Source organism: Oreochromis aureus, linkage group 3 (genome assembly GCF_013358895.1).
Source record: "Oreochromis aureus strain Israel breed Guangdong linkage group 3, ZZ_aureus, whole genome shotgun sequence".
Taxonomy (NCBI): Eukaryota; Metazoa; Chordata; class Actinopteri; order Cichliformes; family Cichlidae; genus Oreochromis; species Oreochromis aureus.
Genome location: NC_052944.1, coordinates 123,314,413 through 123,602,770, shown reverse-complemented (window position 1 = coordinate 123,602,770; position 288,358 = coordinate 123,314,413). Strand labels below are relative to the sequence as shown.

The window sequence follows — 288,358 nt, the reverse complement described above, 5'->3', positions numbered from 1 at the left end:
TCTTGACTGCCTCTTTGGTAAATTTGGAGTCCACTGTACCCCACCTGAGCTCTGATTAGCTTTTAGAGAATCTAACCAGTGACAGGGAACTTTGACCAACCACAGCTTTGTTTGATTTTGGTTTTTGTTTTTTTCATAGAGGGCAACTTTTCTATTGGCTGCTCTACAGATACTAATGTGAGATCACATGAATTCAGCTGCTGGACAGTGTAACATGACAACCAAAAAGACAGACTCATGAAAGCATTTAAGGAGAGGCTGAAAAGGAACCATACAACACTTTTCAGGATTAGCCAATGATGGCTTCTCCAGTGTGTTTCTAGTAGATGGTGAAGTGAACAAATAGAGATCATCGTGCTCTATCAACCATATCAGAAACATGAAAAAAATCCTACGTTTTATAAAAAATCATGTATATTATGTTATATTTAATGTGAAACATTAGTGATCAATAAGCACAAACTGTAGCAGCTGCAGTTTTCCTGGGCTACATGGATGGAAAACGTTTCTACTGAAACACAAATAGAAGACTTAAAGTTAAATAGCTCTTCTTGGACAAATAATTGTAATCTGTGTGATAACAATGGCCCCGGTGAGGTCAGCTGCTGTGCTGGATGCTCTGACCCAATTTTTCCATTTTTTGCTGATTTTTGTTACTTTATGCTCTACCTGCTCGTGCACAGGCATTATGGAAAACACACAAATTCACTACACTAGAGACACTCTGGTTTCTACTGGTTTACACACATTTCATCGTGTTCAACTCCGGACCCAAACTGGCCAAGAGAGATCCTGAGAGAGAACAAAGGACGCGACCCTATGTGATAGCCTTGAGGGAAACAAGCTGGCATCAGGAATTGGCTACCGGGTTGCACACACCGTGCACCCATGCCCAGTATCCTGCTAGCCAATGTTCAGTCCATCGAGAACAAGTTTGATGACCTCAGGGCCAGACTTAAATTCCAGGGAGCTATTCGGGACTGCAACCTCTTTTCGGTTTACTGCATGGACAGAATAATGGATCGGGGAAGAAAAGAGGTGGTGGAGTGTGTTTGATGGTGAACAACAGATGATGCGACAACGTGAGGATTTCAGCATTTCTCCACTCATATATTCCTTGGGAATTCACTGCGGTCACTGCCTGCATTGTTTGTATTCCGCCTTACGTGGACTCGGACACTGCCTTATGTGAGCTACATGAGGCTCTCACACAAAACAAGCACTTCACCAGGACGTTGTGCTTATTATTATGAGAGATTTTAACAGAGTAAACCTCCAACACACATTTCATAACCTTCACCAGCACATCACCTGCCCCACCAGGGGCACTAGGGCATTAGACCACTGCTACACCCCGTTCAAGAACTACTACAAAGCACAGTCTCTGCCAATTTCCTTGTACCCTGTACAATGACAATAAAGGCTTTTCTATTCTATTCTAAAGGCTATTCTATTCATTTGGAAAATTGGACCGCCCTGCCATTTTCCTAATGCCTGTTTACAAACAAAGGCTAAAGCAGGAAGGACCAATCAGGAGGGTGGTCGCACACTGGATGACCATTCAATGACAATGCAGACCACACTGGATGACGCAGACTGGGACATGTTTCAGCGCAGCTCTGATGACATCTACATGTTTATAGAAGCAGTTGTGGATTTTATCGGGAAACTAGCGGATAATACAGTGAAAAGAACTATCATCCAAACATTTCCGAATCAGAAGCCGTGGGTGGATAAAAACTTCCATGATGCTCTGAGACCACGCACTGCTGCCTACAATGAAGGGCTCATCTCCGGTAATATGGACCAATACAAAGCTGTGTCTTACAACGTGCGCAGCATGGATACAAAGACAAAGACGAGCTACGGGGAAAGAGTAGAGTCACAGCTACAACAGTGCGACTCTAGGAGTCTGTGGAAGGGATTGGGGACAATAATGGACTATAAACAACCAGCTTCTTAAATGAGGAATGTCGATACTTCACTGGCTGAACACATTTTATGCTCGCTTCCACACTGCGGCAAATAAAACAACAAACGGCTGCATGCAAAGAGCACCAGTGAAGACAAAGCTTTCTTCATGACAGAGCATCCCATGACGAAAGCTTTTAGAAAAGTGAACACGAGGAAGGCAGCAGGATCAGATGCAATCCCTTGTCAGGTCCTGAGAGCCTGCGCTGACCAGCTAGCACTGGTGTTCACGGAGATCTTCAACCTCTCCCTGGCCAAAGCCGAGATTCCAACATGCTTCAAAGAGTCCATCATTGTTCCTGTCAACAGCCCGCTTGCCACAATGATTACTAGGGATGCACTGATACCGATAACAGTATCTGGTATCGGTACAGTTCTGCAGCGCTATATACATATGGACAGTATTAACATAGGGAAGAAGATGTATATATATATAAAATGTACAATTTACAAGCCATAAGTAATATGTAATAAATAGTGTTATGTATCTACAGTTATTGCACATAGACTTGGTATAAATAGTGGTGGTGGAAGTGGCCCCCCACTTCCCCTGTGTTATCGGTGCATGTGTGAGTTCAGGGTGGTTATCGCTTTGGGGAAGAAACTGTTTTTGAGTCTGTGGGTTTTTGTGTTGATGCACTTGTAGCGCTTCTCTGAGGGAAGCAGGCTGAACATGTTGAAGCCAGGGTGGGACCTGTCCTCGATAATGTTTGCTGCTCTGCTGAGGCAGCGGGAGGAATAAATGTCCATCAGGGAGAGGAGAGGGCAGCCGATGATGTTTTGTGCTGTCTTGACCACACTCTGAAGCCTCACTCTATCTGCCTTGGTGCAGCTGCCGTACCATACTGTGATGCAGTAGGTTAGCAGGCTCTCAATGGACGAGCGGTAGAAGGTCAGCAGCAGGTTGGAGTTCAGCTTGTACTTCCTGAGGACTCTCAGGAAGTGCAGCCGCTGTTGGGCCTTCTTGATGACCGCTGAGATGTTTTCCGTCCAGGAGATGTCAGCAGAGATGAGGACACCAAGGAAACGGAAAGTGTGGACCCTCTCCACACACTCCCCGTTGATATAAAGGGGGGCTAAGTCAGTGCCTCCTGAAGTCGACAATGAGCTCTTTGGTTTTCTTGGTGTTCAGTGCCAGGTTGTTCTCTGAACACCAGGCTGCCAACTTCAGGACTCCCTCTCTGTAGTCTGCCTCGTCTCCCTTTGAGATGAGTCCGACTACCGTGGTGTCATCAGCAAACTTGATGATGAGAGTGTTGTTGTGGGTCGGACTGCAGTCGTGGGTGTAGAGAGAATACGGGAGGGGGCTCAGCACACAGCCCTGTGGGGAGCTCAGTGTGCGAGTGGAGTAGAGATGAGGGCGGAGTCTTACAGTCTGGGGCCGGTTTGTGAGGAAATCCTTTATCCAGGCACATGTGAGAGGAGGGAGGCCAAGAGTGACCAGTTTGGTGATGAGGATGTCCGGGATGATTGTATTAAAGGCTGAGCTGTAGTCCACAAAGAGCATTTGGACGTAGCTCTGCCGCTGCTCTAGGTGACTCAGCACAGCGTGGAGGGCTGTGGCGATGGCGTCTTCTGTGGATCTGTTTGCACGGTATGCAAACTGGTGGGGGTCAAATTCTGGGGGGAGGTAATCCTTGATGTGTTGAAGGACTAGTCTCTCAAAGCATTTCATGATTACTGGTGTGAGGGCCACAGGGCGGTAATCATTCAGGCTGGTGATGGGAGACTTCTTCGGCACTGGGATGATTGTGGCTGATTTTAGACAGGATGGGATGGCTGCCTGATCCAGTGAGGTTGAAGAGTCTGGTGAAGATGAGGGTGAGCTGGTGTGCGCATGCTCTTAGCACCTTGCCAGGTACTCCGTCTGGACCGGCCGCCTTCCTGGGGTTCACTGCTAGGAGCACACGTCTGACATCATGCTCCATTACAGTGAGTGGTGCGGTGCAGGAACCAGGTGAGGATGAGGATGGGAGCAGGGCTGAGGCAGATGAGTGTTGCTGTTGTGGTGCTTCAAAGCGGGCGAAGAAGCTGTTTATTTCCTCTGCCAGCTGCACACTCGAATTCTCTGTTTTCGCAGTGCTGCCTCTGTGGTTGATGATGTCTTGCATTCCCTGCCACACCTCTCGTGTGTTGTTGCTGGACAGGTGGGACTCGATGTTCCTTTTGTGGTCTGACTTGGCTTTTTTAATCCCCCTTTTCAGGTCAGCTCGAGCAGCCCTGTACAGAGCTCTGTCACCTGACCTGAAGGCGGCATTGCAGGCTTTGAGGAGTGAGCGGACCTCGCTGGTCATCCAGGGTTTTTGATTTGGGAAAACCCGAATGCTTTTGTCCACCGTCACATTTGCAGTACAGAACTTGATGTAGTCCAGTACTGATCCTGTGAAAGTTTCTAGGTCCTGGTGTTCAAATATGTCCCAGTCTGTCTCTGTGAAGCAGTCTTGTAGTTTGTGGAGAGCATTTTCCGGGCAGGTTGTAACAGTCCTTGTGGTGGGCCTGGCACTGCACCTGAGGGGGGTGTAGGCTGGGGAGAGCAGGAGGAAGAGATGGTCGGACTGACCGAGGTGGGGGAGGGGTATGGCTCTATATGCATGCTTGATGTTGGAGTAAACATGATCTAGAGTGTTTTCTCCTCTGGTGGGACATTTGACATGCTGATAGAACTTTGGGAGTACAGTCTTTATGTTGGCCTTATTAAAATCACCTGCAATAATGTGAACACCATCCGGGTGGGCCCGCTGTTGTTCGTTAATGGTGTTCAGCAGGATAGAGCGCGCCGTGTTTATGTTGGCATCGGGTGGAATGTACACAGCCGTGATGATCACTACTGTTAGCTCTCTCGGTAGAAAAAAAAAAAAGTACTTTTCTCTGTATGCTCTGTGATTATAAAGGCCTTAAATTCTGTTTTATATACTGTAAATGATTTTCACAGAGGTCTTAAAGAATTTTTTTTTTGCATTTGATTTTGCATGCATCTTTTTGTCTTTTTGTTTTTAAACAATGCTCTGATTGGCTGTGGACCATTGTCAATCAATCTCTTGAATTATCTCCATTACAGTACAGAATGCATTCAGCTTGTCAAATTTAGATAAATCTTTGATCACTAGCATTGTGAGTCTGAAGTGCTGCACTGTATGTTTGTAAGTTTTCTCCCTAACAAACATAACAATGTCAACGAAACATTTTGCACCATCAAAAGCAAACGGGGGTGCCTTACATTTATAGTACATTACAGTATATCTGTACATTTTACGTCAGATAAAAACTTTGGTCTTAAGACTTAGATAATTATTTAATAAAAGCTAGATATTTTAAATGCGAATAAGAAAGAAAAGTATTTCTTTGTCCCCCCCTTTCCTTGTTAATGCCCTACCTGTCCCCCTGGCAAAGCTTTGCTAGAGCCGCCTCTGCACAGTTACCAGCTGTCAACTACATAGAAAAGGATCCTGGTGTTATTTGTCTCTCATAAACAGTTCATAACTTCCCTTCAATTCATTCATGTCACCTAAAAGGTAAACCTGTTTCTCCATCACCTGTTCAGCTCTGATGATTCAGTAAGGACATCTCCTGGTTTCATCTTCATGTCTCCCTCTCACCGCATATCCAAACCGACATCATGACCAGCAGCTTTTACAGCTGTGGCTCCAGCAAACATCAGCTGATACTAGAAATTAAAATTAAATAAACTCTAACAACAGCTGATCAAGCTTATACGTGCTACTGTTGTTTAACGCGACATCCGCCAGTTTGGGGCGAAGTGGGCGATAAACAAGCTTCTTCTCAAGGACATCAGCTGCTTGTTTGGCAGCAGAGGCAGTTAAGAAGCTTCCTGAAAAACACTGAACAGTGAGTTCACTGTGGCATATGACAAATTCAGCTTTCTATGTGCAAATGTGTCTGTGTCAACCTTTCAAATGCTGTTGAATCCAAAACATCAGCGGCTCCTTGGCTGCTCACTTCATGCACTTCTGTCTTTGTGACAGTCCAATGACATCACAGCTGTTTCCACCCCCAGTGTCTCAGGACTGGACACCTTTAAACATGTGGAGGATCAAACAGCCGTCCAGCTAAACATACATGAAACTATCAAAGCTGACAATCATTCCAATAACATCTAATGGTACATATATATAGACACAGGACTACAAGGAAATGGCTCTCAGCATCTGGCTGTGGGAACAAATGAGTCCCTGTTTGTCTTCAAATTGTGTGCATGTTTTAGACGTGTGTCACATGTAGAAACACAAAAAATCCCACAATGACACAAAGATGTGTTTGACACAACTGTGCAGCTGTAAGTTGTTTCTAATGATTCATTGAAGCTCTTCTAACATTCTGGAGACAATCAGTCCATGAATCTGTTCAACACCACAACAATGTGACTTCAATGTGAACGTTTGCCATTAAATAACCTTCTTCATCCAGCTGACAGCATCCTTCATTCTATGATATGAACAGTTCCTCCTGTTGATGACAAACCTCTGACATGATCTGCTTGAGGAGCTTTTTCATGTGAAGCTCTCTGAGCTCAGGGCTAAGTTGCTGTGTTTCATCTTTAAGAGCTGCTGCCTCCTCGCCGGACTTGTTCTTCTCTTCTTCTCCTAATGACACCATTTCTGCTTCAGATCTTTCACTGGGCCTAAAACAGATGAAGAGTAGATCTACTGCTGTTCACTGTTTGTGTCAATATGGAGAAATATGAAAGACAAACACAGCACATACAGAGGAATGTAGACAGAATGTGCAGCCAGTGCAGTAAATGGTCTAAATATCAGCTCTTTAGAAAATGATCCTGATGAACATGAAACTAACATCCAATGAGAAACACAGCTTCCTTGTTTCATGTCCAATAACAATAAATGAAGAGCTAATAAAGAGCTATTCTATTGTAAAATGCTGAGATGATTATTAGACAGAACCCAGCGGCTCACCAAAAGCCTGCATTGAAAATCTATATGAAAGTAATCTATGCTTATATATGGCAAAATCCTTTAACTGTCACTGTGTTTTTCATCTGTGCTCTTGTTGGTTGGACAAGTTTGTAAATGACAAAGAGCTCAGTGGACTTTGCATCCATCAAATCCTGTTAGATGTTTGTTTTCCTTCACAGCTTTGTGATGAAGGCTAAAGAACAGAGATATGAACTATTGCCAATATGAATCCTGATGCATGACGTGGGCACAGACCCACCAAAGCAACACTCAGCTCACCTCATTCCAGGCGCTTGTCTGCTGGAGACCATGAGCCTTGTTAGTCACACATTAGCACCGTGGTAGGAAACAGCCTCCATCATTTCATTAGATCTGAATTTGGACTGTTTCCCTCTGGATGAGAACCAAGTCTGTCAAATCTATTGATCCAACACAAACTATCAAACACATTGGCTCACAGTCAGATTGGCTTTGTATGGATGGTGTAACAGGGGCTGGGAAAGGATGCTGAAAGCTGAATATAATACAGAACAATAACAGGACATATAATCATGTAGCAAACATGATCTTCAACAGGCACACTTCTATTATTCATGATCACAAAGAACTTGTGCAGCCCTGATATCAGCCCTAATATATGAGTGTGTTTGCCCAAAGATTGAAACAGCATCAACATGACAGCTGTAAGAAATCTTCTCTCAGCCTTGTTTGGCAGAAGATCCCTGCAACAAAGATTGTAGCTGAAAGATGACGTGTGTAAAGTTTGTCTTTGGGAGGGTTGAGGCTGTTTTTAGACCTTTGATAGTTTCAATCCAGTTCTGAAAGACAGAAATAAAAACAACATCATTAAGATCAGATCATGGAGCTGTTTCCTGCCTTGTTTCTAGCTTCACATTACAAGACTTTACTACAATAAAGATGCTAACATGTATCTGTAGGAACAACATCATTGAATCTAGAACAACTGGAGCCAAACCAGTGGCTCTGCTGGGATCACTGGTGAGCTTGTGATTCCTTGTTGGATGCAGATTTCAGGGCTTCCTTTTGCTCCTCCGTTATAACTGTTCTCTCTTCTCAACAAATGACTGCACGGCCACTAGAAACTCCAACATCATTGTGAAGTTTGCGGATGACACTACAGTGGTGGGTCTTATCACCAACGGTGATGAGACGGCCTACAGGGAGTAGGTCAGCGCCCTGACCCACTGGTGTCAAGACAACCATCTCACCCTCAACGTCGCAAAGACAAAGGAGTTGATAGACTTCCGGAGGTGCAGGGAAGTACACACCCCCATCACCATCAACGGCGCTGCTGTGGAGAGAGTGAGCAGCTTCCGCTTCCTTGGTGTACATCTGGCTGAGGATCTTACGTGGTCAGTACACATAGAGAAAACAGTGAAGAAGGTGCAGCAGCGCCTCTTCTTTCTCAGGAGACTGAAAAGATTCGGCATGAGCCCCCGCATCCTCAGGACCTTCTATCGCTGTGCCATTGAGAGCATCCTCACTGGATGCATCACCACCTGGTATGGCAACAGCACCGCTTACAACCGCAAAGCTCTCCAGAGAGTAGTGCGGTGCTCTGAACGAATAATTGGAGGTGAGCTTCTCTCCCTCCAGGACATCTACAGGAAGCGGTGCCTGAGGAAAGCGGGGAGGATCATCAAGGACTCCAGTCACCCCAGCCATAAACTGTTCAGACTACTTCCATCAGGAAGGAGGTTCTGCAGCATCCGGTCCCGTACCAGCAGACTGAGAGACAGCTTCTTCCACCAGGCCATCAGACTGCTGAACACATCATAGACACCTCACCTTCACTACTGGAACTTCAACATTATGCACTCCACACTGTATATAAATGCCACTTGTTTTGCACAATATCCAACTACCAACCTCTGTATATTTATATATTTATTTTATTTTTACTCTATTTAATTTGTAAAATATGTATACACACACACACACACACACACACACACACACACACATATATATACACACGTAGACATACATATTTAGTATACACATTCAGTAATACGCATACACTCTCATATTGTACATATATTTATTCATATAATTCTCAGATTTAGCCATTCTTATATTTGCTTGTTCTTATGTTATTGTACTTTGCACACCTCTGTTGCTTGTGAAGCTTGCACAAAAGAATTTCACTCACATGTACTGTACCAGTGTACCTGCACATGTGATGTGACAATAAAAGTGATTTGATTTGATGACACAAAGGAATCAGCAGTGACGAAGATGATGCTGAAGCACACATTTCACACATATAACAGAGCAGTCCAGTTACACACACCTCTGCTTGACATTAGGCCTCAAACAAAGACACAAAACACTAACTTGACTCTAAATAGAAGAAACTAGCAGCTTTTTCTGTTCTGTGCTTATTTATATTTGACACACATGCTTCTCTTTGTGCAAACACACATTGCACTATAAGGGTAACCTAGCACACAATGATTGGACAGCACAGTGATGATGCTGGGAGATCCTATACGAAGCAACACAGAAACACTGAGAACTTTAAACATTGATTATATTGAGATAAGCAGCCGACCCAGTCTAGATAAAGGCTTCAATGTGATTTCAATGATTTCAATGTGATTTCAATGTGACTTTTAACTGGATAAATATGGGATATATAAACGTCCCTCTGCAACAAACTGATTCTAGCTTCTACCTCATGATGTTTTTGTGGCTCAAGATGACCTGATATCTTTCATGATGGATACATTTGACACATGTTTCACATATTATAGACCAACAAGTTATTCATAGCAGTTTAAATACGGGAAGACACTTTTGGGCCCAGCAGATAAAACAGAGCCAATATTTCCTTCTTTATTTAAGTGACGTGTGTCACAGATGTGACCTAGTAAAGTGTAACTGAACATTAGTAACGTTATTAACACTCTCATGGCATGCTTTGAAGTTAGCATCAGCTAAAGTAATATACTAGCAAAAAACTATTTCCAGGCTCAACTTCCATCATACAGATGATGCTCGTGGCAAAAGAGTAACCTTCAGAAGTCTTTTCATTATGAAATCTGTTTCTGTTCATGAGAAATCATATTCAATCTGATTAAATAGACATTTTTCAGTAGTTAGCTGCTATGCGCCCGTCTCATTGTGAAGTGAACTGGAGTCTGTCTGTACTGGATCTGGATTCATCGTCGTCCCTCCAACAGCGACACAGCGATCCAGCTCACCGATTGGTGATAACGATCTACTGAGCCTGCTAGCAGGTGCAGGAGGGCCAATCTGAGCCACAGTTATGGGCTGATAACTGCCGTTAACGCTCACTGGTGGACTGATAACATGAAGATTAGATGTCAGCTCCCTCCAAAATAAGAGCTTTTTTAAAACCTCAGACTGAGGTCTTATTTTGAAAGCCAGAGTTTGTTGAAGCTGTTTCCTGGAGCAGGACCCTGAACAATTAGAAAAAGCAGCTTTAAAAATACTTCATGTCATCTGTGCTCATTAAACCGACATCATGCAGATCATCGTCTCACCAGCAGAGGGCCACAAATCACCATCAATGAAGAGTTCAAGCAGATGATAGTGACATCAGAGCTGTAAGTATTGATCTGATCAATATGGAAGTTCATGTTTCTGTGATTGGATCAGTTTTTAAAAGCAGCTGTTTTTATAGAATGACAGAAACATGAAAGATGCTGAATGTCTTTAATATTTGTCAAAGGAGTTTGCAAAGAAAAGCGTCTGGACTTCTTTAAGTTGCTTGAAGACGTTTCACCTCTCATCCGAGAAGCTTCTTCAGTTCTAAGGTCAAATGGCCGAGAGTCCCAGATTTAAACCCAGTGGGAGTATCCCCCAAGGAGGGACAAAGGACCCCTGGTGATCCTCTAATCACATGCGCCAAGGTGTGGCGGGTGTGGGACCTAATCAGCCAGGGTTTCGGGTGAGCCCATTGTGAAACCTGGCCCCACCTTGTCATGTGAATTCCTGAGGTCAGATGACCCAGGATGTGAGTGGGCGTTAAGGCGTCTGGGAAGGGAACTCAAAACTGGATTATAGATGGCAGACAGTTGGTGTCGTAAACCACCGCCTCTGTTCAAAGATGGTCGCTCACAGTGGACATAGATGGCCTCTTTCACTCCTCTTTCATCTATGTCCACTGTGAGCGACCATCTTTGAACAGAGGCGGTGGTTTACGACACCAACTGTCTGCCATCTATAATCCAGTTTTGAGTTCCCTCCCCAGACGCCTTAACGCCCACTCACATCCTGGGCCATCTGACCTCAGGAATTCACATGACAAGGTGGGGCCAGGTTTCACAATGGGCTCACCCGAAACCCTGGCTGATTAGGTCCCACACCCGCTTTCACCTTGGCGCATGTGATTAGAGGATCACCAGGGGTCCTTTGTCCTCATTGGGGATACTCCCACTGGGTTTAAATCTGGGACTCTCGGCCATTTGACCTTAGAACTGAAGAAGCTTCTCGGATGAGAGGTGAAACGTCTTCAAGCAACTTAAAGAAGTCCAGACGCTTTTCTTTGCAAACTCCTTTGACTACGATGACCTGGATGACTGAGAACCTTCACAGACATACGTCTTTAATATTTGATACACTGAGTACTATTGGATGTCCACTTATTCAGCCATGATGGAAACATCCCATTAAGAAAGAGAAATCAAACATTTGGATTGATTTTAATGAGTTCAGACTTGTTGAAAATGCAGAGGAGCTGGATGTGAACTGAGCTTCAGAGAAACTCAACATACTGATATTCACTGTGAAGCTCTGAGTGGAAAAAGACAGAAAAACAACATGTGGATCCTGGAATAATGGGAGCTTCCATCTTTAAAGGACTGAAGAGGAAGACGTTTACAAGGAATCATTTAGAACAGTTTCAAACATCAACTGATTGAATCCATGAATGTGAAAACGTGTTTGTGAGTGAAAGAGACAGACATGTACAGACTGAACTATCTGTTCAACAGTCAGAGTGTTTCTCTAACAGGAGACACTCTTTACACTCAGCACAGGGACACTGAGGAACCAGGAGACAAGAATGTAAACCCAGGATAAAGAGTTTGAGTGAATGTGGTGTTGAAGGTGTGGAGGTGGATCAGAGTGTCAGAGGAGACTCTGTAGAAGGACAGAGTGCCAGCAGGACAGTCCACATACACTGCTGCTCTGTTAGAGACAGAGGAGGAGGAGGAGGAGGAGGAGGAGGAGATGGGTGTTTTTATCTTATTGTGCCTGACATAACGAGGACCAACATCAGAGAAGTTCAGACTCCAGGACTGATCATTGCGTCCAAACACACAGTCATAACTGCCTCCTTTCCTTCTGATTCTTCTGTAACTCACTGATATATAAACGTCTCCTCTCCACTCGACCTCCCAGTAACAGCGACCAGTCAGACCATTTCTACACAGCAGCTGAGACCAACGATCAAATCTGTCTGGATGATCAGGATATGACTGAACCTCCTCCACACGTGTCACCTTCCTGTTGTTGTCAGACAGTTGGAGCTTTGTGTTCACTGTGTTTGTGTCGATTGTGAGTTGACAGGAATCTGATGGAGAGAACAAACACAATCCAGCTGCAGTTATTGATCCATCATCTGTTCATTGATTGACACTTTGATGATAACTCCTGACATCAGAGATGTGAATGGGTGATGTGACAGTTGAAGATGGTTGAATGTGTGCTGCTTTGTTTTCATGAATCCCATTAAAAACACACTTACACTTCCTCAGACCTGGTCTCAACCATCGGACTCCAGCAGGCTCCACCCTGAAAGGAGGAGGGGGGTCAGAGCAGCACAGTCAGCATGCACACATGGACATTACATGGCTCTCATATACATGAACATTCACAGTGTTCATCAAAATGAAAGCCTGGGGGAATGAATTGTCTGTAGTGTCTGTTTTTTTTTTGTTAACAACACTCTGTATCGTCTGCCTGAAGGAAGAAATGTGAACAGTTTATCTCCATGATGTGTCTGTAGAGATGTGTTTGTCCCTCATTCTGGACCTTTACAGGTCCTGGATGGAGGAAAGACAGCACATATGAGCAGTGTTGGGACTAACGCGTTATTAAGTAACGCGTTACAGTAACTACGTTATTATTGTGGTAACGAGCACGGTAACTAGTTATTTTGCCAAAACCAGGAACGCGTTACTTGTTACTGGGATTTAGATAGGCTCGTTACTCGTTACTTCGTGTGGTGGATATCGCGGAGCTTCCACAGATTCAATAACATTAGCAAGTGGTGGAAGCCAGCAGGTGGATGAAGGAAAAGGGAGGCAAGAGGAGAGACCCGAAGCGGCCGCCGGTCCGAGTATCAGGTGAACTGAACTTCAGGTAAGAAGTTATGACCTGCAGTCTATCTGGGTCAGATATAAACCAAGTTTAGGTGGAGTTTATTTTCGGTATGCTGACATTTTCGTACTGCGTGCTAGCTAGCATGACGGAGGTTCTATACAGCTGGGTGGGTGCTATGTTACTGATGTTGAACTTTATTTTGTTCATACGGTTAATTATTAGAGTTGCCAACCGTCCGGTAAAAAACAGAATCGTCTGGTATTCAGAGAAAATATTACGCGTTTCGTACTGAGGTGAAAAGGAACACAGTTTGTCCCGGACTTCAGCTACAATGAAAAAGACAAAGCTGAAGCTGCACAGCTGCCTCTTCTTCTCTCATTCTCTCCTCTCCCGTTTCTACTTCAATCACGAAACTGATCAATGATCAGCTGATCGGCTTTTCTCTCTTGTTTATTTATCGCCCACTTTGCACCAGAAAGAGGAAACCAGCGGATGTCGCGTTAAACAACAGCAGCACGTTTAAGCTTGATCAGCTGTTGTTAGAATTTATTTAATATTAATTTCTAGTATCAGCTGATGTTTGCTGGAGCCACAGCTGTAAAGCTGCTGGTCATGATATCGGTTTGGTTATCTGGTGAGAGGAAACATGCAGATGAAACCAGGAGATGTCCTTACTGAATCATCAGAGCTGAACAGGTGATGGAGAAACAGGTTTACCTTTTAGGTGACATGAATGAGTTGAAGGGAAGTTATGAGCTGTTTCTGAGAGACAAATAACACCAGCATCCTTTTCTGAGTAGCTGACAGCTGGTAACTGTGCAGGGGCGGGTCTAGCAAAGTGTTGCCAGGGGGCCAGGTAGGGCATTAACAGGGAAAGGGGGGCACAAGGAAATACTTTTCTTTATTATTCTCATTTAAAATGTCTCGCTTTTAAAAAAATAATTATCTGAGTCTTAACAAAACAATTGATAGATTGATACATATATACCATCAGAACAGTGTACATCACTGTCACAACAGTGTTTATTTTCATTCAAAGGCTTTATGATTTTTCCTATAATGTTGGGCCGGTCTCTAGTCAAGATGCCCGGGACGATTTTTTTGTCCCAGTCCAGCTCTGTATGCAGCTCATCTGCAGTCTGGTGTTACCTACATCTTCCTATTCAGAAGGCAGAATTTCCGAGTTCTGAGTACAATCAAAAGCACCACGACTGCAGTTTTTGTGTTGGATGTAAAAAGCAGGCTAGAATCATGGTGGCGGTCAACGACGGTCCAGGCGTGGGATTTCTCTCGTGGAAATGTGCACATTATTTTTTCCTTTCTATTGGTAGGTGGCACAGTGCACTTGTGGCAAGTAAGCAAGCTAGAAGACTGGCAATCTTGCTGGGTATCCAGTTACGGAAGCAACACATTAACAAGAGAATTCTGAGTAAAACCAAAGTTACTTTCCCTAGTAACTAGTTACTTTGAAAGTAACGAGTAACTTGAAGTAACTGAGTTACTTTTTAGAGAAGTAACTAGTAATGTAACTAAGTTACTAATTTAAAGTAACTTACCCAACACTGCATATGAGCTTCTCTAAAGACCTTATTGTCTGGCCCGTCATGCTTCATGACTGAGGCCAACCAGACAGTGATTGATGGCAACAGGACAGACTGGATGATGCCATTTCTCCAGACTGCACAGGGTTATATCTTTGGATTAGTTCTGACACATTCATCAACACCAGATCTCCAGTCATTGGAGGAAAATATCAGAGGAGAAATAAGTCAGATTTTTACTGGAAAAACCACAAACACGTTTTACCAATCGTTTTGTACATTTTAAAAAATGATGCACAAGTTTTGCAAACAACAACTCTGCAACTATTTCCCTAAAAACGCAGCCGAGGCCTCAGGAGGTTTTTATATAACCATTTCCAACTATTTACAGAACAATCAGGTATTCTGCATCAAATTAGAAGGCACACAAATGATTTGTGCCACTGCAAAAAATAGTTTGTGTCCAATATAAGGCGCTAATCAGAGCAGTGTTAACTGAGATAATAACTGACGAGATAATGCTAAGTATGCTGGCATTAGCGGCTAATGCTAATTTAAGGTGAAAAAACATTAGCAGCTAATGCTAAAAATATCTTCCCTTTCTTTATAAGAATGTGAGCAGCTAATGCTAAGTAGGATGCCGTTATTAGCTAATGCTATTTTGCACATAGGTGTACACACGAGTGTTCACAGACGTGGACTACACCTTTCTTGGCTGCTGCCTCAAAGCACATTGTGCGCTGTCTATCTTGCGTGCTGCACAATAGCGTTTAATATTTAGTATCTACTGTTATCTACTGCTAGCTAGTTTATTGTGATGGTGCTGTAATTATTATGTTGCTCTTTTTTGTTTGTTTTCTCTTCTGTTTTTTTTCTCCATACAGGTGATCTAGGTGTTTTGTTTGTTTTTCTTTCTTTCTTCCCCTTTCTCACCGCCTCTTCTCCCCTCTGTTTTTCTTTCTCTCCCTCTCTTTCTTTCATTCTTTCTCCCTGTCCTATCCCCCAGTCATGTCTGTCCCGTTTGTAGCAACCGAAAATAAAATAAAATAAATACATAATTATAATAAAGGTCAATCAAATGGACCAATATGGCAAGGCCATGATGATCCACTTGGTAAAATAAATCCGCTTGGCATCTTTCTTGGCCTTAAGACAAAAATTCTGATGGCTAAAGATCCAAACGGGACAAAAAAAAAAGAAAAAAAAAAGAAAAAAACAGAAAAAAAGAAAAACCATTAGTAGCTAATACTAGTTTGAGGTGAATTTGTACTATCCGCTAATGGCAACACTATTTAACAATGTGAGTAGGCATTTGATTGATTGATTGACTGAATCTTTATTTTGAACATGTTGAAAAAGTACAACAACATAGAATTAAAAGAGACAAATAAACAAAGCAAAACAAAAGGTAACGAGCAACCACAACTACAAATAACTTTCATGTTCAAAAAGGAGCAGGAAGAAGCATAAGCTTATTTAATCCCACCCCTTTTCCACTATCTAGTAATCAATAGACTACAGAAATACCTCCTTGCAGTTACATTATATGTTATGTGTAGTTTTTTTTATTATTAATTTATATATATATATATATATATACAGGGTGGGCCATTTATATGGATACACCGTAATAACATGGGAATGGTTGGTGATATTAAAGTCCTGTTTGTGGCACATTAGTATATGTGAGGGGCAAACTCCTCAAGATGGTGGTGACCATGGTGGCCATTTAGAAGTCGGCCATCTTGGATACAACTTTTGTTTTTTCAATAGGAAGAGGGCCATGTGACACATCAAACTTATTGGTAATGTCACAAGAAAAACAATGGTGTGCTTGGTTTCAACGTAACTTCATTCTTTCATGAGTTATTTACAAGTTTCTGACCACTTATAAAATGTGTTCAATGTGCTGCCCATTGTGTTGGATTGTCAATGCAACCCTCTTCTCCCACTCTTCACACACTGATAGCAACACTGCAGGAGAAATGCCAGCACAGGCATCCAGTATCCGTAGTTTTAGGTGCTGCACATCTCGTATCTTCACACCATAGACAATTGCCTTCAGATGACCCCAAAGATAAAAGTCTAAGTGGGTCAGATCGGGAGACCTTGGGGACCATTCAACTGGCCCACGACGACCAATCCACTTTCCAGGAAACTGTTCATCTAGGAATGCTCGGACCTGGCACCCATAATGTGGTGGTGCACCATTGCTGGACAAACTCAGGGAACGTGCCAGCTTCAGTGCATAAAGAGGGAAACACATCATGTAGCAATTTCAAATATCCAGTGGCCTTGAGGTTTCCATTGATGAAGAATGGACCCACTATCGTTGTACCCCATATACCACACCAAACCATCACTTTGGTTGTTCCAACAGTCTTTGAGGGATCCATCCAATGTGGGTTAGTGTCAGACCAATAGCGGTGGTTTTGTTTGTTAACTTCACCATTCACATAAAAGTTTGCCTCATCACTGAACAAAATCTTCTGCGTGAACTGAGGGTCCTGTTCCAATTTTTGTTTTACCCATTCTGCAAATTCTGTGTGCTGATCTGGGTCATCCTCGTTGAGATGCTGCAGTAGCTGGAGTTTGTAAGGGTGCCATTTGTGAGTAGCTAATATCCGCTTGAAGGATGTTCGACTAATGCCACTCTCCAGTGACATGCGGCGAGTGCTACGCTGTGGGCTCTTGCTGAATGAAGCTAGGACAGCCACTGATGTTTCTTCATTAGTGACAGTTTTCTTGCGTCCACATTTTGGCAAATCCAACACTGAACCAGTTTCACGAAACTTAGCAAGCAGTTTGCTAACTGTAGCCTGGGAGATGGGTGGTCTCGTAGGGTGTCTTGCATTGAAATCTGCTGCAATGACCCGGTTACTGCGTTCACCAGATATCAACACGATTTCGATCCGCTCCTCACGTGTTAACCTCTTCGACATGTCAATGGCTGTGAACAAAGAGAGACTTGTAAATAACTCATGAAAGAATAAAGTTACGTTGAAACCAAGCACACCATTGTTTTTCTTGTGACATTACCAATAAGTTTGATGTGTCACATGGCCCTCTTCCTATTGAAAAAACAAAAGTTGTATCCAAGATGGCCGACTTCTAAATGGCCACCATGGTCACCACCCATCTTGAGGAGTTTGCCCCCTCACATATACTAATGTGCCACAAACAGGACTTTAATATCACCAACCATTCCCATGTTATTACGGTGTATCCATATAAATGGCCCACCCTGTATATATATATATTAGGGATGCACCGATACGGATACTGGTATCGGGTATCGGGGCCGATACTGTAAAATGTGTGCGTACTCGTACTCGTAAAAGTTAACCGATACCATGAACCGATACTAATGTAGCCCGGATGGGAATTTGGGAGTGGATACTCATAATTCCCATGGACTTAAACGCCACGGTAACATAAGGTGTTCACAGTTGATGTTATGTGATGTAACTCTACCCTGAATGTAATTTGCCCTGTAATATGTCGCAAGGTAAATACAGGTAATTAGAGCAATCAAACTGTTATGTTAATCATAAAAGTATTATTTTATGGTATGTAACTCTGAAGGAGTTAAAATATTTTCAGAGTTCTAATTTTCTGGAGGCCCGTGAAGGTAGCATACAACGGGACCTGTGTATCTGTTGCAATGGAGGAGGAGAAGAGAACGGCATGGAGAGATGCTCGAGGTTAGCTGAACCAAAGTGAGAGACTCGGCTAGTTTTACTGAGGTTAACCAGCACAAAAGAGTGTGTAACTAGAAAGCTAACCGTGTGAGAGCTTCACAACAGAGTGTGGGTGAAGTGACTTTTTGTTTCAATGGTCGCACCACCGTGCTGTGTTTCCAGCTACGATCGCCGAGGCTAAAGGCTAGCCCGGACTGCTTGGCTTCGCCAAGGAGGCAGCCGCTATGGACTGTCGGAGAGCTGGACAGTGACTCGCTAACGTGCTGTAGCAGAGACAGCATCGGGTCCGCAGGGAGTGGATTTAGTGTGGGACTGGTGAACGGCGACCTACCGAGCAACGGAACTGTAAGTCAGACTTTTGTGCTCTTACTGGGGAGAAGAGGATTTTTCTCCATTGTCCGGCGTGAGCAGCAAACAGGCCTGCGACAAGTGTGAATGTGAGTGTGTGGAGCCCATGTGTGAATATTGTATGTTTAGTGGAGTTATATAACGTGTTTTGGAGTGTATATTAGTGAGTCACTTACCAAAAGGTGATAACATAAGTTGGGTTGTTTAATATAATTTGAAAGGGAATTATTTCATTTATACAGTGTATTTCATTTGGTTAAGGAATTGGAATATCATTTGAGTTTAAAAAAGGGATGCGTTGTACAGTATTTGTCTCTGCCCTTACGTTCAGTAAACGTTTCGTTTGTGTTAAAGAGTTGTCTGGGGTTGTTTCTTTACTACTGGTTAAGTTTAACTTGTGTGTGGTAGAAGTATCGGTTTTTGTACTCGGTATCGGCAAGTACTCAGATCCAAGTATTGGTATCGGATCAGTTTCTATCTATCCATACCTATGTACAGGGAGTGCAGAATTATTAGGCAAATGAGTATTTTGTCCACATCATCCTCTTCATGCATGTTGTCTTACTCCAAGCTGTATAGGCTCGAAAGCCTACTACCAATTAAGCATATTAGGTGATGTGTCTGTAATGAGAAGGGGTGTGGTCTAATGACATCAACACCCTATATCAGGTGTGCATAATTATTAGGCAACTTCCTTTCCTTTGGCAAAATGGGTCAAAAGAAGGACTTGACAGGCTCAGAAAAGTCAAAAATAGTGAGATATCTTGCAGAGGGATGCAGCAGTCTTAAAATTGCAAAGCTTCTGAAGCGTGATCATCGAACAATCAAGCGTTTCATTCAAAATAGTCAACAGGGTCGCAAGAAGCGTGTGGAAAAACCAAGGCGCAAAATAACTGCCCATGAACTGAGAAAAGTCAAGCGTGCAGCTGCCAAGATGCCACTTGCCACCAGTTTGGCCATATTTCAGAGCTGCAACATCACTGGAGTGCCCAAAAGCACAAGGTGTGCAATACTCAGAGACATGGCCAAGGTAAGAAAGGCTGAAAGACGACCACCACTGAACAAGACACACAAGCTGAAACGTCAAGACTGGGCCAAGAAATATCTCAAGACTGATTTTTCTAAGGTTTTATGGACTGATGAAATGAGAGTGAGTCTTGATGGGCCAGATGGATGGGCCCGTGGCTGGATTGGTAAAGGGCAGAGAGCTCCAGTCTAACTCAGACGCCAGCAAGGTGGAGGTGGAGTACTGGTTTGGGCTGGTATCATCAAAGATGAGCTTGTGGGGCCTTTTTCGGGTTGAGGATGGAGTCAAGCTCAACTCCCAGTCCTACTGCCAGTTTCTGGAAGACACCTTCTTCAAGCAGTGGCAGGAAGAAGTCTGCATCCTTAAAGAAAAACATGATTTTCATGCAGGACAATGCTCCATCACACGCCGTCCAAGTACTCCACAGCGTGGCTGGCAAGAAAGGGTATAAAAGAAGAAAACTAATGACATGGCCTCCTTGTTCACCTGATCTGAACCCCATTGAGAACCTGTGGTCCATCATCAAATGTGAGATTTACAAGGAGGGAAAACAGTACACCTCTCTGAACAGTGTCTGGGAGGCTGTGGTTGCTGCTGCACGCAATGTTGATGGTGAACAGATCAAAACACTGACAGAATCCATGGATGGCAGGCTTTTGAGTGTCCTTGCAAAGAAAGGTGGCTATATTGGTCGCTGATTTGTTTTTGTTTTGTTTTTGAATGTCAGAAATGTATATTTGTGAATGTGGAGATGTTATATTGGTTTCACTGGTAAAATAAATAATTGAAATGGGTATATATTTGTTTTTGTTAAGTTGCCTAATAATTATGCACAGTAATAGTCACCTGCACACACAGATATCCCCCTAAAATAGCTAAAACTAAAAACTACTTCCAAAAACATTCAGCTTTGATATTAATGAGTTTTTTGGGTTCATTGAGAACATGGTTGTTGTTCAATAATAAAATTATTCCTCAAAAATACAACTTGCCTAATAATTCTGCACTCCCTGTATATACACATACACACATATACACATTTTCAATAACCCCAGTTATGATCCTCAAGGGATACACAACCTACAGATTTATATACCTGTGAATTTTAGAATTTTTGATTTTAAGAATAGTGGATTTGTATGATCTCTGTAACCAGTTTTATGGATTATCCTCATGGCCCTTATTTGTAATATAAAGATTGATGATAGCAAACATTTGTAAGTATTGCCCCAAACCTCTGCACAGTAATGCAAATACGGTGCAATCAGGTAACAATAGAGAATGTGGAGTGATTTGTGGTCCAGAATGTGTTTTACTTTACTCAAGATTGAAACACTTCTTGAAATTTTGTTATGTATATGATTTATATGAGACTTCCAGTTTAATTTATCATCTATAATCACACCAAGAAACTTATGTTCAAGCACTCTTTCAATTTCCACACCATCTATATGAATCTGCACTTGTGTATTTCTAAGGGAATTCCCAAATAAGATTATTTTAGTTTTACTTAGATTTAGCGAGATTTTTCTGAAGTAACTGTATCCAGCAGTTCCTTTAGATTCCCCCCAGAACAAAAAATATTTGTGTCGTCTGCAAACAATACTAATTTTAATATATCAGATGCCTTACAAATATCATTTATATAAATAATAAATAATTTTGGACCCAGTACAGAGCCTTGTGGAACACCACAAGCAATGTCCAAGCATGATGAGGAATGGACACCCAGCTTCACAAATTGTTTCCTGTCCCTTAAATAATTTTTCACGCAGTGCAGTACAACCCCCCTGATCCCATACCGTTCCAGTTTATTAATTAATATGTCATGATTGATTGTGTCAAATGCTTTCTTTAGATCCAGAAATAGTCCAGCTGCATACTGTTTCTGATCTATAGCATTCGTAATCTCCTCAATTGATTCGATTAATGCCAGAGATGTTGATCTTTTTGATCTGAATCCATGTTGACTGTCAGAGAGTAATTTATATTTATCTAAGAATTTGTCTAATCGTTTATTAAACAGGTTTTCTAGGATTTTGGAGAATTATGGTAGTAAAGAAACAGGCCTGTAATTTGTGAAGTGGTGTCTATCCCCAGTTTTATACAGCGGCACAACTTTAGTTATTTTCATTTTGTTTGGAACTTTTCCAGTCTGAAATGATATGTTGCAAATATATGTTAGAGGTCCTACAATTCCTTCAATGACCTTCTTGATGATTTTCATGTCAATATCATTACAATCAGTAGGTGTTTTATATTTACACATGTGTACAGTGTCAATTATTTCTTTTTCCTCCACTGCTGTGAGGAACATTGAGTTAGGGTTCCTATCAATCAGGCATTCACTACAGTCTACTGATGGCAGTGACTCAGGAATTTGTTCTGCCAGATTTGGTCCAATATTTACAAAATAATGATTAAAGCTGTTGACCACATCAGTAGTGTTTTCCATAATATTGCCATTGTCAATAAAATATTGAGGATAACTTTGTTGTCCAGAGTTATTTTTAATATTAACGTTTAAAACATCCCATATTACCTTCATATTATGTTTATTGTTGTTCAATGTTTTACTATAATACTCCTTTCTACATACATGCATAATATTGGTCAACTTATTTTTGTATTTTTATATTTATTTTCAGCATCTTTTGTTCTTTGTTTTAGGAATTCCCTATAGAGCACATGTGTCAAAGTCAAGGCCCGCTGAGCCACATCCGCCCGCGCATTTATATCCGGCCCACGAGATCATTTTATATAGATGTACTATTATTGTTATGCATACAAACTACAGATCCCATAATGCAGCGCTGCAGGCTTCTTGCTGAACGCTAGGCTAACTGGGAACATTCGCATCAATCAAGTCAAACTTCTGTTATTGCGAAGCTAGCCGCTCACAATGGTGGAGAGAAAAGTTGATTCTGAAAGCAGAGCCTTTCAGCACCGGTGGTGACTGAATATATGTTTACAGACATTGCTGGTAAACCTGTGTGTCTTATTAGTGGAACTAATGTGGCTGTAATTAAGGAATTTAATTTAAGACGGCACTACGAGACAAAACGTCAGGATGAGCTGGAAGACCTAAATGCAGAGCAGAAACTACAGAAAGTAGAAGAGCTAAAGAAGAATCTGACATTTCAGCAGACTTTTTCACCAGAGCAAAATCACAAAGTGAAGCTGTTGTGAAAGCAAGTTTAATTGTAGCAGAGGAGACAGCCAAATCAGCCCGGTACCACTCTGAAGAGCTGCATGATGAAGGTGTGCGACGTCTTGTGTCCAGACAAAACGCAGATTTTGGCAAATGTGAGCCTGAGGAGAAATACGATTGCTGATCGTGTTTGTGAGATGGCCACTGATTTAAGAACACAGTTGTGTGAAAGAAGCAAAAACTTTATTGCACACTCTCTTGCTGTGGATGAAAGTACAGACATGATGGACATTGCACAGCTGGCCATCTTCATCCGTGGAGAGGAAATATTGGACATTAAATCGATGCACGGGACAACGACAGGAAAAGACATTTTTTAAAACGTATGTCAAAGTGTAACCGGCATGAAACTGCCCTGGGACAAACTTGTTGGACTTACAACAGATGAAGCGCCGGTGTTGTGCAGTGAAAAAAGCGGACTAGTCAGCAGGATGCGAGTAAAGATGCAGGAGGAGAACCGGTGAGTTAACAGCATATCACTGCATCATACACCAGGAAAGGCTGTGTGGTAAAGTCCTAAAAATGGAGCATGTAATGATCACCGTAACGCAAACCGTAAATTTTATCTGAGCTAAAAGTTTAAATCACTGTCAATTTCAGTCTTTTATGTGGGAAATAGATTCAGAGTTTGCCGACTTTCCTTATCATACAGAGGTCCGTTGGCTGAGTTGGGGAAAAGTTCTCAATCGAGTTTTTGAGCTCAGCAAGGAAATCTGTCAGTTCATGGACATGGCATGTATGATGCGGTGAAGGCATTTCAAGTGAAGCTGTCACAAATGCACCAGTGCAACCTGCCTCACTTTCCTGTTGCCAAGTAATGTTGAACCAAGTCAGCGGACTTTGCTGAACTGCACCTGTGCAGATTCAGATGGAGCTGCAGTGTAATGATACACTCAAGGCAAAGTATGACACTGAATGGCCCGCACAGTTTATTAGTTCCACTCCTGAAGCAATGCCCCAGCTCCGTCTACATGTGGCTCGAACCTTGTGTATGCTTTCATTTATTTTTTCTGGGGTTTTTGGCAGCATGTTCATATTTCTAACTTGCATAATTTTGACAGGATATATTTTTATGAAGAGCAAAATATTTAAAGTTAAAGTTTATTTTTTTTTAATTTATTTATTCTGGAATAATATTGCTGTCTGTTTTTTTCATATTTATGTTTAAGAAACATTGTTTTAGTGTGTTCAATAAATGTTTATCTTGTTTGGCCCACGACCTAAAGTGTGCCATGAGTTTTGGCCCCCTGTGCAATTGAGTTTGACACCCCTGCTATAGAGTGTATTTTTCTTTTTACATGCATTTTGTAAACCCTTAGTGATCCATGGTCTATCTGAATATTTGTGCTTTCTGTTGTATTTTATTGTTGGACAGTTTTTATCGTACAATTCCATGAATATTCTTAAAAATATGCCATATGCAATATCAATATCAGTTTCTTTGTACACATTGTCCCAGTCCTGATTTAATAGATCGTTCTTAAGTGCATTCATACACAGCAAATTCAAAAGTGTTAAATGTATTGGTGTTAGTAGTCTTCTTGCAAAAGTAGAGTTAATTTTACTCTTAGTAGAGTCACATTCCTTTAATGTAACTCTGAGGTGTAAAATTATAGTAGTTAAAACCGAGTGTTAAAAATGAGTGTTTCTATGTCAAATCTGGAGGTGTTACAATGGAAACATTAACTCTTGAGCTCTTAACTCCAAACTCCTAGAGGGGCTATGACACTAATAGAGTAAATTCACAGACTCCGCCCCCAGCACCACAGATTCTGATCCAAGCTTAAGTGAAGCCGTTTAAGAACATTTTGCTCTACATATTTCTGAGTTGTTTTCCATGCTTGGTAAGTCAGTTTTTTCAAAGATTGTTTCACTTATTATTATTAGCTTTTACTTCTGTGGCTCTTTGGAGTTGAGACAAAGCTGTGTGAAAGGCATTAGCCATGTTGCTCGGTGATAGCATGATATTCTGTTTTAGCTAGCTGAAAGGTATTGTGAACACCGGCAAATACTACAGCCTTGAAAAAAGCTTGCTTGTGAATTTTCAGTCAAATTTTGGTCAACTTAAATACACCTAAAACAATGTCTAGAATGTGAAATGTTGGTATAATGGTGCTACTTGAAGCCTGAAAACGATCTCCTATCAAAACTAAACAAAACGAGCAAACAGCAGTAGCTGCTGTTTGCTCGTTTTTTTCTATATATGTCCTGACTGGGTTCTATGTTAGCATTTAGATCCCTCCAGAGTTTTGTGCACACGGTTTAGGTAAAAATGAAAAAGGTTGAGGTTTTAAATTTGGTTCAGTATTACCTGTTGTCTGTGTCCTTGTCTTTTGGGAAAATACTTTACACAAGTAATGGCTCAAAAATGATTCCTTTTTCTACTGTGCTGCAATTGATTACCGGATTATTTGTGCAATTAATTAGTGTCAACTACTTTTTAATCGATTTTTAATCAATCTCCACACAGAATATGCCGTGAATATGAAGGTGGAATATGGGGGAGAGCAGAAGTGCGTTGAAGTTCCACAAAGTGACGAATGAAGGACATGCATATTGTATTGAAGAAATAAGTGATGACAATGCTGTTATTTATTTGCATTTACCAGCTCACCTATGTCAGACTTTTTGATAAACAAAATTCTAATGAAAGTGAGAACATGTACATTGTTACATCTTTCAGAAAATGTTTTGAAATTGTGGTGCACAATTCAGAATAAATGTTTTTCAAAAATCATTGCATCTTTTTAATGTTTATTTCCAAAGGAATTTCTAGAATTTCAGAACAGTAGAATTTTCACTTTTTAGAATTAATTAGAAGATAACTCTTATGTAGTTAAACTAAAATACTCTTTGAGAGTTAATATATAAACTCTTAACACCTAGTTAGCATTAGTAAGTGTTAAATTATCAACTCCAGATAGATTTGGTGTTTAACACTGAATCAGAGTTAACTGACCAACTCTCCAAAAAGAGTTAAAATAACACTCTCTGGTGTGGACCCATATAGACACTTTAATAGTGTTGAAATCAAATCTGATAGTGTTAATTTGGACATGCTGGATTTGCTGTGTAGTTTCTTCTGTCCTTACACGTCTGTATCTCAGTTGTTCTTCATGCTGATTTCTCCTATAATTAGTGTCATAAACTGCAAAAAATGGTAGGTAGGTGTCATTAATTAATAATCGGCTCACAATGTTGTTTTCCATATTGTTAGTGAAAATACTGTCAAGTAAGGTGTCACAATGTAGTGTAATTTTGCTAGGCCTGGTTATTTTATAATGTAAACTCAAACTGTACATAGTGTTTAGAAATTTGTCGGTCATTTTATGCTTTTTCGGATTCAACAGGTCAATATTAAAAACACCACAGATAAACATAACTTTTTGATTTGTTTTAGAGAATATTTCTTCTATGAAGTCATTAAATACTTGAATCCTAGTGCCAGGTGTTCTATATATACAGCTAATTATTACATTTTTCTCTTTTTCCTTATAAATTTCAATTGTTATACATTCTAATAAATTATCAATCGCAGTTGTCATACTTTCCACCACTTTGTAATTTAGGTTTTTATCCACATACACAGCTACTCCCCCTCCACTTTTGTTCCTTCTATTTACAAAATTCACACCCTTTCAGTCCAAAGTCCAGTCCTTTCTCCGCATTGATCCATGTTTCAGAAATGGCAATAATTCCAAATGGATTTGTCATCTCATTTAGATATTTATATCTAAACTTTATATTGTTGAAGTTGGCATACAGACTTCTGCTATTAAAATGGATTATTGATAATTTATTTTCCGTGTTGATGGTGTGTTTAAACTGTTCATCAGTGAAGTAGCAGCACTTATTGCTGATGTTGTAGAAGAAATTATTTCCCGGGTCTATATCCTTTTCTAAGTCTAGAACATTATGGTCTGTGTATCGAAATGTTCTCAGTTCCAGATTATCATAAAAAGAATTCCAATGAGTTATATTGATATTGTTGCCGGATGCAGATGAAGTTCTTTTAGACTGTGCCATGTGTTGTGTTGTGTGTCACATCACATGTGTATTCATACCTCCAGTGTAAGTTGAACCTCAGTATTTGTCCAGCTCCTCCATATTTCTGATGACTAACACTTTGGCTTGTTCTGGTGTTCCACTGAGTTTAATGAATACTTTACAGTTGGTGGTCCATGTATTTTGAATTTTTCCCCATTTCTTCAAGTAACGTGCTTTCCTGGCAATGTCCGCATTTCTTTTTATCAGATGTTCATTCATGAAGACATCGGATCCTTTCAGTTTCTTTCTTTATTTTAACAGTGCTGTTTTGTGTTTTCTGTTAGCAAATCTCACAATGATGGCTGGTTTGTCACTTTCATTTTTTTCGGGGTAGAGGGTGACAAGCCTCAATGCTGTCATAATCCAGTTCCACACCTTTGGACCGTAGAAAGGTGACCACTTGAAGCTCCGTGGAGTTGACATCTTCCTCTCCTGGCCCTCCCACATTGTCAGCGGCGACCGCCCGGGCGTATGACCGGGTTTGATCACGAAGCCCGTGATGATGACATCGTTGATCCGGTGTACTGCTCCAAATCCGCCACTCTGTTCTCCAGGTATGCGCCAGCCGCCCGATCCTTCTCGGCGTTCTGGATGCGGAGAGCCTTAACTTCCTCGACCAGGTCCAGGATGGCTTTCTGCTGCAGTTTGACAGCAGAAATCTCCTCTGTCATAAACTCCAGCAACCTCTTAATACCGTCACCTTCCTCGGCTGACAGAACTTTTTTCGGGCCCATGCTGAGAGACGCTCTTGTAGCGTTGCCGTGACAACTCGCTAGCTAGTTTGACACTAGCGTCCTTCATCTAAAATATTCCAGGAGCAATGATTTAAATTAAGCAGTGTTCACCGAGGTTTGTACTCATGTGGTACTCACTGGTTCTGGTCCCAAATCAAGCGCAATCAAAAGCACCGAAAACTATGAAAAATGAGTTCAAAACTAGCTCGAGAAGCAGTGCGTGCGTGCGTGCGTGCAAGTCCAGTTCGACCTCAGTTCACTCTTTTTCTTTACATTATACGATGCGAGCAGCTAATGCTCAGTAGGCTGCCGTTAGCAGCTAATGCTAATTTGATGTGAATTAGAATTATCCCCTAATGCTAACATTGGTTTGCCTTGCTTTTAAACAATTGCTAATGCTAATACTCTTTTACAACGATGTGAAGAGTTTATGCTAAGTAGGTTACCATTAGCAGCTAATGCTAATATTGTTTTCTCTTGTTTTCTACAATGTGAGCAGCTAATGCTAAGTAGGCCACTTTGCTCTGCTCGGGATTTGTGTGACCACAATGTAGTCTGACAAACTCTACATTCACAACTGAATCAACAATAAATTTGTTCTCAAGTACATATTTTTCTGTTATTGTTCTCAAAGAACAGAATGAGGAGTAAATATTGATTTTAACACAGCCCATTAGCAGCATTAGCTTATCAGAGTTTCCAGTATTTAAGCTTCCATTTCCAAATGTTAGCTGCTCCTGTCTGCCTCTTTGTTGTCTCTGTCAAAATATTTATGGACCTAACTGTATGTCTACTCTCAACATGACTTATCAGTTATCATTAATGTTCCTGCAAACAGACTCCTTGGAGACCCCTACATAAATATCCATGTACTATTCAGCTAGACTAGGTTGTCTGTCCCTGAAAATATTCCTGCATGTGTGATTGTTCATGTCTCATCTGCAGGAAACAAACAGGAAGTGAGTGAAGGACACAGGAAATGTTTCCAGCTCTTCCTCCTCTATCAGACATTCTCTCCATACCTGAGCGTGTCCAGTCTCCAGCCTGGATCCTTCAGTCCAGCCGACAGCAGCTTCATTCCTGAGTCGCCTGGATGATTGTAGCTCAGGTCCAGCTCTCTCAGATGGGAGGGGTTGGAGCTCAGAGCTGAGGTCAGAGAAGTACAGCCTTCCTCTGTGATCAGACAGCCTGCCAGACTGCAGACACACAAAACAACAATCCATCTGTCCACAATCATTTTCTCTTTGTCACATACAATAATATCTATCCATTTACATCCGTTTAATGTAACTTTATTTATAAGTGACAATTTCCAACAGATTACAACAGTCATCTCAAGCTATTTAACAGTGTAAGGTAAAAGCCTCCAATATTAGAGAGAAAGACTCAACCATCAGACAATCCACTGTGAGCAGCACTTTGTGATGGTGGGAAGGAAGAACTCCTTTGACACAAAAAGATCCTCCCAGTGAAAACAGGCTCCAGGAGGAGCATCTACCATGACTGGTTGCAGGGTGAGGGGAAAGAGAAGAGATGAGCTCAGAGAGACAAGAACAAAACACAAACTAAGGACAGAGAAGACAAAAGTTAAGGACATGCAGTAGTGACATATAAAAGCATCAGGAGTGAAAAGAGGGGCGTGGAGAAGAAAGCAGAGCATCATGGGAAGTCCACCAACAGTCTGAGCCTATAGCAGCATAACTAAGGGATGGTTCAGGGTCACCTGATCCAGCTTGTACTATAAGCTGTATCGAAAAGGAAAGTTTGAAGCTGATCTTCAAAGTAGAGAGTGTCTGTCTCCTGAACTCAAACTGGGAGCTGCTTCCACACCAAGTCCAACACAGCCAGTGTTAGGAAAAATGCACCTTTTCCTAGTGCTTATTTTCTGATTATTTTGTCTTATGCAGGCCAGTATATTTAAGGCCACTTTTCAGTTATAATAGGTTATTGCTTAGCAACACTGAAACTGTGCAAAACAGGAAGCTTTGTGGAGAGTTCCAGAGAGCATCACCTCCGTTTGCGCTGCTAAAAGAGAACAACAGGAAATGACCTTTGGATTGTAAAAACTAGGCATGAGGAACTAGTGCAGATGCTTTTGCAGCTAGGTAGCAGACATGTAGAATTAAAATAGATAAAGTGACAGTTTTGTAGGGAATGAGGGAGCAGACTATTATACACATCCGGCCTGTAATGCTTCAGAACTCCTTTCCGGAAAGTAATGATTGAATAAAACAATTATAAATACTTTGATCACTATGAGTTTGCAGCTTCTCTGTCTGGTCTCAGGAACAAAAGAACCTGGGTCAATACCAGGCTGAGTCGTTATATTAGTCCAAAGTAAAGTCAGAAAGTCATTATTTGTGTCACATTTTAGTGGAAATGTAGAAAAACTATCCAAAAGTTATTTCTAAATCTGATATTAAACAGTTTAAATGATGAAAAAAGCTGTAAAGAAAACAGAACGAGTCAATAAAAGCCTCTTTAGAGGGTCACCAGTTTAAAACTTAGACATTTAAACTGGTTATTCTTTCTCTACTCTATTTCCTCTCTAGACTTTCTGTTCCTAGGAGGGATTTGATTGACTGAACGTCCTTTTAGCCTTTCTTTAGTTTTTTGGGTGCTAATCAAAGAGGAAAACACACAAGTCATGTGACGTGACATAAGTAGTGCTCTGATTTGTTGGGATTGACAAACTATGGTGCTGTTTGCAAGCTTAGCTTTGCAGTGCCAAGAAGATCTCTTAAATAAAGATGAGACGCTCCACACTGACGTTTCCACACTTTGGAGCTTCTGAAGTGCAGATGTTTAGAAACGCTGCTCCAACGCGTGGTTCAAACACTCAGATCATGTGACCTCAGCTGCCACAGGTGGCATACCTGCTGCTTCCAGGCATTGCCAGGCTCAGCAATTCCCATTTTTGATTGGCTGGTCTTTTGGACTGGGCCTTGTAATGACTGAATGATGATTTTATAGCGATGCTTCCGTTTATTACACATACATTAAGTCCTATCAGCAGAGAGAGAGCCACACACTGTCTGTAACATCATTAGAAGATCTCAGTAAAAACACCACCTCTGCTTCAAGGACTAAATCAAACAGGCACCAGTTTTCAGCTCTGTCTACGCTCTACTTTTTTCTACTTTCAACAGAAAATAGAGTTTAGAAGTAGTATTTTCTCCCTGAGTCAGAATAGATGAGGCTGTTTCAGCCTCAACACACCACAAACACCTTTATACAACTAAATATACTGAGAGCACACTGCTGTGGTTGCTGTGGTAACCATCCATATATCCAGCTGTTTGGGGCCGAGTCTGCTTCCTCATCCTTGGGAAAAACCCTCAAAGTTTCATGTGTTTTTGACTTGAAGCTTTTTGGGATTTGGTTTTATTTGTTGTTCTACACACTGTGAAGCAAAGCTAGAAGCCACTGTGGTACAGTGGGGGACTCAAACCCAGGACCCAACCTGCTCCAACAACAGTCAGAAGGATTTTATTAAGTCTCATTTTCTGTTCATTAGGAAAAAATCAATAATGAAGAGCACATGTTTATAGAGGCACATTCAGACCAATGACAACAGTCCATTCACACTGATCTCCACCTTTTTAAATGTGAGTAAACACATCATGGTTCTGGTGCTGATGTGGAATCTGGGACCGGTGATGATGATGATTTTGAACTCAGTCTGAGGCTTGATTACACTGAACCTGCACTGCTTTCTCCTGTTTATGACACATTTATACCCAAAGTCTCAGCTGGATAAAAAAGAACGAGGAAAAACAAATTTGTTGAGAGAATTGTTAACAAATGTGGTGAGTGTTGTAATTTTTAAAGACACAACTATGATTTATATGTGTTTGACTGATGTTAACACACATAAATATGTTCCAGTTACCGCAACTTATATAACTTATACTGAGGGTTCATTGTTTCATTTAGGGGTAGCTGTGGCTCAGGTGATAGAGCAGATCAGCTACTGATTGGAAGGTTGGTGGTTCGATTCCTGGCTCCCCCAGTCTGCATGCCAAACATCCTTGGGCAAGATTTTAACCCCAAATTGCATGTGTATGAATGTTTATTAGTTGCACTTGAGTTTAGAAGTAGTGATGTACGAATTGTTCAATACTTGAGAATCACTTTACTGACTCATGAATCATGAGTCACAAGCCCAACTGACTCATCCCTTTTGCTGTTAGCAAACTAATTTCACTAGTAGAAATATATCTGGTGTATAATTAAAATTGTGGGGAAAGAAACAACAGCCAGTTTCTTAACAAAAACATTTCTGCTCTGAACTGGAAGAAAAAACCGTGAGTATAAAGCTCACATGAAGACAATAGCTCCTTGGTTCACAGTAGCATCACTCTGCTAACATGCTAACAGCACATTTGAGCTACTCACCCCCTCCCTTCATGTGCTGAATCGTAGCATAAACGAATCACTCACTCATTCACCCCCTCCCTCCTGGCTCACAGCTTCTTCTTCTTCTTGGTTGGCAACCAATGTTAAGGCGCATTACTGCCCTGTGGCTCACAGCTCAGTGGACATTTAGATGAGAAAATATATGTTTGACACATTTGAGGAAAATTCTAATAAAATTAAAGGGAACATTTATTTTATTTATTTTTATTTTGAATTTTTTTTTGCTCTTTTTTTGCTCTATAAAAATAGTTGTTTTTCAATCACTGTTATTCTATTTTCAATCAGAAAAAAGAATAACAGTGATTCTAATGACAGTCCTCACTTTGTAAAGAGTCTGACCTTGGATGTGTGTGTGTGGTGCAGGATGTGGGTGAAAGCTACACAGATTATGGGGATAAGAGCATCTTTAGGCCTGACTGTGCTCATCCTACCTACAACCTTTCCTCACCAAAGATAACTACTAAATCAGTTTTAGCTCAATAGCATTTCCTGCAGTTAAAGTGAAATTAAATTGTGGACATTCACTTTTAAACCTTGTGTGAAATAATAAAACCTAAAAGTCTGAGTATTATTCTTTATGCAAACAGCTCTTCCAGTTTACCCTGGCCTTAATAATAATAATAATGATGATAATAATAATAATAACCTTTCCGTTGAGCAGCTGTTCAGGCTGCTAAACTCATCCCAGAAATAACAAGTGACAGGATTTGACCTTTACGGCTACTCAAGGTTGCTTCTTATCAGGGTTAGTCGGGAAGACCAGAAAGTGATTGCTGTGGGCAGGAGCGCGCGTAGCTGCTTAAAGCTGTAGCGCCCAGATTACTTACAGCTAGTTCCGTGGAACTGATATAAAATGCAGTAAGCTGAAGACAGCTTCAACCGTCTGTTTGTTAACGCGACCGCACCACATTTTCTTGTTAGAAACGGTAATACTGTTGTAGCGATAGAAATAGAAATTAGTTAGATTACTCGTTACTGAAAAAAGTAACGCCGTTAGTAACGCTGTTATTCCCATCACTGTTTGGGATGGGATGGACCACAGAGTGAAGGCAAAGGGGCCATCAAGTGCTCAGCATCTCTGGGAACTCCTCCAAGACTTTTGGAAAACCATTTCAGGAGACGACCTCATGAAGCTCAGAGAGAGAATGCCAAAAGTGTGCAAAGCAGTAATCAAAGCAAAGGGGGGATATTTGGAAGAATCTAAAATGTAAAACATGTTTTGAGCTCAAGAAGTTGGAGGGTGTACTGTACAGGAGACACGGCATGAGATTGATTGACAATTGTCTACAGCATATCAGGAAGTAGAACATAATGTGCTGTTAAAAGAAAAATAGCATGTAAAATGAAACAGGGAGGCCGCGAAGAGTGAACCGTGTTATAGCGAGGAAGCACTCTAACTGCCAATTCAGGATATTGATTTCACACTTCACACTTCCACTGGATGCCCAGCTGCTCTCCTGTTGCGTGATTATCATCAACACAGACCTGTAGGATAAGAGCATCTTTAGGCCCGACTGTGCTCATCCTTCCTCCAACTAGGGCTGGGCCATATCATACCGTTCATGGTAATACCGGTGTAATGTTGGGCAACGATAAGAAAATGAATATGGCGATAGAATATGGGTAAAACGCACATGCGCAGTGCCAATGTTTTCATACGCACATGGCGGAAAAAGCATGGCAGAGAATGAGAAGAGCGAAAGCGGACTGTTGAATGAAACGGATGAACCAGAACTGGTTTGTGAAAATGCTGCAACTGCAGTGGTGTGGAACTGGTTTAGCTTCCGTCCGTCAGATACACAACAAAGCACTATTTTTGGTAGAGCATGCTAGCGGGCCGTCGTTATTACCGTGTTTTTTGGAAAATACGGCACACTTAAAATCAATCCTTTGATTTTTCTGAAAATCGACAGTGCCCCTTATAATCCCGTGTGCCTTATGTATGAATTCTGGTTGTGTTTACTGACCTCGAAACGACTTTATGTGGTACACAAAAATCTGTCAAATGTTTTAGTACGACTTTGCTAAGCTACGAACTTGATGGTTTGTCGGAGCATTACGGCTATCGTAGGCAGGAGCCTCACGGAGTGATACATACTGTGTTTCAACATAATATTACCGTATTATGTGTGTATAACCTCTTTTTAAGTTTTGTGGATATTATACATGGTTATGCTGAGGATATGTCAGCCAATTTCCACTGGAAATGCCTTTTGGTTAAACTGTCAGCAAAGAATTTGCATTTGCACTGTTAAATTTTTATATAACTTTAATGCACATAAAAACAGCTGCTTTTTTAAGTGAAAATACATTAATTCTTTTTTTTTTTTTGCACTAATAAAGTTGTGGAGTTGTAAAGTATTTTGTTTCGTGTTAATTATATCGTCAGTTATATCGTTGATAAATATTTTTGGTCATATCGCCCTGCTCTACCTCCAACCTCTCCTCACCAAAGATAAAAACTAAATCAGTATTTGCTCAGTAACAATTTCTGCAATTCAATTGTGTACATTCACTTTTAAACCTTGTGTAAAACGATAAAACCTAAAAGTCTGAGTATTATTCTTTGTGCAAACAGCTCTTGCATTTTATGACAAAAGTAATAAAAATAACCTTTCCTTTGAGCAGCTGTCCAGGCTACTAAACTTATCCCAGAAATAACAAGTGACACCATCAATAATGGAGCTACCTTTAACAGGTGAAACTGATTTGACCTATAAGGCTACTGCGGTTATTTCTTATGAGGGTTAGTAGGGAGGACATCTGGATGAGGTAGTTAGTACCGGGCGAGTCCCCTCCCCCACATCGGCTCCAGAACCCTGTATTATCTACTTGGTAAGACTGCCTGTTTTATCAAACTATGGCCATTACAACTGTGATCCTTTAATGCCCAATGTGACGCTCTCTCTGCTAGGATGAGTCACTGGACCTCACCCAGTCATCCCTTTCTTTCTCTCAAGAAGAAGTGAAGTGATTATATTTTTTATGTTAGGAGTCTAATATTCTTTAAATAAAACTGTAATGTTTGAATTAGCTAAGAGCTCTCTTAAAAACCTTCAGAATACAAACAGACAGAAATCAAGCAAGTAGATTTGGTGGATGCAAGTGTGGTAGAAGAAAAAATAAACATCTCATTTTGAGAAATCAGGCTTTAAAAGTAAGTACTGTGAATGAAAAACAAACAACGAACCAATCACTAATCACCAATAACCTCCTACTTTTTTTCCTAAAGAAATCTAATTTATATATTATGGGCACAAAGGAGCCCTAAATCTTTAAATTAGCCAATACATGAAGTATTTTTTGATTAAACAAACATGACTATAACAACTTAGTAATTCAGAGTCTAATAATGCACTCAAATGCAAATAAAAGTTCACCTGAAAGCTGTATAAAGGTTACCTGTTTATGCAATAATATAATTCACATTTTAAATGATCATCTGTGGAAAAGTTTGAATCCTGACCTGAGAGTTTCCAGTGCACACTGTGAACTCTTTAGTCCAGCAGACAGAAGCTTCACTCCTGAATCCTGCAGGTCAGAGTTACTCAGGTCCAGCTCTCTCAGACTGGAGGACTGGGCGCTGAGGACTGAGGACAGAGCTTTACAGCTTCTCTCTAAGAGGTTATAGCCACTCAGTCTGAAAAATAAATGACAATCTCTAAAACAAATACACATGGAAAGGTTAATATATTTCACAATATTAAATTTAGTCTTCCTATTTTTAAAGAAAACATTATCCTACTACGATACAACATCATACCAATGAACTTGGATGAAATTTTTAATTGGCTCATTTTAAAAATACAAAATGTAATTTGATCTGACCTCAGAGTATTCAGTTTACAGTTTAAAATTTGTAGTCCAGCAGACAGAAGCTTCACTCCTGAATCCTGCAGGCTTTTGATAGTCAGGTCCAGCTTTGTCAGACTACAGGACTGAGAGTTGAGAACTGAGGAGAGAGTTTTACAGTTTTCCTCTGAGAGTTCACAGATGTTGACTCTGAAAAAAAAACATGAACGAAGACTGTTATTAATGTGTAATCAAGTTGCAATAACTAATCCTGTATTTTAAAGAATCCTTATTGTTTCTGCTGAGCAGGTTTGTAAAACTTCACTTTAACTTAGAAATTATTTAAAATACTACAAAAAAACCCAAATGCGTAAGGTTTGCCATTACTGGCGAAATTGTTCAATTTATTTTCTCAGTTGATAAAAACAAAGAACATATAAACAAACAAAAAAAAAGAATACAAATTGATCTGACCTCAGAATATTCAGTGTGGCGTGTGGACTCTCAACTGCAGCAGACAGAAGCTTTATTGCTGAATCATTAAGGTTGTTGGTACTCAGGTCTAGCTCTCTCAGACTACAGGACTGGGAGCTGACCACTGACAACAATTTTTTACAGCCTTCCTCTGAGACGTTACAGTTACTCAGTCTAAGAGAGAAAGGAAAAAACAAACAAAAAACAAGCAAACAATATATGTGATCAAATTATATTTGTTTATATGTTGAACCTTTTTTTTTTTATTTTATTTTACTTTAAACCTATGAGACTGTGGGTGCTACCAATCCAGTGCCCACGATTGGTACCTTGACGGTACCTTGCTCAGGGGTACCACAGGGTAGCTATGCGGTGGATTCGACCCCGACCTTACGATCATGGTGCGACCACTCTACCTGCTGAGCTAATAATTCTGTGTACACTATCATACAATATTAACTAAAACAATTATTTTAGAAAATGTTAGTAAGTCAGTAATTATTATGCTCATTACCTGTGTACTGTGAGTAACACTGGATTTTAAACACTAGCTGTATAAAACTGTTCCTGTTAAAGGTGTGTGTAAAGGAGATGAGCTGAAATGCAGACTTCATAGAGAATGTTTGCTGTCAGGAAATATCAAAGGCAAAGCAGATCCATCTCGTCTCTTCCACTTAGCCCACAAAGGACAGACAACCACTGTCACTCAAAACTGCATGAAGTTTAGATCACCAGGTAACCTAACTGCATGTCTTTGGACAGTGGGAGGAAACTGTAGAGGACCCAGAGAGAACCCACTGTAATTCTGTGGGAACCCTGGTTATGGCAGCCTTACACTTAGATATGGTTACTGAAAAGGACCTGAGTGGCAATTTCAGTTATGAAGCTCAAGTTTTTCCTCCATACTGGATGAAAACAGGACAGCCACAGCAGAGATTTATAATAAAAAGTAAGAGTGTGCAATGAACAGTGTTGGGTAAGTTACTTTAAATTAGTAACTTAGTTACATTACTAGTTACTTCTCTAAAAAGTAACTCAGTTACTTCAAGTTACTCGTTACTTTCAAAGTAACTAGTTACTAGGGAAAGTAACTTTGGTTTTACTCAGAATTCTCTTGTTAATGTGTTGCTTCCGTAACTGGATACCCAGCCAGATTGCCAGTCTTCTAGTTTGCTTACTTGCCACAAGTGCACTGTGCCACCTACCAATAGAAAGGAAAAATAATGTGCACATTTCCACGAGAGAAATCACGCCTGGACCGTCGTTGACCGCCGCCATGATTCTAGCCTGCTTTTTACATCCAACACAAAAACTGCAGTCGTGGTGCTTTTGATTGTACTCAGAACTTGGAAATTCTGCCTTCTGAATAGGAAAATGTAGGTAACACCAGACTGCAGATGAGCTGCATACAGAGCTGGACTGGGACAAAAAAATCGTCCCGGGCATTTTGACTAGAGACCGGCCCGCCATTATAGGAAAAATCATAAAGCCTTTGAATGAAAACAAACACTGTTGTGACAGTGATGTACACTGTTCTGATGGTATATATGTATCAATCTATCAATTGTTTGTTGTAAGACTCAGATAATTATTTTTTAAAAGCGAGACATTTTAAATGAGAATAATAAAGAAAAGTATTTCCTTGTGCCCCCTTTCCTGTTAATGCCCTACCTGGCCCCTGGCAAAACTTTGCTAGACCCGCCCCTGCACAGTTACCAGCTGTCAGCTACGTGAAAAGGATCCTGGTGTTATTTGTCTCTCAGAAACAGCTCATAACTTCCTTCAACTCATTCATGTCACCTAACAGGTAAACCTGTTTCTACATCACCTGTTCAGCTCTGATGATTCAGTAAGGACATCTCCTGGTTTCATCTTCATGTTTCCTTTCACCAGATAACCAAACCGATATCATGACCAGCAGCTTTACAGCTGTGGCTCCAGCAAACATCAGCTGATACTAGCAATTAATATTAAATAAATTCTAACAACAGCTGATCAAGCTTAAACGTGCTGCTGTTGTTTAACGCGACATCCGCTGGTTTCCTCTTTCTGGCGCAAAGTGGGCGATAAATAAACAAGAGAGAAAAGCCGATCAGCTGATCATTGATCAGTTTCGTGATTGAAGTAGAAACAGGAGGGGAGAGAATGAGAGAAGAAGAGGCAGCTGTGCAGCTTCAGCTTTGTGTCTTTTTCATTGTAGCTGAAGTCCGGGACAAACTGTGTTCCTTTTCACCTCAGTACGAAACGCGTAATATTTTCTCTGAATACGAGACGATTCTGTTTTTTACGGGACGGTTGGCAACTCTTAATAATTAACCGTATGAACAAAATAAAGTTCAACATCAGTAACATAGCACCCACACAGCTGTATAGAAACTCCGCCATGCTAGCTAGCACGCAGTACGAAAATGTCAGCATACCGAAAATAAACTCCACCTAAACTTGGTTTATATCTGACTCCGATAGACTGCAGGTCATAACTTCTTACCTGAAGTTCAGTTCACCTGACACGCGGACCGGCGGCCGCTTGGGTCTCTCCTCTTGCCTCCCTTTTCCTTCATCCACCTGCTGGCTTCCACCACTTGCTAATGTTATTGAATCTGTGGAAGCTCGCGATATCCACCACCACGAGTAACGAGTAACGAGCCTATCTAAATCCCAGTAACGAGTAACGCGTTCCTGGTTTTGGCATAATAACTAGTTACCGTGCTCGTTACCACACAATAATAACGTAGGTACTGTAACCCGTTACTTAATAACGCGTTAGTCCCAACACTGGCAATGAAAGTGAGACAAAAACAAACTGCTGAAGTTGGAGACAAGTGAAAAAGCTGAGGATAATGAACCTGTCAGAGGGGCTGAAGGATCAGAGCTCATGTTCTTATTGGCTGGGTATGGATTGTCCATTGATGAAAGTTACAGATAAAAAGTGTGTCAGAAATACTGACACGTTCTGCTGGACAGAAAAAATATTTACTGAGTGACTGATGATCATTTCATTCACTATTTTTATCTTTTTTTAACTGCTCTTTGAACTCAGCATTTCTGATTGATTTCCATGGTTTTAAGATTTTTATTGATTATAAGATTTTAAGCGATCATTTTAAGCAATGAGTTCATGTTTACTTACAGAGCTTTTTTGGAGGCTTTGACCACTGGCAGCATTCTCAGAAGAGCCTCCTCTGAAGCAGAGTATTTCTTAAAGTCAAACACATCCAGATCTTCTTCTGATGACAATAACATGAAGGTCAGAGCTGAGCACTGAGCAGGAGACAGTTTACCTGTGGAGAGACTTCCTGAAGTCCTGTATTGTTGGATCTCCTCCACTAGAGAACGATCATTCAGTTCATTCAAACAGTGGAGCAGACTGATACTTTTCTCTGCAGACAGATTCTCACTGAGCTTCTTCTTGATGTACTGGACTATTTCCTGATTGGTCTGTGAGCTACTTCCTGTCTGTGTCAGCAGACCTCGTGGAGAGTCTGATTGGTCTGCAGTGAAAGACCCAGGAGGAAGCGAAGGAACAAGTCCAGGTGTCCATTTGGACTCAGTAAGGCCTTGTTCACAGCACTCTGGTGGAAAGATGGTTTAAACAACATGGACGTTGTTTGTTGTTCTTCCAACAGATTGAGTCCAGAGTTGATGAAGGTCAGATGGACATGAAGAGCAGCCAGAAACTCCTGAACACTCAGATGGATGAAGCAGAACACCTTGTCCTGGTACAGTCCTCTCTCCTCTTTAAAGATCTGTGTGAACACTCCTGAGTACACTGAGGCTGCTCTGATATCGATGCCACACTCTGTCAGGTCTGATTCATAGAAGATCAGGTTTCCTTTCTGCAGCTGATCAAAAGCCAGTTTTCCCAGAGACTCAATCATCTTCCTGCTCTTGGGACTCCAGTGTGGATCTGTCTCAGCTCCTCCATCATACTTGACCTTCTTCACTTTGGCCTGAACCACCAGGAAGTGGATGTACATCTCAGTCAGGGTCTTGGGAAGCTGTCCTCCCTCTCTGGTTTCCAGCACATCCTCCAGAACTGTAGCAGTCATCCAGCAGAAGACTGGGATGTGGCACATGATGTGGAGGCTTCGTGATGTCTTGATGTGGGAGATGATCCTGCTGGCCTGCTCCTCATCTCTGAATCTCTTCCTGAAGTACTCCTCCTTCTGTAGATCAGTGTACCCTGTGACCTCTGTCACCATGCCAACACAGTCAGGAGGGATCTGATTGGCTGCTGCAGGTCGTGTGGTTATCCAGAGGCGAGCAGAGGGAAGCAGTTTCCTCCTGATGAGGTTTATCAGCAGCACATCCACTGAGGTGGACTTTCTAGGGTCAGTTAGGATTGTAGTTTTGTGGAAGTCCAGAGGAAGTCGACACTCATCCAGACCATCAAAGATGAACACAACCTGGAAGTCTTCAAAGCTGCAGATTCCTGCTTCTTTGGTTTCAGTAAAGAAGTGATGAACAAGTCCCACCAAGCTGAACTTTTCCTCTTTCAGCACATTCAGCTCTCTGAAAGTGAATGGAAATATGAACTGGATGTCCTGGTTGGCTTTGTCTTCAGCCCAGTCCAGGGTGTATTTCTGTGTTAAGACTGTTTTCCCAATGCCAGCCACTCCCTTTGTCAGCACTGTTCTGATTGGTTCATCTCTTCCAGGTGAGGCTTTAAAGATGTCTTCTTGTCTGATTGTTGTTTCTGGTCTGTCTGGTTTCCTGAATGCTGTTTCAATCTGTCTGACCTCATGTTCATCACTGACCTCTGCCGTCCCTCCCTCTGTGATGTAGAGCTCTGTGTAGATCTGATTCAGAAGGGTTGGGTTTCCTGCTTTAGCGATCCTCAAACACACACTGGAACTTCTTCTTCAGTGTGGATTTAAGGTTACGATGACAAACTGCAGCTGGAAGTTCTCAATAAAGGAAGAATATCATTTTATTTTTATAAACACCATACAAAAAGTTTTTTGAATACATGTTGATACATTTCTTCACAGATTAGTAATTTTTCCACTTATTACCAACATCTTAAATCTTTATATAAATCCTCTTACTGCTCTGCAGACGGTCAGCCAGCTCCTCCTGCTTCATTCTCCTCAGGAAGTCCACTGTGATCTTCACAAATGCCTCTCTGCTGTTTCTCCTCTGCTCATCATCCTCCCTCTGACTCTCTAAACATTCTGGGTAATCTGGACTCAGAATCTTCTGGATCTTCTTCAGCTCGTTCTTCACAAAAGTGATGATGTTGTCCTCCAGCAGCTGGAACAGGATACTTTAGTTAGTGGTGTTAGAAACTATGGTTAATGATTTCAAGATGGCGCCGCTGGATGGCAGCCTCGGTACTCGCTCTCTCGCACTTTTCTTGTTTCTGTTTATTTTCTGCGCTTTTGGTCACTCAGACCACATCCCTTTCTCAAAGATCAACTGCTAAACATCAGTCAGTCGTCTCACTATAGTTCTTATCCATTTTCACAAACCCAGAAAGTTTTTTGAGATTTTAGTTGGAGGCACAGCAGCTCTCTGTGGCTCCTGGAGGAGACGTGAGTCGGGGACTCGGCGCTGGTGCGCTGTTGAAACTACATCGGCGAGGATTCCGCACGGCACTCCCTCCATTCACCTCGCGAATCTCCGCTCTCTTCCAAACAAAGTCGATGAATTACTGCTCTTAAACCGGACTAACAAGGACTTTGCATGCTCAGCTGCCCTTTGTTTCACTGAAACCTGGCTCAGTAAGTGAGTCCCAGATGATGTCTTAAATCTGCCGGGCTTCCAACTTCGGACCGTGAAACGGATCTCTCAGGAAAACAAAAGGTGGTGGAGTCTGCTTCTACATTAACCCTTTAAAGCCGGTTGGAGCGGGACACTCCATTTTGCGTAACTATTTTTAAATCCCGGTAGCACTGCAACCACGTAAGCTAGCGCAATAATTTTTTTTGCATATGAAACCGGAGGAGTTGTACTTACATCTTATGCCATCAGCTTGCCCTAGGTCATGGTTTCCTTCCACATATAGCTTTGCAAAAACTGCATAAAAAGCACTTGCAGCAACAAAAACCTAATATTCCAGAAACACGCTTTGTCGATCCGATCAGCTGTTTGTAACACTTCCTACATCCATCAGCGCGAACTATTGCATGTCTGCCATGACCTGCCCGAAACCGAAGTGACGTCATTTTGCGAAATGTAGTTTTTACCATCAGGGCCTTAAATGGTAAAATGGTAAATGGCCTGCATTTGTATAGCGCTTTACTCAGTCCCTCAGGACCCCAAAGCGCTTTACACTACATTCAGCTACATTGTAGCCACAGCTGCCCTGGGGCGCACTGACAGAGGCCTTATGAGCCTATACTGGTGTTTGTAAAAGTCAGCGCCGTAGCTCCTCAAACGCACATAACGCACACTGCGTAGGGCACCAAATGGCCGGTAGGGCACCAAAAAAAAATCAGGGTCGTAAAAAAAAAAAAAAAAAATAAACCATATTAATACTATAAATATCATATGCATTAATATGGTTAAACAATACAAAAGCAACATAAAACAATTTTCCCGAGAAAAGGGTGAATCTGCTTTGTGCCCTGTCTCCAGTCTCCTCCTGGTGCCCCCCCACTCCCAGTGGTCTGTTCTATAATGCCTCAATTCGGTATTGGTAAACACCTGTTTGAACATGGCCTCGAAACGGCAACAGGAGTCGGGAGCGGAGAAAAGAAAGAAGAAGAGGAAGCGTGATGAAACTTAGGCGTCGCTTGCCGGTAAGGCAATGTTTAAATAATAATAATAAAAAGTTCATTATTGTAGCCCTTGCTTGCACGCTCATGTCCGTCAACTCTGTGATAGCTCCTGTTAGCAGTGTTCATACTGTGTTAACAAATGTTGCAAATGATTGATGTTGGGTAGTTTGTTTACGTTGTGGATATGAATATAGAATGGACTACTAAAAGCAACTCATCATGGTCACTCAATTGACGGTTTTCAGATAACGTTAGCAATCGTGAGACTAGCATTTCCCCCTCAGGTTGCTAGCTGGCTAACGTCATGCATGCTACTGATTAACCTTAACTTTGGGATAGGTCAGTGATGCAGTCAAGTATTATTATCAGATTAGACAAGATTACTTTGTATGTTGCTGCATTTCAGGATATCTATAAAGACGCATATCTTATTTATGCGGCATAAATAAGATATAGGTTTCATATTACAGTGTAATATGAAACCTATATCTTCCAGTAATATAGATTTCCTACTTGCGCATTTATATCAAATTATGTACAGCATGTTTATATTGCCATTTGCCATTATGAAAATCTATACATGTAAAATATAGTTAGTAATTTTAAATGTACCAGTGACTTACTTAATTTATTAGTCTTATAATGCAATTTTTCGTAGGCCTACTGTAGATTCAAAATTGTATTTCTGTAAAATCCCTGAATATTTTCTCTTGTATGCAGGGTCAATGCTTAAATATGTTCAAGGAGGATCTCAAGGACAGGATGAACCATCCAGTAGTAGTGCCATCCCTGGACATCAACCACCAGCCATTGTAGACCCTGCAACAATCCCTAGCCAAGAAGAACAAGAACCATCAACCACCAGTTCAGGTACAGTTCCATACACAAGTACCACTGAGAGTCCTGTCACTGAGAGACTATCAGAAAGTGACACTGTGGAGACATGTGTGCCCCTTCAACCGATCCTGCTCTTTGGCCAGCTCACATTGTAGATGCTGATCGTGTTGAAATTGTGCGGAGAGGTCCTTTTAATGTCAGCTCTGATTTTAATTTTCCAAAGGGGCCTGATGGAAGAGCATTTCACACTAGCCTTAAGTTCAAAATTCTTCCCAATGGAGAAAAGGTTCACGGAGCTGGTTAGTGTACTCACCGCAGAACAATGCTGTGTTCTGCTTTGCATGTAAGCTTTTCAGTGTGAAGGATATAAAGCTGAGTACAGAGGGCTTCAGTGACTGGTCGAACATCAACATCCGTTTGAGGGTCATGAGTGTAGCCAAGACCACATACAGTGCATGCTTAAGTGGAGAGAACTGGACACACGGCTAAAGAAAAGCATGGCAATAGATCAACAGGAGTTGACCTTACTAGAGGCAGAAAGGAAAAAGTGGCGAGAGATTCTCAAACGATTACTCTCAATAACTCTCTCACTGGCTTCCAGAAATTTGTCTTTTAGGGGCTCTTCTGACCGTCTTTATGAGCCGGACAATGGCAACTTCTTGAAGGAAGTAGAGCTTATGGCAACATATGACCTTGTAATGGCAAATCACTTGGCCAACATAAAAGATGAAGGTTCCCACACACATTACCTCAGCCCTGAGACACAGAACGAACTAATTCAGATTATCTCTTCAGAAACATTCCAGCGCCATTGTGAAGCAAATCCAGTTGGCAAAATACTTCTCCATCATTCTTGACTGTACTCCAGATGTGAGTCACACTGAACAAATGTCAGTCATAGTACGCATTGTTTGTTTCAAAGCACAACCAGATATTAAAGAATACTTTCTTGGCTATATAAATGTGGAGCAAACAACTGGCCTTAACCTGTCCAATGTTGTCCTTGACAAGTTGAAGGAGCTTGGCATTCCATTTGAAAACTGTCGAGGACAGGCCTATGACAATGGGGCCAACATGAAGGGAAGAAGCAAGGTGTTCAGGCCAGACTGCTACAATTAAACCCGAGAGCATTGTTTGTGCCTTGTGGAGCTCACACGATGAATCTGGTCATAGCTGATGCTGCCAAGTCCTCTCCAGATGCAACTGGCTACTTTGGGTATTTGCAGAAGTTGTTCAATTTCTTTTCCAGTGCCACCCAGCGATGGGCCATTTTAACAAAACATGTGAAATTGACACTTAAATCTTGGAGTGACGTTAGATGGGAAAGCAGGCTTCAAAGTGTAACTGCTGTCCGAGTCAGACAAAAGAAGTGAGGATGCTCTCCTGGAGGCCAGAGAAGCTGTAAGTGATGCAGTCCCAAAGGTGGAGGCTCAAGTGCTTGCTGAGGAAGTAGCCTCATTTCGATTTTTGATTTGCTCCATCGTGTGGTGTGAACTTCTTACAATCACAAACCAGGTGAACAAGTTACTACAGTCCAGCTCCATGCAGCTCGATGTTGCTGTCAGGCTCATTGACACTGCCAAAAGTAACCTCTCTAAATACAGACAGTCTGGGTTTGATGAGGCTGTGTCAGCTGCCAAAGAACTCTGTGAGGCCCTGAACATAGAACCACAGTTGAAGGAGAAAAGGCTCAGGAGCACAAAAGGCAGTTTGCATATGAAGCTGTTGATGAGCCCCTCCATGATGCCCTTAAAAAGCTTGAGGTCACATTTTTCAATTGTGTTGTGGACTCTGCTTTAATGTCCCTACAGGAGAGGTTTGAGACCATGAATCAAGTGAAGGAGAAATATGGAGTGCTGCTTGATTTCAGCAAAGTGAATGGGATGTCCAAGGAGGATTTAAAAAACACTGCACTGAAGTACAGAAGACACTGACAGATAAGGGAGTAGCTGACATTGATGGACCTGAGATGATGCAGGAAATCATCAACCTTCCTCAGCTGCCACCACAGACGTCTGCTTTGGAAATGCTGTCATTTTACATGACAATCAGCTTCAAGAGGTATATCCCAATCTGTGGATTGCTCTGCGTGTTGCACTGACCCTGCCTGTCACAGTTGCCTCTGCTGAGCGAAAGCTTTTCAAAGCTCAAACTCATTAAAACGTACCTGCGTTCATCAATGGGGCAGGAACGTTTAAGTGGTCTGGCTGTTATCAGCATCAATGGTGACGTGGCTCAGAAGCTATCATATGATGACCTTATAGCTGATTTTGCAACCAGAAAATGCAGGCGTGTGCCTCTCTAGGGCATACTCTGACAACTAATTGTAAAAATGTTTAACATAGTTACTTAAGGAATGTGGCTTTTGTGTTCAAATTCTTATTTTTCTTATTTAAGTTTCTTATTTAAATTCTATTGTGAAACTATTTGTAAATATATTAATAAAAATACTATTATATTATATATATTATTTTTTTATAAAAAAAATTACACATTATTGCCAGACTCTTTGTTCTTGTTCCAATGTTCAATTTTTGTTTCAGTATTTATTTGTAACAGTATTTTTAACCTCCTTTAACCTTATTTATTTGTTTAACTGTCATGTTTGTTGTTATTTAATTAAACAAATTCCACTGAGAAATTCAAAAGTATTAATGTTTTTTTTTTTTTTTTTTCAGTGGCGGGGGGGCACCATAAAGCATTTGTGCTTAGGGCACCCAAATGGCTAGCAACGGCCCTGGTAAAAGTATTGATGTATATCAACTTGAAATGCTCCCAAAAATGGCACTACAACATGTAAAAATATATTATAAGCTCTGGCGAACTTGGTTCTATGGTAGGTCTTAAAGGGTTAATGAAGGTTGGTGTACTGATGTCACAGTGTTACAGAAACACTGCAGCCCACACTTGGAAAGTTTTTTCATCAATTGTAAACCATTTTATTCACCGCGGGAGTTTTCTTCCTTCATGCTGGTCGGAGTTTACATCCCTCCTCAGGCCAACGCGAACAACGCACTGTGCGAGCTGGCTGACCAGATTACCACCCTGGAAAGGAAATTCCTGGATTCCTTTACAATTATCCTTGGGGATTTTAACAGAGCAAACCTAAACCACGAACTTCCTAAATACAGACAGCATATAGACTGCCCCACCAGGGACAACATCACACTGGATCACTGTTACACCACTTTAAAAGATGCCTATCGCTCTGTGCCCCGGGCAGCTTTGGGACATTCTGATCACTGCCTGGTCCATCTTATTCCAGTTTATAGGCAAAAACTCAAATGTGCCAAGCCTGTAGTCAGAACTGTGAAGAAGTGGACTAACGCAGCAAAGCAGGAACTGCAGGACTGTTTTGACTGCACTGAATGGACTGTTTTTGAAGCTGCATCTGATAACCTGGATGAGCTCACGGACACTGTGACATCATACATCAGTTTTTGCGAAGACGTGTGTGTGCCAACAAAGACCTTTTGCACATACAACAACAATAAACCATGGTTCACTCCTAAACTCCAACATCTTCGTAAGGCCAAGGAGGACGCCTACAGAAGTGGTGACAGGGCCCTGGACAAGCAGGCCAGGAACACACTGACCAAGGAGATCAAAGCAGCTAAAAGGATCTACTCCCAGAAGCTGGAAGAACGGTTCTCAGCCAACGACCCTGCGTCAGTGTGGAGGGGCCTGCAGGAAATCACCAGCTACAGACGCCCCCCACCCACTGTTGAAGCAAACAAAGACCTGGCCAACGAGTTAAACACTTTCTACTGCAGGTTTGAGACGGACAGAATCCCACGCCTCACCCTCCCCTCCCCAGAGACATTGCTTCAGACACTGACCCCCAACACACCTTCCACCTCTCCCCCCTTCACCCTCACCCTCCCCTATCCAGTCTCAACGACCACCCCCACCTTCCCTAATCCAGACCCAACGACCACCACCACCCTCCCCAATCCAGACTCAACGACCACCACCACCCTCGCCATTCCAGACTCAACGACCTCCATCACACCTCTCACCCCCCTTTCCTCCTCTCTGAAACTCAGAATACACACTGAGGATGTGAGCCGACTATTTCAGAAACAGAAGCCCAGGAAAGCCCCGGACCAGACGGTGTGTCACCCTCCTGCCTCAAAACCTGTGCTGAACAGCTGTCTCCCATCTTTACTGCAGATCTTCAACAGATCCCTGGAGCTGTGTGAAGTTCCCTCCTGCTTCAAACGCTCCACCATCATCCTTATTTCCAAGAAACCCACCATCACAGGACTGAATGACTACAGACCTGTCGCCTTGACGTCTGTGGTCATGAAAATCTTTCGAACGACTGGTGTTAGCCCATCTGAAGGACATTACAGGCCACCAGCTGGACCCTCTGCAGTTTGCCTACCAGGCAAACAGGTCGGTGGATGATGCAGTGAACATGGGGCTGCATTACATCCTGCAACACCTCGACCGCCCGGGAACTTATGCCAGGATCCTGTTTGTGGACTTTAGCTCAGCTTTTAACACCATCGTGCCTGAACTTCTCTCTTCCAAACTCTCCCAGCTCAGCGTGTCACCAGCTACCTGTCAGTGGATCACCAGCTTCCTGACAGACAGAAAGCAACAAGTGAGGCTGGGGGAGATCACCTCTGAAACTCGGTCCCTCGGTATTGGTGCCCCTCAAGGATGTGTCCTCTCACCACTACTGTTCTCCCTCTACACTAATGACTGCACCTCCAAGAACTCGGCTGTTAAACTCCTAAAGTTTGCAGATGACACCACCGTCATTGGCCTCATTCAGGATGGTGATGAGTCTGCATACCGGCAGGAAGTTGAGCGGCTGGTACTCTGGTGCAGTCAGCACAATCTGGAGCTGAACACTCTTAAAACTGTAGAGATGACAGTGGACTTCAGGAGACATCCCTCAACTCTGCCCCCCCTTACCATATCATGGTAAAATGGTAAATGGCCTGTATTTATATAGCGCCTTAACAGTCCCTAAGGACCCCAAAGCACTTTACATATCCAGTCATCCACCCATTCACACACTGGTGATGGCAAGCTACATTGTAGCCACAGCCACCCTGGGGCGCACTGACAGAGGCGAGGCTGCCAGACACTGGCGCCACCGGGCCCTCTGACCACCACCAGTAGGCAACGGGTGAAGTGTCTTGCCCAAGGACACAACGACCGAGACTGTCCAAGCCGGGGCTCGAACCGGCAACCTTCCGATTACAAGGCGAACTCCCAACTCTTGAGCCACGATCACCCCATATCAGACAGCCCGGTGTCGACTGTGAAGACCTTCAAGTTCCTGGGTACCACCATCTCCCAGGACTTGAAGTGGGAGACCAACATCAACTCCATCCTCAAAAAGACCCAGCAGAGGATGTACTTCCTGAGACAACTGGGGAAGTACAGTCTTCCACAGGAGCTGCTAATCCAGTTCTACACTGCGGTCATTGAGTCTGTCCTGTGCTCCTCCATCACAGTCTGGTATGTTGCAGCCACTAAACAGAACAGGAGCAGACTGCAGCGGCCTGTAAGGGCAGCAGAAAGGATCATCGGCGCCACCCTGCCCTCCATCCAGGATCTGTACCTCTCAAGAACCAGGAAACGGGAAGGGAAAATCATCACAGACCCCTCACACCCTAGACTTTTTGATCTGCTGCCCTCTGGCAGAAGGTACAGAAGCCTGCAGACCAGGACCACCCGACACAAGAACAGTTTCTTTCCCCTCGCCATCTCCCTTTTAATCAGTTGACCTGTCACACTGCTCCCACTGCAACTGCACCTTATGTACATTCTGAAGAATTCATTCCACCTAATTTCATTTCTGTATTTTATGTATATAAGTTTAGATTAGTTATTTATAGTTGGTTTACACAGCTTTGTGTATGTATGTGTATGCATGTGTAATGTATAATAGACACGTGTGTGTGTGTGTGTGTGTGTGCGCGTGTGCGTGTGTGAGAGTGTCACTGTGTGAGAGAGAGATTTACATTGCTGTGCTTGAGAGCCACCATCTACTGGAACCAAATTCCTTCTATGTGTCTGCACATGTAATTGGCCAATAAACACGATTCTGATTCTGATTCTGATTTATGAATGAGCCAATCAGACTTAAATCATGGAGCCAAACATCAGATCCATGTTGGACGCACTGACAATCCACTGGCCTACAAAGAGCAGCAAGGAGATGACTGTGAACAGAATAGATGTAAAGGTAGTTGTTGTACATGTACAGACCATAAATATGGAGTCCAGGTGTGTTTGATGCTGCTGGGCAGACTGACCACTGGGACCCTCTGAGCTCTCCTGGTCCACTCTGTGAAGGAACCATGAAGAATTAGTTTAAGCACAGGAGAACTATCCAGTAGTTTTTGCTAAAATAACTTCATCTGAATCAAGTTTGTCAAGTTTTAAACTCTCAGATTGTGAACATATCACTAATCTTCAGTCTGTTTTCATGGACGTCCTTTCAGTGGTGATGTCAGGGATGATTTTGAAGAAGCTCACAAGAAACTTTGAGACTGGGGTGCCTCTGTCAGTGCGCCCCAGGGTGGCTGTGGCTACAATGTAGCTTGCCATCACCAGTGTATGAATGTGTGTGTGAATGGGTGGATGACTGGATGTGTAAAGCACTTTGGGGTCCTTAGGGACTAGTAAAGCGCAATACAAATACAGGCCATTTACCATTTACCATTTACTTCATCAATCTGAACCATCAGCAGATCACTGCTCCAAAACCAGAACATGATCCGAGGTCTCTCCACCACCAGAACACCAGCTTTACTAACGTGGTAGATCAGTGTAGTACAGATCAATAACTGATGAGTCATTTTATCAAAATCACTGAGTGCTTCACATCTGACCCTCTGATGTTTCTGTAGACATTTTGCATATTTAATGAATGTCTGAAAGTTTTACATTCATTCTATGAATACAGTGGAAATGTTGTGTTGTAGTCACCATGTTTTTAACAGCATCATAAATTCTTAAGTTCAGAAAATTAGATTCTTTTTTCACAGCTGAAAAACAACAACATTTATTCTCTATTGAAATCTGCATCCTCCACTCCAAAGGTCACAATCTGAAGGTAACATCTGGCTTTGTTCCCTGTGATTAAATCTGAGCATCAGTATGGTGGGATTTATCCACTACATCCACACCACTGAGGTTCAGTGTTGTCCTGATGGAGTCTCATTAACAGCAGCCAGTATGATCCAGGCTTTAGCTGCTGGGTCTCTTTGTGACCTCTCAGACTGTTTAACAGATCAGACACAAAGACATGAGAATCAGAGCAGCTCTGTTCTTTAAAGACAAACATGAACCCACTCAGGTCACACTTTCCCCACAGATATGAGCATCACTGTCCTCAAACAGCAAATGACGAAGTCTAACATTTTGATCTTTTCTCTTTCATTGTTTTCTTTTTAATGAATCTTTTTAAAAATCTGAGGATGTTTCAGATCATATTTATCCAGGAAAATACAAACATGTAAAGGAGTCATCGCAGACCTCGTTGGTCCAGGTTCAGCACTGAAGAGTGGAGGGTGACCTTTGGACCGGTCACTCCTCAGAGATGGACAGCTGGATCCTGCAGACTCTGCTCTGTCCTCCTCTTTCTCCATCATCATCTTCTTGTGGACTTCAGTCAGTCTGAGAGGTAAGCCACAAACACTCAGAGTGAGTTCACATTAACAGAAGTAACTGAGTTACACTCGCTGACCTCTGACCTGTCATGTAAACTAGATAGTTTAGAACCCCCTCAGTGAGATCATTAACAAGACTGGCTACGGATACCGACTACGGAACGGAGCAGTTGTCAGCCACCTCCTGTACATGGATGACATCAAGCTGTATGCCAAGAGTGAACGAGACATCGATTCACTGATCCACACTACCAGGCTATACAGCAATGACATTGGAATGTCGTTCGGACTGGAGAAGTGTAGTCGGATGGTAACAAAGAGAGGGAAGGTAGTCAGAACTGAGGGGACTGAACTACCAGAAGGCAACATTGCAGACATAGAGGACAGTTACAAGTACCCGGGGATCCCGCAGGCGAATGGGAACCATGAAGAGGCCGCTAGGAAAGCTGCAACCACCAAGTACCTGCAGAGGGTCAGGCAAGTCCTGAGGAGTCAGCTGAACGGTAAGAACAAGATCCGGGCCATCAACACCCGCGCCCTGCCCGTGATCAGGTACCCTGCTGGGGTAATAGGCTGGCCAAAGGAGGAGATAGAAGCCACTGACATAAAGACAAGAAAGCTCCTGACCATGCATGGAGGGTTTCACCCCAAGTCCAGCACCCTGAGGCTGTACGCTAAGCGGAAGGAAGGGGGCCGGGGACTGGTGAGTGTCAGCACCACAGTCCAGGATGAGACAACGAACATCCAAGAATACATTGGGAAGATGGCCCCAACTGACCGAGTGCTCAGTGGATACCTCAGGCAGCAGAAACCCAAGAAAGAGGAGGGAGGCGAGGAACCATCATGGAAGGACAGGCCCCTGCACGGTATGTACCACCGGCAGATAGAGGAGGTGGCTGATATCCAGAAATCCTACCAGTGGCTGGACAAAGCTGGACTGAAAGACAGCACAGAGGCACTAATCATGGCAGCACAAGAACAAACTCTGAGTACATAGATGCATAGAGGCTGGGGTCTATTACACCAGGCAAGACCCCAGGTGCAGGCTGTGTAAAGATGCCCCAGAGACAGTCCAGCACATAACAGCAGGGTGCAAGATGCTAGCTGGCAAGGCATACATGGAACGCCATAACCAAGTGGCGGCATAGTATACAGAAACATCTGTGCCGAATATGGCCTGGAAGTCCCGAGGTCAAAATGGGAGACGCCCCCAAGGGTGATGGAGAATGACCGAGCTAAGATCCTGTGGGACTTCCAGATACAGACGGACAAAATGGTGGTGGCTAACCAACCGGACATAGTGGTGGTAGACAAACAGAAGAAGACGCGGCCGTAGTGATCGATGTAGCGGTTCCGATGACAGCAACATCAGGAAGAAGGAACACGAGAAGCTGAAGAAATACCAAGGGCTCAGAGAAGAGCTCGAGAGGATGTGGAGGGTGAAGGTAACGGTGGTCCCGTGGTAATCGGAGCACTAGGTGCGGTGACTCCCAAGCTAGGCGAGTGGCTCCAGCAGATCCCGCGAACAACATCGGAGATCTCTGTCCAGAAGAGCGCAGTCCTGGGAACAGCTAAGATACTGCAAGGGACCCTCAAGCTCCCAGGCCTCTGGTAGAGGACCCGAGCTTGAAGGATAAACCGCCCGCAGGGGCGAGATGGGTGTTTTTTTTTTACAGGCAGTGTTGGGAAGGTTACTTTTAAAATGTGTTCCACTACAGATTACAGAATACATGCCCCAAAATGTATTTTGTAACATATTCCGTTACATTACTCAATGAGAGTAACGTATTCTGAATACTTTGGATTACTTAATATATTATCATGCTTTTTACAACTACATGAATGTACTATTGCTGTGTGATTTATTACTATTACTGGAGGTCCACGGCTCCTAACCATAGTAAAGGGACCTCTGACTAATACGTCAGGTTCCGTGTCGGGCTCGTGGCGAAAACTAGCTTTACTTTGTTATCTGGGTCAACTTTGCTTGTGAGAGACAGAGAGAGGCGTTGAAAGGCTGCTCCAACGGAACTTATTGTTTCGGAGGAAAACATGAACATGGTGTACAGTCGAGTCTTAATAGCGTACTTACAACTGGGCTCCTCAGGCACTCTTCTTGGCTGCAGTGGTTATTATTATATTTACATGCTTCCAGCTCCCGTTTCTGCTGAATGACAACAGGTACTTTTCCACTCTTTTTTCTCCCTCCTCGCCCTCATAGACACACTAACGGGTATGGCAGTCCATTCTCCCTGCAGCACGGACTACACTGACCATGAGGCTACATTCTTTAGGGCTATGCCTGTAACACTCTGCCTATTAGCTTAGCACAACAACAACAACAAAAAGGCGCTCTCTCACCCAGGAAACACTGTAGCTGTGTCCAAATTCATGGGCTGCATCGTCCAAATTCATACCCGACCTCCTGAGGACCCGGTCTTCGCGGTCCACGTGGGCCGGGTCCTCAGAAGGTCAAGTAGGCCGGAAGTAAACGGCTGTGAAATTGGACGGTCTAGCCTTCTGATTAACGTCACCGCTGTCTCGGTGGAGTTTAATAAACTCGGCCGTCTGCTCCTTGCTATTTAAAATATAACAGGACACTGGCGTAAATTATCGACCGTCTCATACTTCTGTTTAATCAGTTTTCTGTTTGACGTTTATTCAGTGGTGTAAAAACCAAGGAGGAACCCACCCGGGGGATTAATAAAGTTTTATTTTATCTAATCTAATCTAATAACTTTAATCTCAGCCAAAGCGATTTACTCAGGAACAAATAAAACACTGAAAAAAGGCAAACAATAACATTTTTAGGTTGTCTAAGTGACTTATATATTATGTTTAACCCAAGTAGTGAAAGTCGGCGGTGATCTGAAAATGATGTGCCGGGAGTTGTGCAGTTCTCGGCGGCTTCAGTGACCCTCGAGCTATCGGCTAGCTATCGAGCTGGTGGGTAACAGACGTCTCCGAAAACGTCGAAGCACTTTTGCAAATATGTGATGTCTTGATAAACCGAGCAGATATTTCAAGTTTACACACCCACATTCTCGCCTAAAAATATGTTAAAAGTTTATTTTGTCTGGTACCAAGGTCTGGTAATCTGTGGAGGTGATTTCAATATTAGATTGAACCCTAAACTAGATGTGTTTGGAGCATCTATTAGCTCAAATGCTCTTACAAAAAAATTTAATCAATTGATGGAGGAATTGGGGATAATTGATGTTTGGAGAGACTTACATCCTAAAAGCAGGGACTATACCCACTATTCCTGTCCCCATAGGACTTATTCTAGAATAGACTATTTCTTTATGTTCAGTAATGATTGTACCAGAGTAAAGGGATGTACAATTAAAACCCCATTTCATTGTCTTTGAGTTTAGAGAAGAAAGCAAGGAAGGTGTTGTGGAAACTGAATTCAACTATATTAAACGATCCCATACTAAAACAAAAGTTAAGAGAAGAAATAAAGGATTTTCTTGAATTAAATGATACCGGGGAAGTGTCTCAAATCATATTATGGGACACCCTAAAGGCAGTAATGAGAGGAAAAATAATTTCAATGACCTCCCATCTGAAAAAGATAAAGCTGCAAAAATTAGTCAACCTTCAGGCAAAGTTAAAACAACTACAACGGGAAGATGGATACAAAGGTAATTCTGAGATAAAAAAAGAAATTAAAAAAATACAGGTCGAAATCGATGAAATTTATACGAGGAAACTCAAAAGAAAATTATTTTTTAAAGCAGAAATATTATGAGATAGGAAGCAAATCCTCTAAAGTCTTAGCCTATAAACTGCGTAAACAGAGATTGGAAAACACAATTCTTACAGTAAAAAACCCTCAAACAAAGATAATTGAAAATCAATTAGAGAAAATTCAAGAGAGCTTTGAGTTGTTCTATAAAGAACCATATACCCAACCACAAACAACGGATGAAATAAAAATGTAAGAAATCTGCAAAGTGCATATGTCTCATTCTAACGGAATCATCATGAAGTTTGCCGCGTGCGAATCTCCAAGAGCCTCTGCCGTGGAGGCCAAAGCTTCCCCACTAAAAGAGCCCATCCCCATCAAACCTCTGTGTTCCCCTGTAAAGGTGACCACTGTGTTGTTCTCTCCGAAGAACAACACCAGTGCAATCCACGACAAGGAAAACAGCACTGGCATAGTGCATGACAGGACTCTGGAGTTTGGACTCTGGAGTTTTTGAACAAATTAAAACTACCAACTTTAACGAATCTCCAAAATGAAAGTTTACTCCAACCATTAACAACCAAAGAACTTCACCTGGCAATATCTAAATTAAAAGTAGGCAAGACTCTGGGCTCGGATGGGTACACTGCAGAGTGGTACAAAAACCTTAAAGAGGACTTGCTTCCTATTCTATTGAAAACATTCAACTGGATTATGCAAAGGGTAAATTACCCCTTCGTGGAAGGAAGCAGTTATCTCCATCATTCCCAAAGAGGGTAAAGATAGGACAGAATGTAGCAGTTATCGACCGATTAGTGTATTGAATTTGGACTATAAACTATTTACAGCAATTCTGGCACGGAGATTAGAAAAATTTTACCTGACATAATAGACCTGGATCAGTGTGGTTTCATCCAACAAAGGCAAACAGTGGACAACATAAGGCGTTCCCTACATGTTATGGAACAAATAAACAGAGATGGGGTCCAGGCAGTGTTGGTGGGACTGGACGCTGAGAAAGCCTTTGATTCAGTCAGATGGCTTTTTCTTTATAGGGTACTGAAGACTTTTGGTTTCACAATAAATTCATCTTAATAATACAATCCCTTTACGATAAACCAAGGGCTCGCGTGAAAGTTAATGGAGATTTATCTGAATCATTTACTCTAGAAAGAGGGTTGTCCAGTCTCACCACTTTTATTTGCACTTTATATTGAGCCACTTGGTCAGTTTATAAGAAACAATACCAAAATTAAAGGTATTGTAGTAGCTGGGGAAGAACAAAAAGTTGCAATGTTTGCAGATGATGTCTTGGTCTTTTTGAGGGAACCTGAAGAATCATTTGAGGAGTTGATGTCCTCTCTATCTGTCTTTGGAGAACTGTCTGGTTATAAAGAAGAAGAAGTCCAGACGCTTTTCTTTGCAAACTCCTTTGACTACGATGACCTGGATGACTGAGAACCTTCACAGACATACGTCTGGTTATAAACTAGATATTGTTATAACCAGATATCTGGATATTAGCAGTGAAAATGAACATACTCCCAAGACTCCCGTATTTATTTAGAACTTTGCCTGTTGAAGTAAGTCAAACACAGTTTGGGGAATGGATTTCGTGCTTTATTTGGCATGGGAAAAAACCAAGAATTAAATTTAGATCTTTACAGTTAAGCAAGGCAAAAGGGGGGGATAATGCTCCCATGCTTACAATACTACTATTATGCATCTCAGGTCATCCCCCTGCTGCAATGGTGTAACCCTAATTTGAAAGGTAAGTGGAAATCCATAGAATTCAATACAATCCCTAAATTTCAACTACAAGCCTCAATTGCGGATAAAAAATTGGCAGACCGTTTAGAAGATAAAGGAACATGGATAAGTCACACTCTAAAAATATGGAATAAAGTGACTAAAATATGTGGTAGTGAACAAATACTAAAAGTATTTAGATGGTGTGCTTATGACACAGATTTTAAACCAAATGAAAGTGATAATAGATTTCAGTCCTGGATAGAGAGTGGACTAACAACATTCCATTCCTTCACACATAAAGGGACACTACAGAGTTTCCAGTCTTTACAAATAAGAAATGGCTTAAGACAAGTAGATTTCTTCAGGTTTCTTCAAATGAGGATTATTTTAACAAACATTGCAATACCCCAAACCCAAATACAGTGGAGTCAGAAATTTTTAAGATAGTTAAATTAGCATATGATAGTTCTTTGAGAAAGGCAATCTCGAAACTATATGATGTGCTCCTTCAAGCGAGGAAGGATACTACTCAAAATATTAAGATTAAATGGGAATTGGAATCGGGGATGGGTATAACAAACGAGGACTGGGAGAGGATTTGTAGTTTTCATTGGTACTCAACAAGTTCTTTATCTTGGAGAGACCACTGTTGGAAAAACATTATTAGATTTTTCAAAACCCCTCATCAAATTAAATATAAAAATGGGACAGCGGAATGCTGGAGAAGATGTGGATCAGAAGAGGCACATCATTACCATATCTTTTGGGATTGCCCTAACTTAAAAAATTACTGGCTGGGAATTCATAAAACTCTGTGTGAGGTTTTAAGATAAAATTTGACATCAATTTTGTAAACCTGTACTTGGGCTTGGTTGCTGGCTCGGTCCGGGTAGGGGACACAAAACTCTTACAAGCGCTACTAGCGGCCAGCAAAAATCAATAACCAGAAAGTGGTTAAATCCAATGTGGTTTTCGAAATATTTAAAATGGAAAAATTGACATTCTTTTAAAAATTCGAAAAGACAAATTCTACAAAATATGGAATAAATGGATTAGCTTTGTGTCCCCATCCGCCCTGAATTTAGGTAAGACCAGCCTTGAATTGGTGTATCCCCATGTATTGTACAATGTCAGGTTGACCCTGAACTTCATAATATGTATCTAATGTAGTCTTTGTAAATAAGTTAAACATGCTGCACTATGTAACACACTGTGAAGCCAACGAGTTTATTTTATTTATTTATTTATTTATGTATTTATTTTTTGCTATCAGAATGTAAAACAAAAGGACTAAGAAAAAGGTTTTTTTTTTTTTTCCCTTTTTTTTTTTTTGACTGAATGCTGTCGATGCGCTTTGTTGTAACAAGTCCTTTTTTCTTTTTCTTCAATAAAATATAATTTAAATTTAAAAAAAGTTTATTTTGTGACCCAGAAGGATTAATAAGAGTAATTTTAAAACTTAGTAGCAGCCGCCATTGCCGGAAACTACAGTTTGGCTGGGCCGCGTTATGAATTCTGGGATATGGTGGGCCACGAAGGACACACCGACCCATCCTTCAAATTCGGGAAAAGGAGGACGCATTTGTCGGCTGCATTTGGAGGAGTCTCTAATTTGGACAGACTTCGTGCGCGCTGTGACATAATCGGTCTACAAATGCGTCCTCAGGAGGATGCAACCCATGAATTTGGGCACAGCTACAGTTGCAGAGAGAGAGCGTCACCCTGTAACCATGGCAACCATAACGCTGCCGCCTGGAACAACAGAACATAGCTGTCAAACAAAACCCAAACAGTCCTGACCCGCGACAATGTGAAACAACGGGAAAATACCGCCTTGTAATCTATTTATTTCAACAAAGTAACTGTATTCCAAATACCACCTTTTTAAACGGTAACTGTAATGGAATACAGTTACTCATATTTTGTATTTTAAATATGTAACGACGGTACATGTATTCCGTTAATCCCCAACACTGATTACAGGATATATTACAGCAGTGAGCTTGTCAAATATTCAAGTTGAAGTTATTTATATTTCCTATCACCTTAAATCTTCACTCAAAGACAAGTATCTGTGACAGTGTATATACAGATGTATTATATATAAGAGATAAATATTGTTCGTTTAATATGTTGGCATTACTAAATTTGGCTCAATGCTTACATATATGTGTAAAAACAAAATGTCCAAGCTGTGATAACTGTGTCTGATAGAATGAAGATCAGACTGATATATGAAATATTCCTTTATTGGGTGAGAAAATCAGACCATGTCATAACTGCTTTAAGTCATACAGAATAGATATCAGAGCCTTAAACAGGCTGACTTCTGCTAAATGGGTCAAACTGGGCAGAAAGTCTACAAACACATAACATCCTTATAGAATATGATGTAACACTATAGATCAACTTAGCTCAGAATATATAAAGCATATAAACAGTTACAGCAATATGATGCAACAAACACAGCAGTGCTACTAATCCAAAATACTCAAAGCTTCATAGAACTGAAACAAACATTTATTTTTAGCTCCATTCTGCTGCTGATACATACTTTAGGTTTCTGAATATTAAACTTGTTGCTGCCTTTCATAGTGTGTAACTTGAAGGCCCTGAGTACTTTCTCCCACACTGAAAACACTGGGATGATAACATTATTTGAACATTACCTAATAAGACTGATTCAGGACAGACAATTAGTTATTTTAAACTTTCCTAGCAGTCCTTCACAAACAGGGAACAGTGTGTAACAATATAACATACCTAACATTAACAGTGCAGTGAATCCTGCTTGTGCCGTCATATTCAGGACTGCAAACCGAGCAGCATCACTGACTTTCAGCTTGTTGTGTTTGTGGATATATGACTGACTTTAATTATCCATAAAATCATCACATTCTCTGTAAGATTAAGGTCAACTATTGAACGGCGTATATTTTAAAGGCTTTAAAACCAAGTAAACGCTGAAAGTACAAACATCGCTAATATCACACAACTTTGCCGACATGTGGCCAACAGTAATGTTTTAATGTTCCTCATTATTAGACATTCGCACATAAATAAGTGACATATTATTCAGTACTTACTTTTGACAGTTCACTCCTCAGCCGCTCCCTTCTGCCGTCTTTTGTGGCAAAATTATCCACACCCACCGCCGCGCTATGAATTGTGGGATATATGGGACCACAAAGCGTGCACCGGACCACGCTTGATATTTGGGGAAATCGACGGCGCATTTGGAGTATGCATTTGAAGTACACTTCGAATTGGGGTCACACGTCGCGTGGCGGTGACGTAATCACACTCAAAATGCGTACTTCAACCGTGCGGTCTCTTAATTGGGACACAGCCACAGTGAACTCAGTACAAACTATAAGTACACAAACTATAAGTCTGTTACCTTGAACTATGGAGCGGCAGATTTGTGCTGAACTAAGCTGCACACAGCTGATGTTAGGCAGGAAAACATTACAGACCGACTTTAATGGAGAGACCGGAAATAAAAACACACACAGTTTGTTTTGTGAAGAAATCAAACATGAGCTGAACAAACAGTAAAGTTCCTAAAGACAAACTGTTAAAGGAGGAAACAAAGCAAACTTACAGTTTTTTCACACACGACAACAAGCTGCACTCCACGAAGTTCAGGAAGTGAAAGTAAACTTTGAGCAGGAAGGAAACACACAGAGAGGCATTTGAGGACAATCAGGAGCATTGATTGTCCTCAAAGCTGTGTGCTGCATTCATCCTTGGAAACTCCCAAATCTCTGGCAGGCTGTGATTTATTTCTGCTGGTTTTCCTGTTTGAAACAAACATCTGTCACCACTCTGTTCTTCTTCTTCCTGCAGCGTTTGAATGTTTCAGCACTAAACTGATGTTTCTTCAAAGCTCATTTCAACCTGTTGAAGTCATGAATGAAAGTGCAGACTGAGAGTGGATCACATGATGTTTAAGGTGAGTCATGTGACATGTTCAGTATTGTCACACATGTCTAGATTGTCCCTGATATCATAACTGCTCAAACACTGATGATTATATTTGAAGAATTATTACTGATGGCAGCAAAGTTTGAATGGCACTCTCTGTCTGTGCTGATTTGTCGCCCTCTGGAGGTCAGAACACAAACTGCATGATGTCACTGTAACCACCACAGTGACAGGAAGTGTTTTTAAATGACTGAAACACTGAAGTGATGCTAACGGCTGTCGTTAGGCTCACTGATAGCAGTGCTGATGTGTTCATGTCAAACACTGGCTCAGGTCAGACTCCTTCATCCTTCTCCAGCGTGAGGCCGCCCTCAGACCAACAGGAGCTCTGACCTTTGACTTCCTGACCCTAACCATTTTAGTCGCTTTGCATCTTTAAATGCAAATCCATCCAGACTGTAGCCGGGCAAAAGAAACTGGAAGCTGTTCTATGAATGATGTTCATACCAGAGTTTGTGTTTCCAGCTCAGACGTGTTAAACGCTGCTGCTGTGCTACATTTGTCATTTCCTGCTTTCACTACCATCCATGTCAAAGCGCTGAAGTCATCTGATCACTTTAATGCAGTAAAACAGGAGCTGTAAGTCTGACATTTATTTGCTGTCATCACAAACACGCACAGCTGGATTAGCACCCAGACAAAGGTCGATGATTATTATTATTATATATCCTCTTTATGTGGATGCACTTTTCTATCTGTCAGTGCTGAAGCAGACGTCACTGATCACATGACTCTGAGGGATGTTTCCAGCACCTCACTGAATCTGAGCCATGAAGATTTAAGGCAGCTCTGAAGGCAAAGCAGGTCTGAGCCTGTGTTAGCAAGCTGTACCTAATAAAGTGGCAGCAAGGACTCAGTCAGTAATGATGAGAGCCAGCAGGGGGCAGCACAGAGAGGTGAGGCGCTGTCAGAGAAGCAGGCTGACATCAGACTGGTCATATTCCATCATCTATACCTGAAATAATCATCAAACACACGCAGAGCAGAAACATGTGGAAACATCTGGAGCTCAGTTTGATCCCTCAGAGGTTCACCTCAGTCCTGCTCCTCTGCTTCCTGTTTACAGCGCACACATCATGCTGTGTACTGAGAGTCATGTGGTCAAAGCGAGCCCCTGGTACTCTGACAGAGAGAGAGCACAGTGATGCTAATGTGTGACATCACTGCTAACCAGAGAGCATTCAGCTTTCACAGCAGCCAACATCCTGTCACACTGAGCATGTGCAAACACAGCAGCCAACATCCTGTCACACTGAGCATGTGCAAACACAGCTCTCAGCTTCCATCACTCACAAGCTCCACCCTCCACTTAAAATGAGCCCAGAACAAACCTTGTGACCAACACAGCGCAGACAGAGGTGATGTTCTCGCTCTGTTTCTGGGTGGGAAACTCACCTGTGGGTGTGGCTGTTTCTCCCCTACAATCTCTGATGTCACAGCTGCTAAATTAGACTGAAGCCAGACTCAAACAGAAAACAGCCTCAAAGACTCAGAGAGAGACCGCTGCTCCATTTCTGGACCCAAATATATGTTCCTCCACCACGCTGCAATGCGTCTTGGGATAGGGTGGGCCCACCTGTCCTTCAAATCCAGGGAGAAGGAGGACACGTTTGTGGGAGCGTGGGATTCTGGATGGCCTTCGTGGCCTCGCTGTGATGCCATGGACGTTCAGAGGAAGCAGAGGCTGAATTGAAACACACCTGCTGACTTCATGTGTTCTGCTCTGACAGCTGTCATGTGTCACAGCGTGGATAATAAAGCCATCAAACTTCACTCAGCTCCAATAACACCATCAGTGTTTGATCTACAGAGGATTCATGAGCTTTAACCATGATAGAAGCAGGAAGTGAGGATGAAAATTAACCATGTTGTGACTGAAGGACAAAGCTACTCTACATGAGAGACTATGACAATAATTAATTGATGAATGTGTGTTTATGTGAGGTCAGATTATAAATGTCCTCAGTCAGCTGTTCAGTCTGCGTTTAGATCTTATGTTAGCGCAAACATTATTGCATGTTACCCACAATTCATGTGAAACTTTCACAGTGGAACCATTCACATCATGTGTTAGCTGTTGTACTGCTGAACCATTTCTAATGTGCATTTAACTGTATGATCTCTAATCAATGATCCAAATCATTGACTCAACTCATCAAAGCCCCAAAATGGACTTTAAATACTCAATTTGAGACATTTGAAGTCAAATGTGAAGAAATGATTTCTCTGTCATTACTGCTGCAGACAGACGAATATCAAAGTTGAGTTTGTGTCAAAGTGCATTTTAGGTCGTTATCACCAATTGGTGAGCCGGATCGCTGTTTGCTGTTGGAGGGACGACGATTAATCCAGATCCAGTACAGACAGACTCCAGTTCACTTCACACTGAGACGGGCGCATAACAGCTAACTACTGAAAAAATGTCTATTTAATCAGTTTAAATATTATTTCAGATATTTCATAATGAAAAGGCTTCTGAACGTTACTCTTTTGCCACGAGCATCATCTGTATGATGGAAACTTCAAAGCACACCATGAGAGTGTTAATAACGTTACTAATGTTCAGTTACACTTTACTAGGTCACATCTGTGACACACGTCACTTAAATAAAGAAGGAAATATTGGCTCTGTTTTATCTGCTGGGCCCAAAAGTGACTCCCCGTATTTAAACTGCTATGAATAACTTGTTGGTCTATAATATGTGAAACATGTGTCAAATGTCTCCATCATGAAAGATATCAGGTCATCTTGAGCCACAAAAACATTCCTATCATGAGGTAGAAGCTGGAATCAGTTTGTTGCAGACGTTTATATATCCCATATTTATCCAGTTAAAGTCACATTGAAATTCAAAAATGTCTTTTCAAGAGTCGTCTGTCCAAGAGGAGCAGAAACAAATATAACAACAGTTATTTAAGCTGTTTTAAAGGCCACAAAGGAGCAGATTGGTTATAATGCAGCTGCTTCAGAGGAATAAAGATGAAACACTGTTTTTATTTCATGTGTAACACCTTTCAATCATGTGTTGACTGAAGTCTATTGACCAGTATAAGTAAAGACATCACACACACACACGGAAACACTGAAACCTGTTTTTGGTGCAGCAGCGGTCCCAGCTGCTCGCCTTTATCTAGACTGGGTCGGCTGCTTATCTCAATATAATCAATGTTTAAAGTTCTCAGTGTTTCTGTGTTGCTTCAGTATAGGATCTCCCAGCATCATCACTGTGCTGTCCAATCATTGTGTGCTAGGTTACCCTTATAGTGCGATGTGTGTTTGCACAAAGAGAAGCATGTGTGTCAAATATAAATAAGCACAGAACAGAAAAAGCTGCCAGTTTCTTCTATTTAGAGTCAAGTTAGTGTTTTGTGTCTTTGTTTGAGGCCTAATGTCAAGCAGAGGTGTGTGTAACTGCACTGCTCTGTTATATGTGTGAAATGTGTGCTTCAGCATCATCTTCGTCACTGCTGATTCCTTTGTGTCATCATGTGTTGAGAAGAGAGAACAGTTATAACGGAGGAGCAACAGGAAGCCCTGAAATCTGCATCCAACAAGGAAGTGTTGGCTCACCAGTGATCCCAGCAGAGCCACTGGTTTGGCTCCAGTTGTTATAGATTCAATGATGTTGTTCCTACAGATACATGTTAGCATCTTTATTGTAGTAAAGTCTTGTAATGTGAAGCTAGAAACAAGGCAGGAAACAGCTCCATGATCTGATCTTAATGATGTTGTTTTTATTTCTGTCTTTCAGAACTGGATTGAAACTATCAAAGGTCTAAAACAGCCTCAACCCTCCCAAAGACAAACTTTACACACGTCATCTTTCAGCTACAATCTTTGTTGCAGGGATCTTCTGCCAAACAAGGCTGAGAGAAGATTTCTTACAGCTGTCATGTTGATGCTGTTTCAATCTTTGGGCAAACACACTCATATATTAGGGCTGATATCAGGGCTGCACAAGTTCTTTGTGATCATGAATAATAGAAGTGTGCCTGTTGAAGATCATGTTTGCTACATGATTATATGTCCTGTTATTGTTCTGTATTATATTCAGCTTTCAGCATCCTTTCCCAGCCCCTGTTACACCATCCATACAAAGCCAATCTGACTGTGAGCCAATGTGTTTGATAGTTTGTGTTGGATCAATAGATTTGACAGACTTGGTTCTCATCCAGAGGAAACAGTCCAAATTCAGATCTAATGAAATGATGGAGGCTGTTTCCTACCACGGTGCTAATGTGTGACTAACAAGGCTCATGGTCTCCAGCAGACAAGCGCCTGGAATGAGGTGAGCTGAGTATTGCTTTGGTGGGTCTGTGCCCACGTCATGCATCAGGATTCATATTGGCAATAGTTCATATCTCTGTTCTTTAGCCTTCATCACAAAGCTGTGAAGGAAAAACAAACATCTAACAGGATTTGATGGATGCAAAGTCCACTGAGCTCTTTGTCATTTACAAACTTGTCCAACCAACAAGAGCACAGATGAAAAACACAGTGACACTTAAAGGATTTTGCCATATATGAGCATAGATTACTTTCATATAGATTTGCAATGCAGGCTTTTGGTGAGCCGCTGGGTTCTGTCTAATAATCATCTCAGCATTTTACAATAGAATAGCTCTTTATTAGCTCTTCATTTATTGTTATTGGACATGAAACAAGGAAGCTGTGTTTCTCATTGGATGTTAGTTTCATGTTCATCAGGATCATTTTCTAAAGAGCTGATATTTAGACCATTTACTGCACTGGCTGCACATTCTGTCTACATTTCTCTGTATGTGCTGTGTTTGTCTTTCATATTTCTCCATATTGACACAAACAGTGAACAGCAGTAGATCTACTCTTCATCTGTTTTAGGCCCAGTGAAAGATCTGAAGCAGAAATGGTGTCATTAGGAGAAGAAGAGAAGAACAAGTCCGGCGAGGAGGCAGCAGCTCTTAAAGATGAAACACAGCAACTTAGCCCTGAGCTCAGAGAGCTTCACATGAAAAAAGCTCCTCAAGCAGATCATGTCAGAGGTTTGTCATCAACAGGAGGAACTGTTCATATCATAGAATGAAGGATGCTGTCAGCTGGATGAAGAAGGTTATTTAATGGCAAACGTTCACATTGAAGTCACATTGTTGTGGTGTTGAACAGATTCATGGACTGATTGTCTCCAGAATGTTAGAAGAGCTTCAATGAATCATTAGAAACAACTTACAGCTGCACAGTTGTGTCAAACACATCTTTGTGTCATTGTGGGATTTTTGTGTTTCTACATGTGACACACGTCTAAAAACATGCACACAATTTGAAGACAAACAGGGACTCATTTGTTCCCACAGCCAGATGCTGAGAGCCATTTCCTTGTAGTCCTGTGTCTATATATATGTACCATTAGATGTTATTGGAATGATTGTCAGCTTTGATAGTTTCATGTATGTTTAGCTGGACGGCTGTTTGATCCTCCACATGTTTAAAGGTGTCCAGTCCTGAGACACTGGGGTGGAAACAGCTGTGATGTCATTGGACTGTCACAAAGACAGAAGTGCATGAAGTGAGCAGCCAAGGAGCCGCTGATGTTTTGGATTCAACAGCATTTGAAAGGTTGACACAGACACATTTGCACATAGAAAGCTGAATTTGTCATATGCCACAGTGAACTCACTGTTCAGTGTTTTTCAGGAAGCTTCTTAACTGCCTCTGCTGCCAAACAAGCAGCTGATGTCCTTGAGAAGAAGCTGAAGAAGTCTTCAACAACAAATACAGGAAGTGGACTTTCAAATACTAGATTCACTTTAGACTCACACAAGAAATGACTCAACTAGCTGTGTTTGATTGACTCCTTTGACTCTATGAAAGCTCAGTGTGTGTCTGTACACAGACTGTTGTGTTGCACTATTATTCAGTTGTCTGCTTTTCAAATGTCTGCATCTCAGTGTAGATGAGGCTGGGGGTCATGGGAGGCCACCATAGCAGTCTCTTCAACATCATGACATCATCATAAATGCTGCTGGACTGTCTGATGGGCTGACGGTGAAAAGCCGTCGGGAAGGAAACAGAAGACATTTCAGAGGCTGCAGCAGATTTCTTTGATTTGGGGCCTTTTTCAGCTTTATTGGACAGAGCAGTGAAGATAAGTGACAGCAAAGCAGAGGGAGAGAGAAAGGGGCGTGGTCAGAATCAAAGCCAGGCCAGCTGCTCTCCACCTCGTGGCACATGGTCACCTGCTCATCCTAGTGAGCTCCACCAGCAGCCCTTTCACACAGTTTACACTGTCAAACACTGTGTGTGGACCTCAGCTAACAATAGGCTACATTTAAGTCTGGACTACATGCTTTTATATTGAGGCAGATTTTTACCTGTTTTTATTCCATCAGCAGCTCAACATCATGAGCAGCTTTGACATAAAGACATCAAACTCAAGCTGACTTTAAACTGGATCTACTTTTAATACAGGGGCTCAAAAACAACTAACATCTTTATTATATATCAGGACAGAAAGTCATTTCATCTCAAATGGAAAACAGCTTTATTTGGAATAATCAGCACTATCAACTGGTTTGGGATCTCCACCAGTTTCATGTCTTTCAGCTTCTCCAACAAAGTTCCTGTAAAATCAGCATCTTTATTGGTTTGATAGTGATTGATTATTCAGTCCCAATCTGCTGTCATCTAAAGAACAAAATGATGTTTCTATGAGTCAAAAAGCTCCAGATGTTGTTCACAAAGAAAACAAAGATTAGGAACTTAAACACAAAGTGTTTGGAGCCAAAATGTTCCCAAGCTGCTCTTTTGAAATGGCAGAGGTACAGTGGTGTCTAACAGCACACTGTGGAAGGCAAACATGTTATTGTTGGATGAAACTTCATGAATCCTTTGTAGATTTGAGCTTTTGGAGCCTTTCTTTTCTCTTCAGGTGTACAGAGGCTGAGGAGGCAGGTGAAGCAGGTGGAGCTGTTGTAATGCTGGCAGAGGGTGTGTCTTAGTAACTCTGTGAGGTAGAACTGGATCCAACATTGTGGATGTGTTGATGTTGGAGCCATTAAGATTCTCTGCCACACTGTAGGATTTCCCTCTGATTCACTGCGGGGGCATTTTGGAGTCTGTCAATGAAACTCTTCATATTTGTGTTTGACACCAGTTTATAGAAACAGACAAATGTGTCATGCTTTTGTTCGGCCTCCACAAATATACACATTTGTTCATTGGTTGGACTTTTGGAAGGAGACACATTGAAAACCATGTTAATAAGATCTTGTTGTTTCCTGTGGATCCGACACAGAGAGTGGACTTCAGACAGAAAGCGTGGAAGAGATTTTAGAGGCCGTGTGTGGCAACAGGAAGTTTCTGTATGTTTGCTGATCTTACATGTGGAAAACAACACGTGATGTTTGTGAAGTTCTACAATGATCATTGTTCTGACAGCATTTTGAGTGGGAACAGTTCAAACTGAGAGTAGTGGGAGTTATTTACTGATTGAAACAAGCTGAATGTTTCTGTGCACAATGAAGATCAGCAGCAGCAGCTCAGCTGATCAATGAATTGACATCTATCAGTCATTTCATGAGATGAAGTCATCAGCAGACATTTGTTCTAACTGTGTGATAAATGTCAGAACGTCAGGGCTCTGCTTTAGTCACTACTTGATGATCATTGGCTCATTGTTGAATCACGTGGCCCAGTCTGACCTCTGACCCTTTGCTGCAGGTCTTCTGTGTTATCTCCACTTTCATGTCTGATCTTCTGCTGTATCGTCCAAAATAAACATCTGAATCATTTCCAACACTTCAGCAGATCTTTAGTTTGGGCAGTACAGTCCAAAATAACACATATTGTACTATACTGCCCACTTCCTGATCTTATTGGATCTGTGTGTGAGGTTGGTGAAGGAAACACATGTTTACTGAGTGAATCGCTGCCATTAGGAACTAGTTTTTATATCACAGCCTAGAAATCACACAGGACCATTTCTGCAAGTGAAAAGTCCTAATTGGAGGAAAATCATTGTGTAGTTTGTGCGACTGTTGTTTGTAAATGAAGAATTGTCCCAACCACATGTGCTGCTGACCTTTGACCTTTTCTTTAGGTGCACAGAGGAGTCTGTGGAAACATCCTGAGGCAGTGCTACAGATGTGTCTTCAAATAAAGTGGTGTATTATCCATGTTTTCTATGGATCACATCAATATCCTGATCTAACAAGCCCCTTTTGTGGATTTTAGAGCCTCTGACTTTTGCTGCGTCTCATGTCTCATTTCAAGCACAAGAGCAAGAAGTGGATGAAGAAATGGGCGAGTGGGGTCAGTGTGGTGCATGTCAGCTGTGCTCATGCTTTCACAAAGAACATGTGTATTCATTGGCAGCATTAAGCTGCACTTTAGTCTTCATAATAATAAAGTATTGTGACTTTATTATTGTGAATCCTCACAGTCATGTTGCAGCTCTGCTTTGCTTTAAGAAAATGTTCTACCAGGATGTTACTTTCCTAAACGTGTTCTCCAAATGTTCCCAAAGACTTTGTTCTAAGTAGTTCTACATGATGAAACATTCACACTAAGTTTAAGAAGGACACACAAACACCATCTGTCCTCTCATCATGTGTACAAACGTGTTCAGATGTCAAATGTACCGTGAATGGATGCAAATGTGGATCGTTCCAATAAAATGAGACAGTTTTGTAAGTGGATCACAGTTTGAAGTTCATTGAAACCTATAAGAACATGTTATTCAAACCAACTTTATCCAACAGGAAGAAGCATCAGGGGAACAGGAAACATTCAAACATGTTTACTGTAAGAACTGCACAAAGGAAGGAAACACAATCCTACACACGACCACTTTAAAATGGACATTTAGCTTTTCAAACATCAGGGAGTGCTGCAATAACAACACTGTGCCCATTCTGATCAGATTGAAAGATTTATAGAGATTTATCCATGTGCTGGAAAAGGATTTGATATCAACATATATGCAGATTAGTAGGAGCATTTTCTTCATATTGATTTAGAGTTCAGTACTAGGAATATGTAGAATTAACATCTGTGTACATGACGAGTGATGAAAACTTTCAAAGGACGTCAGAATTGGAGTCTCTATCTGTGACTGTCCCAGAGGAACCTACCTGAGGGATTATTAAAGATCTGTCTATCTAGAAAGACTTGCATTGATTCACAGTGTACAATTCTTTCTAATCTATTAACATCTTCCTCCAAATCCTGTTTCTGCTGCATCAGAAGGGCTCAAACCTCCTGCTGTTGTCTGCTGGACCATCAATTCTACGTTATGATGATCTTCAAAGATAAAAACGTGAGTTTATTTGTGAACTCTGTGAAATGATGTTTAGTTTGAACCAATCCTGTGTCAGCTTCAGCCACATCATTGCCACGCATACAAATGGCTGCGTTCCTGTTTAGACCTGCTGGCTGTCAATGGGCTTCATTCCATTTCAGACTGCCGGTGGTCGCTGTGATCTAAACTCAACATGGCTCCTGTGTTAGAAGAGCCTCTGATTTTAAACTTTGCACATTGAATAGTTTCTTTGCAACACTATGGAGCTACCAGCCCAGTATATGTAGCCCACAGTAGATGGAGTTATCAAGCTGCACTGACAAACATCAGGACTCATGTGATCCCTACACTGTAAATATAACTTGTTGTTTCAACTTAAAAATATGAGGTACAGGGCTGCCTTAAAATTTTAAGTTAAGTCAAGAAATAGAGTTTGTTCTTATAACACAACCAATTGTTATCTTAATGAAAAATCACATGTTGTCTAAACTTTCGTCTTAGTTTAGTTGACTGAGATTTGTTAGTCAGTTCAACTCCTTTAATTGTCATTTTTACTTGGGAAAACCCTTTCAGCTAAATTAAAATAATCTATTGTTTAAACTCTTGTCCTAGTTCAGTTGACTTGGGTTTTTTAGTTAATTCAAATACTTTAGTAGTTCTTTTAACTTAGGAATCTATTTTAGCTTAACTAACATAATCTGTTAGCTAAGTTGATTTAAGTTTATTAATTAACTGAGCTCCTTAAGGTAGCTGAGTGAACTTGTAAATCAGTTTCATTTTAATTATCAGAGTTGATTGACTGGATGTAAAGAAAAATGTGTATTAAACATCTTAAGTTTTGTTTTTGTTTTTTTTTAGCTTTCTAACATCCATTTCAGCAAAACTACCTGTTAGGTTTATCTTAGATCTCAGGTTTAAATATCTACATTCCTTTAAATTAATTTTCTGTTGTTTACAGAAAAAAAAATAAAACCCCACAGATTCCATTAAAGTCTATCTGATCATTTCATACAGCAAGTTTGTTTTAAGAACATGACAAGACAATTACTCATGAGCATCCAACATTTACCATTTATTGTGCCATCTTAGTCATCTGAGAAACAGAAAAATCAGTGACGTAGCTCATCAGGCTCACAATCCATCAAAACTCAAAGGCTGTGAAACAATAAATTTGAACTTGGTCTTGAGCCCAGTTTGGGTGAAGATTAAATTCTGACCAATACTCTAGGAGCAGTAGTGATTCTTGTGAAGTAACAACATAAAGTCTGCATTAATGTAATGTATCAACGGGACACTTGCTATTTTAGAAAAGTTATTCTTTACATTTGCAAAATTTTAAACTTCATTGTGCTCAGTCACACCTGTTAGCATAAAACTTGAAATATTAAAATAGTACAAAACCTTTGATAAGTGACAGTAAAGATCAGTTTATAACAACTAAGACATCAAACTCTTGTATTTGTCTTTGTTTACAATTGCAACAAATTCCACAGAACCAATATATCTGAAAATGAGTGCATGCTTCTGAAACATTTGATAATATGAATATTTCAGAAACATCAGTTTGAGTCTGCTCAATTGCAAAACAAAGGAAAAACTACTGACTTGCATGAGATAAGCATCTGCAGAGTCCACCATTATATTGTTGTTCACATAAGTTTCTTAAACCATGAACAAATGAGTAATTGTCTAATCTGGAATGTAAAGTGTAGTCATTTAGTGACATACAAAAGTGAGAATGAGAACTTGCAAGAATAAAAAAACAAACAGTAAAATAAAAACTGTCCTTAACACTAAAGCAATTACAGTTCTGCATGGCTTTCTGCAAGAGTCTGTTTCTTAGACCATGCACTAGTGAGATGCACTGCCTTCCACCAATGTTCATTAGGATGTTCTGAATGACTTCAAAGATGTCCTTAAGTTCCTTTGGATAGTCTATGTTGAGCAAGCCCACTACAACCATTATCAACATGTTACATTACATTATACATCTGCACTGATTTAAAGTATTTTAACCTGGTTCATTTTTTCCACCTTAACAGTTCATTCCTCAAATCAAACAAGATATTTGACCCTCAAGAAATGTACCAACAAATAATTTTGCAATAAATATTTATTTTTCAGGTTTACAAGTGAAATTAAACAAGTGTATTTACCAGTGTTTATATTTTTATTGTTTTATTTATATTATTTATATATACGTATATATGTATATATGTATATATATATATATATATATATACGTGTATATATATAGCAGCTGGATAGCGTAGTGGATAGCGTAGTGGTTAGACTACACGCCTTTGGAGCAGAAGATCGCAAGTTCCATTCCTGCCTGGGGCGTCTGTATCCAGTAAGGGTCCTAAGGCTAGACCCCCTATGCTAAGTGAGCCTACCGCAGACATGAGCGAGACAGATAAATATGAAGGCATGCCGGCTCGGACGTCGCCCGGATCAACAAGGTCCGCGTCAGGTGTTGAGGAACCAGGGCACCCTGACGACAAGTGGGCTACTGGAACAAGAAGGCATCGGTGGGCAAGAGACGAAAACAGGGCATTGTTGGAATGCTACTACGCAAGTAACCCTGGCGGAAGGGGTTACATGAATAGGATGAGGGACCTATGGATTCTTCGATACCCAACATCCACAATGACGGCGAAACAACTAGTAGCTCAGTGTTCCAACATTCGAAAGAAGGGACTGCTCTCACAGCTAGAGATTGACGGTACAACATAAATGCTACGGCAAGGAGGAGTCAGGACGCCAGGTCAGGGGGAGATATCATCACCCCACCGAGATTGGGTACATAGCCCCAAGTGCGATAGGAGAAGGATCGTTGAGTGCGAGAGGAACTGACCTGAAAGATAGGATCGTGGCCAAGCTTGAAACCTGGACCCCTCCTAGCCGGTTACCAAGATTACGTGAAGTACCCTCAGAAGGTCTGCTAGATGATGTTAATGCAGCACTACGGATGATACCTACAACCACGATTACCGACACTAACAAGCTGATCTACACTACGGCAGCAGTGATCAGTGAGATGCTTGGCTACAAGTTGAACAGCCACAAGGGGCAGTACCCTCCATGGAGAAGGAGGCTAGAGGGCAAGATCAAAGTAGCACGGAGGGAGGTTAGCCCTTTGTCAGAAAGGCGTGACAAAGAAGGTGCATAAGAAATACAGCAAGCTGTCCATACCTGAGGCCTTGGAAACTGCCAAGCAAAGACTCACAGCCTTGGCCAGCCGCTTGAGGAGGTACACCAGAGAGATAGAAGGCAGGAGAATAAACCAGCTGTTCTCCACAGAACCAGCAAAGGTGTACTCTCAGTGGCAAGGGAACAATAACAGAACAGCACCACCAAGGCTGGAGACGGAGCAATACTGGAAGAGCATATGGGAGAAGGACGCAACCCATAACGGCAATGCTCAGTGGCTAGTGGATCTGAGGGCAGACCATAGCGACCTCCCTGAACAGGGTCCAGTAACCATCACAGTGGCAGACATCCAAGAAAGGGTCTCCAGTATGAAGAGTTGGACAGCACCAGGGCCCGACATGGTTCACGCCTACTGGCTGAAGAAGCTGACTCCACGAGCGTCCCCAAGAAGGGACCGGTCCCATCCAACTACCGACCAATAACCTGCCTCATTACTACATGGAAGCTCCTGTCAGGCATCATATCGGCTAAGATGAACAGGCACATGGGTCAATACATGAGCGGGGCACAGAAAGGGATTGGCAAGAATACCAGAGGCGCAAAACACCAGCTACTGGTAGACAGAACAGTCAGCCGAGACTGCAAGACCAGACTGACCAACCTGTGCACAGCCTGGATTGATTACAAGAAGGCCTATGACTCAATGCCCCACAGCTGGATACTGGAATGCCTAGAACTGTACAAGATCAACAGGACCTAAGAGCCTTCATCAGGAACTCAATGGGGATGTGGCGTACAACACTAGAGGCCAACTCCAAGCCCATAGCACAAGTCACCATCAAGTGCGGGATCTACCAAGGGGATGCTCTGTCCCCACTGCTGTTCTGCATAGGCCTGAACCCCCTCAGTGAGATCATTAACAAGACTGGCTATGGATACCGACTACGGAACGGAGCGGTTGTCAGCCACCTCCTGTACATGGATGACATCAAGCTGTATGCCAAGAGTGAGCGAGACATCGATTCACTGATCCACACTACCAGGCTATACAGCAATGACATTGGAATGTCATTCGGGCTGGAGAAGTGTAGTCGGATGGTAACAAAGAGAGGAAGGTAGTCAGAACTGAAGGGATTGAACTACCAGAAGGCAACATTGCAGACATAGAGGACAGTTACAAGTACCTGGGGATCCCACAGGCGAATGGGAACCATGAAGAGGCCGCTAGAAAGCTGCAACCACCAAGTACCTGCAGAGGGTCAGGCAAGTCCTGAGGAGTCAGCTGAGCGGTAAGAACAAGATCCGGGCCATCAACACCTCGCCCTGCCTGTGATCAGGTACCCTGCTGGGGTAATAGGCTGGCCAAAGGAGGAGATAGAAGCCACTGACATAAAGACAAGAAAGCTCCTTACCATGCATGGAGGGTTTCACCCCAAGTCCAGCACCCTGAGGCTGTGCGCTAAGCGGAAGGAAGGGGCCGGGGACTGGTGAGTGTCAGCACCACAGTCCAGGATGAGACAAGAAACATCCACGAATACATCACGAAGATGGCCCCAACTGACAGCGTGCTCAGTGAATACCTCAGGCAGCAGAAACCCAAGAAAGAGGAGGAAGGCGAGGAACCATCATGGAAGGACAGGCCCCTGCACGGTATGTACCACCGGCAGATAGAGGAGGTGGCTGATATCCAGAAATCCTACCAGTGGCTGGACAAAGCTGGACTGAAAGACAGCACAGAGGCACTAATCATGGCAGCACAAGAACAAGCTCTGAGTACAAGATCCATAGAGGCTGGGTCTATCACACCAGGCAAGACCCCAGGTGCAGGCTGTGTAAAGATGCCCCAGAGACAATCCAGCACATAACAGCAGGGTGCAAGATGCTAGCAGGCAAGGCATACATGGAGCGCCATAACCAAGTGGCCGGCATAGTGTACAGGAACATCTGTGCCGAGTATAACCTGGAAGTCCCGAGGTCAAAATGGGAGATGGCCCCAAGGGTGATGGAGAATGACCGAGCTAAGATCCTGTGGGACTTCCAGATACAGACGGACAAAATGGTGGTGGCTAACCAACCGGACATAGTGGTGGTAGACAAACAGAAGAAGACGGCCGTAGTGATCGATGTAGCGGTTCGAATGACAGCAACATCAGGAAGAAGGAACACGAGAAGCTGGAGAAATACCAAGGGCTCAGAGAAGAGCTCGAGAGGATGTGGAGGGTGAAGGTGACGGTGGTCCCGTGGTAATCGGAGCACTAGGTGCGGTGACTCCCAAGCTAGGCGAGTGGCTCCAGCAGATCCCGGGAACAACATCGGAGATCTCTGTCCAGAAGAGCGCAGTCCTGGGAACAGCTAAGATACTGCGCAGGACCCTCAAGCTCCCAGGCCTCTGGTAGAGGACCCAAGCTTGAAGGATAAACCGCCCGCAGGGGCGTGCTGGGTGTTTTTTTTTTATATATATATATATATATATATAAAATATAATTTATTAAATATATATATTTATATTATTTATTTAAATTTTATATTTGTTTACTTACCAGTATTTACCAGAGTGTCGGCTCTCTGAACACGTTGCAAGATCGCCATCTGCAGGACAATACTAGTTTTTCTCACCCTCCTCGTCAATGTCAAGATGACGTCATCGTACAGCAAAACATGCAGATCAGGTGACCTGACTGTCTGAGAGGCGGAGTTAAACTGTGGCAGGTAAGCATGTGGAGGAGGAGCAACAACATGATGCTGGAACATCATCATTGCATTATACAGTTGCTTTTATAGTATAATGCTTGTAATAAAAGTACAGTAACAGTAATTAGTGACTGAGCAGCCCGGGGCGTTTCTCTTGATTTCTTTAGTAAGTTCATTCACCTGCACAGATTAGCTGAACAAACCCTGACAGCCGAGTGCTCATCTTAGCTAGCTTGGTCTAAGGACAGTAGTTACGGATTAGCTTACAAACACGTTTAACTTACCGAAAAAGTGCAGCGGGGCCTCGGGTCCTTCTGTCGGGTAGTCCAGTTTACTGAAGAACACCTCAGGCTGTCAGGTTAAAACACTCGGTCGTGTTTTTTAAGTGGCGTAAACGCTGGCCCTCCTCTCAGAGCCTACGCTCTATCTGCTATTCCTGAACAGAGATACGCAAGTTTCTCCGTGACTGCAGCTGTCAGTCAAAGCTGCTATGATGACGTTTCACCCCAATTTAACATCACCGGGTAGGAATTAGAATCAAACTTATGGGAAAGGAGACCCTTCGACATCAATCAGCATGATGAGAACTATTGATAACAAAAGAAAGAATCTTTGGAAAAAAATTATCTGAGGAGAATTAGTCCCAGTCCCATCCACTAACATGGAGGAGGCAGTCTGACACCAGTTGGCGATAGAGGCGCTTTGGCTTCATTTTTGGAGCTGACGCGTCGTCCATGTTGTCTGTAGTCATTGGTCCAGTCCATTGATAGAGACACATTAAACCAAACCTTGCTCGATGACAATGAGCACAGTTAAATCAGTACAATAAGTGTGGAGCCCTTTCTTCAGAACATGTCTGCGTGGTTTCTCAGTCATCCACGTCATGGTAGTCTAAGAAGCAACCACACCTTCCCTGCAGAAAATTTTGCAAAGTTTAATTTGTTTATTGTCCCACCAACAGTTTACCTACAGAATCTTCTTTGCAGGAGTGCGGTACAAATATCTTTACTGTGAGGAAGTGATGCAGAAAATACAACATTTCCCTCTCTGTGACAATGAAAAAGTGCTTGAAGATATCAACAGGCTCATCATTATTTGGACCTTCTGGTGTCATCACGAGTCCAGGCAGACCATCTTCAGATTATATATTATATAATTGCATCTAATTATATTATATTACATTATTAATGTTAAGGTTCAGTTTGCATACAATTACAATAGGTTACAATTGTCCTGCAATGAGCTGCTTTTTACTTTCAGGACATTTCAGCCTTTACTTTTTATTAGAGTATTTTTCAACACTAGCATCTGTACTTCTACTTAAATAAATACTGTGTGTACTTTTACCACCTGTGCTGATAGCTTTGCATTGTTAAGAGGTGTATTTTCTGGTACAAAGGGCATTCAGCCCAGTATTTACACTCTTCAACATGGATATATGAAGAATGTGAAGCAGGAACAGAGAGTTGAACGTCCGAGTGTATGCCTGTGGACAGCCCGACCACCCGACTGTGTTACACCCTGTAAAGGGGCTGAAAAGGGGATAAGTCAATGACAACACTCAGACACGATGCTTCTCCTTCAGCAGCTTCATTGCGAATGATTCAGAAATATAAACACACATACAAAAGTAGAAAACATCTTAACAACAATGTACAGTCTCTATTAGTTGTAAGAGAAAATATCTCAAGACTGTTTTCTTTCCTTTAAATTACAGATTAAATTGAATGTAAGAATTCACAAAAACAGCTTATGAACCAATAAACAAGCTTAGATCATTAAACTTAAATATACAGAAAATAAACAAAATATTCATATAAAAATACTAACAGGCATTTGTCCCTTCACACAAAATAAACATGTTCTTTGCCCAGATCAAATGAAAAATGCATACAATGCTGTATGTTTCATACACAGTCTGGCACGATAGTGCTTCATGCTAGCCACCAACAGAGCGCTTACCTTAGCTTGCTGCTTATAGCTTATCCTAACACAGTTAACACAAATCATCTAAATATTCCTAGTATCCGCTTGGTACATTTGGAAACACGGTCAGTACAGCTCAACATACATATTTGTAACATTCAAAAGCAGAATTGCTCAATTATTACCTGAAAAGGGGATAAGTCAATGACAACACTCAGACACGATGCTTCTCCTTCAGCAGCTTCATTGCGAATGAGGCATCGTGGCCAGAGCTCCCCCTTCTGGCAACGGCAGGCATAACTAATCAATCATGATCACTAAATCACATGGATTATTCACCAGGCTCGACAAGTAGATCACAGATTGAATTTTACACAGGTTGTAGTCACATTAAGAATTGTTATCCAGTTGAACATAGTCATGAACTCTTAACTGTTTTAGCCTGTGTCACAGTAAATCTCTTTGATGGGACTTCTTTTACCCGTGTTTATACATTTACATATTTGAAAGAAATTAAATAATACATTGAGTAACCTTTAACCATTTTGAACTTCAACTAATCATCAATCTATCACAACTGCAAATGATGCTGTAATAGGTGTAGGCTGCTGGGGATTCCCATGATGCACTGGCTGTTTCTATGTGTTAATAGACCCTCTGCACTGAATCATACTTGTTATTAATCTCTGGCTCCTGTGATGTTTGGAAAGTGTCTATAAAAATCAGACAAAGCAGTGATTTGCAGTCACTTGCGTCCATATTGAAGGTCAAATCCTACAGAGACGACAGATCAAACTCTGAAACTGGAAACTTTCCTGTTTTTAAACACACGTTTGAAATTTGATGCCAGTGAGATGTTTGAAACCAGCAGGGAAACTGGTGCAGATGCTGAAGTAAAATGGTAAATGGCCTGTATTTATATAGCGCTTTACTGGTCCCTAAGGACCCCAAAGCGCTTTACATATCCAGTTATCCACCCATTCACACACTGGTGATGGCAAGCTACATCGTAGCCACAGCCACCCTGGGGCGCACTGACAGAGGCGAGGCTGCCGAACACTGGTGCCACCGGGCCCTCTGACCACCACCAGTAGGTAACGGGTGAAGTGTCTTGCCCAAGGACACAACGACCGAGACTGTCCAAGCCGGGCTCGAACCGGCAACCTTCCGATTACAAGGCGAACGTCCAACTCTTGAGCCACGATCGCCCGGCGTGTCACAAACAGAGCCAATGAGCTCTCCTCTTTGTAGCCTCCTTCAGGCGGCCATCAATGATTGGATGGATGCTTTCAGCTCTGCTCTCAGTGCTAACATTATTTCTGGATGTGTGTTTAAAGTCAGCTGTCTCTGTCATCGGTGAGCTGTAGGCTGTAGCGACATTTACCGAACAACTCCAAGTTCCTTAACGCATCAATGTTAGCATCACCGGTCTTTGAACTCCACACCACCGAGTCCTCCTAAACACAGCTCGAAGCTATGTTTAGTGTCCTGCTGTGACGCGCTGATGTTCATATTTCACCAGTTTGAAGAGAACATCGAGTCACTGAGACTGCACCACCTGCTGTCTGAGGTCCAGGAGAAGAGCAGCAGCTGGAGCAGCTGACAGGTGGAGCTGGTGGATCTTGTTGTTCCTGTGTGAAAAAACTGTAAGTGTGCTTTGTTTCCTCCTTTAACAGTTTGACTGTTCCTGTGATGTTTGGACCTAAATGTTCAGCTCTTATTTCAGGACAAACTTTGATCACTTGTGTGTTTGAAGACAAAACCACATGATTATAGATTATTGATCAGCTGGAATCAAACTCACTGACTGATTTTTTCTTCACAAACAAACTGTGTGTGTTTGTTTGTGTCCTGTTTAGTTTGTCCTCTTCTCCTTTAGTGCTGACAGTCCCTGTAAAACATGCAGTCTATTTATAGCTGAACATGATATCTTAGACCTGATCAGGGGAAACTCTGGGGGCTCAGCCCTGGAACCACAGCAGCTGTTTAAAGTTACTGAGTGTGTTTGACAGTAAAGTGAATGTAAATGTGAGACACTGTGTGCTCACAGCTAAAGGCTGCAGTCAGCTGTGTTAGAGCCTCTTTCACACAATGATCCTTTAATAAACACTCAGAGCTCCATGTTGATGAAGCTGTCATGTGAGAGTTTCTGTGCTGACATGTTGACAGTGTGACTTCAGCGCTTCTATTGAGCCATAATGGCTCCATTAAACTGTCAGACGCTCTCCTCTTCTTCACTGCTGCACTCTTCATCTCCTCTGGTCTCTCCTCCTCCTCCTCCCACTCCTGTCCTTGTTAGATAAACAAACCAATCAAACTGTGTCCAGATTATTTATCAATTTATTTTAAACATCAGCTCAAACTTAATCAAACACTTCATTACTGCAGTCATCATCAGTCAGTCAGCTCTGCTGCTCATTCATGTTGGATTCTGTTTCCATTCAGTGACGTTTTTCACTCTGATGCTCTTTGAATGCTCAGACCTGCAGATTGTTTAATAGGACAACAAACTGTAACCAGTGAAATGTATGGAGAGAAATTTGCCTCCAAAATGCTACGAATGGGTTCAACATGATCCATCAGTGCAAACTAATATTTATAATGTGTGCATTGGTTTGTGTGTGACCTCTGAGGACTCACAAATGCCGCTTTCAATCCAACACGAACACAAATCAGTCTGATTACATGTTTGACAAAAACCTGAACAATGACTGATCAGCTCAGTTTATCATGCTTCACTAACCTGATCATTGTGTCTTTAAAAACCTTCCTGTGGGTCAAAGGTCTAAACTTCACTAACATCTCTCTGCATCGTTTGCAGGCAGAGGAGACGTGCTGGCAAAGTTTAAACTTCATCAACATTTACACTTTGTTTTCTTAAAAAACAAAGCAATGGTACCAACGATGAAGAACTCAGTCTGGACTGATTGTTTGCTTCATCTGTGACGTCAGGCTTTAGCTCTTTAACATGTTAAATACATTTTCCTGTAAAACAGTAAATAAGTTGAATAACAGCACTGATATCAGTGACAGTCCAAAGACTTTGGTGCTCGGCAAAGCTTCAAGTTTCAGGTTTTATTGTGATGAACAGATAAACAGAGCAGCCACATTTATCTAGAATGAAACTCTTTGGTCCTCAGCTTCACATGAACATATAGAGAGTGTGCAGTTATATTATGGAGAAAATAACAGAGAATAGCACTAATAATAACAATAATAATAATAATAATGATGATGAAAAAGAGGCAAAAAGTATTAAATATTTAGGGAATTTAAGACAAGTTGGTATTTACAGTTCGTGCTAAACTTGTGCAAGTGGCATTAGTTGAAGTGACAGTGTGCAGAGTCCTGTAGTTGTAGTGAGTGTGTAGTGGTGTGTGCAGAATGTCAGCAGGTCAAAAGCCTGATGGCTTGTGGGTAAAAACTGTCCCTGTGTGTGGTAGTGCAGGTCTGGATGCTCCTGAATTGCCTGCAGGACGGCAGGAGTGTGAAAAGTGTCTGGGATCAGAGAGGATCCACTGTGTCTTCCTCGTGCAGTGCTCTCTGTAGATCCTGCATGGCTGCCAGTTCAGTCCTGCTGATCTCACCACCCTCTGCAGAGCTTTGCAGTCCAGAGCGTTACAGCTGCTGTACCAGGTGGTGATGCAGCCAGTCAGAAGACTCTCAATGGTGCAGTATTTGTTAGTATTCTGGGTTCATGCTGAATCTTCTCAGGCGCCGCAGGAAGACCTGCTGTCTTGCTGCTTTTCACACCAACATGGTGAGCAGCTCAGATCCTGCTGATGTTGATGCCCAGGAATCTGAAGCATTGTTTTAAGAGCCAATGAACGCCTGTTTTTTCCAGATGAACTGGTCCTGCTGCTTCAGCACTAAAGCTAAATGCTACTAACTGCACATAATGTCCTCCTGTATATATTCACTTCATGTATATAATGTTCTGTCTCTTTGTGCACAGTCGAGCAGCGCGTCAGGATACATTTCACTGTGTGTTGTACTTGTATAACACGTGACATTTATATTTATATTTTATATTGTGATTTTTATCTGTATTATGATTTTATTGGAAAGCACTTTGGTGTACTTCGGTCTTTAAAATGTGCTATATAAATAAATTTGATTGATTGATTGAAGTAAAGACTCTTGAAAGGGGAGTATAGGTGACCGCACTGATGCCTGTTCATGATTTCACCAAAGCTAATAAACTGTTGGTTAAATGTTCTTGTTGTCACAGGTAAACAGAGGTGAGAGGAGCAGATAATAAGGATTACATATATGCTGAGTAACTAAATGCTGCTAGCAGTTAGAGTATGAACTCTCTGTAAAGCTGGGCACACGCTGTGGGAGTTTTTCAGTCGCGTTATTCAGCTCGTGCTCAAACAACCAAATCTCAGGGGTTAGAAGGTCATAGGTCACGATGCAGGTCTCACACTCTACGGTCCGATGCTCTGCTGCGACCTGCTGAGTCCATAACATGAAGCTTATAACACAGAATCTGTCTCTCTGTCTTTCACTCACACACAACCACCATCAACTTTGCTAAACTGCTAATGAGGAACATGGACTTACCAGGCAGCTGCAACTGAGCAGCGATGTCCATCCAACTCTTTTCACAGATGTTGTGTTTGTGATCATTTGTGAGGTCATATTGAAAAGGCTCGAGGAGCCAAAGGTCTGCAAGTGGTGCCTCCATCAATTGTGTCCAGATCATACGCTGCTCTGCCGTGCTGCTCTGCCGTGCTGCTCTGTGTGTTTCACTTCCATTTCTGTGTTTACTTGTGCGCAGAGGTCGCGTTAAATCGTCGCTTGGCACTGCTTGGCGCTGACCCTGACACTACATGCTGCCCTGTCACACCTGGAGAAGAGAGACACGCATGTGAGAATGCTGTTTGTACATTACAGCTCAGCATTCAACACCATCTTTCCCTCGAAGCTGGACAGGAAACTGCAGGATCTAGGACTGAGCAGCTCCCTCTGCAGCTGGATCCTTAACTTCCTGTCTGACAGACGCCAAGTGGTCAGACTGGGCAGCACCACCTCATCCCCCATCACACTGAACACTGGTGCTCCACAGGGGTGTGTACTGAGCCCTCTCCTGTACTCACTGCATGGCCCCTAACAACTCCAACATCATTGTAAAGTTTGCGGATGACACTACAGTGGTGGGTCTTATCACCAACGGTGATGAGACGGCCTACAGGGAGGAGGTTAGTGCCCTGACCCACTGGTGTCAAGACAACCATCTCACCCTCAACGTTGCAAAGACAAAGGAGTTGATAGTGGACTTCTGGAGGTGCAGAGGAGTACACACCCCCATCACCATCAACGTGATGGGGGTGTGTACTTCTTCTTTTTTTAATTTTATTTAGCAAAACTGTGATTAATAGTTAAATATTATTGTTGAGGAGCACAGACAGGACTCCGCACGCACACACACATTAAAAAAAAATCTTTTTAAAAAGTTGCCTCAAAAAAAGGGCACTTTGGGCACCCATCAGGAAAGGGGCGTGCCTGCATGAATGATTTGTGTTTCCTCTGCAGGTGAAGGTAGAAAGTGTGTGTGAGCTGAATTGAGCAGCATGGATCAGTGTGAGGACAGAGAGGAGGGAGTCCCTCCCTCTAAAAGCACTCTGTGTGGGGAACATGAGAGCCAGACCAAAGCTCAGAGGTGAGATGACCATCTCTAACTGTCCATGACTCTTCTCCATGTCACAGCTCAGCACTCACATCACTGCTCCATCATTATTCACAGGAACCCACCTGGACCTCCACCCAGCTCTTTGTCCTTACAGAGTGACGCGTCTAAAGAAGAGCCCTTTAATTTTAAATCCCAGCTTGTGTCTGCAGCAGAGAGGTGAGCTGTTAGTAACATGAACTCTTTGACTTGGTTGGTTGCTAATAGACATAGATTAGTTTAAGTTAGCTAATTAGTGACAGAAGCAATGACTTAGTGGAGAATAAAAACACTGAAGCTAAAAATCTGTCTCACTGTTGTGCTGCTCTTTGCTGCAGCAATGAGTTTATTTAAAAACTTTAACTCTCTGTCTCTGCAGCAGGAAGTGATTCTGCTTTGTTTGCTGGCTGAGCTAAAACAGGAAAATCCACCTGTTAGCTGTAATGTTTGTGACGAGGCTAAAGAGGAGAAACAGAGAGAGAGAGAGAACTTTATTAATCCCTCGAGTTGGTTCCTGCGGGAAATTCAGTTAAACAACAGCTGGAACTAATCAGGTACAACAAGACAGGGAGAACGCACAACTTAACAAAATCCTGTAGAGACACAAGACTGTCAGAATAAAACTGAAACACACACAAAGACACAGACTGACTAGATGCAGGAGACAGACAGGAGAGAGAGAGAGGGACACAGAGACAATAGTTAAACACATGAAGCTACATCAGAGATTTTGAATCTGGGGTTTTCATAAGCTGTAAGCTATAATCATAAAAATTATTTTTTTAAAAACCCAAAGGATTGAAATGTCTTACTTTACATGTAATGAGTCCATATCATATATTAGGCTGACCTTTTACGTAGAATAGCAGACAAATAAACAATAAGGCTCTTCCAATTAATGGCTAATTAATATTATGCTAAACACAGTCCAAAAGATTCAATGAGCCACATCAGTGTCTGCTGTTTACTATCACAGCCAAGTTGCTAACAAAGGTAAACAAAAGTTTTCCTACTAATGAATGTTATCCTGTTTCAGGGTACAACAAGACAGGGAGAACGCACAACTTAACAAAATCCTGTAGAGACACCTGCCATTATCCAATCACACATCTGCTGACCTTTCACTTTTTCTTGTCCATCTTCCATTGGTGTTAATTTGCACTCCAGTATGAACACCATCCCCCAACCCAAGAATCACCACAACATAACCTACACCTTAGTGTACAGATTCGGTTTGTTTTGGGGGTTTTTTTTTTTCTGGGATTTCGCACAACTCAGGAAAAATCATTACTACATAATGATCTTGGATTGACAATATTACTTTAGTGTGTCAGAGAAACAGAAACATAGAGGTGTGTTCATGACAGCGTCTGATTCCTGATGTCAGAGAAACTTTAGATTATTCAACAGAGCTGATGTGGAGCTGAGATCTGAATCAACATCAAGGTTACATGTCAAACTAGGACAGTCACAGATATCATGTGTGAACATCACGTGATCCAAAAGTGTCTGAGAGCCCATAAAAGAGCTTTAATTCATCTTGAGGTCGGAGTTTGCGGTGAGCTGACTGTATCACACTCAGAGCTGTTCCTAATGTTCTGTCAATTTCTTACTTTTTGTGTTTTGTTATTGGAAGGTCTTAAATGTCAGAGTCAGCAGGTGAGATCAGGTTTCTGTGATCCCTGATCTGGATCATGTGACCTGGTTTCTAGGTTACATGACAGGTCAGAGGTCAGCGACTGTAACTAATTTGCTTCTGTTAATGTGAACTCACTGAGTGTTTGTGGTTTACCTCTCAGACTGACTGAAGTCCAGAAGAAGATGATGATGGAGGAAGAGGAGGACAGAGCAGAGTCTGCAGGATCCAGCTGTCCGTCTGTGAGGAGTGACCGGTCCAAAGGTCAACCTCCAGAGTTCAGTGGTGAACCTGGACCAACGAGGTCAGAGAGCTGTGATGACTCCTTTACATGTTTGTGTTTCCTGGATAAATCTGACCTGAAACATCCTCAGATTGTTACAAAGATTCATTAAAAAGAAAACAATGAAAGAGAAAAGATCCAAATGTTCGACTTCGTCATTTGCTGTTTGAGGACAGTGATACTCATATCTGTGGGGAAAGTGTGACCTGAGTGGGTTCATGTTTGTCTTTAAAGAGCTGCTCTGATTCTCTTTGTGTCTGATCTGTTAAACAGTCTGAGAGGTCACACAGAGACCCAGCAGCTAAAGCCTGGATCATACTGGCTGCTGTTACTCCATCAGGACAACACTGAACCACAGTGGTGTGGATGTAGTGGATAAATCCCACCATACTGATGCTCAGAGTTAATCACAGGGAACAAAACCAGATGTTACCTTCAGATTGTGACCTCTGGAGTGGACGGTGCAGATTTCAATAGAGAATAAATGTTGTTGTTTTACAGCTTTGAAAAAAGAATCTAATTTTCTGAACTTAAGAATTTATCATGCTGGAAAAAACATGAAGACTATAACACAATTTTCAATTCAATTCAATTCAATTTAATTTTATTTATATAGCGCCAAATCACAACAAAAGTCGTCTCAAGGCCCTTTATATTGTACAGTAGATCGCACAATAATAGATACAGAGAAAAACCCAACAATCATGTGACCCCCTATGAGCAAGCACTTTGGCGACAGTGGGAAGGAAAAACTCCCTTTTAACAGGAAGAAACCTCCGACAGAACCAGGCTCAGGGAGGGGCGGGGCCATCTGCTGTGATTGGTTGGGGTGAGAGAAGGAAGACAGGATAAAGACACATAGTGAGTAACTATATGCTTTAGCAAAAAGGAAAGTTTGAAGCCTAATCTTGAAAGTAGAGATAGTGTCTGTCTCCTGAATCCAAACTGGAAGCTGGTTCCACAGAAGAGGGGCCTGAAAACTGAAGGCTCTGCCTCCCATTCTACTTTTAAATACTCTAGGAACAACAAGTTGGCCTGCAGTGTGAGAGCAAAGTGCTCTAATAGGGTGATATGGTACTACAAGGTCATTAAGATAAGATGGGGCCTGATTATTTAAGACCTTGTAAGTGAGGAGCAGGATTTTGAATTCAATTCTGGATTTAACAGGAAGCCAATGAAGGGAAGCCAAAACAGGAGAAATATGCTCTCTCTTTCTAGTCCCTGTCAGGACTCTTGCTGCAGCATTTTGGATTAACTGAAGACTTTTCATGGAGTTTTTAGGTCTTCCTGATAATAATGAATTACAGTAGTCCAGCCTGGAAGTAATGAAGGCATGAACTAGTTTTTCAGCGTCACTCTGAGACAGGATATTTCTAATTTTAGAGATGTTGCGCAAATGGAAGAAAACAGTCTTACATATTTGTTTAATATGTGCATTGAAGGACATGTCCTGGTCAAAAATGACTCCAAGGTTCCTCACAGCATTACTGGAGGCCAAGTAACACAACATTTCCACTGTATTCATAGAATGAATGTAAAACTGTCAGACATTCATTAAATATGTAAAATGTCCACAGAAACATCAGAGGGTCAGATAATAATAATAATAATAATGGATTGCATTTATATAGCGCTTTTCGGGACCCCTCAAAGCGCTTTACAATACCACTATTCATTCACTCTCACATTCATACACCGGTGAAGGCAAGCTACAGTTGTAGCCACAGCTGCCCTGGGGCAGACTGACAGAGGCGAGGCTGCCATATCGCGCCATCGGCCCCTCTGGCCAACACCAGTAGGTGAAGTGTCTTGCCCAAGGACACAACGACCGAGACTGTCTGAGCCAGGGATCGAACCGGCAACCTTCCGATTACAAGACGAACACCCAAGTCTTGAGCCACGATCGCCCGAGATGTGAAGCACTCAGTGATTTTGATAAAATGACTCATCAGTTATTGATCTGTACTACACTGATCTACCACGTTAGTAAAGCTGGTGTTCTGGTGGTGGAGAGACCTCGGATCATGTTCTGGTTTTGGAGCAGTGATCTGCTGATGGTTCAGTTTAATGAGCTTCTTCAAAATCCTCCCTGACATCATGACTGAAAGGACGTCCATGAAAACAGACTGAAAATTACTGATATGTTCACAATCTGAGAGTTTAAAGCTTGACAAACTTGATTCAGATGAAGTTATTTGAGCTGAAAACAACTGGATCTTTATCCTGTGCTTGTTCTGATTCTTCATGATTCCTCCACAGAGTGGACCAGCAGAGCTCAGAGGTTCCCAGTGGTCAGTCTGCCCAGCAGCATCAAACACACCTGGACTCCATATTTATGGTCTGTACATGTACAACAACTACTGTTACATCTATTCTGTTCACAGTCCTCTCCATGCTGCTCTTTGTAGACCAGTGGATTGTCAGTGTGTCCAACATGGATCTGACGTTTGGCTCCATGATTTCAGTCTGATTGGCTCATTCACAAATATTCTGTTCCAGCTGCTGGAGGACAACATCATCACTTTTGTGAAGAACGAGCTGAAGAAGATGCAGAAGGTTCTGAGTCCAGATTACCCAGAATGCTTAGAGAGTCAGAGGAGCAGCAGCAGAGAGGCATTTGTGAAGATCACAGTGGACTTCCTGAGGAGAATGAAGCAGGAGGAGCTGGCTGACCGTAAGAGGATTTATATAAAGATTTAAGATGTTGGTAATAAGTGGAACACTTATGTATCAACATGTATTCAAATAAGTTTTTGTATGGCGTTTATAAAAAAAAGGTGATATTCTTCCTTTATTCAGAACTTCAAGCTGCAGTTTGTCATCGTAAACTTAAGTCTAAGCTGAAGAAGAAGTTCCAGTGTGTGTTTGAGGGCATCGCTAAAGCAGGAAACCCAACCCTTCTGAATCAGATCTACACAGAGCTCTACATCACAGAGGGAGGGACTGCAGAGGTCAATGATGAACATGAGGTCAGACAGATTGAAACAGCATCCAGGAAACCAGACAGACCAGAAACAACAATCAGACAAGAAGACATCTTTAAAGCCTCACCTGGAAGAGATGAACCAATCAGAACAGTGCTGACAAAGGGAGTGGCTGGCATTGGGAAAACAGTCTTAACACAGAAATACACCCTGGACTGGGCTTAAGACAAAGCCAACCAGGACATCCAGTTCATATTTCCATTCACTTTCAGAGAGCTGAATGTGCTGAAAGAGGAAAAGTTCAGCTTGGTGGGACTTGTTCATCACTTCTTTACTGAAACCAAAGAAGCAGGAATCTGCAGCTTTGAAGACTTCCAGGTTGTGTTCATCTTTGATGGTCTGGATGAGTGTCGACTTCCTCTGGACTTCCACAAAACTACAATCCTAACTGACCCTAGAAAGTCCACCTCAGTGGATGTGCTGCTGATAAACCTCATCAGGGGGAAACTGCTTCCCTGTGCTCACCTCTGGATAACCACACGACCTGCAGCAGCCAATCAGATCCCCCCTGACTGTGTTGGCATGGTGACAGAGATCAGAGGGTTCACTGACCCACAGAAGGAGGAGTACTTCAGGAAGAGATTCAGAGATGAGGAGCAGGCCAGCAGGATCATCTCCCACATCAAGACATCACGAAGCCTCCACATCATGTGCCACATCCCAGTCTTCTGCTGGATCACTGCTACAGTTCTGGAGGATGTGCTGGAAACCAGAGAGGGAGGACAGCTGCCTAACACCCTGACTGAGATGTACATCCACTTCCTGGTGGTTCAGGCCAAAGTGAAGAAGGTCAAGTATAGAATAGAATAGAATAGCTTTTTATTGTCACTGTTACAAGAACAGTGAAAGGCAGTTTGGCATCTCTCCATGTGTGTGGAGTACACAATAGCGTAAGTATTTACACAATGACAAATTTACATTTACACAAGAAAGATATGTACAAGTTATACATACACCTGCAAACATACACGCACATACATACATATATGTATATATACATATTTGCATCCGTACATGCATACACACACATATTTCCACATACACGCTTACATCTATATACATACACATACATGCCATCTAACTAGCAGGTGCATTGAGAGGTGCAGTGTGATCAGTGATATTGCACATTGAGTGTGTGGCGGGGGATGATATTGCACATTGAGTGGGGGTGGGGTGGGGGTGCTGTTGGAACTATACTAAATAATGTTATAATAAATAAAATTTAAAGTGGTAAGGGTGTTGTTTGCATTGAAGTATAAACAGAAATACGATTTATAAATAAGGTGTAATGTCCATGAGTGTTGGCAGTGCAGTTATCCTCCAATCAGGGTGGAGGTAGGGCATGTTTGACAGCCTGTGGGTAAAAACTTCTGTTGAGTCTGTTTGTCTTCGACTTGATGGACCTGTAGCGTTTACCAGAGAGGAAGGGGGGAAAAAAGTGAGTGTCCAGGGTGCGAGGGGTCTTTAATGATGATGCTGGCTTTCTGCTGAAGTTTGCCAGTATAGATGTCTCTGAGGGGGGTTAGTGAAGTGCCGATTGCCCGCTCTGCTGCCCTCACCACCCGCTGCAGTTTCCTCTTGTCCTCCGCAGTGCAGCAGTTGAACCAGAGTGTGCAGCAGTAAGTCAGAAGGCTCTCAATGGTGGAGCGGTAGAAGTTTACTAGCAGTCTTTGGGGTAATTGGGCCTGGCGTAGTTTCCTGAGGAAGTACAGCCTTTGTTGTGCTTTCCCTACCTGGTGGGAGATGTTTGTGGACCAGGTAAGGTCGGCCGAGATGTGGACTCCGAGAAACTTGAAGCTTTCTACCCTTTCTACCTCCTCCCCATCAATGTAGAGGGTAGAGTGCTCAGATCGCTTTGTTCTTCTGAAGTCGATTACCATCTCCTTGGTCTTGGCTGTGTTCAGATGCAGGTTGTTGTCGTCACACCATTGCTTCAGATGCTGAACCTCCTCTCTGTAGGCTGAATCATCGTTGTTGTCGATCAGTCCTATGACAGTGGTGTCATCAGCAAATTTTATAATGGTGTTACTGGTGTGGATAGGTGAACAGTCATGGGTGAAAAGTGAGTATAAGAGGGGACTGAGGACACACCCCTGTGGGACACCCACATTCAGAATGAGGGTGGAGGAGGTGTGCTCTCCCATTCTTACGTTCTGGGGTCTGTTGCTCAGGAAGTCCAGTATCCAGTTGCACAGTGAGCTGCTGAGTCCTAAGTTGCTTAGTTTATTAACCAGTTTGTGGGGTTGAACTGTATTGAAGGCGGAGCTGAAGTCCACAAATAGCATTCTCACATAGGTGTTACTACAGTCCAGGTGTGTGAGGGCTGTGTGAAGAGCTGTTATTATGGCGTCCTCTGTCGGCGTGTTTGCCCTGTATGCAAACTGGTATGGATCGAGGTTTGCAGGGATGGCAGCTTTAATGTGGGACATGATGAGCTGTTCAAACATTTGGCAATTATGGGTGTTAAAGCAACTGGACGATAGTCATTCAAGCAGCTCACTGTGTTCTTCTTGGGCACTGGAACGATGGTGGATGACTTAAGGCAGGATGGTACTACAGACTGTAGCAGTGAGAGGTTGAAGATGGTGGTGAAAACCTCTGCTAGTTGGTCTGCACATGCTTTAAGCACTCTACCAGCTACACCGTCAGGACCAGCTGCTTTCCTCGCGTTGACTCTGCGCAGTGTGGCTCTGACCTGGTGCTGCTCCAGCTGGATGGGAGTGTCGTCCCTCTCTGTAATGGCAGGATGGGTGATGGTGTCCCTGTTTTCTTGGTCAAAGCGGGCGAAGAAATGGTTTAGGGTGTCAGGTAAGGTGATGTCTGGGGAGTTGGTTTGTGTGCAACTGTCTTTGTAGCCAGTGAGTGTCTTGATCCCCTGCCACATGTCTCTGGAGTTCTTTGTGTTAAAGTGTTCCTCGATGCGCTGTTTGTATTTGCGCTTGGCTTCTTTTATGCCTTTAACCAGAGATTGGCGTGCCTCTTTGTAGACTTGTTGGTCTCCTGATTTGAAGGCGCTGTCACGTGCTCTTAGTAGGGCTCTCACCTCACTGTTGAGCCATGGCTTCTGGTTCGGGAACACTTTAACACTCTCTTTGTTGTTGTTACGCTCTCAGTACAGAAGCTGATGTATGAGAGTACAGCAGATGTGTGGCCCTCAAGTCTGATCCTTCTGCAAATACACTCCAATTCGTGTTATCAAAACAGTCTTGTAGGGCCGTGGTGGCTTCCATGGGTCCACACTCTTACTGATTTTTCAGATGGTTTTTGTCTTTGAGTTAGAGGTTTATAAGCAGGGATCAGGGACAGAGAGAGATGATCAGAGAGTCCGAGATGAGGCAGGGGGTGGCCTTGTAAGCATCTGGGATGTTGGTGTAGACCTGGTCTAGTGTGTTGTTTTCCTCGTCGGAAAGCTCACGTTTTAAAGAATCCAGGCAGGACAGATTTCAGGTTTGCGTGGTTAAAATCTCCTGCCACGATCACGGCGCAGTCCGGGTGCGTTGTTAGCCGTTTATTAATGGAGCGCTGGAGTAGCTCCATGGCTGACTTAGCATTAGCTTGCGGCGGCACATAAACTGCTATTATTGTGATCGCTGTGAGCTCTCTCGGCAAGTAGAAGGGTCTGCACTGAATCATCATGTATTCTATGTCTGGGCAGCAGTGAACGACTTTAACTGTGTTGTTGGTGCACCAGTTATTGTTTACAAACACTAGCAGACCTCCCCCGCGTTTCTTACCGGACTCTTTGTTCCTGTCCGCTCTGAACATAGCGTGGCCTGCTAGCTCAATCGCAGTGTCTGGGGTAAAAGAGTCCAGCCAAGTCTCTGTGATGATCATAACACAATAATCCAGACAGCGTGAGGTGATCCGCAGTCGTAGCTCGTCCATCTTGTTATTTAGTGACCGTGAGTTGGTGAGGAAGAGGCTCGGAATAGCCGGTCCGTGTGGGTTAGCACGTAGCCTAGCCTTCAGCCCCGCTCTCTTCCCTCTCTTCTGTTTACTGTGCCTCCGTCGCCTACGCCACTTCAGCGGTGATATGGTGAAATTAGAGTCGGTGACCCTCCGGATCTCAGGGGGAATTGAGTCCCAGTCATTATCAGCAAAGGTGTGGAGGTTTTTGTGGTTTAGAACCGCAAGCAGTTCAGTTTTACTGTACTGCATATGTGCTCCTGCATATCGGAGTAAAAGTGAAACAAAAATACACAAAATAAAAAGAAAACCTCTAAGTTGAGGAGAGCGCCGGGCCGCTGCGACTGCTCGCGCCGCCATCTTGAAATGATGGAGGAGCTGAGACAGATCCACACTGGAGTCCAGAGAGCAGGAAGATGATTGAGTCTCTGGGAAAACTGGCTTTTGATCAGCTGCAGAAAGGAAACCTGATCTTCTATGAATCAGACCTGACAGAGTGTGGCATCGATATCAGAGCAGCCTCAGTGTACTCAGGAGTGTTCACACAGATCTTTAAAGAGGAGAGAGGACTGTACCAGGACAAGGTGTTCTGCTTCATCCATCTGAGTGTTCAGGAGTTTCTGGCTGCTCTTCATGTCCATCTGACCTTCATCAACTCTGGACTCAATCTGCTGGAAGAACAACAAACAACCTCTACACGGTCTAAACTATTTAACAAACCAAAACTTCAATCTCTCCACCAGAGTGTTGTGGACAAGGCCTTACAGAGTCCAAATGGACACCTGGACTTGTTCCTCCGCTTCCTCCTGGGTCTTTCACTGCAGACCAATCAGACTCTCCTACGAGGCCTGCTGACACAGACAGGAAGTAGCTCACAGACCAATCAGGAAACAGTCCAGTACATCAAGGAGAATCTCAGTGAGAATCTGTCTGCAGAGAAAAGCATCAATCTGTTCCACTGTCTGAATGAACTGAATGATCGTTCTCTAGTGGAGGAGATCCAACAGTCCCCGAGATCAGGAAGTCTCTCCACAGATAAACTGTCTCCTGCTCAGTGGTCAGCTCTGGTCTTCATCTTACTGTCACCAGAAAAAGATCTGGATGTGTTTGACCTGAAGAAGTACTCTGCTTCAGAGGAGGCTCTTCTGAGGCTGCTGCCAGTGGTCAAAGCCTCCAACAAAGCTCTGTGAGTACATTTGTACTCATGTCTTTATTTTAACATCCAACTGTGTCAGTAATTTATTTCACCAGGCTTTGTCTTTGTATGAATTTATATAAGTTTTGTGATTTCTCCAATACAACTGTAACCTCTTTGATGTCTCCAGAACTCTGTGTACTCGAGACGCTGAAATCACCATAAACTCTGATCATCACTGCTGCTGTTATGTTATCAGTCTTTGTTTAAAAACCTAGGCTGCATGTGCCTAATGTTGTGATATTTTATATTCACATGCATGCTCCTAGATACGTTTCTACTGCAGGTCTATTTTTAGTCACAAACTCTGGTGAAACTCTTGCTTTTACATTCATGGTGGGTCCTGCATTAAAGAAAGCATTTGAATTACTCAGTGAATCATGGCAGCCAGAGAAACATCCTTAGTTACACTTTAAACTCTGCTTCGGTCGTCCACAGTGTGTTTGTTGTTTCTTTGTTGTTGTTGTTGGCCTGCTCTCTCCTCTCACTCCAATCTGGTTGCAGCAGATGTTTGTCCCTCCCTGAACCTGCTTTTCTTCCAGTTTTTCTTTCACACTGTTGTCAAAATGTTGTTACAGACTTGGGTGCAGCACCTCAGTTCATCTTCAGTCTGAAACCAGCTGTTTTAGCTATATCCCCTGAAGCACACGCTCCCTGGTCATCTCTGCTGTGGTTGCTATTAAATTTAATCTTGATTAAAAAAAAAAAAAAGAACAAAAGAAAGAAAAAACTGAAGTCAGACTTGATGCCATTTATTGGCAGCATGGTGCCTGTTTGTCTTTGATGATAAACTGCAGCACAGTCTAAAGCAAACCTTCTGACTTTATTGACTTTATGCATGTAGATATTCTTCCTGTTCACCTTGGACACACAACAGCTCTCTGTTTGTTGTGATTGGATCTAGAACACAATTCAGATCAGCCAACATATCCTAACCTAGATGATTTTTAAGGTGGCATCTGGGAGGAAAAGTTAAAAATCAGGTTGGATGGCCTTTACTGTATGATGGCCTTCGTTGCACCACATTGATAGCCATGCAGGGTGGTTCACTCCTTGGGCAAGAAGACCGAGGAGTGAGCCACCCTTGGTCAATGCTTGGTCATTCAAGCTCACTGTTTTCCCCTTGTTGGTTGATGATAAGTATTTTTTCTTTTTTTACCTGACTTATGGTAAATGGCCTGTATTTGTATAGCGCTTTTACTAGCCCCGCCTAAGGACCCCAAAGCGCTTTACATACCCAGTCATCCACCCATTCACACACACATTCACACACTGGTGGAGGCAAGCTACAGTTGTAGCCACAGCTGCCCTGGGGCAGACTGACAATGACGAGGACAATGACAATGACAATGATGACTTATAGTCATCATTGTCCTCAAATTAACTCACACACTGCTGACTGCTGTAGCTTACCTGGCTGAGCAGGTGACCCATGTACTGAAAGTTAGAGTCGTGACTCCAGGGCCTGGTTTGAGTCTGCCCAAGACCATTTCCTGTGTGTTATTCTCCTCACTTCTCCCTCCCTTCCTGTCTTCTCTGTCCTATACAGTGAAGACAAAAGGCCTCAAGTTCTGAAAACTCTTCCCCTTCATCATCTTCCAAATCATCTCTCTCATCTAAAATCACCAGTATTCTCTGAGTAGAGAATCTTTTCACAATCTTGAATGATAAGGATCCAAGTGGGTTGTCACAGTCTGGCTGGGGCAGACTGTATGTGTTTGCAAAAGAGGACTCAAGCGCAGACCAAAAACTAAACGTGGCGTGGATATAACAAAAAACAAGCCATTTATTGAGGCTAGTGAAAAAGGTACAAACAAAAGGGCATTGGTGAAACTAAACAATAACCTAAACTGGGTGAACTAAAACTAAACATGAAAAACCTTAAACATGAACATGGATACCTGAAGTTGAGATGTGGATGAGCAGACGACCTGACAAGGAATGACAGAAAGCACACGGACTAAATACACACAGGAGGATAATGAGGGAAGTGGGAACACATGGAGAAACAGCTGACACACATGAACATAACGTCCTCAGTGGAAGAGTAAAACTAAACACTATAGACACAGGAACACAAGATCTCTTCAAAATAAAACAGGAAACATGAGACAGACCTGACAACATGAACTTGACAACATAAGACTCACAGGCATGAAACACATGAAGGGCAAGGGAGACTTCACAGGGGATGGAAGACACAAGGGGAATCTAATAACAAATGAACATAGGAAACCTAATAAGCTTAAACATACACTATAAACATCAAAAGAACTAAAACTCAAAACACTGGGTCATAAGACCCAGGATCGTGACATGGGTAAAGTTATTTATTTGTTATGTTCCTATTTGCAGCTGGGATAGATTGTAAAAAACTCTCGGCTGCCAAAATTACATCCAGTTTAAAAGAAAAACATTGAGTGAAGTGTTTGTTTCATCATCCTTCACAACTCATCAACCAGGTGTCACAAACTGCAGCAGAACAGTACAAAGCATGTCTTACTGGATGGCTGCAACAACCAGAGTTTTAACTACCTTTGGTATTTCTTGACAGCATGAGCGTAATATTTACTGAACAGAGTCGTCTTCTGTAATCTTTTCAGATTCAGAACACTGTATTTATTTTCAAGGGGCAATTAGGATACTGACCTTGCCAATCGTACATACAATACACAAACATCACATTGGGGAGACAGATCAGGCTAGGTAGCTGGCCGGTCAGCCACTAGAGCAGCGACCCGGAACCGAACAGCGGAAAATGCACAACATCAGGAAAGATGAGGAGAAAAAAGAACTCCCCCCAGACTGAGCTCCAACAGGGAGATAAGTTTGAGAACAGAAAAAAAAAATAACTTTTGCGCAGAGCACATGAAAACCCTTAATACGCCATAGAAACACATGACAAGCAACAGGGAAGGGTAAAAGATGAGAGACAGCCGGTTTAGACAGCGCATCCGGGCCTGCAGCATTTGCGCTGGTCCCCTCGACCCACCGTCTGCACCGGAAGGGGATAAGCATGCTTAGGATGGGAAGGAACAGTCTAAACACCGTCTGTTATCAGGGTGAGGTTTGTTATGTTCAGCTCCAGCCTTGAGACCACAGCTGGCGCCGGTATGTTAGCCGCATGAAATGATGGTGGTTTTCTTTAGTGTGAACAACTACATGTCAATTTCACAGCTGATCTAACAGTCTGTCACTCGTCTCTCAATCTCCCGTTGGAGAGCCACGAGCTTCTCCGAGAGGTTATCAGTTTTGCGCTCAAAGAGCAAAGTCTGAGAACTCACGACCGCCATGAGCTTCTTCAAAATCTTATCCATGCTGCGTTCAATGAGCCCATTTTGAGAAGTCATGACCCGTCCCATCATTTCAATCACAGCGGGCAGCCTTGTGGGGTTTTGAACAGCTGATTCCGCTTTCTTTAATCTTCAATAAGCTAGGGCCAGCCAGCTAAGATCAGTAAGAACCCTTTGCTGCTGTGAATGTCCGTGCTGCTATATTTCAGTATCAGGCTCTAAATGTACAAATGGATCTGAGAAGATTTCCAATCATCTTTCTACTAGATTTACAGTTTGTTTTCATGTCTTCTGACTCAGAAGGTGGAGCAGATGGAACTTACAAGGAGTAAGTGCTGATATAGAAGAAGAGTTGTGTTTTAAATGAAGCTATTTAGTTAACCAATAATTGTATTGCATGCTGGCATTAAAAAATGTTTCATTTGACTGATTTAATTCATTTGTTTGTTTTTTCAGACTGAGTTGCTGTAACCTCTCAGAGAGAAGCTGTGATGCTCTGTCCTCAGTCCTCAGCTCCCAGTCCTCTAGTCTGAAAGAGCTGGACCTGAGTAACAACGACCTGCAGGATTCAGGAGTGAAGCTTCTGTCTGCTGCACTGCAGAGTCCACATTGTACACTGGAAACTCTCAGGTCAGGATTCAAACATCCCCACTGCTGATCATTAAATGATATTATTGTATAAACAACCAAGCTTTATAGAAGTGGCAGGTGAACTTTTCGTTTCTTTGGATTGCTTGGGAGATTCTTAATTACTGTCTGAAGATTTTTTACAGTCACATATTTTGTTTTAAAGGTAAAACAGAAGTATTGTTCAGTTCAATGAGCAGGTAGCTGTGAGATTCATAATAATGAGGTATATTTGTATTAAAGATGACTAAACTTGAACAGTAGCTGTGTGAGTTACTGTGTTTACTCATGTGTGCTGATGTTGTGAGTAATTTAAAGCTGAAGTAAACTTGTAATGAGTTTAATAGAGTTTCTGAAGTAAGTGTACTTGGAGATATTTATGTGTTAGTCCAGGACCAGGAGGCTGTGTGTAGCATAGAGGAACCCAGACCTCAGCTTTGTGTCCTGGCTTCTGTTGCTGCTGCTACAGTTTCCCCTCATCGTTCCCTCCAACAGTCTCCTCACTGTAACAAATCAAAGTGTTACTGTATAGATTCACGTCTGAATGTTGCCATGTGCTATTAAAACTAAAAGTGATGTTTCATACACCCACGTGGTTCAGTCACACAGTAACTGATGGTAAATAATGTTTGTGTTGAGCACATCATACAGGTCAGCTGCTCCACACAGATCTCAGGTTTACATGCTGGAACAGTTTGTGATCATGAAGGATAAACCTCACTTCTTTGTTTCATACAGATGTGACATGAACAATAACACATTCATGAAATCCTTTTAGGAACACAAACACTATTGTAGCTGGAGAATATATTTGTATGTAGGATAATGTAGGGGATCATGAACAACAGTAATAACTAACCACCACCTCACCATTTGGGTTGGTAGCTGCATGTTGATTGATGAAGTCATTTTCTTCTTCCTCCATTTCTACCTTATTAACATCAGATTAAAAGCTGCACAGAGACAGGCACTGGACATGTTTAGCCTAGCTTAGTACAAGGACTGGACATGGGGGAAACGGCTCTCATCACTGGATCAAAACATTAAAACAAATCTGAAGTAAAGTTTTGTTGAAGTGAACTGTGGTGGTGCCCTACGCTCCCTCTAAGCTGCACGCATGCGCAATTGCGCACTGCTGGCACGGTCTCTGCACACAGAAAATCTGCGTTGCGCACAAAAAAAAATCAAATCTCAATTGAAATTAAAATTAAAACTTTAACAATTCTGTTTTGCAGTGTTAGTCAGTAAGTGACTGGCTGCTCCTGTATGGGATTAGAACGATGCCACCTTATCCCATAGTCCAGCCAATGATGCGATTCACATTCGTATATATGCAGCTAATCAACGTTGACAGGCTATGACAGCGTCCTTATGTGCAGACACCGGTGTTTTAGCGAGCAAAGCGGCATGGCTGATGTGGAGTGAAACCACGTTAATGACAACGTGTCCAACCATTGGAGATGTGAGCAGGACAGACGGAACAACTGACGGAAAAAGTGTGGACTTTATACCAGTTTTTAAATTGTGTTGATAGACCACGTAAAACCAGAGTTATGAGCAATGTTTGGTTTTTGGTTTTCTTCCTGAATACTATCGTTGTTTATATTTACTGCAGGAAGAAATGGTAAAAACACCATTTTATAAGGAAAACGCTCGAAAGCACTCTCCACCTGTGAGCAAAGATGAAACCAAGATCATCAGGGGGTCCTTTGTCCCTCTTTGGGGGGAAACTCCCACTGGGTTTAAATCTGGGACTCTCCACCATTTGACCCTTAGAACTGAAGAAGCTTCTCGGATGAGAGGTGAAACGTCTTCAAGCAACTCAAAGAAGTCCAGACGATTTTCTTTCCAAGCTCCTTAGACTACAATGACCTGGATGACTGAGAACCTTCACAGACACTTGAGCTCCCTGAATCTGGCTCCAGTGCAGCAGCAGTTTTCACATATACAATGTTGACATTTTGCTTGCGTGTCTCCAGGTCTGTTCTGAATGTAGGCTTGAATTTGACCACGTAGGCGGGGTCATCTTCTGAGCTCTCCATCACCTGAGAGAGACGACAAATCACAGAATCACAGAGCATGAAACCAACTTTTCTCCTCCCAGAAGTTCAGTCACAGACCTGCAACAGAAACAAGAATCAAAGATTCAAATGACGTAGAGCATTCATTTACTGATATCCACAAACATGTCCTCTACATATTCATGCTGTATTTACACACACATACAGAGGCTGTTTGTCTCTCACACACAGACAGGACACTGAGAAATACATCATGTTAAATATACCTGCAGGGTTCCAGCTGTGCACTGTCCCAGGTAGCTGTGATTGCCATGGCAACCTTGGTGTTGTGCACGATGCAAGGACGTGTTCAAAGGCAGACGTCTGGCAGCAGCATCATATTTGATGCACTATCTGTACTGAGTGTGCTGACTTTATTTCAAAATCATGAATCACATGTTAGCACGTTTCTGTAACTCCCAGGTAACCATGGTTACCCAGCTACGTCCAGTAGTCTCCAGAGAGACCAATAGCAGGTTCATGTTGTAACGCCGTGGCTTTGGTAGTCTCTCCTTTTTCTACAGCTCATGTTTTCTTCTTGTGATGGTGCGTCTTGAGGCTCATACATGCCGTCATTTGTTGATCCTAAGAACGTTCCTCAGACCGACTTCTTCAACAACACTAATCGGCCTGCAGTTTGTAGCTACTCACTTCACTGTGGCGTTTGTTAGCTTGTCTTTCTTTGGTTTATCTAGACTGTCTGCCCAAGCCTCCCACCTCTGTTTGTTTGGGTGGTTTGTTTGCTGCCGTCAACAGCGTGTAATGCATTTAAGTGATACTTCAGACATGAAGTACTCCGGTGATAAAAAACTCAACTTTGCTTCCAGATAACTTTAGTTGTATCAACACTGCCTCCTGGAACAGTTTAAAATTAACATGTCCATGTCAAAGATCTGTACCTGTCTCCATGTTTCTGTCCCCGCCCCTTTCTTTATGTCCTTGGTCATGTGAGCGCTGCAGTATTATTAGGCCCACCATCAATGCTCTCATTGGTTGAGGTGCATAATGACGCCCATTTCAAGCCAGCACTGATCAACATCCCTCCTGTGACCCATGGCTTTATATTCAGAGCCAGTGAGCACTTTCACAATAATCATGATTTTAAAAACTGTGATTAAAATAATTGCTGACGTTAATCAATTAATGAGTTAACGAGATAATAACAGGTTAAATTGCACTGATAATTAGACTTTGATGACAAACTGATGTGATCTCAATGTTTCCTTTGTTGGGCTGTGGGCGAGTGTCAGAACTGAATGTACTGAGTAACATGTAGAGTTTAAATATGTGTCAGTTCCAGTTTTAGAGCTCTAAAGTGCAGCTATCATGTTAGGAATATGTTAGGAATAGACAGAAACACTGAGCACACTGAGGTCAAATCTTTATTTTACCACTTACTGCATTCTTGATGTTCATGAATTCAGCAGGTTCATGATTGTCTGCAGCATTGATCTCATATTTCCATCTAAAGTGTTGAATTTGACTGTTTGATGTTCTTTATGATCTCTGGCACCAGTTCAGCTGTAGGCTGTGCTCAGTCCATCCATTTAGTGAAATGATGTTTAAAGGTCTCCTTGTTCTGTGAGCGTGCACAGATCCTGAAGCAGAAAGCCTGGGTTAACAGAGAAATGATCATCACTGTGATGATGCTCATCATCTCTGACTGGGATTTGAGGTTTGGTCAAAGCTGCAAACAAAGCCTGGCTATGTTGGACTTGGTGTGGAAGCAGCTCCCAGTTTGACTTCAGGAGACAGACACTCTTTCTACTTTAAAGATCAGCTTCAAACTTTCCTTTTTGATAAAGCTTATAGTTAGAGCTGGATCAGGTGACCCTGAACCATCCCTTAGTTATGCTGCCATAGAGATGGATAACAGACGGATTGTTGTTTTGTGTGTCTGCAGTCTGTCAGGCTGTCTGATCACAGAGGAAGGCTGCACTTCTCTGGCATCAGCTCTGAGTTCCAACCCCTCCCATCTGAGAGAGTTGGACCTGAGCTACAATCATCCAGGAGACTCAGGAATGAAGCTGTTGTTGGCTGGACTGAAGGATCCAGGCTGGAGACTGGACACTCTCAGGTATGGAGAGAATGTCTGATAGAGGAGGAAGAGCTGGAAACATTTCCCATGTCCTTCACTCACTTCCTGTTTGTTTCCTGCAGATGACACATGAACAATCACACATGCAGGAATATTTTCAGGGACAGACACACTAGTCTAGCTGGATAGTACATGGATATTTATGTAGGGGTCTCCAAGGAGTCTGTTTGCAGGAACATTTAGGTCACAGGTGTACCTGAGATAGATGCCAGTGTACCTAATAAAGTGCCAGCTAACATTTGGAAATGGAAGCTTAAATAATGACAAACTCTACATTTATGGCTGAATTCACAAAAAATTTGTTCTCAAACAACAGAATGAGAATGAAATATTGATTCTAACAGGGCCCATAAATAGCATTAGCTTAGCAGCATTAGCTTATCAGAGTTTCCATCATGGTCACACAAATCCTTAGCAGAGCAAAGTGGCCTACTTAGCAATAGCTGCTGAAGTTGTAGAAAGCAAGGAAATATGGCATCTTGTTGTTTGTCTTTAAATCTCTGAGTGGATTGGCTCCATCTTAGAGGCGAGCTTTATCGATCGCTGCAGCCAAACTCTGGAACAGTCGCCCTTCACATCAGGTCGTCACCAACACTCGACATTTTTAAAACCCGGTTGGAAACACATTTGTACTCTGTAGCTTCCAATTCTGATGAGTCTTTATAGTAATTACTGTGTATGTTTCCTATTTTATCTCTACTCTGTGCAGCACTTTGGCTCAACCTGTTTTTAAATGTGCTGATAAATAAATGTAGATTTCTTTGAATAAAACAGTGGAGTCGAGCTTTGAGCTCAGTGTGTAACAGTGTGTGTGTGAGAGCCATGTAATGTCCATGTGTGCATGCTGACTGCTCTGACCCCTCCTCCTTTCAGGGTGGAGCCTGCTGGAGTCCGATGGTTGAGACCAGGTCTGAGGAAGTGTAAGTGTGTTTTTAATGGGATTCATGGAAACAAAGCAGCACACATTCAACCATCTTCATCATGTCAGGAGTCATCATCAAAGTGTCAATCAATGAACAGATGATGGATCAATAACTGCAGCTGGATTGTGTTTGTTCTCTCCATCAGATTCCTGTCAACTCACAATCGACACAAACACAGTGAACACAAAGCTCCAACTGTCTGACAACAACAGGAAGGTGACACGTGTGGAGGAGGTTCAGTCATATCCTGATCATCCAGGCAGATTTGATGTTCTTCAGCTGCTGTGTAGAAATGGTCTGACTGGTCGCTGTTACTGGGAGGTCGAGTGCAGAGGAGACGTTTATATATCAGTGAGTTACAGAAGCATCAGAAAGAAAGGAGACAGTGATGACTGTGTGTTTGGCTACAATGATCAGTCCTGGAGTCTGAACTGCTCTGATTATGGTCCTAATTCTGTCTGGCACAATAACAGACGAACACCCATCTCCTCCTCCTCCTCCTCCTCCTCCTCCTCCTCCTCCTCCTCTGTCTCTAACAGAGTAGCAGTGTATGTGGACTGTCCTGCTGGCACTCTGTCCTTCTACAGAGTCTCCTCTGACACTCTGATCCACCTCCACACCGTCAACACCACATTCACTCAAACTCTTTATCCTGGGTTTGTGTTAGACTGGTTTCCCGGTTCCTCAGTGTCCCTGTGCTGAGTGGAGTGTAAAGAGTGTCTCCTGTTAGAGAAACACTCTGACTGTTGAACAGATAGTTCAGTCTGTACATGTCTGTCTCTTTCACTCACAAACACGTTTTCACATTAATGGCTTCAGTCAGTTGATGTTTGAAACTCTTCTAAATGATTCCTTGTAAACTTCTTCCTCTTCAGTCACAAACAAACAGGAAGTGATGTCACATGTGTTCCTGTCCACACAGCAGAATGAGTCTATCGCTGACAGTGATGTACAAACAGAGTGAGCATTTCTGAGGCCCAAAATAAACTGAGTAGTTCACTGAATGAACAATGGACTGTGAGCTCAGTTCCTTCATCATTAGTATGGATTATATATGTATATGTATTATATTAGTATCATATATATCAGGTGCTGCTGGTTTCAGTCATTGTGCAAATGTGCTGTTTGTAAGGTTGTAAAGCTGCAGTCAGCTGAGACTGAAGAAGTCACCTGATCAGTGAGCAAACGTTTCTGAAAACGTCCAGATGAACAGAATCAACCTTTTGGGATCAGCCAGCAATGCAGCATCATTGTTGTTCAGGTTCAGAGGTTTGCAGGAATGAACTGATGACCAGAAACAGCTGCAGAGTCCAATCAAATACCAGCTGGAGTTCAGCTGCATTTGAAGAAGTCAAAGAAAAGTAAGGATGGCAAAGGGCGATGTTTTCTTCCAAAGAACTGAAAACATGGTCGACGCCTCATTAGAAGAATCATCTGGACATTTGTGAGGAACTCTAACCAAGAAAGCAACAAGAGAAAGCAACGTCACACAGATCCAACAGACAGTTTCCATGACTGGAAGTGTTCAGTGTAAAATGCTACATTGCATTATTGCATCCTCTCACCACAGGAGGTGCTGTTGGCACCACTGATTGCTGATCATCTCTGATGATCTGATTGATCCTGTGAATAACGGGACTCACTGAACTCTGTGACACAGTGAAGATTACAGAGTTTAACATCTGACTGACGTCACACAGACAGAAGGATGAACCAGTGAGGCACAGAACACAGTTACTGGAGATACTGGATCAGCTCCATGTGAACCTCTGATGGAGAAGCTGCTGACCCAGAGAAACATCAGGACATGACAGGCAGCTGCACTGATCTAACAACATGTAGCAGAGCTGATCTATGTTAGAGGATCTATGACAGCAGCTGAAAGTCCAACACTGGATACCAGCTGAGCCTGTGCTGAGTGTTACAGGAAAAGAAACACTGACACTGGTAGACACAGTGATGCTGACTGGGGCACAGAGCTGAATGATGCAGCATCAGGACACTGTTTCAGTCTGACTGACAGAGAAACCTGTAGCTGCATCTACATGTGAGGCAGAGGCCACACAAGCAGGTTTCTGTGTTTCACAGTGACTGAGATCTTCAGTGGGGGTGGACATGCTCCTGTACAGACCTCTGAGGAGAACCTGGGCCTTACACAGAGTTTCTCTCTGATTTCTCAGACTTTTTATCTGATTTAGTGCTCAGCTCAGATTAAATAATTATTGTGGGTGATTTTAACATCCATGTAGATGCTAAAAATGACAGCCTCAACATGGCATTTAATCTGTTATTAGACTCAATTGGCTTCTCTCAAAATGTAAAAGAACCCACCCACCACTTTAATCACACTCTAGATCTTGTTTTAACATATGGCATAGAAACTGAACATTTAACAGTGTTTCCTGAAAACCCTCTGCTGTCTGATCATTTCCTGATAACATTTACATTTACAATAATTGATTACACAGCAGTGGAGAGTAGACTTTATCAAAGTAGATGTCTTTCTGAAAGTGCTGTAACTAAGTTTAAGAATATAATCCACCCACTGTTATCATCTTCAATGCCCTGTACCAACATAGAGCAGAGCAGCTATCTGAACACTACTCCAACAGAGGTCGATTATCTTGTTAATAATTTTACCTCCTCACTACGCATTTACTCTGGATACTGTAGCTCCTGTGAAAACTAAGGCCTCAAATCCAAGTACCTGACTCCGTGGTATAATTCTCAAACACGTAGCCTAAAGCAGATGACTCGTAAGCTGGAGAGGAAATGGCGTGTCACAAATTTAGAGGATGATCATTTAGCCTGGAGAAATAGTTTGCTGCTTTATAAGAAAGCCCTCCGCAAAAGCAGAACATCTTACTATTCGTCACTGATTGAAGAAAATAAGAACAACCCCAGGTTTCTCTTCAGCACTGTAGCCAGGCTGACAAAAGTCAGAGCTCTACTGAGCCAACAATCCCTTTAACGTTAACTAGTAATGACTTCATGAACTTCTTCAGAAATAAAATTTTTATCATTAGAGAAAAAATTACCAATAATCATCCCACAGATGTAATATTATCTACAGCTACTTTTAGTACCATCAATGTTAAGTTAGACTCTGTTTCTCCAATTGATCTTTCTGAGTTAACTTCAATAATTAATTCCTCCAAACCATCAACGTGTCTTTTTAGACCCCATTCCTACAAAACTGCTCAAAGAAGTCCTGCCATTAATTAATGCTTCAATCTTAAATATGATCAACCTATCTCTAATAATCGGCTATGTACCACAGGCCTTCAAGGTGGCTGTAGTTAAACCTTTACTTAAAAAGCCATCTCTAGACCCAGCTGTCTTAGCTAATTATAGGCCAATCTCCAACCTTCCTTTCATATCAAAAATCCTTGAAAGAGTAGTTGTCAAACAGCTAACAGATCATCTGCAGAGGAATGGCTTATTTGAAGAGTTTCAGTCAGGTTTCAGAGCTCATCACAGCACAGAAACAGCTTTAGTGAAGGTTACAAATGATCTTCTTATGGCCTCTGACAGTGGACTCATCTCTGTGCTTGTCCTGCTAGACCTCAGTGCTGCGTTCGATACTGTTGACCATAATATCCTATTAGAGCGATTAGAACATGCTGTAGGTATTACAGGTACTGCACTGCAGTGGTTTGTATCATATCTATCTAATAGACTCCAATTTGTTCAAGTAAATGGAGAGTCCTCTTCACACACTAAGGTCAATTATGGTGTTCCACAGGGTTCAGTGCTAGGACCAATTCTATTTACATTATACATGCTTCCCTTAGGCAGCATCATTAGAAGACATAGCATAAATTTTCACTGCTATGCAGATGACACGCAGCTCTATCTATCCATGAAGCCAGGTAACACACACCAATTAGTTAAATTGCAGGAATGTCTTAAAGACATAAAGACCTGGATGGCCGCTAACTTTCTGCTTCTTAATTCAGATCAAACTGAGGTTATTGTGTACTCGGCCCTGAAAATCTTAGAAATATGGTATCTAAGCAGATTCTTACTCTGGATGGCATTACCTTGGCCTCCAGTAATGCTGTGAGGAACCTTGAGTCATTTTGACCAGGACATGTCCTTCAACGCACATATTAAACAAATATGTAAGACTGCTTTCTTCCATTTGCGCAACATCTCTAAAATTAGAAATATCCTGTCTCAGAGTGATGCTGAAAAACTAGTTCATGCCTTCATTACTTCCAGGCTGGACTACTGTAATTCTTTATTATCAGGATGTCCTAAAAACTCCCTGAAAAGCCTTCAGCTAATCCAAAATGCTGCAGCAAGAGTCCTGACAGGGACTAGAAAGAGAGAGCAGATTTCTCCTGTTTTGGCTTCCTTCATTGGCTTCCTGTTAAATCCAGAATTGAATTCAAAATCCTGCTCCTCACATACAAGGTCTTAAATAATCAGGCCCCATCTTATCTTAATGACCTTGTAGTGCCATATCACCCTTTTAGAGCACTTCGATCTCGCTCTGCAGGCCTACTTGCTGTCCCTAGAGTATTTAAAAGTAGAATGGGAGGGAGAGCCTTCAGTTTTCAGGCCCCTCTTCTGTGGAACCAGCTTCCAGTTTGGATTCAGGAGACAGACACTATCTCTACTTTCAAGATTAGGCTTCAAACTTTCCTTTTTGCTAAAGCATATAGTTAGGGCTGGACCAGGTGACCCTGAATCCTCCCTTAGTTATGCTGCAATAGACGTAGGCTGCCGGGGATTCCCATGATGCATTGAGTTTTTCCTTTCCAGTCACCTTTCTCACTCACTATGTGTTAACAGACCTCTCTGCATCGAATCATATCTGTTATTAATCTCTGTCTCTCTTCCACAGCATGTCTTTATCCTGTCTTCCTTCTCTCACCCCAACCAATCACAGCAGATGGCCCCTCCCCTCCTCGAGCCTGGTTCTGCCGGAGGTTTCTTCCTGTTAAAAGGGAGTTTTTCCTTCCCACTGTTGCCAAAGTGCTTGCTCATAGGGGGTCATATGATTGTTGGGTTTTTCTCTGTATTTATTATTGTGCTATCTACTGTACAATATAAAGCGCCTTGAGGCGACTTTTGTTGTGATTTGGCGCAATATAAATAAAATTGAATTGATTTGAATTGAATTGAATTGAATTGCGCTACCTTACGTGGTTCCAGTTCTACAGGGATTTTAAAATAGTTACGCAAAACGGAGCGTGCCCGCTCTGACCGGTTTTAAAGGGTTAACTACGACAATATAAACAAATAATTAAAGCCAATGTAAAAATACCAAAATACACAAATGTTAAATTCTGCTCTGGATTATTAGATTGGTAATTGAACTGAAATACAAATGCTAAATGTCATTTTTGAATTTGGTCACAATAACAATTATAAGTGAAGCAAAATATTTTCAGCTGGTAAAATGTTAAACATCTATTCCACATGGCTCACAGGTTATTTACGAATAATTCCAGTATAGGTAAAGAACCCAGAATTGCCGTTTAGAGCTTCTGTTCATATCAACATTGTATCACAATTTTATCTTTTTAGATTTTTAACATTTTCTCAGCAGTATTATTGATTTCAGGAAGCTCTGTGTTGCTGAGGAGACGAAAAGCTAAGAGAGGAGCCAGTATGAAGAAGCTTTATACTCTACAAGTGGCAGGGATGGACACCCTGATGACATGACTCACAGAGACTGTCTTCTGGTTTTTAAATTAGATAAATTTTAATTAACTCTTTAAACATTGGGCTAAATAAATTCAGTTAAGCACAACCCTCACTTTTGCCCGATGGTTCGCCTCATTATTACAGTGATGAATGCATAAATGTTGTTGCATTTTTATATACTGAATCTCATTTGCATTCTGTGTTATGTTATCTATGTTCAAACAGCTCAGCAAATATCACTTAACGCTGAAATTATTTCTTATGCATCTTGACACACAATTATCTGCAAGGAAAGGTACAGTGGCTGCACTGGGGCAAAAATGTGAGCATTTCAATCTTAGAGAAAGAAAAATATGCAAGACAGTACAGGATGATAATTTTCAAAGTACCTGCTACTTCAAAAAGGAAATGCTCACTCCTTTTCTGTCATGGGAGTTTATTTTATTTTTTTTATTGAAGATTTGCTCAAATTTGATTCTCTTTAACTGAAGACACGTATATTACACAGCACTTCTTACTGCAGACTGTGAATCTTTCAGAATTTCAGTTCCCGCTTCAGAACAGAGAACCAGTCTGAACCTTTTATTCCTCTTTCTAAAACATAAAAAACACTCTGTCTGCTTAACTTCCCTGTCTTTTCCCACAGAAATGTGAGCAGCCCACACGTTCCTCTAGTTTAATTAACACAAGTCAGAAATCATTCTACTTCATGCCAAGTCAGCAAGAACATTCTCTCATTTAAAAAGTAGATCTCGTGTAAAAACCTTCCTTTCTGAAGTGTAACACATAAAAAGATTCTAGGTCTGACCGACCGTCTCAGCCGTGGACAAAAAGATGACAGTCAATAAAATTCTAAAAGGTAATTTATTAACACAATGATCAAAAAGTAAAAGCTAAAACAGGTACCCATTGTGACAGAAAAGGAACTTTCTGATAGATAGGATTTAAACTAGCTGAGGGCACTGCCCATGATGCCCACCAGATGCTCAAACCTCATTATGGTCCACCAAGTCCACCAAATCAAAAGAACAGGATAAGTCAAGCAATGCTAAGACCACAGAGCGCCCGAGTCAGCAATTGAGAAAAGATCATTAACCCTTTAAGACCTACCATAGAACCAAGTCTGCCAGAGCTTATCCTTATATTTTTACATGCTGTAGTGCTGTTTTGGGAGCATTTCAAGTTTCTATACATCAATACAACCATTATAGCCCAAATTTTAATAATATGCATAATGCAGTGCATAGTAACTACATAAATTGCAAAAAAGTGCAACACACTACAAAAAAAATTTTTTCTTTTACATATATTTCTAGTTAGAGAAATTTAAAAGGTTTATTTTAAGAAAATAGAACATTTAAAGATGCCTGGGCAGAGTCATTTACATTTACGTATGATGAGAGCAGCCTACCAGTCAGTGTTGGGACTAACGCGTTACAGAAACCACGTTATTATTGTGGTAACGAGCACGGTAACTAGTTATTATGCCAAAATTAGGAACATGTTACTCGTTACTGGGATTTAGGCTCGTTATTCGTTACTTTGTGTGGTGCTATCACGGAGCTTCCACAGATTCAGTAACATTAGCAAGTGGTGGAGGCCAGCAGGTGAATGAGGAAAAGGGGAGGCAAGAGGAGAGACCCGAGGTGGCCGCCGGACCGAGTATCAGGTGAACTGAACTTCAGGTAAGAAGTTATGACCTGCACTCTATCTGAACTGTTTCTGAGAGACAAATAACACCAGGATCCTTTTCTAAGTAGCTGACAGCTGGTAACTGTGCAGGGGCGGCTCTAGCAAAGTTTTGCCAGGGGGGCCAGGTAGGGCATTGACAGGGCTGGCTCAGTGACCTGACTGAGCTCAGCCTCCATTTTCTACAGGGAGACGCTTAGAGAGGCTTTTAGTTTCATTTCAAAGGAAAAGCTTTGCTTCTGTTTTACCTGCAGGTGCTGCACAGAATACACCCTGTTCAGCCTGTTTGTTATTAAACCCCGATTCTTTTATCCCCATGATAGAACAGAGAAAACCCGACTCATAGTGGTCAAAACATTTTATATTTCTTTTTATTCAATCATCTTCCGGAAGAGAGAGATCCCTGCACAGCCCAAATGCCAGTTGTAGGATCTCTAACATTTTTAGCTCCACATATGTCTTATATGGTGTTTTTTCTGTACTTCAGACGTCACACACTTCACACACAGTTTCAATACAAACACAACTTCTTCTATTTAGTTCCTCTTTTCTGTCTGATTTATTAATATGCCTGTGCACTAAAACTTCCTGTGCAGCTTGCAAAAACTTCCCCTTTCTAAGGTCTGTTGCCAGGGCAACCTGTCTGAACCCGGCTCGGACAGTCTCGGTCGTTGTGTCCTTGGGCAAGACACTTCACCCGTTGCCTATTGGTGGTGGTCAGAGGGTCTGGTGGCGCCAGTGTCCGGCAGCCTCACCTCTGTCAGTGCGCCCCAGGGTGGCTGTGGCTACAACGTAGCTGCCATCACCAGTGTGTGAATGTGTGTGTGAATGGGTGGATGACTCGATGTGTAAAGCACTTTGGGGTCCTTAGGGACTAGTAAAGAGCAATATAAATACAGGCCATTTACGATTTACCAACTTAGTTTCACTCTGTCTGTTGCTCATACGCTACAAAAAAAACATGCAGTTTCCTGTCAGCCTGTGACCTAGTCTCAAAGCTGGCCTTCTTTTATACATAAAACAATATAATCAGCAAAATAAGCCTTAAAATAGATATTAATTACATGACAGTTCTCCCCCTTTTCATCTTTTTTTAAAAAGACGACATAAACCCTAATTTATCCCATTAAGTTTACTTGCATGTGAAAATAATAGAAATATAACGAAACAAATCATGCCCGTAAATCAAGCTGTGAGACAGTGCCTCGCATTTACGCCGGGCTGTGAACTGTCCTAACTTTAGGCACTCCACCCCCTTTTTATCTAGAATCCCAGTTTAATTTTCTTTCAATCCCAGTTTAAAACTGTTCCTGACTTCCCTCAGTGCACACTGTAAAATCTAAACAGATACAATTAGCCTTTTCCTGGTAAAAGGTCCTACTTTACTTTTGTCACTGGTTTGGAAACAGCCTCTATAAAGTTAACCTGTTTCCTTTTTAAAAATTTACCTCATTTCTGCTTTAAAACTTAGTCCTGGTTTCTTCGCCCCCTTTAACGGGTAGCGCATATCTTTTGTGCTCCCATTTAACCTGTGTCTAACGAGCTTTTAATCTCCTAAACACATTTTCTGGAACAATGGTTCTCTGTGCTCTGTGCTTCTTTTCTGGGTCCCCCTCCTATGGTTGGTTCCATTCGGTCTCGGGCTTCCAGGATTCTCGCCACCCCTGTGGTCACTGTGGTTCTGGAATCTTCTCCTGTAAAGGATAGAAAACAAAACGCCTCTCTGCTACACCTCACTAATCTACTGTGTTCATCTATTGTTCCCTTAATTATCCAAAGTGGGTTCAAAATATCATGTTCTGGGCCCTAGCCTTTATATTAACTTTACTTAATCTCAATGCTCTTTATGTGTGAGCAACACTTTTAATTTTATTAAACACACCCAGGGTAAGATATACACCATCACCATATCAGCATAAATCTCCGCTAGAAAGCACACTCCAAAATTTTGTCTATCAGGATTTACGCCTCTTTTTGCTTCCAGCAGATACATAACATACAAAAGTTATAGTTAATGACAGTTAGACAAGCCTCTGTCATCTGCAACATTTTTGTTTCAACCGTCTCACCCCCACACGTTTCCTGTTGACTTATTCATGGCGTACTTATCTTTAACACCTTCTGCATCACTAGTTGCTAAGCAAAGATAAAGCAAGATGTGTTCCACCTTTACCCTAGAAAATAAATCTATGAGATGTTTGTGTATGTAAGCATGTTATGCTTAATCTTTCACTCGGTCTCTGTGATGCTACTTCTGTTTGTCAGGCTTCTCAGGACGGTGCCACCACTCCACCTGAGTGTCCTCAGGCAGCCGGACAGACTCCGCCCCCTCCTCCACCTGACACTCTGAGAGAACAGCAAACACAGCATGAGGTGTACAGACAGCAGCAGGTTTCAGAGGTGTAGAGAAAGCTGAAGCTGATCAGAGCAGAGGACGGAGGCCATGTCCACACTGATACGTTTTCCTTCTAAAAGCTTCTTTTTCTCTCCGTTTTGGCCTCCACACTGAGACGGCGTTTTTGGTCAAGGAAAACGGAGCTTTTTGAAAAGACAGTTTTCATGTTGCAATCTGGACTGCAAAAACTGAGCCCTTTGAAAACAATGACGCGTTTTAGTCATATGATGCAGTCATGTGACCAATTAAACTAAGTGGGTGGACAGCATTATACAGCAGTTCTTTTGTTTGCTCTCAGTTTTAACAGCCCTGTTAAAGATTAATATCAGTTGTTAAGATTCAACATTAAGAAGGGATACAGGAGAAAATCCAAATAACACTCTGATCCGGCCAGGTGGAGTCAAACAATGATTTTTAATGAACACACACGTGGGAGATATAACGCTGTACGCAGACAGCATCAGATCTCGCCCCAACAATGACACAACAATAGTTTTATAGCATCAAGTTGCATCATGTTTTCAATCAAATGCCACTACTTAAAACTTAATAAAAGGTATAAATGAATAAAAGATAATAATGAATAACCTGGTTATTCAAATAACATCATCCAAACAGCTCCTCAAAATAGCAACCAAAAAAATGCACCCTTTACAGAGGAACCAAGACATTTTAAAAGTCTACTTCCTGACGTATTCTGAGTCATCTGTTACCAAGCAAACTGAATAGATTCAGGCCCTTTGCTCAGGCTCCAAGTCACTTCCCTTCTGGTTAGTTTCACTTTTGCAAGCACGCACTGCAAAAGCCTGCGTTTCCTGTCAGGACTTTAACATAGGCTATATTCAGAGGTGAGCCTTTCAAATAATGCAATGTAATCTGCATATAAACATTTTAAGATTATAAAAGCATTCAAAAGCATTTAAGCTTATAGATTCAACTCAACAGTTTAAAGTGGTTCTCACTGGACCTGTAATAAAGGCTAATATGATACCAGTATGTTTGAACATCTGAATGCAATATCAATATTAATTATTAATGCAATGGTAATGATGACTATAAACAATAGCAACAAAAAATAGCAGCAAAATATCTTTCTAATCTCTACGCAGTTTATACATGCTGCAGATGATATGATGTTAAAGAAACAATCGTAAAGTTGTGTTTCCAGTTTGTCATTATTAGAAACATTATCAGCCACAGGCTGAATGGATTCAATGGAGTAAACTGGTCCCACCATGACCTCTGACCTCTGACCTGCATCTACAGCACTGAGCCCTGACAGTGAGCAGCACTTGTTTCTTCAGCAGGATGTTTCCCTCCCTGCTGCAGACGGTGCAGGTGGAGGTGTTTGTGTCTCCATCTGTGGGGTATTTCAGGGTCAGACTGAGGTCTCCAGGTTACAGCAGCTTTCTCTTCATCTTCGTTGGGTCTCTGTAAAACTTGTGTGTCTCAGTTTGTTCCTGATGTGTTCCTGACTCGTTCTTTGGTAACTAGTCTGCAGCGTCCTGTAAAGTGCTGCAGACATGTTGGATGAAGAAGAACAGACAGACTGAGCCTCCACAGTCGGCCATGTCTCACACGCTTCCTTTCTTTGGGCCTCAGCATCAGCAACGTGTCTGCGGAGGATGTAGCTTTGAGTGACCACAACTGCGTCTTTGTTGACCTTCACTTGAGGACGTGCCATTGGATAAATGAGTCTATTTGAAACTTCAGAAACAAAACTCACGTGACATGACAGTCAAGGAGCCACCAGAGGACACCTGCTAACAGGGCTGGGTATCCTCACTCATTTCTACAATCCATTCACTTTTAATCGCTGAAGTTTGCCTCAGACAGTCAGAAATATTATCATTCATTTCCATATTTTTATATCTATAAAAGAAAGCTGACACTGTGAGACTTCATCAGAGGTGTGAGCATCACAGCAGAGGCCTTTGTGTCAAAGTCACTGAGGATAAAACAGAAGAACATGAAGCAGATTTTCCTGGCCTGGCTTTTTATAGAAGATAACCTTAAAAATATTCTGCAGTAGAACAAAAACACATGTGAACATGACCTGATGAAGTGAAGCAAAGTTACAGAGGTTTGATTACAGACACAGCTGAGAGTTTTGCACTTTTGCATCATTTTGTTCAGTTTTGAACAGCAGAAATGAGACTAAGTCAAAAACAACAACAAACCCAGCGGCCGACAGCGCTGTCAACAACGGTACACTGGTGGGTAACAACAAGCCAATAATGCAGGAAACAGAGATTTTTAGATGGAAACTGATCCTGATGCGTCTTTGTGCAGAATCCGTGTTCCTGCTCTCAGTTACTGTTTTAGCTGTTTGATGGTTGTTGAAACTGTGGGAGCTTCAACCTGAGATTCAGGCGTTTCAGCTCAAATACATTTATATTTAAACATCGATTCAGGATTTTAATGGATCAATATGACATTATCCAAGCTAGAATCGATTTAATCACTAATCAGAACCCACCCCTACCTGCTAACCATCGGCATTATGGGTAGTGCAGTAGGAGACACTCACCTGACTTAAAATAGTGCCGGAAATGAAATAACAGACCTCCAGAGACGATGAGAACAAGAACCAGGAGAACCAGGGGAACCAGGAGAACCAGGAGAACCAGCGGAGCCAGGAGAAGCAGGAGAACCAGGAGAGCCAGGAGAACCAGCAGAACCAGGAGAACCAGCAGAACCAGCAGAACCAGGAGAACCAGGAGAACCAGGAGGACCAGGAGAGCCAGGAGAACCATGAGAACCAGGAGAGCCAGGAGAACCAGGAGAACCAGGAGAACCTGTGGAGCCAGCAGAACCAGGAGAACCATGAGAACCAGGAGAGCCAGGAGAACCAGGAGGACCAGGAGAACCAGCAGAGCCAGGAGAACCAGGAGGACCAGGAGAACCAGCAGAGCTGTGGCCCAGGATGGAAATGGTTCTGTAGAGAAACACAAATTGTCAGGTGACCTTTGACTGAATGTAATGAATTAAAGAATCTGCTTAGATTTAAAATGGTGAAGCAAGCATGCTTATTGTGACAATATTAAAAGTTCAGTTTGAGTGATTGTGATCGTCTACAGCAGGGTTTTGTTTGATGTTGACCTTTGACCTGCAGTGGGACATCTCTCAGTCTAAATGACGGAGCAGGTGTAGGTGGCGCTGTCAGACAGGTGGAGGTTGGTCAGGTTCAGGCTGAGGTCTCCAGTTTCCAGAGCGTCAGTCTTCATGGATGTTCGGCCGCTGTAACGCTGGTTTGGATCTTTCAGTTCGTCTCCTTGAAGCTGACCCTGGTGGAGGGTTGGAGGACTGAGGTCGGAGCGACTCCACACCACTGTGGGGCTGTCCAGTTCAAAAGTGGGAAACTCACAGGGCAGCAGGACAAACAGCTCTCCCTCATACAGCTCCACAGCCGAGGCATGCTGGGAAACTGAGGACACAGAGTCCATGTGTCACTTTGAGATCAAACGTGGACACAGCTTCAGTTACACAATATCAAATATCTACATATAGAAATAAAATCACTGTGCAAGTCAAATAAATAAATACAATAAAGAAAGAAATAAGACGTGGTATAAGTGAAAAGTCTGAGTTCAGCTCGTCGGCTCACAGAAACACTGACTTCCTGTTATTAATGAGGCGGCTGTGGGAACAGGTAGGAGGCTCCTGATTGGTTCATAAGGTGTGAATAAATGTGTCATGTAGCAGGAAGCAAAGCCACATCAGGCCTTAGAAGGAATTCATGAAAGTGTGAAGTCTGTCTGCAGTGCAGTGGAGTGATCTCCTCCCTATGAATGAAGTTAGAAGTCTGGAAGTTTAGGAAGCAGCTGCACGTCAGGAAGCACAAATGTGATGAGGAGAAGGCGTGGAGCGCTGTGTCAGGCTCTGCTGTGGAAACCAGTGAACTTTTGTAATGTTTGAACTGGAAGAAGAAGCAGGATGTGAACTTTGTAGGTCAAAACAAAGCTCAGGGTCACATTTGATCCAGTACTCGTGTCACGATACTGATGTCCTGACTGCTGATCAGCTGATCGGTCCTTTCATGGTTCATCAGAGGACAAAGAAACTTGATTTAGTTTGGACAATCCACCAATCACAGAGCTCCATCAGAGACCTTACAGTAACTACACCAGCAGAGCTTGGATCGCGCTACTCTCCACGACCACTAGATGTCTCCACACTCTGTGCTGACTCCAATGAATGATCAGAGCTGCTGAGCCTGTTTGCAGACCGAGGAGGAGCTCCTGGTGATCCGTGTGGGACTAAAAAGCTCTGATAACGTCCATCCAGCAGCTGATAACAGGGACATTTGGTGCCATGTCAGAGCTGCACAGTCAATCATCAGTTTGGCTCTTTAGTTTGAAGAAGCAGCAGCAGAGAATCTAAAGTGTGTCACACAGCACCAAGTTTCCTTTGGTCACATATGAAATGTGAGTCAGAGCTTCAGCTACACAACAACAACACACACAGCAGCTGATTGTAACATGAGCTCATCTGAAAGCCACCAAGAAGAATCCAGAGATTTGAAAGTTGCTGCTTTGGATTGTTAGTTTGATCTGAATCAGAATCCAGTGTTTGATGGAAATCTCCTCCTGAAACAATGAATCAGGTTAAAATACTTTAGATCAGTGCAGATGTATAATGTAATTTAACATGTAGATAATGGTTGTAGTGGGCTTGTAATGTAAATGTGATTAAATGTGACATTAATGGTGACGCTGCATAAACCTGATCAAACAGTTCTATTAGTGGGTCTGTGTGATCAGCATCAGTGGGTTAAGGTGAGGCCTTGACTAGTAGAACGTCATGTTGGTGTATGACAACACATGAGCCAACATCAGACTCCGAGCGCTACGATGCTAAAGATCAGAAGATCCAGTGTGACATCATCGTTACCTGGCAACAGCAGCCCTCATCTGACTTTATTGGAGGATATTTACACCAGCAACACTGTTTAGTTTGATATGACGGATTAACAACATGCTGTGATATCCAGTTCATCTGTAATAGATACTGGATCTAATCAGTCAGCAGATATTTGATCAGCTTATTTATAACTATACTAGAAACAAACACAACTGTGTTGGTGATTCATGCAAACTTGCATATCAGCCTTTTAAGGTTTTGTAGTATTGAGAACAAAGAGGTTCGTGTATACAGTTAAGCCCATAATTATTCATACCCCTGGCAAATTTTGACTTAAAGTTACTTTTATTCAACTAGCAAGTTATTTTTTGACTGGAAATGACACAGGCGTCTCACAAAAGACAATAAGATGATGTACAGCACGCATCATTGTGGAAAAAAAATATTTCTCAGCTTTTATTTACATTTGAGCAAAAAGTATCATGTGGAGAATTATTCATACCCTTTACAAACTGTCACAGTCTCTGGGAAAATCCAAAGTTCCATACCATTCCAAATAGTCAAAGCTGTTCTAAAGCATCCTAATTACCCTGATTAATTGGAAATAGCTGTTTTGATCAACTCAACAGGTGAAAAACAGCAGCTCTCTGCAGGTGCTCTGTGGTTATTCATGGCTAAGACAAAGGAACTCAGTGAGGACCTGCAGCTGTGCATTGTGGCTGCTCACAAGTGAGGAAAGGGCTACAAGGCCATATCCAAATGTTTTCAAGTTCCAGTGGCTACAGTGCAAAGTATTATTAAAAAATACAAGATGTTCCGCACTGTGGAAAATCTCAGAGGACGTTGTCGGAAGCCAAAAGTGAAACCTGTGCTGGCCAGGAGAATAGTGAGAGAGGTGAAACAGAATCCAAGGATCACCACCAAGGCCATTCTGGTGAATCTGGGCTCTGCTGGTGGCAATGTCTCAAGGCAGACAGTCCAACGGACACTGTTGGGTTCCACGGATGCAGACCAAGGAAAACGCCACTTCTCCAGGTACTTCTAAGGCATGCCAAAGCTCATTTGGCCTTTGCAAATGCTCATCTGGACAAAGAAGAAGGTTTCTGGTCTTCAGTGTTATGGTCAGATGAAACAAAAATTGAATTATTTGGTCACAATGATGTTGCCTTTATTTGGCATAAAAATGGAGAAGCCTTCAACCCAAAGAACACCATCCCCACTGTCAAACATGGTGGTGGGAACCTAATGCTTTGGGGGTGTTTTTTAGCCAATGGACCAGGGAACCTAATCACAGTAAACAGCACCATGAAAAAAGAGCAATACATGAAGATTCTCAACAACAACATCAGGCAGTCTGCAGAAAAACTTGGCCTTGGGAACCAGTGGACATTTTAGCACGACAATGACCCAAAACATACAGCAAACGTGGTGAAGAAATGGTTAGCAGACAACAACATTAACGTTTTGCAGTGGCCTAGCCAGAGTCCTGACTTGAATCCAATTAAGAATCTGTGGAGGGAGCTAAAGATCAGGGTGATGGCAAGAAGACCCTCCAACCTGAAATATCTGGAGCTCATTGCTAAAGATGAATGGGCAAAAATGCCTGTGGAGACATGCAAAAAGCTGGTCTGCAATTATAGGAGGCGTTTGATTGCTGTAATAGCCAATAAAGGCTTTTCTATTGATTATTGAGAAGGGTATGAATAAATCTGGACATGATACTTTTTGCTAAAATATAAATAAAACCTGAGAAATATTTATTTTCCACAATGATGCCTCTTGTACATCGTCTTATTATCTTTGGGGAGACACCTGTGTCATTTCTGCTCAAAAAAGAACTTCCTTGTTGAACAAAAGTAACTTTAAGTCAAAATTTGGCAGGGGTATGAATAATTATGGGCTTAACTGTATATGCGTGTGTTTGCCCAAAGACTGAAACAGCATCAACATGACAGCTGTAAGAAATCTTCTCTCAGCCTTGTTTGGCAGAAGATCCCTGCAACAAAGATTGTAGCTGAAAGATGACGTGTGTAAAGTTTGTCTTTGGGAGGGTTGAGGCTGTTTTTAGACCTTTGATAGTTTCCAATCCAGTTCTGAAAGACAGAAATAAAAACAACATCATTAAGATCAGATCATGGAGCTGTTTCCTGCCTTGTTTCTAGCTTCACATTACAAGACTTTACTACAATAAAAATGCTAACATGTATCTGTAGCAACAACATCACTGAATCTAGAACAACTGGAGCCAAACCAGTGGCTCTGCTGGGATCACTGGTGAGCCAACACTTCCTTGTTGATGCAGATTTCAGGGCTTCCTGTTGCTCCTCCGTTATAACTGTTCTCTCTTCTCAACACATGATGACACAAAGGAATCAGCAGTGACGAAGATGATGCTGAAGCACACATTTCACACACATATAACAGAGCAGTCCAGTTACACACACCTCTGCTTGACATTAGGCCTCAAACAAAGACACAAAACACTAACTTGACTCTAAATAGAAGAAACTGGCAGCTTTTTCTGTTCTGTGCTTATTTATATTTGACACACATGCTTCTCTTTGTGCAAACACACATCGCACTATAAGGGTAACCTAGCACACAATGATTGGACAGCACAGTGATGATGCTGGGAGATCCTATACTGAAGCAACACAGAAACACTGAGAACTTTAAACATTGATTATATTGAGATAAGCAGCCGACCCAGTCTAGATAAAGGCGAGCAGCTGGGACCGCTGCTGCACCAAAAACAGGTTTCAGTGTTTCCATGTGTGTGTGTGTGATGTCTTTACTTATACTGGTCAATAGACTTTAGTCAACACATGATTGAAAGGTGTTACACATGAAATAAAAACAGTGTTTCATCTTTATTCCTCTGAAGCAGCTGCATTATAACCAATCTGCTCCTTTGTGGCCTTTAAAACAGCTTAAATAACTGTTGTTAGGGCCCGAGCACAAAAGTGCGAAGGCCCTATTGTATCTGCTCTGTTTCTTCTTCTTCTTCTTCTTCTTATTATTATTATTATTATTATTAGGGCCCGAGCACTGGTAGTGCGAAGGCCCTATTGTATCTGCTCCGTTTCTTCTTCTTATTAGGGCCCGAGCACTGAGAGTGCGAAGGGCCTATTGTATCTGCTCCGTTTCTTCTTCTTCTTCTTCTTCTTCTTCTTATTATTATTATTCAGGCAAAAGAAGGGCCTTTTTGAGAGCTTTAACATGCTCAAAAACTCATGAAATTTTGCACACATGCCAGGTCTCGTGAAAAATTTTGTTTTTTAATGGTTTTACATATGAACACTGGGAAATGGCTCTGTAGCGCCACCTATGCCTTGTTAAATGCAGCCCTACGAACACATCGTTTTAGCTACATGTATGAAATTTGGCACACATGTGTATCATGCCAAGACGAACAAAAAAGTCAGTGGGACCATTGACGCAAACCCAACAGGAAGTCCGCCATTTGGAAGTGAAGGTGACATTTTGGCTCTAATTTTGCCATTTCCATGCCTCGAACTTTTGCGAACTCCTCATTGGAATTTCATCGTGCAAGCTTCATATTTGGTCAGTGTCAACTACACACCTGGGCCATGTTAAATTGCGGAGCTTTTGAGTTTTCGGGTTACGGTGAGGCCGTGGCGCCACGGCGAATTTCGATGACTCGCCATGAAAATCTTATTGCCTCTCGTTCTGTCATACATTGTCCGACCTTGACCAAAGTGGACACATATGGTAAGGCTCCACCCCTGAACATATTTCAACTGCCATATTTGACATCAGGTACAGCGCCACCTAGTGGGAACAGGAAATGTCATGTTTTACACTTTGGGGTACAGTATTGTAATGGGTGACATCTGCAGCCTCAAATTTCTCCAGGAAAGCCTTAAGGAGTTGGTCTTGGGTTACAGAGAAAACTGTGAGTTTTCGCTGAAGGGTGTGACCCCAGCAGCATGGCGGCGAACATTGAGGTCTCGCCATGAAGAAACAAATTAGTGTAACTCAATGAAATCCAATCTGATCAGTACCAGATTTTACAGGGATGATGTCAGACCCGCCCTGAACAGATTGATATGCCCATTGTCAGGAATACGTAGAGCGCCACCTAGTGGCACCAGGAAATGTCATGTCTTTCATTTTGTTGTACTGATTTTCACAGGTTCATCGTGGCCACCTCAAAAGCGGTGAATATCACCATCAGTCCCTCTTGATGCTTCAGTGAGAAAATTGTGACTATAAACTGAACGGCGCACCCTGGTGGCAACGCAGTTCACCATGAAAGATGAAGTGGATTTTGAGGGGCTTGAAAAGTTTAAAAGTCTTGAAATTTGGCTCACACCTCTGATGTGATGAGGGATTTCTTTTATATGTTCCTTTTCCTTGAACAGCGCAAAATGGCTCCACAGCGCCCCTACAAAATTTCAAAACAACAGCCCCTGCTCTGTGTTTTATGTATGAGTTTGAAACCTGGCAAGCTTATTGGAGATATCAAGATGTACAAAAAGTCTCTTGGAGCAATATCCCAAATCCAACAGGAAGTCAGCCATTTTAAAATTAATGTGTAAATTTGGCGACATTTTCCCTCTTTTCAGGCCTCATGCTTTGACGAACTCCTCCAAGGGATTTCATTAGATTTACGCGATCTCCTGTGTGTGGAATCTAAAGACCTTTGTGATGTTAAATTGCGAAGCTTTTACGTTCAGGGAAACGGGGTGGTCATGGCGGCACGTGGAGTTTCAATCACTAAGCCAAAAAGCAGTAACCTGCTGTCGCTCAAAAACACAATGTCCAATCTCTCCCAAAGGTCGCAGGCGTGATGAGACTCGAGCTCGGAAATGTTTGTTATGCCATTTGTCAGTAATGGTTAGAGCGCCACCTAGTGGGACGACTATAATAATGGTTGAATGAGATGAAATTTTAGCTGGTGGTTAAATGCATGAATTCCATCAATGTGACATCAGATCGGAGCGCTGATTTTAGGTGTTGGGCTTGGCTCGACGCTGTCAGGTGCGAGGGCCCTCATATCGCTGCTTGCAGCTTTAATTAGGGCCCGAGCACAAAAGTGCGAAGGCCCTATTGTATCTGCTCTGTTTCTTATTATTATTATTATTATTATTATTATTATTATTATTATTAGGGCCCGAGCACAAAAGTGCGAAGGCCCTATTGTATCTGCTCTGTTTCTTCTTCTTCTTATTATTATTATTATTATTATTATTATTATTATTATTATTATTATTATTATTATTATTTCGGCAAATGAATCGGCCTTTTGAGGGCCTAAACATGCTCGAAAACTCATGAAATTTTGCAGACACGTCAGGTCTCGTGAAAATTTACGTATTTTAATGTCCGTGAGACATGTCCAGGGAAAATTGGCTCAGTAGCGCCACCTAGAAAAATGAGAAACGCGAGCCCCGAGATGGGTATGACCTACATGTATAAAACTCGAACACATACCTAACCTTCGGAGACGCACAAAAAGTCTATTATGGCCATGTCCTAAACCCAACAGGAAGTCCGCCATTTGGAAGTGAAGGTGACATTTTGGCTCTAATTTTGCCATTTCCATGCCTCGAACTTTTGCGAACTCCTCATTGGAATTTCATCGTACAAGCTTCATATTTGGTCAGTGTCAACTACACACCTGGGCCATGTTAAATTGCGGAGCTTTTGAGTTTTCGGCTTACTGTGAGGCCGTGGCGCCACGGCGCGAATTTCGATGACTCGCCATGAAAATCTTATTGCCTCTCGTTCTGTCATACATTGTCCGACCTTGACCAAAGTGGACACATATGATAAGGCTCCACCCTGAACATATTTCAACTGCCATATTTGACATCAGGGACAGCGCCACCTAGTGGGAACAGGAAATGTCATGTTTTACACTTTGGGGTACAGTATTGTAATGGGTGACATCTGCAGCCTCAAATTTCTCCAGGAAAGCCTTAAGGAGTTGGTCTTGGGTTACAGAGAAAACTGTGAGTTTTCGCTGAAGGGTGTGACCCAGCAGCAGCATGGCGAACATTGAGGTCTCGCCATGAAGAAACAAATTAGTGTAACTCAATGAAATCCAATCTGATCAGTACCAGATTTTATAGGGATGATGTCAGACCCGCCTGAACAGATTGATATGCCCATTGTCAGGAATACGTAGAGCGCCACCTAGTGGCACCAGGAAATGTCATGTCTTTCATTTTGTTGTACTGATTTTCACAGGTTCATCGTGGCCACCTCAAAAGCGGTGAATATCACCATCAGTCCCTGTTGATGCTTCAGTGAGAAAATTGTGACTATAAACTGAACGGCGCACCCTGGTGGCAACGCAGTTCACCATGAAAGATGAAGTGGCTTTTGAGGGGCTTGAAAAGTTTAAAAGTCTTGAAATTTGGCGCACAGCTCTAATGTGATGAGGATTTCTTTTTATATGTTCATTTTCCTTGAACAGCGCAAAATGGCTCCACAGCGCCCCTACAAAATTTCAAAACAACAGCCCCTGCTCTGTGTTTTATGTATGAGTTTGAAACCTGGCAAGCTTATTGGAGATATCAAGATGTACAAAAAGTCTCTTGGAGCAATATCCCAAATCCAACAGGAAGTTAGCCATTTTAAAATTAATGTGTAAATTTGGCGACATTTTCCCCTCTTTTCAGGCCTCATACTTTGACGAACTCCTCCAAGGGATTTTATTAGATTTACGCGATCTCCTGTGTGTGGAATCTAAAGACCTTTGTGATGTTAAATTGCGAAGCTTTTACGTTCAGGGAAACGGGGTTGTCATGGCGGCACGTGGAGTTTCAATCACTCGCCAAAAAGCAGTAACCTGCTGTCGCTCAAAAACACAATGTCCAATCTCTCCCAAAGGTCACAGGCATGATGAGACTCGATGAAAATTTACGTATTTTAATGTCCGTAGACATGTCCAGGGAAAATTGGCTCAGTAGCGCCACCTAGAAAAATGAAAACGCGAGCCCCGAGATGGGTATGACCTACATGTATAAAACTCGAACACATACCTAACCTTCGAGACGCACAAAAAGTCTATTATGGCCATGTCCTAAACCCAACAGGAAGTCCGCCATTTGGAAGTGAAGGTGACATTTTGGCTCTAATTTTGCCATTTCCATGCCTCAAACTTTTGCGAACTCCTCATTGGAATTTCATCGTTACAAGCTTCATATTTGGTCAGTGTCAACTACACACCTGGGCCATGTTAAATTGCGGAGCTTTTGAGTTTTCGGGTTACTGTGAGGCCGTGGCGCCACGGCAAATTTCGATGACTCGCCATGAAAATCTTATTGCCTCTCGTTCTGTCATACATTGTCCGACCTTGACCAAAGTGGACACATATGATAAGGCTCCACCCCTGAACATATTTCAACTGCCATATTTGACATCAGGGACAGCGCCACCTAGTGGGAACAGGAAATGTCATGTTTTACACTTTGGGGTACAGTATTGTAATGGGTGACATCTGCAGCCTCAAATTTCTCCAGGAAAGCCTTAAGGAGTTGGTCTTGGGTTACAGAGAAAACTGTGAGTTTTCGCTGAAGGGTGTGACCCCAGCAGCATGGCGAACATTGAGGTCTCGCCATGAAGAAACAAATTAGTGTAACTCAATGAAATCCAATCTGATCAGTACCAGATTTTATAGGGATGATGTCAGACCCGCCCTGAACAGATTGATATGCCCATTGTCAGGAATACGTGAGAGCGCCACCTAGTGGCACCAGGAAATGTCATGTCTTTCATTTTGTTGTACTGATTTTCACAGGTTCATCGTGGCCACCTCAAAAGCGGTGAATATCACCATCAGTCCCTCTTGATGCTTCAGTGAGAAAATTGTGACTATAAACTGAGCGGGCGCACCCTGGTGGCAACGCAGTTCACCATGAAAGATGAAGTGGCTTTTGAGGGGCTTGAAAAGTTTAAAAGTCTTGAAATTTGGCGCACAGCTCTAATGTGATGAGGATTTCTTTTATATGTTCATTTTCCTTGAACAGCGCAAAATGGCTCCACAGCGCCCCCTACAAAATTTCAAAACAACAGCCCCTGCTCTGTGTTTTATGTATGAGTTTGAAACCTGGCAAGCTTATTGGAGATATCAAGATGTACAAAAAAGTCTCTTGGAGCAATATCCCAAATCCAACAGGAAGTTAGCCATTTTAAAATTAATGTGTAAATTTGTCGACATTTTCCCTCTTTTCAGGCCTCATACTTTGACGAACTCCTCCAAGGGATTTCATTAGATTTACGCGATCTCCTGTGTGTGAATCTAAAGACCTTTGTGATGTTAAATTGCGAAGCTTTTACGTTCAGGGAAACGGGGTGGTCATGGCGGCACGTGGAGTTTCAATCACTCGCCAAATAGCAGTAACCTGCTGTCGCTCAAAAACACAATGTCCAATCTCTCCCAAAGGTCGCAGGCGTGATGAGACTCGATGAAAATTTACGTATTTTAATGTCCGTAGACATGTCCAGGGAAAATTGGCTCAGTAGCGCCACCTAGAAAAATGAGAAACGCGAGCCCCGAGATGGGTATGACCTACATGTATAAAACTCAGAACACATATCTAACGTTCGGAGACGCACAAAAAGTCTATTATGGCCATGTCCTAAACCCAACAGGAAGTCCGCCATTTGGAAGTGAAGGTGACATTTTGGCTCTAATTTTGCCATTTCCATGCCTCGAACTTTTGCGAACTCCTCATTGGAATTTCATCGTACAAGCTTCATATTTGGTCAGTGTCAACTACACACCTGGGCCATGTTAAATTGCGGAGCTTTGAGTTTTCGGGTTACGGTGAGGCCGTGGCGCCACGGCGAATTTCGATGACTCGCCATGAAAATCTTATTGCCTCTCGTTCTGTCATACATTGTCCGACCTTGACCAAAGTGGACACATATGATAAGGCTCCACCCTGAACATATTTCAACTGCCATATTTGACATCAGGGACAGCGCCATCTAGTGGGAACAGGAAATGTCATGTTTTACACTTTGGGGTACAGTATTGTAATGGGTGACATCTGCAGCCTCAAATTTCTCCAGGAAAGCCTTAAGGAGTTAGTCTTGGGTTACAGAGAAAACTGTGAGTTTTTCGCTGAAGGGTGTGACCCCAGCAGCATGGCGAACATTGAGGTCTCGCCATGAAGAAACAAATTAGTGTAACTCAATGAAATCCAATGTGATCAGTACCAGATTTTACAGGGATGATGTCAGACCCGCCCTGAACAGATTGATATGCCCATTGTCAGGAATACGTAGAGCGCCACCTAGTGGCACCAGGAAATGTCATGTCTTTCATTTTGTTGTACTGATTTTCACAGGTTCATCGTGGCCACCTCAAAAGCGGTGAATATCACCATCAGTCCCTGTTGATGCTTCAGTGAGAAAATTGTGACTATAAACTGAGCAGGCGCACCCTGGTGGCAACGCAGTTCACCATGAAAGATGAAGTGGCTTTTGAGGGGCTTTCAAAGTTTAAAAAGTCTTGAAATTTGGCGCACAGCTCTAATGTGATGAGGATTTCTTTTATATGTTCATTTTCCTTGAACAGCGCAAAATGGCTCCACAGCGCCCCCTACAAAATTTCAAAACAACAGCCCCTGCTCTGTGTTTTATGTATGAGTTTGAAACCTGGCAAGCTTATTGGAGATATCAAGATGTACAAAAAAAAGTCTCTTGGAGCAATATCCCAAATCCAACAGGAAGTCAGCCATTTTAAAATTAATGTGTAAATTTGGCGACATTTTCCCTCTTTTCAGGCCTCATACTTTGACGAACTCCTCCAAGGGATTTCATTAGATTTACGCGATCTCCTGTGTGTGAATCTAAAGACCTTTGTGATGTTAAATTGCGAAGCTTTTACGTTCAGGGAAACGGGGTTGTCATGGCGGCACGTGGAGTTTCAATCACTCGCCAAATAGCAGTAACCTGCTGTCGCTCAAAAACACAATGTCCAATCTCTCCCAAAGGTCACAGGCATGATGAGACTCGATGAAAATTTACGTATTTTAATGTCCGTGAGACATGTCCAGGGAAAATTGGCTCAGTAGCGCCACCTAGAAAAATGAGAAACGCGAGCCCCGAGATGGGTATGACCTACATGTATAAAACTCGAACACATATCTAACGTTCGGAGACGCACATAAAAGTCTATTATGGCCATGTCCTAAACCCAACAGGAAGTCCGCCATTTGGAAGTGAAGGTGACATTTTGGCTCTAATTTTGCCATTTCCATGCCTCGAACTTTTGCGAACTCCTCATTGGAATTTCATCGTTACAAGCTTCATATTTGGTCAGTGTCAACTACACACCTGGGCCATGTTAAATTGCGGAGCTTTTGAGTTTTCGGGTTACTGTGAGGCCGTGGCGCCACGGCGAATTTCGATGACTCGCCATGAAAATCTTATTGCCTCTCGTTCTGTCATACATTGTCCGACCTTGACCAAAGTGGACACATATGATAAGGCTCCACCCTGAACATATTTCAACTGCCATATTTGACATCAGGGACAGCGCCACCTAGTGGGAACAGGAAATGTCATGTTTTACACTTTGGGGTACAGTATTGTAATGGGTGACATCTGCAGCCTCAAATTTCTCCAGGAAAGCCTTAAGGAGTTGGTCTTGGGTTACAGAGAAAACTGTGAGTTTTCGCTGAAGGTGTGACCCCAGCAGCATGGCGAACATTGAGGTCTCGCCATGAAGAAACAAATTAGTGTAACTCAATGAAATCCAATCTGATCAGTACCAGATTTTATAGGGATGATGTCAGACCCGCCCTGAACAGATTGATATGCCCATTGTCAGGAATACGTAGAGCGCCACCTAGTGGCACCAGGAAATGTCATGTCTTTCATTTTGTTGTACTGATTTTCACAGGTTCATCGTGGCCACCTCAAAAGCGGTGAATATCACCATCAGTCCCTCTTGATGCTTCAGTGAGAAAATTGTGACTATAAACTGAACGGCGCACCCTGGTGGCAACGCAGTTCACCATGAAAGATGAAGTGGCTTTTGAGGGGCTTGAAAAGTTTAAAAGTCTTGAAATTTGGCGCACAGCTCTAATGTGATGAGGATTTCTTTTATATGTTCATTTTCCTTGAACAGCGCAAAATGGCTCCACAGCGCCCCCTACAAAATTTCAAAACAACAGCCCCTGCTCTGTGTTTTATGTATGAGTTTGAAACCTGGCAAGCTTATTGGAGATATCAAGATGTACAAAAAGTCTCTTGGAGCAATATCCCAAATCCAACAGGAAGTCAGCCATTTTAAAATTAATGTGTAAATTTGGCGACATTTTCCCCTCTTTTCAGGCCTCATACTTTGACGAACTCCTCCAAGGGATTTCATTAGATTTACGCGATCTCCTGTGTGTGGAATCTAAAGACCTTTGTGATGTTAAATTGCGAAGCTTTTACGTTCAGGGAAGCGGGGTGGTCATGGCGGCACGTGGAGTTTCAATCACTCGCCAAAAGCAGTAACCTGCTGTCGCTCAAAAACACAATGTCCAATCTCTCCCAAAGGTCGCAGGCGTGATGAGACTCGAGCTCGGAAATGTTTGTTATGCCATTTGTCAGTAATGGTTAGAGCGCCACCTAGTGGGACGACTATAATAATGGTTGAATGAGATGAAATTTTAGCTGGTGGTTAAATGCATGAATTCCATCAATGTGACATCAGATCGGAAGCGCTGGTTTTAGGTGTTGGGCTTGGCTCGACGCCGCCAGGGGTGCGAGGGCCCTCATATCGCTGCTTGCAGCTTTAATTAGGGCCCCGAGCACTTGAAAAGAAAACCCTATTGTATCTGCTCTGTTTCTTATTATTATTATTATTATTATTATTATTATTATTATTATTATTATTATTATTATTATTATTTCGGCAAATGAATCGGCCTTTTGAGGGCCTAAACATGCTCAAAAACTCATGAAATTTTGCACACGCATCAGGTCTGGTGAAAATTTACGTATTTTAATGTCTGTAGACATGTCCAGGGAAAATTGGCTCAGTAGCGCCACCTAGAAAAATGAGAAACGCGAGCCCCGAGATGGGTATGACCTACATGTATAAAACTCGGAACACATATCTTACGTTCGGAGACGCACAAAAAGTCTATTATGGCCATGTCCTAAACCCAACAGGAAGTCCGCCATTTGGAAGTGAAGGTGACATTTTGGCTCTAATTTTGCCATTTCCATGCCTCGAACTTTTGCGAACTCCTCATTGGAATTTCATCGTACAAGCTTCATATTTGGTCAGTGTCAACTACACACCTGGGCCATGTTAAATTGCGGAGCTTTTGAGTTTTCGGGTTACTGTGAGGCCGTGGCGCCACGGCGAATTTCGATGACTCGCCATAAAAATCTTATTGCCTCTCGTTCTGTCATACATTGTCCGACCTTGACCAAAGTGGACACATATGATAAGGCTCCACCCCTGAACATATTTCAACTGCCATATTTGACATCAGGTACAGCACCACCTAGTGGGAACAGGAAATGTCATGTTTTACACTTTGGGGTACAGTATTGTAATGGGTGACATCTGCAGCCTCAAATTTCTCCAGGAAAGCCTTAAGGAGTTGGTCTTGGGTTACAGAGAAAACTGTGAGTTTTCGCTGAAGGGTGTGACCCCAGCAGCATGGCGAACATTGAGGTCTCGCCATGAAGAAACAAATTAGTGTAACTCAATGAAATCCAATCTGATCAGTACCAGATTTTACAGGGATGATGTCAGACCCGCCCTGAACAGATTGATATGCCCATTGTCAGGAATACGTAGAGCGCCACCTAGTGGCACCAGGAAATGTCATGTCTTTCATTTTGTTGTACTGATTTTCACAGGTTCATCGTGGCCACCTCAAAAGCGGTGAATATCACCATCAGTCCCTGTTGATGCTTCAGTGAGAAAATTGTGACTATAAACTGAACAGCGCACCCTGGTGGCAACGCAGTTCACCATGAAAGATGAAGTGGCTTTTGAGGGGCTTGAAAAGTTTAAAAGTCTTGAAATTTGGCGCACACCTCTAATGTGATGAGGGATTTCTTTTTATATGTTCATTTTCCTTGAAGAGCGCAAAATGGCTCCACAGCGCCCCTACAAAATTTCAAAACAACAGCCCCTGCTCTGTGTTTTATGTATGAGTTTGAAACCTGGCAAGCTTATTGGAGATATCAAGATGTACAAAAAAGTCTCTTGGAGCAATATCCCAAATCCAACAGGAAGTCAGCCATTTTAAAATTAATGTGTAAATTTGGCGACATTTTCCCCTCTTTTCAGGCCTCATACTTTGACGAACTCCTCCAAGGGATTTCATTAGATTTACGCGATCTCCTGTGTGTGGAATCTAAAGACCTTTGTGATGTTAAATTGCGAAGCTTTTACGTTCAGGGAAGCGGGGTGGTCATGGCGGCACGTGGAGTTTCAATCACTCGCCAAAAGCAGTAACCTGCTGTCGCTCAAAAACACAATGTCCAATCTCTCCCAAAGGTCGCAGGCGTGATGAGACTCGATGAACATTTACGTATTTTAATGTCCGTAGACATGTCCAGGGAAAATTGGCTCAGTAGCGCCACCTAGAAAAATGAGAAACGCGAGCCCCCGAGATGGGTATGACCTACATGTATAAAACTCGAACACATATCTAACGTTCGGAGACGCACAAAAAGTCTATTATGGCCATGTCCTAAACCCAACAGGAAGTCCGCCATTTGGAAGTGAACGTGACATTTTGGCTCTAATTTTGCCATTTCCATGCCTCGAACTTTTGCGAACTCCTCATTGGAATTTCATCGTACAAGCTTCATATTTGGTCAGTGTCAACTACACACCTGGGCCATCTTAAATTGCGGAGCTTTTGAGTTTTCGGGTTACTGTGAAGCCGTGGCGCCACGGCGAATTTCGATGACTCGCCATGAAAATCTTATTGCCTCTCGTTCTGTCATACATTGTCCGACCTTGACCAAAGTGGACACATATGATAAGGCTCCACCCTGAACATATTTCAACTGCCATATTTGACATCAGGTACAGCGCCACCTAGTGGGAACAGGAAATGTCATGTTTTACACTTTGGGGTACAGTATTGTAATGGGTGACATCTGCAGCCTCAAATTTCTCCAGGAAAGCCTTAAGGAGTTGGTCTTGGGTTACAGAGAAAACTGTGAGTTTTCGCTGAAGGGTGTGACCCCAGCAGCATGGCGAACATTGAGGTCTCGCCATGAAGAAACAAATTAGTGTAACTCAATGAAATCCAATCTGATCAGTACCAGATTTTACAAGGATGATGTCAGACCCGCCCTGAACAGATTGATATGCCCATTGTCAGGAATACGTAGAGCACCACCTAGTGGCACCAGGAAATGTCATGTCTTTCATTTTGTTGTACTGATTTTCACAGGTTCATCGTGGCCACCTCAAAAGCGGTGAATATCACCATCAGTCCCTCTTGATGCTTCAGTGAGAAAATTGTGACTATAAACTGAACGGCGCACCCTGGTGGCAACGCAGTTCACCATGAAAGATGAAGTGGATTTTGAGGGGCTTGAAAAGTTTAAAAAGTCTTGAAATTTGGCGCACAGCTCTAATGTGATGAGGATTTCTTTTTATATGTTCATTTTCCTTGAACAGCGCAAAATGGCTCCACAGCGCCCCTACAAAATTTCAAAACAACAGCCCCTGCTCTGTGTTTTATGTATGAGTTTGAAACCTGGCAAGCTTATTGGAGATATCAAGATGTACAAAAAGTCTCTTGGAGCAATATCCCAGATCCAACAGGAAGTCAGCCATTTTAAAATTAATGTGTAAATTTGGCGACATTTTCCCCTCTTTTCAGGCCTCATACTTTGACGAACTCCTCCAAGGGATTTCATTAGATTTACGCGATCTCCTGTGTGTGGAATCTAAAGACCTTTGTGATGTTAAATTGCGAAGCTTTTACGTTCAGGGAAACGGGGTGGTCATGGCGGCACGTGGAGTTTCAATCACTCGCCAAAAAGCAGTAACCTGCTGTCGCTCAAAAACACAATGTCCAATCTCTCCCAAAGGTCGCAGGCGTGATGAGACTCGAGCTCGGAAATGTTTGTTATGCCATTTGTCAGTAATGGTTAGAGCGCCACCTAGTGGGACGACTATAATAATGGTTGAATGAGATGAAATTTTAGCTGGTGGTTAAATGCATGAATTCCATCAATGTGACATCAGATCGGAAGCGCTGGTTTTAGGTGTTGGGCTTGGCTCGACGCCGCCGGGGTGCGAGGGCCCTCATATCGCTGCTTGCAGCTTTAATTATTATTATTATTATTATTATTATTATTTCGGCAAATGAATCGGCTTTTTGAGGGCCTAAACATGCTCGAAAACTCATGAAATTTTGCAGACTCGTCAGGTCTGGTGAAAATTTACGTATTTTAATGTCCGTAGACATGTCCAGGGAAAATTGGCTCAGTAGCGCCACCTAGAAAAATGAGAAACGCGAGCCCCGAGATGGGTATGACCTACATGTATAAAACTCGGAACACATATCTAACGTTCGAGACGCACATAAAAGTCTATTATGGCCATGTCCTAAACCCAACAGGAAGTCCGCCATTTGGAAGTGAAGGTGACATTTTGGCTCTAATTTTGCCATTTCCATGCCTCGAACTTTTGCGAACTCCTCATTGGAATTTCATCGTTACAAGCTTCATATTTGGTCAGTGTCAACTACACACCTGGGCCATGTTAAATTGCGGAGCTTTTGAGTTTTCGGGTTACTGTGAGGCCGTGGCGCCACGGCGAATTTCGATGACTCGCCATGAAAATCTTATTGCCTCTCGTTCTGTCATACATTGTCCGACCTTGACCAAAGTGGACACATATGATAAGGCTCCACCCTGAACATATTTCAACTGCCATATTTGACACCAGGGACAGCGCCACCTAGTGGGAACAGGAAATGTCATGTTTTACACTTTGGGGTACAGTATTGTAATGGGTGACATCTGCAGCCTCAAATTTCTCCAGGAAAGCCTTAAGGAGTTGGTCTTGGGTTACAGAGAAAACTGTGAGTTTTCGCTGAAGGGTGTGACCCAGCAGCATGGCGAACATTGAGGTCTCGCCATGAAGAAACAAATTAGTGTAACTCAATGAAATCCAATCTGATCAGTACCAGATTTTACAGGGATGATGTCAGACCCGCCCTGAACAGATTGATATGCCCATTGTCAGGAATACGTAGAGCGCCACCTAGTGGCACCAGGAGATGTCATGTCTTTCATTTTGTTGTACTGATTTTCACAGGTTCATCGTGGCCACCTCAAAAGCGGTGAATATCACCATCAGTCCTTCATGATGCTTCAGTGAGAAAATTGTGACTATAAACTGAACGGCGCACCCTGGTGGCAGCGCAGTTCACCATGAAAGATGAAGTGGCTTTTGAGGGGCTTGAAAAGTTTAAAAGTCTTGAAATTTGGCGCACAGCTCTAATGTGATGAGGATTTCTTTTATATGTTCATTTTCCTTGAACAGCGCAAAATGGCTCCACAGCGCCCCTACAAAATTTCAAAACAACAGCCCCTGCTCTGTGTTTTATGTATGAGTTTGAAACCTGGCAAACTTATTGGAGATATCAAGATGTACAAAAAAGTCTCTTGGAGCAATATCCCAAATCCAACAGGAAGTCAGCCATTTTAAAGTTAATGTGTAAATTTGGCGACTTTTTCCCTCTTTTCAGGCCTCATACTTTGACGAACTCCTCCAAGGGATTTCATTAGATTTACGCGATCTCCTGTGTGTGGAATCTAAAGACCTTTGTGATGTTAAATTGCGAAGCTTTTACGTTCAGGGAAGCGGGGTGGTCATGGCGCACGTGGAGTTTCAATCCCTCGCCAAAAGAAGTAACCTGCTGTCGCTCAAAAACACAATGTCCAATCTCTCCCAAAGGTCACAGGCGTGATGAGACTCGATGAAAATTTACGTATTTTAATGTCCGTGAGACATGTCCAGGGAAAATTGGCTCAGTAGCGCCACCTAGAAAAATGAGAAACGCGAGCCCCGAGATGGGTATGACCTACATGTATAAAACTCGGAACACATATCTAACGTTCGGAGACGCACAAAAAGTCTATTATGGCCATGTCCTAAATCCAACAGGAAGTCCGCCATTTGGAAGTGAAGGTGACATTTTGGCTCTAATTTTGCCATTTCCATGCCTCGAACTTTTGCGAACTCCTCATTGGAATTTCATCGTACAAGCTTCATATTTGGTCAGTGTCAACTACACACCTGGGCCATGTTAAATTGCGGCGCTTTTGAGTTTTCGGGTTACTGTGAGGCCGTGGCGCCACGGCGAATTTCGATGACTCGCCATGAAAATCTTATTGCCTCTCGTTCTGTCATACATTGTCCGACCTTGACCAAAGTGGACACATATGATAAGGCTCCACCCTGAACGTATTTCAACTGCCATATTTGACATCAGGGACAGCGCCACCTAGTGGGAACAGGAAATGTCATGTTTTACACTTTGGGGTACAGTATTGTAATGGGTGACATCTGCAGCCTCAAATTTCTCCAGGAAAGCCTTAAGGAGTTGGTCTTGGGTTACAGAGAAAACTGTGAGTTTTCGCTGAAGGGTGTGACCCCAGCAGCATGGCGAACATTGAGGTCTCGCCATGAAGAAACAAATTAGTGTAACTCAATGAAATCCAATGTGATCAGTACCAGATTTTACAGGGATGATGTCAGACCCGCCCTGAACAGATTGATATGCCCATTGTCAGGAATACGTAGAGCGCCACCTAGTGGCACCAGGAAATGTCATGTCTTTCATTTTGTTGTACTGATTTTCACAGGTTCATCGTGGCCACCTCAAAAGCGGTGAATATCACCATCAGTCCCTCTTGATGCTTCAGTGAGAAAATTGTGACTATAAACTGAACGGCGCACCCTGGTGGCAACGCAGTTCACCATGAAAGATGAAGTGGCTTTTGAGGGGCTTGAAAAGTTTAAAAGTCTTGAAATTTGGCGCACAGCTCTAATGTGATGAGGATTTCTTTTATATGTTCCTTTTCCTTGAACAGCGCAAAATGGCTCCACAGCGCCCCCTACAAAATTTCAAAACAACAGCCCCTGCTCTGTGTTTTATGTATGAGTTTGAAACCTGGCAAGCTTATTGGAGATATCAAGATGTACAAAAAGTCTCTTGGAGCAATATCCCAAATCCAACAGGAAGTCAGCCATTTTAAAATTAATGTGTAAATTTGGCGACATTTTCCCCTCTTTTCAGGCCTCATACTTTGACGAACTCCTCCAAGGGATTTCATTAGATTTACGCGATCTCCTGTGTGTGGAATCTAAAGACCTTTGTGATGTTAAATTGCGAAGCTTTTACGTTCAGGGAAACGGGTGGGTCATGGCGGCACGTGGAGTTTCAATCACTACCGCCAAAAGCGGTAACCTGCTGTCGCTCAAAAACACAATGTCCAATCTCTCCCAAAGGTCGCAGGCGTGATGAGACTCGAGCTCGGAAATGTTTGTTATGCCATTTGTCAGTAATGCTTAGAGCGCCACCTAGTGGGACGACTATAATAATGGTTGAATGAGATGAAATTTTAGCTGGTGGTTAAATGCATGAATTCCATCAATGTGACATCAGATCGGAAGCGCTGGTTTTAGGTGTTGGGCTTGGCTCGACGTGCGAGGGGTGCGAGGGCCCTCATATCGCTGCTTGCAGCTTTAATTAGGGCCCGAGCACAAAAGTCGAAAAGGCCTATTGTATCTGCTCTGTTTCTTATTATTATTATTATTATTATTATTATTATTATTATTATTATTATTATTATTATTATTATTATTATTTCGGCAAATGAATCGGCCTTTTGAGGGCCTAAACATGCTCGAAAACTCATGAAATTTTGCACACGCGTCAGGTCTGGTGAAAATTTACGTATTTTAATGTCCGTGAGACATGTCCAGGGAAAATTGGCTCAGTAGCGCCACCTAGAAAAATGAGAAACGCGAGCCCCGAGATGGGTATGACCTACATGTATAAAACTCGAACACATATCTAACGTTCGGAGACGCACATAAAAGTCTATTATGGCCATGTCCTAAACCCAACAGGAAGTCCGCCATTTGGAAGTGAAGGTGACATTTTGGCTCTAATTTTGCCATTTCCATGCCTCGAACTTTTGCGAACTCCTCATTGGAATTTCATCGTTACAAGCTTCATATTTGGTCAGTGTCAACTACACACCTGGGCCATGTTAAATTGCGGAGCTTTTGAGTTTTCGGGTTACTGTGAGGCCGTGGCGCCACGGCGAATTTCGATGACTCGCCATGAAAATCTTATTGCCTCTCGTTCTGTCATACATTGTCCGACCTTGACCAAAGTGGACACATATGATAAGGCTCCACCCCTGAACATATTTCAACTGCCATATTTGACACCAGGGACAGCGCCACCTAGTGGGAACAGGAAATGTCATGTTTTACACTTTGGGGTACAGTATTGTAATGGGTGACATCTGCAGCCTCAAATTTCTCCAGGAAAGCCTTAAGGAGTTGGTCTTGGGTTACAGAGAAAACTGTGAGTTTTCGCTGAAGGGTGTGACCCAGCAGCATGGCGAACATTGAGGTCTCGCCATGAAGAAACAAATTAGTGTAACTCAATGAAATCCAATCTGATCAGTACCAGATTTTACAGGGATGATGTCAGACCCGCCCTGAACAGATTGATATGCCCATTGTCAGGAATACGTAGAGCGCCACCTAGTGGCACCAGGAGATGTCATGTCTTTCATTTTGTTGTACTGATTTTCACAGGTTCATCGTGGCCACCTCAAAAGCGGTGAATATCACCATCAGTCCTTCATGATGCTTCAGTGAGAAAATTGTGACTATAAACTGAACGGCGCACCCTGGTGGCAGCGCAGTTCACCATGAAAGATGAAGTGGCTTTTGAGGGGCTTGAAAAGTTTAAAAGTCTTGAAATTTGGCGCACAGCTCTAATGTGATGAGGGATTTCTTTTTATATGTTCATTTTCCTTGAACAGCGCAAAATGGCTCCACAGCGCCCCTACAAAATTTCAAAACAACAGCCCCTGCTCTGTGTTTTATGTATGAGTTTGAAACCTGGCAAACTTATTGGAGATATCAAGATGTACAAAAAGTCTCTTGGAGCAATATCCCAAATCCAACAGGAAGTCAGCCATTTTAAAGTTAATGTGTAAATTTGGCGACATTTTCCCTCTTTTCAGGCCTCATACTTTGACGAACTCCTCCAAGGGATTTCATTAGATTTACGCGATCTCCTGTGTGTGGAATCTAAAGACCTTTGTGATGTTAAATTGCGAAGCTTTTTACGTTCAGGGAAACGGGGTGGTCATGGCGGCACGTGGAGTTTCAATCACTCGCCAAAAGAAGTAACCTGCTGTCGCTCAAAAACACAATGTCCAATCTCTCCCAAAGGTCGCAGGCGTGATGAGACTCGAGCTCGGAAATGTTTGTTATGCCATTTGTCAGTAATGGTTAGAGCGCCACCTAGTGGGACGACTATAATAATGGTTGAATGAGATGAAATTTTAGCTGGTGGTTAAATGCATGAATTCCATCAATGTGACATCAGATCGGAAGCGCTGGTTTTAGGTGTTGGGCTTGGCTCGACGCGAAAGTGCGAGGGCCCTCATATCGCTGCTTGCAGCTTTAATTATTATTATTATTATTATTATTCAGGCAAAAGAAGGGCCTTTTTGAGGGCTTTAACATGCTCGAAAACTCTTGGAATTTTGCACACATGCCAGGTCTCGTGAAAAATTTTGTATTTTAATGGTTTTACATATGAGCACTGGGAAATGGCTCTGTAGCGCCACCTATGCCTTGTTAAATGCAGCCCTACGAACACATCGTTTTAGCTACATGTATGAAATTTGGCACACATGTGTATCATGCCAAGACGAACAAAAAAGTCTGGGGGACCATTGACGCAAACCCAACAGGAAGTCCGCCATTTGGAAGTGAAGGTGACATTTTGGCTCTAATTTTGCCATTTCCATGCCTCGAACTTTTTCGAACTCCTCATTGGAATTTCATCGTACAAGCTTCATATTTGGTCAGTGTCAACTACACACCTGGGCCATGTTAAATTGCGGAGCTTTTGAGTTTTCGGGATACGGTGAGGCCGTGGCGCCATGGCGAATTTCGATGACTCGCCATGAAAATATTATTGCCTCTCATTCTGTCATACATGTTCTGACCTGGACCAAAGAGAACACATACGATAAGGCTCCACCCCTGAACATATTTCAACTGCCATATTTGACACCAGGGACAGCGCCACCTAGTGGGAACAGGAAATGTCATGTTTTACACTTTGGTGTACAGTATTGTTGTGGTTTACATCTGCAGCCTCAAATTTCTCCAGGAAAGTCTTAAGGAGTTGGTCTTGGATTACAGTGAAAACTGTGAGTTTTCGCGGAAGGGTGTGACCCCAGCAGCATGGCGATTATTGATGTCTCGCCATTAAGAAACAAATTAGTATAACTCAATGAAATCTAGTCTGATCAGTACCAGACTTTACAGGGATGATGTCAGACCCGCCCTGAACAGAATGATCTGCCCATTGTCAGGAATAGGTAGAGCGCCACCTAGTGGCACCAGGAAATGTCATGTCTTTCATTTTGTTGTACTGATTTTCACAGGTTCATCGTGGCCACCTCAAAAGCGGTGAGTATCACCATCAGTCCTTCATGATGCTTCTGTGCGAAAATTGTGACTTTAAACTGAACGGCGCACCCTGGTGGCAACGCGGTTCACCATGAAAGACGAAGTGGCTTTTGAGTGGCTTGGAAAGTGTAAAAAGTCTTGGAATTTGCCCCAAACCTCCAATGTGATGGGGGCTTTCTTGTTATGTGATCATTTTCATTGAATAGTGCAAAATGGCTCCACAGCGCCCCCTACAAAATTTCAAAACATCAGCCCCTGCTCTGTGTTTTATTGATAAGTCTGAAACCTGGTTAGCTTATGGAGGATATCAAGATGTACAAAAAAGTCTCTTGGAGCAATATCCCAAATCCAACAGGAAGTCAGCCATTTTAAAATTAATGTGTAATTTTAGCCACTTTTTCGCCTCTTTTCAGGCCTCAAACTTTGACGAACTCCTCCAAGGGATTTCATCAGATTAACCCGATCTCCTGTGTGTGGAATCTAAAGACCTTTGTGATGTTAAATTGCGAAGCTTTTTACGTTAAGGGAAACGGGGTGGCCATGGCGGCACGTGGAGTTTCAATCCCTCGCCAAAAAGCAGTAATCGGCTGTCACTCAAAAACACAATGTCCAATCTCTCCCAAAGGTCGCAGGCGTGATGAGACTCGCGCATGGAAATGTTTGTTATGCCATTTGTCAGTAATGCTTAGAACGCCACCTAGTGGGACGACTATAATCATGATTGAATGAGATGAAATGTTAGCTGGTGGTTAAATGCATGAATTCCATCAATGTGATATCAGATCGGACGCGCTGGTCTTAGGTGTTGAGCGTGGCTCGACACGCGCCGGGTCTTGAGGGCCCTCATATCGCTGCTTGCAGCTTTAATTAGGGCCCGAGCACAAAAGTGCGAAGGCCCTATTGTATCTGCTCTGTTTCTTCTTCTTCTTCTTCTTCTTATTATTATTATTATTATTATTATTATTATTATTATTATTATTATTTCGGCAAATGAATCGGCGTTTTGAGGGCCTAAACATGCTCGAAAACTCATGAAATTTTGCTCACGCATCAGGTCTGGTGAAAATTTACGTATTTTAATGTCCGTGAGACATGTCCAGGGAAAATTGGCTCAGTAGCGCCACCTAGAAAAATGCGAAACGCGAGCCCCGAGATGGGTATGACCTACATGTATAAAACTCGAACACATATCTAACGTTCGGAGACGCACATAAAAGTCTATTATGGCCCATGTCCTAAACCCAACAGGAAGTCCGCCATTTGGAAGTGAAGGTGACATTTTGGCTCTAATTTTGCCATTTCCATGCCTCGAACTTTTGCGAACTCCTCATTGGAATTTCATCGTACAAGCTTCATATTTGGTCAGTGTCAACTACACACCTGGGCCATGTTAAATTGCGGAGCTTTTGAGTTTTCGGGTTACTGTGAGGCCGTGGCGCCACGGCGAATTTCGATGACTCGCCATGAAAATCTTATTGCCTCTCGTTCTGTCATACATTGTCCGACCTTGACCAAAGTGGACACATATGATAAGGCTCCACCCTGAACATATTTCAACTGCCATATTTGACACCAGGGACAGCGCCACCTAGTGGGAACAGGAAATGTCATGTTTTACACTTTGGGGTACAGTATTGTAATGGGTGACATCTGCAGCCTCAAATTTCTCCAGGAAAGCCTTAAGGAGTTGGTCTTGGGTTACAGAGAAAACTGTGAGTTTTCGCTGAAGGGTGTGACCCCAGCAGCATGGCGAACATTGAGGTCTCGCCATGAAGAAACAAATTAGTGTAACTCAATGAAATCCAATCTGATCAGTACCAGATTTTACAGGGATGATGTCAGACCCGCCCTGAACAGATTGATATGCCCATTGTCAGGAATACGTAGAGCGCCACCTAGTGGCACCAGGAAATGTCATGTCTTTCATTTTGTTGTACTGATTTTCACAGGTTCATCGTGGCCACCTCAAAAGCGGTGAATATCACCATCAGTCCCTCTTGATGCTTCAGTGAGAAAATTGTGACTATAAACTGAACGGCGCACCCTGGTGGCAGCGCAGTTCACCATGAAAGATGAAGTGGCTTTTGAGGGGCTTGAAAAGTTTAAAAGTCTTGAAATTTGGCGCACACCTCTAATGTGATGAGGATTTCTTTTATATGTTCATTTTCCTTGAAGAGCGCAAAATGGCTCCACAGCGCCCCCTACAAAATTTCAAAACAACAGCCCCTGCTCTGTGTTTTATGTATGAGTTTGAAACCTGGCAAGCTTATTGGAGATATCAAGATGTACAAAAAAAAGTCTCTTGGAGCAATATCCCAAATCCAACAGGAAGTCAGCCATTTTAAAATTAATGTGTAAATTTGGCGACATTTTCCCCTCTTTTCAGGCCTCATACTTTGACGAACTCCTCCAAGGGATTTCATTAGATTTACGCGATCTCCTGTGTGTGGAATCTAAAGACCTTTGTGATGTTAAATTGCGAAGCTTTTACGTTCAGGGAAGCGGGGTGGTCATGGCGGCACGTGGAGTTTCAATCACTCGCCAAAAAGCAGTAACCTGCTGTCGCTCAAAAACACAATGTCCAATCTCTCCCAAAGGTCGCAGGCGTGATGAGACTCGAGCTCGGAAATGTTTGTTATGCCATTTGTCAGTAATGGTTAGAGCGCCACCTAGTGGGACGACTATAATAATGGTTGAATGAGATGAAATTTTAGCTGGTGGTTAAATGCATGAATTCCATCAATGTGACATCAGATCGGAAGCGCTGGTTTTAGGTGTTGGGCTTGGCTCGACGCCCCGGGGTGCGAGGGCCCTCATATCGCTGCTTGCAGCTTTAATTATTATTATTATTAGGGCCCGAGCACTTGAAAAGCGAAGGCCCTATTGTATCTGCTCTGTTTCTTCTTCTTCTTCTTCTTCTTATTATTAGGGCCCGAGCACAAAAGTGCGAAGGCCCTATTATATCTGCTCTGTTTCTTATTATTATTATTATTATTATTATTATTATTATTATTATTATTATTATTATTTCGCAAATGAATCGGCTTTTTGAGGGCCTAAACATGCTCGAAAACTCATGAAATTTTGCAGACTCGTCAGGTCTGGTGAAAATTTACGTATTTTAATGTCCGTAGACATGTCCAGGGAAAATTGGCTCAGTAGCGCCACCTAGAAAAATGAGAAACGCGAGCCCCGAGATGGGTATGACCTACATGTATAAAACTCGAACACATATCTAACGTTCGAGACGCACAAAAAGTCTATTATGGCCATGTCCTAAATCCAACAGGAAGTCCGCCATTTGGAAGTGAAGGTGACATTTTGGCTCTAATTTTGCCATTTCCATGCCTCGAACTTTTGCGAACTCCTCATTGGAATTTCATCGTACAAGCTTCATATTTGGTCAGTGTCAACTACACACCTGGGCCATGTTAAATTGCGGAGCTTTTGAGTTTTCGGGATACGGTGAGTCCGTGGCGCCACGGCGAATTTCGATGACTCGCCATGAAAATCTTATTGCCTCTCGTTCTGTCATACATTGTCCGACCTTGACCAAAGTGGACACATATGATAAGGCTCCACCCTGAACGTATTTCAACTGCCATATTTGACATCAGGGACAGCGCCACCTAGTGGGAACAGGAAATGTCATGTTTTACACTTTGGGGTACAGTATTGTAATGGGTGACATCTGCAGCCTCAAATTTCTCCAGGAAAGCCTTAAGGAGTTGGTCTTGGGTTACAGAGAAAACTGTGAGTTTTCGCTGAAGGGTGTGACCCCAGCAGCATGGCGAACATTGAGGTCTCGCCATGAAGAAACAAATTAGTGTAACTCAATGAAATCCAATGTGATCAGTACCAGATTTTACAGGGATGATGTCAGACCCGCCCTGAACAGATTGATATGCCCATTGTCAGGAATACGTAGAGCGCCACCTAGTGGCACCAGGAAATGTCATGTCTTTCATTTTGTTGTACTGATTTTCACAGGTTCATCGTGGCCACCTCAAAAGCGGTGAATATCACCATCAGTCCCTCTTGATGCTTCAGTGAGAAAATTGTGACTATAAACTGAACGGCGCACCCTGGTGGCAACGCAGTTCACCATGAAAGATGAAGTGGCTTTTGAGGGGCTTGAAAAGTTTAAAAGTCTTGAAATTTGGCGCACAGCTCTAATGTGATGAGGGATTTCTTTTATATGTTCCTTTTCCTTGAACAGCGCAAAATGGCTCCACAGCGCCCCTACAAAATTTCAAAACAACAGCCCCTGCTCTGTGTTTTATGTATGAGTTTGAAACCTGGCAAGCTTATTGGAGATATCAAGATGTACAAAAAGTCTCTTGGAGCAATATCCCAAATCCAACAGGAAGTCAGCCATTTTAAAATTAATGTGTAAATTTGGCGACATTTTCCCCTCTCTTTTCAGGCCTCATACTTTGACGAACTCCTCCAAGGGATTTCATTAGATTTACGCGATCTCCTGTGTGTGGAATCTAAAGACCTTTGTGATGTTAAATTGCGAAGCTTTTACGTTCAGGGAAGCGGGGTGGTCATGGCGGCACGTGGAGTTTCAATCACTTTCGCCAAAAGCGGTAACCTGCTGTCGCTCAAAAACACAATGTCCAATCTCTCCCAAAGGTCGCAGGCGTGATGAGACTCGAGCTCGGAAATGTTTGTTATGCCATTTGTCAGTAATGCTTAGAGCGCCACCTAGTGGGACGACTATAATAATGGTTGAATGAGATGAAATTTTAGCTGGTGGTTAAATGCATGAATTCCATCAATGTGACATCAGATCGGAAGCGCTGGTTTTAGGTGTTGGGCTTGGCTCGACGCGCCGGGGGTGCGAGGGCCCTCATATCGCTGCTTGCAGCTTTAATTATTATTATTATTATTATTATTATTATTATTATTATTATTATTATTTCGGCAAATGAATCGGCTTTTTGAGGGCCTAAACATGCTCAAAAACTCATGAAATTTTGCACACTCGTCAGGTCTGTTGAAAATTTACGTATTTTAATGTCTGTAGACCTGTCCAGGGAAAATTGGCTCAGTAGCGCCACCTAGAAAAATGAGAAACGCGAGCCCCCGAGATGGGTATGACCTACATGTATAAAACTCGGAACACATATCTACCGTTCGGAGACGCACAAAAAAGTCTATTATGGCCATGTCCCAAACCCAACAGGAAGTCCGCCATTTGGAAGTGAAGGTGACATTTTGGCTCTAATTTTGCCATTTCCATGCCTCGAACTTTTGCGAACTCCTCATTGGAATTTCATCGTACAAGCTTCATATTTGGTCAGTGTCAACTACACACCTGGGCCATGTTAAATTGCGGAGCTTTTGAGTTTTCGGGTTACTGTGAGGCCGTGGCGCCACGGCGAATTTCGATGACTCGCCATGAAAATCTTATTGCCTCTCGTTCTGTCATACATTGTCCGACCTTGACCAAAGTGGACACATATGATAAGGCTCCACCCTGAACATATTTCAACTGCCATATTTGACACCAGGGACAGCGCCACCTAGTGGGAACAGGAAATGTCATGTTTTACACTTTGGGGTACAGTATTGTAATGGGTGACATCTGCAGCCTCAAATTTCTCCAGGAAAGCCTTAAGGAGTTGGTCTTGGGTTACAGAGAAAACTGTGAGTTTTCGCTGAAGGGTGTGACCCCCAGCAGCATGGCGAACATTGAGGTCTCGCCATGAAGAAACAAATTAGTGTAACTCAATGAAATCCAATCTGATCAGTACCAGATTTTACAGGGATGATGTCAGACCCGCCCTGAACAGATTGATATGCCCATTGTCAGGAATACGTAGAGCGCCACCTAGTGGCACCAGGAAATGTCATGTCTTTCATTTTGTTGTACTGATTTTCACAGGTTCATCGTGGCCACCTCAAAAGCGGTGAATATCACCATCAGTCCCTCTTGATGCTTCAGTGAGAAAATTGTGACTATAAACTGAACGGGCGCACCCTGGTGGCAGCGCAGTTCACCATGAAAGATGAAGTGGATTTTGAGGGGCTTGGAAAGTTTAAAAAGTCTTGAAATTTGGCGCACACCTCTAATGTGATGAGGGATTTCTTTTTATATGTTCCTTTTCCTTCAACAGCGCAAAATGGCTCCACAGCGCCCCCTACAAAATTTCAAAACAACAGCCCCTGCTCTGTGTTTTATGTATGAGTTTGAAACCTGGCAAGCTTATTGGAGATATCAAGATGTACAAAAAGTCTCTTGGAGCAATATCCCAAATCCAACAGGAAGTCAGCCATTTTAAAATTAATGTGTAAATTTGGCGACATTTTCCCCTCTTTTCAGGCCTCATACTTTGACGAACTCCTCCAAGGGATTTCATTCGATTTACGCGATCTCCTGTGTGTGGAATCTAAAGACCTTTGTGATGTTAAATTGCGAAGCTTTTACGTTCAGGGAAACGGGTGGTCATGGCGGCACGTGGAGTTTCAATCACTCGCCAAAAGCAGTAACCTGCTGTCGCTCAAAAACACAATGTCCAATCTCTCCCAAAGGTCGCAGGCGCGATGAGACTCGAGCTCGGAAATGTTTGTTATGCCATTTGTCAGTAATGGTTAGAGCGCCACCTAGTGGGACGACTATAATAATGGTTGAATGAGATGAAATTTTAGCTGGTGGTTAAATGCATGAATTCCATCAATGTGACATCAGATCGGAAGCGCTGGTTTTAGGTGTTGGGCTTGGCTCGACGCCGGGGTGCGAGGGCCCTCATATCGCTGCTTGCAGCTTTAATTATTATTATTATTATTATTCAGGCAAAAGAAGGGCCTTTTTGAGAGCTTTAACATGCTCGAAAACTCTTGGAATTTTGCACACATGCCATGTCTGGTGAAAAATTTTGTTTTTTAATGGTTTTACATATGAGTACTGGGAAATGGCTCTGTAGCGCCACCTATGCCTTGTTAAATGCAGCCCTTCAAACACATCGTTTTAGCTACATGTATGAAATTTGGCACACATGTGGATCATGCCAAGACGAACAAAAAAGTCAATGGGACCATTGACGCAAACCCAACAGGAAGTCCGCCATTTGGAAGTGAAGGTGACATTTTGGCTCTAATTTTGCCATTTCCATGCCTCGAACTTTTGCGAACTCCTCATTGGAATTTCATCGTACAAGCTTCATATTTGGTCAGTGTCAACTACACACCTGGGCCATGTTAAATTGCGGAGCTTTTGAGTTTTCGGGTTACTGTGAGGCCGTGGCGCCACGGCGAATTTCGATGACTCGCCATGAAAATCTTATTGCCTCTCGTTCTGTCATACATTGTCCGACCTTGACCAAAGTGGACACATATGATAAGGCTCCACCCCTGAACATATTTCAACTGCCATATTTGACACCAGGGACAGCGCCACCTAGTGGGAACAGGAAATGTCATGTTTTACACTTTGGGGTACAGTATTGTAATGGGTGACATCTGCAGCCTCAAATTTCTCCAGGAAAGCCTTAAGGAGTTGGTCTTGGGTTACAGAGAAAACTGTGAGTTTTCGCTGAAGGGTGTGACCCCAGCAGCATGGCGAACATTGAGGTCTCGCCATGAAGAAACAAATTAGTGTAACTCAATGAAATCCAATCTGATCAGTACCAGATTTTACAGGGATGATGTCAGACCCGCCCTGAACAGATTGATATGCCCATTGTCAGGAATACATAGAGCGCCACCTAGTGGCACCAGGAAATGTCATGTCTTTCATTTTGTTGTACTGATTTTCACAGGTTCATCGTGGCCACCTCAAAAGCGGTGAATATCACCATCAGTCCCTCTTGATGCTTCAGTGAGAAAATTGTGACTATAAACTGAACGGCGCACCCTGGTGGCAGCGCAGTTCACCATGAAAGATGAAGTGGCTTTTGAGGGGCTTGAAAAGTTTAAAAGTCTTGAAATTTGGCGCACACCTCTAATGTGATGAGGATTTCTTTTATATGTTCATTTTCCTTGAAGAGCGCAAAATGGCTCCACAGCGCCCCTACAAAATTTCAAAACAACAGCCCCTGCTCTGTGTTTTATGTATGAGTTTGAAACCTGGCAAGCTTATTGGAGATATCAAGATGTACAAAAAGTCTCTTGGAGCAATATCCCAAATCCAACAGGAAGTCAGCCATTTTAAAATTAATGTGTAAATTTGGCGACATTTTCCCTCTTTTCAGGCCTCATACTTTAACGAACTCCTCCAAGGGATTTCATTAGATTTACGCGATCTCCTGTGTGTGGAATCTAAAGACCTTTGTGATGTTAAATTGCGAAGCTTTTACGTTCAAGGAAACGGGGTGGTCATGGCGGCACGTGGAGTTTCAATCCCTCGCCAAAAGCAGTAACCTGCTGTCGCTCAAAAACACAATGTCCAATCTATCCCAAAGGTCGCAGGCGTGATGAGACTCGAGCTCGGAAATGTTTGTTATGCCATTTGTCAGTAATGGTTAGAGCGCCACCTAGTGGGACGACTATAATAATGGTTGAATGAGATGAAATTTTAGCTGGTGGTTAAATGCATGAATTCCATCAATGTGACATCAGATCGGAAGCGCTGGTTTTAGGTGTTGGGCTTGGCTCGACGCCGCAAAAGCGAGGGCCCTCATATCGCTGCTTGCAGCTTTAATTATTATTAGGGCCCGAGCACAAAAGTGCGAAGGCCCTATTGTATCTGCTCTGTTTCTTATTAGGGCCCGAGCACAAAAGTGCGAAGGCCCTATTGTATCTGCTCTGTTTCTTATCATTATTATTATTATTATTATTATTATTATTATTATTATTATTATTATTATTATTTCGGCAAATGAATCGGCCTTTTGATGGCCTAAACATGCTCGAAAACTCATGAAATTTTGCAGACTCGTCAGGTCTGGTGAAAATTTACGTATTTTAATGTCCGTGAGACATGTCCAGGGAAAATTGGCTCAGTAGCGCCACCTAGAAAAATGAGAAACGCGAGCCCCGAGATGGGTATGACCTACATGTATAAAACTCGAACACATATCTAACGTTCGAGACGCACATAAAAGTCTATTATGGCCATGTCCTAAACCCAACAGGAAGTCCGCCATTTGGAAGTGAAGGTGACATTTTGGCTCTAATTTTGCCATTTCCATGCCTCGAACTTTTGCGAACTCCTCATTGGAATTTCATCGTACAAGCTTCATATTTGGTCAGTGTCAACTACACACCTGGGCCATGTTAAATTGCGGAGCTTTTGAGTTTTCGGGTTACTGTGAGGCCGTGGCGCCACGGCGAATTTCGATGACTCGCCATGAAAATCTTATTGCCTCTCGTTCTGTCATACATTGTCCGACCTTGACCAAAGTGGACACATATGATAAGGCTCCACCCCTGAACATATTTCAACTGCCATATTTGACATCAGGGACAGCGCCACCTAGTGGGAACAGGAAATGTCATGTTTTACACTTTGGGGTACAGTATTGTAATGGGTGACATCTGCAGCCTCAAATTTCTCCAGGAAAGCCTTAAGGAGTTGGTCTTGGGTTACAGAGAAACTGTGAGTTTTCGCTGAAGGGTGTGACCCCAGCAGCATGGCGAACATTGAGGTCTCGCCATGAAGAAACAAATTAGTGTAACTCAATGAAATCCAATCTGATCAGTACCAGATTTTACAGGGATGATGTCAGACCCGCCCTGAACAGATTGATATGCCCATTGTCAGGAATACGTAGAGCGCCACCTAGTGGCACCAGGAAATGTCATGTCTTTCATTTTGTTGTACTGATTTTCACAGGTTCATCGTGGCCACCTCAAAAGCGGTGAATATCACCATCAGTCCCTCTTGATGCTTCAGTGAGAAAATTGTGACTATAAACTGAACGGCGCACCCTGGTGGCAACGCAGTTCACCATGAAAGATGAAGTGGCTTTTGAGGGGCTTGAAAAGTTTAAAAGTCTTGAAATTTGGCGCACACCTCTAATGTGATGAGGGATTTCTTTTATATGTTCATTTTCCTTGAACAGCGCAAAATGGCTCCACAGCGCCCCTACAAAATTTCAAAACAACAGCCCCTGCTCTGTGTTTTATGTATGAGTTTGAAACCTGGCAAGCTTATTGGAGATATCAAGATATACAAAAAGTCTCTTGGAGCAATATCCCAAATCCAACAGGAAGTCAGCCATTTTAAAATTAATGTGTAAATTTGGCGACATTTTCCCTCTTTTCAGGCCTCATACTTTGACGAACTCCTCCAAGGGATTTCATTAGATTTACGCGATCTCCTGTGTGTGGAATCTAAAGACCTTTGTGATGTTAAATTGCGAAGCTTTTACGTTCAGGGAACGGGGTGGTCATGGCGGCACGTGGAGTTTCAATCACTCGCCAAAAGCAGTAACCTGCTGTCGCTCAAAAACACAATGTCCAATCTCTCCCAAAGGTCGCAGGCGTGATGAGACTCGATGAAAATTTACGTATTTTAATGTCCGTGAGACATGTCCAGGGAAAATTGGCTCAGTAGCGCCACCTAGAAAAATGAGAAACGCGAGCCCCCGAGATGGGTATGACCTACATGTATAAAACTCGAACACATATCTAACGTTCGGAGACGCACAAAAAGTCTATTATGGCCATGTCCTAAACCCAACAGGAAGTCCGCCATTTGGAAGTGAAGGTGACATTTTGGCTCTAATTTTGCCATTTCCATGCCTCGAACTTTTATGAACTCCTCATTGGAATTTCATCGTACAAGCTTCATATTTGGTCAGTGTCAACTACACACCTGGGCCATGTTAAATTGCGGAGCTTTTGAGTTTTCGGGTTACTGTGAGGCCGTGGCGCCACGGCGAATTTCGATGACTCGCCATGAAAATCTTATTGCCTCTCGTTCTGTCATACATTGTCCGACCTTGACCAAAGTGGACACATATGATAAGGCTCCACCCCTGAACATATTTCAACTGCCATATTTGACATCAGGGACAGCGCCACCTAGTGGGAACAGGAAATGTCATGTTTTACACTTTGGGGTACAGTATTGTAATGGGTGACATCTGCAGCCTCAAATTTCTCCAGGAAAGCCTTAAGGAGTTGGTCTTGGGTTACAGAGAAAACTGTGAGTTTTCGCTGAAGGGTGTGACCCCAGCAGCAGCATGGCGAACATTGAGGTCTCGCCATGAAGAAACAAATTAGTGTAACTCAATGAAATCCAATCTGATCAGTACCAGATTTTACAGGATGATGTCAGACCCGCCCTGAACAGATTGATATGCCCATTGTCAGGAATACGTAGAGCGCCACCTAGTGGCACCAGGAAATGTCATGTCTTTCATTTTGTTGTACTGATTTTCACAGGTTCATCGTGGCCACCTCAAAAGCGGTGAATATCACCATCAGTCCCTCTTGATGCTTCAGTGAGAAAATTGTGACTATAAACTGAACGGCGCACCCTGGTGGCAACGCAGTTCACCATGAAAGATGAAGTGGCTTTTGAGGGGCTTGAAAAGTTTAAAAAGTCTTGAAATTTGGCGCACACCTCTAATGTGATGAGGATTTCTTTTATATGTTCATTTTCCTTGAACAGCGCAAAATGGCTCCACAGCGCCCCTACAAAATTTCAAAACAACAGCCCCTGCTCTGTGTTTTATGTATGAGTTTGAAACCTGGCAAGCTTATTGGAGATATCAAGATATACAAAAAGTCTCTTGGAGCAATATCCCAAATCCAACAGGAAGTCAGCCATTTTAAAATTAATGTGTAAATTTGGCGACATTTTCCCCTTTTCAGGCCTCATACTTTGACGAACTCCTCCAAGGGATTTCATTAGATTTACGCGATCTCCTGTGTGTGGAATCTAAAGACCTTTGTGATGTTAAATTGCGAAGCTTTTACGTTCAGGGAAACGGGGTGGTCATGGCGGCACGTGGAGTTTCAATCACTCGCCAAAAGCAGTAACCTGCTGTCGCTCAAAAACACAATGTCCAATCTCTCCCAAAGGTCGCAGGCGTGATGAGACTCGATGAAAATTTACGTATTTTAATGTCCGTAGACATGTCCAGGGAAAATTGGCTCAGTAGCGCCACCTAGAAAAATGAGAAACGCGAGCCCCCGAGATGGGTATGACCTACATGTATAAAACTCGGAACACATATCTAACGTTCGGAGACGCACAAAAAGTCTATTATGGCCATGTCCTAAACCCAACAGGAAGTCCGCCATTTGGAAGTGAAGGTGACATTTTGGCTCTAATTTTGCCATTTCCATGCCTCGAACTTTTGCGAACTCCTCATTGGAATTTCATCGTACAAGCTTCATATTTGGTCAGTGTCAACTACACACCTGGGCCATGTTAAATTGCGGAGCTTTTGAGTTTTCGGGTTACTGTGAGGCCGTGGGCGCCACGGCGAATTTCGATGACTCGCCATGAAAATCTTATTGCCTCTCGTTCTGTCATACATTGTCCGACCTTGACCAAAGTGGACACATATGATAAGGCTCCACCCCTGAACATATTTCAACTGCCATATTTGACATCAGGGACAGCGCCACCTAGTGGGAACAGGAAATGTCATGTTTTACACTTTGGGGTACAGTATTGTAATGGGTGACAACTGCAGCCTCAAATTTCTCCAGGAAAGCCTTAAGGAGTTGGTCTTGGGTTACAGAGAAAACTGTGAGTTTTCGCTGAAGGGTGTGACCCCAGCAGCATGGCGAACATTGAGGTCTCGCCATGAAGAAACAAATTAGTGTAACTCAATGAAATCCAATCTGATCAGTACCAGATTTTACAGGGATGATGTCAGACCCGCCCTGAACAGATTGATATGCCCATTGTCAGGAATACGTAGAGCGCCACCTAGTGGCACCAGGAAATGTCATGTCTTTCATTTTGTTGTACTGATTTTCACAGGTTCATCGTGGCCACCTCAAAAGCGTGAATATCACCATCAGTCCCTCTTGATGCTTCAGTGAGAAAATTGTGACTATAAACTGAACGGCGCACCCTGGTGGCAACGCAGTTCACCATGAAAGATGAAGTGGCTTTTGAGGGGCTTGAAAAGTTTAAAAGTCTTGAAATTTGGCGCACACCTCTAATGTGATGAGGGATTTCTTTTTATATGTTCATTTTCCTTGAACAGCGCAAAATGGCTCCACAGCGCCCCCTACAAAATTTCAAAACAACAGCCCCTGCTCTGTGTTTTATGTATGAGTTTGAAACCTGGCAAGCTTATTGGAGATATCAAGATATACAAAAAAGTCTCTTGGAGCAATATCCCAAATCCAACAGGAAGTCAGCCATTTTAAAATTAATGTGTAAATTTGGCGACATTTTCCCTCTTTTCAGGCCTCATACTTTGACGAACTCCTCCAAGGGATTTCATTAGATTTACGCGATCTCCTGTGTGTGGAATCTAAAGACCTTTGTGATGTTAAATTGCGAAGCTTTTTACGCTCAGGGAAACGGGTGGTCATGGCGGCACGTGGAGTTTCAATCACTCGCCAAAAGCAGTAACCTGCTGTCGCTCAAAAACACAATGTCCAATCTCTCCCAAAGGTCGCAGGCGTGATGAGACTCGATGAAAATTTACGTATTTTAATGTCCGTGAGACATGTCCAGGGAAAATTGGCTCAGTAGCGCCACCTAGAAAAATGAGAAACGCGAGCCCCGAGATGGGTATGACCTACATGTATAAAACTCGAACACATATCTAACGTTCGGAGACGCACAAAAAAGTCTATTATGGCCATGTCCTAAACCCAACAGGAAGTCCGCCATTTGGAAGTGAAGGTGACATTTTGGCTCTAATTTTGCCATTTCCATGCCTCGAACTTTTGCGAACTCCTCATTGGAATTTCATCGTACAAGCTTCATATTTGGTCAGTGTCAACTACACACCTGGGCCATGTTAAATTGCGGAGCTTTTGAGTTTTCGGGTTACTGTGAGGCCGTGGCGCCACGGCCGAATTTCGATGACTCGCCATGAAAATCTTATTGCCTCTCGTTCTGTCATACATTGTCCGACCTTGACCAAAGTGGACACATATGATAAGGCTCCACCCTGAACATATTTCAACTGCCATATTTGACACCAGGGACAGCGCCACCTAGTGGGAACAGGAAATGTCATGTTTTACACTTTGGGGTACAGTATTGTAATGGGTGACATCTGCAGCCTCAAATTTCTCCAGGAAAGCCTTAAGGAGTTGGTCTTGGGTTACAGAGAAAACTGTGAGTTTTCGCTGAAGGGTGTGACCCCAGCAGCATGGCGAACATTGAGGTCTCGCCATGAAGAAACAAATTAGTGTAACTCAATGAAATCCAATCTGATCAGTACCAGATTTTACAGGGATGATGTCAGACCCGCCCTGAACAGATTGATATGCCCATTGTCAGGAATACGTAGAGCGCCACCTAGTGGCACCAGGAAATGTCATGTCTTTCATTTTGTTGTACTGATTTTCACAGGTTCATCGTGGCCACCTCAAAAGCGGTGAATATCACCATCAGTCCTTCATGATGCTTCAGTGAGAAAATTGTGACTATAAACTGAACGGCGCACCCTGGTGGCAGCGCAGTTCACCATGAAAGATGAAGTGGCTTTTGAGGGGCTTGAAAAGTTTAAAAGTCTTGAAATTTGGTGCACAGCTCTAATGTGATGAGGGATTTCTTTTATATGTTCATTTTCCTTGAACAGCGCAAAATGGCTCCACAGCGCCCCTACAAAATTTCAAAACAACAGCCCCTGCTCTGTGTTTTATGTATGAGTTTGAAACCTGGCAAGCTTATTGGAGATATCAAGATGTACAAAAAGTCTCTTGGAGCAATATCCCAAATCCAACAGGAAGTCAGCCATTTTAAAATTAATGTGTAAATTTGGCGACATTTTCCCCTCTTTTCAGGCCTCATACTTTGACGAACTCCTCCAAGGGATTTCATTAGATTTACGCGATCTCCTGTGTGTGGAATCTAAAGACCTTTGTGATGTTAAATTGCGAAGCTTTTACGTTCAGGGAAACGGGGTGGTCATGGCGGCACGTGGAGTTTCAATCACTCGCCAAAAGCAGTAACCTGCTGTCGCTCAAAAACACAATGTCCAATCTCTCCCAAAGGTCGCAGGCGTGATGAGACTCGAGCTCGGAAATGTTTGTTATGCCATTTGTCAGTAATGGTTAGAGCGCCACCTAGTGGGACGACTATAATAATGGTTGAATGAGATGAAATTTTAGCTGGTGGTTAAATGCATGAATTCCATCAATGTGACATCAGATCGGAAGCGCTGGTTTTAGGTGTTGGGCTTGGCTCGACGCGGCGCCGGGGTGCGAGGGCCCTCATATCGCTGCTTGCAGCTTTAATTATTAGGGCCCGAGCACAAAAGTGCGAAGGCCCTATTGTATCTGCTCTGTTTCTTATTATTATTATTATTATTATTATTATTATTATTATTATTATTATTATTATTATTATTATTTCGCAAATGAATCGGCCTTTTGAGGGCCTAAACATGCTCGAAAACTCATGAAATTTTGCACACGCGTCAGGTCTGGTGAAAATTTACGTATTTTAATGTCCGTGAGACATGTCCAGGGAAAATTGGCTCAGTAGCGCCACCTAGAAAAATGAGAAACGCGAGCCCCGAGATGGGTATGACCTACATGTATAAAACTCGAACACATATCTAACGTTCGAGACGCACATAAAAGTCTATTATGGCCATGTCCTAAACCCAACAGGAAGTCCGCCATTTGGAAGTGAAGGTGACATTTTGGCTCTAATTTTGCCATTTCCATGCCTCGAACTTTTGCGAACTCCTCATTGGAATTTCATCGTACAAGCTTCATATTTGGTCAGTGTCAACTACACACCTGGGCCATGTTAAATTGCGGAGCTTTTGAGTTTTCGGGTTACTGTGAGGCCGTGGCGCCACGGCGAATTTCGATGACTCGCCATGAAAATCTTATTGCCTCTCGTTCTGTCATACATTGTCCGACCTTGACCAAAGTGGGCACATATGATAAGGCTCCACCCTGAACATATTTCAACTGCCATATTTGACACCAGGGACAGCGCCACCTAGTGGGAACAGGAAATGTCATGTTTTACACTTTGGGGTACAGTATTGTAATGGGTGACATCTGCAGCCTCAATTTTCTCCAGGAAAGCCTTAAGGAGTTGGTCTTGGGTTACAGAGAAAACTGTGAGTTTTCGCTGAAGGGTGTGACCCCAGCAGCATGGCGAACATTGAGGTCTCGCCATGAAGAAACAAATTAGTGTAACTCAATGAAATCCAATCTGATCAGTACCAGATTTTACAGGGATGATGTCAGACCCGCCCTGAACAGATTGATATGCCCATTGTCAGGAATACGTAGAGCGCCACCTAGTGGCACCAGGAAATGTCATGTCTTTCATTTTGTTGTACTGATTTTCACAGGTTCATCGTGGCCACCTCAAAAGCGGTGAATATCACCATCAGTCCCTCTTGATGCTTCAGTGAGAAAATTGTGACTATAAACTGAACGGCGCACCCTGGTGGCAGCGCAGTTCACCATGAAAGATGAAGTGGCTTTTGAGGGGCTTGAAAAGTTTAAAAGTCTTGAAATTTGGCGCACACCTCTAATGTGATGAGGATTTCTTTTTATATGTTCATTTTCCTTGAACAGCGCAAAATGGCTCCACAGCGCCCCCTACAAAATTTCAAAACAACAGCCCCTGCTCTGTGTTTTATGTATGAGTTTGAAACCTGGCAAGCTTATTGGAGATATCAAGATATACAAAAAGTCTCTTGGAGCAATATCCCAAATCCAACAGGAAGTCAGCCATTTTAAAATTAATGTGTAAATTTGGCGACATTTTCCCTGTTTTCAGGCCTCATACTTTGACGAACTCCTCCAAGGGATTTCATTAGATTTACGCGATCTCCTGTGTGTGGAATCTAAAGACCTTTGTGATGTTAAATTGCGAAGCTTTTTACGTTCAGGGAAGCGGGGTGGTCATGGCGGCACGTGGAGTTTCAATCACTCGCCAAAAGCAGTAACCTGCTGTCGCTCAAAAACACAATGTCCAATCTCTCCCAAAGGTCGCAGGCGTGATGAGACTCGAGCTCGGAAATGTTTGTTATGCCATTTGTCAGTAATGGTTAGAGCGCCACCTAGTGGGACGACTATAATAATGGTTGAATGAGATGAAATTTTAGCTGGTGGTTAAATGCATGAATTCCATCAATGTGACATCAGATCGGAAGCGCTGGTTTTAGGTGTTGGGCTTGGCTCGACGCTACCGGGTGCGAGAGGGCCCTCATATCGCTGCTTGCAGCTTTAATTATTATTATTTTTCATTGAAATGAATTGCCATTTTGAGGGCTTTAACATGCTCAAAAACTCATGAAATTTTGCACACATGCCAGGTCTGGTGAAAAATTTAGTATTTTAATGGTTTTACACATGAGCACTGGGAAATGGCTCTGTAGCGCCACCTATGCCTTGTTAAATGCAGCCCTATGAACACATCGTTTGAGCTACATGTATGAAATTTGGCACACATGTGTATCATGCCAAGACGAACAAAAAAGTCACTGGGACCATTGACGCAGACCCAACAGGAAGTCCGCCATTTCGAAGTGAAGGTGACATTTTGGCTCCAATTTTGCCATTTCCATGCCTCGAACTTTTGCGAACTCCTCCTTGGGATTTTGTCATGGAAAATTCATATTTGGACAGTGCAAACTACACACCTGGGCCATGTTAAATTGCGGAGCTTTTGAGTTTTCGTGATACGGTGAGGACGTGGCGCCACGGCGAATTTCGATGACTCGCCATGAAAATCTTATTGCCTCTCGTTCTGTCATACATTGTCCGACCTTGACCAAAGTGGACACATATGATAAGGCTCCACCCCTGAACATATTTCAACTGCCATATTTGACATCAGGTACAGCGCCACCTAGTGGGAACAGGAAATGTCATGTTTTACACTTTGGGGTACAGTACTGTAATGGGTGACATCTGCAGCCTCAAATTTGTCCAGGAAAGCCTTAAGGAGTTGGTCTTGGGTTACAGTGAAAACTGTGAATTTTTGCGGAAGGGTGTGACCCCAGCAGCATGGCGAACATTGAGGTCTCGCCATGAAGAAACAAATTAGTGTAACTCAATGAAATCCAATCTGTTCAGTACCAGATTTTACAGGGATGATGTCAGACCCGCCCTGAACAGATTGATATGCCCATTGTCAGGAATACGTAGAGCGCCACCTAGTGGCACCAGGAAATGTCATGTCTTTCATTTTGTTGTACTGATTTTCACAGGTTCATCGTGGCCACCTCAAAAGCGGTGAGTATCACCATCAGTCGTTCATGATGCTTCTGTGCGAAAATCGTGACTTTAAACTGAACGGCGCACCCTGGTGGCAACGCGGTTCACCATGAAAGACGAAGTGGCTTTTGAGGGGCTTGGGAAGTTTGAAATGTCTTGAAATTTGGCGCACACCTCCAATGTGAATAGCGGTATCTGGCTATGTGATCATTTTCATTAATTAGCGCAAAATGGCTCCACAGCGCCCCCTACAAAATTTCAAACCAACAGCCCCTGCTCTGTGTTTTATGTATGAGTCTGAAACCTGCTAAGGTTATAGGCGACATCCAGATGTACAAAAAAGTCTCTTGGAGCAATATCCCAAATCCAACAGGAAGTCAGCCATTTTAAAATTAGGGTCTAATTTTCACGACATTTTTCCTTCTTTTCAGGCCTCATACTTTGACGAACTCCTCCAAGGACTTTCATCAGATTTACGCGATCTCCTGTGTGTGGAATGTAAAGACCTTTGTGATGTTAAATTGCGAAGCTTTTTACGTTCAGGGAAACGGGGTGGTCATGGCGGCACGTGGAGTTTCAATCACTCGCCAAAAAGCAGTAATCTGCTGTCACTCAAAAATACAATGTCCAATCTCTCCCAAAGGTCACAGTTATGATGAGATTCGAGCTTGGAAATGTTTGTTATGCCATTTGTCAGTAATGGTTAGAGCGCCACCTAGTGGGACGACTATAATCATGATTGAATGAGATGAAATGTTAGCTGGTGGTTAAATGCATGAATTCCATCAATGTGACATCAGATCGGACGTGCTGGTTTTAGGTGTTGGGCTTGGCTCGACGGGCTGGGGTGCGAGGGTCCTCGTATCGCTGCTTGCAGCTTTAATTAGGGCCCGAGCACAAAAGTGCGAAGGCCCTATTGTATCTGCTCTGTTTCTTCTTCTTCTTCTTCTTATTATTATTATTATTATTATTATTATTATTATTATTTCGGCAAATGAATCGGCCTTTTGAGGGCCTAAACATGCTCGAAAACTCATGAAATTTTGCAGACGCGTCAGGTCTGGTGAAAATTTACGTATTTTAATGTCCGTAGACATGTCCAGGGAAAATTGGCTCAGTAGCGCCACCTAGAAAAGTGAGAAACGCGAGCCCCCGAGATGGGTATGACCTACATGTATAAAACTCGGAACACATATCTAACGTGCAGAGACGCACATAAAAGTCTATTATGGCCATGTCCTAAACCCAACAGGAAGTCCGCCATTTGGAAGTGAAGGTGACATTTTGGCTCTAATTTTGCCATTTCCATGCCTCGAACTTTTGCGAACTCCTCATTGGAATTTCATCGTACAAGCTTCATATTTGGTCAGTGTCAACTACACACCTGGGCCATGTTAAATTGCGGAGCTTTTGAGTTTTCGGGTTACTGTGAGGCCGTGGCGCCACGGCGAATTTCGATGACTCGCCATGAAAATCTTATTGCCTCTCGTTCTGTCATACATTGTCCGACCTTGACCAAAGTGGACACATATGATAAGGCTCCACCCTGAACATATTTCAACTGCCATATTTGACACCAGGGACAGCGCCACCTAGTGGGAACAGGAAATGTCATGTTTTACACTTTGGGGTACAGTATTGTAATGGGTGACATCTGCAGCCTCAAATTTCTCCAGGAAAGCCTTAAGGAGTTGGTCTTGGGTTACAGAGAAAACTGTGAGTTTTCGCTGAAGGGTGTGACCCCAGCAGCATGGCGAACATTGAGGTCTCGCCATGAAGAAACAAATTAGTGTAACTCAATGAAATCCAATCTGATCAGTACCAGATTTTACAGGGATGATGTCAGACCCGCCCTGAACAGATTGATATGCCCATTGTCAGGAATACGTAGAGCGCCACCTAGTGGCACCAGGAAATGTCATGTCTTTCATTTTGTTGTACTGATTTTCACAGGTTCATCGTGGCCACCTCAAAAGCGGTGAATATCACCATCAGTCCCTCTTGATGCTTCAGTGAGAAAATTGTGACTATAAACTGAACGGCGCACCCTGGTGGCAACGCAGTTCACCATGAAAGGTGAAGTGGCTTTTCAGGGGCTTGAAAAGTTTAAAAGTCTTGAAATTTGGCGCACACCTCTAATGTGATGAGGATTTCTTTTATATGTTCATTTTCCTTGAACAGTGCAAAATGGCTCCACAGCGCCCCTACAAAATTTCAAAACAACAGCCCCTGCTCTGTGTTTTATGTATGAGTTTGAAACCTGGCAAGCTTATTGGAGATATCAAGATGTACAAAAAAGTCTCTTGGAGCAATATCCCAAATCCAACAGGAAGTCAGCCATTTTAAAATTAATGTGTATATTTGGCGACATTTTCCCCTCTTTTCAGGCCTCATACTTTGACGAACTCCTCCAAGGGATTTCATTAGATTAACCCGATCTCCTGTGTGTGGAATCTAAAGACCTTTGTGATGTTAAATTGCGAAGCTTTTTACGTTCAGGGAAACGGGGTGGTCATGGCGGCACGTGGAGTTTCAATCACTCGCCAAAAAGCAGTAACCTGCTGTCGCTCAAAAACACAATGTCCAATCTCTCCCAAAGGTCGCAGGCGTGATGAGACTCAAGGTCGGAAATGTTTGTTATGCCATTTGTCAGTAATGGTTAGAGCGCCACCTAGTGGGACGACTATAATAATGGTTGAATGAGATGAAATGTTAGCTGGTGGTTAAATGCATGAATTCCATCAATGTGACATCAGATCGGAAGCGCTGGTTTTAGGTGTTGGGCTTGGCTCGACGCGTCGGGGGTGCGAGGGCCCTCATATCGCTGCTTGCAGCTTTAATTATATTTGTTTCTGCTCCTCTTGGACAGACGACTCTTGAAAAGACATTTTTGAATTTCAATGTGACTTTAACTGGATAAATATGGGATATATAAACGTCCCTCTGCAACAAACTGATTCCAGCTTCTACCTCATGATAGGAATGTTTTTGTGGCTCAAGATGACCTGATATCTTTCATGATGGATACATTTGACACATGTTTCACATATTATAGACCAACAAGTTCTTCATAGCAGTTTAAATACGGGGAGTCACTTTTGGGCCCAGCAGATAAAACAGAGCCAATATTTCCTTCTTTATTTAAGTGACGTGTGTCACAGATGTGACCTAGTAAAGTGTGACTGAACATTAGTAACGTTATTAACACTCTCAGCTCGTCCTTGTTCCAGACCTGAAGATCCTCTTCTTTCATTCAGCAGCAGCTTCAGGTCTCTGATGGTCCAGGCTTGTTGTTGGGAAACAGCCCTGCTGGGATGATGGTGTCCTCACAGAAACAGTCAGTGATGCTGTTGATCTCCATCACAGAGCACGTCCCAGTCTGCAGTCTCAGTCCTGCAGGGCCTCGCTGGCTTCCTGACTCCACCCAGTCAACAACAGGAAGTGTTTGAAGTGCAGGAACAAACTGAGGCTGTGGTCAAACAGGAGTTTTATCTCCTGGCTCTGACTCTCACTGCGGCCCCGCTGCTGTGTCAACATGTGTTTGTGCTAAACAATGATGGAAAGTGTTATAAATGACTTGTTGGCCTCTGATCTGTCACAAACAGCTGAAACGTGTCTCTCATGAGTCACATGAAGGTTTCTGACAGAAAGGACAAAAAGTAGCTGCAGTCAGTTTGTGTCATTTTATATTTATTCATCTGGGAGAAAAATCTGAGGACATTAAAATGTGTTTTCAACAGAGACAAGAACATCAATATAACGTCACAGGCAAATGAACATATTTCAAGTAAACAGCTGGACTGATCAGGTCCAAACACAGAGTGATCAACAAACAGCTGTCATATCTTTATATATAAGCTCTTTATAAATCCTGTTCACTGCAGTCTGTTTACTAATAATGTCAAACTGTTAGAAACACAGAAACATCAGAATCGTCTTTGTTGACATAAACCTGTCTGGGATCCTTTGTTGTTCTTTTGATGCAGAGTTACATTATAAATATAAAGAGTTATTTCAGAGTCTCATCAGTTTTCCTGCATGTCTTTATTGAACACATCAGCAGGGCTGAAGCTCTCATGTTAAACACACACTGATCTATGGACACGTTCATGTGTTTCTAACAGAACCAGGCTGTTATCAGCTGCACTAACATGATGTCACACACACTGAATGTAACAGTGACAGTTTACATCATCACACAATCAGCTGTGATTGTTTCACTGTCATCAAACTAGTCAACAGGAAGTAGAATCAATAGAAACAATCATTTACTGACAGCATGTCTGATGGAAATAAGTGCAGATTATGTATGAAGTATAACTGCACACAGTAACTGTGTTACAATAAGGACTTAACAGCGCCCTCTGCTGGAGTGTTTCAGTACTGCGTTAACTAGAATACACCACCTCCTCCTCCTCCTCACACCACCTGCTACAGCTCTACTCTTCTATGACTACAGTCATCCACAGCACTGATGTGAGGTCACATGGTTCATATGTAAGGAGCACAGAGACGTGCTAGCAGCTGACCTCAGGTCAGTTTAATGACTGTGAGCAGCAGCTGTGTTATTGTCACTGTGACAGGGAGACACTCTCAGACACAGCGCTCATGTCAGCTTGTTCTCATGCAGGAGGATCAGGAGCTCCATGTTTGTCTTTCTGTTTGAATCATGATGTGTTTGTGCCATCAGAGTCTGTCATGAGTACTCAGGGTTTCACAGCAGCTCTTCTGGATGCTGACGAGGACTCCAACCTCATGTTTCACCTCTCTGAGCTTCTGATGTCTGTGAACACTCGTGTTTCTTCTCTGGGCTCATCTGGACAAAAACACCTTTCTGTGTTTGGCTCCAGCCTCATTCTGACTGACAGGAAGTGTGTTATCCATGAGCTGCACTTCTTTGTTTCCTGCTGTGTTTCCTGTCTGTGGACAAACACGAGTGTTTCAGCTGAGGACTTGGTTCCTTCCACCTGTCCATACAGGACATCACGCTGTCTTTTCTCTTTAAATGCAGCTTGTAGTGGATTTTTGTATGATATGTATAACTATGTAATTATATACTCTATATATCTATGTGCACTGAACATATATATTTTAACTTTCTACATAGAGTCTTAAGCACAAGACATTTTGCTTCACCGAGGCTAATTAAGGTGGTACAGTAACAGGGCAGTTAATGCTGTTGAGAGTTCGCCTGAATAACTCACTCTCCAGCTCTGGTAACTAACCTCCTCCAATACACACTCAACGTCTTTCATGCAGCACAACCAAAACAGTAACATTGTAACAGAGATCCTGAACACATCACAATAAAATATCATACGATATAAACACACACACACACACGCACACAATAAATGTTACATGGTAGCAGAGATACTGAAAACAGCATAATGAGATCACTGTCATGTACACACACACACACACTATAAACCTACACTGGAGTATTTATTTTTATGTAATGCATTTAACTCATATATTTGATGTAGTTAGGCCAAGTATTATTATAATAAGATTATCACAAAAACTATGCTATTTGCTGTACTAATGTGTGACCTTTGACCATGTTGTGACCTATTGTCAGAGGGTAAAGCAAAGGGTTAACCTAGGGGTGTCACTTTGGACCGGGCCCTCAGCCAGGGCCCTGTGTGAACTCTGGCCGGTATTTGACCCTGCACCTGCTGTTCCTGGGTGCGTGGGAAAGTTACCCAGCAGCAGGGGCCGGGGATACTGGTCCCTATATTAGGGGACCAGAGGACAGCCCCAGAGCTCTTTTCCTCCTGCTGCTGCTACCTGTCCGTCTCTGTGTCGCTCTGCTGTCTGTGCTTAAGGCTGTACACCCCGGGGTTTTGCTTTGCTTGCTTTCTGCTATGTAATTTTCTTGCTAAATGTCTGTATGTATTTTTCCTGCTGCTCATATGATTCAGTGTATTAAACTCTGTTCCAAGAATTCTACTCTTTTACAGAGCATCTTTTTGAGTGTCTTGGTTTTAATTGGATTTGGATCTCCACATCGTTGGTGGAAGAAGGTTATCAGGATGGCTTCAAAATTTGCGACCACAATTGGCGACGTACGAAGGGACAAGGAATTAAGGTGATTGCTGGGAGCCTTGGGGAATGCTAAAGCCTTGCACATCAGAGAACACCAAGCGGCCGCTACAATAAGGTAAGCAGAGTTTTTTTCTGCTCAATGTTGGTGTTGTCTGAGTGCAGAAGGGGGGTTCCACCTTGGCTCCAAGTAGATTTCACCTAACCTTGAAAAGGACTTTAATCAAATGGTCGCTGTTATTCTAAGTGATAAAGTGTTACACTGTAAAAATAATGCTAGTTGCGGATGCTGAAGGAGTGGAGTTTAATACTGCATCATATGTGTGTGTTATTCCTGTAACTTGTGTGACCAGCGGGGTAGTGTGAGTGAGCGCTGTATGTGTGTGTGCGTATTTGGGGTTTTTGTGTGTGAGAGGCTGCTCTGCCCTGTGCTAGAGTACGACTCCAGGGCTGTGTTGGGGGAGTTTGGGTTTATTTTTCCGCTATTCTTTAGTGCATCTGAAGAATAGGCGTAAGTTGCGCAGAAGTAAAAAGTTGAAGTGATGAAAAGTGATAAAAGTGATGAAAAGTGAAATATATGTCGGCACCCCCAAGGTGGTTACCGCTGGAAACCTAGTTATCCATTTAGGTAGATAAGGTGACACAGGCTAACTAGGTTAACCATTTAATTGGTTAACCTAGTTAACCCAAGTGAATTGCTAGGTAGTCAGGACTGCTCGGGCTTTGGGGGAATTTTTGGAGATAAGAACTCAGCACGTAACGCGGGGACTTGGGGCTCGCAGTGGGATTCTGAGGGCTTTCGAGTCCACCGGTCTGGACACACTGGGTAACTGCACGCGTCACTGTATGAAAGGCGACACCTTCGGCCAAAGTGTAAATATGTAAATAGCTGTTACTAACCCTTAAGTATAATCACTGCTGTAAATATTGCTAAGTAGTAGTCTAGAGTATAACCGTGTATTGCTGTAAATATTGCTTAAAATAACTCTTGCCGTAAATAAGAGTTAGAGGAATACGCGTAAGGGGTGGGTTTTGATAAATAAATACGGAAAAGGGAAGTTAGTAGGTAGATAAGTAAAAAGTTGTAGAGGGACTGATTTGAGAGACTAAAAAACTGAGCTCTCTGTGCTGCAGAGCGCTGTGTCTGCAGGCAGTTTGTGAATCATCCCTAAGGTATGTGGAGGAGTGAGAGGAGCATCAGAGCAGTGAAAAGAGATAAGTCTGCAAAAATTAAGAATTGTTGAATATAAAGAGGAAAATAGACACTGCTGCTGAAATATAATGTTGTTGTTTAAGGAATTTAAACAGAAAGATCTGCAGAAATAATATTTGTTAAGCAGCAACATGAAGTAAGTTGGAAAATTTGTGGGTAAAATTGAGTAAAAGAAGATATTAATTACCAAAATAGGGATAATGAGTAAATAAGGATTGCAGGCACTTATTTGGATTATTAGCTTAATGAAGGTATGACCAAAAGTTAAATAAATTGGAAATAGAGCTGCTTGACTAAAGTAAAAAAAAAGGATAACCTAACCTAGAGCTAAATTATAACATATCCAAACTAATAACAGTAAGAATGAGAACTATAAACTAATTCTAATAATAAAACATAGCTGGGATAAAACCCAGGCCTAAAATAATTAGAGGGAAAGTAAATAAATCACACAAACAAATAATAAATGAAAATAGGGAGCTTTGTGTTGTGTTTGGAGAAATATAGAAGGTAGTGGTGATGATCTAAGAACATCTGAACATCTTAGTAAGGAATGAGAGATAGAGACCAAATAAAAGGAACATGTTTGGGCTACAACGGAGATAAGAGAGTCAAAACCGCTTCCATAAATCGATCTCAGTAAAATGTAGGAGTTGTAAAAGAATCTAATAATGTCTCAGAGTTTGCATGTGAAATGTATATTGAGGGTTTGTCATCACTCACCAAAGAATAGTAAATAATGAGGTTTTGTCTGTTGTAGAGAGTTCTGCCGAGAGGTCATAAACTCACCCAAAAGCATACAGAGAGTGGAAAAGATTCCTGAGTATTTTGATGTGAAATGAATGATTGTTGGAAATAAATTGTGTGAAGCTTAGAGGAGTTCAGAATAAACAGGCTGACATGTGGGGTGAAGTGGTCATGAGGACGAATAATGAACAAATTAACAAAAAGAGACACCTGCTAGAGATCCGTTTAAAATGCTGCCATCACAAATAAGTAGTTGGGAAGAGAAAAGAAGGTAGACAGATTTAAATGCAACTAACTGATGTATTAAACCCAGAGTATAAGAGCTAAAATCACTGGATGCAAAATAGTGAAGTGAAATAGAAGAGTTTTGTTGGAAATGGTGGTTTAATAAGTCAGAGATTGTGACTTAACAATTTCAAGTAAAGTTTAGCGCCTGTTGAGTGTGGCAGAGGGAGCCAGGAGCAGAGACAGTAGCAGAGGAAAAAGGAAAAGTGTTGTACTGAGAGAGCTCACATCAGCTGAGCCGCTGCTGCAGGAGGCGGCCCGTAAACAGCGTCACAGGGTGTAGTTGGCTCAAGTTGCTCAGACTGTGGAGTGTGTGGGGTGGGCCCCGACATCCTGGCAAGAGTGTCCTTGACCAGTGCACAGGCTTTCAAGTGATCTAAGCCAAATGCAACTGTGTGAGAAGAAGAGTAAACGACTGAACTGCATGTCTCAAAGAGGTTATTGTTATGGGGAGCTTGTGCGAAGCTCAGAGGAGTCACCTGAGACAGGAAGCAAAATAGTTTGCTTAAAAAAGAAAAAGAAAAAAAGAAAAAGATGTAACTTGTTTGTAAAGTTTAAGGCCCACATCAGTTAAGATGCTTAAACAAGTGATCAAATGCTGAGTACTATGAACAAAAAACAAAATGTATAAAAGAATAGTGCCCATCAGAGTGAGGAACAGGAAGAAAGAAGCTCTAAATTTGAGAATAAAATATTAGAAGAAACACCTGGGAGGAAAATGATAAGGCCAGTAAACTGGTTCTCAGCTAAATTAAAATAAATATAACAAACTATTAAAATAAGAACAGGGAAGTAAGACAGAACTGAATGACAGAGGGGCATAAGACATAACAGTAGAGAAGTAGTGGAAAGAACTGAGAATGGTATAATTCAGTGAGTAAACAAAAAGCCTAAATACAATGACAACTGATTAGAGTGTAATGGTAACAATAACAAGACAGTAATTAGAAAGATGTAATAAATAATGCCATTAAGTGTAATAGTAAAGTAAGAGGAAGAGTAGGTATGAATGAGAAGTGATTACACTCGAGCACTGTAGAGAAAAAAATTAAAAAAGTGTAAATTTAAAGAAAAAGAATATTTGGCTGGGAAAAGAAATAACAGAAATAAAGTTGTGGGGTGCATGGCTGGTTAACCTGCAGCTGTGGATCATTAGAAATGCTGATCAATAAATAAAAAGCATGATTAGATATTGTATGGGGGAAGGGATTATTAAAGGGATCTTTTGTATCTAAAACACTCGCCTTGATGCTGGTCAGACTGTGTAATCCTTCTTCTATAGCTATGAGAGAAATAACATTTAGACGAGCTTCAGAGGTGCGTGACATAAGAGGGCCTTAACCCTTTAAGGCTTCGAGGGTGAGGCTTGAATCAGGAAATATTTAAGTTTTAAGAGTCCCAAAACATCAGAGTGATTTTTACCATCCAAGAAAGTAAATAAATAAATAAATTGCACTTTATACATTTAAGGAATAACTTGCAAAATGCTGTGTTTAGCAAATGCAATATGGTAATTCTTACATATGCAAAATTAATATTGTTTTTAATTTGTCAAGTTTAATAGGTGTTGTGACAAAATTTGGGGGTAATTGTTTCAGGAATCAGGGTTTTGAATAGTGACAGGGTTAATCCCACAGCTGGTTCTTGTCACTTACAGGAAAGTTGGGCAGAAAAACATAAAACTGTTGTATATGATAATAAAGCCCCTATGATTTTGTTTTAGTTTTACAAGAAAAATAAAAGCAAATATAGATAAATCTCTGCTAAATCTAAGCTCCCTGAATAAGCAGCGTGCATTATGCAGGTGGAGATACACAGGAGCAGGGTTTGAAGGGGATGACAGAGCCTTTGTTCCAGCAAAAGCTGGTAATTAGAAAGAAAACACATTGACCTAAAATGCAATAAGGAGTTGAGCCTTTGTATTAAAAAAAACCACGACAAAAGTGATTATGGCTTAGAAGAGGAGAAGTAAACACGAGAAAGTCAGAGATGTAGGACAGGTGGGACAAAGACAGTTGTGAGTCAGAGGAAAGGAAGCTAAATAGGAGAATTCAAAGACAGGAGTAAGATAATGGAGAGTAACATGAGGTCGAGCTCACAGGCAAAAGGGGAAAAAAAAGGTGGAGCAAATGAAAACAGTTACTAACTAACTGATGTATGCACATACTCGAAACAATGACTCTCCTGCTATGAAAAAAAAAAAAAGGAAATAACTCCTTACAGATGAAGGAGCTCACCAACTGAAGGGGAGAAACACAGAGCACCAGTGAAAGACACCAGGCCATGAGCCTGTGGAGTAAAGCAACACTGGCACTGCGAAGGCCTATGTCACTGATGAGGCCTGTACAAAGGTGGAGAGGAGGAGTCAGCTGTATGATGACATCCAATGGTTGGCACATGTGAAAGCCCAGGAACTCCAGAGAGGAGCGTCCAAGTGAAGATCCACAATTCATGAAACTGAGTCTCCTTGAGTCCAATGAAAGACTGTATCTGCAGAGGGCTGGAAAAGTGTATTAAAACACACTTTTAGTCAGCTGACATACTCATCAATCTGCTGAGGACTGACAATCGATGGCCTCTACGAGCCAACATCGTCTGCATCTGGGATGTTCTCTGTGTGGATGTTCCTGGAGAACTCCGAGAGGAATGTGGGCAGCACCATAACAACAAGGAAGTTACTGCCAAGAGAAATCTTCAGTACATGGACTGTGACTGATACCAGAGTACTAACTATCCATGATATCTGCAGTGAACAACATGAAGCAGCTGCATCAGTAACGCTCCCAACAAACTAATAAGTTTAAAGCCCTGGGCTCCACCCCTTGTGTTACTCTCCCAGTAGAAAAAGAACACAAATAATAAGAACTGGGCCACATGAAAGCATTAGATAGGAGATTATTAGAAATATATTCATTACTAACACTCTTACATTAGAATATTATTGAAAAGTTTAATACATAAAGGGTGCAGACATGACTCTCACTGACACTAGAACAGATACACACAGAGCATTAGAACCTCAGTAGGGCATGGGACAGATAAGTAAACTTAGAGAAGTTATTAATCACCTTATGAGCATTGCATTATTGAAGGGATGAAATGTACACATGGGGATTTACTAAAAGTTGTGGTACTGATGAAACTCAGAATCCCTGGTAACACGAAATGAGAAATTTAAACATCTGCTGTTTCTGACCCTGGTACACTGCTCTTGGGTATCCTCCTGACATGTATGTAACTGTGTGGGTGCAAATATGTGTGAATCTGTATGCAGATATGACAAATAATCTGTCTTTTATCTTTTTCAGTGCGGCTACATATAGACCATTGGCAGCTACCTCAGTTCATGTGTTGAAGCTAATAGTAAGATGCTAGCTCTAAACGTGCAGCACTAAACCATCCATAGTGCGATAATTCAGTGTGTGTGCAATTTGTAGTTACTTTCAAACGGAAGAAAGATAAAAATGAATGCAGTGTGGAGGAGAAAGCAGCGAAGGATTCTGTCATAATCTTAACTGCATTGGGAAAAGGGGGGAACATATAGCTTAGCAGAGCTAAATTGTTAACTCACCCAAAGAATGAACCAAAAAAAAAAAAAAAAACACAACAATTTAGGAGGAAATCTAAATTATCAGATATTTTGGAGGGAAAGAGGCTAAAGCCTGATCCCCTGTAAAAAAATGAGCAAACCTCAAATTAGAAAAATGGGGCATAAATTATCTTTCCTGTGTGTGGCAGGGTCCAGTTGTCTGTGGATTGATATATTTAAATTACTCAAATGCTTACTCTAGTAAAACCTGCAGAACTAAATGACTCTATTCTAGTTCTATTCTAGTTCCAGTGTACAGAGGTAGAGTTTGAAGCACTGAGGAGGGACATGCAGTCTGACCGGGCACATGGCAACCAAAAGGAAAGAGAAGAACATTTCATTGGTGTGGGGCAAACTGGGAAGATTAAGGTAAGGCAGAGTTGAGTCAGCATGATTAAACCTTCATAGGTGAGCAACTATTGACCTAGTACAATCCAAATTTACAAACTGTTGTAATAGACCTTTTACCCTGCAGTTAGAACTGTTTGTTTTTCAGGAGGTCTCAATGTTCCTCATGGCCATCCAGGTGTATTGTAAACATAACACCAGTTACATGTATTATTTACGGTTCATAATTTACTATCACTCAAGTTAAGGAAAATGGGGTGTGAAGTAATTGTCTGCCTCACAGTCCACCACCAAAATGTGTAACAAGATTACAGTTAGGGAATTTCTTATGATTACTGTCTATAAACAATCCATGCATGGCTGAGAAAAGTTTTTTATTAGTCTAATACAGCTGTTTTAGCTTTTCAATGGCGACTTTTCTATAAGAACAAAGGCTGTCAAGCTGTATATTATTCAACTCAAGGTTGAACAGGTATGAAATTGCGATGCCAGTCATCTAAGGGCACTTTATTATCTAAGGATAAACTGCAAATATAAAACATTACAAAACGATTATTTATCTGACCCCCTTTTAGCAAGAAACTTGGAGAGGAGGAACTCCCTTTTTAACAGGAATAAATGCCCAGTAGAACTGGGCACAGGGGGGAGTGGTCATCTGCTGCAACCAGCTGAGTAAGGAGGAGGAGACAGGACTAAAAACATGCTGTGTAGGAGAGCCAGAGATTGATAATAACTAATAATAACTCAAAAGAGAGACCTAAAAACTGGAGGCCCAGCTTCCCATTCTACTTTTAAATATTCTAGTAAGCTTAAAGTTCGAGAGTCAAGTGGGGAGATACAGTACTATAGGAGCAGTATGGTAATTTAAAAAACAGATTTAACAAGGAGCCTATGAAGAGAAGTCAATGAAAGAAATATACTCTGTCATTCTAGTCCCTTTCAGTATTCATGTGCAACATTTTGAAGTAGTTGAATGCTTTTTAAGGAGTTTTTACCACAACCTGATAATAATAATAGCTCAGCCTAGAAGTAATAAATGCATGAATTTGTCTTTCGGCATCACTCTGGGACAGGACTTTGGGGATGTTGCGGAAATTGAAGAAAGCGGTCCTTAATATTCGCATATTAGCACATATTGGGATAAAAAATAACTCATGGAAACCTCACAGTGTTAATGGAGACCAAGGTAATGCCATTCAGAGCATTCCTTTAGGTTGACTGACAGATGTGTGTTGCCTGGCTCGATGGATGGATGAGAGAGAGGGTGTCATCAGCACAGCAGAGGTATGTTGTGTCTTTTGTGGTGTTACCTGAAGGAGGCACGTGTTATGTAAATAGAAATAGATCCTGATGCCGAACCTTGTGAAGCTCAATGGTTAGTCTTGTGTATGTGGGAGGATTCTTAGAATAACATGTTATGGTCACAAGTATCGAACATAGAGATCAATCCACTGTCAGAGGCCTTAAGAAGATCATTTTTAACTTTCATCGAAGCTGTTTCTATACTGTGATGTGCTCTGAAACCTGCCTGAAACTCTTTAAATAAGGCATTCCTCTGTGACTATTTTACAGCATCTCTTGTGGGGATTTTTGATATAAAGGAAAGTTGGAGATTGGCCTATAATTGGCTAGGACAGTTGGGTCAAGGGATGGTTTTTGAGTGATGGTTTAACTACTGCCAATATGAAGAACTGTGTGGTTAATATTGCATTGTCTAACTTAGCTTTGAAAATTCCAATTCGGCGGCTATAGAGGTGTGGGAAGTTTGATCAGCCATATAGCCAGCAACGCTAAGTTTTGGGCTAACAGTGCTAATGATGAATTGTGAATTGGCAGCCGGTAACAGAGTTAATGTTTATCCAAATTCAGCTTATAAATATGAAGAGGCAATAACCCAGCTAGTAGTCGCCCTAAAGCTCACTAGTCCTGTGGCTGTGATTAGATGTCTTGATCACCAGAAAACAGACACATTGATAGCTAAATGAAACAACATGTTAGAGCTTTACTATGCACTTCCTAAATTGATAGCTAGGTAAAGATAAGTAAAGCTTTCTCTTTATAACAGCATTTGGGACAAACATTTCAAAGTGCTTCACAAAATAAAGCAATGAATTGGAATTTGTTAAGGAAGAAGTCAACTAGGTACAAATATTAACTTTAGTACTAAGGTGCATGTAGTTGGAATTAACAAGACTAAAACAACTAACATTGCATGGCATACTCACAAATGTCCATAGATAAGTCCTCATAAAGGGCCTGTATTGGTAACTGTGAACACAACTAATGCAGTCTGCAAAGCTATCTTTCTGCAGGAGATGGCTTCTGGATAGCAGATGGAGATGCAGATGTCCTGGAGCAGGTGCTGGCGATCTGATGACGAGTGTGAGGGGACAACGGAGTGAAACAGGCTGCTCCAGAAAGCTGAGCCATGACCCATCCAGTAGCTGCTGAACCTGCTGCAGAGCCTACAGCCCAGGTGGAGCTGTACAGTGCCCAAACCAGCTTCCGAATGATGGATGTGCAAGATCAACTACTACCCATCGCCGACCCTGACTTTAATCAAGAGTAGGACCAAGTCGTCTCAAGTATTCTTAGAAGCTATGCGAGATCCAGCAGTCAAGAAGTACCAAGAGAGACTTTTCTCGGACTCATAAATTGGTTGAAATATGGACTGAAAAAGGGACACAAGTTGAGTAAAGGTTGAAGCTGCTGCAGAGAAATGTCAACCTTGAAGCTACCAAAGGACATTTCAAAGCCCACACTGAGAAGTCTGTTCAGAAAAAGAAGTTGCACCTGACCAAGATGAAATCCAAAACTTAGAATTAATTGTTTAATTGTGTTATTTTTAATGTCACTTATGGTGTTGTGTAATCCATGTATGTATTATGTGTCTCTGCTGATGTGTTTTATGCATTACTTTCATTTTCCTGTAATTAGGCTGATTTTAAAGTTTCTTGAGTATTCTGTTTAGGATACTGTGTAGTATGATTTGCAAATGAAGATGAATCAATTTGTCTTAAATTAATTGACTAAGAGAAATGGAATCTTGGGAGAATGTTATGTTGATGACTATGAGGTTTTTGGTGGAAGGAAGGGCTTATTCATTTGAGCAATAACTGTGTGGGATCCTTATACAAATTCTTATGTTCTATTTAGAGCTTGCTTTAAAATATGTTAGCAAAAAAACAGCGCACGCATTAGTTTTCACAATTTTTGTTCTTCTTTAGTTATGGGGTCTTTTTAGGTGGTACCTCCAGGTACCACAGGGGGGAATGTGGTGGATTTTTGTGTGATATGTATAACTATGTAACTATATACTCTATATATCTATGTGCACTGAACATATATATTTTTTAACTTTCATGTAGAGTCTTAAGCACAAGACATTTTTGCTTCACCGAGGTTTATTAAGTTGGTACTGTAACAGGGGAGTTAATGCTGTTGAGAGTTCGCCTGAATAACTCACTCTCCAGCTCTGGTAACTAACCTCCTCCAATACACACTCAACGTCTTTCATGCAGCACAACCAAAACAGTAACATTGTAACAGAGATCCTGAACACACACACACACACACACACACACACACACACACACACGCACAATAAATGTTACATGGTAGCAGAGATACTGAAAACAACATAATGAGATCACTGTCATGTACACACACACACTATAAACCTACACGGGAGTGTTTATTTTTATGTAATGCATTTAACTCATATATTTGATGTAGTTAGGCCAAGTATTATTCACATTAATATAAGATTATCACAAAAACTATGCTATTTGCTGTACTAATGTGTGACCTTTGACCATGTTGTGACCTATTGTCAGAGGGTAAAGCAAAGGGTTAACCTATTGGTGTCACTTTGGACCGGGCCCTCAGCCAGCGCCAGGTGTGAACTCTGGCCGGTATTTGACCCCAGCAGCTGTGCGGGGCGTGTGGGAAAGTTACCCAGCAGCAGGGGGCGGCGATACTGGTCCCTATATTAGGGGACCAGAGGACGCCCCCAGAGCTCTTTTCCTCCTGCTGCTGCTACCTGTCCGTCTCTGTGTTGCTCTACTGTCTGTGCTTAAGGCTGTACACCCCGGGGTTTTGCTTTGCTTGCTTTCTGCTATGTAATTTTCTTGCTAAATGTCTGTATGTATTTTTCCTGCTGTTCATATGATTCAGTGTATTAAACTCTGTTCCAAGGATTCTACTCTTTTACAGAGCATCTTTTTGAGTGTCTTGATTTTAATTGGATTTGGATCACCACATCGTTGGTGGGAGAAGGTTATCAGAATGGCTTCAAAATTTGCGACCACAGACGACTCGTCCATCAGGCGTCCAGCTGTGACCGTGTCCACAGCAGAGTGTCACCGAGGCTTAATGCTAACATGCACACATGAAGCTAATACCACCACGAGCAGCTGCTCAGTGGATTTGGAGGAGAAATGTCTGCAGCTTCTCACAGGCAGTATGCAGAATGTGGAGCTCCACAAAGACTGTGGAGACCTCGTCCAAGACTCTAAATCAACACTTGTCTGCACAAAACTTGACACACGTTCCCGTCACAAGTGTCTTCTAAGTGAAGCTACCAGGTTCAGGTCCAGCTCTGTTTATCTGGGGCTGCAGTAGAAACACCAGATATGCAAACACAGCATCATACAACACAACCAAGAGATCCAAATGATTCTCTCTGGATTTCTGTGTCTGATGCTGCTGGAACGAAGCTGTTTGAAACCTTGTTGTTCTGCACTTTGGGACCAGAAGAGGAAATTCTGTGCAGAGGGTTCAATGGAAGCAGCCAAGTACTGTAAGTGTCTGCTGTACAGGGATGCTGGTTCAGCTGTGGCTCAGCACAGTTTCACAGTGTGACTCAATAAAAGCAGCAGGAAATCAAAGCATGATGCTTTCATCAGTGTGGAAATAAGAAAGTTTCCTGTAATGTGACAGACACTCTTTCCCTCTCAGCTTCACAGTTTCAGCTTCAAACTTCAGCTTTTTTATGTAGCTTTAGTGTAGAGCCTTCACCACAGTCCCACTGTCGGCCTCCTGAACTGTTTTGTTTTTTGGGGGGACTGATGTTTCTTGTTCAGTATTTTTGATTTCACACAGTAAAACTTCACAATTTTTCATGTTTTTATGATAAATGTACGACTTTAATGTGAAACATTCAGAGTTTTTTCTTTTGTTGTGTTTGTTTGAAGCTGCTTCCTGTTGGCTTCAGCTGTTTGGAGTTTCCATTTTCTGAACTTCTACATTCTGAACCTTCTTCAGCTCTGAACAGATGATGAAACACTGAATGATTTCAAGCTCACACTTTGTCTAATAAACTTACATCTTTCATTCTTTATACAGATTGTGGACCTGTGGTTTGTCAGAGATCAGCTGTGATTATCTGGCAGAAGCACTGAAGTCCAACCCCTCCCATCTGAGAGAGCTGGAGCTGAGCTCCAACAAGCTGCAGGATTCAGGAGTGAAGCAGCTGTGTGGTTTTCTGGAGAGTCCAGGATGTGGACTTGAAACTCTGAGGTCAGTCAGCATGTTTTAGTTGTGCTGAGATGAATATGATGTGAAAGTTGTGCTGACACTAAACTGCAGACATCAGGCTGATATTATACTGATCCACACTGAGGATCTTCATGGTAAAGTCTGTTTTCTTCTTCTCTGGTTTAGTCCATTGACTGCAGCAGAACAATGTTCACATTTCAAACCTTCAAAGAAGAAGAAAAATCCTCCACTGGATAATTCACTGTGAAACTCTCCAACTCTTCATTCCACCTTAAAGTCTGTCTGACACTGAAAAAAGCAAAATGTGCATTTGCTTTACAGACAGCAGTCCAACACAAACATACACACATCATCCAAAACACAGTCCAACATCCAAATCTCCTCCACTGCCAGCATGAATGATGGGAAAGAGAAAGAAAATAGAAAGGAACCTTTCTATTAAAGGTTGTAATTTATATATTAAAAAGTGCTTTGGCTCAGCAGGGAACAGCTTACAGGTAGAATACAGCTGCTGGATGGGATTAGCATGTCATAGCTATCTACCAAACTGCTAACTGGGGGATTTCAGGCCATCTATGAATCATTTTTGCTAACTGTTTATTCAGCTTAGGCTCACAGGGCTGCAGCCTGTGCCCTAGCTGTCATAGGGCAAGAGGCGTGGTCCACCTGCACAGGTGAGCAGTCCATCACAGGGCCAACAGAGAGAGACAGAGAAGCACTCTCTCACATCCACACCTACAGCCAATTTAGAAGCACCAATGAACCTAAGCAGCATTTCATTGGACTGTGGGAGAACATCCAACCTCCACAGAAAGGCCAACAAGCTTCAACCTACAACCTTCTTGCTTTAAGGCACTAGTGCCAACCACTTTTCCCCATTTCAGCCCAAATCCTGCATCTTCCTGTTTCTGACTCCAGGCCAGCTCCACTAACACTTTCTCATCAGACACTGCCACCTAGTGGAGGAAGTCTTAGTTCCATTTGAAGCTTCAGATTCCAGTTAGTTCCTTTACAAAGAGGTGGAGGTGGTGGGGCCACAGCACCATCATCACTGAGTGCCATAGGACACTTAACCTTTGTTTCCATATGCTGGGAACTTCCTGTTGTTCCAAGGAGGACTGGAAAATGTGTGAAAATCTCCCAGTCAGTTCCTCACAGCACACTTCAATCATTTCCCTCCCACAGCATCAGGACCAGGGCTTTTTCTCTCTTTGGTCCCACTAAGAGATTTCTACACAAACACCTCATCAGTGGGACTCTCAGAGCTACCAGCCCTTTGCTACAATCACAAAGCTCTTCATTGAAATCAATGATATCAAAGCTGGAATCCAATGAGTCCAAGTCTTCTGCTGATTCAGCATCACATTCATCTTTGCTCCTTGTTCTGCATCCCCACCATGGACTTCATTCCTTTCCAAGCCAGCCTTGAGTCTCCTTTATTCAGCTCATCCTCTACTTTACTTTTACACCTGATTTTAGCTGCTTCATCTCTCTTTCAACAAGTTTCTGTGCCTCAATCTTTTTCTTCTCTCCCTCATAACAAGACAGCTTCTTCTGCCTGAGAACATGTTGGAGTGATTTACTAATCCAGGGCTGCTTATTGGGGAAAATACTTCTTGTTTCCAAAGTAATCCCCATTTTTCCCAGAAAGAAATGTAAATAGAAATCGATGATCTAAGTGAGAACATGAGCCTTTAAAAAGTCCCAGTGGGTGCAGTCAAAGCAGTCCCTCAGTCCCAGTATAGAGTCTTTGGTCCAGACTGGAACAACTGTGTGCCCAGTTTGAGCTCTCTTCAGTCCTGTGACCTGACAGACCCAGAGGGGCCATCACATCACATGTAGAAGCTCCCCTAATGGAGCCACAACACATGTCCAACACTTAGTCTGTCTTGTTGGACAAACTGGAAGAAAAGATTCAAGGACTTAGTCACAGAACAGAGATTCAAATCTCCAAAATCCAACTGGCTGCATCAGGACATATAGTCTGAAACTCTGCACAGTTTCCTGTTTGAAGCTGCTTCCTGTTGGCTTCAGCTGTTTGGAGTTTCCATTTTCTAAACTTCTACATTCTGAACCTTCTTCAGCTCTGAACAGATGATGAAACACTGAATGATTTCAAGCACTTTGTCTAATAAACTTACATCTTTCATTCTTTATACAGATTGAAGTACTCTCGTTTGTCAAAGATCAGCTGTGATTATCTGGCAGCAGCACTGAAGTCCAACCCCTCCCATCTGAGAGACGTGGACCTGTGGGACAACAACCTGACGTATCCAGATGTGAAGCAGCTGTCTGATCTTCAGCAGAGTCCAGACTACAGACTGGAGACTCTGGGGTCAGTAGAGTGATGGAGTGAGTGGGTGGTGCTGTCAGCAGTATTGTACTAAACACAGTCAGTATGAAACAAAGATCCAGTGTGATAGGTTTGTAGCATAAACCTATTCGCTGGAACGTTCAGAACAATTTGCTACACAGCAAGAACAAGACGCAAGTAGGCAACGTTCTTAAGGTTACTCATGCATGAGGAGACCTGCCTGGAGCCAAGCGTCGTTCCACCCACTTGACCTCTGTCAGACTCTCAGCCAGGTTCCCCATAGCACTCCTTTTATTGTGGTTACATGAATATGCATAGGTTCATTAACATATAACATCTTACATAGGTATACATGTGGACAAAGAATACTGTGTGTGTGTGTTTGTGTTTGTGTGTGTGGGGGGGGGGTCAGAGTGTGACCCCATAAAGACTTCCCTAAACCTGCTGGTCTGGAAGTCCAGCAGTTCACATAAACAAAAGGCACTTAGACTAAAACAGATATAGATACGTTTATCCTACCATAGAACAATACAACAAGGTACGACCTCTTCCCATGCTCCCAGGATGTGGGTGTGAATGCCAGAGCCTTTGCAGCCTGCTAAAGATCACACATCCTATCACTACACAATTGATTATACACCTCTAAGCATATATGGTTAAATATTTCTAAGCATAAATGACAATCCACTATATAACCCTAACACAGTGTTTCCTGTAAAGCTGCAGCTTCTCAGTGAAGCTGTGAGAGGAGAATGTGACAGGCTTCAGGATTGGACGCAAACACTTCCTGTTTCTGACCTTTATGGTCACCATAGTAACGGCTGACACGCTCTGATCAGACACTGTCAACAGCCAATCAGCTCTCTGAACAAAGCAGCACGCAGACCAATGACTGCATTCATTTCCAAGTTTAAAGCAGTGAAGAACACAGTCTGTAGGTGAGGAAGACTTTAGTGAGAGCAGATGTTTGGATGGAATTCCTCCAGTTAACAGCTGGAACATCTGGATTGTTGGGCTTGTTGTTGGGGTTCCTACAGAGCTCAGAGTGACACACCAAGCTTCTTCTAATGAATGAAAGTCCAAACTCAAACTAGGAGGGAAAAACATTTTCATCAACTTCAATAAAAATCCAAAGATTAGAAAAAGTGAAGCAACAATGAGTCCTAGTACAGTCCCAGCACTGAAGTCCCTGCTGCTCTTTATACTGGATGTGCTGCATCACTGACTGACAGCTGATGAAGAGTCTCTGGAAACACTCGCTTTATCTCCTCTGCTCTTCCTCCTTCTCTCTGCAGGTGGGGATGATGATGGTAAACAGGACGGTGTGTGTGCTGAGAGAGGAGCAGCTGTGTCCTGATGATCCAGAGAGGTTGAAGCAGCAGCAGCTTGTGTGTAGAGACGCTCTGACTGGGCCATGTTACTGGGAGGTGGAGAGAGAGCTTCATCCAGCAGTGACTGACAGAGGGAATGAAGTGCAGATGACTGTCAGTGCTGCAGAGTGAACTGCTCTGAGAACAGCTCCACTGTCAGACACAATGTAGAGTCCAGCATCATCCCTGTGTGTCCCTCTGGATCTGACAGAGGATCATCAGTGGATCTGGACTGCTCTGCTGCTGCTCTGTCCTTCTACAGTCTCTGCACAGTCTCTGTCTGACTCTGGAAACATTTGACAACTTGTGTAATTACAGAACATTAATATAATATTCAAACATGTGATCTTCTCTTTATTTCTGAATCTTTACCAAATAAAGAAAAACTAACAAACAGAACCTGTCGTGTCCTTTTTCTCCACATCTGTGAATCTTTTCTGTTTTTTCCTCTTTTCCTCCTTCCTGCAGCTCCATCTTCATCATTCTGTGTCCAGTATATGTGAACATGTCCAAAGCATCTGAGCCTCATGTTACCCGTTTGTGTGAGTTACGCCTGTCGTTGTGTTGTGGTGTAGAAATCAGGGGCAGGAGACGGCGCTGGATCTCTGAGTTCTTTACTGTCAATTTCTGCAACATCTGCAACATCTAGAAATGCAAACCTGTGAGCTGTGTGTGTCGTGCATCTGCTCGGCCACCTCTCCTCCGGCCGTGCTGGAAGCAGCTGTGTTTGACAGTTTTATCGACTCTGCAATAATCTAACAAATTAAATGTTCAAAAACTTAAGCACTTCAAAGTCAACAAAAGCTTAAAACAATTAAATAATATTTCACTGAAAAACAACAGCTGATAAGAACGATACACAAATTCTAATTTGTTGTTGTTGTACAGTTATTTCATTTTTTAACTTAATTTTTATATTTTATCTTATTCCTTCCTAGTCAAATGTACCCTTTTAATTTTAATTTTCATATTCATTTCCTATCCTATTCATAGTCTTTCTTTTTTCTTCTTTAGGTCACGAGCAGTAGTGTAAGCATTTCACTGCATATTGTACTGTGTATGACTGTGTATGTGACAAATAAAAATTTGAATTAATACAGAAACAAACAAATACAACTTATTAACCAGGATCCATGTTTTTGTCACAAACACTGATTTACTCTTTGTTTGTTTGTTTTGTGATCATAGTTCTGGTTTCTGTGTCTTCACTGTGTCCCACGTCTCCTTACTTTGGACTCTGTGTCATATTTCCTGTTTTACTTTGACAGTCCTGTGTTACTGTTTCCTGTCTGGTGTGTGTAATTGGTCCCAGCCGTGTTTCCCTCCTGTCTCCCGTTCCCTGATTACTAAACTGCGTCCACGCCTCCACAGCTGGATTCCAGGATTTCAGAGCATCCAGCTGTGGTGAGTGATGGAGACACTTTCTCTGCTCAGTGATCAGGACAGTTTATTGGAAATCAGAGAACATAAAGGCTGTTTTCCACCTGCCCGTTCTGAAGCTGGACATTAAAGACTGCTGGCTTCATGGACATGAGTCAGAAATGAGAAAGACAGACTGCTAACCTCTCCCTGCAGGAAATAAGCTCCGCCTCTTCCTTTCCTGTATATGAGTGATTTGATTCTGACATGAGTCACAATGAGTTTTCTGTTTATTGTGACTTAAAGCGAGCAGCAAAGACACTAAACTGTGTGTTTCAGCTGAAGCTGCTTGTTGTGTTGCTCCCACAATACTGTCTAAAACAGTCAGTGAGGAAAACTCAGTTTATGCTTCCAAGCTCATTGTGACAGGACACATTGTGTTCCTGCAAGTGCTGATTTTGTCTGCATCCCTGAGTTCAGTGAGCTGCCTCCAAGGACTTGTGAACCCCAGTGTGTTAAGGCTGCATCTCCCAGATGTTTCCACCTTTCCAGCACAGACGATAAATGTTCCCACAAAGGCTCAGCCAACCACTGCTTTACTTTCTGAGTGTTGGCCTCAAGAGATTGCTCAGTGAGCACCTGAGTGTTTCTGGGACATCGGACACTAACTGGAACTTCAAGTCTGGTTCTGAAGCTGCACATGCAAAGACTGTTTCTGGTTGTAGAGACCTGGCTGTTCCAGGGATTGTAACCCCCCAGGGCCTCCCCAGAGGCTGAGCTGCTGACCTCAGCTGAGAGCCTTGAAGGTAACTAAGTTTGCACCACTCGGGTGAGTCAGCTGCAACAGCCTCCACAGAGAGCTCACGCAAGCTTACCCAGGCTGCTGAGGATTTTATGCTGCAGCCCAAAAGGCATCCTCAGCTGGCTGACAGCCACCTACAGCTTCAGCTGCCCCACCCAGGGGTCTCCACACCTGCTGGCCCTGCATCTGCTCCGACTGGGGGCTCCGGAGGGCCGCACCAGCCATCCATCTCTGTTGGGGCTCCTGTTTGAGAATGTAGGAGTGTAAACTTCAAATATCTGCTCGGTTTGTCAAGATATCACATATTTGCAAAAGCGTTTTTGGAGACGTCTGTTACCCACCAGCTCGATAGCTGACCGGGAGGTCCAGGGTCACTAGAGCTGGCTAGAACAGTAAACTCTCAGCACATCGATTTAAACCCCCGATTTATTTGTTCCTGAGCAAATCGGTTTGGCTGAGGTTAAAGTTTTCACACAGCTGAATAAACATCAAACTGATTAAACAGAAGTGTGAGACGGTCAAGAGTTTACTCCAGTGTCCTGTTATATTTTAGATAGCAAGCAGCAGACGGCCGAGTTTATTAAACTCCACCGAGACAGCGGTGACACAAATCTGAGGCCAGACCATCACAGCCGCTCACTTCCGGCCTACCTGACCTTTGGAGGAGCCGGCCCACGTAGACCTTGAAGGCTGGGTCCTCAGGAGGATGCAGCTCAGAATTTGGACACACCATGACACATGATGTGTTTAAAGGAGCTCTACAGGTGAAGAGACTTATTAACGTTAGCAGCATAATAAACTGTCCTGTCACTGAAGGCCCAACAAGGACGTGGTGCTGAATGCATCCAGACCCCTGCTGACTGTCTTTGCAGCTTCGGTCACAGGTACAGTGTCCATGTGACCCTGAGAGCAGGATACAGCCAGAGGTGAGTCAGCAGTTACAAACTAAATGCTGCTGACATGAATCAAACTGCTGGATAACCCACTGGTCATGAAAACGGCACCTTTCTGTTGGTTTTTAGCAAACACAATTTCACTCTATTGGCCCAAATTATCATTCAACATTTCAAGTTTTCCTGACGACAAATCCAGAGATTGTGACTCTGATGCTCAAAGACCAAGAGGGGACAGAAACCTGGAAATCATCTGTTTACCTGCAGGTAAGGTTGCTGCCAGAAGCCAGAGCAGAAATGACCCTGCAAACATCTGGTTATTTCATAAAAGTTCAACTGAAATCATACTTAAGTCTCTTTTCATCTGCAGGTCAGCATCCTGTTACATGTCTGTTATCTTTGTTCCTTCAGCACCAAGAACAGAAACCTTAATGAGGAGTGTCCCAGCTGAGGCCCGAGTCCCAGCAGCTGAGAGGCTGCTCACAGTTCGCTCACAGTTTATTGAAAGAGTGTCTGAACCTGTTTTAAACCAACGTCTGGATAAACTCCTGCAGCAGCGTGTTATCAATGATCAGGAGATGGAATCAGTCAGATCACAGCAGATGAAGCACGAGACGTGATGGACACGAGGAAGTGAAGCCAGCTGATCGCTGCTCTGTGAGGAGGATCGATGCCTTTGCACAGAGCTGAACCTGGATGAAGACAGACTTGGAAAGAGTCTGTGGAGCTGTGACCATCAATCTCAAAGAGCACTGACAGAGTCACTGTGATCTTCAAGTGACGTGTTTTTAAACTGCACTTTAGTTCTGAAAGTGCCTCTCGTTAAAACCTGGACTCTGATTAGATGCTGGGCAGGACATTGGTTGGACTGAAGCAGAGTCTGGGACCTCAGTAATTATTAGTGCACAAACCAGCAAATATGTGAAGCTCCATTAATGCTGAACCACATCTACAGGTTGAAGAGCAACGCCTCAGGTTATCTGGGACCAGCGTCAGTTTCCACCAATATAACTGGAGCTGTTTCTACCTGTAATGCTGGAATAACCTATTGAATCACATGATCAGTGTTTACTGAGGTTGAAACTCCTCTGTGCTTCTGCTTTGAGCAGCTCGTTGTGCTTCTGCCTGTTTAAATAAAGTTTTGCTGCTTTCTTATGCTGCAGTTTGAATTCAGAGATCAGGAACTATAAATGAATGAACCCACAGAGGAGGCAGCTTTGTTGTGTGTTTGGTTACAGAGTCACTAAGAAACACACACAATCCCCCGGCCTGGGTTACCATGGAGACAGTCAAACCTTCATTCACTTCCTGTTTCCACTGTTAGTCTGACTTCACTGGTTGGTCCCAGAGTGTCAGAGACTCGTCCTCAGACAGACGCACACAGGTGAGTCAGCACAGGTATTATAACCCTGCTGGTTTCTGATCTGATGAAGCATCATCTCATTATTATTACTGAGTCTTGTTTTTATTTGGGAGCTTTATTAACACCAGATTTATCTTCATGTTATCTGTGGTCTTATGATAGATGATGGCAGCACAGTTTCACAGAAAGATGATACCATCAGTCAAATGTAAGGAAAAAGGAAATGATTGAAATGAAATGTTTATATTAAACATTAAAAAAGAGAAAAAGCTTTTTGTAAAATCTCTTCTTCTTTAAAAACTAGCAGCTTTCATTGGTAGCAGGTGAGAAACACGTGGCTGTGTGAATAAAGGAGTTCAGCACATGTGCATCAGAGCACACAGCAGGGGTAACCTGGACATCTGTGAAGGTTATTAATGCACAACTATAGCTGCAGGTTTCAGAGCAGCGCATGCTGCAGTCAGAACTGTTACCAATGAAAAGATCTGCAGCTTCATGAAGCAGCTGAAAGATCAAACAGTCCAACATTTACAAAGTGCTGGTAGAGGTCCAGCTGAAGCAGTACAGATGTGCTGCTGTCCCACATTCAGTCCAAATGAACGAGCTGCAGATTTTAAAAATGAGATTACTGAGAATATTTGAATTGTGACTCAGATGGCAGATCCAGGCTCTCAGCCTCCAGCTGAAACTTCCAGTCCTCCCCCAGCCAGAAGCTCTGACGCTGGGCTGAGAGACTTTGATCCTTCCCTGGATCCAGAAGTCCAGGAGGGAGAAGGACAACAGGACCTCCTTCCTGATCTGGAGAGGCCTGAGAGAAAGAAAGATGGAGCAGACAGAGCTTTGAACAAACCTCCTGAGCTTCACCTCCACAAAGGTGCAGACACTGATGCACAGATTCACATGTGACACCTGCAGCGTCCAGCTTGTGCCGCTGACATTATCTCCACTCTGATACAAGCCTCATTCACTCGCTCACACACGTTCATACAATCACCTTTTCCTCACAGTCACACACATGAATGTAATGAGGGGAACTCGGGTTCACTGTCATTCCTCAGGATCCTTTGATATGCAGCCTGGAGGCTCTGTGGATGAAACCAGCGACTGTCTGAACCACTCTGAAGTCTTCATGATGGACTTCATCCTGATTAACACTACAATACTTGTTACAGGCCTTTTATATGGAATAATATTCTTTTCCATTAAAGCTCTGAACATTCTCACTCTTTCTGGACCAGGTGTGACAGGTGAAGGACACCGGCGAATAGGAGGACAGAACCTGAGAGCCATTAGTCACATGACTCCAGCTGCTGCCGCCTCACCAACCACTGGCCCCTCGGTGAGTCTAGAGTTCCAGCAGTGACAACAGGAAGTGCACACGTGTGATCTAAAGCTACATGTGGGCCTGTGACCATCAGTCTTCTCACTGTGGTCGACGGGTTTGTGAGTCCCTGTGATGCTGGGTGATAGGTTTGTAGCTTGAACCTATTCGCTGGAACGTTGAAGACAATGTAATTACACAGCAAGCAAGACACGAGTAGGCAAGTTCTTTATGTTTCCGTGCACCGGAGAGAACTGGACAAACGCCGTTCCTTCGCTTGACCCCAGTTGCTCTCGTCCGCTCCCCTGTAACACTGCTCTTTTATTGTGGTTACATGAATATGCATAGGTTCATTAACATATGACATCTTACATAGGTATACATGTGAACAAAGAATACCCTGTGTGTGTGTGTGTGTGTGTGTGTGTGTGTGTGTGTGTGTGGGGTCAGAGTGTGACCCCATAAAGACTTCCCTAAACCTGCTGGTCTGGAAGTCCAGCAGTTCACATAAACAAAGGGCACTTAGACTAAAAAAGATATAGCTACGTTTATCCTACCATAAAACAATAAGACAAGGCACGGCCTCTCCCATGCTCACAAGATGTGGGTGTGCATTCCAGAAGACTCTGGAATGCACCTCTAAGCATATATGGTTAGATATTTTTAAGCATAAATGACAATCCACTATATAAACCTAACACTGGGAGTGTCCAGGACAGTCGCTCCTGATCGGGTCGGATTGTGATTGTTTGGAGGATGTAATCGTTCCCTTCAGGGAGCGTGTTGGACGCTCAGTGTCCGGGTGATTAGCTGGCTGATGCAACTACTTAGAATCAGTTTGTGAATGTGAAGAAAATCAGTGCAGTCTCTGGACAAACTCTGATTCTTCCTAGTTTCACTCTTGTTTCAGTCCAGTGTGACTGAGCTGGTAAAAGATGATCTGACTTTTAGCCACACAGCTGTCTGCTAGAGAAAAAGCCTTTGTGCACAACTTTCTTAAAGGCAAACGGCACCATGTTCACTGCAGCTGCAGCAAATGCAGCACAGAGTGAAAGTTGGATGGGGATATTGTGACTGTTTCATGAGAAAGAGCAGGAAACAACCATCACACAGCCAGACACAGTGCTGGGATTAGACTTTAGAGCCAAATGTAGGACAAAAGCTTTAATATGAAAGAGGAAAAGCCAACAACAGCCAGAGCATGAAGCTCAAAACTGTAGCAATCACCAAGAAAGCTGACAGGCCTGTGACACGTCAGAGACGCCGTTCAAATCATAAAGAAGTTGGTTTATTGGCAACATGTAAAAACCAAAGTAATCAAGTCACCCTCCAGTTTAGAGCGAGTAGACCAACCAGGCACAGCAGCAGCTCTAGAATAAGCAACAGTTTTATGTATTACAAACAAGCTTTCATATCCACACATACATGTGGCTCACATGCTGTTTAAAAAGGGCTCAAAGACCCAACAGATACACAAAGTACAAAAATACTTTCATTCAGACAACAGTCAGCTGTGCATGAGACAGAGAGCCGACTACAGTTAGTAACATGGACTCACTTTGTTTCAGACACGACACAAAGTAACACAAAGACACAAAGAGCAGGAGCATCAAAAAGGAGGCAGAGCAGCAGCAACTCTCCATGAGCTGTGAGGCTAACAGCCACCCACACTTCCTGTGATGCATAATGAAAACAACATTAACCTGAAGGATGATAACAACAGTAATAAGTCTAAGCTAACGTTACACAGCGCTCACACAGCGCTGACTGTACAGGCCTCACACAGCTACGACCTGCATCCACAACACCTGATTCTACTGGACACAAACCAGTTAATGATATCTGAGCAATCCAGGGAAGGCTTCCAGGAACGTGAGCATCCACAGACAGCTCTACAACAGCATCAGTCAGCAACAATGTTACTGATCACTGACTCTTTCATCCTTTATAGTCAAGAAAAAAGTGCTGTGTTCACATTTGTTTCTGCTGAAATCCAGAGACTGAAAATGTTTTAAAGTTTGAATAAACTGACTGAACTTCTCACGAGTCCAACCGTGAGGAACACTTCCCCCCATGACACATCACAGGAGAACGTCTCAGTGGAGGGGGGACAGTAGCTCAGTTTAGGCAGTCGCACTCAGAATCGATGCCTCCAGTCAGGGTCAAACGTGGTCCTCAGAAACCTGCAGATGTTTGGCTCTCACTGGTCTCTGCGTCTGTAGACTGAGCTGATGTTTCTCCAGGTGTCTGGTAAAAGGACGATGCTGCTGTCCAATGAGGCGAGGAGAGAAGTAGCCAAACAGGCGAGAGCCGTGAAGGAGGAACGGCGGGCAGCTCTGGATGCCCGACATAAATACCTGATGAGCAGGCTGGCAGACGCCGGCAGCCTGGAGGAGGCGGCGGTGGAAGACGCCATGGTCTCTGATGACAGAGTAAGTTCAGAGACGTGATCCTTCCTCAGAGTTGAACCTTTGAGTCATTCATGTCTGATTCTTCCAGTTCAGTCTGATCCATGAATTCTTTGCTGCAAACGGATCCAAGAAGCTGATTTTCTTCTATCAGGATGTCAAACAGGTAACTTTGATCACATTTCAATGACACATGAAGGTCTAACCGCTCTTCATCATCTGCTGTTTGTTGCACCGTACTTTGTATTCATATCTTTGAATATCTGCCTTTCTCCCAGAGTCTGTCCTCCCGTCAGTCTTCCTCTGTGGACGCATCAAACTCAGCTGTGGCTCAGAGGAAACTCTTCCTCACTACGGGGAACTCTGAGGTTGGCTTCAGCTTTTTATGCTTAGTTAATGTGAGAATCACAGAAAAATGTTGATATGAGTGGAAGGTTCTGCTGGGAAATTGGCAAAGATCAGATTATTGAACAGCGTGGCAGACAGTTTGTTTCAGTAATGCCAGTTTATTAGAAACGAGGACTGTGGGGCTGCTGGAAGTCAGGACGGCCGTTCTCTGGAGAAACCTGACAGCTGAGGTGGAGAGCAGGATTTATCCACAGACGCCTTCTTCCAAGCAAATGTCCTGAACACACCTGAGCTGAGTGTTACACAGAAACTGTCTTAAAGCACGAGCCTGGATCAGACTGGAGGACTCAGAGCTCAGGTGTGTGACGTCACATTGATCCACCTCTCGGGGTTTTTGTGTTCTGATGTATCTGATTTCTCTTTAAGCTCCAAACAATCCCGAGCCTCACGATTCATCATTGTCCTGTTCAGAGATGATGAGCCTGAGCGTGTTTGTGTTTCCATGGATCAAACTGTGCTGCTTTGTTTGGTTAACCAGGTGATTAAAGTCTCTGAGCAAACACTGGATGACTGACAGCTGCAGGCTGAACATCAGGAGGTCGAGAGGCCGAAGTCTGAGCAGCTCAAAGCTCCACAAACACTTATTCACAGAGAAAAGGACTACAAACATGGAGGAGCACAACTCAAACATGAGCTAAAGGCTACATGCTAATAAAATTTCCCCATGATGTGGTTTTAACAGGAACATGAATGATGAAGTATTTAAAGTCAGTTCCAGCCTGAGTCAGTGCCGTGTTGGCAGCTCTGATATGCAGAAACTTTCAAACATGGGACAGGAATAAAAACACTCCTGTGACGTCAGAGTTTATGAATGATGACAAACTGTTTCTTGTTTTTAGAAACTTTGTTGATGCTTAAAATGATCAGGAAATAAAAGCTGAATAGATCCATCTCCAAAAGTTGATTCTGTTCATCTGGACGTAGCGCTTTTGTGGAGAAATGTTTCGTCACTTATCCAAGTGACTTCTTCAGTCTTAGCTGACTGCAGGTTTTCCTCATATCTTATAAACAGGCCCTGAGTAAATGTGGTTATCCCAACTGGACTTTTGTCAAAGCTGGAAAGACACCTAAAGAAAGCTCCAGCTGATCCAGGAGAGAAAGACAACCGCTGCTCAAGCGAAAACCTGTAGTGATCCCATATGTGTCGCATCGGAGCAGTTGAGATGCATTTTTTCTAAACACCAGGTTTCCATGGCTTTTAAACCCCCAAACACGCTGCGCCAAAAATTGGTCCACCCCAAGGATCGGGTCCCCCGACACAGAGTAACATTGGTCGTGTCCAAATTCATGGGCTGCATCCTCCTGAGGACCCGACCTTCGCGGTCTACGTGGGCCGGGTCCTCAGGAGGAGGGGTAGAAGTAAACGGCTGTGAAATTGGACGGTCTAGCCTTCTGATTAACGTCACCGCTGTCTCGGTGGAGTTTAATAAACTCGGCCGTCTGCTCCTTGCTATCTAAAATATAACAGGACACTGGAGTAAATTCTCGACCATCTCACACTTCTGTTTAATCAGTTTTCAGTTTGATGTTTATTCAGCTGTGTGAAAACCACCCGGGGGATTAATAAAGTTTTATTTTATCTAATCTAATCTAATAACTTCAATCTCAGCCGAACCGATTTACTCACGAACAAATAAAACACTGAAAAAAGCCAAACAGTAAAATTTTTAGGTTGTCTAAGTGACTTATATATTACGTTTAACCTGAGTAGCGAAAGTCCGCGGTGATCTGAACATGTTGTGCCGGGAGTTGTGCCGTTCTCGGCGGCTTCAGTGACCCTCGAGCTCTCGGCTAGCTATCGAGCTGGTGGGTAACAGACGTCTCCGAAAACGTCAAAGCACTTTTGCAAATATGTGATATCTTGATAAACAGAGCAGATATTCGAAGTTTACACAGCTACTTTCTCGCCTGAAAATGTGTTAAAAGTTTATTTTGTGACCCAGAAAGATTAGTATGAGTAATTTTAAAACTTAGTAGCGGCTGCCATTGTTGGAAACTGGAGTTTGGCTGGGCCGCACTATGAATTCTGGGATATGGTGGGCCACGAAGGACACACCCGACCCATCCTTCAAATTCGGGGAAAAGGAGGACGCATTTGTCGGCTGCATTCGGAGGAGTCTACAAATTTGGACAGCCTTTGGCGCGTTGCTGTGACGTAATCGGTCTACAAATGCAGCCTCAGGAGGATGCAGCCCATGAATTTGGACACGACAACAGTGTACGCTGTTCAGTGCCAGGAGGATTGCCAGGATTTATACATCGGGGAAACCAAACAACCTCTAGCGAAGCGGATGGCACAACACAGAAGAGCAACCTCATCAGGCCAGGACTCTGCAGTCTATTTACACCTACAGGCCAGTGGACACTCTTTCAATGATGAGGATGTACACATCCTGGACAGGGAGGAACGCTGGTTTGAGCGCGGAGTCAAGGAGGCCATTTACGTGAAAAGGGAAAGACCATCTCTGAATCGAGGAGGGGGCCTAAGGGTACATCTGTCACCATCTTACAATGCTGTGATTGCAGCCATTCCCCAACTCTCTGTGAATGGGACTCATGGCCATTGATCAGTGTTCTTTGATCAGTGGGTTTTGGTCAGTGATTGTTGATCAATGGTCATGGGAATTTGCATAATTATGATTAAGGAACTGACCTCACAGCCCATTGTTCCTTCAGTGGGCTGGTTTCAGTCATTATGCAAATGTACTGTTTATAAGGTTTGGGGAAACCTGCAGTCAGCTGAGACTGAAGAAGTCACTTGGATGAGTGATGAAACGTTTCTCCCACAAAACGCTACGTCCAGATGAACAGATTCAACTTTTGGAGATCACACTGAGTCACAAAGAAATAGTTTTGGAGTATTTATGGTTCAGCTGATGAACTTGTTCAAATAAACCAGTAATTTACACAGAAACAGCACAAGTAAAACTTTTTCGGGGGACTTTCCACTAAGCCTGTCCTGGTACACCTGTAGACCCCAGCTTCTATGGACCGTGTGCTTAAGTTCTGTGCTGCTATGATTAGTGCCCGTGCTGTCTTTCAGTTCAGCTTTGTTGAGCCTCTGGTAGGATTTTTGAATGTCAGACACCTTTTTTTACTTGACCTGTGTAAAAACAAATCAGTAAACACATTAAGCTGAAGTAAGATGCAGAATTTGAAAAAATGGGACACAAAAAATGTTGCTGCTTTCTGGGAAGTGCTTCTAAGAAGACCCAATGGAGAAAGTGAAGAGAAAAATCAAAGATTAAGAAGAAGAAAGTGGCAGAGGCAGTTTCTCTTGGACTGCCTGCAGATGGGGCAAGACTCTAGAAGCAGGATGATTGGAGCAAATGTAAAGAGGCTATATGATAAACCAGGAGATGAATACTCTGGTATTCTGGGGATAGTGGGAAGGAGAGGGAGAGATGCCAGTAAATTGTTTCAAGGATGAATTTCAGAGAATCAGAGCTAAGAAACCAAAGCAAGTGGGGAACTAAAAACATGTGGACAGACTCATAATTAGGCAAAAGACACATTAAAGGAATTATTACAGGTTTAGAAACAGGGTCGGATATGAAGGAGCTTAGCATGAATTTGCATTGAGGAAAAAATAGCAACGAGCATCAGAGGTGAGGAAACAGTTAGGAAAACTAAAAGGATGTACTGGCAGGAATACTGCAGTACTTTAGGAAGAACTACACCAATTCAGAATGTGTGGAGTACAGTTAAGAACATGAATGCAGACAGGAAACAACAGCAGTGTTTGTAAAGTAAATTCAAACTCCTTCATTAAATGCAGCTGGTTGAGTTGGAAACAATGGGGAATGATTCTGCTAAGTTCTTTATTCTCTATAGAAATGGATCAGAAGGAGCACATGCAGAGCTGGACGTGGGCTGTATATACATGCGTGTGTCTGTGCTGTCTGTAAGCAGAGAAGACAAAGAGCTTTGATTCTCCCACAATGAGAGAAATATAAATGTAGTTTACATAATACCTGTTACACAGTTACAATAAATAATTAAAGCTGCAAGCAGCGATATGAGGGCCCTCGCACCCCCGGGGCGTCGAGTCAAGCCCAACACCTAAAACCAGCGCTTCCGATCTGATGTCAGATTGATGGAATTCATGCATTTAACCACCAGCTAAAATTTCATCTCATTCAACCATTATTATAGTCGTCCCACTAGGTGGCGCTCTAACCATTACTGACAAATGGCATAACAAACATTTCCGAGCTCGAGTCTCATCACGCCTGCGACCTTTGGGAGAGATTGGACATTGTGTTTTTGAGCGACAGCAGGTTACTGCTTTTGGCGAGTGATTGAAACTCCACGTGCCGCCATGACCACCCCTGCTTCCCTGAACGTAAAAGCTTCGCAATTTAACATCACAAAGGTCTTTAGATTCCACACACAGGAGATCGCGTAAATCTAATGAAATCCCTTGGAGGAGTTCGTCAAAGCACGAGGCCTGAAAAGAGGGAAAATGTCGCCAAATTTACACATTAATTTTAAAATGGCTGACTTCCTGTTGGATTTGGGATATTGCTCCAAAAGACTTTTTTGTACATCTTGATATCTCCAATAAGCTTGCCAGGTTTCAAACTCATACATAAAACACAGAGCAGGGGCTGTTGTTTTGAAATTTTGTAGGGGGCGCTGTGGAGCCATTTTGCGCTGTTCAAGGAAAATGAACATATAAAAGAAATCCCTCATCACATTAGAGGTGTGCGCCAAATTTCAAGACTTTTAAACTTTTCAAGCCCCTCAAAAGCCACTTCATCTTTCATGGTGAACTGTGTTGCCACCAGGGTGCGCCTGCTCAGTTTATAGTCACAATTTTCTCACTGAAGCATCAAGAGGGACTGATGGTGATATTCACCGCTTTTGAGGTGGCCACGATGAACCTGTGAAAATCAGTACAACAAAATGAAAGACATGACATTTCCTGGTGCCACTAGGTGGCGCTCTACGTATTCCTGACAATGGGCATATCAATCTGTTCAGGGCGGGTCTGACATCATCCCTGTAAAATCTGGTACTGATCAGATTGGATTTCATTGAGTTACACTAATTTGTTTCTTCATGGCGAGACCTCAATGTTCGCCATGCTGCTGAGGTCACACCCTTCAGCGAAAACTCACAGTTTTCTCTGTAACCCAAGACCAACTCCTTAAGGCTTTCCTGGAGAAATTTGAGGCTGCAGATGTCACCCATTACAGTACTGTACCCCAAAGTGTAAAACATGACATTTCCTGTTCCCACTAGGTGGCGCTGTCCCTGGTGTCAAATATGGCAGTTGAAATATGTTCAGGGGTGGAGCCTTATCATATGTGTCCACTTTTGTTCAAGGTCGGACAATGTATGACAGAACGAGAGGCAATAAGATTTTCATGGCGAGTCATCGAAATTCGCCGTGGCGCCACGGTCTCACAGTAACCCGAAAACTCAAAAGCTCCGCAATTTAACATGGCCCAGGGGTGTAGTTGACACTGACCAAATATGAAGCTTGTACGATGAAATTCCAATGAGGAGTTCGCAAAAGTTCGAGGCATGGAAATGGCAAAATTAGAGCCAAAATGTCACCTTCACTTCCAAATGGCGGACTTCCTGTTGGGTTTAGGACATGGCCATAATAGACTTTTACGTGCGTCTCCGAACGTTAGATATGTGTTCCGAGTTTTATACATGTAGGTCATACCCATCTCGGGGCTCGCGTTTCTCATTTTTCTAGGTGGCGCTACTGAGCCAATTTTCCCTGGACATGTCTCACGGACATTAAAATACGTAAATTTTCACCAGACCTGACGCTGCCTGCAAAATTTCATGAGTTTTCGAGCATGTTTAGGCCCTCAAAAGGCCGATTCATTTGCCGAAATAATAATAATAATAATAATAATAATAATAATAATAATAATAATAATAATAATAAATTAAAGCTGCAAGCAGCGATATGAGGGCCCTCGCACTCGGCGCCGTCGAGCCAAGCCCAACACCTAAAACCAGCGCTTCGATCTGATGTCACATTGATGGAATTCATGCATTTAACCACCAGCTAACATTTCATCTCATTCAACCATTATTATAGTCGTCCCACTAGGTGGCGCTCTAACCATTACTGACAAATGGCATAACAAACATTTCCGAGCTCGAGTCTCATCATGCCTGCTACCTTTGGGAGAGATTGGACATTGTGTTTTTGAGTGACAGCAGATTACTGCTTTTGGCAAGTGATTGAAACTCCACGCGTCGACACGACCACCCCGTTTCCCTGAACGTAAAAGCTTCGCAATTTAACATCACAAAGGTCTTTAGATTCCACACACAGGAGATCGCGTAAATCTAATGAAATCCCTTGGAGGAGTTCACAAAAGTATGAGGCCTGAAAAGAGGGAAAATGTCGCCAAATTTACACATTAATTTTAAAATGGCTGACTTCCTGTTGGATTTGGGATATTGCGCCAAGAGACTTTTTGTACATTTTGATATCTCCAATAAGCTTGCCAGGTTTCAAACGCATACATAAAACACAGAGCAGGGGCTGTTGTTTTGAAATTTTGTAGGGGGCGCTGTGGAGACATTTTGCGCTGTTCAAGGAAAATGAATATATAAAAGAAATCCCTCATCACATTAGAGGTGTGCGCCAAATTTCAAGACTTTTAAACTTTTCAAGCCCCTCAAAAGCCACTTCATCTTTCATGGTGAACTGCGTTGCCACCAGGGTGCGCCGCTCAGTTTAAAGTTACAATTTTCTCACTGAAGCATCAAGAGGGACTGATGGTGATATTCACCGCTTTTCAGGTGGCCACGATTAACCTGTGAAAATCAGTACAACAAAATGAAAGACATGACATTTCCTGGTGCCACTAGGTGGCGCTCTACGTATTCCTGACAATGGGCATATCAATCTGTTCAGGGCGGGTCTGACATCATCCCTGTAAAATCTGGTACTGATCACATTGGATTTCATTGAGTTACACTAATTTGTTTCTTCATGGCGAGACCTCAATGTTCGCCATGCTGCTGGGGTCACACCTTCAGCGAAAACTCACAGTTTTCTGTAACCCAAGACCAACTCCTTAAGGCTTTCCTGGAGAAATTTGAGGCTGCAGATGTCACCCATTACAATACTGTACCCCAAAGTGTAAAACATGACATTTCCTGTTCCCACTAGGTGGCGCTGTCCCTGATGTCAAATATGGCAGTTGAAATATGTTCAGGGTGGAGCCTTATCATATGTGTCCACTTTGGTCAAGGTCGGACAATGTATGACAGAACGAGAGGCAATAAGATTTTCATGGCGAGTCATCGAAATTCGCCGTGGCGCCACGGCCTCACCGTATCCCGAAAACTCAAAAGCTCCGCAATTTAACATGGCCCAGGTGTGTAGTTGACACTGACCAAATATGAAGCTTGTACGATGAAATTCCAATGAGGAGTTCGCAAAAGTTCGAGGCATGGAAATGGCAAAATTAGAGCCAAAATGTCACCTTCACTTCCAAATGGCGGACTTCCTGTTGGGTTTAAGTCAATGGTCCCACAGACTTTTTGTTCGTCTTGGTATGATTCACATGTGTGCCAAATTTCATACATGTAGCTAAAACGATGTGTTCGTAGGGCTGCATTTAACAAGGCATAGGTGGCGCTACAGAGCCATTTCCCAGTGCTCATATGTAAAACCATTAAAATACAAAATTTTTCACCAGACCTGGCATGTGTGCAAAATTCCAAGAGTTTTCGAGCATGTTAAAGCCCTCAAAAAGGCCCTTCTTTTGCCTGAATAATAATAATAATAATAATAATAATTAAAGCTGCAAGCAGCGATACGAGGGCCCTCGCACCCCAGCACGTCGAGCCAAGCCCAACTCCTACAATCAGCACGTCCGACCTGATGTCACATTGATGGAATTCATGCATTTAACCACCAGCTAACATTTCATCTCATTCAATCATGATTATAGTTGTCCCACTAGGTGGCGCTCTAACCATTACTGACAAACATACATACATAACAAACATTTCCGAGGTCGAGTCTCATCACGCCTGCGACCTTTAGAAGAGATTGGACATTGTGTCTTTGAGTGCTAGCAGATTACTGCTTTTTGGCGAGTGATTTAAACGCCACGTGCCACCATGACCACCCCGTTTCCCTGAACGTAAAAAGCTTCGCAATTTAACATCACAAAGGTGTTTAGATTCCACACCCTGGAGATCGGGTCAATCTGATGAAATTCCTTAGAGGAGTTCGTCAAAGTATGAGGCCTGAAAGGAGGGGAAAATGTTGCCAAAATTACACATTAATTTTAAAATAGCTGACTTCCTGTTGGATTTGGGATATTGCTCCAAGAGACTTTTTTGTACATCTTGATATCTCCTATAAGCTTACCAGGTTTCAGACTTATAGATAAAACACAGAGCAGGGGCTGTTGTTTTGAAATTTTGTAGGGGGCGCTGTGGAGCCATTTTGCGCTATTCAATGAAAATGATCACATAAAAGGATAGCGCTCGTCACATTGGAGGGGTGTGCCAAAATTCAGGACTTTTTAAACTTTCCAAGCCCCTCAAAAGCCACTTCATTTTTCATGGTGAACTGCGTGGCCACCAGGGTGCGCCATTCAGTTTAAAGTCACAATTTTCTCACTGAAACATCATGAGGGACTGATGGTGATATTCTCCGCTTTTCAGGTGGCCACAATGAACCTGTGAAAATCAGTACAACAAAATGAAAGACATGACATTTCCTGTTGCCACTAGGTGGCGCTCTACGTATTCCTGACAATGGGCACATCAATCTTTTCAGGGCGGGTCTGACATCATGCCTGTAAAGTCTGGTACAGATCAGACTGGATTTCATTGAGTTACACTAATTTGTTTCTTCATGGCGAGACCTCAATGTTCGCCATGCTGCTGGGGTCACACCCTTCAGCGAAAACTCACAGTTTTCTCTGTAACCCAAGACCAACTCCTTAAGGCTTTCCTGGAGAAATTTGAGGCTGCAGATGTCACCCATTACAATACTGTACCCCAAAGTGTAAAACATGACATTTCCTGTTCCCACTAGGTGGCGCTGTCCCTGATGTCAAATATGGCAGTTGAAATATGTTCAGGGGTGGAGCCTTATCATATGTGTCCACTTTGGTCAAGGTCGGACAATGTATGACAGAACGAGAGGCAATAAGATTTTCATGGCGAGTCATCAAAATTCGCCGTGGCGCCACGGCCTCACCATATCCCGAAAACTCAAAAGCTCCGCAATTTAACATGGCCCAGGTGTGTAGTTGACACTGACCAAATATGAAGCTTGTACGATGAAATTCCAATGAGGAGTTCGCAAAAGTTCGAGGCATGGAAATGGCAAAATTAGAGCCAAAATGTGACATTCACTTGCAAATGGCGGACTTCCTGTTGGGTTTGCGTCAATGGGCCTACAGACTTTTTTGTTCGTCTTGGCATGATACACATGTGTGCCAAATTTCATACATGTAGGTCCAATGATGTGTTCGTAGGGATGCATTTAACAAGGCATAGGTGGCGCTCTAGAGCCATTTCTAAGTGCTCATGTGTAAAACCATTAAAATACAAAATTTTTCACCAGACCTGGCATGTGTGCAAAATTTCATGAGTTTTCGAGCATGTTAAAGCCCTCAAAAAGGCCCTTGTTTTGCCTGAATAATAATAATAATAATAATAATTAGAAACGGAGCAGATACAATAGGGCCTTCGCACTCTCGGTGCTCGGGCCCTAATTAAAGCTGCAAGCAGCGATATGAGGGCCCTCGCACTTCGGCGCGTCGAGCCAAGCCCAACACCTAAAACCAGCGCTTCCGATCTGATGTCACATTGATGGAATTCATGCATTTAATCACCAGCTAAAATTTCATCTCATTCAACCATTATTATAGTCGTCCCACTAGGTGGCGCTCTAACCATTACTGACAAATGGCATAACAAACATTTCCGAGCTCGAGTCTCATCACGCCTGCGACCTTTGGGAGAGATTGGACATTGTGTTTTTGAGCGACAGCAGGTTACTGCTTTTGGCGGTGATTGAAACTCCACGCGCCGCCATGACCACCCCGTTTCCCTGAACGTAAAAGCTTCGCAATTTAACATCACAAAGGTCTTTAGATTCCACACACAGGAGATCGCGTAAATCTAATGAAATCCCTTGGAGGAGTTCGTCAAAGTATGAGGCCTGAAAAGAGGGAAAATGTCGCCAAATTTACACCTTAATTTTAAAATGGCTGACTTCCTGTTGGATTTGGGATATTGCTCCAAGAGACTTTTTTACATCTTGATATCTCCAATAAGCTTGCCAGGTTTCAAACTCATACATAAAACACAGAGCAGGGGCTGTTGTTTTGAAATTTTGTAGGGGGCGCTGTGGAGCCATTTTGCGCTGTTCAAGGAAAATGAACATATAAAAGAAATCCTCATCACATTGGAGGTGTGCGCCCAATTTCAAGACTTTTAAACTTTTCAAGCCCCTCAAAAGCCACTTCATCTTTCATGGTGAACTGCGTTGCCACCAGGGTGCGCCATTCAGTTTATAGTCACAATTTTCTCACTGAAGCATCATGAGGGACTGATGGTGATATTCACCGCTTTTGAGGTGGCCACGATGAACCTGTGAAAATCAGTACAACAAAATGAAAGACATGACATTTCCTGTTGCCACTAGGTGGCGCTCTACGTATTCCTGACAATGGGCATATCAATCTGTTCAGGGCGGGTCTGACATCATGCCTGTAAAATCTGGTACTGATCAGATTGGATTTCATTGAGTTACACTAATTTGTTTCTTCATGGCGAGACATCAATAATCGCCATGCTGCTGGGCTCACACCCTCTGACGAAAACTCACACTTTTCACTGTAACCCAAGACCAACTCCTTTAGTCTTTCCTGGAGAAATTTGAGGCTGCAGATGTCACCCATAACAATACTGTACACCAAAGTGTAAAACATGACATTTCCTGTTCCCACTAGGTGGCGCTGTCCCTAGTGTCAAATATGGCAGTTGAAATATGTTCAGGGGTGGAGCCTTATCATATGTGTGCTCTTTGGTCCAGGTCGGACCATGTATGACAGAATGAGAGGAAATAAGATTTTCATGGCGAGTCATCGAAATTCGCCGTGGCGCCGCCGCTTCACAGTATCGCTGAAAACTGAAAAGCTCCACAATTTAACATGGCCCAGGCGTGTAGTTGACACTGACCAAAGATGAAGCTTATACGACCAAATGCCAATGAGGAGTTCGAAAAAGTTCGAGGCATGGAAATGGCAAAATTAGAGCCAAAATGTCACCTTCACCTCTAAATGGCGGACTTCCTGTTGGGATTGCGTCAATGGGCCCATTGACTTTTTTGTTCGTCTTGGCATGATACACATGTGTGCCAAATTTCATACATGTAGCTCAAACGATGTGGTCGTAGGGCTGCATTTAACAAGGCATAGGTGGCGCTACAGAGCCATTTCCCAGTGCTCATATGTAAAACCATTAAAATACAAAATTTTTCACCAGACCTGGCATGTGTGCAAAATTTCAAGAGTTTTTGAGCATGTTAAAGCCCTCAAAAAGGCCCTTGTTTTGCCTGAATAATAATAATAATAAGAAACGGAGCAGATACAATAGGGCCTTCGCACAGTCAGTGCTCGGGCCCTAATTAAAGCTGCAAGCAGCGATATGAGGGCCCTCGCACCCCCGGCGCGTCGAGCCAAGCCCAACACCTAAAACCAGCGCTTCCGATCTGATGTCACATTGATGGAATTCATGCATTTAACCACCAGCTAAAATTTCATCTCATTCAACCATTATTATAGTCGTCCCACTAGGTGGCGCTCTAACCATTACTGACAAATGGCATAACAAACATTTCCGAGCTCGAGTCTCATCACGCCTGCGACCTTTGGGAGATTGGACATTGTGTTTTTGAGCGACAGCAGGTTACTGCTTTTTGGCGGTGATTGAAACTCCACGTGCCGCCATGACCACCCCGCTTCCCTGAACGTAAAAAGCTTCGCAATTTAACATCACAAAGGTCTTTAGATTCCACACACAGGAGATCGCGTAAATCTAATGAAATCCCTTGGAGGAGTTCGTCAAAGTATGAGGCCTGAAAAGAGGGAAAATGTCGCCAAATTTACACATTAATTTTAAAATGGCTGACTTCCTGTTGGATTTGGGATATTGCTCCAAGAGACTTTTTGTACATCTTGATATCTCCAATAAGCTTGCCAGGTTTCAAACTCATACATAAAACACAGAGCAGGGGCTGTTGTTTTGAAATTTTGTAGGGGGCGCTGTGGAGCCATTTTGCGCTGTTCAAGGAAAATGAACATATAAAAAGAAATCCCTCATCACATTAGAGGTGTGCGCCAAATTTCAAGACTTTTAAACTTTTCAAGCCCCTCAAAAGCCACTTCATCTTTCATGGTGAACTGCGTTGCCACCAGGGTGCGCCGTTCAGTTTATAGTCACAATTTTCTCACTGAAGCATCAAGAGGGACTGATGGTGATATTCACCGCTTTTGAGGTGGCCACGATGAACCTGTGAAAATCAGTACAACAAAATGAAAGACATGACATTTCCTGGTGCCACTAGGTGGCGCTCTGCGTATTCCTGACAATGGGCATATCAATCTGTTCAGGGCGGGTCTGACATCATCCCTGTAAAATCTGGTACTGATCAGATTGGATTTCATTGAGTTACACTAATTTGTTTCTTCATGGCGAGACCTCAATGTTCGCCATGCTGCTGGGGTCACACCCTTCAGCGAAAACTCACAGTTTTCTCTGTAACCCAAGACCAACTCCTTAAGGCTTTCCTGGAGAAATTTGAGGCTGCAGATGTCACCCATTACAATACTGTACCCCAAAGTGTAAAACATGACATTTCCTGTTCCCACTAGGTGGCGCTGTCCCTGGTGTCAAATATGACAGTTGAAATATGTTCAGGGTGGAGCCTTATCATATGTGTCCACTTTGGTCAAGGTCGGACAATGTATGACAGAACGAGAGGCAATAAGATTTTCATGGCGAGTCATCGAAATTCGCCATGGCGCCACGGCCTCACCGTATCCCGAAAACTCAAAAGCTCCGCAATTTAACATGGCCCAGGTGTGTAGTTGACACTGACCAAATATGAAGCTTGTACGATGAAATTCCAATGAGGAGTTCGCAAAAGTTCGAGGCATGGAAATGGCAAAATTAGAGCCAAAATGTCACCTTCACTTCCAAATGGCGGACTTCCTGTTGGGTTTAGGACATGGCCATAATAGACTTTTATGTGCGTCTCCGAACGTTAGATATGTGTTCCAAGTTTTATACATGTAGGTCATACCCATCTCGGGGGCTCGCGTTTCTCATTTTTCTAGGTGGCGCTACTGAGCCAATTTTCCCTGGACATGTCTACGGACATTAAAATACGTAAATTTTCACCAGACCTGACGCGTGTGCAAAATTTCATGAGTTTTCGAGCATGTTTAGGCCCTCAAAAGGCCGATTCATTTGCCGAAATAATAATAATAATAATAATAATAATAATAATAATAATAATAATTAAAGCTGCAAGCAGCGATATGAGGGCCCTCGCACCCCGGTAGCGTCGAGCCAAGCCCAACACCTAAAATCAGCGCTTCGATCTGATGTCACATTGATGGAATTCATGCATTTAACCACCAGCTAAAATTTCATCTCATTCAACCATTATTACAATCGTCCCACTAGGTGGCGCTCTAACCATTACTGACAAATGGCATAACAAACATTTCCGAGCTCGAGTCTCATCACGCCTGCGACCTTTGGGAGAGATTGGACATTGTGTTTTTGAGCGACAGCAGGTTACTGCTTTTTGGCGAGTGATTGAAACTCCACGTGCCGCCATGACCACCCCGCTTCCCTGAACGTAAAAGCTTCGCAATTTAACATCACAAAGGTCTTTAGATTCCACACACAGGAGATCGCGTAAATCTAATGAAATCCCTTGGAGGAGTTCGTCAAAGTATGAGGCCTGAAAAGAGGGGAAAATGTCACCAAATTTACACATTAATTTTAAAATGGCTGACTTCCTGTTGGATTTGGGATATTGCTCCAAGAGACTTTTTTGTACATCTTGATATCCTCCATAAGCTTACCAGGTTTCAGACTTATAAATAAAACACAGAGCAGGGGCTGTTGTTTTGAAATTTTGTAGGGGGCGCTGTGGAGCCATTTTGCATTATTCAAGGAAACTGATCAGATAACAACAAAGCCCTCATCACATTGGAGGTTTGGGCCAAATTCTAAGACTTTTTAAAATTTCCAAGCCCCTCAAAAGCGACTTCGTCTTTCATGGTGAACCGTGTTGCCACCAGGGTGCGCCGTTCAGTTTAAAGTCACAATTTTCGCACAGAAGCATCATGAAGGACTGATGGTGATACTCACCGCTTTTGAGGTGGCCACGATGAACCTGTGAAAATCAGTACAACAAAATGAAAGACATGACATTTCCTGGTGCCACTAGGTGGCGCTCTACGTATTCCTGACAATGGGCATATCAATCTGTTCAGGGCGGGTCTGACATCATCCCTGTAAAATCTGGTACTGATCAGATTGGATTTCATTGAGTTACACTAATTTGTTTCTTCATGGCGAGACCTCAATGTTCGCCATGCTGCTGGGGTCACACCCTTTTGCGAAAACTCACAGTTTTCTCTGTAACCCAAGACCAACTCCTTAAGGCTTTCCTGGAGAAATTTGAGGCTGCAGATGTCACCCATTACAATACTGTACCCCAAAGTGTAAAACATGACATTTCCTGTTCCCACTAGGTGGCGCTGTCCCTGATGTCAAATATGGCAGTTGAAATATGTTCAGGGTGGAGCCTTATCATATGTGTCCACTTTGGTCAAGGTCAGACAATGTATGACAGAACGAGAGGCAATAAGATTTTCATGGCGAGTCATCGAAATTCGCCGTGGCGCCACGGCCTCACCGTATCCCGAAAACTCAAAAGCTCCGCAATTTAACATGGCCCAGGTGTGTAGTTGACACTGACCAAATATGAAGCTTGTACGATGAAATTCCAATGAGGAGTTCGCAAAAGTTCGAGGCATGGAAATGGCAAAATTAGAGACAAAATGTCACCTTCACTTCCAAATGGCGGACTTTCTGTTGGGTTTGCATCAATGGTCCCACTGACTTTTTTGTTCATCTTGGCATGATACACATGTGTGCCAAATTTCATACATGTAGCTAAAACGATGTGTTCGTAGGGCTGCATTTAACAAGGCATAGGTGGCGCTACAGAGCCATTTCCCAGTGCTCATATGTAAAACCATTAAAATACAAAATTTTTCACCAGACCTGGCATGTGTGCAAAATTCCAAGAGTTTTCGAGCATGTTAAAGCCCTCAAAAGGCCCTTCTTTTGCCTGAATAATAATAATAATAATTAAAGCTGCAAGCAGCGATATGAGGGCCCTCGCACCCCGCGCGTCGAGCCAAGCCCAACACCTAAAACCAGCGCTTCCGATCTGATGTCACATTGATGGAATTCATGCATTTAACCACCAGCTAAAATTTCATCTCATTCAACCATTATTATAGTCGTCCCACTAGGTGGCGCTCTAACCATTACTGACAAATGGCATAACAAACATTTCCGAGCTCGAGTCTCATCACGCCTGCGACCTTTGGGAGAGATTGGACATTGTGTTTTTGAGCGACAGCAGGTTACTGCTTTTGGCGAGTGATTGAAACTCCACGTGCCGCCATGACCACCCCGCTTCCCTGAACGTAAAAGCTTCGCAATTTAACATCACAAAGGTCTTTAGATTCCACACACAGGAGATCGCGTAAATCTAATGAAATCCTTTGGAGGAGTTCGTCAAAAAGTATGAGGCCTGAAAAGAGGGAAAATGTCGCCAAATTTACACCTTAATTTTAAAATGGCTGACTTCCTGTTGGATTTGGGATATTGCTCCAAGAGACTTTTTGTACATCTTGATATCTCCAATAAGCTTGCCAGGTTTCAAACTCATACATAAAACACAGAGCAGGGGCTGTTGTTTTGAAATTTTGTAGGGGGCGCTGTGGAGCCATTTTGCGCTGTTCAAGGAAAATGAACATATAAAAAGAAATCCCTCATCACATTAGAGGTGTGCGCCAAATTTCAAGACTTTTAAACTTTTCAAGCCCCTCAAAAGCCACTTCATCTTTCATGGTGAACTGCGCTGCCACCAGGGTGCGCCGTTCAGTTTATAGTCACAATTTTCTCACTGAAGCATCAAGAGGGACTGATGGTGATATTCACCGCTTTTGAGGTGGCCACGATGAACCTGTGAAAATCAGTACAACAAAATGAAAGACATGACATTTCCTGGTGCCACTAGGTGGCGCTCTACGTATTCCTGACAATGGGCATATCAATCTGTTCAGGGCGGGTCTGACATCATCCCTGTAAAATCTGGTACTGATCAGATTGGATTTCATTGAGTTACACTAATTTGTTTCTTCATGGCGAGACCTCAATGTTCGCCATGCTGCTGGGGTCACACCCTTCAGCGAAAACTCACAGTTTTCTCTGTAACCCAAGACCAACTCCTTAAGGCTTTCCTGGAGAAATTTGAGGCTGCAGATGTCACCCATTACAATACTGTACCCCAAAGTGTAAAACATGACATTTCCTGTTCCCACTAGGTGGCGCTGTCCCTGGTGTCAAATATGGCAGTTGAAATATGTTCAGGGGTGGAGCCTTATCATATGTGTCCACTTTGGTCAAGGTCGGACAATGTATGACAGAACGAGAGGCAATAAGATTTTCATGGCGAGTCATCGAAATTCGCCGTGGCGCCACGGCCTCACAGTAACCCGAAAACTCAAAAGCTCCGCAATTTAACATGGCCCAGGTGTGTAGTTGACACTGACCAAATATGAAGCTTGTACGATGAAATTCCAATGAGGAGTTCGCAAAAGTTCGAGGCATGGAAATGGCAAAATTAGAGCCAAAATGTCACCTTCACTTCCAAATGGCGGACTTCCTGTTGGGTTTGCGTAAATGGTCCCACTGACTTTTTGTTCGTCTTGGCATGATACACATCTGTGCCAAATTTCATACATGTAGCTAAAACGATGTGTTCGTGGGGCTGCATTTAACAAGGCATAGGTGGCGCTACAGAGCCATTTCCCAGTGCTCATATGTAAAACCATTAAAATACAAAATTTTTCACCAGACCTGGCATGTGTGCAAAATTCCAAGAGTTTTCGAGCATGTTAAAGCCCTCAAAAAGGCCTTGTTTTGCCTGAATAATAATAATAATAATAATTAAAGCTGCAAGCAGCGATATGAGGGCCCTCGCACTTCGGCTGGCGTCGAGCCAAGCCCAACACCGAAAACCAGCGCTTCCGATCTGATGTCACATTGATGGAATTCATGCATTTAACCACCAGCTAAAATTTCATCTCATTCAACCATTATTATAGTCATCCCACTAGGTGGCGCTCTAACCATTACTGACAAATGGCATAACAAACATTTCCGAGCTCGAGTCTCATCACGCCTGCGACCTTTGGGAGAGATTGGACATTGTGTTTTTGAGCGACAGCAGGTTACTGCTTTTTGGCGGTGATTGAAACTCCACGTGCCGCCATGACCACCCCGTTTCCTGAACGTAAAAAGCTTCGCAATTTAACATCACAAAGGTCTTTAGATTCCACACACAGGAGATCGCGTAAATCTAATGAAATCCCTTGGAGGAGTTCGTCAAAGTATGAGGCCTGAAAAGAGGGAAAATGTCGCCAAATTTACACATTAATTTTAAAATGGCTGACTTCCTGTTGGATTTGGGATATTGCTCCAAGAGACTTTTTGTACATCTTGATATCTCCAATAAGCTTGCCAGGTTTCAAACTCATACATAAAACACAGAGCAGGGGCTGTTGTTTTGAAATTTTGTAGGGGGCGCTGTGGAGCCATTTTGCGCTGTTCAAGGAAAATGAACATATAAAAAGAAATCCTCATCACATTAGAGCTGTTCGCCAAATTTCAAGACTTTTAAACTTTTCAAGCCCCTCAAAAGCCACTTCATCTTTCATGGTGAACTGCGTTGCCACCAGGGTGCGCCGTTCAGTTTATAGTCACAATTTTCTCACTGAAGCATCAAGAGGGACTGATGGTGATATTCACCGCTTTTGAGGTGGCCACGATGAACCTGTGAAAATCAGTACAACAAAATGAAAGACATGACATTTCCTGGTGCCACTAGGTGGCGCTCTACGTATTCCTGACAATGGGCATATCAATCTGTTCAGGGCGGGTCTGACATCATCCCTGTAAAATCTGGTACTGATCACATTGGATTTCATTGAGTTACACTAATTTGTTTCTTCATGGCGAGACCTCAATGTTCGCCATGCTGCTGGGGTCACACCCTTCAGCGAAAACTCACAGTTTTCTCTGTAACCCAAGACCAACTCCTTAAGGCTTTCCTGGAGAAATTTGAGGCTGCAGATGTCACCCATTACAATACTGTACCCCAAAGTGTAAAACATGACATTTCCTGTTCCCACTAGGTGGCGCTGTCCCTGATGTCAAATATGGCAGTTGAAATATGTTCAGGGGTGGAGCCTTATCATATGTGTCCACTTTGGTCAAGGTCGGACAATGTATGACAGAACGAGAGGCAATAAGATTTTCATGGCGAGTCATCGAAATTCGCCGTGGCGCCACGGCCTCACAGTAACCCGAAAACTCAAAAGCTCCGCAATTTAACATGGCCCAGGTGTGTAGTTGACACTGACCAAATATGAAGCTTGTACGATGAAATTCCAATGAGGAGTTCGAAAAGTTCGAGGCATGGAAATGGCAAAATTAGAGCCAAAATGTCACCTTCACTTCCAAATGGCGGACTTCCTGTTGGGTTTAGGACATGGCCATAATAGACTTTTTTGTGCGTCTCCGAACGTTAGATATGTGTTCCGAGTTTTATACATGTAGGTCATACCCATCTCGGGGGCTCGCGTTTCTCATTTTTCTAGGTGGCGCTACTGAGCCAATTTTCCCTGGACATGTCTACGGACATTAAAATACGTAAATTTTCATCGAGTCTCATCACGCCTGCGACCTTTGGAAGAGATTGGACATTGTGTTTTTGAGCGACAGCAGGTTACTGCTTTTTGGCGAGTGATTGAAACTCCACGTGCCGCCATGACCACCCCGTTTCCCTGAACGTAAAAAGCTTCGCAATTTAACATCACAAAGGTCTTTAGATTCCACACACAGGAGATCGCGTAAATCTAATGAAATCCCTTGGAGGAGTTCGTCAAAGTATGAGGCCTGAAAAGAGGGGAAAATGTCGCCAAATTTACACATTAACTTTAAAATGGCTGACTTCCTGTTGGATTTGGGATATTGCTCCAAGAGACTTTTTGTACATCTTGATATCTCCAATAAGCTTGCCAGGTTTCAAACTCATACATAAAACACAGAGCAGGGGCTGTTGTTTTGAAATTTTGTAGGGGGCGCTGTGGAGCCATTTTGCGCTCTTCAAGGAAAATGAACATATAAAAAGAAATCCCTCATCACATTAGAGGTGTGCGCCAAATTTCAAGACTTTTTAAACTTTTCAAGCCCCTCAAAAGCCACTTCATCTTTCATGGTGAACTGCGCTGCCACCAGGGTGCGCCGTTCAGTTTATAGTCACAATTTTCTCACTGAAGCATCAAGAGGGACTGATGGTGATATTCACCGCTTTTGAGGTGGCCACGATGAACCTGTGAAAATCAGTACAACAAAATGAAAGACATGACATTTCCTGGTGCCACTAGGTGGCGCTCTACGTATTCCTGACAATGGGCATATCAATCTGTTCAGGGCGGGTCTGACATCATCCCTGTAAAATCTGGTACTGATCAGATTGGATTTCATTGAGTTACACTAATTTGTTTCTTCATGGCGAGACCTCAATGTTCGCCATGCTGCTGGGTCACACCCTTCAGCGAAAACTCACAGTTTTCTCTGTAACCCAAGACCAACTCCTTAAGGCTTTCCTGGAGAAATTTGAGGCTGCAGATGTCACCCATTACAATACTGTACCCCAAAGTGTAAAACATGACATTTCCTGTTCCCACTAGGTGGCGCTGTCCCTGGTGTCAAATATGGCAGTTGAAATATGTTCAGGGTGGAGCCTTATCATATGTGTCCACTTTGGTCAAGGTCGGACAATGTATGACAGAACGAGAGGCAATAAGATTTTCATGGCGAGTCATCGAAATTCGCCGTGGCGCCACGGCCTCACAGTAACCCGAAAACTCAAAAGCTCCGCAATTTAACATGGCCCAGGTGTGTAGTTGACACTGACCAAATATGAAGCTTGGACGATGAAATTCCAATGAGGAGTTCGCAAAAGTTCGAGGCATGGAAATGGCAAAATTAGAGCCAAAATGTCAACTTCACTTCCAAATGGCGGACTTCCTGTTGGGTTTAGGACATGGCCATAATAGACTTTTATGTGCGTCTCCGAACGCTAGATATGTGTTCGAGTTTTATACATGTAGGTCATACCCATCTCGGGGCTCACGTTTCTCATTTTTCTAGGTGGCGCTACTGAGCCAATTTTCCCTGGACATGTCTACGGACATTAAAATACGTAAATTTTCACCAGACCTGACGCGTCTGCAAAATTTCATGAGTTTTCGAGCATGTTTAGGCCCTCAAAAGGCCGATTCATTTGCCGAAAATAATAATAATAATAATAATAATAATAATAATAATAATAATAATAATAATAATAATAATAATAATAATAATAATAAGAAACAGAGCAGATACAATAGGGCCTTCGCACTTTTGTGCTCGGGCCCTAATAATAATAATAATAATAATAATAAGAAACAGAGCAGATACAATAGGGCCTTCGCACTTTTGTGCTCGGGCCCTAATAATAATAATAAGAAGAAACAGAGCAGATACAATAGGGCCTTCGCACTTTTGTGCTCGGGCCCTAATGATACTGTTAAATTCAACAACAACTCCTCTCGACACACATTAACAGGCCGTGCAATAAACTAATAACCACAAAGGTCCTGACAGGTAATAAACCTGTTATTACTTACAGTGGCTTCATAAACGCACTGATGGAAATGTCCAGTGTATCATAAGCCAACCAGTCCTGTTACTGCAGTTAACTTCTTCACCAGAAAGTGTCACCATCAGGCTTCAACAGCAGTTCACAGCATTAATAGTATTAATGAGCTACAGGTAGTATGGATGGGAAAATGTAGAGATGCTGGGCAAACAATCTGATCAAATCCACTGTGGGAATAATTGAAGTGATGACGGCAGAGAGAACAAAACTGAATCATATTGAAATGTTAAATCAGGAAAATCCTGGAGAGGAGGATCGTTCTAATGTTCAGTTTGTAATGTTTGAATTCAAAGCAGCTCTTAAATGCATAAAAATGACTTCAGCTGGGAAGGATCAGGTGTGTTACATCATGATGCAGCAGTTGGAGGATGCTCTGCTGCTCTTCTATAATAGAATATATCAGGAAGCTGGAAAGAACTGTGAAAGCAGGGAAAGACCCCACTAAGACCTCAGGTTATACATGAGATGTTAGAGCAGGGGTGTCAAACTCATTTTAGTTCAGGGGCCACATGGAGAAAAGTTTATTCTCAAGTGGGCCGGACTGGTAAAATCATTGTATATATAACTTAAAAACAACAACTTCAGATTGTTTTCTTTGTTTTAATACGATCAACATAAAAATAAAGCTAGAGCCTGTGGACAGTATGTTCAAAATAGTACAGGCACAACATAGCTACTAATCATAAAACACAAGTTATTTGAAAATTCTGAGGACAAAGAACACACAAGCACACAGTGCCTCAGTGATTCACAGGTCACAGAACTACATCAGGGTGTCTCATGCAGCACTTTCAGTGGGGTTGCATAGTTTGACTCCTGATACCTGGCATCTTTTAGCTTTCACCAGCTCATCAATATCAGGCTTCACATCCTGAGCAGCAGCTAACTTCAGGATGTGATTCAAGTGCCTGTGCGTGAGCCTTGAGCGCAGTTTTGTTTTATTTATGCTCATTACAGAGAAAACCTGCTCACAAAGATACGTGGTTCTGAACATGCACAACAGTTTTGCAGCGAGGGCTGTCAAGTTGGGGTAACCTGGCAAGAGATTCTGATAAAGTGTGTTCAAGCCAGCTGCGGCAAATTTGCCCTTCAAATCCGAGTCACACTGCAAGTCTATTATTTCAAGTTGGATCCTGACGGGCAGATCAGAGGATTCACGGTGAGCGGCGAGCAAAAACTTTGAAGTCTTTCTCCAGTTCACCAAAAATCTGAAATCGTTGCTCAAACTCTAGTAACAGTCCCGTTATTTTATCTTTGAACTGCTTCATATCTGCCACACTTTGGATCGTGCACACATTTTTCAGACAGGGGAAGTGAGCTGCATCACCACCAGCGAGCTGCGTCTCCCACAGTAACAGCTTCACCTTGAAAGAACGTATGCTGTCATAATACTGCGTGACAACTTTGTTGCGTCCTTGCAGCTGTTTGTTCAAGTTATTCAGGTGCTCTGTAACATCCACCATAAATGCAAGGTCCTTCATCCATTCTGCGGAATGAAATTCTAACACTGGTTTGCCCTTTTCTTCCATAAACTGTTCAATTTCTTCTCGTAAATCAAAGAAACGCCTCAGTACAGCACCTCGGCTCAACCATCTTACCTCAGTGTGGTATGGCAGGCCATAGATGTGGTCTTTCTGTCTGAGGAGACTGTCAAACTGACGGTGATTGAGGCTTCTGGATCAGATGAAATTAACAGTTTGGATGACCACCTTCATGACGTTATCCATTTTCAGTGACTTGCAACACAAAGCCTCCTGGTGCAAAATACAGTGAAAAGTCCCAAAATCACGTCCTCCATTTGCAGATTGCACTTTATCTCTGAACTTTTTTACAACGCCTGCTTTCTTCCCGATCATTGAGGGCGCATCATCTGTAGCCAGGCTGACAGCGCGGGACCGGTCCACTCCGACCCTGTCCAGCGCCGACGAGTGCGGTGAAAATATCAGCTGCGGTCGTTGTATCTGTCATCGGCACCAACTCCACGAACTCCTCGGTGACGGTCAATGTGTCATCAACTTCGCGGATGAAAATTGCCAGTTGTGCAACATCTGTAATGTCCGTGCCTTCATCATTTGCAACTGAAAACACAATAAATGACTTTACTTTTTGCTTCTCCTGGCTGTCCAAATCCGCTGAAAGATCAGAAATCCTGTCGGCAACTGTGTTTCTTGTCAGGCTGATATTTGCACAGGCCTGGCGCTTTTCAGGGCACGCAATCTCCGATGCCTTCATCATACATGTTTTTACAAATTCACCCTCACTAAATGGTTTTGAAGCTAGTGCAATTTCGTTAGCAGTGAGGTAGCTAGCTTTCACTGCAGCATCACTGATGTCTCGGCTGTGAGTAAACACAGACTGCTGTTTCTTCAGACCCGCCAATGGTTTCTTTTTTTCATTTCTATTCTTTCAGCACTGCAACATGCTGGGAACACACCAAACATACAGCTTTCCCATTCACTTCCGTGAATAAATAGGAGGATGACCATTTTTCTTGGAACACTCTGCATCCACTTTTCTCTTTTTTGACAGAGACATATTGGGGCAATGAGGGTGCCAAAGCACATCAGGTTTCAATTTCGCAGGCAAAGTAGCTCACAATTGCTATTGCGCCATCCAATGGACACAATTGGAACAGCAGCTTCTTTATTGAAAAAATGCAGCTCATTTTTATACTTTACAAAATCATCTCACGGGCCGGATTAAACCCATATGCGGGCCTGATCTGGCCCGCGGGCCGTACGTTTGACACCCCTGTGTTAGAGCCTACAGCTCTAACATCTCATGTAGGGAAAGTCATTGAAGAATGACAGTGGACAGACTGATGTATGTGACTGAAAGAAGGCAGCTGTTTGCACCTTCTCAGCAGGGGGAGCAACACCATGGAGCCAGCAGTCAGTCAGAGTCAGAGATAAGGAAAGCTCAGTGCATTAGGAGATGAGGTGTGGTTTGTATCAGCCAACTTAAATGATGGAAATGAATGAGTTGTTCCTGGTTAATATTCTGTGTTTGCTAACAGTATCACAGACCCAGGCCCAATCTGTCGTCTGTTAACACGTCCAATATCTCCTCATTTATTGGTGGATAATCCACTAACATGTTTTAATGCACAAGTTCATGTGATTTCTGTGTGCTGATAACGTCCAGTCTGTTCTGTGTGGAAATAAAATAATGAAACCAGACGAGGTCATTTCTGGAGAAGTTGTGGTGGGATTGTTGCTCCTGTCGGACTCGTCTGTGTCGCTGCTGCTGATACAAAGTTGGAGGTAAACAGGTCGGCTAAAAAAGCTGAAGGGAGATGGCTCATAAACAAGTGACTGCCACTTTATTAGGTCACAGATGTACTGTACCTGAGACAGTGGCCACTGTGTACCTAATAAAGTGTCAGCCATGTTAAATGTGTTTCCAAGAGGAGAAAACCAGCTGGCAGCGAAGGCAGGGAGGTGTCCTTTCCTCCTAAACAGGAGAGGAATATAAAGATGATGAAGGTGACAGTTTGAATCAGTCATATTTCATTCAATTCAGTGATGAACTGATCTAGGATCAGTCAAAATCATCAGCAGTTTGATCCACGGATGGATTGAAGTGTATCTGTGAAAATGTTGGACTGTTCCTTTATCAGTGTGTAACAGTGTGTGTATGAGAGCCATGTAATGTCCATGTGTGCATGCTGACTGTGCTGCTCTGACCCCTCCTCCTTTCAGGGTGGAGCCTGCTGGAGTCCGATGGTTGAGACCAGGTCTGAGGAAGTGTAAGTGTGTTTTTAATGGGATTCATGAAAACAAAGCAGCACACATTCAACCATCTTCATCATGTCAGGAGTCATCATCAAAGTGTCAATCAATGAACAGATGATGGATCAATAACTGCAGCTGGATTGTGTTTGTTCTCTCCATCAGATTCCTGTCAACTCACAATCGACACAAACACAGTGAACACAAACCTCCAACTGTCTGACAACAACAGGAAGGTGACACATGTGGAGGAGGGTCAGTCATATCCTGATCATCCAGACAGATTTGATGTTCCTCAGCTGCTGTGTAGAAATGGTTTGACTGGTCGCTGTTACTGGGAGGTCGAGTGGAGAGGAAACGTTAATATATCAGTGAGTTACAGAAGCATCAGAAGGAAAGGAGACAGTAATGACTGTGTGTTTGGATACAATGATCAGTCCTGGAGTCTGAACTGTTGTGATGATGGTCCTTGTTGTGTCTGGCACAATAAGAGACAAACACCCATCTCCTCCTCCTCCTCCTCCTCCTCCTCTGTCTCTAACAGAGCAGCAGTGTATGTGGACTGTCCTGCTGGCACTCTGTCCTTCTACAGAGTCTCCTCTGACACTCTGATCCACCTCCACACCTTCAACACCACATTCACTCAAACTCTTTATCCTGGGTTTGGGTTCTATCCTGGTTCCTCAGTGTCCCTGTGCTGAGTGTAAAGAGTGTCTCCTGTTAGAGAAACACTCTGACTGTTGAACAGATAGTTCAGTCTGTACATGTCTGTCTCTTTCACTCACAAACACGTTTTCACATTCATGGATTCAATCAGTTGATGTTTGAAACTCTTCTCAATGATTCCTTGTAAACTTCTTCCTCTTCAGTCACAAACAAACAGGAAGTGATGTCACATGTGTTCCTGTCCACACAGCAGAATGAGTCTATTGCTGACAGTGATGTACAAACAGAGTGAGCATTTCTGAGGCCCAAAATAAACTGAGTAGTTCACTGAATGAACACTGTGAGCTCAGTTCCTTCATCATTAGTATGGATTATATATGTATATGTATTATATTAGTATCATATATATCAGGTGCTGCTGGTTTCAGTCATTGTGCAAATGTGCTGTTTGTAAGGTTGTAAAGCTGCAGTCAGCTGAGACTGAAGAAGTCACCTGATCAGTGAGCAAACGTTTCTGAAAACGATCAGATGAACAGAATCAACCTTTTGGGATCAGCCAGCAATGCAGCATCATTGTTGTTCAGGTTCAGAGGTTTGCAGGAATGAACTGATGACCAGAAACAGCTGCAGAGTCCAATCAAATACCAGCTGGAGTTCAGCTGCATTTGAAGAAGTCAAAGAAAAGTAAGGATGGCAAAGGGCGATGTTTTCTTCCAAAGAACTGAAAACATGGTCGACGCCTCATTAGAAGAATCATCTGGACATTTGTGAGGAACTCTAACCAAGAAAGCAACACAAGAAAGCAACGTCACACAGATCCAACAGACAGTTTCCATGACTGCAAGTGTTCAGTGTAAAATGCTACATTGCATTATTGCATCCTCTCACCACAGGAGGCGCTGTTGGCACCACTGATTGCTGATCAGCTGTTCTCTGATGATCTGATTGATCCTGTGAATAACGGGACTCACTGAACTCTGTGACACAGTGAAGATTACAGAGTTTAACATCTGACTGACGTCACACAGACAGAAGGATGAACCAGTGAGGCACAGAACACAGTTACTGGAGATACTGGATCAGCTCCATGTGAACCTCTGATGGAGAAGCTGCTGACCCAGAGAAACATCAGGACATGACAGGCAGCTGCACTGATCTAACAACATGTAGCAGAGCTGATCTATGTTAGAGGATCTATCACAGCAGCTGAAAGTCCAACACTGGATACCAGCTGAGCCTGTGCTGAGTGTTACAGGAAAAGAAACACTGACACTGGTAGACACAGTGATGCTGACTGGGGCACAGAGCTGAATGATGCAGCAACAGGACACTGTTTCAGTCTGACTGACAGAGAAACCTGTAGCTGCATCTACATGTGAGGCAGAGGCCACACAAGCAGGTTTCTATGTTTCACAGTGACTGAGATCTTCAGTGGGGTGGACATGCTCCTGTACAGACCTCTGAGGAGAACCAAGGTGCAGTCAAAGAGTCCAGTCTGTCCTCACAGATGTCAACATGTGGTTTCATCAGGTCTGCTGTCAGCTAGCAGGCTCACATCAGAATCACTGTTCCTGAAAAACACAGTCTGTGTGACATCATCAGTCAGCTGATCGTCCCAGATCTGAATGGTTTCTGTCTCTACTGAGGAAGTCAGAGAATCTCACTGAGGTGTGGATCAGGTCTGAGTGACCTGTGGAGGGACAGCTTTAAACAGTCCACAGGTCTCACGTCCTGCTCAGTCTGGTAGCAGATACCTCGTATTGTTCCAGATGTGCTGACATCACCAGCAGCAGCAGCAGCACAGCTGTGTGATACGATGAATCTCAGTTATTGATCCAACACACAGTAAATACAAAGATCAGGATTTATGAGAGTAATCATTATGAGTCTGAACACATGATCACTGAATGTTAGTCTTGTTACGGGTCCGAAATTGAGGACGAGAGTAAAACAATGATGGTCCAGAAGAGGTCGGTCAAACAATTGATTTTAATGAATACACGCAGCGTGGGGAGACGTACACTGCAAACCATCAGTTGTAAATCCCTGTCCAAAAATACACTTCAGATTGCTTTTATAACATCAGGGTATTATAACGCCCCATCTTGCGTTTACAAGCACATAATTTGCATCTTGAGAACATTGTTTGCCTCCTCTACAGATAATGATCTATTCTAAGAGATAAATGCAGATGCAGAAGTTCCCCTTTCTGGCATCCATCCAAATATGGTGGTGAGGTCCCCATGGACTTGTCCTCCTCTTTGCGTCACCTGTTGCTAGGCAGACTCAAATGCAACAAGAAGCTGAATACATTCAGGCCTTTGCTCAGCTACTATTTTACTGTAACAATATACTCAGCATATAAGCTTTTAAGATTATAGATTTAACTCAACGATTTAAAGTGGTTATAACTGCACCTGTAATAAACATGTTAATATTTGATTATGATAACACCTGTAATACAAATTATAACATAAGGCCAGCAACTTCAATAAATGCTTGGATGAAATGATAATTAATGCAATAATAAAGATGGTGGTTATGTAAAATAATCCCTGTAATTCCACAATTCCCTCTCTTGACGTCTCTTCCAGAGACGTCACTACACCATTTTCTTGTGTCACTCTTCGACCCACTCTGTCACCTCTGGATCCCTTAATAGCATCATGGGCCCCGAAACCACCATTCCCAGGTCCACTGCCTTCGCTCTGACCCTCTCTAGCCGTCCCCTGACTCAGCAAATCAGACAATAACCTCATGTCATCTAGGTGGTCCAGTAATAAAACACCATCCCCCACTTGAAAACACTTCATGCTTAAGTGGTCTCTGCTCCTTTTCTGGGTCCCTCTCTTGTGGAAATCTTCTCCTGTAAGGGATAGAAAACAAACAGCCTCTCTCTGCTACACCTCACTAATCTACTGTGTTCATCTAATGTTCCTTTAATTATTCAAACTTGGTTCACAATATCATGTTCTGGGCTCTGTCCTTTATATTAACTTTACTTAATCTCAATACTCTTTATGTGCGTGAGCAACGCTTTTAGTTCTATTAAACACACCCTGGGTAAAATATACACCATCCCCATGTCAGCCTAAATCTGCGCTAGAAAGCACACTTCAAAATTTCTATCAGGATTTACGCCTCTTTTTGCTTCAAGCATATACATAACATGCAAAAGTTACTGTTAATGCCAGTTAGACAAGTTTCCATTATCTACAACATTTTGTTTCACCGTCTCAGTAGTTGCTAAGCAGAACCAAAGCACCATGTGTTCCACCTTTACCCTATAAAATAAATCTATGTCATGTTTGTGTCTGTAAGCATGTTTTGCATTCATTCACTACACTCCACGCCATCTCTGCAAGTTAGGAGCTATACAGTTAAAAGCTACATCAAGTCCAGGCCTTTGGCCTCGCCTATATTTAAATCATGTGTGTTTGTAAGCGTGAATGCTGTTTATCCTTCTGTTGCTCCAAGTCCCCCGCAATATATCGACTGAGACATCGCGCTCGTCGAAGCTTGTGACCTTAAATGGACCGAACATCAACTCTGTTAATGAGCACAATTGCAATGTGTAAGAAAAAAATCATTTCTACATATATAATCTCCAATATTATTCATTTGAGTCAGCGACACTTTTAACACTCTCTTAAGAAGCTCTCTCCTCTACCCTAGAAATAAATCTATGTAATATCTGTATGTGTAAGCCTGCATTATAACCACTTATTCTAGAAATCAAAAAGAAATCAAACATTTTCTACTCCTAAAATCTTTACTAGTTTTCCCCAAACATATCTTTTATTGAAAAATGTCCCACAATTTCCCTTTAAATTTGGTGTACAGCTTCTCATGAACACAGCATTTTATCTTCTAAACAGGATTCAGTTCATTTTACTTTAAAATAACTTTATTTAAAACTAACAATTTCTGCCTCAGTTTTACCATATCTAAATTATCAACAACCCTAAAAGTCATAAAATGATCCTAGAACCCATTTCAAATTACCCCTTAAATTCCCCCTTTATATTTGGACACATCAGATGTGTCCAAATAAATAAAAACTCAAAAACTCAAAATGCATCACCCGGGCTTAGTAAATTAAAGGAAAAAGGTTAGTCATATCATCTCTCCAAACACCTCAGCCATCCTCCTCTCGGGTAGATCTGCTCCAGCCCTGTAAACCTGTGTTTAAGGAATAAAATCAATTTACTCATCATGTCAAATCTTCTCAAACTCCTTGCTCCATGCAAAAGTCTGGATCCTTGAAATTTCCTGGAAACAACACCTGTACTTTACATTTCATACTCAACTCTCCCCCTTCATGATCCAATCTGTGTTACAACAAAGACTAAACTTAAAACAGAACAGTTATCAGTCATGTGTTTCTTCAGTTAATGGTAACATGAGTTATATCAAAAAATGTTTCCCTTTTAGCATTTAGCATTTTATAATGTAATAACATAATCCAACCCCAGTAAATAAAACAAAAATTCCCTCCAAGCAAACATCAACATCCCCAGAATTAAGTCTTCCACTCCTCCTGTTTGCCAACATTTTATTCATCCCCACCTTGGTCCAGTCACACACTCACTCACATGCATTCACACATCATATTTCCAATATTCGAGACTCCCGCACGAATAATCAGATTCTCCACATCAGCAAAATGAGATCATTCATTTGTTTTTTTTGTTGTTGTTTTTTGCATAACTCACTCCCTTGTCATGCAGCTTCTTTTGAGTTATTCCACAACTCTATTTTATCCAAGTGTGTTTTAAGTGTATTTTCTTCAACATTCACACCATTTTAACACTCATGAAATTAACAAGCTGATTTAATTACGTATGTTTGTGTTCTTAGCCAGGTTTTAATCACTATCTGTGCATTACTCTTCATGAGCTTATCTCTGTAAGGTTAGTGCATTTTCTGTTTGTATGTGTGATTTTTATAAATGCTTCTTTGTGATCTTTGTGATCTTGTAAATGTTTCTTTTGCAGTGTTTCAGACTCCTTTTGACAGGGTGTGTTTTCTCTCTTTGGCTCATCACTGGTCATTGTTAATGACATTTCCCCTCCGCCTGTGCCCAGCGGGTTCACCCTTTAAGTCCCGTCTCCTCCAGTGACTCCAAGGTCACTCCGGGACTTAGGTTCAAGCAATCGTGACTGCGCCTTGCCTTAGGTTGTCCCAGGGTTTCGAGGTGGGATCTTACCCGTCATGGGCTGTCCAGCCTTCCATGCTCGCCTGATACAGGGGCCAACTGGGCAAGGATGTTATCAGGTCTGGGGGACACACTGGTTCTCGAAATTAAAGGAGTGTAAACTGCTTTCTTTATTTCATGTGTGTATTAAACTTTCCAACAATAATTTCACATGTAACAATTCGTGTACGTGCGTTTTCAATTCATTAATGTAATTGTTAGTTCATGTATTTATATCTCTCGGTCTGTCTCTTTTCTAAAACCTGTAATTAATATAATTTTATTACTTTTCTTAAAACATGCATTTGCTTCATCTTCTTAGAATTTAACTCGTCTGTCTATTTCTCTGGGTGCTCCCCTGACATCATCAGTCACACACACACCTTCCTCTCACAAACACAGCAGCACAGTATTTCCTGTTTCTCTTTCCTGTTTCTACAGATTAATCAAACACTTGTTTTTTCATATTTACAGTCTATAAACCCTCTTTAGTTTTACTAAGTCTTGGTCTAAAAACAATACACCCTCTTCTCACACACACTTTTAAATATACCAAGTTTTTGCATTTGTCAGTTTTTGTGACATCATTCACCCAATACTTTCATAATCGTCTCACACACACTGCCTCTTCTCTCAACCTCCCACTTTTCACTCATTCTACTATAAACCTCCCTAGTGTTGTTATTACTTATTTACTATTTGGTACAAATCACACAGAGTCACTCAAATCAAATACTGACAGCATTCACACAGTTAAAATCACTCAAAATACGCTTTCCTAAGAGTATTTTACAGGCATGCTTTTCAAACTCAGAAGGAGCAAATGAAATAAGAACAATTGAAACCTCTAATCATTCTCACAGCACACGCATAACTGGAAAAATAAAACACCACAGCCTTTATTTCTGAAAACAAGTTGCTATTGAAAGTAATATTTTAGTCTTCGGTATATACAGTGCACTCAATGTATATATATATATATATATATACGTTAAGAACAAATTTAAAAAGGGAAATACCTAAACATGCTTATATGCAACAGGCCTACAATGAGCTATCAGGACCTGCAGTAAATACAAATTATGGCTTAAAAACCAGACCATGGAGGTCAAAATGGGAGATGCCCCCAAGGGTGATGGAGAATGACCGAGCTAAGATCCTGTGGGACTTCCAGATGCAGACGGACAAAATGGTGGTGGCTAACCAACCGGACATAGTGGTGGTAGACAAACAGAAGAAGACGGCTGTAGTGATCGATGTAGCGGTTCCGAATGACAGCAATATCAGGAAGAAGGAACACGAGAAGCTGGAGAAATACCAAGGGCTCAGAGAAGAGCTCGAGAGAATGTGGAGGGTGAAGGTAACGGTGGTCCCCGTGGTAATCAGAGCACTAGGTGCGGTGACTCCCAAGCTAGGCGAGTGGCTCCAGCAGATCCCGGGAACAACATCGGAGATCTCTGTCCAGAAGAGCGCAGTCCTGGGAACAGCTAAGATACTGCGCAGGACCCTCAAGCTCCCAGGCCTCTGGTAGAGGACCCGAGCTTGAAGGATAAACCGCCCGCAGGGGCGTGCTGGGGTTTTTTTTTTTTTATATATACCTTATATATCAAAACTCAGTCAATTACTATACATCCACTACAGCAACTCAGAACTGTATTTATTTATTCATGTCCTCTAATAAACACAAATGGCATCTTAAACACATGCATTCAACTTTCTATGCAGCATTATTTGTGAAACCAACCGTGGTTTAACCCGTTCACAGCTTCCTAATTTGCATTTTATTGCTTTCTAGGACATTCTAGTCTCTAATTCCTCTGTTTTCATGTTATCTCCCGTTTGACACACACAAACACACACTCCCCCTAAAAACCCACAAAAACTATCCCTAAAAACACACAAAAACCCATAAGAAACTTCATTCATTTAACTTCATTCATTTATTCATTATTATTTTAAACCCTTAAGATGTTGTGCTGTGTTTCCTCTGTGCCCGCTGCAACCTATATTAACATAAAGCCAAAATGTAAACAAGTCTGTCAAATATAACTCCTTATATATTATTGGACTAAAAGAAAAACCACTTACAATCTTCTAAAGTCCTCCTTTGCCCAACAAACATCAAACGACTTACACCTATATGTATCACTCAAAGTCAACCACAATACCTGAGAAACACCAAATGTAACTGTGTATATTATCTCAAACTAAAACAAAACCCATCTAAAAATCCTAAAACATCTTACTTGGACCCACCAAAAGAGACATCACTTACAGACATATGTATTAATGAAATTGTTTCAAAGTCAATTTCAGTTTTCAGACCCCAAATAACGGTCCTAAGTATCAACAGTTTATGTATCCTATCTCAAAACCCAGCAAACAGTCATACAGTCATGGCAAGAAATAAAACTTTACTTACAGTATTGTAATAAACAAAACCAGCGTCTTAAATACAGGATTCAGCAATGTGTAGCCGTCTCTATAACTTCCTAAAACTCTAGGGACCTCGCAGCTGCCTCATTTGCATTTTCACACACACTCCGTCTAAAAATGGCATCAGCACTTCAGCTCAGTGCTGGGTCAGACTCCTTTCACACCAAACCTCTTACTTTATATTACAAAGACGTCTTATAATTACAATAACAACAATTATCAGGCCTGAGATTGCACAACCTACAGAATTTTGACAAATTTAAATTAACCCTCCAAGGGATAAACTCCAAGTTTTTTGTGATCAATTACCCAGTATCAGGTCCAACCTGTCTCTGGTCTAATCTCTAAAATCCCTAACTCAATTTAAAAGCGTCCAACGCCCAAGCTCCAAGCTTTACTACCCAAAAAAGTGCAAATACCGTTCCAAACGGTAAACTGATCCAATCAGTAGCTATTTTGGAGGTTCCCAAGTTCTCCACGATTGCCAATCGGACTATCCCTTCCAAAGGAAAATCCTGACCGTCGTCAGGAAATTTGGAGCATCACCTCCAAACAATGCACTTCTTAGCAGTCCAACTGCCGTTCTACAGAAATTTACCTTCATTTAAAACAACCATCATAACTTCACATTAAGTATATGACCGAAGCCGGTCCAACCGTCTCACCAATTAAAAATAACCAATTACCTATTCTTCTAAATTCACTTAGCAGTCCAACTGCTTTTATTTACTTAGCAGTCCAACTGCTTTTCTTTAATCAGTACTGTCACTTAACGTTTCATTATCATTACTTCAATTTCAATTCTCATGAGATTTTCACCAAAATCAAAACAGACATTTACCAGTAATTTCAGTGAGTAAACTTTTAATTTTGCAATATCCAATCTGGCACATTTTGGAAATAATTCAACAGGTAGTGCCTTATCTTTGAATAAGCCGGCTTATGTCCACTCACTTCGACCACTGACTCGTGTCTGCCCGTTCGAGCGCCTCGGACCCTCTCGGTCTCAATCTCCAAGTCTCTCTCCCCTCAATCCCGGCCAATGCACCAAATGTTACGGGTATGAAATTGAGGACGAGAGTAAAACAATGATGGTCCAGAAGAGGTCGGTCAAACAATTGATTTTAATGAATACACGCAGCGTGGGGAGATGTAAACTGCAAAACATCAGTTGTAAATCCCCGTCCAAAAATACACTTCAGATTGCTTTTATACCATCAGGGTATTATAACGCCCCCTCTTGCGTTTACAAGCACATAATTTGCATCTTAAGAACATTGTTTGCCTCCTCTACAGATAATGATCTATTCTAAGAAATAAATGCAGACACAGAAGTTCCTCTTTCTGGCATCCTCTTTCAAATATGGTGATGATCTCAGGCCTTTGAGGTCCCCATGAACTTGTCCTCCTTCTGTCACCTGTTGCTAGGCAGACTCAAATGCAACAAGAAGCTGAATACATTCAGGCCTTTGCTCAGCTACTATTTTACTGTAACAATATACTCAGCATATAAGCTTTTAAGATTATAGATTTAACTCAACGATTTAAAGTGGTTATAACTGCACCTGTAATAAACATGTTAATATTTGATTATGATAACCCCTGTAATACAAATTATCACATAATGCCAGCAACTTCAATAAATGCTTGGATGAAATGATAATTAATGCAATGATAAAGATGATGGTTATGTAAAATAATCCCTGTAATTCCACAGTTGCGTCCTTCTCCCATATGCTCTTCCAGTATTGCTCCGTCTCCAGCCTTGGTGGTGCTGTTCTCTTATTGTTCCCTTGCCACTGAGAGTACACCTTTGCTGGTTCTGTGGAGAACGGCTGGTTTATTCTCCTGCCTTCTATCTCTCTGGTGTACCTCCTCAGGTGGCTGGCCAAGGCTGTGAGTCTTTGCTTGGCAGTTTCCAAGGCCTCAGGTGTGGACAGCTTGCTGTATTTCTTATGCACCTTCTTTGTCGCGCCTTTCTGCAACTCCGTTAGTTGGCTAACCTCCCTTCGTGCTACTTTGATCTTGCCCTCTAGCCTCCTTTTCCATGGAGGGTACTGCCCCTTGTGGCTGTTCAACTTGTAGCCAAGCATCTCACTGATCACTGCTGCCGTATTGTAGATCAGCTTGTTAGTGTCGGTAATCGTGGTTGTAGGTATCGTCCGTAGTGCTGCATTAACATCATCTAGCAGACCTTCTGAGGGTACTTCACGTAATCTTGGTAACCGGCTACGGGGGATGCAGGTTTCAAGCTTGGCCATGATCCTATCTTTCAGGTCAGTTCCTCTCGCACTCAACGATCCTTCTCCTATCGCACTTGGGGCGATGATATCTCCCTCCTGATGATATCTCCCCCCTGACCTGGCGTCCTGACTCCTCCTTGCCGTAGCATTTATGTTGTACCTCGTCAATCTCTAGCTGTGAGAGCAGTCCCTTCTTTCGAATGTTGGAACACTGAGCTACTAGTTGTTTCGCCGTCATTGTGGATGTTGGGTATCGAAGAATCCATAGGTCGCTCATCCTATTCATGTAACCCCTTCCGCCAGGGTTACTTGCGTAGTAGCATTCCAACAACGCCCTGTTTTCGTCTCTTGCCCACCGATGCCTTCTTGTGAGGGAGCCGAAAGGGCCGGCTCTTTTTAGTGAGCCGAGCCGAAAGAGCCGGTTCTCTAAAACGAGCCGGAAATCCCATCAGTAATGCCAACACACTAAATGAACAATATTTGTCTCTTATATATGATAGGGGAGACCGGGGATAGTTGTAACGTGGGTCAGTTGTAACACTTCCAATTTCTCCAATCAGGGCTAAGTTTCAAATGATGTGACTCACCCTGTGCATTCAGTTCTTCTGTCAAATGTGAAAAATCAGCACATTTTGTCAAACACAGACAATTTAACACGAAAAAAAGTAATTTGTAAGCCAAAAAGTAAGTTTTTCTACTTTATTTCCATTTCTAATAGCATTATCTGCTTTGCAGTTAAACTCATCAAACTTAAATGATGTTATTTGTATGTCTATGGGGACATATTCTGTGTAGGTCTTTAGTGCTAATGTTTTAGCCGTTGGCTGTAATCTTAGCTAGTTCATGGCTATAGGAGTCTGGGTCAGTTGTAACAGCAACAGTCTGGGTTAGTTGTAACAATAATGCAGATGTTACAACTTACCACACTATTACTTTAACTTATATTAAACAAGTTGGGGCAACGACATCAGCAGAGAGAGGTTCACTGGTCACCTTTGTATATGCGGTTAATGCCATTGGCAACACAACCACTGTTTGTGTTCCCACACATACATTATGCAGACCACTGTGTCAGAGATGGACCAGTAGGAAGTATTGGTAGTGGAAATAAATCAGGATGGGTGCAAGAAACAGATTTCCTCATCTTTCTGAAGCACTTTGCAAACCACACCAAGGTAAGCCATGATAAAAAAGTAATGGAACTGTGATGCTGGTGAACAACTACATTTTTTCAGCTTCATTGTTATGTTCAAAAGTTGGTGCAAGAGTTGTAGGTTACGATGCCCACTGAGCCAATGAGGCCAAACTCAAGGAAGACCAACCAAAATTAATGAAATATTCAGTTGCAGAAAATTCCATCATTTGTCTTTTTTGGGGGGTTGGAATATGTTCAAAAGCTAGATTTCTGCATTCTGTCACACACACACAGCTACATAAATGGCTCTAAGTGCATTCATGTGTTGAATAAAAAAGATTACATGTTAATGTTTTGTCAGTACCCTTATTTCATTGTGTTACATTTCACCCCAGGATATGTTACAACTAACCCAGACTATGGGGTTAATTGTAACATTTCACTCTTTGTGTTTGAGACCATACCATGCAATGGGTAATTGTGCTGCAGAGAAAATAGCTGCACTATTTAATAGCAGAGACATGTAAATACTTTGCATTACATTTTGAATCCAATACCTTAAAAGTGATCCAATTTACAGACACAAATGTCAAAAATGTTACAACTATCCCCGGTCTCCCCTACATCTATATATACACTGTCAAAGGTACTTGTCTTTGAGTGAAGATTTCATATCATTTAAGGTGATAGGAAATATAAATAACTGCAACTTGAATCTTTGACACAGAGTTCAAGCTCAGTGCTGTAATATATCCTGTAATAAATATAATATTCGCCATATTATATTCACATTACCAAGGTGAGATGATTTTAGTCTCATGAACAACATGAGCTAATTGTTATTTACTAACTAATCTTAAATGAGTGTTCAGTACAGAAATGAAGCCCAATAATCATGTTTTTACAGTCCTGTGGTCTCACCTGCAGATAGTTATCAAATCAAACAAAGATCATAGAAAAACAAAACAGAAGAACAAAAACATTGTCTCCTTCATTTTATACAAAGCTGTATGAAACTAGCGGTAAGTATCACGGTTGCTAGGCAACCTGCGCTGTGCGACAGAGGCTGGATCATCCTATTTCACAAGCCTCGCACCTCCGGCCTTCTCGGTCTTCGAGGACGCGGCCCACATAGACTGCTAAGGACACGGCCTGAACTGCCTATAAATACACAGGCAGGAACATGAGAGAACGAGGAACAGGTGGCAACACAGTTTTAAGATACTGGATGTTGTGTTTTTCTCCACAATTTTAATTATAAGCTAGATATATTTCTATTAATGAAATTAGTTTGCTAACAGCAACAGGGATGAGTCAACTGGGCTTGTGAATCATGATTCATGAGTCAGTAAAGTGATTCTCGAGTATTGAACAATTCGTTTATGATTCGTGCATCACTACGCGAAGCACGGTTTTCCAGTTAAAAGGGGAAAAAGAGGTTCCATTAACATTGTGAGAGAGCTGCCTTAGCGGTGAACCACAGATGGGTACCTACCTCAAAGGAGTCAGAGTGTTTTATTCGAACTTTTTTTAACTATTCTGAATTTTTTCTTTTTTTCTTTTTGAGGGACAGTTCCATGTGTGCTGTGTAAGGAGCTGCCATCGCAGATCTAGGATGCCATTGCTGCTGTGGAGGCCTTCTGTGGGTCAGGATACGGATGTGTTGATGCCTGCCGTACCAGGAGGGCGGTAGGAAAAAAAAACGAAAGGGAGTCTACCTGAGAGCTACTTTATTGGTTTCTTTTGCTACTTTTTTCCTCCGCCTGAGACAAAGGTTGTTTTTAGTTCTCAAACCACGATAACAGTAGGTGACTGAATAAACTGACACCACAAGTAACTGGAGGCTCACGCCCAGTGGACAGTCAAGTAGTACCACAATTCTGTCTTTTGTTGGAATGCTTATTTTTATTTGTTTCTTTGTTACACCCATTTAAGTTGTTAACATTACTTTTTGGTATATTTGGGTTATTTGTGTTTACTTTAGTGGTAACCCTACTTTAACAGAAGCTAAGTGTAAACTGAATGAGGTATTCACATGAAGAAATTTCCTGTTCATCAGCGTGTGGTTCTGTGTGTTGTGTGGGCTGGTTCGTTCCGGAACCTAGTGGGTTAGTCAGTGCGAATCAGAGTAGCTTTGTGGTGATTTTACACTGGATCACTTTATTAGGATAGAGTGACACGCGTCCAGGTTACATATAGAACTACACACATACACACCCCCATACTCTCACTGAGTAAGGCAATTGCTGTACTACTGGCCTGCTGTTCAATCAGTTAATGTTCATTAAAGTGTATCTGGAAAGCACTCTCTGTGCCCCACGCTCTGACCCGAGACTTTGTCCTGAGGGAGCTATCACACCCACTTCCCACAGATAAATCTCTTACACTTTAGGTTGAACAAACTGTTGTTTTATTCCTCTAACAAGCAGCTGGAACTTTTCTGCTCATTCACTTCTGTCACTTCAGTTTTTTCAGTAATTCCTAATAAGTGTGTATCCACATATTCATTAGGACTTTTGAGTTTGATAATCATCAACAGAATCAACTCACCACCACCTTTAAAGAAAAATAAACCCAGACCTAAATCTAGGTTTAAAGAGAAATATTTTAAATTTCATGAAGAAATCTGATTAAAGTTGAACTATCGTAGAAGTGTGTCAGCATGGGTTTGATCAGAATAGCTTCTGTTTCAAAGCCTCTAAGATTATCAATTAATCCAACTATCACCACAGAAGGTCGCAGAGTGGATCACTCCTCCAAATGTTCGAACACATCTATCAGGAATAAATCTACTCCTAAGATGTGAGCCCAGCATCATAGCTTGTCTGCTGGCTAAACTTCGCTGACAAACTGTGATCATTGTCAAATTGAAAGCAAAGCTGTTTCAGGGGCGCTGCCTGTACGAAGAGCAGACTTTCAGATTAAACACTTAAATATGAGATTGCAAACTTCCACGTAGAAAATGAACTCAAAAGGAAAACATCAAAACTTCTTTTCAGCAGAAATAATTTGATTGTAAACTGTGGGAAGGGAGTTTTTCCCCTCTTTTGAAGCTTTAATGAACTGACCTGTACAGGAAACCTCATCCTATCTTCCTATTGACCTCAAAGGAAATCTGTCAGTCTGCTCTTTTATTGGGGTGACTGTTTATATTTCTGCTGTCCAGTTTAATCCTCCAACACTCTCACACACCACATGAACACATCCAAACAGCACAGTACTCAATCAGAACACAGCAGTGATTACAGTCACACCTTCATGCGTCTTATCAATCAGTAGAGCTGAGAAAATGGATCATCTGGTCAGCAGGTCAACAGGAAGTTTTATTTCTCTGAATAAAGGTCACACAAAACAAAAAATGAACATTAAAAGAATCAAACAAAAAACAGCTATTTGCTGCAGCTTCTGTCTGCTCTCTGATCTTGAATGTGCAGTCTAACAGAGCCATGTCTATGATCAACAGAAACTTTATATCAAAACATAGTTTTGATCACTTCTATGCCCATCAAAAAAACAAAAAACAAAACAAAACAACTAAGACTTAACAGGAAAAGGAGTTCCTATAAAAGAAATATATCTGTAGTCTTGGCACTATAGTCAGTATGGGATAAACTTATATGAAGTTGATTATTCCAAATAAATATGCTGTAAATAAGTGAATCATTTTAAACATGTACATAATCATAAAGATCTAAAACTAATTTAGTAAAGATAGCTGGCACAAAGATCCACCCCTTTTCTGCTTATCCATTTCAGGATTGTGGCTGAACCAATCCTAGCTGTCACTGACTGCCAGTACCAGTCCATCACAGGCCTAACACAAAGACTGACACACATTCACGCCTACAACTGATTTAAAATCCCCTGTTACCCTAACACAGCTCCAACTTCCTGCCAGTCCACGGGAGGAAGCCGGAGCACCTGGAGTGAACACGGAAAATGGAAAGTCATTCCAGGGAAAACTCAAGATGTCTAATCAAACACAGCTTTAAAAGAGCTGCACAGTCTATTGGGTATCATGTGTTTTTTAGATGTCATGCTTGTGTTGTCGATGGTGCAGGCATACTGCTCCTTCAGGGCATCCTCATCAAGTTTCATTTCTTTATCAGATTTGCTCAGACAGGCAGTGAGATGGAGCGTGGCTTCAAACCTGGAGAACAGGAGCACCAGAGACAGAGCCAAGGAGACAATAAAGAATGGGACTTCTTCTTCACTCTCTTTAGGGAGGATGAACGGGATGACAATGCGGTTCCTCCCAGGTTTACCATGCTGACTCTCAAGAATCTCAAATTCGTTCCACGCACCATCTTTGGATGGTTGTAAAGGGCTCAGCATGATGTTGGGAATCTTTCGATCTCCAGCTTTCTTCATTGAGTTCCACTCATTTGGAAGTTTGGTGGGTCGATGCCCTGCATCAGGAATTTTGCAGTCTTTTTTACCACAGGAAAACACTCTGTGCTGAGGCTCTATGAGTCCAGTAGCAACACCATACGCTGCATAGCCACTGAGAGTACAGTTCCAGGGAGAGTACAGTATGACGTCGGTGAGGGTGGGCAGAGGCAGCAGATAGCTGGCTGGGATCATGGAGTTTGTGATTGATCCATGTGCCACGAAAGTGATGTCAACGGTGTTGGAGTGGTTCTTCTTTTCTTCCTCATCAAGCTTTTCTTTCAGGAAGTGAAACATGTCCACGAGATGGAAGAAGGCTTCAGCCTCTGAGTTTGAAAAGCAAAACTGTAAAGTTAAAGTCACCCAGCAGTAGCTGAGAGAAAACTCCTTTAACATTGTCCTTTCCTCACTCTTCCTGTGTTTGTTTTCTATGCAGCGTGAAACCTGGGCTAACCTCTTAATCATTTTTCTGAAAGAGAAATTATGGAAATAGAAGAAATGTACACATAATTAATAAAAAAGCATCAGTACAGTCTGAATCAAGTATTATTCCATTTTATTTCAGAAACTACAACTTTTTCACACTCACTTCATTTCCTGAAGTTCTTTTTCCATCTTTTCAGAAGCAGTCTGTATGGCTTGCACATTCTCTCTCAGGCGCTTACAGTTTTCTGTCTCACAGTCATCCAGTTTTAAACAATTGATAATGAGCTCAGGAATTGAGACTACAAGTCCAAGTGCTCCTCCTGCAATCTGCCCATAAAAACACACATGACTTAAAACTTTTCGAAAATTACATGACTTATGATGAAAATCCTAAATAAAACTGAGGACAGAAACCTTAAGGAAAATTGAGCATGTGGTTTGCATACAAGCTGCCAGTAGTAAATGGTAAATGGCCTGTATTTGTATAGCGCTTTACTTAGTCCCTAAGGACCCCAAAGCGCTTTACACTACATCCAGTCATCCAACCATTCACACACACATTCACACACTGGTGATGGCAGCTACATTGTAGCCACAGCTGCCGTGGGGCGCACTGACAGAGGTGAAAGATGTCACAATTTAGCTTGGTTGTTAAAACTTTGCTTGAAAAGGTTGTCATGCTTGACTGCTGTTTGTTGAAGCGTCTTTTGATTTTAACAAAATTTAACCTCATATTAAAACCAACAGGTTTTTAAAATAATGTAATCTTAATAATAATCTGGGGTACTTGAGTCTTCTTTTTTTAACTAATCTGACATAAAAGGTAAAGTCAACTTCATATACCATCTTTAAACAATTAGGAATCTTTATTCTTTACAAAACTTAGTGTCTGAGCAATATTGGAAACATCTCACACCTTTACACCATTTTGAAAAATGTACAGCTTAGATAGGATGACTTGTGAAAAAACCTACAGGTTAGATATATTAATCTAAATCTGAAGCAAGGGTTCACCATGATCAATATAGATACTTTTAAAATTCACCTAGGGGTATTTTTATCCTAAGACTTTAAAATCTGCTTACACGTTATAAAGTGCATCCAGAAAGTATTCACAGTACTTGACCTTTTCCCTATGTTGGCATGTTACAGCTTTATTCCAAAATCGGTTACATTTATTTTTACCTCCAAAATCTACACACAATACCCCAAAATGACAAAGTGGAAAAAATTTCCCTAAACATCTTGCAAACTTATATGCTGGTGTTGGCCAGGTGATGAGCGCTGCCTGTTTTCTTCCAGGCATGACGCTTGGCATACAGGCAAAGAGTTCAATCTTTGTTTCATCAGACCAGAGAATTTTGTTTCTCATGGTCTGAGAGTCCTTCGGGTGCCTTTTAGCTAACTCAAGGTGGGCTGTCATTAGGTTCTTCTAAAGAACCAGTTCTGAGTAGAACAATTTCTTGGAATAGTCTGCCTGCCTATCAATCCCGCTTATTGGTTCTTGCGCTCTCACAATGATCAGCTGATTTTAGTTTGTGTGTCAGAGGAAAATAGTGGCCCAGTCTCCAGCGTGGACATTACTTTTATTTTTACTCTACAAAAGAACGAGAACGTCATGGTAAAGTGGAGACTGCTCTAGGACAGAAACAACTGCATTATACTGTTAACACAACTTTGTGTTTTTCACAAGCACCTGCACAGACAGCATGCTAACCCCAAGCCAGCCAAGAACCCAGAGTGACGTTAAAGCTGAGTAAATGCTGACCTCAGCCCCAGCACCATGATAAAGTGAGCTGCTGCTGCTGAACTTGAACAGATAACAAACCAATGATCAGTCAGGCTGCAGCCTCCGTTTCTAGTTTTTGATGTTTCTATAATAGAATCACCATGGTGATAACTTTAAATGCTATTTCTGCTGGTTTTAATGTTTGCTCTCTGCTGTCGGCTTTGTGTTCATACCTAAACACTGAGCGAAAGATTACATGTGTCCTCATTAGGCTAGGGATCTGTGTTGGTGCGTGGGGCTGTAGCCTCAGGTTTATGTTGTCAGTTGTTTTTGATTATTAAACAGTGTGTCTCACATCATTTTACAGAGTAACATGAAAGTAACGTAACGTGTAGTATAACGAATGTCTCTCTCCTGGAAGTAATTAAGTAACGGACTGTATTACTGTTAAGAAAAGTGTTCTGAATTTCAAGATGGTGGGGAAGAAAGGAGGTGGTGAAACGTGTTTGATTGTGAACAACAGATGGTGCGACAGTGCGAGCCTCTTCCCACTTACATGCTATTGCACACGTAATCTGGAACTTTTGTTCATTAAATGTCACCCTATGTGAATTCCCTTGGGAATTCACTGCGGTCATTGCCTGCACTGTTTACATTCCGCCTCACGTGGACTCGGACACTGCCTTATGTGAGCTACATGAGGCTCTCACACATCAAAAAGCACTTCACCGAGATGCCACACTCGTGGGCTGTATCCCAATTCAGGATTTGCAGCCTTAAAGGCTGCATTTTAAGGCTGATTATGTCACGGCGACGTGACGAAGGCTGTCTCAATTCAAAGGCTGCTCGAAATGCGGCCCTCAAATGCCTCCTCCATTTCCCTGAATCTTAAGGATGGGTCCTTGTATCCTTCATGGCCCAACATATCCCAGACTTCATAGCGCGGCAGTGGGTGTGGATAATTTTGCCGAAAAAAACGGCAGAAGAGGAGTGGCTGAACAGTAAACTGTTAAAAGCAAGTACTGAAAATGATGTCACTTATTTATGTGCGAATGTTTAAGAACATTAAAACATTACTGTTGGCCACATGTCGACAAAGTTATGTGACATTAGCGATGTTCGCACTTTCAGCATTTACTTGGTTTTAAAGCCTTTAAAATAATAGTCACATCTCTGTAATATAGTCTTACAGACAATGTGATGATTTGATGGATAATTAAAGTCAGTCATATATCCACAAACACAACAAGCTGAAAGTCAGTGATGCTGCTCGGTTTGCAGTCCGGAATATGACGGCACAAGCAGGATTCACTGCACTGTTAATGTTAGCTATGTTATATTGCTGCCTCTGTTCGGTGGTGTCGAGCCAAACGGACTTTAACGTGTGTTTGAACGAGCTGACGGTTCACTCGTTAAGCTGAAAGAAAGATGCTTTAATCACAGGAGTCACACATGTGTCCACTGGACCATCTGGGAACTCTTCTTGTTTAGCACTCGTAATAACACAAACACTAAATCCTCCTTCTCTTGTGCTGTTTTGTAGCAGTGTGTACACCTGAGACTGTCACCTGTCTGTCTGTCCTGCACTCTCTCTCTGTTTCTTTCTCTCTGATTGTGGAATAAAAGTATGAACATGTATTTATAAGTTACACTTGTGTTTGAATCCTGCAGCTTATCACACATTTGATTTCCATGTGTGACGACTGCAAGTGTCCAGAGTGAGGACAGACTCTCAGATTTAGTGGGCGTCCAGCACTAGGTAGAGTGTTGTTGCTTTTAAAATTCTCCCATTTACAGATGATGGAGGCCACTGAGCTCAGTGGGACCTTCAATGCTGCAGAAATGTTTGTCTATTCTTCTCCAGATCTGTGCCTCTGTCCCATTATACCTATCTTTCATTTTTCTTCCATTTTTTTTGTTTTAAAGCCCAACTTCATAAATTTTTGAGCACAGTTTATCATTTTGTTTGATACTTACACGTCCGGCTGCTTTTACAGCTGCTTTTGATCCCACAGTGACCAACTCAGTCACAAGTTTTGAAAGCAGTGGTAGTCCCAGTGCTGAACTCTGCAGAACTGAAGAAACAGCGTCTTTGCCAGATAGCTTATGTTTGGGCCAACTAGTCATGTTCAACAAACTGATCCTTTCATGTAACATTAGTCTCTCTTGCTTTGCCATTGCTCTCAGGATTTGCTCCATAACATATTCCCTTCCAAAATCAGCTTCACAGGAATGAGCCTGTGTTTTCTTCTGTCCTTCTCTTGTTAAACTTATAGCGAGCTCTTGGATTTTATTTTCAATTATCTCAATCCTCTCTGCAATCATGCGTGCCTCTTTCATGATGCGACATGATATGACAGTATTGGCGACGTCTGAACCCACATTGTTAGCCAGAGCTAACCCAGATGCCACTGCTCCTCCTATAGCTAGTACAGGTATTGCCAGTCCACCTGTAAAGATTGATAGGATGCCTGCTGCTGTCATGGCAGCTGCACCACCTACAGATACAGAGCTCCCAACAACCTTACTGATATTAACATTCTTCTTATGTTTCCTTAGCTCAGTAGCCAGTGAGTTCAGCTTTTCTACAGATTGTTTCTGTAGATCCACCCAGTTGTTGACTGCGCCGAGGAGCCTGTCAGCAGTGCCATCCATGATTGGATTACAGTGAGGTCAGCAGCTCTAAAACAGACAGAACAATGTTGGAGGAAAAAAATCCACAGCAATGAAAATTTCAGATATATAGTGTTTATTGGTAACAGTTCATAATAACTCTACACTATTAATCATTAGTAAGGTATTACTTAATATTTAATTAATAACTTATAAACAGCGCTGTAAACAACAGTAGTCTGGTGCGTAATAAGCAAGCACATAATGCAGAAAACAGATTTGAGAAGGGAAACTGTTTTTGAAGTACACTGACAGAGTGAGAGCTGTGCCGGTAGTGTCATTTTATTGTAGAGATGGACCGATCCGATATTACGTATCGGTATCGGTCCGATACTACGTATCGGTATCGGTCCGATACTGACATAAATTACTGGATCGGATATCGGAGAGAAATAAAAAATGTAATCCAATCCATTAAATATCAAAAAAACACCTCACAAAACTTGCGACACGGCGTAACTCGGCTCATAACCGTAGCACGTCGGAGCAGTGTGCTCACGTGACAGAGCAGCTGTGTGTATTTGTAGCCTTGCTACCAGCATTTCATCTCCGAGGAAGTTATCCCAGAGAGAAGTAAAGCAAGTGTGTAAGTTCATCTCTGAATGTTTGTAAAGCGTTCCCACGTTAAGCTTAACAACCGATATATGGAGCGACTGCCTCTCTCTCTCCCTCACCTTCCTGCTCCTACTTCAATCATGAAACTGCTTAATGATGAGCTGATCGGCTTTTCTGTCGCGAGTCCGTCTCTCTTCTTTGTTTTTGGCCCACTTTGCACCAGAAAGAGGAAACCAGCGGCTGAACAACAGCAGCACGTTTAACCTTGATAAGCTGTTGTTAGAATTTATTTAATATTACTTTCTACACCAGGATCCTTTTCTCGCAGCTGACGGCTGGTAACTGTGCAGGGGCGGATCTAGCAAAGTTTAGCCAGGGGGCCGATAGGGCATGAACAGGAAAAGGGGCACAAAGACATACTTTTCTTTCTTATTCTCATTTAAAATGTCTCGCTTTTAATAAATAATTATCTGAATCTTACACCCAAAGTTTTAATCTGATGTAAAATGTATAGAAGTCCATTACTGTATATAGTAACTGTTAAGTCTAATATACCCAGTGTTGGGGAGTAACGGAATACATGTACCGCCGTTACGTATTTAGAATACAAAATATGAGTAACTGTATTCCGTTACAGTTACCGTTTAAAAAGGTGGTATTCAGAATACAGTTACTTTGTTGAAATAAATGGAATACACGGCGGTACTTCCCTGTTTCATATTGTCGCGAGTCAGGACTGTTTGAGTTTGTTTGACAGCTACGTTCTGTTGTTCCAGGCGGCAGCGTTACGGTTGCCATGGTTACAGGGTGACGCGCTCTCTCTCTGCGTGTTTCCTGGGTGAGAGAGCGCTTTTTTGTTGTTGTTGTTGTGCTAAGCTAAAAGGCAGAATGCTACAGGCATAGCTCTAAACTTTAGAGCTATGCCTGTAGCATTCTGCCTGATGTTGAGGCCATTTAGGTGAAAAACCAGACTACACTTCCCATCAGGCTACATGTAGCCTGATGGGCAGTGTAGTCCGTGCTGCAGGGAGAATGGACTACCATACCCGTTATGTGTCTGTGAGCGAGGGAGGGAGAGAAAGGAAAAGTCCGAGCTGTCACGGAGCAAAAACGGGAGCTGGAAGCATGTAAATATAATAATAACCACTGCAGCCAAGAAGAGTGCCTGACGAGCCCATTTGTAAGTAAGCTATTAAGACTCAACTGTACACTGTGTTCGTGTTTTCCTCCGGAAAAAAATAAGTTCCGTTGGAGCAGCCTTTCAACGCCTCTCTCTGTCTCCCCAAGCAAAGTTGACCCAGACAACAAAGTAAAGCTAGTTTTCGCTACCAGCCCGACAGGAACCCGACGTATTAGCCAGAGGTCCCTTTACTACGTTTCGAAGCCATGGACCTTCAGTAACAGTAATAAATCACAGCAATAGGACATTCATGTAGTTGTAAACAGCATGATAATATATTAAGTAATCCAAAGTATTCAGAATACGTTACTCTCATTGAGTAACGTAACGGAATACGTTACAGAATACATTTTGGGGCATGTATTCAGTATTCTGTAATGGAATACATTTTAAAAGTAACCTTCCCAACACTGAATATACCCTAGTAAGCTATACTACTTTTTCCTTTGGGAAGGTACCATCTGTGCAGTCTGCAGTTCTGTTGAAGAAAGATGTTGAGTCTATTTAATTATTCTTGAAAAATAATTTATTTCTGTGCATTTTTTTTCCACACTGCATCAAATTAAAGTTGATTACATCGATTAAGCATCATGAGGTGGTGGGTGGGGGGTGGTTCTCTTTTTTTTTTGCTGGGAGTTTGCAACCCTATTAGTTAGGTTGCTTAATATTTCTGCTAAGTACTCTTTAAAATACCAGAATAGGGAGGATGGAGCAGGTTTAAGTTTATTAGATTGATCAGTGTTGCTGAACTATGAAATATTTTGGGTGCAGTGTATTTTTTACATACAGGTATAACAGAATAGCTTTAGTGTTGTTGTTTATTTAAACTTGAGTATGAACTTATACAAAATGCAGCAAGATATTAAAAAAACAGTTTTATTGATTAAAAAACACACTATATCGGATTCATATCGGTATCGGCAGATATCCAAATTTATGATATCGGTATCGGTATCGGACATAAAAAAGTGGTATCGTGCCATCTCTCTTTTATTGTGGTGGAAGCTAAACAGCCAAAGTCAGAGGGAAATCATGACTATGTTTATTAAATGTGAAGCATAATTTGGATCTTCTTTTGCTGCTGGTGCAGTGAAGTTTGGTTGGAGAGTGACAAAACCTGCAGCATCAGAATCTGTGAGCTGTCAGCTTTCAGCCCCGACGGCATGTCCATGTTCGTGCCGGGGCTGAAAGCCGACAGCTCACAGATTCTGATGCGGCGGGTCCACGCTTTGTGTCTACGTTTTTGTGTGGAACCCGTTTACCTGCTCTCATTTACTGGTTTAGCTGTTTGGTGGTTGTTGAAATAGTTTTAGGTTTAATGTGAAACTCTGGAGATTCTGGCAAAATACATTTATGTTTAAAATCATCCAGGATTTAATGAATCGATAAGTAACCGTCCCTTTGAGCTAGCCAGCTACCGTGCCGACAGAGACCCCCTATCATTGGGTAAGACACGCGGCGGTGGACTATGTGTTTACATCAATAACAGCTGGTGTAAGAATGCAGCGACTGTATCTGTGCACTGTTCAGAACTTGTGGAGGTCTTGGCAGTCAGATGCAGGCTGTTTTACATCCCAAGAGAGTTTACTGTGTTGATCATCTTTGCTGTTTACATCCCACCTAGTGCTAGCACTAAAGCTAAAGCTAGTGGAGCACTCAGTGAACTCTACAGGATTATCAGTGATCTGTAAACAGCCCACCCTGATGGCTTCTTCATTGTCGCTGGGGATTTTAACAACAACACACTTATATCAGTTCTACCCAAATTTCACCAGAACATTAACTTTGCAACAAGAGGGGACAATATGTTGGACCTTGTTTACACAAACATCCAGCATGCATACAAGGCTTAACCCCATCCCCACATCGGACAGTCAGACCACATCTCCATACTTCTCACCCCAGTCTACAGACCCATCAACAAATGGATCAGACCAACCCTCAGAGCGGTGAGAACATGGCCAGAGGGGCCATACCTGTTTTGCAAGACTGCTTTGAATGCACAGACTGGGATATGTTTAGAGAAGCTGCTACATACTCAGACACCGTGGCCCTGGAGGAGTACACAACCTCAGTGACCAGCTACATCAGCAAATGCATTGAGGATGTCACTGTCTCCAAGACCGTCATCACCTATGCAAACCATAAACCCTGGTTCTCTGCAAAGCTACGCAACCTGATGAAAATCAGAGACTCTGCCTTTAAGTCCAAAAAGAGAGAAGCTTACGCTACAGCCAGAGCAGACCTATCACAGGCCATCAAAGAGGCAAAGCAGCAGGATGCAGATAAGATCAACACACATTTCACAAGTACAAAGGACACTTGGCGCATGTGGCAGGGCATTCAAACAATCACGGGCTACAAGCCAACACCTCCAGCATGCAGCAGTGATCCCTCTCTGCCAGACCAACTAAATGACTTCTTTGCACATTTTGAGGCAGAGAACAAAGAGTCAGCAAGGAAGATGCCCTCCCTCCCCCAATGACCAAGTACTTTGTCTGTCTACAGCAGATATCAGGATGACACTTCGCAGAGTAAACCCGCGAAGGGCTGCAGGACCTGACAACATACCTGGCCGGGTGCTTCAGGAGTGTGCTGACCAGCTCGCAGGCATCCTCACGGACTAAACACATCACTGAGCTCAGCCGTGGTACCTGCATGCCTCAAAACCACAAAAATCATCCCAGTGCCAAAGAAGTCCACTGTGTCCTGCTTCAATGACTACCGGCCGGTGGGACTTACGCCACTTACGCCACATCACTAAGTGCTTTGAGAGGCTGGTATTGAGGTACATGAAAACTCAGCTTCCACTGAATCTGGACCCGCTACAGTTTGGCGATAAGCAAACTCTAGCGGGTCCAGATTCAGTGTAGCGGGTCCACTGAATCTGGACCCTCTACAGTTTGCTTATCGCCAAAACCGCTCCACAGATGATGCCCTCTCATCTGCTCTTCACCTTTCTCTCTCCCATCTCGGAAAAAAGGACACTCATGTCAGAATGCTGTTTATTGACTTCAGCTCAGCATTCAACACAGTCATTCCCCAGGAGCTGGTATAGAAGTTGGACTCACGAGGAATAAACACCCCCCTCTGCAATTGGATCTTGGACTTCCTAACTGACAGGCCCCAGTCTGTCTCCATTGGAAATAAAACCTCCAAAGTCATCAGACTGAGTACAGGATCGCCGCAGGGCTGTGTGCTTAGCCCACTGCTGTTCACCCTGCTAACACATGACTGTACTGCACGGTGCAGCTCAAACCACATCATCAAGTTTGCAGATGACACAACAGTGGTGGGTCTCGTCACCAACAACGATGAGTCTGAATACAGAGAGGAGGTACAACACCTGGTGGACTGGAGTCAGAATAACAACCTGTCTCTAAATGTTCAGAAGACTAAAGAGATGGTTGTTAACTTCAGGAAGAGCTCAATGGCCCACACCCCACTGCACATCAACGGATCTGCTGTTGAAATGGTCAACAGTGTGAAGTTCCTGGGTGTGCACATATCAGCTGACCTCTCCTGGAACCTGAACACAACCACCATCATGAAGAAAGCCCAACAACGTCTTCACTTTCTGAAGAAGGCCAGTCTCCCTCCTCCTATCCTCACATCATTTACCGGGGAACCATTGAGAGCGTCCTCTGCTGCTACATCACTATCTGGTACGGGAACTGCACCCTCACTGAAAAGAAGCCTCTGCAGTGGATCGTGAGGACAGCAGAGAGGATCATTGGAAGCCCTCTCACATCCATTTCCCAACTCTATGACATCATTCGATGTGCGAACAGCATAGTGAAGGACATTTTCCACTTTGTTATTAGCGTCTAATCAGGAGACCCTAATTGAGATCGCCACAGACGGTCACCCTGGGGCGCACTCTGTCAGTGCAGGTTAGGGTAACTGTGGCTACAATGTAGCTTGCCATCACCAGTGTGTGAATGGGTGGATGAATGAATGTGTAAAGCGCTTTGGGGTCCTTAGGGACTAGCAAAGCGCTATACAAATACAGGCCATTTACCAATGAAGGAGTTTTGTGCAGTTCCAGCAGAGATATAAAAACATCAGAGTTACTGTATTTAAACAGGCTGAACCCTCTCTGACGTCAGCAGTATCATTTCAATTTCTAACAGCACTTACAGGAAGTGCTCACAAGTCTCCAAAAGTCTATGACTCCTGAAACACTGCTGTTGGAATTCTCTTATATTGTGCTGAAATATATAGATATATAATCATTGCCTTTATGTGTCCTAATATGGCTATCATTATGAAGAAAAAGCCAGACAGTCAGAGGATTAATTTTAAACCTTCTAACATTTCCTTTATTTGTGTCAGTGCTGACAAAATGTGCTTTCTTTATTTAGAGTGCAGCTTAGTGCAGAGATGGGCTATGTTATACATTTGGAAAGCACCGTTTTCTGTTTCTTTTAAAGTTCAAGAGTTTAGCAAGACACTTACTTCTGCTTTTCTGCATACCTCATACACACAGTTTAAGTTCATTGAAAGGTCGTATGTCTATGTATGGTATGGCTGGAAACACACACACACACACACACAGAATACAGAACAGATGTTGTTCAGATATGCCTGGTTAAGAATGTCACATGTATTTGTAATTGCATATTCATCAATGATTGCTTGCTGACAATAAAAAGGGCTGTAGCGAAGGAATCAGTTGAAGTTGGCTAAGGACAGGTGAAGGCCTGGGCTGACTTACATCGCTCGCGAGCCACAAAGACAAAGAGCTCTGTCTTCCCTTGTTTTGTCGTGCAGTTTGGGCTTGTGTTCCAGCGGGGTTTGCGCCTAGATAAATTCAACAATTGCTGTTCCAGCTTAGCTGCTGATCATATTGTCAAAATATCAACTAGTCCTGTCAATTGAGTAAAATGTTTTTTACTAATTAATCTCACAATTTTCTGTAATTACTCGCTATTAATCGCAATTAGTTGATCAATAGCCTGGTTGCAATTACATTTTTTCAACTTTATATTTAAGCTTGTATATAATTTATATAATGAAATAAATGCAGAATAAACACAAAGAATGTTTGCTTAAATTCAAAGAGAATTGTAATAATTTTCTTTAACACAGGTTCTCTCCTGTGAAATGCAACTTTTTATGAAACCTATATACTAATAGGTAAGTATACACTAATATATAATATATATTTAGTGCTGTCAAACAATTAAAATGTTTATTCAGATTCATAACAGGGTTACTGTGGATTAATTTTGATTAATCACCATTAAATATCATTCATTTTTAGTCTATATTAATTGCATTTGCAAACAGTTTGTCCAAGCTGGGTGACATGTGAGCCAAAGTGCTAGCAGCATCCCCGACTACCGTATGCTTCGCATCAATGTGATGTTTTAATCTGGAAGTGCTTTGGTGAAAGGAAAATTCCTTCATGCACAATGTGCATAATACTTTATGTCGGTAGACTGTACCTACTTATTATTTTTTTAATACTCAAATTTCCCACTGAGAGGGCAAATGTGCGTTCATCATCTTCCATATAGACTTGGTTCAGCTGCCTGTCGCTACCAGATCAACTGCCCATTTGCACATGTGCGAAGGTAACTCTACATGGACACACTGCCCAAAATGCGTTGACAGAAACATTTCAGGGATTTTGAGTCATTCTGCACTGCAGATGCGTTAATTGCGTTAAAAATTAAATTAAAAATGTTAATGCATTGACCGTGTTGGCAGATTAATTTGCGTTAACGCATTAATTTTGACAGCACTAATATCAACCTGTGCTCACCAATTCCAGATGTTTCCAACTGCACATTCATCACATCAGAACAATTCTGGTAGAAAAAACTGACCAAAGGTTCAATTCAATTCAATTTGATTTATACAGCGCCAAATCACAACAACAGGCGCTTCAAGGCGCTTTATATTGTAAGATGGACCCTACAATAATACATGCAGAGAAAACACATCTGCTTAACTGTGGGCACCATCAACTTATAGAAAAAACGTTTTGCAGACATGTGACCGCTTACCACGTGACATTAACTCGTCATAGTGAAACATGGTGAGAAGCCTGCTAAACGTTATGTAGATGAGATAAACTATGGCAACTATGTGTAAACAAACAAGTGTATATACTCTCTCAGAGGAAGTACAGCACTTTCATGACTAGCATCTTGCTCGTTGTGTGGAGAAACTGGGCAATGGAGCGCTGGAGATGGAGGGTAACATATGCCCTCTGTGTTTACTTGATACTGTGAAGTGCACTCTCCCTGACATCACACCACAACATTTATATAATTATGTGATTAACAACCCCTCAAATTAAACTTGACAAGATATGAGGGGCTACAAAACTGAAAGCAGTATTTTGAGTCAACTTGGGTAACAAACCTCAGTCACTAGAATGGGGTTGGAAATGTAGTCACTGGATCAAGTAGATGATGGTCACTGCTCAGGTATTTACCTGATTTTTATTACATTTTGATATTGACATGTCTCTGTGCATCATCCCTTTTATTGTAAACAAGTCAGCATAGTTCATTTGGATTAATGAAAATTATACTATAGTATAGCCGAATAGTTGAGGATATCCGGAATTTTCTGTCAGTGAGCGCTGCTGCTTTTGCCAGTGTTAGCTGCTGTTAGCTCCTGTTTGCCATTATTCACGGCTGTTACTGAAATTTTTTCGTAAGTGCCTTGAACGTAGGCAGACTCGCACTTAGCAAATAAACTATAGTGTGATGTCAGAACATAATCAAACTGCTAAAAATACTGTTAGAAACAGATACTGTTTATTTTTAAAATTCAAGTAACCTGTAATTGTTATACTGTTATACTATTTATCTGATATGCATCTGTTAATTGTTTTTTTTTCATATTCTTCTATCTAAAACATGAAAGTAATTAAAAAAATATATCTTTATGTCTCTTTCATTTGATGATTGCTGCACCCAACCACGCAGCAGTTGAGGGGAAAACATGTGATGATAATTTGTGAATGATGATGTGAAGTATCAATGAATGATTGGACCATGATCACTACAGCTTATCACATCCAGTATGGTGGACAGCTCTTGAGCAATGTGCGTATGACATTACGTGTGAAACCCCCAACAATCAACAAGAATATTTACATGAGTTGAAAATAAAATTGTCACCCTACAGAGCTGCTATCTTCATCTGCAAACTGTCCTCCATGCTGAACCACAAACTCCACCCTGTACTGAGAACTCAAAAGTCTTCACTGTTATTTTTCTACAGATCATCACTGAAAAACATTCAAACATCATGGATGTGTCGTTTTTCTTTCAAACTACAAACATCCAGGACAAATGTGCCTTTAAAATGAAATGATAACTATGAACAAACATCTTTTACAGACAGGCCCTACAGTTATATATAGTGGTAATAATCACTTACACATGGTGCACACACAAAAAATGGCGGAAGAGCGTTTAATGGTTGGCCTTGCAAGACCGTTACCATGAACTATGGAGCGGCAGATTTGTGCTGTTTATGCTGGAACTAAGCTGCACACAACTGATGTTAGCCAGGAAAACATTAAAGATTGCTTCACTTACCTTTACACGGAGACAAACAGCATAAGTCACAAACACCACATTCAGGAAAGTGAAAGTAAATTTTGAGCAGGAAGGAAACACTCAGAGAAGCTTTGGGGACACCTTCACAATCAGTAGCATCACTCTGTGCTGCATTCAGGTACAAGTTGGAAACTCCCATCTTTCTGTTTGAGTATTTCAGCACTAAACTGATGTTTGTTCAAAGCTCATTTCAACCTGTTGAACTCATGAATGAAGGTGCAGACTGAGAGTAGATCACATGATGTTTAAGGTGTGTCATGTGACATGTTCAGTATTGTCACACATGTCTAGATTGTCCCTGATATCATAACTGCTCAAACACTGATGATTATATTTGAAGAATTATTACTGATGGCAGCAAAGTTTGAATGGAGCTCTCTGTCTGTGCTGATTTGTTGCCCTCTGGAGGTCAAAACACAAACTGCATGATGTCACTGTGACCACCACAGTGACAGGAAGTGTTTTTAAATGACTGAAACACTGAAATGATGCTAACGGCTGTCGTTAGGCTCACTGACAGCAGTGCTGATGTGTTCATGTCAAACACTGGCTCAGGTCAGACTCCTTCATCCTTCTCCAGCGTGAGGTCGCCCTCAGACCCACAGGAGCTCTGACCTTTGACCTCCTGACCCCTAACCATTTTAGTCTCTTTGCATCTTTAAATGCAAATCCATCCAAACAACAAGCAAAAGAAGCTGGAAGTTGTTCTATGAATGATGTTCATACCAGAGTTTCTGTTTCCAGCTCAGACGTGTTAAACGCTGCTGCTGTGCTACATTTGTCATTTCCTGCTTTCACTACCATCCATGTCAAAGCGCTGAAGTCATCTGATCACTTTAATGCAGTAAAAGAGGAGCTGTAAGTCTGACATTTATTTACTGTCATCACAAACACACACAGCTGGATTAGCACCCAGACAAAGGGCTGAAAAGCTGAGAATCATTATTTGATTATTATTATTATATATCCTGTTTATGTGGATGCACTTTTCTATCTGTCAGTGCTGAAGCAGACGTCACTGATCACATGACTCTGAGGGATGTTTCCAGCACCTCGCTGAATCTGAACCATGAAGATTTAAGGCAGCTCTGAAGGCAAAGCAAAGGCAGAGCAGAAACATGTGGAAACATCTGGAGCTCAGCCTCAGTTTGATCCCTCAGAGGTTTACCTCAGTCCTGCTCCTCTGCTTCCTGTTTACAGCGCACACATCATGCTGTGTACTGAGAGTCATGTGGTCAAAGCGAGGCCCTGGTACTCTGACAGAGAGCGAGCACAGTTATCCTAATGTGTGACATCACTTCTAACCACAGAGCTTTCAGCTTTCACAGCAGCCAACATCCTGTTGCACTGAGCATGTGCAAACACAGCTCTCAGCTTCCATCACTCACAAGCTCCACCCTCCACTTAAAAGCCCAGAACAAAGCTTGTGACCAACACAGCACAGACAGAGGTGATGTTCACGCTCTGTTTCTGGGTGGGAAATTCACCTGTGGGAGTGGTTGCTCCTCCCCTACAATCTCTGATGTCACAGCTGCTAAATTAGACTGAACTGAAGCCAGACTCAAACAGAAAACAGCCTCAAAGACTCAGAGACAGCGCTGCTCCATCTCTGGACCCAAATATATGTTCCACCACCACGCTGCAATGCATCCTGGGATAGGGTGGGCCTACCTGTGCTTCAAATCCAGGGAGAAGGAGGACACGTTTGTGGGAGGCTAGGATTCTGGACGGCCTTCGTGGCCTCACTGTGATGTCATGGACCTTCAGAGGAAGCAGAGGCTGAATTTAAACACACCTGCTGACTTTATGTGTTCTGCTCTGACAGCTGCCATGTGTCACAGTGTGGATAATAAAGCCATCAAACTCCACTCAGCTTCAATAACACCATCAGTGTTTGATCTCCAGAGGATTCATGAGCTTTAACCAGGATAGAAGCAGGAAGTTAAGATGAAGATGAACCAGGTTGTGACTGAAGGACAAAGCTGAAACATACAGATGTGAACAGATTCAAGATTCAAAGATTCAAGATTCAAGATTCAAAGCGTTTATTGTCATATGTACAGAAGAAATAGCATGCACAATGCCAAGTTAGATAAGGGTTAAAAGAACAAGATAAGAATAAAGAAAAAGATAAAAATAAGGATAAAGTGACCTGATGTGCAAACTGCAGTTTGAGGTCGGTCAGCTGTTCAGGAGTCTGATAGCAGTGGGGAAGATGGAGTTGTTGAGTCGGGATGTTCTAGATTTCACACTTCTGAACCTTCGTCTCGAGGGCAGAGGTGTGTCTCTCCTCTGGACTCTGCGATGGTAGCTGCTCTGCAGAGAGGGCAGCGGGGTCCTGATGATCTTCTCCAGATCTTCTGGCTGAGGGAAAGGTTGAAGATGGAGGTGAGAACATCAGTCAGCTCGTTAGCACATGCTTTAAGTGTCCTGGTCCTGGGTGTGACCCAGTATTTTGTGTTTGATTTATTATCCTTCTTTATTGCTAAAGAAGCTTGGAGTTCCTGTTCCTGTATCCTCCCTGTGTTTCACGTTTGGTTCCCTTTGCCTCCTGGTCAGTCATGTTTCTCTGACTCAGTGTCAGGTCCATATCTGTGTTTCCTGTTTTACTTTGAAAGTCTTTTGCTGTGTCCGAATTCAGGGGAAGGATGCTCATAAGGACACTACCTACGTCACGTAGTGTTGGTCTGTGTCAGTGTACATGCGTATGTGTGCGTCTGTGTGTGTGTTCAACCGAGAGAAAGTGTCCCTTCACCCGGTTAAGCAAAGGTCAACAATCTTCGATAAACGCGGGTGGCCTTGAAGGAGGGGGAAGAAAGTCACAACAAACAGTCTTATTATCTAAAGGAGAGTTTTGTTATTCCCGTCAGCTTTTACCTTGAGCATCCAGCTGGTGCCAAGAGGGCCACATGAGATGAAGATGGTAGCTGTTTTAGTTAGTGCGAACAAACTGCTTCCAATTTTACAGTTGGTCTAATGTCCATCACTGGTCACCAGGTCTCTCAATTCACATTGTTCTTCTCCAAGATGTTATCCATATAGCAGAGCCATGAGCTTCTCCAAGGTCTTATCCATATTGCGTTCAATAACACAGTCTTACTCACAGCCCTGCCCATCGTCTATCATGTCAGCCTTGTGGGATTTTGAACAGCTGTAGCCGTTTCTTATTGTTCGATAAGCCGAGCCAGCTCCAGTCAGCCAGAACTGTTACCGTAGTTAACAGATGGTAGATGTCGTTCAGTGTCCTCCATCGAGAGTCTCGCCAGACACACGACGCAACCGACCATCGAGTATCTGGCAGCAAACGTCTCTGCAGGACAATCAGGCTCTTCCAAGGTCAGGAGTTGTCAGTTTCATTAAGGGACCAGTTGATCAAATCCATAATTCTTCTTTAGGTTTTTAGAGAACAAGTCTGGGAGACTCTCTTAGGGTTAGAGAATAAGCGAGACTGTACGAGACATGAGAAGCCAAGCAGGAAAGATAAGGGAGAAGGAGAAAGTGCGACCGCCTCCATCAAGAGCCAAGAGAGAAAGAAGGACACAGTCTGATTGTGTTTCCTGATCTTGTGAACAGAATGAGATTCTGTTTTCTCGTGTTTCATTCCCAGAGACAGTCAGAGAGGCTGACGGGGTTTGCACGTGTGCAGAGGACGGAGGGAGGATACAGTCATGAAACAGTGTAGGAGTTTCTTGTGATTGGCTGAGCTTTCAAAGAACCCCTGTCCTTATTATGTACGTCATGGAAACAGTTTATCAGCAGTAACATCAGGTTTACAAAAAACACACTATTTGAATAAAACACATTTTAAAAGCAGATTTTCTTAAACTAGCTTGTGTTTGTTGCATAAATCAGCTGTACATGAATAATTGAATTATTAGTGATGAATAATGTGAAAAACATGTATTTTTATTGTCTTGTTTTTATAATCTAGAGGTTTTTTTTAAACAATCTTCTGCTATTAGTATAATTATTCAACATGTAGTATTTTAATGGGGTCCATAGATAAACAGCAGAAAACCATCAGTCTAAACACAATCTAGCCATGAAGTGAAATAATACAGTTAACTTTGTTAACGATCACACAATAATAAATCTGTTATAATATTACAGTCAGTGACTCAGCCACAGTAAACCAGGATGTATGACGACATCATCATCACCTTAATCACAACAAATCTTCTTTCCTCATGTAGCCAAGTACAGGATAGGGTAGGGAAGTTCAAGTAAGATGGAGAGAATGGGCCAATAGCTAGATTCGTAGGAGGGATCAAGTGAGTTGCATGCAGAAGAATGACTGGAGCCACAAGTAAAGTTGCTTTGAATTGTATTGAATTATATAGCAACAATTAAACAGCACTTCATCAACAGGAATGAAAACATAAAATAAAACACAATGACAGCAATAATAATAATAACCAGAATCCTATCTGAGCTCAGATATGTCAGTCTTGCCGGCTTGATAGTCAGTGTTCAGTCAAGTCAAATCCAAAAGGTCAAAAGTCTGATTGGTGCGATTTCGTCCTATCGCACTGTTGCAATTGTTCTTGAGAGAAGAACAACCTGCCCTTCTGGGCCAACTCGAATGGCTGTGGTTCGGTTCAAAGGGAAAGGCTCGCCATCTTCCTCGTCAGGAAGAAATCCAGGTCTCACGATGCCACAAACAAACCTAGCCAGCACGCTTCTAATGTTCAACTCTCAGAGAGGATCTTGTCCGCTTCATCCGCACCCGTGCAGATCACGATGGTTCCAAAGTCCAAAATGTTCAACAAATCAGGTCCATGCAGATCTCCGCTATGGATATTTGCTCAATTTATCAAGTTTATGGTTATTTTCCAACAACAAGCTTGGTGGTGAAAAATGGTCTCGTGCACCTCCATCTCTCTGTGTCTGAGCAAATGTGACGGTACAGAGCAGGGGAAGGCGGGGCTTGTTCCCTCCTAACCAGTAGGGGTGTTGAATGTACTCTTTGGGGTTTTATTCTTATATTTATATCATTTATCTTTTATTATGGATTTACTTCAGCTCAACTCAGTGATTAACAGAATAATTATAAATCTCAATTAACAATGACAATGTTGTAGTGCATTACTGAGTCGCGTAAACTCACTGGGTTGCTGTTTTCTAAACTTCAGTGATCTCCCCAAAACCAAGAAGGAAAAAAAGAGCGATTTGAATACACTGCTGACCTTTAGACCCTGGTGACACCCCTGGGAGGAATTCATATTTAAATATTCATTTTACTTCCACTTATCCAAGTCCGGGTCGCTGGAGCCTTTCCCAGCTGTCAGGCAAGAGGCAGAGTGCACCCTGGGTAGGTTGCTAACAATATTACAGTTAACTAAAATTAGATGTGAATATTTTAGTCAACTAAAATTAAAATACAAACAACTTCCGGAAAACAACAGAAATGATGAAATGAACTGTGATTAGGTAGGAAGAAGCTGGAAGACACAGAGACAACATGCACACAGAAAGGCCTCAAACTAGATTAAAACCCAGGAGCTTCCTGCAGTGAGGACTGACAAATCTCATCGTATCAAATTCATTAAAAATCAAAAAACATTTAAAGACAGCAGTGAAGTAAAATGTGGTGATTTGCAGAGACCTTTTTAGTCAGTGTTGTCTCAGAGATGTTGAGTGGGTCATTGTGTTTCTGCTGTTGCTGTGTGGGGAGCAAATCTGAAACATCCAGTAATAATAAACAGAAAGATCTTTAACACTCAGCTGCTCAGGGCAAACAGTAAAACCATCACTACTTAAAATTTGCTTTAAAATGTCTTGAAAGCTCCTCACCATAGAATAGAAAATGTCTTGGGCTCCTTCTGTGCTCGTCTTTATTAATGCTGATCTTTCTTTCCTTTTTGTTCTTTGGCACAAGCTTCAGTCTTTTCTCCCAGGGCTCCTTCACACTTAGAAACACACCTACATTCATTTATACACAAACATCATAAAACAAAGGGGCGGCTTTGTAAAAGAGGACATAAGAGATCCTCTCTTAGCAGCACATTACAGTTTTTTAACACACGCCAGGACACATTTCTCAATACTTAGGTCACTTTTGCAAAACTCTTCACACAATTCTCCTAACTGACCTTCAGCTTGGCAAAGCAGTTCATTTCACATTCAAAATGCACTACAACTACCAAAACACTTTATTCAGGTCTCAAATAAACTCATTCTTCCAGAACACTAGCAAAGGTTGACAGCCGACAGACACACTTTGTCACCCACAAAACAATGACCTAAAAAACACTAACAACATGTAGCATCACACAGTGTTTTCTTGTGTAAAACAAGGACACATCTCTGTTCATAATTTCAATATATGTTACTGGAATGAATCAGACATCATGCATATATTTTTATTTTTTTGCACTAAGTAATCCCAAAATACAAGAATTTGTATACACACCATCCACTGATACACATTCAATAGTAATGCTAATCTACTCGGTCTTCTCCATTTGGCCACAGGTTCTCATCCACATCACATCTTATGTCATCTAGGGCAATACACCTAGGAAAGAATCTTCTGGCATGCCTGATCCATCCCTGGCAATCTTCTGCTGATATCTCCAGGCATCCAGCATTCATTGCATCCAGGAGGGACATTTGATCATGTGGATGATGGTCGTAAACCTTCCACCGCCATGAGGAAAAGAATTCCTCTATGGGGTTGAGGAATGGAGAGTAAGGTGGGAGGAAAAGAGACTCCATTCTGGGATGGGCTGCAAACCACTCGGTGACTGCACGGGAGTGATGAAATGCCACATTGTCCCATACAATTATAAATGTTGGCTGATTCCTTCTCTCCGCATCCCTTTCCTCACCTAGCACAACCCTTCCATAGAGATCATGCAGGAACATGAGGAGCCGTTCAGTGTTGTATGGCCCAATTAGTGGTCTGTGTAACAGCAGTCCATCAGTGGATATTGCTGCGCACATTGTGATGTTGGCACCCTCTGGCCCGGGACATTCACTGTGGCTCTCTTCCCAATCACATTCCTCCTCGTCGCCGTGCTTTGGCCAAGTTGAAACCTGCCTCATCCACAAAGATGAAAATGTGGTGTGTTTGCCTGCCTTCAATCTCCATGACTCTCTAACATAAATCCACAAGGCAACATAAGCTGTTACAGTAGTAAATTTGTAAAATTGTCTTTGTGTGTGTTTGGTTTTGTTCAAAAACAGATCTGTATTTTATGGTGATCTTACCTGGACATACTGGTTCCTGAGTTGCTTGACATGTTCAGAGTTCCTCTCAAAAGTCACAGTGTACAACTGTTTCATCCTGACCTGATGTTTTTCAGGACTCTAGAAATTGTTGTTATGCTTACACTGTGAATATTTATGAAAAGTAACGTTGTCTGCCAAGACTCTGTGTCTAATTTCAGTGAGTTTTATCCCATTGTTTCTGATGACCATATCAACAATGGCAGTTTCCTGCACATCAGTGAACATCCGTCCTCTCCTCCTGTGTGAGGTAACCGTTGAGTCCTAAGCAGAAATCCAACAACAATTACACAAAAGCTTATTTACTTCTGAAATGTGCAAATGCCCTTGCAGAATACAAGTTACCTGTTGGTTTGCCGGAAAACTCTAACAATAGATGCCACTGTAGAGCGTTGCAGATTTGGCTGCACTCTCTGACCAGCCTCTCTCATTGAGTGACCATGATTTACTACATGATCAATTACAGTAGCTCTGATCTCATCTGAGACTACAGCTCTTGATCTTCCTCTTATTCTTCTTCCACCACGCATACGTATTCCTCGCCCCCTCCCAGCCACTCTTCTTCCTCTTTCAGCCACTTCTTCATTTCTGGCTGGGTCCATGTTTACATCACAAAACAAACCTATTCAGCAGTTGTCTCCTTTTGTAATGAAACTGAAGGAGTAACACTTGTGTAGATGTTCATCTACAATGAGAATCAGCTGTGGCTGGTTAAACTGCATTTTTAGATTTAAAATATGTTTCAATAAAATATTGCTGTTGAACTTTGCTGTCTTATTCAGTTTTGCATTATGTTATTGTTTTGACCATAAGTTTAACAGTTTTGAAAACAGTATGTAAGTTGTGAAAAGATTTTGTTTATTATTCAAATATGCTTTGCTTGTAACTGTGTAAACTCTGAATGACGACTCACCCTGATAAAACATGAAACCTTGCCTATGCTTATCAAATGCCTGTGAAGACAAGTTCCTGTGCAAAGAGCAACGGAAAATGCCACTTAAGCAGACGTTTAGTATAGTACGGACAGAATGTTTAGTAAGATATGCATTTGTCAGTTAAGCAATATATTCTGAGAACAGGCGGAGACTGCCTCCGTCTGCTGTGTAACCTACATGCCTATATAACCTGCAATAAAGAAGAGTACTGTGGGACTCTCTGATCCTCCCGAGAGTTCACCCATGTACATATGATTTTTTATATTGTCTCATTGTGTCTCTGTTTTACTTTGGCAGCCTTCTATTTGGGAATTTTCCCCTGACATAAGTACATGCAAAATGTCCTGTACGTACAAAGATTTTTGGCAGTTGTTGTGTCTGAGTGAGAAAATAATTCATGAAATTTGAGAGATGTAGTCATTGAATGCATTTTGTGCCAAAACAATGATAACTGATACTCAGTTTAGCCCACATAGACTTCTGTTGTGCTCACTGTGTGAGGAGTTTTGCAAAAGTGACCTAAGTATTGAGAAATGTGTCCTAGCGTCTGTAGAAAACTGTAAAGGCCGGTCCGTGAAAATATTGTCTGGCATAAACCAGTTCGTGCCACAAAAAAGGTTGAGGACCGCTGGACTAGGGGACATTTCATGTGATGTAGACGAAATTTTGTGGCCAGAACCACAGAGATGACACAATGTAGACTGATTTCTTTTTTTTCCTCAGTGAAATTACTATTTCGTTTTGACTTGGAAATAAACACTTGTGTTTGTTTTGATGTGTGTGAATAAACACCAGTACTTGAAGTTTGGATCCCTCTATGCTTACGGATCTATGACAAAAGTATGAGCTCAAACTGACATAGCCTACCTTGTGCACAGAGAAAGCAAAAGCCAGATGTGTTTTTCATTCATACCATCAGTGTGTAGTTGGTGCATTGTGTGCTTAATTTGATGGCTTGTGTTTACTGTCTGATACAAAAGTACCATTTTTACAAAGGTGTGGAGAGTTCAATTCAATTCAATTCAATTCAATTTTATTTATATAGCGCCAAATCACAACAAAAGTCGCCTCAAGGCGCTTTATATTGTACAGTAGATCGCACAATAATAAATACAGAGAAAAACCCAACAATCATATGACCCCCTATGAGCAAGCACTTTGGCGACAGTGTGAAGGAAAAACTCCCTTTTAACAGGAAGAAACCTCCGGCAGAACCAGGCTCAGGGAGGGGCGGGGCCATCTGCTGCGACCGGTTGGGGTGAGAGAAGGAAGACAGGATAAAGACATGCTGTGGAAGAGAGACAGAGATTAATAACAGATATGATTCGATGCAGAGAGGTCTATTAACACATAGTGAGTGAGAAAGGTGACTGGAAAGGAAAAACTCAATGCATCATGGGAATCCCCGGCAGCCTACGTCTATTGCAGCATAACTAAGGGAGGATTCAGGGTCACCTGGTCCAGCCCTAACTATATGCTTTAGCAAAAGGAAAGTTTGAAGCCTAATCTTGAAAGTAGAGATAGTGTCTGTCTCCTGAATCCAAACTGGAAGCTGGTTCCACAGAAGAGGGGCCTGAAAACTGAAGGCTCTGCCTCCCATTCTACTTTTAAATACTCTAGGAACAACAAGTAGGCCTGCAGAGCGAGAGCGAAGTGCTCTAATAGGGTGATATGGTACTACAAGGTCATTAAGATAAGATGGGGCCTGATTATTTAAGACCTTGTATGTGAGGAGCAGGATTTTGAATTCAATTCTGGATTTAACAGGAAGCCACTCAAAGGAAGCCAAAACAGGAGAATTTATTTAGTTTCCTACAGTTTATTTTCAGTCTATTCACTGCAACTGAGAAATAATGCTTACCTCTTTAGCATTATGGAGCCTAACTTCTTCAAAGGGATAGAAAAGGTGATAGAGAGAAGAGACAAGAGAGAAGACAAAAGGGACAAGATAGGAGAGAGCAGAGAGAATCTAATCTGTTTTTTTCGCGGATGATGTGGTTCTGTTGGCTTCATCGGGTGATGGCCTCCAGCTTGCCTTGGAACCGTCCACAGCCGAGTGTGAAGCACAGCTAGAAAAGCGTTGAGTGCCCACTCCGGGTCGTGGACGAGTTCCTGCCCCAAGTGCATAAGTTTAAGTATCTCGGGGTCTTGTTCACGAGTGATGGGAGAAGGGAGCCGGAGATCGACAGACGGATTGGTGCTGTGGCTGCAGTGATGCGGACGCTGCACCGGTCCATCCTGGTGAAAAGAGACTGAGCATAAAAGCGAAGCTCATAATTTTCCGGTCGATCTACGTCCCTACCCTCACCTAGGGTCACGAGCTATGGGTAGTGACCAAAAGAACAAGATCATGGATACAAGAGGCGGGATTGAGCTTCCTCCAAAGGGTGGCTGGCCTCTCCCTTAGAGATAGGGTGAGAAGTTCAGCTATCCGGAAGGGGCTCAGAGTAGAGCCGCTGCTCCTCCACATTGAAAGGAGCCAGTTGAGGTGGTTCAGGAATTGGTAATACAGACCTGTGCTCTCTCTTTTTCTCTCTCTCACTCTCTTTGGAGCAGCGGGCCACAATTTTGATTCCCACCTAGGGGCGTCTGTATCCAATAAGGGTCACGAGGCTGGAGGTTAAACGAGCCTACTGCAGACATGAGCACGAGACAGAAATATGAAGGCATACCGACTGGGACGTCGCCCTGATCAACAAGGTCCGTGTCAGGTGTTGAGGAACCAGAGCAACCTGATGAGAAGTGGTAATAACAAGGCATCGGTGGGCAAGAGACGAAAGTAGGGCACTGTTGGAATGCTACTATGCAAGTAACCCTGTCAGAAGGGGTTACATGAGTAGGATGAGGGACCTATGGAATCTGCGATACCCAATATCCACATTGACGGAGAAACAACTAGGAGCTCAATGTTCCAACATTCGGAAGAAGGGATTGCTCTCACAGCTAGAGACTGACTAACCAATCGGACATAGTGGTGGTAGACAAACAGAAGAAGACGGCCGTAGTGATAGATGTAGTGGTTCCGAATGACACGAGAAACTTGAGAAACACCAAGGGCTCAGAGAAGAGCTCGAGAAGATGTGGAGGGTGAAGGTAATAATGGTCCCAGTGGTAATTGGAGCACTAGGTGCAGTGACTCCCAAGCTAGGCGAGTGTATCCAGCAGATCCCAGGAACACCATCGGAGATCTCTGTCCAGAAGAGCGCAGTCCTAGGAAAACCTAAGATACTGCACAGAACCCTCAAGCTCCCAGGCCTCTGGTAGAGGACCGTAGCTGTAAGGATAGACCTCCTGCAGGGATAAATACATTGATGTATTTACATAGATGTAATCAAATAATTACTGAAGGTTTGCTTCTGTTTATTCCAGTATTTATCCTCCGAAGTCAGATCTTACTGATCAAATCCGGTTCTTTGTGAATCTGTTCTGTGCGGCAGCAGAGAGAGAACAGCAGACAGGAGAGAAGATACTGGAGCTGGTAGCATCAGTGTGCACATATCAAACATTCCCTTACAATGTTATGTACATGAATAAGAAGAAGAAGAACAGTGAGTGTAATTTCCTGCTGGATCTGTACTCCCATGTGAAGGACTATCAGACTAAAACAGGTCTGAGTGTCCTTCCATCATTACAGTCAGTTTTCCAGTCAGCTCCTGCAGTCTGGTCCATAAAGCTCTCAGAGAGAAAGACCTCCATCCTCCTGGAAGTGCTGAAACTCCAACCAGAGAAGAAACAAGTGGAGCTGACAGACTGCTCACATGAAGAGAGTGAAGTGAGGAGTTTGCTGCAGTGTCTGCCTTATATCTCACAGCTCAGGTAAATGAAATGCTCTTCACATAAGGGAAGGGATTCTCTGTCTCCGTTTTGTTTATGCATAAAAGTAAAATATTAATGTAAAGAAAGCAAGAACCCTGTGACTCAGATGCAACACCTCAGACACAATAATACACAATGAATGAGTTACTTGAAGCTGCACTTTATTCGCTGACTTTGTTGAACTTTACTGAGCATGATGATGATGATGGTAGCAGCTCTATAGTGAGCAGCAGGTGAAGATTTCAGACAGCAGAGAGTCTTCATCACTTTGTGTGTCCACCTGCAGATGTAGAAGATGTGTTAGAGCAGGATGAGTGTTTGTGTTGTAAGAGTGAAACAGTGTTGAGCTGCTCTGATGGAAGATGTGTTTAACATGGAGCTTCATGTACATTTAGGACATGGAAGAGACGGAGTCCATCAGCAGTGTGTGGTTGTTTTTATGCAGCTCACATCAAATCATCACTAAATGTTTCCTTCTTATTGTTACAGTGTTGATGCTTGGTGGTTACATGAAGCAGTCAGGTTGTTTGTGAGTCTGTTCTGTGCAGCAGCAGAGAGAGAACAGCAGACAGGAGAGAAGATCCTGGAGCTGTTAGCATCAGTGTGCACATATCAGACATTCCCTCTTCATGACAGATTCATGGATGATGAAGATAGGAAACATCAGTGTGACTTCCTGCTGGATCTGAACTCCCATGTGAAGGACTATGAGACTAAAACAGGTCTGAGTGTCCTTCCATCATTACAGTCAGTTTTCCAGTCAGCTCCTGCAGTCTGGTCCATAAAGCTCTCAGAGAGAAAGACCTCCATCCTCCTGGAAGTGCTGAAACTCCAACCAGAGAAGAAACAAGTGGAGCTGAGAAGCTGCTCACATGAAGAGAGTGAAGTGAGGAGTTTCCTGCAGTGTCTGCCTTATATCTCACAGCTCAGGTATATTATTACATTTTCTCAAACTAATTTTACGTTTTAAGTTTGTCTAATTGGAATATAATGTAAATTAATGTAATTTGCAGGGAATAATACATTTACTTAATACAAGAATGATAAGATGTCTTTTTTTCCATTCTCTTGCTTATTGAATTTTGAGAACCTCTGCAAATGACAACATCACCAGAATACTGTGCAGGGATTGAATATTTTAAACCACCTTACTGTCAGTTACAGACTTCAGTAAACACTTAACTTCAAAAATAGAAAACTAATTTCAAATTTTCTTTGTTCCAGTTTTCTTTGTGTTTTCGATCTCTTCTGACAAAATCCTTATTGTAGAACAAAATAAAGAAATCAAAAACAAAACAATCAAAAATATCCCTAAAAGTAACATTTAACTAACTATATACAATCTGTAGCACTAAACCAGTGCCAGACACTCTTACTTTACAAATTCCGATCTCAGTGGTGAAACAAAGTCAACCAAAAAAATTTTTTAAAAAAGACTTACATTTTCCTGATTCTGTGGGAGAATTTAACCTTTCCATCATATACATATTATGCATCAATGTAAATTGAATGTAAATACAAATTTCACCTTCAAAGCCTTCTCTATACAATTCTTTAAGTCCTGCCAATTTGGAACAACACAGGGACATTCCCAAAGGATGTAGTGATGATTGGCTTCATCTTCTCCAGACTGTCCCCAACATCTTGTATCCTGATATTTCTTTTGTGCTGGTGTAATAAAATATCTTACAATTTTCTTCCAGCCAAACTCTCTCCACGAAAGGAAACATGACGTTTTCCATTGTGGCCCACAGACCTGAATTGCTAACCTCCCTCCAGCATCTTTTTGTCATTTCTCTTTTGTATATGCTGCACTGCTCCCTTTTAAATTTTCCAATGCTATGTACAATTTAAAATTTAATTTTTTCCCAATTTTTATCTGTTCTAACCTCAGCATAATGATGCTCAGAGCATTTATCAGAAAGTTTATTGACCACTTTCTCTAACGTCGACAGTCAGCCACATCACATACAGGAATCTGTTCCCAACATAACACTCTGACGGGAATAACCCCGAGAAACTCCCTGAAGGTTCAGGCGTGCAACACCCCCAAGCATACATTAACACTAACACCCTCTACAACACTATCCTAAAATAAACATCGTGGTGATCCCTGACTCATGGCCATCAAAGTTAGTCTTCATTAATTGCTGTGATTGCAGCCATTCCCCAACTCTCTGTGAATGGTACTCATGGCCATTGATCAGTGGTCTTTGATCAGTGGGTTTTGGTCAGTGATTGTTGATCAATGGTCAGCTGAGACTGAAGAAGTCACTTGGATGAGTGACGAAACGCTTCTCCCACAAAACGCTACGTCCAGATGAACAGAATCAACTTTTGGAGATTTACTTTCCTGGATGATTGAGAATGCATCAAGACCTTCATTAATTGTTCCACATAGTTTCTTACTTGCAGGTATCTGAAGAAATCCTTTTTATTTAAACCACACTGGTTCTTTATGTCCTCAAAACCTCACACAGCTTTCTTTCAACTCCCAAAATATTTTTGAACCCTTTCACACCAACTGAATGTTTTTCCAGTTGCATTAGGTGTTAAATCTGAGTGGAGTGCAATCCATCTCAATGATCTACGCTACTCTGACAAACCATTTTTGACAACTTGTTTGACATTCCATATGTTGAAGGATACCCCCAGCTAAGGATTTAACTCCCAGCTTAAATGTATTCTGGTTTGTTATCATTTATTGTGGCTTGTGATGGTATTGTGGGTGATGTAGCGCATTCTGTGTCTTTCTATCTCACCACATATTGAGGATTGCATCAGTTCAACAGAGTTTTTATCTGAGCAGCGTAATAATAGCTCTTAAACAACATAGGGCTAAATCCCCTGAATCTTGGGTAACTGTACAGTCATAAATCTAATCAGTGCTCTTCTCCCTTCCCATATAAATCTTTGTGGCAAAGACCTGACATACACACAGGGTGCACACACAGAACTCTTTATTGTGACTTTACTCTGCAGTTTCCCTTTTAGGTCTAACAGGTAACTCGAGGAGGGGCTCTCGCCACTCCTCTCTCTCGTCTCCGCCATCACTGTTACATAAGCAGAGCAGAGAGAGTGATTAATTCCAGCTGTAATAGGGCAGCCCTTAGCGGCTGGAAACACAGTGAGAGGGACGAAGGCAAGTGTAGTGGAACAAAAGTATTTATTTCCCATACAGCTCTCCTTACAACAATTCACTTGTCGAGCTTCTTCACAGCACAATATATCCTCCTCTAATGACAACCAGCAGCCTTAAATATGTTCAACTGTCACAGACCAAACCATTATTCCACTCTTAGGTAAATTCTTAAATCCCAACCTTCCACCACAGTATACAATATATCAATTAGAATAAATAAATACATAAATACATTTCACATTTTCATATTAATAAATAGTTCACACTTTAATGTTACACCAAACCCAATATTATAAAAACCCAGAAACCCAAGCACAAAAAGATTCACCACTCTCTTTACCAATGGTCTCTCCCGGAACCTTTAAATGGTGTCTGGACCCCCGGGGAAACATTTGCCCAAACACCTTGAAGAGGACACAGGCAAGAAAGGTGAGTAATCATTATCTTACAAACACTTATTTGCGCCACTTTTCTTCCTAGATTTCACACACACACATTTGCATTAGTTTTCCTTACTGGTAAACCTTAATCATCATCTCAATCACCATTCTTCTCTCCTGACAGACAACCACCACATTCCTTGATGAGGAGCAGCTGTGCAGGATCTGAATCAAGGCTACCAACTGATTTTAAAATTCCCAATAAATAATCAATAAATATTTAAACTTCTTGTGTGCAAATGTTTTACTATGCAAATCCATGCTTAAAGTGCAATGCTAAATAAAGTGCTTGATAAGGTGCTTTTCATAAAGTGAAAGGTGTGCTCTAAAGTGCTATACAGATAATATAATACAAATACATGTAGTAAGGGAGTCCTCTTCCTTACACCAGCCCACACCTGTTTCCCCTCGCACCTCGACCCGAGAGCTCACCGTACCGCCCCTCCACGGCACCAGACAAGAGACCACACCCCCGCCACAATCCTGAGTTTTCCCATTCTGTGAAGTAAATGGCCTGTATTTGTATAGTGCTTAGTCCATATGGACCCCAAAGTGCTTTACACTACATCCAATCATCCACCCATTCACACACACATTCACACACAGGTGATGGCAAGCTACATTGTAGCCACAGCCACCCTGGGGCGCACTGACAGAGGCGAGGCTGCCGGACACTGGCGCCACCGGGCCCTCTGACCACCACCAGTAGGCAACGGGTGAAGTGTCTTGCCCAAGGACACAACGACCGAGACTGTCCGAGCCGGGGCTCGAACCGGCAACCTTCCGATTACAAGACGAACTTCCAACTCTTGAGCCACGATCGCCAAGGTCTTTGTCTGTCACTTGTACTGCGAGAAGTGTAAATTCAACAGTCTTGGAAGCACAATCATTTTAATAATTTCTGCTCTTGTGGCTAAACTTGTGAATGTGATTAACTGATTCTATTTTAGTAATTAAAGAGCCATAATTTATAGATTTTAATTCAGATAAGTGTCGAGGCAGATTTACTCCCAAGTATGTCAGAAACTTCAGGTCCCAGTCCAAGCTCAAACTTTTTTAATGGTCTGATTTGGAGGATAGTTGAAGATGGGAACCTGTGTTTTTCTCACGTTTAATTTGTAACCCGATGATGGTCCAAAAATCGTTCAGTGTATTCATTAGTGCTGGGAGCAACAGGTCTGGTTGTAACAGATATATTATGACATTATCCACAAATAATGCTCATTTTTGTTCCCCTCCCTCCACGTGTATAAGCTTTATGTTTTCTTTTTGTTTTATCCACTGACTTAGAGGTGGCAAATATACTGCAAACAGTAGTGGACTAATCGAGCAGCACCCACGTTCTAGTATGAAATCATTTGAAAGATTCTCACTGATTTTGATCCTAGCTGTGTGCTTACAGTGTAGTGTTGTGTACTTTTAATGGATGTTTTGTGGAAGCCAAAATATTCGAGCACCCTGTATGAGACGTCCCACCTGACAGAATCAAAGGTTTCTCTGCGTCTAGCCCCAATATTACACCGTCTATTCTTTTTATCAATAATATCACATGTAACGTGCGCCTAATATTATCCTGTGACTGTCTCTGTTTTATAAACCCAGTTTGGTCTAAACCAGTTATATCTGCAAAATTGTTTCTACACTGTAAAATGTAATTCTAGATGTTTGTTATTTCAACATATTATTCTATATCAGTTTGACGATAGATGACTGAAGTTGTTGTTATAACTTAGAATTACAAGTTAAAAACGTCCCAATTACACCAAAAAAAGCTAACTTGAAAACTCATGTCCAGCTAAATCAGCAACTTATGTGAACTTGATAATGTGGGTAAGTTGAGCACAGCAGGATTCAAAACTGCCTCACGTGACTGCTACCGAGGTGCATCATGGGGAATTGGCGGTTAACAAATCGTCTTCTTTGGAATATGCTTTCAAGGTGAGTAACATTGGTTATAACTATAAGGAAAGAGAGCTACAAAAGTTGGAACATGTTTTGAATTCATGGCATGATGTGTGTTTTTGTCTTTTACCGAAATGTTTGCTTTAGCTAATGTAGCTTTAGCCGACAAGGTCCAGCTTGTGTGTCATGACCAAACTTGACCTAATAAACTGACATATGGCCTTTTTTATGGGTTTAATGTGGCGCTGACCAAATCACAAGTATTGTGCCGCTAGCTTTAAGGTTGTGCACTCAACCACTGTTGCGATATTAGCAAGCTAACTCAGCTAATTAATAAAGCTTATTTCATATTGTCTCTGTACTTGTAAATTTCTTTCAAGTTCACAGGCTGTTGTATTTTGGTGGAAGTTCATTTTGGCAATATTTCCAATAACTGACTGGGTTCAAAAAGAACTTTTGGCAGGACTCCGATGCTTGTTGTCATCTGTTTACCCCTATGTAATCACTTAAGTTGTTATTAACTGCTGCATGCTAAGCTGCAAGAGTGCACTGAGGACTGAGACAAAATATGGTCTACAAACCAGCATTATATTAGTTTTTATCAGATAGTCCTCCAGTGTGTTTATTTTTTGCTTTAATTCTATTGTGCAGTTATTTGTTACCCTGAAATGCTTTATGCTTAACAACAGCTCACTATTTTGACTTATTTTTGAACTCTTGTGATCAGTATGATTAGATTGTGTGAGTTTCCATACTAAAAGAGCTGTAGTGATAAAATAATTGGCATCAGAGACACTGATTTTTGGCATGTTTATATGTCAGAAAACTAGCAAACATGAATAAATGGCGAAAACAATATAATTATAACATATATTTTTATTTTACTTATTTTAGGTCTGTGAAGCCAAACTTGATGCTGGGGATTTATTTTTGTCAGTGGAGTCAAATGGTAAGTTACAATTTGTGCATTTTGTCATACTGGAAACACCACAGATTATATTGTAACTTAATAGCTCTGTAGAACAAATGATATAAAGATTGTAGTGTCAGGGTACTTCTTAAGAAGTAATATGGCACTATTGATGATCACATGCAGGTGGCATAAACTAAATATTCAGATGTGTTACCAACAAATGATTCATTAACAAAAGCAATGGAGCAGACTGTTTAGGTTCTTGTGGTTGTAATAACATCCATAACTGCAGGTTTGTCATTAATTTATTTTCACAGGTCTAGATGATCACATCTGACTTTGTCATTTAAATGAGGTGGACTTGCAAACTTTATGCTCTTTGGGGTAAATTGCTGTCCACTACATATACAGAATGTGCACAGTATTTCAGATCTAAAAGGGAGTATGTAATGGACTTGCTGGCTTTAATGTAAAAAGCCTGTTGTGTAACTTTAATGAGGCAGTTGGACTAAAACAGTATTGCTCATCAAGGTAAACATCTGAGGAATAAGGAAATTGTTACTTGTCCTTTTACTCAGTGTTCTTTTAATCGCACGTTTACTAAAGTTTTACATCACATAAGTCATTTTCACAATCATTCTACTTTAAAAGATTTCGAGCTTATTGTTCTCTGAACTTCCTTGTTTGCTGAACGGCAGGTAAAGTGCATCTTTTGTTTGTTTGCTTTTGTGTGTTTGTGTTTTCTCTAATGGGCCTCAGATGACCGTTTGCTTAAATTTGGGTCTCAAAGAATCTTTTTTTATTCTGCCTGTACTCTCCACCCCTCTTCTTCTATTGCTCAGGTTGAAGCAGAATTTGCCCGTCTTACATCTGTTGACCTGAAAGGGTTCCTTTTGCTGTGCTTGACCATTATGGAGAGGTTCGTGGAGCTGTACAAAATCAAGAGCGGCATAGGAGGGCTGACTGGGCTCATAAGATGCTTCGTGATGATGTAAGTGTTCAACTGCGAAATCTAATCCTTTGTTTAAGTTTTAGGTTATCCAGTTCAACTGATGAACTCATTGAAAGAAAGCTGATAAGTAAAGTCTGTGATCATATTTCACAACTGGACATTTAGTGTGGTAACTTTTACAGAATCTATGTATATTGGTGGTAGGTTGGATATCATATTCTACTTGAATGTCCTGATAAGCCTGATTCAAAATCTCCAATGATAATCATATATTGATGGAATTATGTATCAAAAAGCTGTGAATTTGGAGCTGTCTACATGTTTCATAAACACTGTTTAAAAAATGTTTTGGTTTTGTTTTTGACTTCTTTGACCAGAGCCCTACACAAAGGAAGAGGACAGAGGACCTCATTTTCTAAAGGAAGAGCCCTCACACACTTTCAAGACTGTGAAGGTTAGCATTGTTTCTTTTAGTAAATTTAATAATGACAGCACCACAGTGGATTTTAAATGAAACATGTGGCATCTATGAAACAATAGATGCCACATGATAACATGTGTACTTTTCCTCACCAAATGTATTATTACAAGATCTTTGACACTGGATTTGGTCTGGGTTTCAGAGAAACTAACTGGCAAGCTAGCATTGATATTATTAGTGTCTTGTGTTTATTCATGTCTTCACCAGGGTCTTTGACATTTCGCTGCTGTACTGTTCACTTCAGCTTTACGTTTGATTTCTCACATTGTATATTGTAATGGCAGAGATATTAGGATATTTAAGGGCCTGCAGTGGCTGCTACAGCTGTGGGGGGCAATACTTTGGTGAAATGTCCTGGACCCTGGAAAAGAGACTGTGTAGACTGGGTAAGCAATTAAAGGTTACTGGCCGAGAGTCATTGGGCAGCTGGGTAAAGGTGGATGTTGATATTCAGTGCCAATTATGCAACCTGTTCAGCCATGTCTATATGCTTTCATGCTGTAAATATAAGGGGGAAAAATAATAAACTTTAATCAATAAACTGATTAAAGAAGCATTATCTATGGAGCCACAATCTGATCCTGTAGTGTAGCTGCAGTTTGCACATTTCATGTATTCTCAGCCAGATTTGGTTTAGAGCACAGCCAATATTTAGCATAAGTAGATTTAAATTCACACACTGGTGATGGCAAGCTACACTGTAGCCACAGCCGCCCTGGGGCGCACTGACAGAGGCGAGGCTGCCGGACACTGGCACCACCGGGCCCTCTGACCACCACCAGTAGGCAACAGGTGAAGTGTCTTGCCCAAGGACACAACGACTGAAACTGTCGGAGCCAGGGCTCGAACCGCAACCTTCCGATTATAAGACGAACTGTCAACTCTTGAGTCACGATTCAGTCATCCACCCATGTGTGTGAATGACTGAATGTGTAAAACACTTTGGAGTCCTTAGGGGACTAGTAAAGCGCTATACAAATACAGGCCATTTACCATTTAAATTGAAAATTTTGTTTGAATTCTGCAATTGAAGACATGCTCAGTTATTTATGAACATGGTCTTTGTTTAAAGCAAGAAATGGATTTGTAACATGGGGTGCATATCTCATTCTGAAAAACTTTAAAACTAATAAGTGTTACCCAAAGCCAATCACCATCATCCAAAGCATCAGTATGGCTCTTCTTTGGAAAGACATGAATTCTTAAGCACAAGGGATATTGTGTAATTGTAATTGTGTAATTTTTTTTTTTTTTTTTTGTCTTTGAACCCTTTTATAGCCGACAGGTATTGAAGACACGTTTTCTAAGAGGATGAAAGTTGGCATTGCGATGGTGAAAGAAGAAGACATCATCGATGTGTTGGTTGTCCTTGAGGCGGCAGTAATCCTGTCTAATCTGAGGAATGTCTCAAGTGCCATTTCCATGCTGATGGGCCTTCTTTTTGCCCTCAACATAGACTATCCAAAGGAACTTAAGGGCATCTTTGAAGTCATTCAGAACATCCTAATGAACATTGGTGGAAGGCAGTGCATCTCACCAGTGCATGGTCTAAGAAACAGACTCTTGCAGAAAGCCATGCAGAACTGTAATTGTATGCTCACAGCATACAATTGCCTTGGTGTTAAGGACAGTTTTTATTTTACTGTTTGTTTTTTTATTCTTGCAAGTTCTCATTCTCACTTTTGTATGTCACTAAATGACTACACTTTACATTCCAGATTAGACAATTACTCATTTGTTCATGGTTTAAGAAACTTATGTGAACAACAATATAATGGTGGACTCTGCAGATGCTTATCTCATGCAAGTCAGTAGTTTTTCCTTTGTTTTGCAATTGAGCAGACTCAAACTGATGTTTCTGAAATATCCATATTATCAAATGTTTCAGAAGCATGCACTCATTTTCAGAGATATTGGTTCTGTGGAATTTGTTGCAATTGTAAACGAAGACAAATACAAGAGTTTGATGTCTTAGTTGTTATAAACTGATCTTTACTGTCACTTATCAAAGGTTTTGTACTATTTTAATATTTCAAGTTTTATGCTAACAGGTGTGACTGAGCACAATGAAGTTTAAAAATTTTGCAAATGTAAAGAATAACTTTTCTAAAATAGCAAGTGTCTCGTTGATACATTACATTAATGCAGACTTTATGTTGTTACTTCACAAGAATCACTACTGCTCCTAGAGTATTGGTCAGAATTTAATCTTCACCCAAACTGGGCTCAAGACCAAGTTCAAATTTATTGTTTCACAGGGAGCAGCCTTTGAGTTTTGATGGATTGTGAGAAAGATGAGCTACGTCACTGATTTTTCTGTTTCTCAGATGACTAAGATGGCACAATAAATGGTGAATGTTGGGTGCTCATGAGTAATTGTCTTGTCATGTTCTTAAAACAAACTTTCTGTATGAAATGATCAGATAGACTTGGAATCTGTGGGATTTTATTTTTTTTTCTGTAAACAACAGAAAATTAATTTAAAGGAATGTAGATATTTAAACCTGAGATCTAAGATAAACCTAACAGGTAGTTTTGCTGAAATGGATGTTAGAAAGCTAAAAAAACAAAACAAAACTTAAGATGTTTAATACACATTTTTCTTTACATCCAGTCAATCAACTCTGATAATTAAAATGAAACTGATTTACAAGTTCACTCAGCTACCTTAAGGAGCTCAGGTAATTAATAAACTTAAATCAACTTAGCTAACAGATTATGTTAGTTAAGCTAAAATAGATTCCTAAGTTAAAAGAACTACTAAAGTATTTGAATTAACTAAAAAACCCAAGTCAACTGAACTAGGACAAGAGTTTAAACAATAGATTATTTTAATTTAGCTGAAAGGGTTTTCCCAAGTAAAAATGACAATTAAAGGAGTTGAACTGACTAACAAATCTCAGTCAACTAAACTAAGACGAAAGTTTAGACAACATGTGATTTTTCATTAAGATAACAATTGGTTGTGTTATAAGAACAAACTCTATTTCTTGACTTAACTTAAAATTTTAAGGCAGCCCTGTACCTGATATTTTTAAGTTGAAACAACAAGTTATGAGCCTGGGTGGATACGTGGTTATAATATAAAATGACTGATACTGAATATGAATATTTCATGAAAATCAAATTATAATATGAATTCCTAGGTGTTTGTTATGTCCAACAAGAGATTGATTACATATGTCTGAATTGCTAACCCTAACCCTAGCTCAACAGACCACAATGCCCTGGACTGTCAGTATTATTACATGCTGTGAACATAAGTAGCTTTGACCACAGTTTATGTTGTAAAAGAGAAGGAATATTAAAAAAAGATCAACATTGTGATATTATTTCTTCCAAACTGACCAGAAACATGCTTGTCAGACTCTCACAGCACAGGATCAGACTCACTGTGCATGACGGCTCAGGCCAATAATGTTTGTTAGATTGTCAGTTGTTTAGTGCTTCTGCACAGTTAGGGTCACCATCTCTATTTCAGTATAATTAATATGCAGAAAACACTAAAAGTTGATTCTCTTCCAATATTCTAGCATAATTAAAAAACTTTGACTTTGTAAGTACATATTGTTACAGTCCTAATGCCAATATGATTCTTCATAACTCCTGCTTTGAAATACTGAACTTTAAAATTGACCTGATGAAAGATAATTTACAGTGGCAGTCTGTCTGGATAATTCTGACTGTAAGATCACTGTATTAATCTGAATCCTTCTGCAATGTGCTATGAATGAATGCTGATGCAACTCACTGTGGGAAAGCTGTTAATAAATGAATCTGTGACACATGCAACACATTCACAGAGGAAGAGGACACAAAGGGAGGACATGCAGAGGCTGTGTTAAAGTCAGAAATCCAAACCTTTAGTCAAAAACAGGCAGCGGTTACAAACAGGAAGACAAGCAGTCCATCAAACAGTCTACAGGGTCAAACATACAGAGAATTCAAACAGCAGTAAAAAAATAACTGGACACTGAAAAACTTAAAGCAATGTGAGACGAAACAAAAGGAAGCAGCGCAGTATATTCACTGAATTATCATCAATTACAAAAGAAAAAAACGACGATTTCTAAGGATTATTTGCTTAATTGCGGGTAGACTGTGGCTGGTAAAGATGGAAACATACAGAATGTAAACTGTGTGAGTTTGGTGAACTTTGTTAGTAACAAATGAGGTAAAAAACAAAACAAAACAAAACAGAGAAAACACAGAAAGAGGCTCTCAGTATTCATGAATAATTAGAAAGCATCTAAACATTCCGGTCATGGATTTTTACAGTCTTAGTTCCGCTCGCTGTCATCATTATAATCATCATGATCAATGGCGAGGTCCTGAGGTGGGCGGGGCTGTCTCTGGTGATGTCACCATGAAGGAACAGCGTCTGGCACGTGTTGATGAAACATCCCAGTACACTGGTGTAGTTTCCTCTCCAGCTGTTGGACATTTGACACTTCAACATTAAGGGGAAGAAGAAGAAACAGTGTTAGGTCAGGTGACCACATGGTTTCTAAAATAACTGACAGGAAGTAACCAGGCCGTTAGAAATGGATATCATGTGTTTATAGTTACTGTAGTTAGATAGCTCTACTTACCAAACGCAGAAGCACACAGATGGCAGATCAGATGCTGAATGTTGCAGGAACATGCTCATGTGTGGTGATCATTCAGTGCTGCAGGTTAGACAGTCCAATAGTGATATCCTGCCCATCTGAGAGTTTGAAAACACACATGCAAAGATTTATTTTGTGTTACAGTCAAAGTGGGATGTTCGTTTTTGTCCTTTAAAAATGTTTGTGTATTTGAAAGCACTAACATTTTATGATGACTTGGATCGTCTCTCTCTAAGAGTGTCTCCTTTAAAGGGGAGACAAGTGTATCCACTGATCCACGTCACTTTACCTGGATGATGACTCCTCTCTCCCTCACTCAGAAACACTCCTAAAATAACCAAGCAAATAAATAATACAGAAGATTTACTCACATTACAAAAACATCAAAAACTTCTCCCTTTGATTCCATTCCTCCATTCCTGCTAAACATCAGGCAACAAATATCCCAGTAAATCACAGTAAAATGTAAAGCACATATTTTCTCTGCTTTGTCTAACCTCTGCAGAGCCTCTGTCAAGAAAAACATATCTGAAAGCATAAAACAAATATACATTTCATAACACGTCACTGGACAAACCTCGGTTAGTTGATTTCCTCTGTGCAGTGCAGACGAGCATCAGTCAGCAAGTCAAGGTGGTGAGATGGACTCGTGCCCTTTGTGACTCTGCTGGTTCTTCTGAGGAAACACCACCGTCTCTCCACACCGTCACCATCTGTGAGCACAAACGGCCGCTCTGCTCTGCCAGCATGTAGGAAATCAGATATCACACACACAAGGGTGAAGAAACATTAGGGCTCAACTTTGGATACATTAGATCTAAATAGATCAAAGTAGCTCTTAGTTTCAGCAATCAGACAGACAATGATACCAAACTGATTCTGTATGAATACAATATAGTATTGTCAATACAGGTGTCAAATTAATGTATTAAAAGTAATACAGATATATGTATATATATTTTTGATAAATTAGTTTGCTAAATTAGAATATATATATATATATATTTTGTTTTTTCATTTAACAATTGCAACTGAAAGAAATTAAATATTGAACAAAAATATATTGTCATATTCTTCATTCTCAAATACAAATTTCACAAAGTAAATTTTTGATTAACAGAAAAAATATGAATTACAAAAAATAATTGTATGTTATTAAAATATTATGCAACCATGACCAAAGTCAGAATCATCATTACAGTATTGTGGACTTAATGCTTGATAAACTTCAGGGGAGATCATGATGACAGAAAACTGTAAACAACACTCTGAAGTCTGAAGCTGCTTTTCTTGTTTCTGTGACCTCAGCACGCTGACAGACCTGAAGTTGCTACAGATTTTAAAAAGTGATAATTACAGGGAAGAAACTTCTCTTTTTCATCGCTTTAATCAAACATTTGATGCCTCAGCTGTCTCAGTCCTAAAGCATTCTGCAACTACAACTAACCTGAGGAGGCTTGGATTTGGCTGCAGGTGCCCCTGTACATCCTTCTCAGCAGCACACATGTGGGTACCATTTAATCACACTTCTTCCTGAGCTTTGCTTCATCACAAGACTAAAGGTGGCATCCCGTGTCACAGTCTTATCATCATCCAATTGGAGAAGAAACATTTACAGGCCTCCTGGTTTTGTTTTCTGATCCTGCAAAAAGACTGAGGACAACAAAGCCCAGAGAACATGAGATACACAACATCCAACATTCAGACTCAACAGCCTCCATAAATGAAGAGCACCAGGTTGGTCCAGTTATACTAGATATAAGCATACTTCACATTACTGTGTATCAATAATAATCAAGAGACAAACTTTGAAGATGCAGAGCATGATGTCCCATCATCAGACTGTAAACAAACATCCACCAGGCTTCTTTGTTGGCAGAGGTGATGATTCTCCCATCAGGGATCAGTGCCGTGTATTAACCTGTGATATAAGCAGCAGTCACTGAAATATTACTGTTTCAGATAAGAAATCTAGCACATGAAAGCCAGGGTGGGAGGGATCTCTGCAAACTGACTTACCTCTGCGAGTGTGAGGCTGTTCCTCCAGCCTCAACAAAAATCTGACTCTCCAGTCACAGACAAACAAAAAAACTCCAGCTGGGAGATAGAAAACGCTGCCTGGGTCTTGCTGGATGTTGCTGGTCAGAGTCCACACATTAGCAGAGTGCTGCTTGGTCCCACTGACCCATGTGGACAGTGACTGTGGAGAACTGTTCTGGAAAACAGAAAAGAGAATTAAAATGACAAAAAGCCAAATTTCCACAAAGACTCGCTTAGAATCAGCAATCAGAAAATCATTGGTTCATATTACAATTAAATATGACCAGGCTCCTTAAATGTAAGCAGTTAAGATCTGATTTGATTTACATCCTTCACACAGCACATTTGTCCAGGCTGTCAGGTAAACATAGAATTAATCTCAGGTAGCATGACTCACAGTAGAGATTCAGTAAGAAAGATTGCCAGCTCTAATATTATTACCACATAATAATATTGGGGGGGGGGGGTGTCGTGGAATTTTGTAAATAAAGTCTGCAACACAGAAAGAGCTGTGATCAAGCTGTTTATTACTGTGTGCAGGAGAGCCAACACACATCAAACATCACAGTTCACAGTCATGTCAGCTCTGCCACAGAAGTGGTGCTCCTACTCCTTTGTGCATTCCAAGGAAGAGGGAGGAAGTTACAAACTGATCATACCACACTTCACGCGTCTCGCTATGAAACCTAACAGATCAATGGTTAAGCTGTTTTGTGCCCTTGGCCTCATCAGCACCTGTAAAGGGAGTTGTTTTCTCAAACTGCTGATGCTGAAGTACGTTCATCTAGTTTTAGAAACTTTCACTGAACAGTCTATAACAGTGTCACAACTAAGCATATGCATAAGCACTTAAATACTTTAAATGAGAATAATAGAAATTTCTATTACAGGAGCCAGAGCCTGTCCCAGTAGTCATAGGTAGAGCACACCTGGACAGGTCACCAGTCTGTCAGAGGACTAACACAGAGACAGACATCAGAGTAACAAATCTATTTAAAATTAATGTAAGTTTGCTGCAGCTGTATGTATGAACATGTGTTTCTGTGCTCACAGTCCACCTCTCAGGAACCTGGAGTTCATTTTAAGTCTACTTTAAACAGACCTCACAAAAGGCTGATGTGGCTGGATCAGTAGTCTGATTTAAGTACGATGCCTTTGGCCAGGGATTAATCTGGTACATCTCTTCACTGCAGTCTTACATATTATCCCCACACCTGAATAAAAAATATTGATATTTACAAATAACAAATTCAGCTGATGCAGCCTGACTCAATCTGATTCCAGATGTTCAGCACACACAGAGACACAGAGGTACTGTTTAAAGTTTAGTGTTAACCTGAGTCACTGATCATTTACAGTATTACAGAGTCTGGCAGTCTTTGCATGATGTCCATGTCACTGTAAGTTTCTAGCTGACTCTCAGGTGTGACAGGTGTGCCAGCAGGAAAGAGTAATAATAACCTGCATCCTGAGGTTTGTCATGCAGGATTAAAGGAGCCAGGCTTTGTTCACACAGCTAGGATTGTATTTTACACTGACCCTGGGTCAGTATAAGTATCATACAGTTTAAACGAAGCACTGAAACGTGCACATATTTATTACAGATGCACTGAAGCTAATCGGGATATTTACTGTTAATCTGTGGCTGCGATTAATCACTTTACTGGAAACTTTATTAACTAGTAACTTCATCAGTCATGACAGAAGCTAATATTTCTGTGCTAACATCGTTTAAACAGTAACAGCTTTACTACAATATAAGCTAACGTTTACACCGTAACTTTAAGCTAGCACCATAAAGACGGTAAAACACGTAATAATATCTACAAATGCATCTTAAAGCTGTTATATTAGCACTCGGTGTATTACTAACATAACCACATTAACATTATTGACACTCGCTGACTTTTAATAGTCATTCTATAGATGCTGTCCGTTTAAATGGCCTTACCTGTAACACTGCTGTATCCACCGGATTCCAGCCAGAGTGGATTCTGGAGTCTTCCACGCTCCTGTTAGTGATCCTCCATCTGGATGGATGATAACAACCTTCTGAACAATCTAGCAGGTGGATGGCCCATATCTATGGCACTGATTTCTGCTAATAACGCCCATTGTATGGACTGATAACAGCCGAAGCGGGTGAATAAAGTCACCGTGTCGCTAGCTGTGCCATTACCCAGCATACACCTCTCCCTCCATAAATGCAATAAACGATACAAAAGTAATGGCCTATAATTAATTTATCTGCTGTATCTGCTGTTTCTCAGGTAGTTGTTTACATTATATAATATATTGTGTTCAGTACACGTCACTACAATGTGATTTCGGAAATATATAAATATACGGACAACAGGCTCTTCCGCGGCAATCTCTTGTCGTCAATAAACAACGTTTAGGGAGCTCTATAGTATTCAATAGGAGGACCCTGCACGTCAATTCCCGACGCGAGGGGGGTGAAGCAGAGGGAGCCTGACCATGCGTCACACGTTTGACGAGTTGGGAGTGAGAACGTGTTGAATAAGTAGGATTGACTTAATTTTCCACTTTCCCTCAAGGAATTAATGCTTGTCAAATCAAAGTATTTTATTTACATCAGATTACTTTAAAAAATCATGTTTGATGTACTAATAATAATCTGTTACCTTAATATCAATGTATTGCATAATGTCAGTATATTTTAATGTTTAACATCAACTTATTTTTGATTGCCAGTGGTACACAATGATATTGTGTAATGTAAACACATTGCAATTATGTCCCTGCAACACAAATTATGGCTTTAAATCCTACTTAATTTTTTCAATTGAAATATTAACTGATCATTATTGACAAAAAAGGCAAAGACTGTGAGTGCTACTGAACAATTCACCTTTATTAAACTGTAACAGCAGTGAAAGCAGCAAGCTGCCATGAACAAGTCCAAAAATCACATCCATATAACCTTGTTAACACATTTTTAAAGATAGCCTGCAGAAATAACTAAAAGAAAAATTTAAAACATTTGCAAATATTTCACAAAAAACTGAACTTAGCAGCAAATAAAAGAAAGTGCTTATAGATGATCCTGTCATCTCTTACATATAACATTTGTATTAATTACACAATTGAAAATTTAAACTAAATTAAGACTACCTGAAAAAAGCAACACGCTTTTATGAATAAACAGATTTACACAAATATAACTTGTGTATTATTTGACAACAGTTTCAGCTTCTGTACAAGTATTTACCTGTACAAAATTTCAACTAAGTTGAGCCTTAAATGATATTGTTACATGACTAATACCAAACACCTATATGAATTTAAATCTTCCTTTTAAACATGTAAGCAGGACATTAACATTGACTCAGAACATATTGCTAAAAAACATCAGTAAAAATTTCTTACAACATGATACCAAAAGGAAAAATCTTCCTGCATTGCAGTCACATGAGGGGAAAGCAATAAAAAGATAAGCAGTATAGCGTTACTGAACACAAAATGAAAAACTGCAAAGAATTGCAGAAGTGCTGTCTCTGACTTCTCAATGAAACAGATGGTTTTTAAAAGCAAGAACTTTAGAGAGTTTAGCTCCATCCAGTTCCATGAAAACCTTCTGGAAAATGTCAAAGGTGTAGCGGAGGTCAGCAGGGTAGGCAAGGTTTAATGCATACATGAGTCCAAATAGCATTATCACAGCAAATGCTACATTATCCAAATTCTTCACCACCCTGATGCCTGCAAGGACAACTCTTGTTCTTCTGCTGAAGCTTGCTCTTTAAGAAGATAAATTCGAACAGTGGTGTCTTCAACAGTCTCATTGATGGCACGTTCTTCCATGCCCTGTAAAAGAGAAGCCATGTTAGTCATTTCATGCCAAGTAAGTAATATGACACACTGTGGAAAGTCTGAAAAAAAAGACAAGTACATACCACATACTCCCGGATAAGCATGCCAGGGTCTTCACCCATGTAGATACACACTCACGTCCAGCATCAACATCTTCACACTGAAATGAAATGTATGTAATTAGCATCTTCATTCAGCCCTTGTCCTTGATTTAAGTTTTAATAGTGTACTTTACATGAATGTTTTTAAAGTAAAGGCACACAAATTAATAATAGGTTTACTGGCAATTAATAATAAGTTGACAAAGTGAAGGTTAAAAAAACAAGCAGATGTAAAAATACAAAATGAGAGAATTTATCATGGGAAAACATTTGAAATCTTCCACAATTATAAAGTTTCATCCAAAGAGGATCATGTTAAGTGAGTGTTGAGGCTTTATCACTTACATTATCCATTTGTGCCACAATTCTTTCCAGTATTAGTCCAAGCTCTCCTCTTCTGTTGACCAACTTCACCAGGTTGTCCAAGTGGAGATCCAGCTGAGCCAGGAACTTTGTTTGAGGGGGGGATGGTGGCAATTCTCTTAAACTCAGCGTTGATCTGAAAACATGAGCACAGAGGAATGAGCTTCAAAGGTTTAATACCTGGAAGAAGGCTGCAATCACTCATGCTGAAGAAATGGGCTGTCAAATAACAACTGTGCCTTAACCATTTTAGGCTAATACCACAAGAACACCGTGTATGAGGCAAACCTTACCTCATGGAAATCAAATAGAGCAGGCAGCCTCCACCATTGGTGCATCACGAACAACTTCAAATCAAAATCAAATCAAATCACCTTTATTGTCACGTCACATGTGCAGGTACACTGGTACAGTACATGCGAGTGAAATTCTTGTGTGCAAGCTTCACAAGCAACAGAGTTGTGCAAAATACAATAACGTGCAACAAGCAAAATATAAAAATGGTTAATCTAAAAAGTAATAAATATATGTACCATATATGAAGGTATATACATTACTGAATGTGTGTACTAAATATGTTTTTCTACGTGTGTGTGTGTGTGTGAGTGTGTATATACATGTTTTACAAATGAAATAGAGTAAACAATAAAATAAGATATATAAAATATAAAATATACAGAGGTAGGTATGTGCAAAACAGTGGCATTAATGTACAGTATGGAGTGCATAATGTTGAAGTTCCAGTAGTGAGGGTGAGGTGTCTATGACGTGTTCAGCAGTCTGATGGCCTGGTGGAAAAAGCTGTCTCTCAGTCTGCTGGTACGGGACCGGATGCTGCAGAACCTCCTTCCTGTCTTCATGTCTTCTGTATGAAAAAGTCTCTTCCATCTTGAGTTTCACCAACTCTGTTACTCTTTTTTATGTCCATGTGGTGGGCTTTGACATGTCAATAGCTTTAAGAGTCCCTTTGTCTGCTACTTCTGAAACCGAGGTAAGGTTAAGAAACTCATTCCCAAACAAGGAATCCATAAACTGAAGTCTGAAACTGCCCTGAAGACCACACTGTCTCTTGACTTCAACGATGAGATCCTCAGTTGATTCAGGCGCTCCATTAGAGAGTGAGCCTTCGACAGGTTCCGTCAGCCAAGACAGTCTTTAGGACCACAGGACTCTGTAGGCAAAAAAGAATTACATATCAGACATACAGCTATCCATACCCAATAGTCAAAGTTATAAAGATCAGACAAAAAAAAGAAGAACTTATCTAATGAAATACATGCGACTGAACCTATTACACTTATCTGAACACCTTTTATTTCTATATGTCTTTTTAAAGTCACAATGTGGACTGATCCAATCTTATAGTCAACCAATGGATAAGTATCAAGGAGTTCACAGATTGAAACGAGAGTGAATATTCTTGTGGATACTGGGCTGAGCTCAAAAGCTCTGTCATGCTCGCTGTACCAGCCACCAAGCTCTCTGACAATGTAGAATATGCTGTGGTACAATGCAGATATGGTTTTTCAGTATTCTGGCAATCCACCTGCTGCCCTGTGGGCCAGTACCATTCCCTTTCTATAGGTTATGCCCTTTAATGTCACACACTGTGCAAGGTTGACCTCTAGAATGTCAGGGAATATGTACCTAATGACTTAAGCTATCTCCTCTTTAAGCAAATCCACTAGAAAGGCCGATACAGCTGAGACCTCTAATTCAGACTTGCCAAGAGATGGGGAGTTTAGATGGTAAGCTATCATCATCTGATGTTTTGACTTCTGTGATCATAAAGGTAAAAATTCCACCATCACAAAAAACATTAATTTTAATTGAAAAAAGGTATTCCAGTCCAGAAGAGCATTAATGGTTTCTTTAAAGTACCAATCTTTCTCTCATTTATACATAATGTTTTGAGAAGCAGCTCGCATATGTTCTACACAAAGTAGAAAAAAAAGGGGAAAAAAGGGGTCCTAATTTTTGTTAGGACAATGTTGGAAAATTCACAATACATCACTTAATAAACTTGTCTCCTTGTAGATATCTGCTGTATTATTTGGGCTTGACCAATAGAATAGTCAAGTAAGTGACACTTCACCTAAAACAATGACTAAATGGAAAAATGATTTGGCATTTATGGCCACAGGTTCTTAAACCCACGTCTAAGGTGGCAGGATCCTTATTATAACTTGAGTGCGTGTCAGCAGCAAGAATTAAGCTATGGCACTGTGGCGCTCCCAGCTTCTTAAACTCTGATGGTTACAGCCAGACTAATTAGCCACTGTAGCCATAACTAGCACGAGTAACACAAACATTACTGCGCTCTCTCAGTGACGTTTTAACTTGCTAAGCCATCAAAAACGCCAGTGCTCTCTGTCACAGACATAAATTCCATATCCGACCGACAACAGCTGCTTTCTCCCGACTATGTGCAATTTGTTTCTATTTTTCAGCTTTAGCCACGAAGCTAATACCAACTTTAGCTAGCACTGTAAAAACAACATGTAGATGCATTACAGATTACTTTTCATATAGCATGCACTACAACAATTCTGTGAAAACGTACCCAACCAAAACAAATGTATTTAAATTACTTACCTTCTCAGTATGCCTGACTCAGTGCCAAAGGTTGCATGTGGCTAAACAGTCTTCCAGAATCTGGCGGTCAATTGCGCTCTCCTTAAATTATGTTGTTGTCTTATTGGATAAGACTCTAAGTCTTATTATCCAATCATATTTAGTTGTTGTCTTTGAATATATTGCATCATTTCCGGTTGTGGTCAAACATGATTACAATGGTTTTAGTATTCTAATTTAGTCACTTTAAATCAATGCAAGAAAAATGAGTAGTCTCAGTATTGTTTATAATCAAGTAAATGGTACTTTATTCAATCATGTAAATAAGAGAAACATGAAAGGCTTGTGTAGCATAAACTAAATTCATTTGTGCAAATTCAAAAGCCTGTCAATTCCCATTTTTTCAGTGCACTACAGACGGACAAGCGCCTGTTTTTATGTGTTGTCGTTAGCAACAACGACGGTAAAACCACCTCGTGTCCGCTTGTTTATTTTCCACATAAACCTTTCACAATAAAGCTCAAGATCCTGTTGAGACTTTTCAAAATAAACTGAATCACGTGAAAGATGCAGAGTATTTACGGATGAGAAGCAAAAAAGAGCCGTCAGGTGCTAAAAAATAAACCTTAGACTCAAACGTTAGAACAGGCTTTTCCCCGCAGCACGCCATGTAATAAATACAAAGAAAACGGCGGCTGTTACAACCTATGTCTAAAAATGTATCGTTTCATGCATCAGTTAAAACACTCGACTCCAGGTACGCAACGCCCAGCTGGAAACACTTCACGCAAGTCGAGCTGCCCGACATTCACAGAATTTACAGAAAATGTTACACTTTTGTGATTTATATCGTTATCGGACGATAGATGTCTTAATATTGGGATATGAGATTTTGGTCATATCGCACAGCCCTAGTAGGAGGATGTGGAGGGATGATATGGTGTGGTTTCTATGATTAAGAACAGGGTATACATTAAAACATGAATATGGATTAAAGATTAAGGAAACTGGCAACAAATTCCTCCACTACAAACCAGTCTGATACCACTTCTTGCAGTGTTCACATTTACTAAGGCACTACCCAAAAGGCGCCACAAGAGGGCACTCCAACACAAGAGATGACCTATTTACACTGATGCGCTTAGAAAACAGTCAGCCCCCTACTTAGCCACTACGTAATACAGCAATATTACAGTGTACAAATTCACACAAATTGGCAGAGGGAACAAACAAAGCTGTAACAAGCCCAAAACAATCAAATAACTGTGCTGCCATAGCTATTGCTAACTAGCACATATGCTAAAGGTAACTAAAACCAATACACACAAGTAGCAGGGTAACATCTTAAGCATGGAACATTAACTCACGTTTATGTGACACACACCATCCCCAACAAATACAGGATGGGCTATTTGCTTCCCTTCCCAGCAGCTCTCTCCTCAATCGTTAGCACAGGAACGAAGGAAGACCATCTAGCTCAGAAGTCCCATGAACCCCATCACTGCCCAGAGGCTGCTGGGTAATGTAGTTCACACTAACACAGGCTTTTCTACAGAGTGAAAGATAACAGCAGTGACCTAAATGAGTCTCCAGCGTATTCAAATAGATTTTCTGTGAAGCATTAAAATCAAACTTTTGTTTCTCATCCTTTCAGTTTTGTGCTGTTAGTCTGAGAAGCTCCTTGTTTGAAGTCAGCTCAGGATCATAAAGACTTCAAATCTATTTGATGCCTGAGTAACTTCCATACGGAGAAACATCTGGATCAAATCCACACTGAATGTTTATGCGACACATTTAAAAGAAGTCTGTGTTGTTCACAGTCGTGCTTGTACAGAGTGCTGACAGCTGACAGGACCTAACAGAAATAATGTGTCTGTGCTGAATGAGACACTAACATAACACATGATGATGAGTCTGTGATGGGAACACTGGTTCTTTCAGTCACTGGTGTCCTCACTCCAGTCCATGTCAGCTGGAACTAATGATTTTGATCTTAATTGTGTCAATGTTGTTGGATCTGTTTACATATTTTATTAAAAACAGTTTTATCTAACGTGATCCTTTCATATTTTAATAAGTGTTCATTGTTATTATAAGATGGTGTAAGATGGCGCCGGTGTGCGTGGCTCGCCGTCCACGGCTGTCGGATCCACTTTTGCTCTGCGTGTTTTTATTGTTTTTGTCACTTTTATTGAACCACGCTGACTCTCTCCTGACCTACGATTGTGAAACTCTGTTAAATATTCGGACTAGCGCTGATGGACTTTTTTCCACCTGCGCTACTATCTGGAGTCCCGCATCACCTGGATTACAGCCCGACCCCATTTCATAAGAAGAAGCGCTTTAAATGCAGCGGGCTGTTAGTGAAACTGAAATCATATTAAGCTCTTTCATCTGGCAGACAGAACAGTTTCCAATGCACTCTGGCGGAAATCCGACCTCTGCACCGGCATTTCGTCTCACGTCGCTTCCTGGAACCTATCGGCACCTGGCTGGTACCTGTGGTCGGCTCGGCTGATCCAGCGTCCCCGGCTTCTCTCACCTCGTCTTCGCTGCGGTGAATCCGCGGAATCTGCGGCCACTGAAACCGGTTCCTGGATGGCTGTCACCGGTCTGATGGACCAGGATCGCCCTTGTTAACGCTCGTTAGCAGATAAAAGGTTCATATTGAAGGATTTCCTCTGTGTGACAGAAACCTGGCTAGTCTCATTTCATTTTTATGCAGATGATTGTAAAGTTTATCTCCCCCTGAAGCACAACGACCCCCTCAGGCCTATTTTAGAATGTCTTAAGGATATCAGAGCATGGCTGGCTCTGAATTTTTTTAAACTTTAATGAAAAGAAGACCGAGGTCATTATATTTGGGCCGAGTGGACCTGGTGTCCCTCCATCTGACTTGGGTCCTCTTACATCCTGTGTCAAACCAATTGTCACCAACCTTGGAGTAAAATGTGACACAGCTCTTAAAATGGATAAACAAGTAAATACAGTGGTGAGAAAAAGCTTTTTTCAGCTGAGGCAGCTCTCTAAAGTTAAACCTTTTATTTCTTTTCGTGACTTGGAGAGAGTTTTGCACACATTTGTGACCACTCGCCTTGATTATTGTAATGGACTCTATATTGGTATTGATCAGGCTTCACTATCACGCTGCAAATGGTCCAGAATGCTGCTGCTCGCCTGTTGACAGGGACACGTAAACGTGAGCACTGTTCTTGCCTCCTTACACTGGTTTCCATTTGAGAATTCATTTAAAATGCTATTGCTTGTTTTTAAAGTTTTAAATGGCTCCTTCTTACCTGTCAGACCTTCTACACTGATACACTCCACAAAGGTCTCTCAGATCATCTGACCAGTCACTCCTTGCTGTCCCCATGTCGAGACTGAAACACCGAGGGGACCGAGCTTTCACTGTTGTGGCCCCCAAACTATGGAACAAACGGCCCCTCCATGTTAGGTTAGCCCCAACACTTGAAATGTTTAAATCACTTTTAAAAACACACTTTTTTCAAAGGCTTTTAGGAGTCGTACCAGAGTCAGTTTGTAGTCAGCTGTTGGCCACTCTTAATGCTTTTATTTTGTTAATCTTATTCATTGTATATCTTATTGTTTATTTTACTCATGTTTTAATATTTAATTTACACACTCATTTATTTATCTTCTTTTTCATTTATGTATTTATTTTATTTATATCAATTTCATAGTTTGCTTAATGGATGGTTTTTAACTGCTATCTCTGTTTTATTATTGGAAGCACTTTGGTCACGTTGTTGTTTTTAAAGTGCTGTATAAATAAAGTTGGATTGGATTATGGGCTGTAACAGGCTGACTGTGTTACAGAGGACTTCATCCTTTGTCCATCAGGACAGTCAGACAGAAATCTGCTTCCTGTTCCCAGTGTGAGCGTTTGTCAGCCTCACTGATGGAGGACGGGTCTCTCACAGTGTGCAGACATATTTAATGAGTTACTGCTAACAGTCACAGTTCATCGCAGCAGCTGTTTAATATGGACGTGAAAGAATCAGAGATCCAACATGTCCTCTGATCTGGACCCACAGCACTGATCACAGAGTCTGTTACACAGACTGACCGTTGGTCAAACATGAAGGCATCAACGTGACCTCTGACCTTTATCTACAGTGTTTCAGTCTATTTGAACTTTTTACATTGAGCCTCATGATCACTGTGATAACATGTGATTGTTAGATTTGTATTGTGATTGTCATTTATGCTTAGAAATATCTACTTATATATTCTTAGAGTTTTATAATTAGGTGTAGATTGGTAGAGGTTTGATCCTTAATAGTCTGCAAGCTTTGTGTGCATTCCAGAGCTCTCTGACTTTCACACCCACATTTTAGGAGCATGGGAGAGGTCGTACCTTGTCTTATTGTTTTGTGGTAGGATAAACGTATCTATGTCTGTTTTAGGCTAAGTGCCTTTTGTTTAGATGGACGGCTCTGGGGAGTCTTCCTGGGGTCACAGTTTGACCCCCACACACAGATACACACACACACACAAGGTATTCTTTGTTCACGTGTATACCTATATAAGGGGTCATATGTTAATGAACCTATGCATATTCATGTAACCACAATAAAAGAGCAGTGTTACGGGAGAGCGGACGAGAGCAACTGGGGTCAAGCGAAGGAACGGCGCCTGTCCAGTTCTCTCCCGTGCACGTGAAACATAAAGAATGTTGCCTACTTCATGTCTTGCTTGCTGTGTAATTACATTGCCTTCAACGTTCCAGCGGATAGGGTTAAGCTATAAACCTATCAGTGATCATTCAGCCCCACGAGTTCATGGATATACTGGAGGAAATGCATCTTTATTAGCAGGACCAGACCTCAGACCTCACACTTCCTTTCTTCTATTTGTCTCCAAACACCTTCTCACATTTACGTCTCTGTTCTAGTGCCCATGTCCCGCCCTCTCTCTCTTTGCTCGTTTGTCACTTCCTGTCATTGTAACCAGGGAGATCTGCTGACCCAGGATCAGACACTGAACCTCAGCCTGAGGTGTAGATAGTTGATTATCATTCATTCAGTTTAATTTGATTTATACAGCACCAAATCATCACGGCTGTGGACTCTCATCTCCTATCAATAAAGTTGTTGTATATTCTCTCTCATGTCACTGACCTTTTACATTAGAGCAACTCATCTATTTAAAAACACTGAAAACTTAGGCCTCACACACACACACACACACACACACACAGCCTTTATCTTAAACGATGCAACATAACTGGTCTAATGATCACATGTTTAGTCATTAACTCAAACATTCATTATGTTTTCCTTTGAGGATCAATCAGTGAAGGAGACGCGCTACCGTAAACCTCAGTGTAGAAGCGCAAGGAAAATCCACCTGCGACTGCCGTCACCTGACCACATGTCACGTGTGTGGAGGCTCAACCGCAGCACTGTGTAGCTGTAGTGTGATTTTCGAACATATATAAAGAGGATTGGATCCCCGCAAAACGCTCGTGTCAGTGTTAGTGTTGGAGTTTAATCTGTGACGTAGAGGAGCTCGTTACCATGGAGCCTGACGACAGGAGAAGGGGTTTCCTTCTACGGCAGCACTTTGAGCTGATCTCTCCCAAAGAGATACCACACACAATATACCTCCATCATCCATCCATCCTTCATCCACCCATTGTTCATCCATCTATCCTCTGTTTGTCCTCCACCCGTCTGTTCTGCTGAGCCGTATCAGCGTCACGTGACCACAGTCACTGCCCATGTTGGAAACGCTGCAGCAGCTTCACCATAAACATCTCATTTCCTCCTGGATTTATTCACATGTTTATTGAAACCACAGCGACACGTTTTTGATCTCAGCATCTCTCATCTGTGAACAAAAACACGACTGAATCACACAAAGTCACATGTAGCCGTTGCAGTTTCCATGGCACCAGCTGAGAGGCATCACCACCTCCAGTCTGATCCCAGGCTGGAGGAAACATGGTGGATGGTCACGTGAGCTGTAGTCGGCTCCTGATAAACAATCAAATCAAAGACAGAAAACAGGATGAAGCTTCATGAATGACAACAAGGGAAATGATGACATCATTACAGAAACACAAACATGGATATAAAACATGCCAGACTGAAAATGAGATGTCAACAGCATCACAAACATTAATGTTTAAAGCTTCCACGTGGTTTACATTTCCTCCATGGAAACAGGAAGTGCTGCTTTTAATTTGAAAACACATTTAAGGATGTGGAAAAGTACAAATCTGGCAGCTTTTGTTGGACATGAAGTCGGTGATGTGTCTGTGTGACAACTGTGGAAGCACAGGAGCAACGTCTGTGGGAAAATCCAGACTCTGTACCACTCGTACATGTTTGAAGGAGGTTTTTCATAATAAAAGCCAAGATTCAGTTTAAATGAAACTTCCTTCACCTTGTAAGGAAACATTTTGTGGACAGGATGGTTTTCCAGCTAACAAAGTTAGTCCAGTGAGAGACGGCAGGAGGAGCAGAGGTCAGCTCACTGTGACAGAGGTCAAACAGATGTGAGCAGGACACACTGGTGTGTTTCATCTCCACACACAGACAAACCACAGCAACACTGACTCCACACTCAGCCTCCCAGTGACCGTGAGCTTACCCGTGCCACCCTCTGTGGACCCCCCTGTGTCATGTGATGGTGATACAGGACGTTTTCCACACCCAGCTCCACACTGAGTCCTGGCTTCAGTGGGTGAGTCCATCCAGCAGAGACGTGGAGACACAAAGAGCTGCTGGACAGTTTCAGGTGTTGCATTTCAGTTCAGGTTCATGGTTGTCCACTAGAACCTGATATAGAAGCTGCAGCATGGAAGCACACGATGATGGGGCCGAGGAGCAGCTCTTTACTCACATCTAGTGCTTTTATGTCCTTTTACTGCTTAATAAAGTTCATCTTACTTCTCCTGCAGATGCTTTGACAAGTCGTTTGCTGTCCCCATGACTCAGGATCCAACAACGTCGGTGCAGCACTGACCTGCAGCGTCTGTCTGAAGGCCTGAAACTCCTCCCACGCTGATCACAGGTGAGCATGGTGACCTTCAGTCAGGGAAACCTGTGATTGTTTCTGTCCAGCTCAGCTGTTGGACAGTAAAGAACTCCAGCCAACCTCCAGCAGGGAGAAAGAAAAGTGTCTGTATTATGATTGGTTTTCTCTGAGAGTGATCACAGATCCCTGCAGGGTGACTGAACACTCGCACACACTTCCAGCTGTGGAGGCGCAGTGATGGCGCCCTGCAAACATGAATGAACCCTGTGCACTTCGTTTACATGCTGCTTTATGGTCTTTGCTGTAACTGAACTTCATGTCTCCTGAGCACGACCCCGGCGCTCTGCTCCTGTTACAGGATGTGATGTGTCAGATGGGAGCATGCCCGTGGGGATCTGTGATGTTCAAGGTCAGGACGTGTTTCAGCCTCTGCTGGCGTTGATGTCACAGAAGAGTTCAATCCTTCCTGTTTCATCGTCCTCGTCTTCTGACAGCGAGCAGAGACGTGTCTGTGATGGCGTTTGGTCGTGTCGACGTCTCATTACGACGCGAGCGTTTCATTTGATGAACAGTCCTGATGGATTGTGATTGGTGAAACTGGAGACTTGCTCCGCCTCCCACCTCGTCCATCATCTTCCTGTGTGTTGTCCCAGTGTGTGTTTGCTTTGATGTGGATGTCAAAGAGTCCTTCACTGATGCAGACGCCTCCTGTCTGTGTGGCTGCTGCTGCTCTGTCTCTAGTTTCTCTGCTTCAGCTTTGTTTTCTCAGTCTGGAGGAAACGGCTGTAATGCCCCCCTCATGCCTACTTTAGGCCCCTCCCACAGGGTAGACAGCCAGACTGTGACATCATCATGTGACACACAGTTAAATCTTTCTGTACTTCCTGTTTAGTGACCTCATCATTTAGCACAGCCTCATTAAATCTGCAGTATTTAAATAGTTTACTGGGTCCTGTCCTCACCATCAAACATACTGGTTTGTGTCCTCACACAGTGATGGTTCTGTACTACAGTCACTGGTCCATAGAGTTCTTTCCCAGGTGGTGCTGAAGAGCTCTCATGGACCCGGGACATGAAGGTGATGTAAGTGGCCCCAGAGATCTGAACCCAGTCCTGCTGGGTCCACGGTCGGTCTGAGAGCACAGCTGAAGTTAAATATACAGGATATAAAGTTTAAGACGTGTTTGTTTCAGCTGCTGTGGGAACATCTTGTTCCCTCGTCGGCCTCTGGGACGCGCTATCTTCTCACATGTTCTTCACATCCAGCTGCTGGCTCGGTGTCTCGGTGCAGCAGATATCTGATCGTGCTCTCATCTTTGTCGCTGACGCCTTGGTTCTGCTCGCGCCCCTCTCAAGTTTCTGTCCTCAGCTGTTCTAGTTTCTGGATTCTGTGTGTGGAGTGTCGTCCTCTTCCTGTAGAGCGCAGCGTCACACTGATTTTACACACATGTTGATGGTCAGTGGACGAGTGAAGCTCCTCTTTGTGTCAGTGCAAAGATGTTTAAGTCACTGTTGATTCCTGAGACATGTTAATATAAAGGAGCAGCTTCAGCAGCACGTCTCAGTGTTTCTACAGGACAGGACGGCCTCTCCCAGTCACCACGGGGGGAGAGGTGGGCTTCCCCTGGACAGCTCTTCAGTCTGTCGCAGGGCGCTGTGAGACTTATTTCATATATTTAAAGTTACAGAAACTGATGCCCTGCTTCATATTGTCCAAAGCTGTCCAATGGGCTGAAGTCTTTGGCCGATTCTGGTCCCCGGGCCTTATGTTTGACAGCTCTGCTCTAGAGGAGGCTGACACTTTAAAAACATTTAGTGTTGCAGAGTTTTCATTGGACCTATAGGATCGTGGCCACGTCCTGTAATGTAGCCGAGTTAAGGCAGCAGCACAGTTACACTAACAACAGTGTGAAACTACAGGCTCAACAAACATAGTCACACAGCAGGTTCACACACACTCAGTATCTGCAGCTGAAGGCAGCCTATCAGGGCTGCAGCTGGACTGTGGTTGGCTCCAGAGAAGAAGAGACAAACACATCTTCTCTTCCTCCTGAATAAATCTCAGACGCAGCAGGAAGCAGCTGCTCCACCTTCTGCACAGTTACACGACTGCTCAGGGTCACGATGTCAGCAGAGAGCAGGAAGCAGGTGTGTGCTGGACTCCTCACATATCACACGTGAGGCTCCGTAATAATAAAATCACAGGGATCCAGGTGTGTTACAGTTTAAACAGATGAAGGTAAAATCAGCTCCAGATGTTTGGATCTCATTCAGTCTCAGTCAGTTTCTCTTCTACTCGCAGTTTTACGCTAGTTTGTCTCCTTCTGAGAGTTCAGCTCCGCCCACAGCAGTGACAGTGATGTTAAAGCTGATCACACATCACACAGGGATTTATTATGTTGGACATTTGAGACAAAGCTGCTGTGTGTGAAGTATTAATGATGTTTAGTGAGCGTAGCATCAATATGAAGACGAGGAGAATGTGAGGAAGAATCGTGTTTCATTAAATGAACGTTTAAATTTGAGTTTTCATGCTGTTTCACACTCAGAGTAAACTTAAAAACAGAGTTCACAAAGGTCATCAAAGGTCATCATCTGTCTGTCAGAGACAGGATCCTATATTACTGCTCACAGAGCAGCTGATGGAGGAAGAATCAGAGAGTAAAGTTGTGTCTGAGCTTCATCAACACTGATGCTCATCAGAGGAACAACTGTGAACAACTGTGCTCTCCCCACACAGCTCTGACACACCCTCATGACAGCTGATTGGTCAGTAGGTGGGCTGGTCACACCTGCTGATCACTCACCTGTTCCAGACCTGCCCACAGATATAGATGAGAAAATATGAACTATGGATGATTATGAGCTGAGTGCAAAATCCAGGCAGGAGTGACGAGCAGAGTTTCCACAGCCTGAGTCAATAAGTGTGTTATTGTAAGAGCAGAGCAGTGATGGGGGTGAGGGGGCGTGGTTTAGCTCTTTGGTCCTGTGGTGGTGGAGAGGGTGGAGTAGAAGAAAGTGACTCTGTGCACAGCTGTGCTTCATCCACACATGAGCTGAGATCAGGAGTGTGTGTGTGTGTTGTAGCATCTAATACTTTCCTCACTCAGGGACATGAAAACACTTTATCTGCAGCCTTTGTGATGCTGTTGATATTCTGTCTGCATTAAAATGAAACAGCATCAAATCACAGACGTTGTTGTTTGTAACTAAACACATAATTATTCCCCCTCCTGTCATTGAAGCTGCTGCTTTTAGAAACAAATCAGAGTTGGAGGAATTATGGGAAAGTTAGAAACAACTTCTCCCAGCACATCGGTGCAGCCATTAAAACAGGAATTCACCATGGCAACAGGGTCATCTTCACCTTATGATGAAAAAGAATGTTTTTATTCTTTAAATGGATTTTTGTTTGAGTCTGGAACAAACTCAGAGCAGCGGCTAAGTGTGTGTGTGTGTGTGTGTGTGTGTGTGTGTGTGTGTGTGTGTGTGTGTGTGTGTGTGTGTGTGTGTGTGTGTGTGTGTGTGTGTGTGTGTGTGTGTGTGTGTGTGTGTGTGTGTGTGTGTGTCTCCTCTGGTCCATAATCAAACAGAGGACATCAGGAACAGCAGCAGCTCCATGTAACAAACATAAACATGTTTCCACATGAGATAGAGAACATGACCCTGTGACTGTGGCAGATCACTGTTTTAATGGATGCACCGCTACATTTACACACTTAGCCCGCTGGCTTTTCACACAAACACACTTGTTTTCATGTTTTAGGAGGACATCTAATTAACATGATGCTTCTCCCCACACACACACACACACACACAGTAGCTGCAGCTGTATGATACGACTTTCACCTGCTGCAGGTACAAGAAACACTGACTGACTTCTTAAAGGAAGCAGGTGTCACATATTGTAAAAACAAGCATGTAGTCACTTCTAAAGCTTTAGTTGTCCCCATGATGGACAGCACCTCCACCCCCTGCAGGAGGCTGTGGAGGCCCTGAGAGCTCCTTCATCCCCACAGTCACACTGTGACACAGAATCAAATGGACACTCTGAAGATCATGAGTGGGTTTGTTTTCTTTCTTTTTCCACAGAAAGTAGTGAGAAACAAGTCTGAGCTGTTTGTGCTCGTTCAGCCGTGACTCAGCAGCTAAAGCAGGGGTGTCCAACATACGGCCAGCGGGCCACATCAGGCCCTGATACACTTTCATATGTCAGTTATTATTAATGATTCATGTGGGAGCTGAATCTTCAGCTTAAGGTCAAAGGTCACCCAGGCTGTGAGCAGAATCCTTAACGCAGGAAAACAACTTTCCAGGACTTTCCCCAAATTCCAGGTCAGATTTCAATGGTCAGAGAAAAGAACTTCAAATTTGGATCCAGTGCTCGTGTCACGATGCTGATCAGCTGATCGGTCCTTTCATTGTTTATCAGAGGAAACTTTATCACTGAGTTTAGTTTGGACTATCCACCAATCACAGAGCTCCATCAGGGACCTTACAGTAACTACATCCACCAGCAGAGCTTTGACTGCACTTCTCTCCACCACCACTAGATGTCTCCACACTCTGTGCTGACTCCAATGAACCATCAGAGCTGCTGAGCCTCTTTACTCGGTTGGAGGCGGCTGAGCCCTCCACCTGCCACAACCATGTTTCCAGCATCACTTTATTTTAAAGCGGCTGGAAGATTTCTGAAAGTCACCGAAAACAACAAAAGTGGGACTTCCTGCTTCTCACAGAGGACTTCCTGCTCCTCACAGAGCACTTCCTGCCAGTTCAGAGAGAAAAAATAACCAAAGTATGAACAGCATTTCTTCATTCACATGACCTTTAACCTCTGACCGCTGAAGCTGGCTGACCTTTTCTGCTTCCTTTTCCATCTATTTCAAATTAAAGGCCCTCCTAATAGCTGCTGGACAGTTTTGTATTAACACGGCTTTTATTGTGAAACACTGATTTTGTCCTTAACAATATGTGTGGCTCTGACAAACGTTCTTTGCTGTGAGAGACGCAGTTTAGCTTCCTTTGAGGACAGGAAGTGATGTGAAGGCTTATGACGTGTGAAACTATGAGGAAGCTGAACTCTGTGGCAGTCTGCCGTGATGTCTCTCATACTCCACTAGCCTGGTTTGAATCATACCTGTCTGATCGCACTCAGTTCATTCAACTCAAATCCTTTACTTCTCAGCCCTTTCCTCTGACCACTGGCGTGCCCCAGGGATCTGTCCTGGGGCCCCTTCTTTTCATTATCTACCTTCTACCGCTTGGACATATTTTCCATAAATACAATATCCATTTTCACTGTTATGCCGATGACACCCAGCTTTATCTGTCCACTAAACCTGATTCTGCTCTTCCCCCATCCTCCCTCACCCTCTGTTTAGCTGAACTAAATTCATGGTTCTCTTCTAACTTTCTCAAACTCAATAGTAATAAATCCGAGCTCCTCTTGGTAGGCACTAAATCAACATTATCCAGAACCAACAGTTACTCTATTACTATCGATAACTCACCGGTCTCCATTTCTTCCTCTGTGAAAAGTTTGGG

General features: G+C 42.2%; 1 protein-coding gene, 4 long non-coding RNA genes and 1 pseudogene across 7 annotated transcripts; 3 read left to right on the top strand and 3 right to left on the bottom strand.

Annotated features, from left to right (window-relative positions):
- Positions 1-83,782: 83,782 nt before the first annotated feature.
- On the top strand, positions 83,783-85,703 carry LOC120438034. Its single transcript, XR_005611610.1, has 3 exons — positions 83,783-83,847; positions 83,932-84,033; positions 85,653-85,703. It is a non-coding gene; the product is annotated as an uncharacterized LOC120438034 (long non-coding RNA).
- Positions 85,704-88,047: 2,344 nt separating this feature from the next.
- LOC120435241 lies at positions 88,048-227,868 on the top strand (annotated as a pseudogene).
- On the top strand, positions 187,062-188,006 carry LOC120438031. Its single transcript, XR_005611607.1, has 3 exons — positions 187,062-187,185; positions 187,298-187,725; positions 187,906-188,006. It is a non-coding gene; the product is annotated as an uncharacterized LOC120438031 (long non-coding RNA).
- On the bottom strand, positions 227,254-232,839 carry LOC120439246. The gene is made up of 3 exons (XM_039610044.1): positions 232,460-232,839; positions 228,917-229,080; positions 227,254-228,796 (listed from the first exon to the last, which is right to left on the bottom strand). The coding sequence occupies exons 1-3, from the start codon at positions 232,820-232,822 to the stop codon at positions 227,911-227,913; spliced, it is 1,413 nt and encodes a 470-aa protein (XP_039465978.1). The 5' UTR covers positions 232,823-232,839; the 3' UTR covers positions 227,254-227,910.
- Positions 232,840-266,160: 33,321 nt separating this feature from the next.
- LOC120438021 lies at positions 266,161-267,633 on the bottom strand. The gene is made up of 4 exons (XR_005611596.1): positions 267,475-267,633; positions 267,101-267,225; positions 266,880-266,995; positions 266,161-266,737 (listed from the first exon to the last, which is right to left on the bottom strand). It is a non-coding gene; the product is annotated as an uncharacterized LOC120438021 (long non-coding RNA).
- A 518-nt stretch (positions 267,634-268,151) lies between these two features.
- LOC120438020 lies at positions 268,152-270,918 on the bottom strand. 3 transcript variants are annotated; one of them, XR_005611595.1, is made up of 5 exons: positions 270,889-270,918; positions 268,917-269,107; positions 268,705-268,818; positions 268,345-268,550; positions 268,152-268,227 (listed from the first exon to the last, which is right to left on the bottom strand). It is a non-coding gene; the product is annotated as an uncharacterized LOC120438020 (long non-coding RNA). The 3 variants fall into 3 exon arrangements; XR_005611594.1 differs by having other exon boundaries at positions 268,917-269,112; positions 270,889-270,903; XR_005611593.1 differs by lacking the exons at positions 268,705-268,818; positions 268,917-269,107; positions 270,889-270,918 and having other exon boundaries at positions 268,345-268,585.
- Between the last annotated feature and the right edge of the window lie 17,440 nt (positions 270,919-288,358).

Bases quoted from the DNA above. Each gene is read 5' to 3' on its own strand.
- LOC120439246 (XM_039610044.1), bottom strand. From the start codon at position 232,822: ATGAAAGAGGCACGCATGATTGCAGAGAGGATTGAGATAATTGAAAAT. The intron at 229,081-232,459 runs GTAAGTATCAAA...TTTTATGGGCAG, and splicing joins CTGTAAAAGCAGCCGGACGT to ATTGCAGGAGGAGCACTTGG. The intron at 228,797-228,916 runs GTGAGTGTGAAA...TTTCTCTTTCAG, and splicing joins AAAGAACTTCAGGAAATGAA to AAAAATGATTAAGAGGTTAG.